This window comes from Myxocyprinus asiaticus, chromosome 2, assembly GCF_019703515.2.
Source record: "Myxocyprinus asiaticus isolate MX2 ecotype Aquarium Trade chromosome 2, UBuf_Myxa_2, whole genome shotgun sequence".
In the NCBI taxonomy this organism is placed as follows: domain Eukaryota; kingdom Metazoa; phylum Chordata; class Actinopteri; order Cypriniformes; family Catostomidae; genus Myxocyprinus; species Myxocyprinus asiaticus.
In genome coordinates, this window is record NC_059345.1 from 57250753 (window position 1) to 57539110 (window position 288358).

The 288358-nt window shown below is 39.3% G+C and overlaps 1 protein-coding gene across 8 annotated transcripts; it reads left to right on the top strand.

Annotated features, from left to right (window-relative positions):
* Window positions 1–442: 442 nt before the first annotated feature.
* On the top strand, window positions 443–128820 carry LOC127412391 (nuclear factor 1 B-type). Of its 8 annotated transcripts, none has more exons than XM_051648735.1 (12): window positions 443–608; window positions 5918–6449; window positions 73280–73333; window positions 75363–75431; window positions 84046–84166; window positions 84258–84370; window positions 91755–91886; window positions 92343–92527; window positions 96337–96475; window positions 96592–96674; window positions 108222–108301; window positions 122439–128820. In XM_051648735.1, exons 1-12 carry the CDS (start codon window positions 591–593, stop codon window positions 122566–122568), a joined length of 1656 nt encoding a protein of 551 aa, XP_051504695.1. In that variant the 5' UTR covers window positions 443–590; the 3' UTR covers window positions 122569–128820. The 8 variants fall into 8 exon arrangements, with proteins under 8 accessions (XP_051504695.1, XP_051504685.1, XP_051504668.1 ...); XM_051648725.1 differs by having other exon boundaries at window positions 444–608; window positions 91752–91886; XM_051648708.1 differs by lacking the exon at window positions 443–608 and adding an exon at window positions 2266–2682 and having other exon boundaries at window positions 91752–91886.
* The last annotated feature ends 159538 nt before the right edge of the window (window positions 128821–288358 follow it).

The following is a 288358-nucleotide window of genomic DNA, read 5'->3' on the forward strand; positions in this document are numbered from 1 at the left end:
TCGGTCTCGCTTTGATGGAACTTGGTCAGTGTTAATATGCAAATAGTGACACCGCCTGCCGAGCGGAAGTGAGGGGCATTGGGCATGAAACGCAGAGCTCCGCTCCGCCGGTGCGCCAGCCAATCAGAAACGAGGATGTAATTCCAAACGCGCAGCTCCGTTTGGCTGCTGGAAACAGCAACAGCGACGACAGCCAGAGAAAGTGAAGGCGCAGACCTACCCACTTCCAAAAACTCCACCTATTCTGGACCGCGTTCAACGCCACCAACAAAAAGCTATCCAAAAGACTGACTTGCAGAGGAAGGAAGATAAAAATAATATCTGAGGTGCTCGCTGACTTGATTTTGCCGCCTGTCTGCCAAGAATTCTCTTCCGGTGTTCATTTGTTGTAAGCATTACAACGTGAAAGAGAGAGAGAGAGAGAGAGAGAGAGAGAGAGAGAGAGAGAGAGAGAGAGAGAGAGAGAGAGAGAGAGAGAGAGAGAGAGAGAGAGAGAGAGAGAAATAAAAAAGCACACATTTTTTGAACTTGAGACATGTGAACGTACCGGCTTCAGTTTCAACCGGCCTCCAGGAACCCCCTTCAGTTTCATGCAATACAGTGCAATGGTACGTTTTGCTGGAAAACACTTACTATCATGTGTGAATAGCTTTCTCGAGTTACTGTGTTGCGCGCATGTAACTTCAACGCTGTCTTTAGCGCAGTAGTTCCATGTTTTAACTAGACGAGACGCTTTAAAACTTCGGACTCGAGGAAAATGATAGTAGATGTTGGATTGTTTATGTCATGTATTGGCAGCTGTCTTATATGGGTCATATCATTGTGTCAGAAGTCTGTGGCAGAGTTTGTGCCTACGGAGATCCGCTCTTGGCATGCATCCTGTGTTTGCTAAAACTTTCCCCCTATTGAATAGCTGCGCACTTCTGGCACGGTGCAGTAGCGTGAATTCTGTACATGGACAAGTCGTGTTGATATTTACTCCTGTCACCATTAAAATGCTTGTCTGGGGTTTGTTTTACGTAATTACACTTGCATCGACGCATAACTTTTCCACTGCATAAATTATACTTTAAATCAAAGAAATAATGCATTATGCGCAAATCACATTTGTAAAGTCTCTTTGTTTTTGCACGACGTTTAACGCCGTTAAAGGCTTTGCAGTGTCACCTAATGTTCACGTCCACAAACCGAAGGTAGTTGGACTTTGTTGTGCAACGCTAAAGGTAGCGTATCCATGCGGTCCATTCTTGTAACATTCTGTCAACATTCTTTCTTAAACGCTTGCGGACTTCAGAGTTGGACGGAGATGGACAAGATGTAACGCGATGGGAATCATTGTCTGTCCAGCAAACAAACCAGCCCTGTGTTCATCTCTGACTTAACGTGACACAACCGTGCACTTTAGTTGATTTCTGAAGTTCCGTAGACTACTGGTATTTAAATAACCTCAGAAATAACACTTAAGCATTCACGAATTCCTTTAGTTTGTAAAATAGTACAAATCTGCAGGAGCACACTTGCATTCGCATCAATAATAAGCAGTGCTTTTGTGTTTCAGAGTTTCCAAGTGTGTGACGTAATACCAAAGGCTTTATGTTTTATGAGTAATGCAATATGTCTAAGCCTGAACGTATTTGTTCCTAATAGCTGACAGTGTAAGTAAACTTAAAGACAACCAATGTCTAGACAAAGTGTATGCTAATAGATGAAAATGCCTATTATGACTTATGGTGAAAATAAGAAATGGCTTTCTTTAGGCCTATATTGAACGATCGTTTTTGTCTGTGGTGAAATGATCTGATCATAAAAGCAGAATATTTTGAAGACGATGCACGTCTGTTTAAAAAAAGTCAGTTGGAAATGAAATAATATTTGAACTCCTGAAATACTATGCAAATGAAAAATGTGGATAAGCATTGTGCATTGGTTTAAGTGCTAACAGACAGGCTATTAATGTCCTAAATCATCTTAAATTGTTAGTGAAAAAGCCAGCAAAAAGTCGTTTAGCCTATTTATAAAGGTGCAGTAGCTGCTCGCAGGCAGCGCTTCATTTTATTGACAGTTTTACATGCCTGCCGTAAAATAACGACACTTGGATGAAAAGGGGGAAATTGCTTAAACCTTTGTCAATGTCATGGTTTGAGGTGCTGTCGAGGCGGGCAGGAGATATGGGATATGCGCTTGCTGGAAGAGGAGGAGTATGACTGTGTAATTAAAGGGGGGAAAAAATCTTCAGGCTGATTTGTTAGGCTCCAGCAGACTAGAGGGTGTTACCGACTCATATTATATCAAGTTTGAAAAGCAAACATAGGATCAGAAATTAGGCGCCTTCAAGTTTTCATATTGCACGTGTGATATTTTTTCAAGATTCCTCTCAAATTCCGGTAGCTTTTCATTTGCTGTGGATGCGTCTAGGTCCACTCCGCTTATAATATTCGGTGCTCTTAAATAGTCGCTGGGATCGGTTAAATGCGAAGTGTGGAAGCTCCAGTTTTTCTCCACTGCCGGATTAGCCCGTGTGTGTTTTTGAGGATATCAGGTCTTGCACGGTGCGGTACAGGCTCTGAAGAATGAATCGATAGTATCAATCATCTGCGATATCCTTCAGGACTTCGATAACAACGCGATCTGTTTTCTCCGGCGAACAAGGTCATGATGTATTCGCCGATTTGTCTAACACAGGTACCCAATTATTATACTATATCTTGAGTCTCTGAATTGCTTGTATTAGTTAGCCTATGTTTACATTATTGAGTGTGTGCACATTTACTGCATTTTTTAAAGTGTAATATAGTGCTCGCGCAACTTCTTCGGCGCAGGATCCTTGTTCAAAAGAATTGATTCATTGCTAATTAACTCCGACCTTGAGGCTCGATGATCATTTAAAAGCGCTTTCTTTAAAGTTTGCCTTACTGTTAACATCAGGATTGATTGTTAGGAGCCTCACTGCGCAGAGTGTCTCTCCCGGCATCACACACACTGAATACAGATCACATGTGTGTTAAAGACGTTCATTTGAATATTTCTTGAACAACTTCGCTTCAGCAGACCAAAGTTTACTCAAAAGCGTGTACACTTTGTACGTCATTTGTAAATTAGCCAATTCATTTTTTCCGGTGAAATTAAAATCTCAAGAGCTTGATTAAACAAAGCCAAGTTTTATGAGCCGAACGACCGAGATAGATCTTAATTCTGTGAATATGTCTCATTGTTCATCTATACGCTGTTTCAAACGTGAGGCAAAACGATGCGTTTGAGCCTTTTCGTTTTCCTCAGTTTTGAGGAAACTTGGCTTAGTTTGAGCTAAGAGCTCCCCTCACACAGTGAGTTAAGATGAAAACAATGATATGGAGGTTGATTCAGCGGTTGGACAGAGTCCGCCGAGTTTTGGCTGACACAATTTTACTGTTTAAATTTTACTTGGCATCAGAGAGTGATTGACTGAGATATGGTGAATACAGAGAGAGCGCGAGTCTTTGCGGCCTCGTGCGTTGTGCTGCACGTGCGATGTTTACATTTAAAAAAAAATAAAAATCCATGTGATAATGTGTTTAATGACATGCCTAAACATGATAATGCGAAATACATTTGCTTAACTATTATTATGACAATTATCAGTGGAATGTTGTTGTTTTATATTACTTGTTTTAGGATGTGTTTGATTTAGATAATATATTTTTGGGGAACAAATGAGTTATCTAAAAAAAAACATATTATGACAAGATTTGTAATGATTTTGAAATTTGATTGAACTTTCTCGTGTTAAAAAAAAAGAACTTAAATTTTCGTTTCCTTTGGGAATAAGTTTATAGCAGATTTATATACTGTCCAATACTGTACAGTGCTCGTTTTATTAAGTGTGCATACTTTTTGGGGAGAGGCATTGTGTGTGGTTGTGGACATTTAAAGGTTGCATTAAGGTGTAACATGAAAGAGAGAATTACGAGAACTTTATTAGACTTTTAGATATTCCTGTTCGCAAGTTGTAATGTTAAAAATTGACTGTGAAATATCTGTCATCCGATGCTTTAAGAAAACCAACACTTTGAATGTATTTAAGGGGTATTTGGATTATATTCCCAGACTACATCACATACTGCCAGAACTCGCTTTGCCGAGCTGCATTTTTCTTGTGCAACACACACACCATTGCACATTATCCTGTGAAGGATTGCACATACATTCCTAAGTTGCTAAGTTTTGTTGCCAAGATGAATGGTATGAATATGGTGGTTGAGTGTGGGCTGTCTGTGGGACTGTCACTGAGATTCAGACAGTGGTGTGCTGGTTGTGGTTTTCCAAAGAGCTGCCGCCTGCCTGCACACAAAACAATATGTGGTTTAACTCTTCTCCGATCCATTTACATCAGTCCTTGTTCATATGTCAGTTCATATGAGTGGTGGAAAAATTATAGGCGTCTGAAGAGTGTGTGAAGGGTAGTCTATTGCACACTCTTTAGTGTCTTTGTAACTCTTTCTAAAACATCTCTGCCATTGAAAAGAATGCACATTTTTAAAGTCTTGTTTTATTTGTTTGAAATGGAAAATTATAAAGGGAAGCTTCAGAAAGTGTTAGCGTTTACCTTTCACTGATTACTGTGAACAAATTGTCCTGCTGTTCTGTTTTGTGTTTTAAAACATGATTGATATTGCTTGACAATCTTGAATAATTTTCTCTTGCCGTTGAGTTTATGTGTGGATAAACATTGACCAAATGTTACTCAGTGGTCTGTAAAATTGGCAACTGCGTTTGCTCAGTGTGTAGTTTAATGCTGCATAACAAGTTGGGGCATATGAAGAGAAAAAAAGGCTTACGTTTAATAACACAAGTGTGAATAAACTGTGCAGCTTGTTTGAGGAGCCAGACTGCTTTAGTTTTGGTTCGGCATTTTAATGCCACTCTTACCAAATGGCTCTGGAGCCCAAAGAATGTGCCTTTTGCGCCAAGATGCCATTTTCATTGTCCATCTTGGTTTAATTTTGGAAGGGCTTGAAATAATTGCGGTACATTAATGCTAACAAATTAAGTGATTTCCAAGGACCGAAAACGCCCCCTCATAGTAAAGAGTAATAGCCTCTTGTTGAAGGTGTAAAATAGATTTTTTTCCCCCTCCACTTTTCACATTTCTTCACTGTTTCTTCCTTAGTTAAAAGCCTTGCACCGTACTTTTGGCCTTGGGAAGGTTTGTACTCTCGTTTTAGACAAAAGACATGTATCCATTTGTCTTGATGTCTTTGCAAGTGTGCTTGGATGATTGCACTCTCAGCTGTCCTTGTCTAAGGCATTTGGTGACTCTCTATTGGGTTTTCCATTATACCGAAAGGTTCTGCGGGGCTCTGTGGTAGGGGCTGTTTCAGGAATGCAGGACACTTTGATAAGAGATCTGAAAGTGTGGGGGGTGCATGCACTCCTGTGCCAACACATGGACTGGTGCTTTGAGCGTGGCTGGAGACGGAGAGCGAGCGAGTGAGCGAGAGAAGGGGGCAGAGAGAGAAGGGGAGTGAGAGATTGGTGATTCTGTAACTGTCTGCTCGAAGCTGGCACAGTGCAGGCAGATGCGGTAAACACTGGCATCCTTTTTCTGCGTGCCTCCAACACCTGCATTCAGGCCAGTGCTGAAAATGGTACATTAACTTTTTGCCATGACATTTTAAAATCGAATTTTGCAAAACTTTAGTGCATAAAAGTTCTCTGAAGGAGGAAATCAGATACGGGATATTGGTAGAATTGTCACTTGTATCACTTTTATCAACTTTTTGCATCTTATAATTGGTCATTGTTCACAGTGTTTTCGAAACATTTTTTCTGTTTTGTTTTTGGCTGCACGGGCTGTTGGCTAATTCATACAGGATCCCATGCCAAAAGGTCACTTCTGCTCCTGCTCACTTTTTTCTTTTTCTCCTCTCTCTCTTCTCAGGATGAGTTTCATCCCTTCATCGAGGCTCTGCTCCCTCATGTCCGTGCCATAGCCTACACCTGGTTCAACCTGCAGGCGAGGAAACGCAAATACTTCAAGAAGCACGAAAAGCGGATGTCCAAGGATGAGGAACGGGCCGTGAAAGACGAGCTGCTCAGCGAGAAGCCTGAAATCAAGCAGAAGTGGGCATCCCGTCTCCTGGCCAAGCTGCGTAAGGACATCCGGCAGGAGTACCGGGAAGACTTTGTGCTCAGCGTAACGGGCAAGAAGCACCCGTGCTGCGTTCTCTCCAACCCCGACCAGAAGGGCAAGATCCGCAGAATCGACTGCCTGAGGCAGGCTGATAAAGTGTGGCGGCTGGACCTGGTGATGGTCATCCTGTTCAAAGGTATCCCGCTGGAGAGCACAGACGGTGAGCGACTGGTCAAGTCCCCGCACTGCACCAACCCGGCACTTTGCGTCCAGCCCCACCACATCACTGTCTCGGTGAAAGAGCTGGACTTGTTTCTGGCATACTATGTCCAGGACCAAGGTAAGCACAAGAATGATGGGAACATGGGGCGAGGTTTGGAGATAAAATTTCTCGACTTGACTCATGCCATTTGCTAATTATTACAGGTTTTTTTTTTTTTATAGAGACAAAATACAATAAATGTAATTTCAAAATTGTAAACTGTATACTTGACTAAGGAATTAGAATTTTTCTCACACACATTTATATGATAATCGCAAAAATATATAGAATATATAGTATTAAATAGTATATGGTAGTATATAGTAATAAAGGAATATTCCGGGTTTAATACAAGTTAAGCTCAACTGACAGCATTTGTGGCATAATATTAATTACCACAAAAATAAACTTTGACTTGCCCCACTTTTTCTTTAAAAAAAGCAAAAATCTGAGGCACTTACAATGAAAGTGAATGGGGCCAATCCTTAAAGGTTAAAATACTCAATATTTCAAAATTATAGTCATAAGACATAAACAATATGCATGTTAACATGATTTTAGTGTGATAAAATAGCTTATTTAACTTTTCTGTGTAAAGTTATAGGCAATTTTACAACTTCGTTGCCATGATGACGTAACGCCGTACACCCTAAAATGACGGTAAAAACAACAATTTAAACAACTTTACAGCTCATATAATATATGAGTTTTAACAGAAAAATTAATATAAGTGCTTTTATAAAAATTCTAAGCTTGACATTTCTGCCTTTAAACCCTCAAAACATTGGCCCAATTCACTTCCATTGTAAGTGCCTCACTGTAACTTCGACTTTGTTTTAAAGAAAAGGATGGACGATTCATAATTATTTTTTGTCAACATCATGCCACAAATGCTGTCAACTGAGCTTGTACTGAACCCAGAATATTCCTTTAATAGTATTAAACTTAATTGTATTTGACCAAATTTTACATTTGCAGTTAAAGATCTCGTTAACGTCTCTAACAGATGTGTTTGCATATGAAAGGAGAATGAGTGAATAAAGTTTCTCTGGAAATTCTGTACCTTTGTTAGAATGAACTAGAGACACAATTCCCACGCAGCAGTTTGCCTTTTTTATGACAAAAAAGAATTTAACACAGTACTAAATTTACATCAGAACTGAAGAACAGAACTGCTTAATGTGAAATGCACATAATGAGAAGTTGGCACAAATGGAACAATTACCCAAAAACAACATTCTGATTTTTATTTTAAAAAATGATTTCTCCCCTTTTTTAAATTAATTTTGTCTGATCATTTTCATAGTTCTTCAACTCTCTTGTTTTGTGCTTGGTTTTTGCACCAGAGCACAGCAAAAATAGGTCTGTTCATTTACATTATTCATTTAGCAGAGGCTTTTATTCAAATGGACTTACAAATGAGGAATTCTACAAAGTAAGCTATTCCTTGTATTTATTTCCACTTTAAGGTTTTCAGTTTGAAAAATATTGGACATCCGCCACATTTTCCAAAGGGCACCAATTCAGATCATGTAGAAAGTCTCTACTCAACATAGTGTATTTTAACATCGTAAATGTGTTCATGTTTTTGGCCCATCAGTCGTATGTGAATGTTTTCTCAATGAGTCGGGTTATTGTCAGGCATGGCACCTCCATTTTGTGTAGCTGAAGTGCCAGGGTAAGCAGAAGGCAGAGCGGAGGGACAATAATGGTTGCCACTGGCACCATGGTTGGCATCAGAATGTCTTTTGTGTCTTTGTAAGATGGCATACATTCGCCTTTTGGCAATTACACTAAAGAGAAGCCACTCTTGTCTTGTTCAGGAAATAACATTAGTGGTTAACCTTGTAATTGGTTTCAGAAATGTTTACAGTGATTTTGCATATTTGTGAATATTTTTATCCATCTGCTGGTATAATGATCTTTTAGCAATTGACTGATGTTATGAATATGTTGTTATTTGAAAAATCACTTGATATAATTTACATTGCCACCTCTGATCAAGTAAAAAAAGGGCAAATATTGAAGAGACCATTGAAGGAAATGAGCATCAGCGCATGAATGTTGGGTTCTCCGTTCGGCGCTTACCATGGGAAGTGTGGCGTGTTTTGCCTCTAGTATCCAGTGCCCATCTCTAGACAATGGCCTCACATTATGCCAGTGCACCCAGGGCGGCCATTTTGTTAGCATTGTGCCAGGAGAGTGGTAGGGAGAGTGCCAGTGACTGAGGATGGCGGTTGGTATCAAACCCTCTTTGTCCGCTTGCTGCATGCCTTTGATTTGTTAGTTGGCATCCGCAATGCAGCGGGCTCAGAGGAAAGTTTTCTGACAGCGACGGACATGATTCACTTTTATAAAATCCATCAAAATAAAACACAGAATTTAAAGCAAAAGGAAATCTTTACCCACATTATGAAGGAAACTGTGGTTGTGGTCTGTGGTTGTGAATTGAAAGAGTAAATGGTGTTCAATGCTTAGCTGATTTTTGACATCCACATGCCAGTTAAGGGAAGTTCTTTTTTAGGTGACAGCCAACCACTACTGCTTTTTCCGTTTGTAATGTCCAAGTTTTTACTTTTAACACAACTAGTGTTGTGTGTTCATTTAGCAATTTATCTTGTGATCTGATCTGGTTTAGATTTGTAGGTGTTTTAGCGCTAACCACAACACCTGGCATCCGTAGAGGCATCAGACACTTTCCCTCAGGTTTATAGGTGAAGGCTTAACAGACCAGCCAGCATTTGCAATAGCACCTTGGTAAATATCCTGCTAAATGCCCATTGAAAAATTGGTGGAGAGGACAGGAATGAGGGGCGGCAGGCTTGCGGGTGGGCATCGTGCCATGCCCTGCCTCTGTGCTTCACCAAGCCTGGCCTTACCATTGTGCCTGTGCCTGTGTTTGAGCTGTTCAGCTCCATTCTCTCGTAAAATTATTATAACATTATCAGGATCATGGTTGTTTTCTTTTAGAACAGTTAAACAGAATTCAGAGCGCCTCTTTTAAAGCAACACATTTTCAGTGAATTTGAAAAAGGCACTTTGAATCTATTTGCATGTTTTGTTCAGTTGGCTCACTTCCATTTTTACTGTAGTTTTATATATATTTGTATGATTTTTTGTTTTTAAATAAAAGGCTAATATGGCCAAATATTTTTTTTTTACAATTTGCTTTGAAACTCTTCAGATAAAGTTTCTTGGTCTATTGCAACTATTGCAACTCTTCATTGGTACTGCTAGTCAAGTCTGTACATGTAAAATGATGCTCAGAACTCATAAATCAGAAATCTCACTTGCCTGGCCACATTTTAGGCAAGGGAAGTACGCGCATAATTGAAAAGTTGTGAAATTAAAGGAATATTCCGGGTTCAATACAAGTTAAACTCAATCTACAGCATTTGTGGCATAATGTTGATTTCCACAGAAAATTATGTCGACTCATCTGTCCTTTTCTTTTAAAAAAGCAAAAATCGTAGTTGCAGTATGGCACTTACAATGGAAGTAAATGAAGCCAATTTTTGGAGGGTTTAAAGGCAGAAATTTGAAGCTTATAATTTTATAAAAGCACTTACATTCATTCTTCTGTTAAAACGTGTGTATTATTTGAGCTGTAAAGTTGTTTAAATCGTCATTTTAGGGTTTGTTCATCTTCAAGTTGTAAAATTAGATATAAATTTACACAGAAAGGTTAGTAAGTGATTTTATCACTCTAAAATCATGTTAATACGTTGTGTCTATACTTTTGAAACAGTGAGTATTTTAATGCTTACCGATTGGCCCCATTCACTTCCATTGTAAATACCTAACTGTAACCCAGATTTGTGCTTTTTTTTTTTTTTTTTTTTTTAAGAAAAGGAGGGGCAAGTCAAAATAAATTTTTGAGGTAATCAATATTATGCCACAAATGCTGTCGATTGAGCTTGTATTGAACCCGGAATGTTCCTTTAAATGCAACTTTTTTTTGCATTTGCTGTGTTTTATACAATATGCAGAAATGCATTGGTTGGCTTTATTTGCTAGAATAATGATTAAGTAGAAATAGATTTGAAAGGAGACCAGAAGGTTTATATCATACAAGCATTTTTCATTTCTGTTTTTAACCATCTCATTTATTTTCCATCCCATTCTGGGATATGTTTGTAAGCTCCAGCTCAGTGTTTAGATTTTCTTTTAAACATGTGACATTATTTTTTAAATAAACACGAAACCTCTAAAATACCAGCGTTAATTAAATGCTGGTTCAAGCCTCTCATAAATATTTACATTTGTTTGGCAGTTGGTTTGTTTCAAATATCTTGTGATGTTTTTAGTTTTTTTAAAAAGGAAATTTTAAATTTATTTTTTTATAAGTTATTAAGTAATTAACTTATAAATGAATCAATATGTCTATTTTGGTTTCTAAATCTGTTTTTCTTTTCAGCAAATATCAACTCTTGAACACACACACAAAAATAAATAAATTAAAATACATGTGTTTTGGACACACAGTCAGTGTTACTCCACAACCCGTAGGTGTTACACAATCGCAAGAGCTTAACATAGCAGTAATAGTGTGAAGGTGCCTTGATTTCCTGCCCCAAACTCTCCAATGTTTATTTTGGTCCCCTGTGAAGTAGACAGTGTTTTATTGGCCTCTCCTCTGGTGTTGGGTGGATTATTTCTCATTTGTTCTAGCATGTTAAAGAGGTCTATTTTACGACTGCAAGACTTAGCTTTTGGCCCCCGTGTCACGACCTCGGTTAAAGATGCGGAAGGTGTCATGTGAAGTTTAATTGAGCACAACAGATCTTTGAAAACAAGTGGCGACCTGCGGCACGTGGGGGCAGGCTAGGGGGTCATTTCGGGGGGGCACCTGGACCCCCAGCTTGCTTGTGACCTATGGATGTCTGGGTCAGCGAAGCGGTTGCCAGCTCCTTGAGAAGAGCTGGTCATTCATCAAACTCCCTCTCTCGACTTGCCAAAACTCCCAACACACAAACACACACTGTGTTCCCTATTGGGCCTCTATGAGACTATTTGTGTGTGTGTGTACTCTGTAGTGGAGCTGTTTGCTCTTAGTTTTCCAGCTGGCTGAGTATTCGGCAGGGTTAGGACTAGCTAGCGTGACCTAGAGGTCGTCACCCCTGTCAGGGACTAAGTTCAACTTGTGGTTTCTCCACTTTTACTTTTTTTCTTGCTGTCTGTCTCCTTCTGTCTATTTCTTTCAGTCCTTGATTTCCAGATATAGGCAAAATAAGCCTGGAATTTTTCTTTAACAAATCCTGCGTTAATTCTTACTGACTAAAGGGCCCTTACACACTAGAGAAAGCTCTGACGGAGCGATTTTGATGAATTGGAATGCATTTAAAGCATTTTGAGGGTGTGGAGAGGACACGATCAGTTTGAAATCATTGGAATTAGCCTACAGCAGATTGGATTGCCGAAAGTACAACTGGACCAACCTTTCTGAAATTCGAATTGGTCATTGGATTCCTACTTTAAACTGCGTCCAAATTCGCGTACTGTCAGCCTATGTACTGCATTTGATGAAGAATGAACGTCTCAGCCATTAATAAAACAAGTTTTTTAGGTATGCAGGTGAGTAGTATGAATACATTCCTGGACAAACTTCATACAGGAACGTGGGCATTGTCCCATGACCCGAATACGTGATGTAATGACAACAACCAAGAAAATAATCTATTCTAGTTTTGTTAAACAAGTACAATTTATCAACAAGGAACAACTTTCTTGGTATCATATTATAGTTGAAAAGAGCCACCCGATTTGCGATTCTTCATAGTTTTTTTTTCTTCTTTTTTTTTTTTCAGAATATCGTCAGATGTAGTTTGTCATCTGGGTATTTTTTCGCTTACTGTTTTATGAATCCATACTTCTCAACTGACATACAGTACTGCTTTTAGCATACTATTTAGTAGAGAAGTATTCATTTTTGGATGCAGGTTTAGAGTGCGTTGGAGTAAAATGTAAAACTTAGCTCGTATCATAGAGCGTCACTTTCGCAAACCCTCACGTTTTTCCACTACGTCTTTGTTATGCACTGTCAACGGTTTACAGTGTTCTCTGATACAGCATAAACTCTTGTTCTCTAGTATTGTCAATGCCGAAATAATGAGAATTAAAGGGACAGCTGGCAGGGACGCAACACAAACGCAAACCCATTGACAGTTTAGGGCCCTAACCGAAACTTCTAGGAAAACCGTTATGGAACCACAAGTGTTTGGAACGCAACAGGGCCACAGCATTTGTTTTTGTTTAGTCGTTTATTTATTTATTTGCTAATTGTTTCCAGTGGGCCCTTGTGGTGGAGGCAGTCATGAGTTTGTCCTTCAGAGAGAGACAAAAAGTGTTCAGCAAATCCACTTGATGGCCCGCAGCTACTGACTCGCTCCCAAAAACCAGTACAGATGGTCTCTTTTTCCACTCCTTTTTCTCTCCCTCTCTCTGTTTCGCCTCTGAAGCAAGCATTTGTTGGTGCTTTGCTTTCAAAAAAGAACTACAACGCACGACTTGGTTTCAGTTATGGAAATGAAAGGCAATAGCTTCTGTTTGATGTTTTAGTACACTGGTGTACCGCCACATTAAACATAAAGAGGGTTAGAGAAGGAGGGAGGGGGCCTGTGTAGGAGCAGCGAAAGGATTTGCCACTATGACTTCAATCCAGACGATAATCTTCATGGCCTGTGGGTGTTGTGAGTGCTTTTCTGCTGAGTTTCCACTGATAAAGAGCCAGATTGACTAAAACATACATTTCTTTGCATCTCTGTTTATTTTTGCTCAAGAACACTTCTTTTCTTTATAAGGAAAATCAGTACTAAAGGAGGGATTAAAAACTCTTTTCTTTAGCTACGACTGCATTTCAAAGTATGTAAGCTGTAATTTTAAGGTGCCATAAAGAGTAGACTGAATGTTGGGAAGCTTCTACAAGCTGTTGAATGCTAGAGCAGAGATAAAAACAGACATATGCTGGCCTTATTTAACCTCAACCATCCCTTTGTTTTTTTTTTGTGGAGGAACTTCATTGAACCAAACAGTAAGAGGCCAACTGATCACATTCCACTGAACGAGTTTCTAATGTAAGCATCACAAGAATGCAACTGGAAAACATTCAGATCAGTTCCCGTACTGCAGACAAATGTACCGTACAAATACACATAAGGGGATGAGGTTGCTTTGCATTTGTGCTGAGCATGCAGTGAGGTCTCTGAAGCAGAGGCTGCAGTACTGATTAGTATTCTGCATGGCCCGCGGTGACTAGCTCAAGCAAAAGCCATAACCTATCGAACACATTCCCTTAGTCTAATCCATTTAGAGCTCCCTCCAGCTCTCGGCCTCCCTTATTGATTTCCACCCTCCCTCTGAATCTCTCTTTCTCGTGTCCTCAGTCTTTCCCTCGCAGCCCCACTGTTGGTTAAATTCAGTGGTGTAGTGTTACTCCACATGTTGCCGCAAAGGAAATCCCCCCCCTCCCCCCCGCACCCTTCTCATTTGTTCTCTCTCACTCTTTAATTTCTATCATTCTGTTCTATGCTATATGTCACTTTGTTTCTTTTGTCTTGTTGCTTGACTTTCAGTTTTGTATGTCCATGTTTATATTTTCTTTCTTTCTTTCTTTCTTTCTTTCTTTCTTTCTTTCTGTATTTCTTCCTTTCTTTTTCACCACACAATTCCCTCAAGGTGCAACATTCTACAGTTTATAAACAGGTCTCTTGAGTTTATATCTGTGAAGATAAGTTTATGTGTGCGTGTGTTATCTCCGTTAACTCTTTGTTGACTGAATACCCTCAGGCTTAAGCACACTATAACCTCCCTCGCCTTCTTTCGCACACTGTAATGTGTACATAAATATTTGTGGTAACGAGGAGTGTGGAAGGGTCTGTGCAACAGTGTGGGTGCTGCTTCACCCCTGTGTGTGTGAGTGGGTGTCTGAGTGTGTGGTCGAGGGAAAGGATATTCCCTTTGGAATGTTTTATCAGAAGTTTTCGAAACCGCCTATCATGAATGTTGACTTAAATGCCAGAATCTACTATCATAAAAAATTGGAAAGTATGTCTGCAAATGAACTTCTCTTCAGGGGTCACAGACTTTCCTGCTTTGCCTCATGGCTTTTTTTGTTTTGTTTTTTCAAACACTTATCTTGTGTTACTTAAAGCCGCTTCCACAGAACCTCACGTCATCCATGCAGACGGGCTTTGTGAGAACCCAGATTGCACTGTTGCTCCCTGGGGCCCTCTTGACAAGAAGACCAGCACCAAACTCTCCTTCTCTTCTATGCGTTCTTCAAATGAAGATGGATTGCCCCATCCTCCCATAGTGTATCTCACTGTATGGGGTGTCTGGACTAGCACCTCCCAATAATGGCCTCCTTTCCTCTTTTCCATCAACCAAACATGCTTATCACACAGCTGCGCCAATGGAGATCATCCAGAGAGAAACAGACAGGGAGAGAGACAGACAAAAGAGGAAGACAGAGGGGGTTTAGGGTCAAGGTAGCAGAGAATCCCGTATTGAAGCTACAAGACCTGGGGAGCTGAAAAGGCAAGAGACAGACATGAAGAGAGAAAGAGAGAGAGAGTCTGGATTCCTCCGTTGTGGGACCCCCAGTGTCTTTCACATCTCTACGCTGATGGGCGTCCTTCATTAGAGGGACGGCCTGATGAATAGCTGCCTGAGAAGGCCAGAGACAATCGGGGAGGTTGCCATGGGAGACAGTAACTTCTCCCCCCTCCGCCCATGGTTAAAGTCTTTTCATGGCAGACAGGATTCAGAGTGATGGCCGTCACTTCTTTTGTGTTGTCTGGTACACTACCCCCCGACGCTGAGACGGACGACCCAGAGGTAACAGTGTGGAAGGGGAGGAAAGCCACGATGGGGTCATATCTGTCCAATAGACAGCCCCAAAGCTGTTAAACACATTATGAATTACTTTTTGTGGGGTTAAAAGTTGCCAAAGCGTACTGGTTCACATGCTTTTTTTGAGTTATCTGCCTCAACTGCGTTAACTTTCCTCCAAAGTATGTTAAGGACATTTTGAATTACAGTCTTGATGGCAGATTTCATTTAGCAACCAAATAGTGCTAAGTCAATGATAGGTGTGATAATACATTTGGCGTGTCAATGAAAGGTCAAGTGCCTTCTTCTGCCCAAAAGGGGTATGTAATGAAAAACAATCGCACCTTTCTCTAGAAGACAGTTAATGCAGTTTGTATAATTAGTGGTGCTTGCCAAGGCACTTATAACTATAATTTATTATCATTGCTCATACCTGGGGTTGACACCTCAAATCATGTGGATTGTTTAGGAAAGGTGTTCTATTACTTATCTAAGTGATTGGATAAATAAACAATAAAATGGCTGAAAAAAACTCTATAGACTTCTGTTCAAGAAAGGATCAAACCTTTTCTAGGGACCTCAATAAAGTGGAACAGTCTGGTTCCGAAATTTAAAATGCCATTTATTTTCTCCTTTATTTTCACCTCGGAGCTGGTTGGTTTGGTTCATAGCTTAGCAACTGCTTAGCAATGCCCTAGCAACCACCCATCAGCCAATCATTGTAGCTGCAAGCCTTGCACAGTCAAGCACCTCTCACATTTTCTTCAGAAAATGTTAATTATCTAGTTTTAATGGGGAAGTAAATGAGTAGACTTCAGTCCAGCACAGTTTATAGCAAACAAACAGCACATAGACTTATAATGTTGTATTTAAAACACAATTATCTATTTTTTAAGCCATTTTGTTAAAGGTTCTGAAATTGGTTCTTGTACACACAAACACTCTAGTTCTCTGGAGCTGGGTGCCCTGTGGAGCCTGTGGACATCCTGTGAGGTAGAACAACATGAAAAGAACCCTCTCCAATCATGGGAACGACAGATGTCAAAACACTCTTGTCCAGTCTCTTTCCCCCAGTGATAATAGCATCCTGTTTTCACACAGCTTCATTGTATGAAGGCAGATTTCAGTAAAAAAGAAAAAGTAGGAGAGAGCAAGAAGAAGGGATTTAATTGGTTCAGTTGCAGTTGATAGACCTGATGTTAAAAAGAATGAAGTGACCTAAACAGCAGTTGGAAATTGAGTTGTTGGCCCTTTGGTTTCCTTCCTCACGGTTACCAGAAAATCTTTCTGAGCCATGTTTGAGCAGTTATCTAATGAGGCACTCATTTCACCAATAATCCTCTCACAAAGCAAATATTCAGCACACTTTATCTTAATCCACAGAGACGAGCAGAAATATTTAAAACTGAAATGTCTAATTTCTGCACCACTAGCATCACCAAAAAGAATCGTAAAAATAATCCAATTTTCAAACAGATTCCATAAGACTCCCCCCTTCTTTCATTGGTTGTACCTACAGATAGTCCCACCCCAAACTCATACCATTGGTCAAGACAGGTGTCGGCCTGGATGGGCTGCTCCAACAAACATAGGAATGTTTTTATAGCACCACAGTGGTAAACTTTTGGGTGAACTCAATCTACTCTATCTTAATTTAGTTGACTCTGCACATTAAGCTGGGATATGAGAAGAAAAAATTACACCGATAAGCTTTAAGCTGTCTTGTTGGGTTACAGATTGTAAGTTGGTAACAGCTTTGATTACTTGCTCTGAAATGCAAAAACAGTTGCATATATAAATACTCTAGCAGTGTATCCACCTGTCACCATTTTCTGACCTGTTGCTTAGTTTCTTCAGAAGCCTGTTCCAGTAATTTGCTCTGTCCTGTGACAGTTCAGTGCTGACGGTTCTGGGAAGTTGGTGTGTTAAATGCAGGGTGGTGCGGAACCAGCAGTTGGGCAGTGGTGATTAAACGCGCTCCGCCGGTAACAGGGTCGCTAATGAATACAGGGCTTTAACGGCTACGTATGTGCCTCATTACAAGAGGCTACACTGAAAGGATATACGCATTGGCTCCGGATTACTGGAATTTTTCTTAAATTGGTCTGCATTTTGCTTGGCCCAGGAACCTCACTGCTGTTTTTTCCTTTCTCTCCTTCTCCCCCAGTGTGCCTCTCTGACTTTTGTAGAACATGCACCCACCCACACACATACTCACACACATACACTTACAGAAACACACACGCTCGCCCACACTTTAGTCCCTGAAGCTTGCATTTAGACAAAATCAGTCATACAGCCTTGATAACCGCAGCTCCACCATGGCATTTACAGTACTGCCAGTATATTTTTTAGTGCAAGCACTTCAGAATTGGGGACCGAGTTCAGCCGTTGAAGTTCGTAATTAAGGCCGTTGCATGTGCATAGGCCCCGAACCCACAATTACATTATACTTCATTCCTAAAAAAATAACGTAATGATACGGTCCATTTGAGTTTGCTATGCCAGGGAAAGCGCAGTTACTGCATTAATGCTGGGTCAAACATTTACACATTTTACTTTAACTTATTTTGATGTTTGGATGGATATCATAGGCCATAAAGAAAAAGGCACACAGGAAGAGGATACGTATAGCTGAAAGCAGGCTTTTCTTTTTCATTGCTGGGTTGGAAACAAGTCCTGGCTTCACCGTTCCTGTACTTCCTTGACACCCGTTTGTCCAAATTTACACTTGAAACTTAAAACATCCCAATCCATAACTGTCGGCTGCAATTTCCTCCGACTCATTCATGTGCCCACAGTGGGATGCTTTACAATGCATGTCATGTTTTGTAGTGTCTTTTTCCGAGCTCCAGAACAATGCCACCTTTGCTTAGACATGGACTCTGAACTTTTGAATCTGAGTTAAGAAGGATTAGAGGAAAGTTGACCATTGTTCTCCAGAGAGGATGTGTTGTATTTAGCCTTTCCCTTACATTGACAGATGCAGGATTGCTAAACTTTCATTTCAAAATAGCGTGTGTGTTCTTGCGGGTAATTTAGGGAGACTGTGCGTGCATGTGACAAAAAAGAGGATTATTGAAAATAAGTCAAGTCAAACTTTATTTATAGAGCACATTTACAAAAAATAGAAGTTGAACCAAAGTGCTGTACAATTAAGAAAACTAGTATTACATTGGGAATAAAAGAGAACACAGGGAAATAATTATAACAACAATAATAAGACATTAAAGAAATATACAGCGAGGAGAGAAAAAAAAATCTAAATAGTATCAAAGGCTAAAGAATAAAAATAAGCCTTTTGGCTGGTTTTAAAAACTATTAATGATGGAGAAGCCCTGATGTAAAAAGGGAGACTATTCTAGAGCTAAGGTGCAGCTACAGAAAAGGCCCGGTCGCCCTTGGACTTGCAACGTGAACGGGGGACAGTTAAAAGAAGTTGGTTGTCTGATCTAAGTGACCTGGGAGCAGAGTAAGGCTGGAGAAGATCACAGACATAATTGGGTGCCAGTCTGTGCTGTACTTTGTATGCATAGAGCAGAATCTTAAAATCAACTCTAAATTTTATAGGAAGCAATGCAATTAGGCAAGTACAGGAGAAATGTGTTCCCTTTTCTATGTTCTTGTTAAAAATCTGGTTGCTGCATTAAAATAAATGTGTTAAATAAATATAAAGAATCATTTATATCTATATATGGAGCTTAGTCAGGGTATATGCCATATTTAATTTGACATGAATGAAAACAAGGTTGTGAGGGATAGAAGTACAGTCTTTTCAATGTGTTGTGCACCTTTGGTGTCGACCGTTCAGCCAACAAAACATTGAATATACATCTTTACATCCTTGAGACAGTTAAACTTACGGCTTTGTTTGCATTTGTGTCAAACTAAATATTGCATCTACCTTGACAATGGTCTGTTGCATTTATAACAGTACTTTGCTAAGTTTCAAACTATTGTAAATGTTGCTGCTTATCTTTAGAAAGGAGACAGATGCAGAATGATTGTGTATGAAAGACAAAGAAAAGAACGAGAGGGTCTAGACAGAGAGAGTCATTCTATTCTGTAGAAAGGCAGTGCGGCAGAATGACCATTCCTTTTAGATTGGTATCAGGTCTCTAGATGGAACAGAGCCAGGCAGATTAGCCTTTATTGGTAATGCTAAAGCATGGCCACATTTTAATGCACTTAGTGGTAATTGATGTGTCCAGAAAATGCTGACAGTGGCCTGAGCTCAGGTCAATGCTATTTTATTAGCACACAAGCATTCTGCAGCCAGAAATATTGCCTTAAAAAAAAGTTAAAACTACAACTGTATCTGAAAGCTCAGTCAGTATGTTATAATCACACTAAAGTGGATTTTAATAAGAAGAATTATTATTTTAGTCCAACTGAAATCAAACTTGTGAAATGCATGTAAACGAACTGATTGAGACCTACAATAAGGAAAATCGACCGGGCCAAGAAGAAAATGAACAATATCCAACAAGGACAGAAGTGTATTTAGTTATTGAAACATCTTCATGGTTTAATGCTAACGTATTGTGCAGTGTGAAAGAAAGAAGCAAGCACTCTTGTGGTTTGAACCACAACCAACCATGTGTGTCTTGTTAAGGACAGTTATGACAAATGGCAGCAGCTGTACAAACTAATCTCTCTGTAGCTTTCACACATGGCATTCAATTAACAATGGGCCACTGTCAGACTCTAATCCACAGCTAGCCAACCTGCCCTTACTCCTGCTGGCCTAGCAAAGCTCAGCATGTGTGTGTGTCTGTGCGAGTGTGGAGAAATGTCTTAAGTGCCTGACGTGTTTTTATTGAGTTGATGTTAGCTTGGCCGATCCAGGTCAATCAAACGCGGGTTTGTGTAGGTCATTCGAGTACACTTACGTATGATATAGCATAAGCATGTGCACACTGTTTATGAATAGAGATAGTTAAGGTATTTAGGTCACTATAATGCAGCACAAAGACGCTTGTGCGTGCACGCACACTTACACAGCTGCCAGGCTCGGCTTGTGTGTACGTGTTGCGGGAAGTGGCTTGTCAGGGACTACATTCCCACTGGGTTTGTAATGATGAAGTGTATGCTGGAGTGGTCACTGTCGGTTGGACTCCACTCAGATGAATACACACCCCTTGATGAGACTAATGTCCCACCATTCCACTGAGTTAGAGGGTTGACAAATTCATATGTTTGTCTGTTTGCTATTCAGTTCTCACCAGCAACACTAAAATTTTACCATGTGCTTGTTGCCAAAAAACAAAACTGGTATAAATAATTTGATTTTTGGTTTATCTTCTATTGATACAGAGACACAAGCTCTGCTCCAAAACCTAGTGTGCTGCCTTTCTAGTCAGCATTTTAAGGGATCAAAAGAGTTCAAAGGCTGTTCCAAAAGGTAGGCATCAAATTTATACTGCCTTCTAAGTTACCTTCATTCAAGATGACGAATGAGTCGACTATGAAATGTACTTTATTGTAACATGTAAGGATTGGCAAGGAGGAGGCATGAACCAGCTGAGCAGTCAACGAAACTTTTAATGACATAACTGAACTTAAACATAACTTAGTGCCTTACAGCAAAACAAACAGAAGACGCACACAGACACACAGCTCATGCGTCTCCCTCTCTCTCTCTCTCTCGAACTGGCATCCCCGGCTCCTCTTTATCCCTCTCCCACTGATTGGGCAGATTCAGCGCCAGAAGTCCATCATTACGGCCCAGTCATGCCCTTCTCCTCGTCACGCTCCTCCGCCACCCAATTCATGCCTGGGAAACCTCTAGCATGATGTACTTCCCTCCCCTCCCTTCCTGGAGAGGAGGTGTTGCCTTTTCCGGCCGTCCTTCTGCCGGCAGGTCTTCCCCGCCTCTCTGGAGCCCTGGGAGAGATGAGGGAAGGTAGAAGGGAGAAGGGAGAGGGGAGAGGGAAAGAGCGAGTGGGATAGACAGAGAGAGAGGAGAGAAAAACTCGCTTGCCGGTCCCCGGACACGCTGTCGCCTGGTCCTCAGCCACTCCTCCACCCTCTGGTGGACGACTGCTGCTCCTCCCCTGGCAGACGGCAGTGGTTCCTCCGACTCCTGGCAGCCGGTAGCGACTCTTCCGTCCCCTGGCGGACAGCCGCTGCTCCTCCCTTGGCGGACGGCAGCGGTGAGGACTCCACGACAGCACATCCCTCCTCCTTACCGGGTTTTGGCACCAATGTAACACAGTTGAAGGTTCGGGCATGGAAGGAGGTGTCGGGAAGCAATGACACAGTTCAGGTAAGGCTTTATTTTCTGCCTTCAGCACATTTTTTACACTCTTCTTGGTGATTTTCTGAGCTCACTCAGGTAGCTTTATCAGTAACAAAAAACTCTCAATAAACATAAACTTCTTAATGACATAAACTTCTTAAATGTTAAACACTCAGAAAACACAGCAACACTGCACTGACATGTCGCTCTCTCTCTCTGTCTTGAACTGGCATCCCTTGCTCCTCTTTATCCCTCTCCCGCTGATTGGGCTGATTCAGCGCCGGGCGTACATCATTACGGCCCGGCCACGCCCTCCTCCTCTTCACGTTTATATTTAATTCAATACTAAAAAATTTGTAATTAAAAACAGTCACTTCAGTTAGGGCATTGCTTAAGAAGGCAGCTCACTAGATTTTGGAACAGTGCTACAGTCTAGTCTAGCCTTTCCTGACAGGTGCAACCATTTGGAAACTTTAAGTTGAGGGTCAAATTTTTGGGACAGCCATTCATGGAAAGTAAGGTCAGAAGTATATTGTGGCAGTCAATATGGAATAAAATGGAAAATGACATCTATAAAGAAAATGTTGCACTGTGCAAGACTTAAAATGGAATAGCACCAGAGAACATGAATGAATCAACTGAATAAGAGAAAGGCTTGACTTTTTTCCTGTTCGTCATCCAAGAATAATTACGCTCAGTCCTTCTGGCTGTGGACAAAGCCACAGAGTTATTGAAGAAAGATTTGGAAGAGTGTGGAGGAGTTGTAACCAAGCCTTGCAAGAGTAGTAACCATGACCAACCCCATGCCATCAAACACACACACACACACACACACACACACACACACACACACACACACACACACACACACACTCAGTGAGCGATTCATTCATTAAGGAGTTTTATTCTAGCTTTAATGTCAATCAATGCTGTTCTGTGGATAAATTAATCTTTATCCTTTCAGTCTTTTGTTAAAAGATTAGTATGAACACTAACCTTATTTACTGTAGGTCATGTGTTCATATATGGTGCTATGCCTTTTGTAAGACAACTTTCCGGTAAGACATTACTTAACATCATCCGCTGCTGTTTGCACAGTTACCTTAACTGTAGTGACCTAAATTTTTACCTCAGAAGACCCTACCCACCAGCAACCAACATCCCCACCCACACCAGCACACACACCCTTTTACTTCCCGTGAGAGATAGCTTGCAGGCATGGTATGTTTTTTTTGCATGTAAAAATTCCTTTTTGCACAAAAGAGGACAATGACAAGTTTATTCCTTCTGCACTTTAATGGTAGTATCCCTGAACAAAACTTTTGAAATACCTAACACTAAGTATTAAGCTTTTGGCACTTTCATTTGGCACTGTTTGTGCTATATGCATGATACATTATACTGTGTGGCTTGTTTTGGAGAGGAGTGCTATGACTTTTCTAAGCAACCTGATTTATGATTTTCATCCGGCAGGTGATACAACGGGTGAAAAAAAAAATCCATAGACTTGCATTGACCACGTTTACATGCATTTAAGAAAACGGTTTATTCCAGGGTTTTTGCAGAAAGCGGCATTCTGAAATGTCATATAAATGAGAACGCAGATTTCCTTACGCCACTTAAGGGATTAAGAAAAAGCGTTTAACACAGCTAGGTTTCTCCTCAGTAAAGCTTAATATGACCATGTGAACACATAAGCAGCATTCCGATGGGTGTTTGAAGAGTGTGCGTGGAACAGAGCAACACAGTGGAAAGAATTCAACATTTCTGGGACTACAGTGGGAAAAGCACATACACTATAAACTAAACCCATTTATACACAACAGAGTAAAATATCGACTGACCCTCGCATTTGTGTATATGTATACGTACATTGGGGGAATCCCAAAGTTTTATGTAAGGGGACTGCAGGTCGCGACGCAAAGTTAAGGAAACAAAAACAGCAATAACTCTGGAATATCTGGAAATAAAGCAAAGTAACAGAGAATAAAATAGCAAAGTTTTCTTCGGATGCCATGATTGTTACAGGAGTAAAGAATACGCTACTTTTACAGGTGCATCTCAATAAATTAGAATGTCGTGGAAAAGTTCATTTATTTCAGTAATTCAACTCAAATTGTGAAACTCGTGTATTAAATAAATTCAATGCACACAGCCTGAAGTAGTTTAAGTCTTTGGTTCTTTTAATTGTGATGATTTTGGCTCACATTTAACAAAAACCCACCAATTCACTATCTCAAAAAATTAGAATACATCATAAGACCAATAAAAAAAACATTTTTAGTGAATTGTTGGCCTTCTGGAAAGTATGTTCATTTACTGTATATGTACTCAATACTTGGTAGGGGCTCCTTTTGCTTTAATTACTGCCTCAATTCGGCGTGGCATGGAGGTGATCAGTTTGTGGCACTGCTGAGGTGGTATGGAAGCCCAGGTTTCTTTGACAGTGGCCTTCAGCTCATCTGCATTTTTTGGTCTCTTGTTTCTCATTTTCCTTTTGACAATACCCCATAGATTCTCTATGGGGTTCAGGTCTGGTGAGTTTGCTGGCCAGTCAAGCACACCAACACCATGGTCATTTAACCAACTTTTGGTGCTTTTGGCAGTGTGGGCAGGTGCCAAATCCTGCTGGAAAATGAAATCAGCATCTTTAAAAAGCTGGTCAGCAGAAGGAAGCATGAAGTGCTCCAAAATTTCTTGGTAAACGGGTGCAGTGACTTTGGTTTTCAAAAAACACAATGGATCAACACCAGCAGATGACATTGCACCCCAAATCATCACAGACTGTGGAAACTTAACACTGGACTTCAAGCAACTTGGGCTATGAGCTTCTCCACCCTTCCTCCAGACTCTAGGACCTTGGTTTCCAAATGAAATACAAAACTTGCTCTCATCTGAAAAGAGGACTTTGGACCACTGGGAAACAGTCCAGTTCTTCTTCTCCTTAGCCCAGGTAAGACGCCTCTGACGTTGTCTGTGGTTCAGGAGTGGCTTAACAAGAGGAATACAACAACTGTAGCCAAATTCCTTGACATGTCTGTGTGTGGTGGCTCTTGAGGCCTTGACCCCAGCCTCAGTCCATTCCTTGTGAAGTTCACCCAAATTCTTGAATCGATTTTGCTGGACAATCATAAGGCTGCGGTTTTCTTGGTTGGTTGTGCATCTTTTTCTTCAACACTTTTTCCTTCCACTCAACTTTCTGTTAACATGCTTGGATACAGCACTCTGTGAACAGCCAGCTTCTTTGGCAATGAATGTTTGTGGCTTACCCTCCTTGTGAAGGGTGTCAATGATTGTCTTCTGGACAACTGTCAGATCAGCAGTCTTCCCCATGATTGTGTAGCCTAGTGAACCAAACTGAGAGACCATTTTGAAGGCTCAGGAAACCTTTGCAGGTGTTTTGAGTTGATTAGCTGATTGGCATGTCACCATATTCAAATTTTTTGAGATAGTGAATTGGTGGGTTTTTGTTAAATGTGAGCCAAAATCATCACAATTAAAAGAACCAAAGACTTAAACTACTTCAGTCTGTATGCACTGAATTTATTTAATACATGAGTTTCACAATTTGAGTTGAATTACTGAAATAAATGAACTTTTCCACGACATTCTAATTTATTGAGATGCACCTGTATACAGTGCATGTAAACAGGAATGCTGCTTTCTCGCAATAACCCACTTTCTCGCAATAAGCCGTTTTCAGGTGTCCATGTAATTGCCGTCATTGAAGAAGGCATATTGAGGGACTAGAAGATGAACATGAACGCTTTTGACTTGGGTCAGTAAGAAATAGCATACCGCACACTATAGCAACCGCATACCAATGCCCTGACAACCACCAACAACACCCTAGCATTGTGATGGCTACTTTTTCATAGTTAAACAAAACTTTTCGTCAGAAAACATCAAAATCTAGTTCTTCATGTATTTTGAAAAGGGTTCCAGATGAACGAGAGTTGGAGAAGTTGAAGGATCCCTGAAGCTTTGAATATCGTTTACACAAAGGCACGTGTTGTAATTGTATTCACCTTTTCAATAAAACAATACTTCTGGAAGTGTGTTGGCATCATAAGCATGCCAATGTCTTCATGGTTGGAACAAGTCCTCAGCTTTGAGAGGAAAGCTCTCATTCTTTATATTTCCCTCATGCTATCTTATGGGATTTGTACAGTCAACTCTGCGGTTTGCTGGAAGCTGGTAAGACTGGTGATCTTAAAGAAGGATCTGATCTTAGATGAGTTGATGTGTGATTGCTTTGTGAAGACACACACACACACTCTGCCCAGGGAGGGATCCGCTGCACCTGCGGATTCACAAAGTACAAAGGGCCACCGCCAATCATTCTGCTACTGTGCTCGTCTGGCATCTCCCAAGGAGATCGGATCACCCTGAGAGAGAGTGTGTGTGAAAGGCTGTGTCAGCACCATTTTTATCATTTCTATATAATAAATCACATAGATTTTACAGCTAACATGGCATTGCTTGGATATGACATCAAACATCTCTAAGAGCTCTTGCGTGCTGACAGAGTGTGTGTCTGTGTATGTGTGTGTGTCTGTGTTATATCAAGTATATATATATATATATATATATATATATATATATATATATATATATATACATACACTTGAGTTCAGGGCAGGACACAGATTGGCATGTAGTGTGTGACATGCTCTCAGTCACGCACACCAATTATTACGACATCCTCAGTATAAAACACAATATGTATAGTTACACTTAATATAGCTAGTCTGATAGAATAATGTCTGAAGTGTTTCCCAGAGGAGAATTGTATTGCTCAATACAGTCTTTTATAGCTCAGGAGACTTAAAGAGGTTCTCAGTTTTTTAAGTATGAACTTTGTCTTGGATAGTTCTCCTAAAATGTCATATAAAGAAATACAAAATAGAACCAATGAGACTACAGTTGGCATACACTAAGAGTGTAGAGTTATAAAATTAATGTGGATGGGATAGCTCAGATTATTTGGTCTAAGGATAATTTGATGAGAACTGTTTGAGTTCATATTGAAATCTTTGACTTTGCATTTGGCCTTTGGGATCTTCACAAATCTGGGAACAGTTTGCTTAGATCTCTTTTGAAACTCACACTGAGACACATGTGAGATTACTAAGGACTTTTTCTCAGGAGAAAGATATGTGAAGCAGACAACTTGAGGGAAAGTCACCATTTACTCAATTTAATCCAAGAAAGGCCTAGTGTTTGTGAATGCACCCCCGCGGGACCTCTGCTCTGCATCTATACATCTTCATCGCTGGCCTTTGTCAGGGTGTGGCGGCCCTGCCGACTGAAAAGACTCTGGTGTCACCTGCCAGACTACAGGAATGTTAATGCCGTGGCCTTGATAATTGGATTTTACTCACACCGTCTGGAAGAAACACACACACAGACACACATTGCGGATGGACGTTCGGGTCTGTTATTGTTCAGCAACCCTCTCAATAGAGAGCTCAACAGAAGCTCGCCATGTTTGCATGGGGCCTCACATCTCCTTGAAGAGTGTTTACAGTCTGTGTGTGTGGGTGTGGGTACATCTTGAGTGTATGTGAAACAGCTCGAGTGCCAGGCACATGTCTGTCTGTCCGCCGGTACTTATAGGTGTGCAAAGCGACAAAAGAGATTGAGGAGAGAGTGAAAAAGGGAGCAAATAGCTTTCTAAGCCAACTGTGATCCAACTGTGTATCCAAATGACACAAAATAGTGATGCAAACACAGAGAAACAGAAATACAGAAAGTCCACAAACACATTATAGCTAAAAACAGTCACCACTCCTCTTCTGAGTGTTTAATACTGTTGTACATGCAGAGTTTGGTAGTTTACGGAAGTGACCACTGCTCTCTACAACTTCACATAAGGAATGTCATATGTGTTAACACATATAATATAGTATGAATTTTAACGTTTATGGACTGGCCCCATTCACTTCCATTGTAAGATGTCTTTAGGAGTGCTGAAGTTGCATTTTGCAGTGTATTTGAGTGAGTGAAAGGTTTACACACTAGATGCAGATTATTAGGACTGTTCTAGGAGTATTTATAGAGTGTGGGGTGGAACAGTGATATGACTGTATGTGTTGGAGCCTAGGCTTATTTAGCATGTATGGGACATGTACACCCTGCTCAGGGCCTCCACCACTCTTTTGATGGTCTTAGCTGTGGTGACCCAAATTCTTTTCATTTACCTCAGAAGACCCAACTAACCAACCTTAACCCCCCCCCACACACACACACACACACCCCTTTCCTCCCCTGGGAGATACAGTAGCTTAAAGATAGTATATGGAATGTTTATTTTGGTGTGTAAGTTCCTTCTTGTAAATGAGAGAACAGTGGTTAGTTTCTTACTTTCCTTCCTTTACCAGTAATATTCCTTAACAAACCATATATAAAACCTGCTCACTAGCTGACATTTTTCATTCACTTGTTCCACACACCCCCCCCACACATAAACTTATTATTATTATTTTTTTACACAAATTCCAAGTCTAAAGGATGTGTTGTGTTTGGCATGCACTCTTTGTTTGCCTGTAATCTGTGTCAGAGCAAAGTGCTTGGAACAATTACCTCAGCAAGTTTACTCACAGCTGTAGTTTTGGCTTGCTGGTTGAGGTGAACACACTATCTGCCAGTGTCTGCCTTCAGCTCATCTCCAGTAGAATCATACAGTGGCTGGAGCCTCAGCTATATTCCACTGACTGTGAGGTGAGCTCTGCCACTGACACTGCCTGACTCGCTTGAAAATGGCAGGAAAACACAAAGGATTTTTCTCAACCTATATAGCAAAAACAGGAACTTAGCTAAAACTTGTAGTACTTAGAACTTAAAGAAAAAGTTTTGTTGATACTTCTAGGTCTGACTGTGTGGCCAGTGGGAGGAATCAATAGTATATAATAATCAGGGTTGCCAACTTTGGTTACCTGGTTGGAGTGAGATTTAATGACATGGCTCTGGGGCACCGCGGTACTTTAATGCGGTCTTAGAGTAGTGTATGCATTTGATACTAGTACTATCTTTAATTTCTTACATCACAACAAGACCAATTAAACCCTACAAAGCAAATAATGATTATGGTGTTTTGTTTTGTTTTTGCTCACTTATGCCTAGGCCTGTCACGAATATAAAACAATCGTCTGATAGCGGTTATTTGATCTAACCACGGTTATTTGAGATTATTGATTATTGTGCACTTCAAATTCCAATCATGTTTTACTGTCCAAATAAGGGAATGAACGGCACATTTGAGTGTCTCATTTAATTGAACTTCGACTGTCTCTCTCACCGCACTGAGTGCAGCTCCTGAAGATTAACCGCTTCTGAACCGGACTTGAAGCTGTGATGCAAGCGCTGTCTGCGGAGGTTCGCACTGAACTTCCACGAAAATATAAACGATGATTTTAGTGAATGCAAAGCGCTCTGGTTTCGCTTTAATTTAATGATTTTGTAATGGCAAATATTATTTGTCACTGCAGGTTCATACACGCAGTGTTAATGACATGCAGTGACAATATAATATAATATAATATAATATAATATAATATACAACAGTTAGTTCCTGGCGTGAAGTGAGTCAGCGTCAGTCAGTGTTTACATACAACAGCACTCCATGATCGCTCGTATTACTACTACACTACAAAAGCTAGGAAATAGAAAGCTGACTAACACACTACAGCATCTCTGCTTGGAAGTGGCAACAGGTGATCGCACACGCTCCATCTCTCTCTCTCTCTCTCTCTCTCGGAGAGAGAGGCTTGGATGCATCATTATTTTGAACTAGAAACATGCACAAATGCCTTTATGACTTTACTTGTTCATTAAACTGTTTATATAAGCAATATCACACAATAATCGCAATCATGCTATATGGCCCTAAATCAGCACTGCTGTGATTACCTATGGCACTCGGCCTGCGGCTGAATCACAGCAGTGCTGATGTAGGGCCATATCGCACTCTTGCTCTTGTGATATTGCTTAAATATAATATAATATAATATATTAGCTATTCAGGTTGGCTGGGATCCGACAACAATGGTGTAAATGCAAAAGAAAACATCCATCCATCCATTCTCTATAGCCACTTATCCCATGCAGGGGTCGTGGGAAGTACTGAGCCTATCCCAGCTGTCTTGGGCTGAAAGCAGGGAAAACTATGGACAGATGGCCATCCATCACAGCAAAAAGAGAACAGATATTTTGAAATATTTAGATTTTGTTTTTCTTTTTTACATTTTATCCCCTTTTCCCCCAATTTGGAATGCCCAATTCCCACTACTCGTGGTGGTGTGGTTACTCACCTCAATCTGGTTGGCGGAGGACAAGTCTCAGTTGCCTCCGCTTCTGAGACAGTCAGTCCGCGCATTTTATCACGTGGCTAGCTGTGCATGACACCGCGGAGACTCACAGCATGTGGAGGCTCATGCTACTCTCTGCGATCCAGGCGCAACTTACCACGTGCCCCATTGAGAGCGAGAACCCCTGATCGTGACCACGAGGAGGTTACCCCATGTGACTGTACCCTCCTTAGCAACCGGGCCAATTTGGTTACTTAGGAGACCTGGCTGGAGTCACTCAGCACGCCCTGGATTCGAACTCGTGACTCCAGGAGTGGTAGTCAGCGCCAATACTCGCTGAGCTACCCAGGCCCCCCGAAATATTTTGAAAATTTAAATATTATTTTTAATGCCATTCATAAGTTTCTAAAGCCTTAAAGGAAATCTTGTAAAAGTTAAATATATAAATAATGAAGTCTTAAGGTTTATGAAGCACACACACACCTATGACAGAAGTATAACAATTTGTATGATCGTCATAATCGTGAAATCCCTAAAACAGACAATTAATCATCATAATCGTAATTATTTGTGACAGCCCTACTTACGCCATTTAACATGGCATTCACAATTTTCACAAGCTTAACTTGTGTTGAACCCTGAAAATTCCTTTAATAATTAATTTAATTTAATACTTTTTAAATAAATAAAATTGTTAGGATTCATTAACCTTTATACACTTGTTTTTTATTATACTTTTTTATGTAATTAGGCTTTTGCAATTCACATCCTTACAAAAACCCTCTGCAGTTCCATCACAAGCACAGGGGAATCCCTGGTATAAAGTAATGTGTTTTTCAAAGTATTAAATCAATACACTGATGCCAAGTAAAAAAATAAAAAATAATATATATATATATATATATATATATATATATATATATATATATATATATATATATATATATATATATATATATATATATATATATATATATATTATTGTATTGTTATTTTGCATTATACATATTTTTTGCTTAATCAATAGTAAGTTGGATAGCTTTTATTATTCTCATTTGACAGTGGAAGTTTCAGTGTTCTCAGTGACCCAGTTTTACAGTAATATTATAGCATGAGATTCCTGGCATTCTCTGCACTAGTTTGTGCCAAAGTAAGGAATGGTTGTTGTAAACTTTAACAAACTATGATAAGTTATTTTTGTGAATCTTATGAGTCACTTTCTATTGCTGTGGGTCTTAGCAGGTTAGACTGATGGTGGTTGGGTGCCTGATGTTATTGGAACAAACTACTGTGGCTGACCAGTAGCTGATTAGACAATTTTCACTCACACTCTCAACATGCCCCCTGCCAGCCCTGATCACAGACCCTGACTGCCAGGATAGCCCTCGGTTAAGGGTGGTTTGGTTCGATCCTAAGCGCCAAATACACACACATACTCTACCGTGCATTAGCACAGGGTCTCTTCCTTGTGTCTTCTCAGAAACACCTCTGGTTTTGGACTTTGGTATTCAATTACAGTTTGCTTACACGGTTTATAATAATAAAAAAAAAAAAAACAGTATAGCATGTAAACTAGTTGGGGCAACATCAAAGATGGCACATATCAAAAAGTTTAAAGGTCAATACAGTGTGAGAAGAGCCGATAAGTCTTTGTATGCCATTGTTTTTGTCATACATAGATTTAAGTACTAGTGAAAGTGCTCTCTTACTTTTCATCTGAGGTTTAGCCAAACAATAGAGGACATAAGATGGTGAGGAAACAAACAAAAAAGGTACCGCTTTTCCCCCTTATGTAGCTATTTGTATAATTTACACCCTCAATAATGACAATAATTTTGTAATTGCTGTCTTGAGCATAATAACAATAACCATTTTTGTCCTGCCTGACTTTGAATGGCAAAATAATGACCTCTGAAAAATAAAATAATCAAACCGTTTCAGTTGTTAAACAAGTATGTTTTTTGCATTTTGTGGTTTGGATATGCAGTACGTGTCTGTGCGCTGCAATGTTTATAGCAAGACGCTGTGGAACGCGAGGCTCAATCTGCCAAGCTTGTAAAACGCCTGTGTAAACAAAAGGCCCATCACTCCACTCCTCTGAGGAAAAGATCATGTCAACTCTCCCACTCTCACTCACTCTCTTCCACACCAGCTCACTGTGTGGGGGTCTGTCTCATCTATCCCTTTCCTGCATATGAGAAAATTCCCCTTTTCCCCTTCCCTTTTCCAAAGAAGAAGAATGAAGAGACACACTGAATGACACTGAGGTTAGTGGACACCTGAGAAGCGTCCAGAAAGAGCGCTTTTGTGTGCTCGGCGCACTCACGACCTCAGGGAGGTGTGTGTGCAGTGTTCGAATTGTGTCAGGGCTCTTGGGGGATAATATAGTAACTCAAGTGTATAAACAATCATAAATTGCAATCAATCTTAAAGAAAATCAATTTTAGATCACTGATGAAAACTTTGATAAATGAAAAACCATTTAAAAAATAATTTTATGTCAGGGCCATCATTTGACTTGTTTTTTTTTTTTTTCTCCCCATGGCTTGCTAAATAGCTAAATGTTGGGTCAAGTCAAGATTCTCAGCACAACCTATCCTCAACCATAACGAACACACACGTACTCACACTTTTGGCCGTTTCACTTCACTAGATTATCAGTCCAGGGGAACTCCAAACCCTTAGACTATTCTCCAGGCCTCCATGTCAACAGTGACAAACAACACACACAGGGCAGATAAGATCATAGCGCAATTGCTTTTGAGATAAGTCCCCTTAGTTCTCTCGATAGCCATCTACTGGGACTTTAAACATGTGCAGGGGCTGCATTTGTGGGCAGAGATGCTTGCAGATATTTCCAACTCAGATTGATGCTTTTGCTAAGCTTGTTGAAAGCATTTTGCAGTAATAAAGACCATGCATGCAGTAGCTCCAAAAATTATTTGGATACTAAAAATGACTGAATGTCATTGCTTTTTTTTTTTATAATCCAGAATTTTACTTTTTGCTGCAAGCAGTTTATTTTAATCACCAATTTAGCATGGAAGTAAGGAAGTTCAAGTATAAGGAGAGAATTGAAAGGAGTATTTAAACCTCTACTGATCAGGGATATCAGTTATGAGTTTCACGTACTTGTACGTACAAGTACTTGTGTCCCCCCTATGTGACTCCACGTACTGCTGCTCTGGCCATCTGCATTCCCGCCAGAGATGACATCATCTCCTCTCACCGGCCGTTTGCTCGTCCCACTCTTCCGGTGGTAGAGCACAAAGCATGCACTGAGGGAGTAAACGGAGTGCACATGTATCACATGCTGAGGAGGTTGGAAGTGTGCTAATCGTCCCTGTGCTCTCCCATCAGCCACCCGACCCCCCCCCCCCCCCGGGCCATGCAAGTTGTGTCTGGGCTGTGTGTAACAGTATTTCTTGAAAGGAACACAAAATGGAGAGCTTTGTGAGGAGAGATTAGTTTAGGAGGGGCATTGATAAGAAGAGAGCCAGACAAAGGCAACCTGAAAACTCTACAAGCAGTCGAGCACAATCTGAACACAGGTGAAAAGGCACGTGATGCAGACAATGTACAGATCTGTTTTTAGAAGGGTGTTGGTTTGGATGGAGAAGTAGCTTCAGGTTATGCTGTAAGCCTACTGATTCTAATCCTTTTAGTTTCGGTCCAGATGGCTCTGATAGGATCAAGCCATTCTTACATTTGGTCTTTTTGAGGAATCGGAATAGAAAAAGTTTGTGAAGATTACTTTTACATTAGAAATGGATGCACCAATATAGACATCTTGGGTGATATGGCTCTTTTTTGTTAGGACTGATAACCGATATGAGGGCAATATTATATTTTATAGCCAATTACCAGCATTGTACTCATACCTGTTTACATTTCAACATCAAAACCAGTGAATAATAAGTCTCATGTAATCATGGGTTTCTTACGTTGTCAGATTTTTGAATAAGCTTGTTTTTGTTTCTTATGAGCATCTTGCTCCTTTTCATGCTCCATGTCGGCTGGGAGAGACGGCTGTTAAACTCGCTGCTGCTGTTTCTACATCGCAAATCCACCGTTTTGCGCGGTGATGTTGGAGTAAATAAAACGACATGTTTGATGTACTGTAGCGCCGGGACATGACACCATTGTTTGGCAAATTCAACAAGCTGTAATGCTACAATCTACTTGGCTTTTGTCATTGATCTTCTCACCTCTGAACTGTAGATCTGTTGCTCTGTTGTCCTGTGAGCATTCAGCGCCACCTCTCAGGGAGAAGACTGTTACACTTCTTGCAATGTTGCGCTGTTTGGTTTTAATTACACTATAGCCTAATGTGTTTGTTTATATATCATACGATACATACAGTGTGTTATCTAATACTCGATTCTGATTGGCTGGAATGCATGCATTTCAAACCGTTGAATGCACAGGTAGTTCCGGTCAATTTTAATCACTGTTCGATATTAATGCGCTGTTTGTAACCATAGCAACATAACATTACAGAGTAATATAATGGAATTCAGCTTGTTTTGCACGGAGGGTGAGAGACTGAAATCAGGACCTATTAAATGCATCTTTTTCTATCCAGCAAGGTGATTTAACTGTAATGTGTTGTTTAATGTTATGTTGCTTTGCTGAAGTGCAGCCTATAGGCACTAGAGGCCCCCTCGCCCTCACACATCTCTGACTCAAACGCTGAAGGAGAAGCGCTTTTTTTTTCTCAGTCAAGCGCTACCGTGCAAGGACAAATTGCAATTTCATTAATTCAGTCAATTGTGCAGCCTTGATGGATACCATACCGATGTCTCAGAGGTCCAAATCTGCAGGTTCCAGAGTGTTTTGAATGGTTTTCCCCTTATCATACGTTAAGTGCTACTTTTACTGTCACTGCCACATTTGTAACGCCGGTTTTTCCACATTAATGTGAAAATGACAATGAATAAAAATTAAATAATACATTTTATCTGGAGTGCCAACCCCTCTACATTCTGTGGATATTATTATTTCTGGATTGTGAAGTGTGTGGTCGACTTGGTCAAACTTTTTCTCTTTTTCTTTTACTTTTTCTCTGTCTTATTTAGAACAGGCAGAGCTGTAGATCTAACGGCCCTTAGATACAATTTACTGACATTTTTTATTCTTCCAGTCAAAATTTGCTCTGCAAAAAATATATTATAGCTGTAACCAATCAATTCTGGCAAGTGACCATGGTATAAGTGTGATAATCCACGGCTAGGTGTGCATTAAATGATTTTAAATACACAACATGGAGGCGAAGAACTATCCAATGCAAAGCGAATGAGGATATTATATGTTGTGGTTGATAACCGATAGGAGGGCCGATATTTTATGTTATGGTCATTAACCGATAGGAGGGCAGATGTTTTGCCAGATAACTGACATTAAGGCTGATATTATATATTATGGGGGATATTATATGCTATGACTGATATCCGATAGGAGGGCCGATATTTTATGTTATGGCCGTTAACCGACAAGAGGGTAGATGTTTTGGCAGATAACCGACATTAAGGCTTATATTATGTATGTGGGATATTATATGTTGTGGATGATAACTTATAAGAGGATCGATATTATGTTATGGCCAATAATTGATATGAGGTTGATATTATATTTTATGGCCAATAACTAATATGAGGGCTGAAATTAATCTATAATGTATATTCATAATACTCTAATGTTTTGATCAATAATTTTACATGGTAAATGTAAAATTGAGCATCAAAACTTTATAATTTACTGTAAAAAAAAAAAAAAAGATGGATATCGGTTAAGTACTTTTGAAACCTGGTATAGAAAGAGTATATTGTGTGAATGAAAAAAAAAATAAAAAAAAAATAAGACGATATTATCCCAGTTTTTGTTTAACCTTACCTACAGTATGCTGGTCATCAAAACAATGACACACTAATATTGGTCAGTACCGATATGAGCGCCGATATTTTGTACATCCCTAACAATAAACAATAAACTAGCAGTAGTGAAATTTCTTGTGAATGGTCTTTTATGTTTGAGCCAGTTAAACGAACAATAAATGTCAGGGTGGGTTGCTATTACTTTTTTACTAGATTATCATTCCCAGTACATGATGTTAAACATGTGCCACCGTAATGTGTGACCTTTCAGCAGGGAATCCATATCTCATGTTCTGGTGGCTGAGGCTGTTCCACTCAAATCAGGCACTAATATAAACCAGCACTATTGTTGTAACTTTACAGAAATAAATCCCACAACCTCCTCCTCTCAGCCGAGCGTGGAACCCAAGCACTACCACACACCATATGCGTCAGCCAACCGCAAAAACACACAGGTCATTATGGCTCTCCAGACTTCAAATTGAAAGCAGAAATGAGGACAGGGAAAAAGATTGCAATATTTTGGAATGATACAGAATCTGATATTGTGCACAAGATAATATGTGTTAATGCAAAGAAAAGGCATGCTGGTATCTGGTCTGGTCTGTCGTGATGGTAAATTGATCAACAGCACAGGAAAACCCCTCATTTTACCACAACCATTCAGCCATGGTAATTTTAGTGCCTTTTGGGTTTTTTTTACACTTGGTCACTTCATTTGCTTTTACTGATCGGATAGCTATCCAATCATGAAAAGATCAAGTATAAATGTCCTCAGACACATTGAACACTCAAGTTTTTTGAGCTCTACGATCCACAAAGAAAATGTGACACATAACAACCTTTTCACTGAAGCAATTTTAGCCATCTCCTGTTTTTAGATTTGATAAGCCACATCAAGTGAAGCAAAAGTTCTCTGCCTGGCATTAGCATCATCACAGAATTGAACTCTGTTATATTTGCGTAAAGCACGAGAATAGTAGATCAGATTTACAGGACTGAACACAAGATGTTTCACAAAACATGTCTTAAGATGGTTATTTATTCCACCCCAATTCCAAAAAAGTTGGGACAGTATGAAAAATGTTAATAAAAACAATTATGAGTTATTTGTAAATTATATTCACCCTTTGCTATATTGAAAGCACTACAACTAAACATTATATGATGTTTTAACCTGTGAATGTCATTGTTTTTTTTCAATTTTTTATTTTTTAAATGTACAGTAATTTCAAATTAGATGATTGCAACACGCTTTAAAAACGTTTTGTAGAAAAGTAGAATGTTTTCCACTGTGAAACATCACCATTTGTTCTAATAACACTTATTAAGCATTTGGGCACTGAAGACACAAGTTTGATAAGTTTAGAAAGTGGAATTTTCCCCCATTCATCCATTATGTAGATCTTTAGCTGCACAGTTGTACGGGGTCTTCGTTGCTGTATGGTGTGCTTCATAATGCATCACACATTCTCAATTGGAGACAGGTCAGGACTGCAGGCAGGCCAGTCTAGCACCCACACTCTCTGCCCACACAGCATTGCACTTGTAATCCAGGCAGTATGTGGTTTGAAGTTGTCCTGCTGGAAAATGCAGGGACGTCCCTGGTAAAGATGGTGCTGGATGGCAGTATACGTTGCTCCAAAATGTGTACATATCTGTCTACATTCATGGTGTTCTCACAGATGTGCAAGTTACCCATGCCATGGGCACTGACACACCCCTGGCCCATACAGACACTGGCTTTTGGACCTGACGCTAATAACAGTTTGGATGGTAATTTTCTTCTTTGGCCCGGATAACACGACGGCTGTGTTTTTTAAAAAACTTTTTGAAATGTGGACTCTTCGGACCAAAAAACACAGTTCCACTGTTCTACTTTCCATCTAAGATGATACCGAGACCAGAGAAATCGGCAACGCTTCTGGACAGTGTTGATGTAGGGCTTCTGCTTTGCATAGTAAAGTCTTAACTTGCATCTGTGGATGCAGCGGCGAGTGGTGTTGACTAACAAAGGTTTACTCAAGTCATCCCATGTCTTTTTTAAGACAGTGACGTCTGAGGGGTCAGAGATCACGTGCATTCAGAAGTGGTTTTTGTCTTGCCCTTTACACACCGAGATTTGACCAGATTCCTTGAATCTTTTAACTATATTGTGCACTGTAGAGGGTGAAATGCCCCAAATCCTTCCAGTTTGTCTTTGGGGAACATTGTTCTCAAAGTGCTGGATTATTTGCTGAAGCATCTCTTGGCAAATTGACAAGTCTTGAATGATCCTTGCTCTTGAAGGACTAGGCTGTTTTTGGAGGCTCCTTAAACAGTATACAGTGCTATGACACAATTGTCTCACCTGTTTAACATCTCCTGTTTCACATCGCCTTGTTATTTCAACTCGTCAAATTGTTATTAGACTTAAATTGCCCTGTCTCAACTTTTTTGGAGCATGTTGCAACCAACTGATTTGAAATTACAGTACATTAAAAAAAAAATGAATTCACAAGGTAAAACATCATATAATGTGTAGTTGTAGTGCTTTCAAAATAGCAAAGGGTGAATATAATCTAAAATCACTCCTTTTTGTTTTATTAGCATTTTTCATACTGTCCCAACTTTTTTGGAATTGGGGTTGTATCTTCAGCTTTACTGTGTCAATAGGAAATATACATTTTAGACTCCCAAACAGTCCTTTTGCAAATAGAATAGAATAGGATTGAAGAACAGGGAGCCCTGCAACAGATGGCATGTCCCCCACAGAGCCCCACACTGAACATCGAGTCTTGGATTACATGAAGAGACGGATCCTCACTATGAAACATTTTTCACAAGTTCCTAAAACTTTGCACATTACTGTATATCCGTTTTGCGGAGACACGTTTAGGTGGCCAAGTGTAGATGGAATGTGCTTACACAATTGGATAGAAATCCGATCAATCAAGATGCATTGTGAAGTGTGTAAATATGGCCTTTTGAGTTTCTATGGGAGGATGTTCGTTCACAAGCTTTCTTGTTAGCTGAAAAACAGGGAACACACCTATATTTGACTACTATTGGAGGCTATTGGAAAACGTGTGTTTGTTCTAAGAAGCTGTTAAATCCTACCAACTCCGCTGGGATGTGTGTCCAGAGGCATTGTGCTCATGTTCCTTTAAAGCACTGAAAGCTAAGCTAATGTATACCTCCACTAACCAAACATGGCTCTCCTGCCATCTCACTCAACATTTTTTTCACTGAAAACTTTTTCACTTGCATGTACTTGTAATCAGGAAATGAGCTTGCATACCAGGCTCTAGGGTTGAGAGTCACCTGCTCTGTAAGCTGCACTGTATACATGACTGTCAAGCTTCAGAAACTCTCAGCATTTAACTCTTTCTCTCCCCTCTTTTATCAGTACCCTGCGGGACAACGGACTAAAGACTAATTCAACCAAAAACATTCCCTTGCTCTGTGTTTACACTGCGGTGTTTACAGGGTTATGTGGTTGTATTTTAAAGGAGGAGTGCAGGAATAACTTTAATGGAATTTTTGTTTGGAGGCTGTTTTGTTCTGGAGGGGATGATATTTTATTGCAATATTAATGATGTAAAATTATTGCAGTATTGATATGTTTTATCTCACGATACTGTATTGATATTCTAACTCCATTCCAATGTTTCTCAATTCACTAAATGTAAAGAATAACAATATTATCGTATGACAACTCAGATATCGATGTAATATTGTATCGCCAAGTCCATGCTTATTCCCCTATTTTCATCTAGGTTCACTCCTATTTTATCATTCCTGAATGGTCTATTATCATCTGTGACCGATAAGACCCAGCAAGACAGAGAATAGCATGTACTGAACATATTAGTTCAAGTTATTACATTACATGGAGTTCAGTGTGTGTGATGTGATTCTTGGCCGTGTTCACTCTAGCTGATTGAGAACATGGTGACTTATATTTAGCCTCATTTGAGTCACTGTGGCTCTCTTAAGTTAGTCAGCATGCACAGCAATTTTTTGTGAGTAGTCGGGTTGCAACGGTATGAGATTTTCACTGTATGATAACCGTCTCAGAAAATATCACGGTTTCATGGTATCACGGTATACGGTATTACACAATTAGTGTTATCAGTTACAATGACCCTTAAAGGAGTGAGAACAGAAGTTTTGTTTTTGGTTGAACAAACGCTTTATTATAATTGAAACTTGAAACCATTTTTATTTTTAAATTGATATGTAAAAAAAGTCTCCCTAAGAAAGCTAACAGAATTATAATAATAAACCGAATTATAAACATGATAAAAAATAGCATGTAACTATAACATGTTATATAACTAAAGCATGTTAGTTTACATGTTAGCATAGCATGTTAAATTAACAACTAAATGATAAATAACATCAGCTGTGTGAGCTTTAAAGTAATGTCCTATAATTATTAACAATTAACATATACTGTAGGTGCGCAACATTGCAGCCAGACTGCTCCTGTCTGTACCTTAACTCAGTGGCTAACAGTGGTTCTCAACTGGTTTTGCTTCAGGACCCAGATTTTACATTGGGAATCAAGTGTTGACCTGCCATAGTAAAAACGTAACCTGTATTTAATGTATCCTGGGTTGCATTTCCTTTTATGTTGCATAGTTTTGTTCATGGTTTTCAAGTACAAGGACATGCATCAAGTGACATTATTTTTGTTGTTGACGTCAACAACAAAAGCGACAGAAGGTTTTCTCTCCCCGCTTTTAAAAATTGAAGAGCATATTTACTTATATGAGCCCATTATTATCCCATTTGTTTCCTAATTTCAAACATAATTCAAACAGAACATACATATTACACAGGAGAAAAGGCTCTTCATTACCATGGTTAGGTCAGTGTAGCTAGTCTTAAATAATAATAATAATAATAATAATAATAATAATAACAAATTATAGTATTTATGAAAAAATAAATACTAGCTGAAACACATCTTGAAACTTTAACTACACCTGCCACTGTTGATATAAAATGAGGTCTAATAGATTCTACCTTTAGATTATTTCATATGAAACTATAACATTTTGTCAAAATATAACAGTTACTTTTACTCATGTAAAATCGTGAAATAATTTTGTAAAGGTGATAAAGTATAATGAAAACAAATTAGCGCATAGCACAGTGCTGCTCTTTTCCTCCTCGGTGCTGTTTGGCGTGTTGGGTCTGCCTACTGTTTGAGAGGTTCATTTTGACTTCCTCCGTAACACTTTAAACTAGAAAAGTCTCGCTAGAATTGAAATTGGTCACATCAGTTTTGAGGTCTGCACTCCGCAATATCGAGGGAAGCCCGGTTGTTGCACGCGTGCGCCAGAGAGCAGATCATTAGCGCGAGCAGGTTCCGTTACACTTGTGCGAAAGTAGAAGCCTATAGTTGATTGCGAGATTATCATTAAATCTGCCTCGGCAGTCCAAAATAGGCTATCACTTGGGCGGCTGCCGAAATATCTTCAATGGGAGAACCATGGCATTGTTCTATCCCTGCCGAATAGACCTGTGACCCACCAGTTGAGGAACACTGCTTTAACTCACACACTCACTTATGTCAGACCACCTCACCTCCCTTCTCTCTGATATTTTCTCTGCTGCATGCGTGTGTGTGGCGCAAGTTGACGAGTCTGACAGGCAGACGAGGATAAAAGGAGATGCGCATGCGCAGGTGAGATTCTCAGTCCGGTTGCATACCGTGGTATACCGTGAAACTGTTATACCACTGCAACCCTAGTAAGTAGGTGTGTTTATGCTGGCAAAAAATTATCTGTTGGAGGTTTTGGCCAGTGCATGACATAATCTGTGTTTTCTTGGTGAAACCACAGCAATACATCTAATGAAAAGTATTATGGCCCCTACTGGAGTATGGACCTTAGTCGGGGTAGACACCAAATTTAATTTGATGTAAATGAAAGGACCTATAAGTCCTAGATCATGACTAGTTGTTTGTCCACCGGGGATTCTTTGGAATTGCTTGTTTTCAAAGTTTTGTTGACTGAATAATCGACATCAAGGCACGCTGTAGTACAGCACATCAGGAAACATGAGCAGAACAAATTTCTGTGTAAATTGCTCATTGAACGGACCAGAGCATGTGAGCGAGAGCGGAGCGGTGATAATTTCATCTTAGAGGAGAGCGCCTTTTTGCAGATTCCACTCCGCTCGCTCAGGCCACTAAGCACCGCTCACTCCACCCAGAATGCACTTTGTGATATGCTGGTTTGGGAATCTGTGAAATAAGCCATAGGCCTGAGGCTATGGAGTTCAAACATTGTTTTAGTGAAGTTACAAACCTTATACATAAATGCAAAGTAAAAATCAAAGCTAAGTACGAGGAAGGAGAAGAAATCGAAATGGAGTGGAGAGGCTGTGAGAGTTAGCAAAGATTCCCTTTGGAATCTTAAGTGTCACATTGCCAGAAAGCACGAGGATGTTTTACGTGAACATGGTAGTGCAATAAAAGTTGAGCTAGTAGGCTATACTACCATTCAATAATTAATAGATAAGTAGATAGTAAGGTATCTTGTTATTTTGCAATCAGTGCAGCTGACAGCTAAATGCAAGCTCGGTTCTGTGGGGGTGCGAGTGTTGGAGCACCCTCAATTGAATATGTAAGCTTAATAATACTGTACATTGGCAAAGCACATTTCCTTGAATCCCGGCGAACACACACAAAAAATCCCTCCATCAAATCTAATAAACATGTATGATCTTGCAGATCAGTGTGTCCTAATTTGCAGGCACAGCATTCTGCTTTCATGCCCCCATTGTTCAGTTGAGCATTTGATTGGTAAAGATTTCCGCTCTCGCAAAGAGAATTTCATAGCAGAATTATCTCACTTAATCGACTGCCTGTTGCTTTTGATTTCTGCTCCGGGACAAAGTGCACAAACGTAATTGCTGGTCAGTTTCCCAAAGCCAAATCCACACCTTAACGATTAGTGAAACGTAAAAAAAATAAGTAAATACACTGACACTAGATTAGTGCTTTGCTTGCTGCATGCATTGAAAAAAGCTATAAATGATTATAGCCTACATTAGAAAAAAACCTTTTCTTAAATGAAGGCAGTGTAATTTGTGAATTAAATATTTTCCATTTGTTTTGGGATCATTAAACATGATTTAATCTAACATATATATTGGACAAACTCATTTTATGCTGAACGAATATTTTTTATTTGTTAAATAAATCCATGGTTAAACCCTGCTGTACATATAAAGAGCACATGCACAACATATGATCTTCTGATTCATATAAAGTCCAGATTCACTTTATGCTGCTTTAAAAATATCAAGGAAAAACAAAAGGGGCACATGGTATTTACTAATATAATAATTATTATATAATTAAACACAGTCCTTTAGATTGCATACAATTCCTACATATAAATTTGTAGGGAATAGACTTTTAATCAAGCAACAATACTGAAAAAGAGAAAAACATTCACTGCTCTTTTCTGGATAACTTAATACGCCCTTTAAAACTGAACACAAAATTATGATTAGAAATTGCTCATTTTAATTTACAGACCAAAAGTCTGATAGCATAAAATCAGAAGCCTATTAATGTATCAATTCTACAGTATAATCATTCTGTGAAGACAACTGAAAAAACAGTTATGAATTTCACTTTTACCTGTAATATTTTCCTGGTACCAGTCCATGTTTTCATTATTGCCATAAACAACTCGAAAAAACTGTAAAGTTGAAAAGATTGTGTTTTCTTAGTTCGTTCGTGTCACTCAGATTCAGTTTATTCTGAAAAGCGTGAATTTGCGCATATGCGAGTTTCCGTGCCACTGCACATATATTTTATCACATGTAGAGGCATGTTTGATGACTTATTTGAAGTAAATAAACGTAATTTAGAACTGAAAAAAATGTTAAGGCATTATTTGAAGATGTTTAATGGCATATGTGCTAACAGAGAAATATTTGACTGATTACAAATGATAAGGAAGTTCTGGTAGTCCCGATTATCTAACAGCCGTTGTAAACCATTACAAAATAAACAGCGAGGTTTTATATACTAAAACACAACAATACAATCACATAATTTTGGATGTGTACGTTACTAAGCATTTCGTAACTGAATAAATGTCGGCCTATAGCCTATATTTCACCCAGAGGGGCACCTCAGTCCATGTGGGCATAGCCTACTACAGAAAAATGTAATGTTGGAGCGGGATTTGAGCAAACTTTTTTTTTACCAGTGAGCATGAGTGGTACTTGAACGGAGCGTTCACTTGGGCCGTGAACGGTTGATCGGAGCACACACACATGAAGTGGATTATTGAGCGGAGTGTCACATCGCTTCGCTCACCTGCTCTGAAATGGACTACACTAAAAAAATAGCTCTTTGGCTGAACTTGATTCAATACTAGACAATGGTTTCTTGTGTTTGAAATGAGTTTTCTTGACTTAAAATTGCTATGTAATCTTAACACAAACACTTTGTGTAGAAAGAACCTAGTTGAATTGGGTAAAATCAACAAAATTAGATGTGTCAATGCAACTCAAATAAATCTCTTTTATTTCTTTATGTACTAACTATTAAAAGTGAATCTTAGCATGCTAAATACATGCTGGTTGGAAGCACCACAGAGTGTAGTTTAGAACCTGTGCTATGGTTAGCACAGCATTTGCTCAACGAAGTAAACAATCAATTTTTTGTGGGACATTTACCTGTCCTCATAGTAAGCTCAAGCTCCACTCTTCATCATAATGGTAACCCCCAAAACTCCAACATAACAAAACATTAAACACTAACAGGTATCCCCTTTTATATTCATCTTGCACAAAAACACAAAACATAAAATAACTCTTAACATGTTGGCTGCATCTGAAAGCTTAGGCAGCTGATTTGCTGCCTTGCAATAGTTAATGGCTTTATCGACAGCGTTTTGAATAAATGGAACTTTCGGACGCAGCCTTACTCTCCCTATCGAGTCCCATACAAAGCATGCTGGGAAATAGTAGTCATCTGCCCAGTTTCATCAATTCTACATTAACACCACAAAAAGTATTCAGGTAGTCCCAACTCAAATGGATTAAGTAAGCTTCCATTTTACAAATTTAAATATATAGAACTCAATGAAATCAATGTCTGACAAAATGTTCTAGAATTGTGGTGCTTTGGTTCATTTTAATTAAAGTTATACTATGTAACTTTTGATCCTCTAGCGGTTAAAAAATACAACTGCATGTGTCTTGCGGAAGAACATTGTTTTGGTAATGATGCAAGTTGTGCTTCGGCTCTGCTCTTCTGCGTGGATGAATGTGGTTCGAGGCACTGGTGTACACTGGATACAGGACATCTTATCAGAGCGAATGGACAAATAAATAACGCAAGAAAGGAAAAGACTGATGTCCAAAACATGTCATCTTAGCAGATAAGTGCCATGCTGTTGTTTTGACTTATTGGAAAAGTTGTTTTGAAATAAATGACGTTACAAAATTAGGCAACATTCATTAACATTAGACAACGATTGCTAGTCTGAGGTCAAACATTGTAAAATTTTTAGAACTGCAGAATATTCTGGCCAAATAGACCACGGTAGTAACTAATTTATAGATTGTCATTGTTACCAACCAGTGGTCAACATCATTTCAAGACTCACATGTCCTTGGCAAGCCTAGGACTAAAGGATTTATTTCTATAAATTATTGCCGTTATAAAGAAAAATATATGCTAGTGTGCTAGCAAGTGAAAAGTTCTGCACCGATTACAGTATAATTATTGTATTTCACTACACACACACAGACGTGATTACACAACTATACATAAACCATATCAATAAAATATCTTACCTGTTGAGTAAGAAAAAAGCCATCTCTGGGTCGCTTTTAAATCCTTTCAGATCTCTGAGTTGTCGCCACCTCTGAAAAGCCAAACCGATGTTGATTCGTGTTTTATTACGGACTCTGTCGCTTTCCCTTTTTGCTTGTAGACTATGCTCTGTTTGGGGTTTCTTTGTTTTTACAACCGGTGATTCCCCGGAGGTTTGCCGTTTTGAATGATCCATGGTCAATTTTTCTCGTTCGTTGTGACAACAAACTTTCAGCATCACGCTACTCCCACACACGCGCTACAGAAGCCGGAGCTTATTTTCTCTGTGTACGGATAAGACATGACACGCATGGGTGAATGACGCGTGTATGCAATTTACTGCGAAATCCATCACGACAGCTCTAAAATATGAATCATTATTATAGATTTATCAAAGTGTATTTGGGTAAAGACATGGTTTGGAAGATGGATTTTTGTTGCACTCTCTCATTAATTACATTGTTATTTTTTAACAAAAGAAGTTACATAGTGTAGCTTTAAGTAAATTGAAAAAGCAGAAAACATCCCTCTTTTCCATCCCTCTGAGCCTTGTTTTCAGTCACGTCAAATTAAATGTCATCTCATTACTCACTATTACCTTTTTTCCCCTTTTTCTCCCAATTTGGAATGCCCAATTCCCAATGCGCTCTAAGTCCTCGTGGTCGCATAGTGATTTGCCTCAGTCTGAGTTGGCGGAGGACGAATCCCAGTTGCCTCTGCGTCTGAGACAGTCAACCCGCGCATCTTATCGCGTGGCTTGTTGAGCGCGTCGCCACGGAGACATAGCGCGTGTGGAGGCTTCACGCCATCCACCACGGCAACCATGCTCAATTCACCATGCGCCCTACCGAGAACAAACCAAATTATAGCGACCACAAGGAGGTTACCCCATGTGACTCTACCCTCCCTAGCAACTGGGCCAATTTGGTTGCTTAGGAGACCTGGCTGGAGTCACTCAGCACACCCTGGGATTTGAACTAGCGAACTAGCGAACTCCAGGGGTGGTAGCCAGCGTATTTTACCACTGAGCTACCCAGGCCCCCCACTATTACCTTTTTACATCACTGCCTTGTTGATGCTTTTTAAAGGTACACATACACTTGTGCTGCGATAGGCTTTGCATGGGGAGCTGTTCTGGGCACTGCGCTTGAATGAGTAGACATATCTCACGTACAGACGTCTGTCATCTGCCAGGTATAACAGAGAGCTCTTTCATTCCGCCGATCTCCTGAAAGAGGCTCCCAGAGTTTTCAGGGACAGCATTGTTTGTGCTCTGCGATGCTTAATCAGTTTGGATTGGCTACCATATTAAAACTCTGGTTGTTGTGGAGAGAACATAGAATGAGTGCCCACTTGTTTGTTAGCAAGCGAGGGCAGCAGGGGGTGTCGATGGGTTTGTGGTTTGTCTTTGAGGGCAGTGAGGTTGAAGGTCATTGTTAGAACTTTGTCAAGATTAAAAGGAATATTTAATATTTTTTAGAGCATCTTCTGTAAATGTGGGCCTGTTTTTCTAAAATGTATTGTTTAGCCACGATATTCATCAAGTTCTTTTAAAGAAAACTCATTAAAAAATAAAATAGTCATAATTTATTCACCCTCATGTCATTCCAAACCTCTGTGACTTTATTTTTTGCATCTGCCAAATACAAAAGGTGTTTTAATGAGTATCTTGGCCTGTCTTTTCAATACAACGACAGTGGAAAGTGCCTCATGTTAAAGCTTAAAAAACCCAAAAGTTTCATAAATGTAGTCCATGTGTTGTGCGTAATATTCCAAGTCTTCTGAAAGCATATGAACAACTTGAAATTTAAAGGGATAGTTCACCCAAAAATTTAAATTCAGTCAATATTTACTCACCCCGTGTGGTTATATACCCATATCACTTTCTTTCTTTTTCTTAACACAAAGGAAAAAAAATTAAAAATTGTGCTCAGTGATATTATACAATGGCATTTATGGCGACCGTCTTTTCAAGCTTCAAAAAGTATGCAAAAGTATAATTCAGAAGTCTAATAAATTATTGTATGTGACTCATGCCTTGTTCTGAATTTTAATATATTATTTAGTGAAAATCTTCCCTGACCAATGCTCTCCTGTGCGCATTCATGAGAGTGCACAAGAGCAAGAGAATACACAACCCCTGCTTTCGAGGTGGGACGTTCAAGCAAAAACTCGTTTTTTTTTTTTTATCTAAAAAAGGTCCACCACAGCGATAGTAACAACAGAACAAAGCACAACTGCACACAAAACCATAGAATATAACTTACAAAACATGTCTGAAGTTGAAGAGGAGATGCATTTCTATGCCTAGCCTTTATTTGTGTGAACCTGTGTGAAATTGTGCCTTCATGAATCGCATACAATAATTATACTTTTGAATTATACTTTTATTATTTATGAATTATAATTACTTTATAAAGTTTGAAGAGGTCTACCTTCAGAAGACGTGGAATATGATGCACACATTGCATGGACAACTTTTATGATACTTTTAGGTTTGTGTTCCTCATAAGAAAGAATGTTTTTGGGGGAACTTTTTCTTTAAGCCTCAACTTTTCATTGACTACAGCATGCTGTAGTGACCCCCTGTTTTGGCGGCATCCCTTTTCCAATGGAGGCCTCTAAGACCTGATTACACAAATGTTTATATGTTCTACAGAGTGCTGGCAGAGAGATAAAGTGAAGCTGATGCTTATCCTCTCTCCACACAGTAGAAACCACTAAGACTGAATGTAAACCAAGTCTAGCACCAAGACTTTCATGTGCTCCATTAGATTTGGCCCTATTAAGACTTGATGGACTGTTTTTGAGTATTAGCTTATTTTAAGCCATGGCCCAATTCTTCTTATGTTGTTTAACAAAGACAAGATAATATGATGTATACCAGATCTTCTAATGCTGGTTCTGGTGCTGGTTGGACTAGAATAGCTGTAATTAGTTATCTAAGATTATTGTGCATTCATAATGATACTTGAAACCATGAACAGATATGCAGTGATTGTTTTAGCGATGAGATCGAGCATTGTGATGACATCATATAATATGAAGCAGGTTTGAGCTTAAGGACCTGTGTGTATGACAACAACTCCATGTTGTGTTTTGAAGAACGGAACAATCCAGGATCATGTTAAATTGCCTGCAATTAAATCCCTAAAAACCCTAAACTCAATAATTCATGTAAGAATAATGGTGAAATGCTCAATTGGTTTTATCATACCGTGTGCTTGTAAGCACTGTTACTTTTAACAACAGTTAAAGGGATAGAAGTTAACCAAAAAAAAATTACTAATTTACTAACCGTCATGTATGACTTTCTTCCTTCTGTGGAATAGAAAAGGATATGTTAGGCAGAATGACAGCCTCAATCACAATTTACTTTCATTGTATGTAAAAAAAGTGTATTGTGGTGAAGGCTGCTTAGGACCTGTTAAGTACTTTGGGGGATGTGACTTATCTGCTAAAACCATTATTCTGCTATTTGCACATACTAACAAAAAAACAGATCCTTGAAAGAGTTCTATGGAGAACTGATTATCTCTATTTCCAATCCTGCAGCCCTGTTAAATGAAACTATGTTGGTCTTTTAAAGCACTCTACACTCATTCCCATGACCCAGGCCAGTTTTATGAAGTGCTGATTCAAGTACACAGCAGCTCTGGGACTTTACCTTGTGTACATTAAGGGTTAATGCTCCAGACTTCATCCACTGAGCTTTAGCTGCAGCTGCCAAGGTTAAATAAGGTAATAGCAAATTGTTTACTTGTTGAAATGTTCCATCAAGTTTGGTTGGTTTGTCAATAAGCTTGCCCACTTCAAATAGTTGGGAGGGTAGTGTAACTTCTGCCTGTGGCATATTATCAGTCAGCCTGGCAAATGGAGTGATTACAACTTCCAATAAAAAAGAATAGTTACTGCCTTTGTTTCAACCAATTCAAGCACTCAAGACCTTTTAATTTGTCAAAGAGCAGCCAGTGATGGCAGCTAATAAAACCAAAGCTAATCGAATAAGTTAGAAATCACCCCTCTTCTCCGTCTATTGAAATCTAACATTTGGAATCAATGACCTGGACTGGCCCGTCACCATGGGCTGGCATTAGGGTGCAGTGTGCCTAGTGTGCCCCCCAAAAGCAAGAAATTATCTATTAGTAAATTAGTCTTTGGAAGCTTTTTCCTCTCTTAGCTTTGACATGCTAGAAATTGCACATTACGTGTTCACATCGCAGCAACAGGATCATACGTAATTAAAAGGAACACTCATGTCTCCAAGGGTAACTTAAAATAACACATTGTTATTTAACATAAAACTGCATATTTAACACTAAACGGAACTTGAAACAGAATTATAACCCCAAATTACTCGTAAATGACAATTAAGAGCATCCACAAATAGTCCTTGCACAAACCTACCTCATTAATTATTCGAATACAACAGCCAATGGGTAGTCCCAAAGCATAATCAACAACAGCAGGCCTTACATTTTTTTGTATTTCCTGTCGTAAACTTACATAACACTTTTTTCCTGTGCATGCTGCAGTCTCAAAATCAAATTTTGCCGTTGCTTTGTAACGATTCTGAGTAGCAGCAGCATGGATATAAGAAAGTGGTTTAAAGAGTCATCATCAGCTTCAACCAGCATCAACAGAGTGCGATTTGGAGACATAAGTGAGGCAGTAGGTGAAGGGAATGGGCCTAACGAGACATAAGGCATCGTCATCGACAGAGCAGCAGGTGGGCATGCTATTGTGAGTACTAACAACAGTGGTGTTCTAATTGGTGTTGTTTTTCTTGGTGTTTTATGGTTATTGTTTTATTAATGTGTTGTTGGAATTGAGGAGATTTATAGGTGGCAATTCAGTTTTACGAAGTGTATATGCTTAAATAAATGCAAATGAGCTGTGGTGTAATTTATCAATTTATCGCAACTGTTGTAGGCTGGAGTATCTTGTTTGTATGGTGTTTTGGTGCTCTGAGATGTTTTATTATAAAACTTTGTCTATTTTGATTAAAACCACTGACTGGGTTGTACTGTGTTGTGGTATAGACATTGTTTTGGTCTGTCTCTGTTTCTCAGGTCATAAAAAAATTGTGCTCCCCTATGAAAACGAAACCCCAAACACACACTCTATGGGCATTTTCCAAACGGTATTTTTGCACCCTTAAAGGGCACTTTGGAAAGGGGATGCCACTCGAAGGTCATTCCAAAAGAAAGGTATTTTTTCACAATGGGCCCTTTCACAAGATTTTAGTGAAGGGGATATTCAAACTGTAATGCCATGCTTCCTTCAAAGTGCCCACATCAAGAGCTCTGTCCTTCGTAGTAAGTAGGGTAAAGGGATGATCACTTGTGATAAGAATTTACCCTATATGTTTTGGCGACAGACCTGGTCCTGGAGTGACATCTTCTAATCCACCATTGGTGAATCTTCTTTCCTCATTGAGGCTGAGGGTTCCTTTACTGTATTAGAATACAACTGTCTTTTGTCATCATGCTTATGACAGTTTATCTTCTATTAAGCAGTCTCTGATAAGACTCTCACATGAAACTGTACAGCCTCTTTCAGATCTTGCCTGAAGACCATGTGAGCTGAACCAGGGACCTAGAGTTCCTCACTTCCTCATCCTTGTGCACCAATAATTTACAGTGTGGTGAAATGGCAGTAGACATGACTGAGTGATGACGAATGGCCCCTCATGTCCTATCCCAGTCTTCTGGAGTCTGTAGGTCTGGAAAGACCAGGATTCCTTAAGCTGATCTCATCGAGCCCATTTCCTATAGTGAGGTCTTAGCTCTGGAAGATACCTGCGGCAGATGTGTTCCATGGTCTGGTTTGATGAACATGGGGGTTAATCTGTAGTAAAAACAGAAAAGAGCTTCTTTACGAGGTGCTAATGGTCTGTTAATGCAAAGGAACCAATTCATTTACCTGCTTGTTTATTTACTGCCTATCGTTGTAGGCTTCTATTCAGGCCAGGGGAGGAATGTTGACAGGCTAACCACCCCCTAATGAGAGCAGGCTGACAGGAGTTCCCCAACAGTTCATATACATTTCTGCTTACCAATATATGCAAGTCAGTAACACATTGTTACTGTGGCACATTGTTTTACTTAAATAATATCAAGAATTAAAGCTGAAGTGTGCAATTTTTTCCATCTAAGGGGGGACAGATTTTCCTTGTGCCCCCGTAGAAACATTGAAACATCTGACATTGTTGCTGTGTCGGGTCATTCAAACATAGGAATGTTTTGGTAGCGCCACAGTGTTACAGTTTTTGGTGAAATCAAGCTACAAATGGCTTACTTAGAGCTGACTGCATATTAAGCAGATTCGAGAATAATAACATCAACACACATCAGCCATGTGTGCTCGCTGCTGTTTTAAGCAATGAGTAATCCTTGATAAACGTTCACATAGTCAGTGAAGCACACCTTGTTTGTGTAGATCTATCTGAACCTAGTCTTTAAATCTGCTATCTTGGCCGTATAGTTTCCATTTTCTTATTTCAGAGACTTTTGTATGTAGATGTGCAGGTTTTGTTACAGCACACCGTAACTCAATGCCGCCGCAATAGGCCATGGCGTTACTTAATTAGTTGCCTGGTTGTCTCAAGGACTCTAATAGCTATGGGCAGATACCTTTACAGGCCACTGCTGTGTTTATGGTTTCCTCTTGTGAAACTCGCATAAAGAGCGGCGCATGAAACAAGATATGATTTAGAGACCTGGTCACAATGCAAGCGGCTGTGGCTGTCGTTTCCTACCTTTGTGTGGACGAGGGCCCAGGGGTGCGGCAGCGGATGCGTAACCCCCGCCGTTTGCCGCTTTTAAGGGGAAGGAAGCTCTGTGTCAAAGGCAGCAGCTCTGTTATCTGGGACAGAGACAATCACTGCCATAGTAACAGTGTCACTGACACATTAAAGGGATAGTTCACCAAAAAAAAAATGTCATAATCTCGCCCTCTTGTTGTTGCCCTTGCCCCAAACCTGAATTACCTTTTTTCTTCCATGGAACACAAAAGGAAATGTTAGAGAGAATGACAGCCTCAGTCACCATTCACTTTCATTGTATGGAAAAAAATTGTGGTAATGCAGATACGCACATAAACGATAAAATACACTGCAAAATTCTGTAAAAATTGTGAGGTATTAATTTAAACAGAGTCATTTATGTCTAATGTGAATGTAAACTGTGGGACCAAAAAAAAAAAAAAAAAAAAAAGAAAAGAAAAGAGATTTGTATTAAAATGTAGGTCTTGAAGTCTAAATGCAGCTTAATAAACCTGCCGCTGTCTAGTATGTCATTAATATTAATCAAACAACAAAAACAAAGAAGACGAGAAAACCACTCATTGCTCTTGGCTGGGTAACTTAAGTAGCTTTAAAAAGTATTAGCCTAATGTGTTATAATCATACAGTGAAGACCAGGAATTTAAGTATTTTTATATTACTTGAATACTTAATACTGTTTTTAAAAAACTTTAAGCACAGGCTTCTTAATTTGTATCTTTGTTCTTCTGTTTTTATTTGTTCTATTGCTTGTAATTAGTTTCTTCTGTTCTTTCTTTATTACTGACTCTTTACTTGTCTTAAATAAATACTTGATAACTTCAAACAATGTTCACTTATATCAAAATTGGTATTGGGAATCGGCAAATTGCTTTTAGGCCTATATGTAAAAATAAAAAAAAAATCCAAATTATCAGAATTGAATCAAATCGAATCAAACTGATTGAATCTCAATCAAATCGAGAGCTTGTGAATTAAATCAGGAAATCTGTATCGATGCCAAACCCAAGATATGGGTTTGTAACAACTTGAGGGTGATTGAATGATTAACTATCCCTTTAAGAGGTGTCTGATACAACAAACTAGGCGAATTCATTCAATGTAAAGCATATTGTGAGTTTTAATTTGACTGTATTAACATATTCAAAAGTTTTCTCTTCTTTTGAGCAAGTCGCAAACTTCATGCTTGAGAAATCCGTGGCAGAACTTTCTTGGAGTTTGATTCTGCACTGTTTGTTTCTGCACAGGCCCCAGTTCAACGAGTGCATATGGCATATTTCAGTGCAACAAGACCGCCCCTGCCAGAGGCCCCCACCCCCACCCCCACCCCACATACACTGAAAGTTACTGAAGTTTTTTTCTCAGTCCTAAAAAGTGCTCCCTGTAGACATGCTATATGGCCTCTCTTAGACCGTCTCCATGAAGGAAATGCATTATGTGTAAAAGGAATTCCATATGGGGACATACGATCTGTATAATTCCTTCAAATGTAAAAAACCCCCACCTTGCATGCCCGCTCTTTGTGTGCACAGCATGAATAGCTTAAATGAAGGCCCTTCCCCAAGCGTTTCCCTTCTGACGTGGCTTTAGCTTTGCTGAGGATCTGTTTTACTGTACATTTAGTGTGACACTATAGCCTCCTGGGTTTGCCGTGGTGAATGTTTACAAATGGAGGCCTGGGCTGTTCCAGGTGAAGTATGCCAAACTCGAGTGGCTTGGATTGGGGCCCCAGGCCACGGAAGGGAAATGTTGCTGCACCTCTGCCAACCTCCTGGGACTGCGGCCGAAGCCCTGCTGCCAGACGCCAGCCACTGGTGTCAGCAGCAAGTCTGACCTTACTACTTTGGAACATTTGGACAAAAGTGCCTCTCTCAGATAAAAAAATAGTCCCACACTCTAGTATTGAAAGTTGGGAGTGTGTGTTCATGTGAGCAGTTGCCAAGAGTGTGGATTACTGTATCGGATCCAGTGGTGACTCTTTGATATCCTCTCCAGTTCCCATGATGCAATGGCATGTCCAGCTCCAGTACAGATTAGGGATGTGCATGAATACTCGAGTATTCGTTTTGCAAAAAGTATTTGAAAAGTAAAAATACCATACGAATTTTGCAAAATTTTGCTTTGCTGGCCATATATACAGTGAGATGCATGTTAAATCCTGAACACACAAACTAAAACTCTTATAACAGAATGCACTGGGTGGAGCTGTTGAATGTGGACACAAGTTGATCACATTTGATGTGCAAACCGTTCTGTCAGTACATTTAGATGGACACCAAAAAGCGTTAATTGCGTCAATCTAAGTTATTAGCTGTTTCTTTTTCTTCGCTTTGCATGAGCTTAAATGCTTTCATTCTGTACTTTTTTGTTTTCATGCATTGTTTGTTTAAATGATAAAAAAAAAAAAAAGAAAAACACAAGACATAATATAAGCTTGTTTTGGATATAATTAGAAACTTGTTTGATCAAACTTGTGGTGATCAAACTTTATGACTAAAACAATTATTTTACAATGTCTCTTTCTCATGAATTACCTTCATTTAAATAATAGAATTTTCAAATATTCATTTTTTATGAGCTTAAATATTCGAATCCCAAATTATTGATGAATGCCCATCCCTAGTACAGATAACATTTTACAATCTCCTCAGGAAAGCTTCGCCAAGCACAAGGGGAGTATCACTTAAGCGTCACCCCTTTAATGTTATAAGCGAAAATATTTATTATGGAGGAAAACACATTTCTGGACTGTTGATGCTTACATTGGTTACAGTCTAGTTATATTTGCAAAAGCAATCCTAATTGGATTGACACAAATGGGCAGTGTTTTTCCCACACACTGTACAATTGGAGAGCAACGCGAGTTATAGAACTTAGCCGAGTGTCTAAAACATGTGGATTCATTCCCAGTTTTCTCCTAGATTTATTAGTGCACCCCCAGAGCATGCAAAATTTTTAGGTGAACATTTAGCAAAAAGCATCCAATGGCGAGTGAAGGAATTTTTTTTTTATTGTCATTTATACCGTGTTATTTTTTCTACTTGTGAGAGAAACATGTGTTGGTTGCTACTACTGTATAAAACAGTATGGTTCTGATAGGGAAACCGTTGCATTATAATTAGGGCAGGGAAATGTATCGCATTAATTTCTGCGAAAAATAGTTCACTGTTGAAACTGCGATTAATAAATAATAAAAAAAAAATTAGCGACTCAAAGCACTAATTATAATTAAATTGACACATTCAGCACTGGCCATGCCGATAAATATTCATGCAAGTTTCACTGTGAAACTAAATGAAAAGCCATGTTGATCAAACGTCTACACATTTATGGCAGCACCATACAGGGCAGAGAAAAAAGGGCAGTAAAAATGTAGCTGGGGTGTTTCCTTAGATGATGGAAAATTGCTGTGGGCAGTAATAATTAATGCACACAATGGTAGCAAACCTGGGCTGTAAAAAGTGCTTAAAAGTGTTCTGACCCTAAGCATTCTTCTCTAGGTGAAGCGACGGGTGTGCCTTTGAGCCCTGATCTCCCAACATGAAGCAGCGACTCAATGGAAACAATGTGTGTGTTGTCTAGAACAGTGGCAATGTGTTCGTGCGCTGGAGGTCTTCAGGGTCTTGCTAGATGGGTGGGGGCTCGGTGATGAAAAACTAGATCAGATCACACCATGCACAGTGAGAGAACAGGACTGTTTTCCTATATGCTTACTTTTCTTTCCCTGTTGAAAAGACCATCATTGCTGGTCATCAGCAATGTGTTTTGGATGCTGGTTCCCGGCATGGTATGCTGGTGTGCTGGTGATCCCACTAGGCATGTAATCTAGCTAAACCAGGGAGAAAAGCATGGCTATGGAATTCCACCAGCTAGACCAGCACAAAATTATTACTAATAAGCATAAACCAGCCTGACCTAAATTATGCTGGCCTAAGCTGGCCTTTTCAACACTGTTCCCTTTCTTTCTTTATTTTCCTTAAGCCCTACCTCTGAGAATCTTGTCCCTCAAAACTAGGGCCCTATGAAAGCTGTTCTATATTTTTCTAAATTCCATTTATTTTCCCCTCAAATTCAGTGATTTCCTTTTTTTTCCTGAATTCCATGTTGTTGTTTTTTTTGTCATTAACAATTTGTATTGATTCCATACACAAATTTAAATAAACAGCACATCAATACACAGAATCAACTTTTATCAATTATATGCACCCCCCCCCCAGCGTCTATGTGTCATCTCTTCAAAAGCCGCCACCCTGCCCAAGTTGGTGCACCACTCATGAAATGAGGGTGCACCAGCCGACTTCCATCCCCTAAGAATTACCTGCCTGCCGATCATCATGCTGGTAAGGTTTTTTTATATGACTGTTCATTATGTTAATACCCGCCCCATCACCCAAAATACAAAGTCTGGGGCAAAATAAAATCTGAGTGCTCAAGTCCTCACAGATCAAATTCTGAACCCTCGACCAAAACTCTTGAATCTTAGTACAGAACCAAAAAACATGGGCTTATGTACCCATCCTCCAACTGGCATCACCAGCAAGTAGGTGTGTAAAGCCAAGATATACAATCTAGAGGGAGTCCAATAAAAGCGATGCAGAATCTTAAGTTGAATGAGACACACCCTTGCATCCCTAGACACAGACATTTTTTTAAAATCCTACCCCATTCTCAATCTTCCAGTACTAAATTCAAGTCTCTCTCCCATAACTTCTTATGAGATGTTAAAACCCTGTCCCCTAGACTCTGGATTAGCCAGGAATAGTACGCTGAAGCTTCATGACCATTTCTAAAAGCAGCAAGCAACATCTCAAGAGTGTCTGCCACTTTAGGGGGCTGCGTACTACACCCAAAGGTGGTACATAGTAGATGGTGCAGTAAGTACCTGAAAAACTGGAATCCCAAACCGCTGTATGATATTTTCAAAGGATCAACACTCCATTTTCATACAGGTCACCCAGCGTAGTAACACCCTTCTCAATCCATTCTGTCTAGCAGAAAGGGGAATTGTTAATGCACAATTTAGGGTTCAACCAAATACTTGCGGCTAATACGAATACTACACTTCCGAATTGAACACGCAGGAAACTTTTGTCCACACTAAATGCATGTGGACATGCGAGTGGATGTGCCTTTACTTCTCTGGGTAGCTTGGTAGAAAGACTTTGCAATGGCAAGATAGGGGCAAGGTCTTCCTGTTCAATAAAGAGCCAGGGAGGGGCTCTCTCAGGTGGGGAGACCTAACCCACCTTTGTCAGTTGGCCTATGTAACTTACTGGAATGCAACCAAGGGCGTTTACCATTCCAAATAAAGGATTTAGCTATACTATCAAATTGTTTAAAATAAAAGAGGGGAACTTCAATGGGGAGAGACTGTAGTAGGTAGTTGAATTTTGGAATACAATTCATTTTTATAACATTAACCTTCCCAGTCATAGATAAATGTAGTGAAGCCCACCTGTCCACATCACTCGAAAACCTTTTTATTAAAGGGTCAAAATTAACTCTAAATAAATCACTCAAATTTGCTGGAAATAAAATGCCCAAATACTTAATGCCCTGCTTGGGCCACTGGAAGGTGCCCAGTTGAAAAGCCGTTACTGGGGAAATACGCTGTCAGAGCCAATGCTTCGGATTTAGACCAGTTCACTCTATATCCTGAGAACTTAGAAAATGTATTTCTGGATTCCGTCATTCTGTCCACGTTTTACGCATCATGGAAATCAAAGCACCCTACTCAAAATGCAAATAAGAATGTCCCACTGTCCCAATGTTTTTGCCTTCCTAAGCAGTGCTAAAGAATTGTCCGTTCACTTCCCACTTACGACACCCTTGAGCTATTGATCAGCATTGCAAATAAACTGAAAATGCCATACTGGACAATGGAATGGCAAGGTGGCAGGTTTGGCTGTTAAGAGAGTCCAAATTCCCCTACCAATAAGTCAAGTAGACAGTCACATAGAACAGAGGAAGTGGCAGAAAACAAAACAACAGGAGAAGAAAAAATGCCGGACGGGAAATTCCTGAGCTGGCTCTTGGAAAAGCTGACTGTTGGGACTGTGAGCTCCGTCCGCCACTTCATTCTTACGAAGGAGAGGCTACATCGGTCGGACAAAAGAGCTTTTATGAGATTAACATGTGAACTTGGCTTTTGAGGTCAAGTGAACAAAAACCGTGAACTAACATCTCAGGCCTCCCAACACTGCCTTTCGTGCCCTCCCACCTTTCTCTTTTCTTTCCCAGCTACCTGTCCCACTCTGTCCCTTAGAGCATGTTTGCTGCAAGGTTTGTTAAGAAATGCCACATTTGTAGGTGCAGGCAAATTAATAGCCCTCCTCTGAATTAGGCTGCATGACAGCTGGGCATTGTTCTTCGTATCATTTTAGTGCTTTGGCAACTTGCCCCAAAAATCTGAACCACACACAAAGACCTTTTGCATTCCAACCCCTAAAGCGAAGGAGGTTGGCCGTTGCCACACTGCGCAGGAATGCCTGCTGTAACTCTTATTCTAGACAACGTGTGGTTATAAAAAAAAGTGTGACACTGTTTGCACTTCTTGAAAGTCTTGCAACTTCTTCATAAGTTTCACTTTATCCTTATATTATATGTTTGCTTAGAAGAGAAAACATGATTTGCAACATTTTTGTGGAGCCATGGAAAAGAAATAGACAGCCTAATATTTATGCATTTCAATGCATTTTTCAACTTGTGATCTCTCAAATTGGATCAAATGACCTATGCAACATTCTTCCAATGACACATATGGGAAAGCGGCAGTTCACCAGAAGTAGGTGCAAGTCATATACTTAGGAGGGATTCACATGTTACAGAAGGATGAAGACCATGCTGTTTGCATAATACTATAGGTTTGTTATTAGAAGCATTCCAGCACCCCAGTCCTTAATGCCATGCTTTGTGTAAAATTGTTTATGGTTTTAGAACAACAGAATCTGAAATTCATTTAGCCGTTCCACCTCTAACCATTGCCCATATAAACTCAGCACCGGAGCCAAACCACATGTTACTGTCAAAGCCCAAGGCCACCCCAGAAAGCCAAAAGAACACATGGAGGATTTGCCTGCCTGAGTGTCTGCCAGGGATGAGGAATCCTGCCATGTGGATTATGGGATTGCGTCTCTTCATTCTGGAGGGCTAGCCTGGGGTTCATTGAGGCTGTTGTTGCGGCAAAGTACTCACTCAAGACCGGTCGATTGGCCGATCGCCTGCTTGCTGACCTTGCGGCGGTCATTTGCGCTCTCCAGAGTGAAGAGAGAGCCTCCTTTTATTATCCTGGTATTAATCATCAACCACTGGCTTTTTGACGCTCTTCACAGGAAAGACTTTGTCAGGGGAACACCATCCTGCCTCTTTATAGCCGTTCCACGCACATGTTGTTTCCCGAATGGAAACATTGTATACTTAGTGATCATTAAGCAATTTGAATATTAATGTGACTAATGTCTCAAGTATTAAAAGATGCTTAATGACAAAACTATCCTAGAAAAACTATGACAAACTGCAGTTTCAAGAATCAGAATCAAAGCACATGCTTATCATGTTCAACTAAAAAGAGAGAAGCCTAATTTTTTTGTGCATTAGGAAGTGGTGTATTTCTGAAATTTTACTATGATGAACGCTTTGGTCTATAGTTCAATGAAGAATTTATCGGAACAAAATAATAACATTATTAACTGGTTACCAGCATATAAAAATAATTTTCATTCATTAACAACTGAAAGGGACTTCTTTCCTGTTTTCGGTTTTCGTTCCTAGAACCGTTTTAAGTCCCTACCTGGTAGTGGTACAGCAGCTGTGGGCAGAATCACTCATGGCTAGAGTCTAACCTCAGTAACCCTGTTGGCTTCTTATGCTTACGTAGCTTAGCTTGGCAATGAGCTAAGCAAGATAAAGTCTTTAAGAGTCTTAACTGGTTATATTATTGTGCCTTAGGTCAACAGTGTCTCAAGACTTGATTCTGGACTTTGTGATGTTTAGACATGTTTTCATTAGAAAGTGTACCAGTTGGTATCTTGATGCTTCAGTCATAGAGGGTTCAGATACATGTCAACTTTTAATGATGCAGAGGTAACCACAGTTGACATACATTTGATAGAGGGCCGGAGGGTGTATATGATGAAGGTGGTCCAGGGGAAGGACTGTCAAGCTACTTAGATGTAAGTGCAAATCAATATCTGCTGCAAGGAGCTCTGCTCTCTGTGATCTTCTACTGATGGATTCAGGCATCACTCTCTAAAGACTATTCCAGTATATAAAAATGAAGCATACAAGGCCAAATGACATAAATGAGTTTTGGCGTTGAGCCTATTTTTTTTTTTTTCACGACTCTGGGTGCAGTACAACACTAAAATAATCAGGTGATCATTGAAAAAACACAAAAGCAAATCAAATTTATTGAAACCGAACCTATAGTACACTACAATTTATATGTCTGCATGCAAGTAAACTCAAGAAAATAACTAAATAAAGGAAAGAATTAATAAACTGCTGGACCTTTTGCCATTCTGTGTATGAACAGTATAGATAAAATTAACCAATCACAACCTAGTGTGCTGATAAAGATGAAGTGCACATGACTGCCCCCGTTGTCCATGAAGCAGCAATAACCTCAGCTTATGACCTTATTAAAGAACAAATGTGGCGTTGGATCCCATAGATAACTTTATTTTCTGCGCAGAGGCGCTGCTGTTTCTTGCGGAAGAGATGCCGCCAATGTGAACGTCCAACGCAACCGCCCTGCTCACGCCACGCTCACGGAGGATGTGTGAACCCTGTGTTATTCTCGTCACATGCTTCCTGAATTGTATCCCATAGCTTATGGACATCTTTGCTTGACACCAGAAGCTTGTTGCCCATTAATCAATGGACTATCAGACTAGACTAGGGACACAGGGACTCATAATTCAAGTGTTTTATGAAGGATAGACAGGGCAGAGAATGTCAAGAGCAGTTTACATGTAATATAGTGCTGTTGCACCGAGAGACACCTGCAGCATCTATTTTAGCCTAGGCTAAGATTTGTGCACTGAAATTAGTGGTGTCGAGACATCTGTTGGCTATGTTGGGAGTCAGTTTTTATGTTTGTAATGAGACAAAAGTGTGTGCCAGTGGAGCAGTCTAAATGAGTGCGTGCTTTGTTCCTTTGCCTGTTTCAGGCCGAGATCTTGCCTTAGATGTGGCATTATATGATCCAATAATTCCCTCAACATCCTAATTAGGTTGTGGGTGGGTGCGAGTGTGTCTGTGTGTGTATGGGTGCAAATCAGTGGCTGTCTGTTGCCTCTGGCCCAGCTGGAGTTAGGCCATACTTGGGTACTACCACTCTAAAGTGCTTGCACATTGCCCCGCCTTTTCATGATTGAGCTGACACCCCATTGGCCCTCATCACAAACAGAAGTTTGGCTGTCAGCTGAGGTTGGCAAAGTGATGACTTGCAGCTGAAGGAAACTGAGTTGCATAAGGGATGCTGGTCTGTGTGCTTTTCTGCATCCCAATTCGCATACCATTCATCCTAAATAGAATGCGAGATATTAATTAGTGTGTCCCAATTCGACTTTCAACTAAGTGAAGAAAAGTGGTGAGGATTGCTAGGCAGCACAGTATGCAACAAAGAGGTCTGTGGTATCAAGACACAGTTTTATGATGTTGTAGTATGTCCTAATACTGGTATACTCTATTGCTGTGCATCATATAAATGCATAGTGTAAGTATTTAAATTTGGATGCAGCACCATTCTTCTCTCAGGAACATAATAATTATTGGCTTAAGCCCAAGCCACAAATGTGTCCTCAACTGGTTCCCAGTTTATTATGAAAGAACCCACTTTTTAATGTTGTTTTGCCAAACCACAGAAACACCTGAGGTGGCATGCTGGTGTAAATCCTGAATAACCTGCTTTGGTTTCTGTTTGCTACAATATGCAAATATGTCACCTTCACCTCCACTGCTAGCATAAATCGAACCTTCCATCTAGATGCTGTAGAGTAATTGAGGACTCTTATTGCTCATATTGCTCTTCTAAAGCTGAATTTGCATCTCTTGTTATATTTTATTCATTTGGATATAGCTTAAAGGAGAGTAACTCTACATGGTTTGCAACAAAGATACACTTATTATGACATGCCCTGACAGTGGAAGCATAAAAAAGTGGTAAAACAGGATTTCTTCTCACACTGCAAGTGTGTAAATGTGCATACTATGATGTGCTTACAATGCTAATTTGTATTCTTCATCTCGAGCTTGTGGGAACGGTGCTCTAGTGAGCATGAAACAAACAGAATAAGCATTAAAACTAACAATATAGCTTTAAGTGGTTCATTTTTGTTCCAACAACAAACACTGAGGGTTAAGATCTGTACAATACACTAGATGTTAATTCATGCCAAGGCTTGTGCTGTGCAAAATGACACTCTCCCAGAAACAAAGGTATGTTCTGCACTCTTCCAACTAGGAAGAGATCATGATCTTATGCTGCCTACAGGTTATCTCAAGAAGTTCCCTCTTACGAACTCCAGAAGTCGTAATTACAATGTGATGTTGTTCAGAGTTATTTTTAGTCATAAAAATGGACACATTGGACACCTTAATTTGTTTTAACCTGCTGACAAAGATGGGAAGCTTTCTAGTGCCAGTGTAACAAAATGGAGAGCAAAGTTTTGCCGCTCAAGTCACTCACTCAAACCATCTAATGAATAGTATTTTCTGGCAAAATAAACACTATTTTTCATAAATGTCAGCATTCACAATTATTTCTTAATTTGGACTAATAACTTATTGTTTAATTGACACCACAACCTGGAAATTTAAGGCTTAAGGAATTTTTCTAGGTTCAATACAAGTTAAGCTCAATTGTCAGCATTTGTGGCATTATGTTGATTACCACATAAAATTATTTAGACAAAAATCAAGGTTACAATGAAGCATTTACAATGGAAGTTCATAAACATCAAAAACCACACTGTTTCAAAAGTAAAGCCAAAAGACATAAAGAGTATACGTCTTCAGAGGTTTACTGCCGTTACGTCGTCATGAAAACAAAGTTGTAATTTTGGATATGTATTTACACAGATGAGGTTAGTATGCAATTGTACACAATTTAATGTTTCCCCTTGTGGCTATACGTTTGAAAAAGTGTGTATTTTAACATTTATGGACTGACCCATTCACTTCCATTGGGAGTCCCTTACTGTAACCACGAGTCGGGACGAGTCAGAATAATTTTTTTGTGGCAATCAATCAACATTATGTCACAAATGCAGTCGATTGAGCTTAAATTGTATTGAACTCAGAACATTCCTTTAAAGAAAATGCCATTGGTAATTCCAAAATTGTGGTGGCGTTTTATGTGCGTTCCTCTCGTACTGTAAACGCTGTATGATCATTCTATTTCATCTTGATATATAGCTTAGTTTGAAGCTTTGCATGGACCTTCATTAGTGCCTACACACTTTCTCACACACACACACACACACACACACACCACTGCTACCGTTCATAAACATACTCCTCATAGCCACTGGCGTCCCGTCGTGTCATTCGCAACTACAACCCCACAGTCATTCTTTCTCTCTCTCTCTCTCTTTATTTCTTCTCCTTCAATTCTCAGTGCATTCCCCTCCCCATCTTTCCTCCTCTTAACTACTTGTGAAGAGTTAATGGACTGTTTTGGCTGAGCTCCAACCACTGAGTGTCACCTCATTAGTGTTTCTCCTGACAGAAGCTACGTAAAGCCGAATGTCATTGGTTCCCTTCCGCCCCCCTCCTCGTCCGTGGAACCCTCCATGAATGGGGAAATGTGCGTGCATAATTGAATCTATAGTTTCACTCTCGCCATCCCTCCCTCTCTCTTTCTTTTCACTCCTCCCCTTCCTCACGTCTGACAGCTACAAAAAGGTTTGGACATTTGCCACAGCTATGGATGGATCAAGGCGAAGGTGGCATCCCACGACTCCGCACACAGCCACACACTCATGCAAATGGACCGTTCACTCAGCCAATCAAACAACAATACAAGCAGAAGTGATACGCTGTCAGGGGGGATTTCAGAGAGGTTTGGTCGACACTTGTCAACTTATTGATGTGTGTTATGACGACTGAGATCCAAGGCCCCTTTAAAAAGAAATTGTGACAAAAGCGTTTCTATATAACCAGACTTTCTAAGGACAGACACCGCAGTTTTGAGTGAGTTTGATTTGATGGGCGCTCTATAGGCATCCTTTGTTAAACACACACACACACAACGGTGCTGTCACAGTGCTCAAGTCACTTTTAATGTGACGGATGAGCCACCCTGGGTTCAGTGCTGTGCTGACATGGGAACATGTGTACATCAGAGATCTCTGCATGATGCAGTGTGTGTCTCGACCATTGTGAACGCTTTACGCCTGTATGTCTTTATTAACGCAGTGCATAGCTGTGTGTTATTGTGAAGACGTGTGCCTGAAGTTGAATTCACACATGTGTGTGTGTGTGTGTGTGTGTGTGTATGGTGGCTTGAGTGACTTGTTTTCCCAGACACTTCTTTTCTCTCCACCTTTTTTGAATCCACAGAGGGCAGCCTGCAACACACACACACACACACACACACACACACACATAATTTCCCTTTTGTTTCATTCTTGTTCTCTCTCTCTCTCTCTCTTTCTCTCTCTCTCTTTCTCCAATCCACTGCTATTTAACATCCCTGTCCTGTCTCAACCATTGTTCTCTTACTCATTTCAACCCTCTCTCTCTTTTTCCCACCCCCTTTCTCTGTCTTTTTGCTCATTCTTTCATTCATCCCTGGAGACTGTGACTTAAGCCTCCCCTCTTCACGTCTGCAATCAAGTGCTTGAGCTCAGGCGGGAAATGGAGGCCAGTGTTTTATGTGAATGTGTTGCTGGGGAGAAACTTTTCTTTTTTTGGTGGGGGGTGGTGGGTTGGGGTGTCTGTCAATGAAAGTACTCACTCAAGCTTTGGTCCCATTTTCAGAACCTGTCTGTGTAAGTGTTATGGATAGATAGATTGCGTCTCAGAGAGGGTCAGTATTGAGTGTGTGCATAGTCTGATCTGTGACATGCAGACACTGCTTTTGAAAGGATACTTGATATGAGAAAAGTGGAATTGTAATCTAATCAGAGCCCTTAATAAAAACAGTCTTGTCCCAATTACAGAGCCCAAGATTCTGCAATACAGAAAATCCTCTTAAAGACACACACCAGATCAACCATCACGCAATCATGTTCAGGCACTCAGGCATGTGCATGTGTGTACACTTTTTCTTCTCACATAAGATTTACCACCAGGGTTGGGGAGTAACGGAATACATGTAACTGGATTACGTATTTAAAATAGAAAATATAAGTAACTGTACTCCACTACAGTTAAAATTTAAATCATTGGTAATTAGAATACAGTTACATTCAAAAAGTATTTTGATTACTGAACAGATTACTTTGCATTTTATTGTCATTTGTTTCATTTAATATTGAGTACTTTCAGATGGAAAACATTTATACATATAAATGATGCGATCCAAAGTGCATTTGAACAGCGGTGAAACACTTTCTTATGATGTGTTACATTCATACGAGCAGACAGAGAAGTCAGTTTGAAGTAAGTTTGGAGCAGAAGAAATAGAAATAAACCTTGTGTAAATTATCAGCTTTACACTAAGCAAAAATGCTATTTCTAGCCATTTTACATGCACGTTACCAGGCACGATCATATTTTTTTGAAGAAAATTCACGTTGGATCATAATTTCTTTTTTCTAGTAAGACTTTGATATTAGGGCAAAAATCATATTCTTGATAATAATTTTTGTATTGTTTTCCAGTAAAAATATCTAAAAATCCTTAATACAAGATCAGTTTAATTTATCTTGTTTTAGAAACAACACTGCATAAGATATTTAGCTTTTTCAGAGAATGTATTTTTAACATGTGTATTTTGTCTTACTGTACAGGCAGAGTTTTTATAGTCAGAACAAGTGAAAAATATCTACCAGTGCTGAAGAAGTAATCCAGAGTATTTAGAATACGTTACTGACCTTGAGTAATCTAACGGAATACTTTACAAATTACATTTTACAGCATGTTTTCTGTAATCTGTAGTGGAATACATTTCAAAAGTAACCCTCCCAACCCTGTTTACCAGTATATATGATTATACTGTAATACGCTAAGGAATAATTTTAAGGAATTTTCCAGGTTAAACATGATGTAAGATCTTTAACAACATCTGTAGCATACTATTAATTACCACAGAAATTATTTGAATCCATCCCCTTAGTTTGTAAAAATAATTAAAAATACTCAAAACATTTACAGAAATGCATTTACAGTGCAATAAAAGTTGTTTAATCCTGAATATTCCTTTAACAATACCATAGGGCCTACTTTTAATACAAGTACATAAAAAAATAAAAATAAATGGACATTAAATATTGATTTGGTTTTAAATGATTGTATTATGTGAAGAAATCGGCTGTGGAGTGATATGAGAGACATGAAACTAGCACAGCTTTGTAGGACATTGGTTGCTTGGGAATAGGAGTGGGTGATACAAGCAGAAATGTATATTGCAATATTTTTGATTTTTCTGGTTTATAACGATATATATCACAAACAGTATTGGGTAAATTACTCGACGAGTAATCCACTACAAATGACTAATTACTTTTCTAAAATGTAAATAGATTACTTTACTGATTAATTCATCTAAAAAGTAATCACATTACTCATTATTTTACTTTTAAGTTACTTTCTAAATCATTTTGCCTAGAAAAGTATTTGTTTTTCCGCTCAAATTCAAAATGTCTATATTTCCGCGTCATTCATTGTCGCACACCATTTAGCTGTCACAGAAATGCTAACAGATGTAAATATGAATTCATATTTTAAATGTATTATACATATTGCTTTAGCGCAAGTAGTGTACTAAAAAGTAATTAATTTCTTGAAAGTAACTGTAATTTGTTTACAAGTATTTAAAATATGTCTTACATTACTAAAAGGTAATTAAAGGACATATACATCTTTATAGAGAAGGGATTCAAAACGCCTGAAAAAATAATGAAAGTTTGTTTTTTACTTAAAATTATGTCCTAAGTAATGGAAGACCTTTCACACATTTGAACATTTGAACAGTCATGCACAATGCAATGAAAGAACTTTATCAGTAAAGAAGTAATTATTCAAAATATTATTTTATCTCTTTTACCTCTGCATCGTTTTCCAATCCAAGCAAAAAATTTGACGACTTTATTTGAACTTGGATTCTGAAGCTCTGCGTGGGCTTTATATGTGGCTGTGAGCGAGGGAAGATGCTCTCAACTAAGTGAACGTGAGGAAAGGCACATTAACATGCAAAAATAGCGCAAAAGTAATAAATGACAGATAAAAATTGACCATGACAGATATTTTACAACTTAGATCCATCATTATTTGTAGTGCAACCTCTTACTGAAACGAGCATTCTGTACCATGCGGTGGCGTTTTGCATGACTGGGATATAGAAGATACTCAAAAATTGGTACCGGTTAACACATTTCTACACATTCTCTCTATCTCTCTCTGTCTCTAGAGCTGGCAGGCTGCTGTCCTCACTATATCTGTGTTTTGGTTACAGCTAACTTTGATAAACAGCTGTGTGTTTTATCAGCAATTGCCACAGGGGGGAAGGGAAAGAAAAGAACTTGAGAAAAGAAAATGAAGAGATGTGGAAAGTGAAATGGGCAGAGAAAAAAGGAAAGGAGATATACATAAAAAAGGTTGATGTAAAGATATAAATACTGCGAAAGGGAAAGGAAGAGAAAAAGCTGATAGATGTGGAAGTATAAATAGAGATGGAAAAGGAAAGATAGAGTGTGGATTGCGTGATAGAGGGAAAGATAAACAAAGATTTGCCTCTGTGCATTTTTGGGTGTGTGTGCTGGTGTCATAATCACACTATGAGGTCACGAGCTCATTAGAGAGCCGGCCAATGAGCAGCACACACACACACACTCAGTCGCTGGGTGTCACTCAGCCACAGACAATATGTACATGATTGTACTGTTCAAAACATTTCGGCCATGGCAGCCCGTAATTAGGAGATATTTCTGCCCATATCTCTCTCTCTCTCTCTCTCTCTCTCTCTCTCTTTCCCTCTTTCTCTCTACGTCCTGTGCTCTCTCTCTCCCTCCCTCTGCTTTCTTTGGGTGCTTGGTTCAGGATAGAGTGAAAAAAGAAGAGAGAGAGAGAACTTGGCTCGGGCCTGGTTTATTTGGCAAGCAGAACAGTACATGTGTGCAGCTTTCTAAAATGGCTGCCAGACGCCTCCTCCTGAAATGTCGACGGTATGCATGCGGCGGGTCGTTTTTGTGTGTGCGTTTGCATGTGTGGGGTGGGCCGGGGGTGTGATACTGTGAAATAAAGTTACTGAAGTATGTGATAGCTCTCAACCAAGCACAAAACAAAGAGAAGAGTCTGGTTGGGTTTCATGGGGACGGAGCCAAGAGAAGGTGTGTGCAAGCTTGCATATTGGGGTTCATAGATCCAAAATGTGGGTTTTGGTAGGTATTCTTCCTCCAAAACAACACTGCATTACCTTGCAGGTGGAAGAAGTGCAGATGGCGTAATTGTGACAGTCATATTGATAGGATCTAGCAGATAGGGTGGCACAAGGATACATTACCACTCATATTTATGAAGCTCAAGTGTGCTCATCCAGAAATGAGCTCATCTTACTCTTATTCATTTGGATATGATCCTAGATCAAGTGTCTTCATATTAGACTTTTTAGTTGTTAACATAAGCAAGGATAACCCTAAGTATTAAACTTTGGTGTGTAACTCGTCCTGAACTGTTTGTACTACAGACATGAAAGATACCTAAAATTGTTCAGCCTGTTGAGAAAAAGTATGCTTTTACTGATTGGTCTTACGATATTCACCCGGCGGACCATAAAACAGACAAAAAAGTCCCATTGGCTTGAAGGATTAAATGATGGACCCAAGACATCATACAGACTTGGCGGTGGGCCAGTTAGTAACCATCTAGCAACCACCCAGAACAGCCTAACAATTAGAGGTCAACCAATATTGGATGTTGCCGATACGATAACTAAGGTGATGGAAGAATGCCGCCCACAGGGGTAGAAAAATACTATCAGTGAACTATCGAATATCAAACTATTTTGCAGAAAGCCGATAGTTCCAAACGCAACTATCTGTACCGATAAATCGGCAAAACCGATAAATTGGTTGACCTGTACTAGCAATGCCTGAGCTACCACCCAGAAAACCCTAGGACTCATTGAGCAAACACAACTCAAATTTCTTCAAACAATTTTATAAAAATCTAGTTACACCTTATTCTCTTCTGTGTTCACTCTCTTTATCAGTTACTGTACACTGAAATTAGATGTTCATTTTACACACCTCGGCCTGCCCTCTCTCTTCCTCTTTCCCTCCTTGGACAATTTGTTTGTTTAAACAAGTGGCAGGACTGTTGGGTGCCAAGGGTTGTTGTTCTTGGAGAAGCTCAGAGTGTTTCTGGGAGCTCTCTCTCTCTCTCTCTCACACACACACACACACACACTCTCTCTCTCTCAATACAGCCCTGGCCAAACTGTTTAAATTTGTGGCTTATAAATGTTTATTTTCAAAGCGAACAATTGGTCACTTATCCAGATGCTTTACCATATGTAAAACACACAACCATACACACACACACACACACACACACACACACACACACACACACACACACACACACACACACACACACGCACACACACACACACACAGTTACATGTATATGTATATGTTGTCTGTCATATTTAACTTTAAAGTGTTGAGTGTATGTTCGTAATAATAGAAGAATTGGCACTTGTAACTATGGTTCTGCAAAACTTAAACAACATTTAGCAGTTTTTCAATTTATATTACAAAAATATTGAATATCCTGCTGAAATGAGGCATAGCTAGTATGTATCCATCTATTCTGTAGTATGTGACTGGTGATTTTGATGTTGCACATACAGTCATGTTGAGTGTATCTTGATTAGTGGTGTTTTATGTAGTCTGTGCCAGCTGTTCCATTGTTGTGCCCTGTGTTTAATCACTCAACATCTTTGCTAGATTGTAGCTATTGATCCAAACTATTCCTACTATTCTAACCTTATTTTGATTTCTTTTTTTTCCTCTCCTGGGGCAGCGGGCATGGTAGGAGATGTGTTTAACCAGACCAGGATGACTTAGAACTTGCATGTGAATTGGTGGGGGGAGGGTGGTTGGCATAGGAACGGGCACTGTCACAATGCCAACCTGCCCGCATCCAATCAAAGGCTCAGCTGTTGGCTTAGGGTCCAATAGGCTTTCCTGATTCAAACACCACTTAAGATGTTGTTTATTGTGGTGGGAAGAAAATTATCATAGCTTAATGCAAAAATAACTTTAAGATTCCTCACAAATGCACCGGACACACCACAAGTGGAAATTTTCTAAGTGTAGTCTCTTTCTTCCCCTCTCACTCTCTCTAACCTTTTTTCATCTTAATGTATGCCGTTCCCTCCCTATATTTGTCATTGTCGAGCTGGAGCCAAGAATATTCAGTTTTTGCTGCTCTGTTTAATGGTCTTTTTTTAAATTTATCTCTATCTTTTACTCTCCCCCTCTAACTTTTACTTCTGAGATGGAGCTCATGGAGGAACAAGAGTGATGTCCCAGCTCATTTTCTCTCCTTCATTTTGTTCTTACTATTAGTGAGAGACCGATAAATGGGCTGATGATCCAACAGTCTACTTCACTGATTAATAGAAGGAGTGTTAACTTTCCCTTGTTAGTTGTAAAATGTACCGATAGCCTTGCCAATGGTTAATAAACTATTTTTGTTTTCAAGATTTTGGAGTGAACTTTGAGTAAATATTAGGTAAAATAGGTGTTCATTTCAGCAATTTAAAAAAAAGAAAGAAAAAGAAATCAAGTCTTATTTTGCTATGTACAGTGGTCTTCTGTACAGAACCAAGGCGCAGTAACTATGCAAGCAGGGAAACTGAGAAAAATGGCTTCAAAATTTTTTGATTGTTCAGCCAAATATGGATTATAAAATGGTCTGTGTTTTTTCAGAATCTGAGCATAGTTTAGCCAAACCTGTCTGCCACTGGACAGATCATAGTCTAAGAGATGCGATTCCACTCTTAACTCAATTTTAAACTAAATTTGTAGTTTCTGCATTTTTTCTTATGCAGGACAATATATATCGGTATTACATCAACCGTCAGCCACCATGCTCTTTTGATACTGGTATCAACATTGGCCATTGAAAAATCCACTACTTTCCATATTGTAGAGACCATATCCTCACCCTCCTTCACACAGGTGACTCTTAAAGCATGTGTTGCCATTCACTCAAAAAATAGCTCTTTGGATAAACTTGATTCAATTGTGGACAGTGGTTCTATGTGTTTGAAATTACTTCTCTTAACTTAAAATTGCTATATAATCTCAACACTTTGTGTAGAAACAACCTAGTTGAATTGGGTAAACCAAAAAAAATTTGATGTTTCAATGTATCTAAAATAAATCCCTTCTATTTTTTTATGTACTTACTAGTGAAAGTGAATGTTAGCATGGTAAATACATGCTGGTTGGAAGCGTTACAGAGTGTAGTTTAGTGCCTGTGCTACAGTATGGCTAGCACAGCAATTTCTTAACAAAGTGAGCAATAAGCTTCCTGTGTGACATCTACCTGTCCTCATTGTAAGCTCAAGCTACACTCTTCACCATAATGGTAACCCTCAAAACTCCAACATAACAGAAACTCTTCGTAATCTCAACATAACAAAACATTAAACACTAACAAGTATCCCCCCTTTATGTACATCTTGCACAAAAACACATATCTATTCCCATGCAAAACATGCTGGGAAATGGAAATCTCCTGCCCAGTTTAATCAATGCTAGAGTACATTAACACCACAAAAAGTATTCATGTAGTCACAACTCAAATGGATTAAGTAAACTTCCATTTAAAATATTTAAATGGATAGAATGTATGGTATGGTATGTTCTAGAATCGTGTTGCTTTAGTTCATTTTAATTAAGTAAATGAACAAGCAGCAAAAATCATTTTTTTGAGTGTTGGTATGTTTACTTGTGAGTTGGGCAGTTGAGATTGATGAAGTGGCTCCCAAGATCACACCACAATTTGGTGATTTTGCTTATGAACATAGCTCAGTTGTGATCTTGGAAATAGCAGATCATTAAAAGAGTTTATGAAAGAATGAGATGAATGAGTGACATTGTGTATCATTAGCACTGTATAATGTCGGGATCGTCCTCCCAAAGGTACTGTAACATCATTAATCAGCTTGAACATTAAAGCACACATCAACGATAGGCAGAACTCTTCTAATTTTTTTTCCATCTTTTCCTCCCCCACTCTTATACTATGCTGTATGACTTCGAGGTGGGCCAAGTGTGTCTCCTTGTGGTTGGTCAAAAACTCCATTTTACTTTTGTGGGACACGTTTCAGCCTTGCCTATGCCTGTTCTTACATCTTCCTGCTCTCCCTCCCTTCTCCTACTCTCGTTCCCCCTCACTGAAAGAAAAAATCATGTTTCTACACACATCTGGCCTGTCCCGTCAGGACCGAGTAACTGTAGTTTCCTTTTCTGGAAAGAACGATGGGGCAACAATGACAATAACTGCTGTCTTTTACAGGGAGGCGCACCATTTTTTTCACTCTTCGAAACACAACTTAAATAGTTTTCCTGCGCTTAAATATATGTTTTTAGTGTTTTAAATTTCTCACAATTCTGCATCAATGGAGAAAGACATGTTTTTATATAGTGTCTGTGTTTCAATACTGAATTTGTCTAATTTCCTTATGTCCAAGAAAACAACAAAAATCTGTAAGCCTTTAGAGCTAAACAAACATGGGAAAGCACTGGCATAGGATGATAAATTACAGTGAGGTGCACTACTGTCATATGTAGAGCTGCTGATCACACTGGGGTTTTGTGTTCTAATCTGCTGCCTTTATTTGTGTTTACAGACTCGCAGCAGTCAGGAAGTCCCAGCAACAATGAGCCTGGCAAGAACCCTCCAGGTATGTTAATGTGCACTTACACAAATGTGCTGATGGACATCAATGCATTTGCACATACAATCTCACCCACATCTATAATTAGAGCTTTTACATAATTGTAGCCACGATGCTGGTGTACCGAAAATAACATCACTCTACGAAACAATTAAAGCCCGATACAGATAAAACAACGACATCCAAGTCAAATTCCAAGTCAATTTTTAAATTGTGATTTCAAGGCTTGGAAAAGGTGTGGAAATGAAAAAACAAAATCTTACAAATGTCATGCAAATTTTCTACAGTCAGTATGAATTGTGCTAGATATGCTCTGCTCTAAACTATTCAATTGGCTAGAAATTCCTCTTTGTGATTACAATCTCTGTAAGAGGATTTTTAGAAATCCTTATCCATTAATCACTGGTAAATGCATGCAAATTTATTTTGCCGATACCAATAACTAAGGTGGTGGAAAAGACAGATAAACGATTAATCGGCCAATAGTTTTTAAAATCAATTCATAGAATGTTGCAACATTTATTTAGTCAGCACAGACATAGAGGCCAGAGTACAAAATGAATACAATTCCAGATGTAGTTTATTTTTCAACCAATAATATTCAGAAAAAAAGAAGATTGGGTACATAAAAATGGGACTTTAAACACTAAACAAGCCTGAAATACACACTGGGGACTCTTACTTTGAAATGACGAAGACTTGGCTCTGTTACGATGCTCTATTTTTAATGTTTACCAAATTAAGCTTTTTATATCCTATATATTATTATTATTCACAATATATCATAGATATGTAAAAACGTCAAAGTAAATTTTTTTCTTTGCATGCCCTCGCTTAAATTTGAAAAAAACGTAATTATCAAATGAAAAAAAAAATTGATTGGCAACTGTCAGAATAGATTTTTGCCGATAACCGATAGTTCCAAAAGACAGCTATCAGCACAGATTAATTGGTAAAACCGATATATCGGTCTACCTCTAATAATGACTACTGTTCAGTCTGTACCACACAAACCAGACCAGGTCACAAGACTCAACAAGTATATTTTAATTTGATCATTTAGAAACTGCCTCACAGCTGTACATTCTTTTATATTGCACGCTGACAAAAAAAAAAAAAAAAAAAATCTTGTACCCTCTACAAGTGTGCTTTTTTAAAGAAATATACTGAAACAGGCTTATTTGGGCAGAATGTTGATTTTGACCATAATTATACTCCATGTTTTGCAAAAATTTGAGTCAAGTGGAAAGCCAATCATGTCATGTCTGCGATTTTACAAGAAAAACAAAAATGGCCATTTATATGAAACAAGCAATGTCATGACATCACCAGCCCTGTCAAATCTTAGTATGCGCTTTCACCAAGAGTGACTTTGCTTATGGCATATGTATAACAATGTATATTAGTCATGTTTGTTCCCCTGGACTCACCTGTGTTTTCTTTTCCTCTTTAATTTATTCTCTTTTTTTCCTACACAATTGCTGCTACATAATGTGTGAAGAATGAAAATAATGGAGAGTGCAATTAGTTCTTTACCTTGAGCAGGTTGTGCGTTTTTTCCCTGCCTAGTAAAATAAAGCTCTCAAGCCACGATTCAGTCCCATCTAGCGCTGCTACCATGGAAATCCTGGCAAATCGCTGCACTTCCTGTTGGGCTTTGCAGTGCATTGTGGGACAGATTTGAATGTCCTGGCATGCTCTGTGAGGTTGACCCTGTAGAGATGGACTTTTTTTGGCTTGGTTCTTTTTTGTATTAAGCTAAGCATGGTTGGCTTTCATTGTCAGAAAAAAAAAAAGTCTCTGAATTGAATCCATTTAGTTATATTACATCAGTTTCATCAGATACCTGAAAGTTAACACTGGATGATGAGGAAAAGATGAGAAAAGATGATTTTCTTACTGTTTATTGATATGAAAACAAAACAAATAGATTTTCATGCAGATGTCCACCTACCAAATATGCAGCATTTGCAATGTTCTCACATGTATTTAAGTAAGAATATGTCACTGATGAATATGCTTTTGTCTCCCACAGTTTACTTAGAAGACAGCTTTGTTAAATCAGGGGTCTTCAGTGTTTCAGAGCTGGTGAGAGTTTCCAGAAGTAAGTCTCTACACTATACCCATTCACACACTTTTTTCTGTTATGGTGGGGATTTTCCAATTCCTCTATATTGAGCTAATGATATTTTCTTTCCCCTGTCCATAAACCTAACCTTTCTGCAGGTTTTTTATTAAAACATTATGTAGTGTGTTTATTAAGCTGTTTTGGCTGGTCCCCACAAAATAGGAAAAATCTGATCTAAATGTCGACATACCTAAGACTTTAGATAAAACTAATTAAAATTACATTATAATTTAAATTTGTATGATTTGTAGAAAAATATAAATACATATTTTGTCCTCCATTATTATTATTATTATTATTATTATTATTATTATTATATCTAATTTAAGACATTCCCGGAAGTCCCCAAAGGGAGATTTCATCAGATTAGCTACACTTTGGGGACAAAATTGTCCCCAGAAGTGAGATAAAGTAAACACACACACAGCAACCAGCTTTATTCCAAGGCATTCCTGATTTAGCAAGGGAGGGACTTGCCCAGAACATGTGTGGAAAATCCGGTCTGGTGGGTCTTATGTGTATGTGTGTGTATGCGGTATTAATGCGAAAGCATGCAGTAGTTTATGTGTAGACATGCCTGCCTTCATCAAAGACGATGACAGATGTTCCAAAATGAATCTCTCTCTGATGGCTGAGGACAATGATGCCCTCAGGCAAGATCTGTACAAATTGCCGATGGGGTTGTCATGGCCTGACACACACACACACACACACACACACACACACACAAAAACATGCTCGTATTCACCCTAAGGGTGTATGATGCACTCAGTGACATTGTAACTGATCCATGTCACACCTACATGTAACAGAACGCTCATGATCTGCCCCACGTACACACACATACAGTGCACACACTGCCATTATTGTGTCCTCTTTGGATCGGCTTATCTTTGGAAAGGTGTTGATCTCTTAGAGTTGTTCAACCACATAAAAAAACAGTATAGCCACACAACTTAAGTAAAGAAAACTCCATAAAGCACACAAAACAACACATTCTAAACTTTCTGAGGATTTACTACACACTTCAGGTCTTAAATGTAAAATGGAATGGTCATTCTTTACTGCTCTGATGTAGTTCAAATGAGGTTACAAAGAGAACAGTGCATTGTTGCGAGTGTACATATAAATGTACTGGAACAAACATCATACCTACAACTGTAGGTAGGTCTTGGGATCATTGCCAGCAGAGACTGACAGTGTGTTCACATGTGATTTCTTCAGCTCAGACCCCTTAGGGCGTGAAACTTGAAATTTTAAGTCCCCTATGAAATTGTGTTCCCTCATAATAGTTTGTTCCTTCACAATAAGTTTTGTGTTCCATCACAATAGTTTGTTCCCTCGCAATAAGTTTTGCATTCCCTTACAATAGTTTGTGTTCCCTCGCAATAAGATTTGCGTTCCATCACAATAGTTTGTGTTCCTTCGCAATAAGTTTTGCGCTCCATCACAATAGTTTGCGTTCCCTCCCAACAAGTTTTGCGTTCCCTCGCAATAGTTTGCGTTTCCTTGCAATAAGTTTTGCATTCCCTCGCAATAGTTTGCATTCCCTCGCAATAGTTTGCGTTCCCTTGTAATAGTTTGCGTTCCCTTTCAATACGTTTTGAGTTCCATCACAATAGTTTGTTCCTTCACAATAAGTTTTGCATTCCATCACAATAGTTTGTTCCCTCGCAATAAGTTTTGCATTCCTTACAATAGTTTGTGTTCCCTCGCAATAGTTTGTGTTCCCTCGCAATAGTTTGTGTTCCCTCACAATAAGTTTTGCATTCCCTCGCAATAGTTTCCATTGCCTCGCAATAAATTCCCTATCTGTCACTCACTCGACGTTGTGTCAATGTAGTGACACTAGGGGTCACTCTTGGGAGCCCGAGACACCTCTGGTCTTTGATAAAAGGCCAATGAAAATTGGCGAGTGGTATTTGCATGACACTCCCCCGGACATACGGGTATAAAAGGAGCTGGTATCCAACCACTCATTCAGATTTTCTCTTCGGAGCCGAACGGTCATGCTCACTGAGCTGAATTCCCATGACTGTTCATTCACCTCTGCTGGATCTGACGGCGCATTTCAGTGGCTTCTCCCTCCTCTGCACTGGTGCACTGCAGAGAATGCCCCTGGGCGCTTCCGCAGAAATAAGAGTATATTTCTCTAAAAGAGTATATTTCTCTAAAAGAGCGGCACACACGTCTTTTTAAAGATGCGTCTTTTTAAAGATGCCTTTCCTTTGTGTGTTATTCCTTGTTGCGCTCGTTATCTCTCGCCTTCCGATGGTCACAATCACTGTCTTTCGTGTCTGGGCACCGCTCATGCGGAGACAGTGTTCGTGGATGGGTCATGTACTCATTGCGAGAACATGTCCATGGCAACGATGCGGTCATGGCTTATCTTCGTAAGAAAGCAAGCCACCCCAGAGGCTCCCTGCCTCGGTCCTTCTACCCACGGGTATGAGGCCAGCTCGGCTATCACTGGGGACGATTTGGGGACCCCAATGGGACCGTCTCCACCGGGTATCCCCCCCACAGACCTCCCATTCCCCAGCACGCTTGTCTGCCCCGATCGGGCTTCCGGATGAGTCCGCCGGCTCGTCTCACGGCGAGTTCGACCTCTTATTCGGAGCCTGCGAAAGTGATGAGCTCTCGAACGCAGCATCGGAGAGCGGGCTCATCCAGTCGGACGCGGAAGCCTCAGCTGGGCTCCTCCCTTCAGGTGCGGTCGCCCAGTCACAGGCTGACGCGGAGATGACGACATGCTTTCCCGGGCAGCCGCGAGCGTCGGGATAGAGTGGAACGCTCCGCTCTCCCCTGAACCCTCACGGCTCGATGATTGGTTCCTGGGCTCGCGGCGCTGCTCAAAGCCACGCCCCGTCCCGTTCCTTTCTTCCCGGAAGTGCATGAAGAGCCGACAAGGTCGTGGGAGGCACTTTTTACTGCCCGGTCCCGATCTTTCAGCTTCCCCGCCCTCACTACTCTTGATGGTGGGGTGGCCAAGGGCTATTCGGCAATCCCCCTGGTGGATAAAGGTGCTCGTGGTGCACCTATGCCCACAGAGTGCCGCCACCTGGCGCGGGCGCCCAAAGCTCCCATCCAAGGCCTGTAGGTTTACGTCGTCTCTGACGGCCAAGGGACTGCACGAGGGTAGTTCTGCCCCAGGATTGATGCAGGAGCTGTGCTCGCGATGTCCACCTTGGTGGTCCAGGAGCGCCACCTTTGGCTCAACTTGGTCGAGATGGGACAAGGCACGGTTCCTTGCTGCCCCCATTTCCCAAGTTGGCCAGTCCAGCGACACCGAGGACTTTGCCCAGCAGTTCTCAGTGGTGAAGCAGCAGAAGAAGGTTATCTGGTACATCCTGCCCCAGCACGGCTCAAGATCCTGCACCCCGTCTGCTCGTCGCCAAGGTCGTCCCCCTGCGGTGACTGCACCGGCTCTGCCATGTCCCGGCCCCGGCATGGAGCCCATCGCGGCCGCCAAGAACCCGCGAAAGGCTTTGAAGCGCCCCTGAGACGGGCGACCCAGGGACGATGAAACCCGCTGCTCTGGAGCTGGTAAGCAGACCACTCCATCCCCCTTTTGTTACCTTTGCATTTAATTGCGCTGCATCCCCAAGTGGCTGCAGTACCCAAGAGTTCAGCAAGAGTGGTTTCCTTGTTCCCTGGGTCACGTATCTGGGGTACACGGCCGTCATCATGACCACCGTCCACCACTCTATTTGGCAGGTTTGGCAGGTTTGGCGCTCCAGCGGCGGTCTCCCTGACCCTGAGCACCCAGCTGTGGCACAAATCCGCCCCCGATGTGACAGTCTCCACGGATCACGAGGACAGGCCTCTTCCTCCCCCGTCCCAGGCTGTTCCGGGGGAGGTCACAAGGAGCCAGGTAAGTACTTCGATGTCCCTGAACTCAACACGGCCACGACATGGTGTGGCACCTCGAGCTCTGCCCCGCCGCGAGGCCCCACCTGCCGGTACGTCCGATGATGTTGTCGCTTCCCGCGGAACTTGGATGCGTGGCTTGCGCTTTCCAGTCCATCGCGATGGCTGGTCCGGACCATCCAACTCGGCTACGCGATTCAGTTCGCCAGGCGTCCGCCCAGGTTCAGTGGTATCCACTTCATCTTGGTGAAGGACGAAAACGCTGCTACCTTGCGCGCGGAGATCGCCACCCTCCTACGGAAGGGTGCGATAGAACCTGTCCCTCCGGCCGAGATGAAGAAGGGGTTTTACAGCCCCTACTTCAACGTACCGAAAAAAGGCGGTGGGTTGCGGCCAGTCTTGGACCTGCGAGTACTGAGCCGGTCTTTACACAGACTCCCGTTCAAGATGCTGACGCAAAAACGCATTCTGGCAAGCGTCCAGCATCAAGATTGGTTCGCGGCGGTAGACCTGAAGGATGCGTACTTTCACGTTTTGATTCTACCTTGACACAGACCCTTCCTGCAGTTTGCATTCGAGGGTCAGGCGTATCAGTACAAGGTCCTCCCTTTCAGTCTGTCCTTGTCCCCTCGCGTCTTCACGAAGGTCGCAGAGGCAGCTCTTGCCCTGTAAATGGCACGCAGCCGCTGGCTTATGGACGGGCCCGCAGCTGCATTGGCACATCAACTGCCTCGAGTTGTTGGCAATTCTGCTCGCCCTGCGGAGGTTCCGGCCGTTGATCCAGGGCAAGCACGTGTTAGTTCGGACAGGCAACACGGCAACAGTAGCATATGTCAACCGCCAAGGCGGTCTGCGCTCTCATTGTATGTCACAACTCGCCCGCCGTCTCCTCCTCTGGAGTCAGCAGCACTCCAAGTCCCTGCGAGCCACTCACATCCCGGGCGACCTCAACACTGCAGCGGACACGCTGTCATTGCAGGTTACCCTCAGGGGAGTGGAGAATCCACCCTCAGGTGGTCCAGCTGATTTGGAGTCGATTCGGACAGGCACAGGTAGACCTGTTCGCCTCCCAAGAATCCTCCCACTGCCCGCTCTGGTACTCCCTGACCGAGGCACCTCTCGGCATAGACACGCTGGCACACAGCTGGCCCCCTGACCTATGCAAATATGCGTTTCCCCCAGTGAGCCTACTTGCACAGACTCTGTGCAAGGTCAGGGAGGACGAGGAGCAGGTCATCCTGGTAGCAACCTACTGGCCACCCAGACGTGGTTCTCGGACCTCACGCTCCTCGCGACAGCCCCCCCCCCCGGCGAATTCCCCTGAGGAAGGATCTTCTTTTCAGGGACGGGGCACCATCTGGCACCCGCGACTAGACCTCTGGAATCTCCATGTCTGGCCCCTGGACGGGAGACGGAAGACCTAAGCGGTCTACCACCCGCGGTGGTAGACACGATCACTAGGGCCCCTTCTACGAGGTGCCTGTATGCCTTTAAGTGGCGTCTGTTCACTAAGTGGTATTCTTCCTGACGGGAAGACCCCCAGAGATGCGCAGTCGGACCGGTGCTTTCCTTCCTGCAGGAGAGGTTGGAAGGGAGGCTGTCCCCTTCCACCTTGAAGGTGTACGTTGCTGCTATAGCAGCACACCACGACACAGTGGACGGTAAGTCCTTAGGGAAGCACGACCTGATCATCAGGTTCCTAATAGGCACCAGGAGGCTGAATCCCTCCAGACCGCGCCTCGTTCCCTCATGGTACCTCTCTGTAGTTCTTCAGGGTCTACAGAGAGCCCCCTTTGAGCCTTTGCAGTCAGCTGAGCTTAAGGCACTCTCCTTGAAGACTGCCCTCCTGACTGTGCTCACTTCAAGAGCGAAACGTGCCTGGAGTTTGGTCCGGGCTACTCTCACATGATCTTGAGACCCCGACCAGGCTATGTGCGCAAGGTTCCCACGACCCCTTTTAGGGACCAGGTGGTGAACCTGCGAGTGCTGCCCCAGGAGGAGGCAGGCCCAGCCCTGTCGTTGCTGTGTCCGGTGCACGCTTTACGCATCTATTTGGATCGCACGCAGAGCTTTAGGATCTCTGAGCAGCTCTTTGTCTGCTTTGGTGCACAGTGGAAAGGAAGCGCTGTCTCCAAGCAGAGGATCGCCCACTAGCTCATTGACGCCATAGCTATGGTATATCATGCCCAGGACGTGCCGCCCCCGGTAGGGCTACGAGTCCATTCTACCAGGGGTGTAGCTGCCTCCTGGGCCCTGGCCAGGGGTGCCTCTCTAACAGACATTTGCAGAGCAGCGGACTGGGCAACACCCAACACCTTTGCAAGGTTCTACAACCTCCGGGTGGAACCGGTTTCATCCCAGGTAGTGGCACGCAATACAAGCGGATAAGCCCAGGATAGCCAGGGTGTATCACTTGCACATAGTTCCTTTCACCTCCTCTGAGCTGAAGATATGCACCATTAATTCCCAGTAGTGTTCACAAACTATGTTCCCTGGTTGACTTCCTCCGAGCCCTGTGGCAGTCAAGTTTTCGGAGAGACTCACTGCAAGCCCATTACACGTGCTAATTAAGAGCCCTGTTCTGGGGTAGGCGCTCCGCATGTGGCGGTTCCCTGTAAGGTAACCCCATGCGATGTATATCTTCCGCTAATTCGTTTCCCTGTTGGCAAACTGCATCTTCCTTGGGCAGAGCCCCCTTTGCCACAGTCTCCATGTTTGTAGTAACTCCTCCCCCCTTGGGTAGGATCTACCATGAGACTTCTCCACATGGTCGACAAGATCATTTTCCACTTAAATATCCCCCCCGCTCTTTGGCCGAGGTGTGGCGGACCAGTCGGATAATCCCCCTTGTTTTTTAGTGAGTGGAAAAAAAGAAGTTGAAAAGAGGCCACGACTTGGTTAGCCTGTCTCTATCTTTTGGGTAGTCAACTTGTCCCCAAAGGGCCGTTCGACTCTCATAAATATGTTGGGGGAGGTTACGTGTCGGCCTGGTGCACTGGCTATGAGGCACACAGTTGTCTGCCCGTCACACACCGCCAGTTCACGTAACACAGTTCAGCCAGTTGTGGCATTTTGTATAGGGACCCCTAGTGTCACTACATCGACACAACGTTGAGTGAGTGACAGATAGGGAACGTCCTGGTTACTTGCGTAACCTCCATTCCCTGATGGAGACTTTGTGTCCCTCCTGCCACAATGCTGAACTACCCGCTGAAATGGCCGGATCTTGTCTCGGCTCCTCAGCATAAAACCTGAATGAGTGGTTGCATACCAGCTCCTTTTATACCCGTATGTCCAGGGGAGTGGCATGCAAATACCACTCGCCAATTTTCATTGGCCTTTTTTCAAAGACCAGAGGTGTCTCGGGCTCCCAAGAGTGACCCCTAGTGTCACTACATCAACACAACGTCTCGTTCCCTCCATCAGGGAACGGAGGTTACGCAAGTAACCATGACGTTTTTCATTCCCTCCCAATAGTTTACATTCCCTCATAAGTTTTGAGTTCCCTCACAATAAGTTTTGCATTACCTCACAATAGTTTGCATTCCCTCACAATAAGTTTTGCGTTCCCTCACAATTGTTTGTGTTCCCTCAAAATAAGGTTTGCGTGCCCTCGCAATAAATGTACCATGGTTTTACTATATTTAGTAACCATATTTTAACCATGATATTTGTATAGATACCATAGTGATAATACAGGAAAATGTCGTTATTCATTATTTTGTGGTTATAATGGTTTTACCATACAAATACCATAGTTTAATTATGGTTTATGATAGTAATATTGTAGACTGTAGTAACCATAGTTTTTGGCAGAAATAATTTTTCTATAGTAGCCTAATATTGTAGTAACCATTACTGTTGTAGATTAATGTTTTGTTTTTGTTTTGTTTTTTTGGCAGAAACCATGGTTTTACTATAATAATATTGTAGTAACTATGAAAAGTTATGTAACCATGTTTCTTTTTTTTTTTTTTTTTTTTTTTCCAGAAACCATGGTTTTAATACAGTATACTGTATCTGTATAGTAACCACAGTTTTACTATAGATTAACTATGGTAATTCTTGTGGTTACTATGGTTTGACTTCAAAAACCATGGTATTTGTAGTAAAACCATAATAACCACAAAATTATGTTTTTTATTACCATAGTTTTCATTTTCCTGTATTATCACTATGGTTTTACCACGAATATCAAGGTTAAAATATGGTTACTATAGTAAAACCAAAACTTATTGTGAGGGCCAGAAAAACTATTTTAGAAAAAAAAATTCCCACCCTGTCTTCTAAGGGGCTCCGTAGTATATAACATAGTCTGGGTCATATTTCCTTTTACCTTGTTTATTTATTTTATTTTTTTATATCATATTTGATGATGTTGGGTTCTGCCTAATTTGGCTAGTGACAGATGAATTTGAACCAAAGTTCAGTAGAGTAGTGTTTAATCAGACCCGCAGTCTTTGATGTCAGTGACAAATGAAATGGGAAGTGTTTTCTCTCTTTATTTTGCCATCCTAACTATACACAATTATGTTAAATTATATTTTATTATTTGCATTTAGCATTGTTTTTTCCCTGCCGTCTACAATCCTAGAAGAACAGACCTATAATACATTTTTGAGTCGCGACCTACCCGCTGAGAGCCACCGATCTACTGTAAATTACACCTCATTCCTACCTTTCACAAACTCTTCTAATTTACCTCTTTCTGTCTCTTCAGCTCCCATCACACAGGGTGCAGGAGTGAACTTCACCATGGCCGACATGCCGAGTCAACCGTATTATCAAGACCTGAACTCTGGAGTGAGTTTACACCGGTCCCTCTCGTCCCCACCTGGCAGGTTAGTACGGATGTTCAGACAACACACATACAAGTACAGACAGACACAGACAGACACACATTATTAAGGTATGTTCATCTGTCCACTGCAGTAAGCGGCCTAAGACGATCCAAGAGGACAGTATGGAGACCAGTCCCACCGGGCCAGACTTCTACTCGTCCCCCAGTTCACCGGCCAGCAGACCCTGGCATGAGAGAGAACAAGGTGAGAGAAAGACCTGAACGTCCTATTTCAACAGGAAATTAGTAAGTGCTCCATTTGTACAATATTAGAGCTGTTTTACACAATTTATCCTTTTTTAACCTTCCCTGTGTGTCAAGATGTTTTCTGTGATTTGTTTATTTAATTTTATTTTTTTGCCCCCTTTCTCACTCTCTCAGTAAAGTGTGATGTTGATAAACTGGTCTTCACTGTTGAAGTACTGAGTGAACTCCAGTCTTCATGCAAAACTGATCAAAAACACATCAGTCAGCATCAGCCTGTGGCATTCTCATAACCTCTGCCATCCTTCTGAATGCTTATGAAACATTTGAACAACAATAAAGTTTTTGTGTGCCGCAGTTAAATAGATTTCACACAGAGAGAAAGAGCCAGTTGTCTTAATGTTTTGTTTTGATTGAAACCTTTGATAAGACTGCATTTATTGGAAAAAAAAAATGTCACACTTTGACAGGGTGGAACTGTCCAGTCTTGTTTTGTGTGGGCATGTGTGCGCCAGTCTTGGGTCCGGTTTCATATCTGTTTAATTGCTACATTTCCAAGACCGGTTTTGCAGCTCATATTTTATCCTTTAAAGCAATATATGAAAATACTCCCAGTTTAAAACTTAAAGCTGTGTTATTTCTGCACAACTAGTGGCACTAAAGGGAATTGCAAAAGTAATGACACTGTACTTCTCTTTAAATGCTCGATTTCAGTCCGATTTAAATTGTACCAAATAGGGATTTTTGCAAAGTCGGACTCACAGAACTAGATAATGCGATTGCAGCTCTGCTTCTTCCAGCATATATAAACGTTAATCAGACCACAATAGGTCTCGGCATTGTGGACTTGCTCTGAAAGACAGAGATGACGCAACATATATTTAACCCGACATATCTGACTTCCCTCCTTGAAATATTTGATGACGCATTGTAAAATGTACACTCAGCGACCACTTTATTAGGCATACCTGTACACCTACTTATTCATGCGATTATCTAATCAGCCAATTGTGTGGCAGCAGTGCAATTCTAGAAAATCATGCAGATACGTGTTACGAGCTTCAGTTAATGTTCACATCAACCATCAGTATGGGGGAAAAAAATGTGATCTGAGTGATTTCGACCATGGCATGATTTTTGGTGCCAGAGTATTTCTGTAATTTCTGCAACAATCATGCCACAGTCTAAATCACTGAGATCCCTTTTTTTTCCCCATTCTGATGGTTGGTGTGAACAGTAACTGAAGCTCCTGACCCGTATCTGCATGATTTTATGCATTGTACTGCTGCCACAGGAGAAAATATTTTTAATTATATTACTTTTTTTATTGTTCTTATTGAAAGAACTAAAAGCATAGCAGCTTTAATACAGGTATAATAATCAATCCCTTAGATGTAGATCAGACTAGACACGTGTGCTGTCTGCATGGGTAGGTAATTGATAAGCCGTGTTTCCCCCTTATAATGGGGGATTTGTCTGGCGTGTGGCAATCATTGAACTTGACCTGACTTCTAATGTGGGTTTGGCAAAGGTCAGGGCAGGGTTGTGACCTTTGTGTTTAGGCACCAGATGGAATGGGGGGAGGGGGTAATGAAAGGAGAGATCTCAACAGTCAGCAGAATTAGTTACACTTGTTATTCACTAGTTCACATGTCCTTCTCCCATTTCTTTAGTAGTAAGTTTCAGATCTTAGCTCAAAACAGTTTGTGCAGTGTGTGTAGCATTAGATTGTGTATGTTATATAATTAAGTATGTACACAAGAGGGACGGTATGTATATGAACATTTGTGTGATATGGAGAAAGAGAGGCAGGTAGGTGTGTCAGCGTCTGTTTGAACTTGTTCCTTGACAACCAACAGGTGGCCAGTATAAGAGAAAAAGAGAGAGAGAGAAATTGAGCAATAAAGAACTGCCCTCAGCTATTTCAATGAAACCTCTTTATTGTATTTAATCAGCCTTTTCCAGAATTTCATAATCTTTTTTTTTTTTTTCTGAAACCAGGACACACTTAGTACATATAAATATGATTTTCTATCCTATAAATAATAATTTAATTGTTTGTTACTTTTTTAACAATATTCACACTTCTTATAGGAATAGTTCACACAAAAATGAAAAATCTCTCATTATTTACTCACCCTCATACCATCCCAGATGTGTAAGTCTTTTTAACAGAACACGTAGAAAGATTTTTAACATACTTCAGCTCTGTAGGTGCATACAATGCAAGTGAATAGTGATCAAAACTTTGAAGCTCCAAAAAGCACATAAAGGTAGCATAAAAGTAATACATAAGACTCCAGTTGTTTAATCCATGTTTTCAGAAGTGATCATATTGATTTTGGATGAGAAAAGATCAAAATGTAACTCCTTTTTCACTATTAATCTTGACATCAGCAGTCTCCTTGGTGATCATGATTTCAAGTTTGATTACACTTTCTAGCGTTCTGTGCATGTGTCAAGCACTAGGAAGTGTAATCTATCTTTAAATCATGATCATGCCTAGAGACTGCAATGGCAAGATGTACAGTGAAAAAGGAGTTATATTTTGGTCTGTTCTCACCAAAAATTAATTGGAACACTTCAGAAGACATGGGTTAAACCACTGGAGTCTTATGGATTACTTTTATACTGCCTTTATGTGCTTTTTGGAGCTTCAAAGATTTGGTCATCATTCACTTGCATTGTATGGACCTACAGAGCTGAAATATTCTTTTAAAGTCTTTGTTTGTGTTCTGCAGAAGAAAGAAAGTGATACACATCTGGGATGGCATGACGGGACATTTCAATTTTGGAAGAACTATCCCTTTAATAAGTCATGGGTTCCTTAATATTGAGTCTACCGAAAAATGGTGAAATCTCTAACTAATCTCTATTTGGAAAGATTATACTCTGTCATAATTAACTTTGTTTGTCAACAATAATATTGTAGTTGTTATATACATTATTATTAATGATAAAATATTCATAATGCATATTCTGGTTTGTGTCAAAGTAGCAATAATTAAATATTTGTTCTGCATATCAGTTATTGGACACTTTAAATGTATAAATTTGAATAAAATATTATTTTAAATAATAACCACTCTTCCCTCGCTTTTTTCGGAAGCTTCTGTTTTGCTGGTGAGTCACTATGAGATATTGTGACTGAAAAATGGGATGAAGGGAGGAGTGAAGAGGGGGACGGGATAGAAGTGAGAGGGATAGAGCTCATGAGAAGCTGATTTGTTTTGTAAAACTCATATCAGAAGGAGTGAAGCATGAATATTAAAGCCATATGAGGCCTTGACAGAAGGAAACTGCCTCCGCTAAACCAGTCCTCATGTGCACAGAGAAACACACATGAATAAACACACTCAAACAGAAATATACCTTTCTGATATATAAAAAAAAAAAAAAAAAAACTCTGAAAAGACCATATCTCCGAGTGGCCACCACCCTGAAATAATCTCTCACTTTTTAACTCTGGGAATTGTTTGATAGCTAACAGTTGTTTTGGCCTGAAAAAAATGTATATACATTTTCCCGATCCGTGTGCTCTGTACAAACATATTATGGTTTGTTTAGGTTTAATGGGAGAGTATATGGGTAGTTAACATGAAATACTTTTGAAAAGTGTGACATGCTGAACTCCATCTAAAGCTATGTTAAACAGCATTTGCTTATTTCTTTTATAATTATGCATGCAGTGTTTATTACCTCATATTAATTGAGAGATTACATGGAATATTTGGAATTTTTTTTTTTTTTTTAATTATTTGTCACACAACAGTAACATTTAACTAATGAAGGTGTTAAACAAAATGGTGATTAAAAATGGTGACAACTTAAAGATATGGCCGGTCACACCACCTACAACAAACACTTTCCCTTTTCTTTCATATAGACTTTAACCTAAAATCTTGATTTTGAAAAAAGCAAGTCAGCTACCCACATATAGTTCTCTTTCTGCCTCTTTCTCTTGATATCCTTCCCACCTTCCTTTCTTCTTCCTTCATTCCCTCCTCTCCTCAAACAGACACACACACACACACACACACACACACACACACACACACACACATGTATAGATACTCCTGAGGGAGCCCAATCCGGCCTCCTTCCTAATGGCTTTTTTTTTTTTTTTTTTTTAGAAAATTTTTCCATGTTCTGTTGCAACAGGTGTGGTGACAAAATATTATTCAAAAGCCATAAGCTAAATTCTGACATGCTTGGAGAAAAAAGTGCAGTCAAAATTTGGTTGAGGAAAACAAAATTTCATGTTATATAATCATACGTACAAAGCCTGCATTGTGTCGACAGAGTGAGGTCGCTCTGTTAAACCCCTTGTTCTGCGTTCATAAGAGCATAAGGTTTATCTGTCGATTATGTACAGGAAAAGATTACATGACCTATATACAGTTATGTAATACTAGTTATTTTCCTTGAAAACTTTGTTCGTTTTTGACATTTATGCTTGTAGACATAAAAATTACACAAGGTGTGTTTAGTTTAACCACATTTTCCTTGTTTTCTGTGGTCATCATTTGCTGCGTAAAGGGAAAATTTAGGGATCATTTACTTTCTTTTAATGAATCGTTTTTTCCAAATGAAGACATCTTTGAATGTCCCCAGAGGTAGAAAAAAGTATTAGATTTAATCACTTTTAGGAACAATTTTGTCACCAAAGTGTAGTTAAGTACGTCCACACACACATACAAGCACAAACACTCACACACACAGAACCCCCCTACATTCCAAGACCTTTGTACTCTGAGTCATGATCATTTACCTTTTCCTGCAATCACAACACAAAGAACGAGAAAGAGAGAGAGAGAAAGAAAGAAAGAAAGAAAGAAAGATGGAGCATTTATGAAGTTAAATATACATAGATGTATGTACACCAAACACACAATAATCACAATGCAGTCTACACTTAATGAGAAGTGCTTGCTGATATGTAATTAGCTTGCGGTTCTATATTTTCCCCTCCTTGACTTTTCCTCATTTCATTATTCCAATTTCATTGCATCTGCCTCCCTTTTCAGTTTTCACATCTCATCTAGGATTGTCAGGGAGGAGCGCCAGAGACACACAGGCCAAGTGCCGTGTCTCCTCCATGTCTGCTGGTGAAACAGATGAACATGTTCTTTTTTTTTTTCTCTTGTTGGAAGTTGATGTGAAGTTAATGTTTTCCTTATACAATCAACCTACTGTAGATAGATAATACACTGCATTTCAGACAGCGAGCGAGAAGGAGAGAAAGCAAAACAAGACATGCAAAAATGCTTGTCCGTATGTTGTTGGCTCTACTTTCTTGGATATTACAGGGCTCAATGATAAGGATGGGCAGTGTGAAAGAGTTTCTGGTCAGTCACGTTGTCACTATGTCTTATGTTCTTTGACCATGTGCACGTGCGTTGCCTACTTACACTGGTGGTCAAAAGTTTGGAAAAATATACAGATTTTGCTGTTTCGGAAGGAAATTGGAATGCCAAAGTGGCATTCAACTGATCACAAAGTATAGTCAAGACATTTTTTTCAGCTGAGGACATCACCACACATGTCCTCAGCTGACAGCTTCATTGAATTCTACCCGCTCAACACCAGCTTCATGTATAACAGTAAAGAGAAGACTCAGGGGTGTAGGTCTTATGGGAAGAATTGCAAAGAAAAAGCCACTTTTGAAATAGAATATCAAAAAGAAAAGGTTAGAGTGGGCAAAGAAACACAGACATTGGACAACAGATAATTGGAAAAGAGTGTTATGGATCTTAACCCCATTGAGCTTTTGTAGGATCAGCTAGACTGTAAGGTGCGTGAGAAGTGCCCGACAAGACAAGACACATCTATGGCAAGATGACACATCTACAGGAAGCGTGGGGTAAAATGTCACCTGAGTATCTGGACAAACTGACAGCTAGAATGCCAAGGATCTGCAAAACTCTCATTGCTGCACGTGGAGGATTTTTTGATGAGAACTCTTTGAAGTAGTTTAAGAAGATCTGAATTTTTTTTTCAAATTGTAGTAGTTTAAAAAAACAAAAAAACCAATGTAATTTATTTCCATAAGAGCAAAATCTGTACATTATTCCAAACTTTTGGCCGCCAGTGTATATATTAGGTTTTCTATGATGTATTGAACATTGTTTGTGCAAATTCTACTCATTTAAATGTGTCACTATGGTAAAGTTAACTAGCTGGCTAACAGGTAATTGAAATAATGATAATGACTTATATCCTTGGACGAGGCTAATTAAAAGCTAATAAATTATTTATTATATAAATTATATACAATTATATTAATTAATTAATTATTGTTATATAAATTATATGTTGTAATTTGTTTTTATTGTTTTTTTATTGTTTGCAATAAGGCTGGGCGATATGTAAGAAATATATCCACTATATTTTTATTTTAAAAAATATTGCGATATCCGATTACATTTGTCCTATTGCCCAATCCTAGTTTGCAAAGAAGACTTACAACAGCATACAACAACTCATTTAAAAGGAAGATTTCGGGTTCAATACAAGTTAAGCTCAATTGTCAGCATTTTTGGCATAATGTAATGTTTACCACAAAAAAAAAAAAAAAAAAAAATTTGACCTTTTCTTTAAAAAAAAAAAAAACACCAAACATCGAGGTTACAGTGAGGCAATAGAAGTGAATGGAGAGGGGTTTAAGAGGCAGAAATCTGAAGCTTATCATTTTATAAAAGCACTTTCATTAATTCTTCTGTTAAAACTTGTGTATTATTTGAGCTGTAAAGTTGTTTAAAATGTCATTTTTACAGTTGTTTTAATTGACATTCAGTGTCATGGCAACAAGGTTTCAAAATTGGCTATAACTTTACACAGAAAAGGTTAGTAAGTGATGTTATCACAGTAAAATCATATTAACATGCATATTGTTTACATCTTGTAGCTATACTTTTGAAAGAGTAAGTATTTTAATGTTTACGAATTGGCCCCTTTCACTTCCATTGTAAGTGCCTCACTGTAACCCAGATTTTTTCTTTTTTTTTAAAGAAAAGGAGGGACAACTCAAAATACATTTTTGTGGTATTAATATTATGCCACAAATGCTGATGATTTAGCTAAATTGTATTGAACCCGGAATATTCCTTTAATGTTTAATGAGAATAGAAATACATTTAATTCTGACATGTATAAAAAAATATGTTGCTAATTTCTCATTTTTCATTATTTTTGTGTGGTGGGGCCAGTAAAAATATTGATAGAGCAAGTACAAATCTGAACTACTGGCCCAAATATACAAATGTACTGCTATGGCAATTACTTATACTGTCAATTCTTTGTGCAAGAACTTAGTTCTAAATCTGTTAGCTAAGCTTATTTCTGACCTCCCCTGTCTTTTTTTTTTTTTTTTTTTTTTTCAGCAGACATGTCCTCTCCCACCATGAAGAAACCAGAGAAGCCATTATTCAGCCCCACATCTCCACAGGACTCTTCACCTCGGCTCAGCACCTTCTCCCAGCACCACCACCCAGGACTGACCACTGTTGGCCATAGCGGTATGACTTGAAAACACTATTCAGTCTCTTCCAGTTCTAAGCAACCATTCAACATTCTGAATGCTTATAAATGGAAGGTTTTGTGGAAAAAGTGTGACATATTCAGGGTTTTCATGGTCATGGAAAATGTAGAAATGTCAGGGAACATTAATAATGTGATTTCCAGGCTGGAAAAGTCATGGGAATTAATATCATCTTAAGTCATAAAAAAAATAAAATAAAAAAAAATCACAGAAATGTTTATGGTGAGTAAAATATTTTAGCAGCTTGAAATTGATTTTTGTGAATAGTATAGTAATGGAAATGCATTGGTCTAAAGGTGTAAACCTTGCATATTTCAAAACAAACACCTACAAAGTGATAACAACCCATGAGAACCATTTGACTGAATTGCATTGGGTTTAGAATATTTTCAAATTAAAATCTATTAGTAATGTGCTCTCTGTTTGTGTGCAGTAATCTCCACCAGGAGTCCACCTCCACACTCTCCGCTGCAGTTCTCGGCCCCTGCCATCCTTCCCCCGGCACCCTCGCCCTACATCTCTCATGGCGCCATCCGTTACCCTCCACACCTCAACCCACCCGACACCCTCAAGAACTACATGCAGCCTTACGACCCGTCCAGCCCGCAGAGCAGCCAGGTGAGTGTGGCTTACTAACCCTAACCCTAACTAACCCTAACCCCAACACAATCATACATAATTACTACAGTGTTTAATTCTACTGGAACAAAGCCTTTAATTCGAGCAACTGTGTATGCATTGTCCATGATATTTCATAGATTCCAGTTGTTAAAACAGGCTGTTAGTGTAATGTCTCAAAAGTAATTAAATAGTCCCTTTCCTGAGACACGCACATTCAGTGAGGTTCAAAAGTCTGAGTCCACTTGTGAAAATGCTTCTATTTTGCATTTTTCTCTTTTGATACAGTTTTTTTTATTATTAGAAATGTTATTGTCAGCATAACAATAACATATTGGCTTTAATGACAGTATGCACTCGAGCCGTCAGGAACTCCACAAGTTTGTTCAATGCCTGATATTCTGAAATCTGGCCATTTAAAAAAAATTAAAATAGAGTTAACATGGTCAGTATCACAAAATCACAGTGTTTCTTTGTTTTGCATTTTTCTAAATCTTAAAACTTTAAGTTTATTTCCAAATTTAAATTAGATTTTGATTCCCAGATTTTCAGACATTTTATTCCCAGTGTACATGCACACACAAATATGGCACAAGCTGTTCCTCTTATATAACATGCTTGAAATAACATGGATCGTGTGTGTAGTGTGTAGCAGCTGCAAATTGTCCAATCAAAATCATCATGTTGTCACATATGTTAACCATACAATGAGCTAAAGCTGCTCTACCCCGTAAAACTAATGAGAGACACATACTATAAACACAAAAGGTGATTTAGCGCAGCTTTGTGTGTCTCCTATTCGTTTGCTTTCTATCTCTACCTCTCACTGTCTGTCTATCTTTATGTCTCCGGTTGTTCCCACTGCATCAAGCTCAAGTTTGATTAACAGGCCACATTGTTTTGGCATGGTAATTGACCCAGTTTAGCTAACGAACACAAAATCATTAGTGGTTTGCACTGTCGGCACCTTGCTTAAATCAGCTCAGTGCGGAGCACGGGGCCAAGCAACGGCCTCTCCATCGCTGCACCGGCTCTGTTTACTAGCTGCGGCGTAAATGAAGCGAAGGGGAACGAAAAGAGAGAGGAGGAAAATGCAACAACAAAAGGAAGTCAATAAACACTTCAACCAGGCCAGCCACTACGCATAAACACAAACACATATGTGCTCAATGTTGATCCAACTCTATGAAAACTACTGTTTCTGCATACGTTTTACTGGAGTAAGAGAAATTATGGGGAATCATTTTTGTATTTATTGTGCTATTATATTATTTAATGCTATTATATAGGCAATCATGTCTTTATTAAAGAATAAATTAAGCTTATAAAACATGATTTAATGTTAATTTAAGAACTTAAAACATGGTCAGTAGTTTGACTATGCTGTGGTCATGGAGGCTGACTCCTCCTCAGCAGATGATGGATGGGGCTTTCGGTGAGGCTGTGTTTAAGAGAACTCTAGAACTCTGCCAAGCAACCCAGTCTGTCCCACTCATCTTAATTAGTACAACAAAATCACTTAAAAAAGGGCAAGACTCTCCAAAAATTTTTGTAAGGGGTAATTTCAACTTTCATTTTGGGTGATATTGTGGGAATATTCCAGGTTGAATACAAGTTAAGCTCAATCAACAGCATTTGTGGCATAATGTTGATTACCACAAAAAAATTATTTCGACTTGTCCCTCCTTTTCTTTAAAAAAAAGCAAAAATCACAGTTACAATGGAAGTTAATGGGGGCCAATTTTTGGACGGTTGAAAGGCAGAAATGTAAAGCTTATAAATGTAAAAAAGCACTTACATTAATTCTTCTGTTAAAACTAATCTATTATTTGAGCTGTAAAGTTGTTTAAATAATTGTTTTTAGGGTTTTAGGGTTGTAGGGTTTGTTGACATTAAAGCGTCATGGCAATGAAGTTGTAAAATTGGCTATAGCTTTACACAGAAATGGTTAGTTAGTGATATTATCACACTGAAATCTTGTTAACACACATATTGTTTGTCTTGTGGCTATACTTTTAGTTAGTATTTTAATGTTTACGGATTGGCCCCATTCACTTCCATTATAAGCACCTCACTGGAACCCAGATTTGTGCTGGGTTATTTTTGTTTTGTTTTTTTAATGAAGGTATGTCAAAATTAATGTTTGTGGTAATCAGTATTATGCCACAAATGCTGTCGATTAAGCTTAACTTGTTTTAAACCTGGAATATTCCTTTAATGCTTACATTTCCACTTTTCTTGAAGTGTGATACCTAATTTTTGTGGCTTAAATTATGAGAACCTGTGAAAATTTTTATTTAGTGGTTAATATACCAAATAGCTTAATAATAAAGATAAGAGAGTTTCAAGACAGTTGACAAAATTGTAATTTGCCCTAACCGGTCCAAAGCAATCTTATATTTGTTGTACAGTATTTTTATGCCTAGAAATGTTTTCTTTTATGTAAGTTTTGGAAATTCCGCTGATTTAAAATTGTCACTAAAGTAACATTATCTAATTGGCTAACATAATGGAGGTTTCGTCGAAATTGCGAAATTGACTAGTGATAGTCTTTAAAGCCTCAATAAGAAAAGGTGGAAAATTATAAACCAGTAATGTTTTTTTTTTTTAGCAAAAGTTTTCCAGCAAAAATGTATTTATGAATATAGCTGTTATACAATTTCTTGCAGTTACTACAAATTCAAACTAAATTTTGTTAATTTTTCTTTTTACCTTTTTTGTACAGAAAACTTTTGAGAAAAATACATATTTTTTCTTGCACATATAAAAATATATAACGTTGGCAGGGCAAGTAAAAATCTACTATCTTCTTTCATCTTGATTAACTCCAGGAAGTAGCCTAAATTATAGATGATGTTCATTTGTACTACTAAGGTAACCAAATTTTCTCTTAAGAGCAAAATTCAGAAACTCGATTCAAAATTCAATCTTGAGAGGGCAAAAATGATTCTGTTTTTTAGCAAATGCATTGTGCAGCTAAGAACTAGTACAGACGAAGAATGCAGCAACATGCATTATTGATGTGATTTGACACATTGGGAAACATGGCGTTGATTGTCTGAGGGATATCTTCCCTCTCAGTGTTATGGAAGCAAGGGTCGCGATACAACCCTTACAGCGAGATTTATTCCCCTGCCGCTCACACGGTAAACAATGGGCTTATAGACTGGACGAGGCATAGTGTGCTGGAACTGTTACACGGGAGAAGCCACAGGGAACGATAAAGGTCGTAAATATTTGCCGTTGCTGGGGTCCGGAGCTTGGTGGGGGAAGATCACTCTGCAAATAACATGGGGCCTATAATCGGGTGGATGGGAGCCAGGATGTTTTTATGCTTGCTTTAACGGAGATTATATTACACCCTAATTAAACATTCTATTCACATTGGGGAACCCCATGGACACCATTCTCTTTCATAAAGGCCTGTTTGAGTTTTGAACTTAGGGCCAGCTATGTGAATTCTGTAGAGTCTGTCTCCTGCAGTCAGGAGTGGAAGGAGGTAGATGCTGGCTCTTGCTCTTGCTCTTTCTCTCTCTCTCTGTCTGTCAACCCCCTCGTTTTCTGGTTTTTGAAGCTGTCAGCTGTCTAGCTTTAATGCTAAAAGAAGATGGGTGAACATCAAAAGATTGTGTAAATCTACCCCCCCAGTTTTCTTTCCTGTGTAATGTATTTCCTCTTGAAACATGAAGTTGGACTGGGACATATCGAAGTGCTTGTCCTTTTTTTTAATTTATTTATTTTATAGCCAATAACTCTATGAGGCCTGGTATGATGACAGATCCTTTTCTTTTTTTTAATCCATGCCACAGCCAAACAGCAGTGGTCAGGTACTGGGGAAAGTTCCTGGTCACTTCACACCAGTGCTGGCCCCCTCGCCCCACCATGGCACGGTGAGACCAGTGTCTCTCTCCATGGCTGACACCAAGCCAATCACCACATCTTCAGAAGGTGAGTTGCACTCACCGGTGTTACCTGCGTCTACACCAGCTATATTCATATATTTTAATACATTGCATACACAATACTCTGCACAATATACTGACTGAATGTGTACGGTACTGTAGGTTATTCAGCTCCAGGCACCCCTACTGCCAACCGTTTTGTGGGACTGAGCCCCAGAGACCCAGCCTTCCTTCACCAGCAACAGGTGAGACATGCCCTTTACCTGTCTCTTTCTTCCTCTCTTCCCCTTTTCCCTTCCCCTGTTCTTTCTTAAATCCCCATCCAGCTGTTCTGTATTCCCAACAGGTGTCAGAGCTGACAGACAGGCACATCAAATAATACGGTCATGAATTCTAGATACTTTTGAGGCTCCATTGATGAGCATCAAAGCTAATTTTGACTTGAAAAACCTGGAGCAAACTCCTGCTGTCTGAAAGTTGTTTTTGTTTTGTGTCGTCATTTGTTAATCAAATGCACTTACAGAGCACAAACAACATATAGACTCAGACGCTGCGTTGAAGATTGGATTTATTACTAAGCATTTAATGGCACAGGCATTCCTAGCAAAATAGCTCACTGTTACTGAAAACCTCTTTCCACTTGCTCTGTAACCAAGGTCACGTTTTTTTAGAGGTTCATGGTTTTTGCAAGTGTGGGTTTGTCACTATTATGAAGAAGCCATTGGTTTCCATAAATCCACAAACACAGAATCCAAATTCTCAGAAATGAGCTTAGACTTAACTCTTTGTAAGACATTTTCTTTTAAGTACCCTCAATAAATACAGTGACTCCAAGATGTATTTGGATACTTAAGACAGACTTAAAGTAATATTCCAGGTTTTATACAAGTTAAGCTCAATCGACAGCATTTGTGGCATAATATTGTTTACTACAAAAAACATTTTTGTACTTGCCCCTCCTTTTCCTTAAAAAAAGCAAAAATCTGGGTTCCAGTGAGACAATTACAATGGAAATGAATGAGGCCAATTTGTGAATGTTAAAATATACACTGTTTCAAAAGTATAGCCACAAGTCATAAAAAAAATATTCGTGTTAACATGATTTTAGTGTGATAAAATTGCTTACTAACCTTTTCTGTGTAAATTTCAACGAACCCTAAAATGACTGTAAAAGCGACGATTTAAACAACTTTACAGCTCAAATAATACATGAGTTTTAACAGAAGAATAAATGTAAGTGCATTTATAAAATTATAAGCTTCACATTTCTGCATTTAAACCCTCCAAAATTTGGCCCCATTCACTTCCATTGTAAGTGCCTCACTGTAACTTCAATTTGAGCTTTTTTTTTTTTAAAGAAAAGGACAGAAGAGTCAAAATATTTTTTTTGTGGTAATCAGCATTATGCCACAAATACTGTCAACTGAGCTTAACTTTTATTGAACCTGGAATATTCCTTTAAAAATGTTTGAATTCTATTGCTTTAGTTAAGAGAATATTAAACCAAAAAGCATCTGCAAGCATGTGATGCTAGTGTTTCTCAATACTAACTTCTATTTTCTGAGTCATGTTTGCAGTTACTTTTAACCAAGTGATCTCAAGGTGATTTTTTTTTTAAATAGATGTGTGAAGTCAGTTCCCCTCAAGTAACCACAGGTGTAGTTTAACACATTAACTATTGACATGTGCCACTAATGTTTACAACCCAAAAGTGTCCAAATACATTTTGTTTTTTTAAATAAATGCCACCTGGAATTTAGGGCAATGACATTCTAAAATTTTTAAGCGTGACTTAAGTGTTAAAATACTTTTTGGGACACTGTAGAAATGACAGACTTAACTAGACATACTGAAGACATACTTAGTACATAATGCTTATCTGATTTCATTCTGTTTTACGACAGAGTGACATTTTCTAGGAGTATTTTCCTCTTAGAATGGAACTGATGGATTCATTTACAGCAGGGGATGTTTCTTGGACTTGAATCTTTATTGCAGTCGCCTCCCTTGAGGCCCATTCCAACATAAATTTTATCTTGTCTTACAGTGTTAAATAGCTAGCATTGTCTTCAAATGGACAAAATGATGTACAGCAAAATGCAGTTGTTAACGTGAATGATGTGGTTTATGTAGAGGCAGGCTTATAAGGTATTTAGCAAAATTTTCTTATTTTGGCAAAAAACTCAGTATTGTAAAAAGAGAAATAGTTGTGTGTGTGTGTGTGTGTGTGTGTTTGGTGACGGCCCTCTGCAGCATGAAAGGACTGGTCTGAGGCCAGTATTTTCCACCCTCCTCTAATTGAATTCATCTGCACGTGGCAACATCATAATTAGTGTTTTTTTCATGCCCTGCTCCTGAGTTGCAGTAATGGCAAGCTTCACTTTTATTGCTCTCTGGTTTGGCATAGTTAGATGGGGCCAAAGAAAATGTACAGCTCACCACCAGGGACAATGCTTCAGGCTGCCTTATTTAAAAAACATGGGACTACTTTCTTCATTAAGAATTATTTTATGAAGATACCTAAGGGGATGCTAGATGAATGAATTGATGATCAGATTTAATGAAGGAAGTGATATATTGATAAAAGAGAGAGATCAATGGATGCATAGAGTGATTCAGTGCGTGAGCTTGATGAATGAGTCCACGGATAGACGGATGGATGTTCATTATAAGCAGGCATCACATGCAGGCACCGCAGCTGCTGTAGTCTCTAATACCAACCCATTCGCTTAATGCCTTTTGTCTTAGCTGTAGTTGGGAGAAGGATCAGATGAAGACAGGATGATATATCAACCATCCATCATGTTTATATGAGCCAGAGCTTTTGTTTGTCCTCTAAAGTAAGATTTGTAAAGCAGTGCCTGACCCACGTTAACCTGTGGCCATTGAGCCAGCGCTTTCGTTTTACGTTAATATGATCGGTGAAAAAAGAGTTTGTGCAATACTCAAAGCAATTGTCTAAGAAGACAAATCATACAGTAGTATTAGGTCAACGGACAATGTTATTTTTATTCAACCAAAATGCTAACTCAGAACGAGCTACTGTAAGAGTACACTGTAAACCCTAATAAGTTAGCAGAAGTTACATTAATTTTCAAGCTAATAAATTCACAAGTTTAAGTTAATAGGACTTTCAGATTTTAGTTTTGTACTACACATGCATGTTAATTGCTCAACTTGAAATATCGAGAAAGCTAACTTATACATTTTGATGGCACTTATCTTTAAATTTAACTTTTTGACTGAACTTAAAATTAACAAGTAATCTCAATCTAAATACTTCAAGTAGAGAAAACCTAGCTAGTACTAGCTAGAATAAGCTAGTACAGTGAATGCATGCTGATTGGTGATACTATGCTTTGATTAGCATAGCCATAGCTCAATGATAGATCATTCATAACTTGTACCAGTCCTCAACCTAAGCTCATGCTCCACTATTCACCAAAATGGTAACCCTCAAATCTCCAAAATAACAGAAACTCTTCTTAATAACACAAAAAATATACATAATCACTTCGCCTGTTTGTCCCATAGCAAATGTTTTAATCTCATTTAATTTACAAGAACCATCTATAGACTTGTGGCCCCTATGTGAGATGTTGAAACGTTACTGCTTGTGATTTGTGGCTCGAGTCCTTCATATAATATGCTTGTTGTCTGTTGTTGCTGTATGTTCAAGCGCTGTATGATATGATGCTCAGACTCTGAAGTGGCAGCTTCGGGATGGCGGCCATTAAAGTAATAGACAGTTTCCTGTGTGATAAGCCATAAAGACAGTTCATCCAGAGTGCAGACATTGTGGAATACAGCTGAGGCCATGGCCTTTACAGTATGTTTATTGTTAAACAGAAAAAGAATTCCCAGTATGCTTCAGTGGTCAACTGATATAGGTTTTTTTTTTTTCTTTTTGTGCTCAGGGTGCATGGTGGCCAATGGTAAATATAAAGCCCATATATAAAACATAGTTTAATGATGACAAATAAAGTTTTCTTATATTAAATGAATGCTTATTTTAGACAATATTTACTCAAAATTAAGTAAAAAAAAAAAAGAAAATGAAAACAGAAAACTTTATTCAGTGAGACATAGTGGTTGATGATATGGGTTTTTAAATGGCTAATGCCAACACTGCTATCCAGAGAGCAGAGTGGCCAATGTAATAGCGATATATACAGTGTTGGGTATTAATGGACTACATGTAATCTGGACTGTGTATTCATAATACACAAATCAAGTACTTGTAATTAGATTACATAACATTTTTAGTGTAATCAGATTTGTTAATTTTTATGGACTACATGATTACATATGGATTGCATTATCTATCAATCTTGACTTTAAAGAAGTGTTCAAGGATTGACAAATAGCAAATTGCTGTTTGATTTCATATTTACTAATGTTAAATTGATTTTCACTAAAACATGCAACAAGTAATCCAAAAGCAACCCAATAGTAATCAGATAAGATTACCTGAAAAGTGTCATTTAAAAGATTACATTACTGATTACATTTTTAGTTGTGTAATTTGTAATCAGTACCAGATTACATATCAGAAGTAAATAAGTAATCCACCCTACAGTGTGAATCTATCTATATATATAAATGCAATTTAACGATAGAAAATGAGATGAATTATTAAAAGAACTTATTTTACACAGTATTTAGTCAAACTTACCTAAAAGTTTTGGAAACAGAAAACTGTGCAATATTAGCCTACAGTAATTGTCGTTAGATTATGAAATTGATGCAAGAGAGGGATAATACTTCTGTTAATCTGTTAAAAGGGTTATTGGGCAATCCCAATAATCTTAAAATAACTTGATATATGCCGATTAATTTAGATTAAGTCTATTTGTTTAGGTTATAGAAAGAAATTAATGCACAATGTATGAAAGTAGCAGATAAATTTGATGATTTTATGCAATACATTTTATCTTGTAAAAAATGCCCAAAGATGAATTGAAAATCTTAATGAGTGCAGTCGATGAAATATCACATGCTTAATCTAATGATTTTATGGTATAATATTTATAGTGCTAGATAAACATCAGCCAGACAGAAAACCAGTCAGACCAATGATAGACAGATGTCCTCATAGTATACAATTCAAAATGGCTCTGTTGTTAAATCAAGTTCATTCACAACTTATTCCTAATCAAAACACACAGGGGAGAATGACAGATGAGCATTCATGCACACCACTAACCGAACAGCACCTGGTCTAGCCTGATACCCCAGTGTAATGTGTTTGTGAAAACACCAGTGAGAGGAAGATTTCATTAGCTGCTTTCCCCAAGAACTCTTCCCTTCCTCTTTCAGTTTCTATTCTCTCTCCCCTCTCTCTCTCCTTGAACCATGATCTGTGTTTCACAATCTTATTTGGTTTTATCTAATGCTAACATGCTAAAGCAGCCCCCTCCCACAGCTGTGAAGGTGCAAGAGTTGCTGTAGTGTACCTCTATGATCTGGCTGTGCTAGTGACAGATGGCACACATGTGCAGCCTGGGCCAGGAATGAGCAGCTAACCGTTGACCTCAAGTTTGCGGCTGGGGTCATGCTGTTATTTATTTGATACAGAGATAACATGTGGCATTAAGCTCTTCTCAATATGACACATGAGCAGTGCAGCCATATAGCATATGTTTTTAAATAATCTCTGAAATAGTCACACACTTCAGCTTTAACTAAATCTGTAGACACCCCTCTTGTTGCCCTTCTGAAAACTGGTAACCTTATCAACTTAGGAGACATGCAGTACACACATTGAGGATCTTATCAGCACATATTGTACGAGTGTGTGTTTTTTCAATGTGTGAGGTCGACCAAAACAGGATGAAGGAATGTGCACTACCAAAACAGTGTGATAGCTGACCTCCACTTTGCCCCATTGCCATTGTTTTCTGGCTTCAGGTCACTCAAGAACACATACACATTTGCACACACACACACATACTGTCACACTCACTGGTGGAGTTTGTTAATGCAGGGTTGGTAATACTGACGGAGGTGGATATCTGCACACAGCAGTGTGAAAATATCTCAAATACTTCACTATTACTCACTCTTTAGAGCACGTTCAGCTGAACTCAACTTCACATAGTTTATTTTTCACTGGAAATATTCTTCTAATAGTCACAGTAGTCTCTAGAGACCTGATGTAAGAATATAACATGCAGTACTGTTTAAAGCAGTTAAAGTCGTTTAAATACAGCGAAGCTTGCCTTTTAAAAAGTATTTAGCTACACTTCAAAATATTATCAAAATGTAGTTAACTACATTCAAGCTATTTAAGGGTGCAATTTCTTTATAAACACACCGATGAGCCAAAACATAATGACCACCTGCCTAATACGCTGTTGGTCCTCCGTGTGCCACCAAAACAGCACCAACCCACCGAGGCATGGAATCTATAAGACCCCTGAAGTTGTCCTGTGGTATCTGGCATCAAGACATTAGCAGCAGATCCTTCATGTCCTGTAAGTTGCGAGGTGGAGCCACCATGGATCGGACTTGTTGGTCCAGCACATCTCACAGATGCTCAGTCAGATTGAGATCTGGGGAATTTGGAGGACAGGGCAACACCTTGAACTCTTCATCATGTTCCTCAAACCATTCCCGAACAATGTGTGCAGTGTGGCAGGGTGAATTATCCTTCTGAAAGAGGCCACTGCCAGCAGGGAATACCATTGCTATGAAGTGGTGTACCTGGTCTGCAACAATGTTTTGGTAGGTGGCACATGTCAAATTGACGTCCACATGAATGGTCGGGCCCAGGTTTTCCCAGCAGGACATTGCCAGAGTATTACACTCCCTCTACCGTCTTGAAGTCTTCCCACAATGCATCCTGGTGCCATCACTTCCCAGGTAAACAGCACACACGTACATGGCCGTCCATGTAATGTAAAAGAAAATGGGACTCATCGGATCAGGCAAACTTCTTCCACTGCTTTATGGTCCAGTTCCAACACCCACGTGCCCATTGTAGGCACTTTCGACGGTGGAAAGGGGTCATCGACGGGCACTCTGACCGGTCTGTAGCTACACAGCCCCATACGCAGCAGGGTGTGATGCACTGTGTGTTGTGACACATTCCTCCCGTATCCATCATCAAAATATTCACAGTAGACCTTCTGTTGGTTCGGACCAGACAGGATAGCCTCCGTTGCCCGCACACATCGATGAGCCTTGGGCACCCAACACCCTGTTGCCGGTTTGTCCCTCCTCGGACCCCTGTCGGTAGGTACTCGCCACTGGTGAATGTGCGCACCCCACAAGCCTTGCCGTTTCAGAGATGCTCTGAACCAGTTGTCTGGCCATAACAATTTGGCCCTTGTCAAAGTCGCTCAGGTCTTTACTTCTGCCCATTTCTCCTGCATTTAACACGTTGACTACAAGAACTGATTGTTCGCTTACCATCTAATCTACCAAGACCTTGACATGTGGCCTTGTTAGCAGATGATCAATGTTATTCACTTCACCTGTGAGTGGTCATAATGTTTTGGCTCATCAGTGTATATAACTATCTGATGATTAAATTACAATGTAATCACAGCTGCTTTGTTCTAGCACCAAAACAATAAGGGGTTTTAAATGAATGTATCACTATTATGGTGAATACAATATGACATTAAAAACAGTAATGTAGCCTTTTGTAATGCTACACTGCTACTTGTTGGAAAAAGCATTTTTTTTTACTGGAAAAACTACAATTATTATAAAAACCGTTAGACTACAACTGATGTAACAACGTTAAAGAGGATGTGCTGTCCTAATTTGGAAGCGCTCTTTATTAACTGTAAGCCTTTCTACTCGCCGCAGGGGTTTTCCTCGTTTATTCTGGTGAGTGTGTACATCGCGCCAAATGCGTGTTTGAACACAGCACTGCAACAGCTGGCTGATCAGATCACAGACATGGAACAACAATACCCGGACTCAGTTATTATTATTCTTGGGGATTTTAACATAGCAAATCTCACATGTGAACTGCCCAAATACAAACAGCACATCACATGCCCCACCAGAGACAGGAACATACTGGATCATTGTTACACAACAATAAAGGATGCATATCGCTCTGTCCCTAGAGCAGCTTTGGGACTCTCTGATCACTGTCTGGTTCATCTTCTTCCATCCTAGAGGCAGAAATTAAAATCAGCCAAGCCAGTAGTAAGGACTGTAAAGAGATGGACCAATGAAGCAGAGCGGGAACTACAAGCCTGCTTCGATTGCATGGATTGGAGTGTTTTGAGGCTGCAGCCATAGACCTGGACGAGCTCACAGATACTGTTACATCATATATCAGTTTCTGTGAGGATATGTGCATTCCTGCTAGGACTTATTTAAAGTTCAACGACGGCAAACCGTGGTTTACAGCAGAGCTCAGGCAGCTTCGTCAAGCCAAAGAGGATGCTCACAGGGGTGGGGATAAAGTCTTGTACAATCAGGCCAGGAACACACTGAACAGGTAAATCAGAGTGGCTAAAAGGAGATACTCTGAGAAGCTGAAAAACAAGTTTTCAGCTAACGACCCTGCATCAGTGTGGAGTGGCGTGAAACAACTCACAAATTACAGGACTCCTACCCCCAACCCTGTAGGGAACCAACAACTGGCTGACAACCTGAATGTGTTCTACTGCAGATTTGAAAGGCCCAATCTCACACCCCACACCCACTCTGACCTTCACTTCACACAAACACCAACACCACCTGCAACCCCCCCTCCTGCTACTCAACCTGCACTTAAGATCTGTGAAGATGATGTGAGCCGCGTCTTTCGGAAAAAAAAAGACGAGGAAGGCTTCAGGCCCAGATGGCGTCTCACCAGCGTGTCTTCGATCCTGTGCTAACCAGCTGGCCCCCATCTTCAAACAGATCTTCAATAGATCACTGGAGCAGTGTGAAGTCCCATGCTGCTTCAAATGCTCAATCATTATTCCTGTCCCAAAGAAACCAAAAATCACAGGACTTAATGACTATAGACCTGTCCCCTGACGTCTGTGGTCATGAAATCATTTGAGAGACTGGTGTTGGCCCACCTGAAGAACATCACTGGACACTTTCTAGATCCCCTTCAATTTGTTTATCGAGCAAACAGGTCTGTGGATGATGCAGTCAACATAGGATTGCATCATATCCAGCAACATCTGGACAGACCAGGGACATATGCAAGGATACTTTTTGTGGACTTCAGTTCAGCTTTCAACACCATCATCCCAGCTATACTCCAGAATAAATTACACCAACTCTCTGTTCACATGTCTATCTGTCAGTGGATTACCAGCTTTCTGACAGACAGGCAGCAGCTTGTGAGACAGGAGAAACTCACTTCTAGCACCTGTACAATCAGCACTGGTGCCCCCAGGGATGTGTGCTCTCCGCACTTCTCTTCTCCCTCTACACCAATGACTGCATTGCCAAGGACCCCACCATTCTTAACAGCACTGTGGCAGCAGTGGAGTCATTCAGGTTCCTGGGCACTACCATCTCACAGGACCTTAATTGGGAGACCCACATTGACTCCATTGTGAAAAAGGCCCAGCAGAGGTTGTACTTCCTTCGCCAGTTAAGGAAGTTCAACCTGCCACAGGTGCTGCCGATACAGTTTTTCTCAGCAGTCATTTAGTCTGTCCTCTGCACTTCAATAACTGTCTGGTTTGGTTCAGCTACGAAATCAGACATCAGAAGACTACAAAGGACAGTTCGGACTGCTGAGAGGATTATTGGTTGCCCCCCCCCCCCCCTTCAAGAACTATACACTTTCAGAGTGAGGAAAAAGGCTGGAAAATCACTCTGGACCCCACTCACCCTGCCCACTACCTTTTTGAACTGTTGCCTTCTGGCCAGCGCTTCAGAGTTCTGAGCACCAGAACCGTCAGGCACAGGAACAGTTTTTTTCCCTCAGGCTATCCATCTCATGAACAGTTTAATTGCCCCATTGAGCAATAACTATGTGCAATACACAGTTTAGTCTTTTTTATATTTATCCAACACATCCAACCTCTTCTGCCATTTCATTCCTCTGAAAACAAATTTGCACTGTACATAACAGATTTGTATTTGCATTGTACATAACAGATTTTATTAGATTTGCACTACCCATGTGTATGTATGTATGTATGTATGTGTGTGTCTGTACGCATGTGTATAATTAGTTTTCTTTTTTATTATTATCTATGTCTTGCTGCTATTTTTGTATTGTTTTTGTATTGTTGTACACTGGAAGCTCCTGTCACCAAGACAAATTCCTTGTATGTGTAAGCATACTTGGCAATAAAGCTGATTCTGATTCTGATTCTGAAAGACAGAAAAAGTTAACTTAAAAGTTAAGCTTGTCATTTGGCTGCTATTAGTTAGTCACATCCTAACACTTGCTTATTTCTTTATTTATCCAGATAGCCAAAATTGAATGTTTTCAACATTACATAATCTTTAATGAACCTGGCTTGGAAAAATTTCTGATTGACTAGCTAAGAGTGTTTTCCTTTTATGCTTCTTTTCTTTTCTTCAGTTCTACACTTAACATGTAGGTAAAATGTTTTCCCTGCTTTTTCTGCTGGATCAATAGTATATATAATCTGATATACAGTCACAGCACCCATGTCAGGGCCAACAAGTTAGTCATGAAATTCCTGTAAGTTCCCGTTCAATGTTAGCACTTGTGTTTGTTTGCTTAATTTATATGGCTTTCACTCTGGGAAATTGGTATTTCAGCCACCCGAATCCCACCCGAGCACTAAAGCATCTTTGAAGTAAATATAGAAAATCAATTATTCACCTTGCTAGATTTATTGCGATGGAAATGGATTTGATTCGGGAGAGTACAGGTGCTTTCCAGAAATGGCTAAAACTATTGACAGAGAATAAGTGGCATTGAATATTCAGAGAGCGAATGTACCTGGTGAAAGCTTGTAAACAACTTGTGAGTCTGACCACATTTTTTCCACCATGCATTAGCAAAATGGAAAGTTCGACTCTGCATCAGGATTTGATTGCTTGTGGTACTGTAAACACGTTTTGTGTGTGTAGGGATATTATATTTGTTTGTGGATTACAGTACACATTTGTGCTTCTCACACTTTCATGCAGACAATTTGTTGCATACGTGTGTGACTGTGTAAATGTGACCATTTTTATTGTTTTTCCCACATTCACATTTACATTTCCAAAAACTGTGACCATGGACCAAATAATAGCAATTCGGCTCCATTGGCAATAATTAGTCTCACATAGAATGTTTAATGTTCTGCTTCAATGAAAACTGGCTGCTTTGATAGAATATCTAACAGCACTGAAGTGACCATACCAGACTGCATGCACCATTTGGAATGCATGTGCTTCCTCCTAGATGAATGACCTCCATGTAACCCAGACCCCATTATTGTATACTAACCTCTTCTTTTGCTTTCAGGACAGTTAATAATTAGACCATTAATGGTATTGCATGCCATTTATGACAACTGCCTTTTTTAAAAAAAATTTTTTTTTTACATTTTTATGGCAACTTTCTTCAATTTAAATGGAATTTAATTGTAATTTAAATTATGCCTTTTTCTAGGCCCAGAAACTGAACATAAGATTTAATCTGTAATCCAGAATTATTAATCCTTATCGTTAGTGGTGAGTTTATTTTATCTTGTATTTATGTAGTAATGAGTAATGATTAACATGAGATAAATGTAAGAATATGTGTGTTGAGTTGAGCTTAGGCTGCTTCAGGTCTTGTTGTATGCTAAATGTGTGTTAGTGCCATTGTGCTAGCCCAGTTGTCTGACTGAGAGGTGTTTGATTGACAGCTGAGGATTTGTGACTGGCCCGTGAATCAAAACATCAGGTCATATGGCTCAGAGGAGACTTTGGGGATTTCTTGGCCAAGGTAAACGTTTCCTTTATTTTTAACCCACCTCTCCATCAAGTATTACTGTGTACAACCTATATCTGCAATAGTCCAACACCCCCTCCAACCCAGTCCACGTCAAGCCCTATTTTACACTTATTGCAAAAAATACAGACATAATCAAAAGTGTATTTGTTTCATCACTCAATAATGGCTATATTTTTCATAAAAGTTAAAGATGTGCACACAACATGATAGAAGATTTGTGCTTCTTTTCATTTTGAATTCTAACTATATTTCCAAATCTTGGTCCACCTCCTTTGCCCTTCATTAAACTTTTGTTTCCAAAAATGTAGTAAGTGTAACATCACAAACCTTTTCAGGCTGTTGAATGACTTACCGTGCACATCTGGACGAGCAATCAAATTCATAGGAACTTCGCAGTGCCCATTATAATGACAGAATTCAGTAAAATAGTTCAGTAAAAATTTTAGTATTATGCTTAGTACAGCACACTTCCATATGAATGAAATGAACTTGTTCCAAGGTTTTGTCTGTAAGTATATATTGACAAGTAATGCCTTGGGCTGCCTCCCTTGACATTCTTGATCAGTTAGACCTCTGTAATGACTAAAAATAGCCCTATTTGACGATTTATTTATAAAGAAAATCAGACCATTTAATGGTTAACATCCTTATCTTCCTGAAAGAATGGCAGTTAGGAAGATGATTGGGAAAAAGCAGAACTCTTGCATTAGTGCAGCAGCATCTGTCTGAGGCTCACTGACGTTAGAGAGCTGCATATTTGCAAAGGTCACCACTAAGCTTGGGTTTTCATAGCTGAGGCAGTCAAGACTGTTTATTCTATTTAAATCACTCTCATCCTCCCCTCTGCATTAAAGCATTGCACTGTTTTATCAAAATATTCCCATAAATATTAGGCAGTGACAGACTGGAATTAAAATAGAAAGTAAGGTATGCATTTACATGAATGTTCTTGACAGGTGCTTTTTGCTTTTGTGATTAAATGTGTTATGCATCCAATGAGCAAAGCTAACATTTCTACTTTTCATAATTCTGAAGGGTTGAATGTCTTTACACTACAGTGCCTCCCTCAGCCACCAATACAATACAAAACAATGTGGTGCAACATTAAATGAATAGTTTAACCAAAAAAATGAAAATTCTGTCATAATTTACTGATCCTCACGTCATTATCAATGGGACTTTTTTCTGTGGAACACAAAAGAAAAAATGTTGAAGAATGAACTAGTTGATCTTTCCATGCAATAACAATGAATGGGGACTGGAGCATTCAAACTTTAAAAAGGATGCAAAAGCACATTACTATAAAAACAGTCAACAATATGACTGGGGTGCTTTATTCTAAGTCTTTTGAAGCCATATAATATCTTTGGGTGAGAAGCAGAGAGAAATTTAGCTGTCAACTTGAGAACGGCTGTGACTGGATCATTAAAGGGATAGTTCACCCAAAAATGAAAATTATTTCATCATTTACTCACCCTCATGCCATCCCAGATGTGTTTGGCTTTCTTTCTTTTGCTGAAGTCAGTGAGTTGAACTTGATCAGACTCTAAAGAATGATTTTTTCACAATTCGGACATCACTACTTTTCACATGAACTTTCAAGAACATATCAAGGAGAGCTAGAACGAATGTCAAGATTTTCAGTGAATAGCGACTTAAATTTCGGTCTGTTCCTCACACAAAGCTATTGCATGGCTTCAGAAGACCTGAAATATAGTGCACAAGTCATATGGACTATTTTTATATTGCTTTTGCACCCTTTTTAAAGTTTAAAATCTCTAGTCCCCATTCATTGTACTTGCATGGAAAGGAGCGACCAGTACAGTCTTGAAAATCTCTCCTTTTGTGTTCAATGGGAAAATGAAAGCTATATGAGTTTGGAATTACATGAGGGTAAGTAAACGATAGAAGTTTTAGATGAGCTATTCCTTCAAGTGTGTTTGGACAAATCTCAGCATGTGAATCATGCTTAGTGTGAGCTTTGTCCTTGAGCCATATCCTTCCTTTTCCTATAAAATGGCATCTCTACTCTCCTACACACTAAAAGTCTCTTGCTTACTCTCCACCTCTCTGCAGCGGGAGTGAGAAAGGCCTTGCTCAGCACTCCACCTCTCTGCAGTGTCTCTTTGGAGAGGCAGAGTAGCACTGAACACTCTCACTTCCTTCTGCAAGCATCAGGGTTACAGGCCCCTGCTTTCATTTCACCCCCTTCTCTGGCCTCCTAATAGACCACACGGAGTACAGGGAAAAAGTGTACCCCAGCAAGGACTTACACTGTACCATTTATCTTGCATTACATGTAGAGATTTTACAATCAACACTGAATAGAAAAACAGGCCTGCATTCATTGAAAAGTCAAACACAGGGGTTGTTAATTGCAAAAGACTCACTTATAGTTAACTAATTACTATGATTCTGCAAAAAAAAAAAATTGCAGACTGACTGAGAGAGAAGTGTTTTAGTGCGAACGTGATTAGAAACAAGGCAGTTGCAGCAGGACTAATGCAGGACTTCAGGTCATTGGCTTATGGAAATGTGGTTTGTTGCTTGCATGCACTAGCAAAGCTGCCTCGATGCAGTGTGATGCATGCCAGTCCACAGCTCAACCCAAATTTTATTGCAGCCAGACTTGCTTGTTGCCATCCTGCAGGAAATAGGTCAGCAATCCACTAAGATGGCGTTAGATAATCTAATTTAGCGTCTGATCCCAAAACGAAGCAATCCCACGAAGAGTTCCTCTTCCTTTTATCTGACATAACACCCATCATCCATGTGAAGGGGGCCCGTTACATCTCTAGTTGTCTGGTAACTAGGGGAAACCAGACACCAGACTGAACCTTGAACTTGGGAAAGAGGGGTAGCACCCCTCCCCATGACAATCAATCAGACACTGTTATATTGGCGCTTTGCAAAGGCACAGTTTAGAGCAACAGTACATGGGAATGTTAAAGGGCTAGAGCAGTACTAGACTGTCTTTGTTAGCCCATTAATACTCCTTTAGCGGCCCAGTATTAGAGTTCAGAGGAAGAGGCAGACAGCTAGAAAAAGACATGAGAAACTAACATTGAAAGCATTCCTTGCTTTGTGAATGATACTTCAAATTGTGCGGCTTGTTGAGAAGAGGTGTGCTATTCCTTTTTATGGGTATCAGACTTATGATTTTTGGGTTCTTTTGAATTGCGTCAGTAAGAAACCGCCTAACAAAATCCTAAAAACCACTTACCGTACATTTCCACTGGCATGTTTTGAGCGAAGGTAAGCGAGCATTTTCAATTCATTCCTATGGAAGTCAAGCGCCATGCTCTTGAGGTGGATTGTGGGATTGACAGCGGTGCAGATAAAGTGTTGAGGGCTGCAAATGAGGAATGAAAAACGCTGGGCAGCAGCCAATCATTGTGACAGTGACATCTCTCATAAGCACATATGAAGATAATGCTGCAGTTTTTGCTGGATACGGTGCTTTAATCACAAGCAGACTTCAAATGATGATTGCATGTAGTGTTGTCAAAAGTATCGGTACTTTGGTATCAAGTCGGTACTAAAATAAAAAAGATGTAACGAGGCCAGTATTTCTGCAGTACCGGTAGTACCAAGCACTGACTCTGTCCGTTACCAGCGCGCAGTATGACTGACACGTGACAGCTTTTAAATGCTCACAGGCTTAATTTGAACGCATGCTCTGTTACTCCTTTTACACTGAAATGGACAATGACATGTCCTAGTGTGATTTATTAAACCGCTGAAGGCTGCAATCTTAGCATGGATGAGCTGCGTACTTTAAATAAATGTATAAATCCAACCGCTCATACTCTGGAAACTCCACAGACATTGAGAATAATTCATGTTGTTTGAGATGAAAAAGCAGAGCACTAATCCACTGTGAACCACGCAGCACATGTAAATAGTGTTGTCAAAAGTACCGGTACTTCCGTACCAATTCGATACTAAAATAAAAAAGTAACGGTAGTACCAAGCACCGACTCTATCCGGTACCAGCGCGCAGTATGACTAACACATGACTGCTTTGACTCATAGGCTCAAAAAATCAAATCAAATCACTTTATTGTCACTCAACCATATACACAAGTGCAACACTGGGTGAAAGTCTTGGGTGCAGTTCCGAGCAGCATAGCAGTCATGACAGTGATGAGACATATACCAATTTACAATAAATCAGATTTACACAACACAATTTACATTTCTAATATACACATAATTACACACAACACAATATACAAATAATAATATACAACGTACAGTATACAATACACACAATATAGAATACACATACACACAATATAGAATACACAGTGTACAATAAAAAAATAGTATATATAAAGTGTACAGTATGTTGTATTGAGCTGTATTGACATTCAGGCTGTCGGTTGATAGTCGGTTGCCAGTGTGTTGTTAAGAGAGAATATAATTTATGACAGTCCAGTGTGAGATAATAAGATTAATAAAGTGCAGTGCTGATGTATATTGATCGTGAGAGATCAAGAGTTCAAAAGTCTGATTGCTTGGGGGAAGAAGCTGTCATGAAGTCGGCTGGTGCGGGTCCTGATGCTGCGATACCGCCTGCCTGATGGTAGCAGTGAGAGCAGCTCATGGCTCGGGTGGCTGGAGTCTCTGATGATCCTCTGAGCTTTTTTCACACACTGCCTGGTATTTATGTCCTGGAGGGAGGGAAGCTCACCTCCGATGATGTGTCTGGCAGTTCGCACTATCCTTTGCAGGGCTTTGCGGTTGAAGGCAGTGCTGTTACCGTACCAGGCAGTGATGCAGCCAGTCAGGATGCTCTCTACAGTGCAGGTGTAGAACCGTGTGAGGATGTGGTTGTTCATTCCAAACTTCCTCAGCTGTCTCAGGAAGAAGAGGCACTGGTGAGCCTTCTTCACAATGACCTCAGTGTAGACGGACCATGTGAGTTCCGAGGAACTTGAAGCTGCTGGCTCTCTTGAAGTCCACCACAAGCTCCTTGGTCTTACTGATGTTGAGGGAGAGGTTGTGCTCCTGATACCAGCGTGTCAGAGTGTGCACCTCTTCTCTGTAGGCTGTTTCATCATTGTCAGTGATCAGACTTACCACCATCGTATCATCAGCAAACGTAATGATGGCATTGGAGCTGTGTGTTGTCACACAGTCATGTGTGTACAGGGAATACAGGAGTGGGCTGAGAACACATCCCTGTGGGGCTCCAGTGTTGAGGGTCAGTGATGAGGAAATGTCGCTGCCCATTCTAACCACCTGGCGTCTGCTGGACAGGAAGTCCAGGATCCAGTTGCACAGCGAGCTGTTTAAGCCCAGAGCCCGGAGTTTCACATCAAGCTTGGAGGGCACTATGGTGTTGAATGCTGAGCTGTAGTCTACAAACAGCATTCTCACATATGTGTTCCTTTTTTCCAGGTGGGAGAGAGCAGTGTGTAGTGTAGGTGCAATGGCATCATCAGTGCAGCGGTTGTTGCGATATGCAAACTGCAGTGAGTCCAGTGAGGCAGGCAGCACAGAGCATATGTAATCTCTGATTAGTCTCTCAAATCATTTGCTGATGATGGGGGTCAGAGCAACAGGACGCCAGTCATTTAAGCAAGTGATTTTGGATTGCTTTGGTACAGGCACAATGGTGGACGTATTAAAGCATGTGAGGACCACAGACAAGGAGAGGGAAAGGTTGAAAATGTCCATAAAAACACCAGCCAGTTGGTTCGCGCATGCTCTGATTACACAGCCCAGAAAGCTGTCTGGACCTGCGGCTTTACGGATATTCACCCATTGGAAGGATCAGGTTACATCCGCTACAGAGACGGAGAGTGAACTAACCTCTGTAGCTTCGGCTGCGAGAGCTCTCTCCATGATGGCGGTGTTATTTCCCTCGAAACGAGCATAAAAAATATTAAGCTCATCCGGGAGAGAGGCAGCGGTGTTCATGGCAGAGTTTTTATTCCCTTTGAAGTCTGTGATGATATTAATTCCCTGCCACATGCTTCTAGAGTCTGTGATGTTGAACTGTCCTTTAATCTTGTCCCTAAACCTTCAATCTTGTCCCTAAAGGCTTATTTTGAGCGCGTGCTCTGCTACTCCTTACACTGAAATGGACAATGAATCAAATTAAAATCGTGACATGTCCTAGTATGATTTAGTAAACTGCTAAAGGCTGCAATCTTCGTAAGGAAGAGCTGCGTACTTTGAATGAATGTATAAATCCGACCGCTCAAACATATTGAGATTCATTCACGACATGTTGTATCAGATGACAGAGCAGAGCATTAATCTACTGTGAACCACACAGCACATGTACACTATATATTTATATAATTAAATCACAGCATTTGCGCTTTAATCTCAACTCAACTTTATTTATATAGCATTTCAAAAAACAGAGTTGACCAAAGTGATTAACAGTGATACAATTTAAAGCATAACATTTAAAAATGACCACATAAACAAATATCTAAAACACAAAATACAAACACTCCAAAATTGTGTCCTACATTTCATTTGTCAGACTCAAAGGCCAGTGTAAAGAGATGAGATTCCAGACGTGACTTAATTGTTGCAGACTGTTTATCCAGAAAGTGATGCTTCAGCAAAAAATGCACGTCATAATAAAAGCATGTTTCAAAATATAAGATAGAGCCCTGAAATTGAAGAAATTGTGACAGAAATATATTACAAATGTATAGTAAAATGTAACATTCACTGTAATGATGATGATAATAATAATAATAATAATAATAATAATAATAAAGCAATATATCACAAGCAAGACTGCTGTTGAATAAAAGTTTGGCAAAAACATTCAATGATGACATGTTGAAAAGTTCTATTTTCACTTGTTAAAAGATTTAAGAATGAATTGATTAGACACCATTTTGATGATGAAATTAAATTAAACTAAAACACAGAGTTCTGGAAAATAATAATAACAAAAAGGAAAACATGATTTGGTAAAGAATAAAAGAACCTTCACAGTAGTAAAGTTTAAAACATAACATTTCAAAATTACCACATACAAACACCAGTAATCTAAAATACAAACACTCCAAAACTGTGTCCTACATTTCATTTGTCAGACTCAAAATGACAGTGTAAAGAGATGAGATTTCAGATGTGACTTAAAAGTCTCTGTGTAGCAAACTGTTTATCTGGAAAAGTGAAGCTTCCGGCAAAAAACACATGTCATAATAAAAGCATGATTCAAAATAAAAGCTAGATATTTGAAATTGAAGAAATTAAATTAAAAAAAGAATATATAAAATATATTACAACTGTATAATAAAATGTAATATTCTCTGTAATAATAATAATAATAATAATAACAATAATTAATCAATTTATCACAAGAAAGGCTGCTGTTGAATAAAAGTTTGGCAAAAAAAAAAAAAAAAAAGAAATGCAATGACGTTACAATTTTTCATGTATTAAGAGTTTTAAGAATTAATTGAATAGACACCTTTTTGATGATTAAATTAAACTTTAGTCACCTTTAATCAATATTAATAATTATTAAAATAATTATAAAAAATAATTAAACTTATGTTTTCAATAGCACATGATCATATTAGCATATTTTTGCTGTGGTATCGAAATTGGTATCGAGAATCGTGAAATTTCACTGGTATCGGTACCGACTACTGAAATTTTGGTACCGTGACAACACTAATTGCATGTATTTATTGTGGCAGTACTGTAGCTGGGTAAGCAAAAGTGAGACTCCAAATAGACTTAAATGAATACTGCATGCATTCATTGAGAAAATACTGTGGCTGGATAAAAAAAAGTACAATTAACTAACACAGTCTTTATACTTTGCACTTTCAGAAATAAAGTTTGCATCATTCTGACTGTAATCGCACATATTTGTGATAATTATATTGACTGTGAACTGAAAACAATCATGGCAGAGTTTAAAATGGCATACTACATACTACTCTAACCATTTCTGACATAGACTGATATGGCTGAAGCAGTTAATGTAGTATGGAAAGTGTGCCATTGCGAACACAGCCATTTTCGCTGTAACGTCTCAAAGTGGAAGCTTTCTGGCGTGGTGAGCAGTGTTGAACAGATTTTTTTCTGCGTCAGTGGAATACCTTAGCAACTACCTAGCAACCACCCAGAACATCCTTGCTGCACCATAGAAACCACTTAGTACACCTTATCAATGGTTTAGAAAATCTTACCGTGTTTATTTATTAGTTAATCCTGGAAGATTGGCGTAGATAACTGCTTTCCTTTTTTGCTTTTTTAAATAGCGATGTTACTAATTGTGACATTCGTGAACAGTTGGAAAGTCTGTTTTTCCATGTTGCTGTTAATTAAGCTTTAAGCAAAGGCCTTACTTGTTGGTTGATGACATAATACTTAGTATACATATCAGAATAAAAGTTCTTTTCTCAGACAAAATGTTTCACTCTCCATATTTATTATGCTGCTAGATTTTTCAGTTTTCAGTGGTGTTGTAGACTGATTTCCCCTTTTAATGGTTTCCTAAAAAGAAATCGCTTTATAATATGCACCTAAAAAGAGAAACAAGGTTGCAGCTTAGACTACAAAGACATGACTGGTCTCAAGTCATCAGTTCAAATTCCAAGTAATTGCAACAATGTTAAAGCCGAATTTTAAACTACTTTAATATTTATCAAGCCATAAATCCTCAAAATAGTGACTTGAGTCTGATTTGAGTCCAAGTCTCCTGTCCACATCTTTGAAACACTTAATCTCTCATTTCCTGTTGGATGATTTCTAGCAGGCTTGAAAGGGAAAGAGGGAGAGGAAAGGGGTGGCAGGAGGAGCGGTATTAAAGGAAAGTGTAAGTGAGGACTGAGAAGGGAGGAGAGACCCAACTCAGTTTGTTCTTCATGTGAGATATTTAACCCTTTATGGTGAGTTCAGTGCAGTGATTCCGGTTCTTCATAACGTTCTCTCTCTCTCAGATTTAGAGTCACAAAAATGTATTGGCATGATTGTCAGCATTTACAATATTGCCAATGTGTATACAGTACTTATAGTACCTAAATTGACAAAACAGAACATAAATCAAGTAAATAAAGAAATATGAGAAATAATGGGTAAAATGAAAGGGGGAAATAAAATACAATATATATATATATATATATATATATATATATATATATATATATATATATATATATATACAGTGGTGTGAAAAAGTGTTTGCCCCCTTCCTGATTTCTTTTTTTTTTTTTTTGCATGTTTGTCACACTTAAATGTTTCAGATCATCAAACAAGTTTAAATATTAGTCAAAGATAACACAAGTAAACACAAAATGCAGTTTTTAAATGAAGGTTGTTATTATTAAGGGAAAACAAAATCCAAACCTACATGGCCCTGTGTGAAAAAGTGATTGCCCCCTAAACCTAATAACTGGTTGGGCCACCCTTAGCAGCAACAACTGCAATCAAGCGTTTGCGATAACTTGCTATGAGTCTTTACTGTGGAGGAATTTTGGCCCACTCATCTTTGCAGAATTGTTGTAATTCAGCCACATTGGAGGGTTTTCGAGCATGAACTGCCTTTGTAAGGTCATGCCACAGCATCTCAATAGGATTCAGGTCAGGACTTTGACTAGGCCACTCCAAAGTCTTCATTTTGTTTTTATTTAGCAATTCAGAGGTGGACTTGCTGGTGTGTTTTGGATCATTGTCCTGCTGCAGAACCTAAGTTCGCTTCAGCTTGAGGTCACGAACAGATGGCCGGACATTCTCCTTCAGGATTTTTTGGTAGACAGCAGAATTCATGGTTCCATTTATCACAGCAAGTCTTCCAGGTCCTGAAGCAGCAAAACAGCCCCAGACCATCACACTACCACCACCATATTTTACTGTTGGTATGATGTTCTTTTTCTGAAATGCAGTGTTACATTTACGCCAGATGTAATGGGACACACACCTTCCAAAAAGTTCAACTTTTGTCTCGTCAGTCCACAGAGTATTTTCCCAAAAGTCTTGGGGATCATCAAGATGTTTTCTGGCAAAAATGAGACGAGTCTTAATGTTCTTTTTGCTCAGCAGTGGTTTTCGTCTTGGAACTCTGCCATGCAGGCCATTTTTGCCCAGTCTCTTTCTTATGGTGGAGTCATGAACACTGACCTTAACTGAGGCAAGTGAGGCCTGCAGTTCTTTGGATGTTGTTGTGGGGTCTTTTGTGACCTCTTGGATGAGTCGTCGCTGCATTCTTGGGGTAATTTTGGTCGGCCGGCCACTCCTGGGAAGGTTCACCACTGTTCCATGTTTTTGCCATTTGTGGATAATGGCTCTCAATGTGGTTCTCTGGAGTCCCAAAGCTTTAGAAATGGCTTTATAACCTTTTCCAGACTGATAGATCTCAATTACTTTCTTTCTCATTTGTTCCTGAATTTCTTTGGATCTCGGCATGATGTCTAGCTTTTGAAGATCTTTTGGTCTACTTCACTTTGTCAGGCAGGTTCTATTTAAGTGATTTCTTGATTGAGAACAGGTGTGGCAGTAATCAGGCCTGGGTGTGGCTAGAGAAATTGAACTCAGGTGTGATAAACCACAGTTAAGTTATGTTTTAACAGGTGGGGCAAACACTTTTTCACACAGGAAAAAGTGTTTGCCCCCTTCCTGATTTCTTTTTTTTTTTTTTTGCATGTTTGTCACACTTAAATGTTTCAGATCATCAAACAAGTTTAAATATTAGTCAAAGATAACACAAGTAAACACAAAATGCAGTTTTTAAATGAAGGTTGTTATTATTAAGGGAAAACAAAATCCAAACCTACATGGCCCTGTGTGAAAAAGTGTTTGCCCCACCTGTTAAAACATAACTTAACTGTGGTTTATCACACCTGAGTTCAATTTCTCTAGCCACACCCAGGCCTGATTACTGCCACACCTGTTCTCAATCAAGAAATCACTTAAATAGAACCTGCCTGACAAAGTGAAGTAGACCAAAAGATCTTCAAAAGCTAGACATCATGCCGAGATCCAAAGAAATTCAGGAACAAATGAGAAAGAAAGTAATTGAGATCTATCAGTCTGGAAAAGGTTATAAAGCCATTTCTAAAGCTTTGGGACTCCAGAGAACCACATTGAGAGCCATTATCCACAAATGGCAAAAACATGGAACAGTGGTGAACCTTCCCAGGAGTGGCCGGCCGACCAAAATTACCCCAAGAATGCAGCGACGACTCATCCAAGAGGTCACAAAAGACCCCACAACAACATCCAAAGAACTGCAGGCCTCACTTGCCTCAGTTAAGGTCAGTGTTCATGACTCCACCATAAGAAAGAGACTGGGCAAAAATGGCCTGCATGGCAGAGTTCCAAGACGAAAACCACTGCTGAGCAAAAAGAACATTAAGACTCGTCTCATTTTTGCCAGAAAACATCTTGATGATCCCCAAGACTTTTGGGAAAATACTCTGTGGACTGACGAGACAAAAGTTGAACTTTTTGGAAGGTGTGTGTCCCATTACATCTGGCGTAAATGTAACACTGCATTTCAGAAAAAGAACATCATACCAACAGTAAAATATGGCGGTGGTAGTGTGATGGTCTGGGGCTGTTTTGCTGCTTCAGGACCTGGAAGACTTGCTGTGATAAATGGAACCATGAATTCTGCTGTCTACCAAAAAATCCTGAAGGAGAATGTCCGGCCATCTGTTCGTGACCTCAAGCTGAAGCGAACTTAGGTTCTGCAGCAGGACAATGATCCAAAACACACCAGCAAGTCCACCTCTGAATGGCTGAAGAAAAACAAAATGAAGACTTTGGAGTGGCCTAGTCAAAGTCCTGACCTGAATCCTATTGAGATGCTGTGGCATGACCTTACAAAGGCAGTTCATGCTCGAAAACCCTCCAATGTGGCTGAATTACAACAATTCTGCAAAGATGAGTGGGCCAAAATTCCTCCACAGTAAAGACTCATAGCAAGTTATCGCAAACGCTTGATTGCAGTTGTTGCTGCTAAGGGTGGCCCAACCAGTTATTAGGTTTAGGGGGCAATCACTTTTTCACACAGGGCCATGTAGGTTTGGATTTTGTTTTCCCTTAATAATAACAACCTTCATTTAAAAACTGCATTTTGTGTTTACTTGTGTTATCTTTGACTAATATTCAAACTTGTTTGATGATCTGAAACATTTAAGTGTGACAAACATGCAAAAAAAAAAAAAAAAGAAATCAGGAAGGGGGCAAACACTTTTTCACACCACTGTATATATCTTCCTATGTTTTTCTGATTTCTTTTCATACCATAACCTTGTTTTGGTCTCATTCTTGGCAAAGTCTGACTCCACGTGCAACACTAGAATCATAATCTGCTGCTCTGTTGTTTTAACCAAGTTCCAGCTGTTAGTTGGGAGATACTTGTACAAATCATTTTTTAGACTTAATCATTAGCTGCATTCAGGGTACCAGGCAGCAGTGTCACCCCAGGCTGCCTCATGAAGAATAAAGTCACTGTTCCACATCCGCTGGGTCCCTGTCCTTCACCAGCCTTCGGCTTTAGCCCTCATCTCCCCCTTGTAAAAACAAACAAACTCCAATAGAAAACCCTGCTAAAGACTTGCACCTGCATCCCAAGCAGTGATCCCAGGGAAAAGTCTTTCCACACAACAGTCTAATTTCCTTCAATCAGCCCACCATCCTCCACCCCTTTCCCAAGCCCTGTACCCTTTCTTTTTTGGGGGGTGAAAAAAGAAACGAGAAGGAGGGGAAAACAAAGAGGTGGTTGTGTGCTCTGGGTACTGTTGACAGAACAGGAGTACGGTCTGTAATCTGCAAGCAGAAAGATTGTGTTCGGCGATTGGGTGAGACAGGTATTTCAGACTAAGACTGGGGAGGGGGGCATACCAGGGCTCTGGTTTCTGGCCTGCCTAATTATTCGACACATGTACGCACCATTCAGCCCCCCTATTGTACCCCCAGGGAACAACATGCTGTTTGTGCACCCTGGCTCTGTTGCATCCAAGATTCACATCACAGCTCGCAATGAACAGTCTTGTGTTGTTGTGCTGTACACATGTGCTGAATGCAGATAGGAAAGTTGTGTAGATGGTCCTTCTGACTTCACACTATTGATCAGAGTGGGTGTCATGTGCAGGGGGCTGAGATGGGTGCACACTCTTGGGGCAACTTCACTCATGCATTTGCACTAAGGGTGCTTTGTTTCTCTGGGATATCCTGTTCCCTGACATGATGCTGAAATCATTATTGTGTGTGTGTAAATCAAAGGAGTAGCTATTCAAAAGAGGGTGGGAAAAAGTCTAGACCTGATATGCCTCTTTGATTTACTGATTTATAGAATTTGGTGATATTAATTTCAAAGAACAATTAAACTTACAAGTTGCCAACAATATTAGCAGAACCAAATTTCAAGAGTAAACCAGAGTTGTAGTAAAAATATACTAATACTACATGTTGTCTATATATATATATACACTGTGTGTGTGTGTGTGTGTGTGTGTGTGTGTGTGTATATATATATAAATATATATATACATATATATATATATATATACACATAAATATATAGTATATAGTAGTGCATATTGCATGTAATGCAATATCCTAAACTGTCTAAACGTAAGGAATTCACAACAGAGTAACTTCTAAAATGTAGCTTCAGGATATTCATTATATGTTATTTTTTTCAGGGGCTCAGGATTTTAAGAGTTTTCTCAAGTTGTTTAATCATACATATTAAACATATTAACCTTTAATATGTTTGATATATTTTTAAATAATTGTAGAGTTGATAAATTTTTCAAAATGTTGAAATATTTGGTTAAAGTTTGGTCTGTTACAGTTTGATACATGTTTTTGTCATTTTGCATATTATCATCAACTTTGTTATTTTTGTAGACTAATATTATGAAATACTGACAAAATTTAAAGGACATTTGCATCAAAAGACGAAAATCAATATAAATAAAAAACTGTGAAAATTAACACTGGAACCTATATAGTAAATATATGTATATCAGAGTAGTATGTATATTAAACACTGAAAATTGGGCAAAAATATTTATTTGATGTAACCCTTTGAATGTAATATAAACTGTACGTAATTGTTTTTCACAATGTCACTATGTTCATCGGAATAACTCAAACAATCCCTCTTTCCTCTGTGTGTCTGCAGTCCTGGTACCTGGGCGAGCTTAATTCCATTCCAAGTGTCGAACGGGACTCCGATTCTGCCAACAAATGTCCAGAATTACAGCATAAACATCATTGGTGAGCCCCTCCTCCAGGCAGAATCAAGCAATTAAAGGGGGCCTAAAACTTGGAGCCAGGAGCAGCAGGTCCTCAGACAAACCAGCAAGCAGCACTTATACAATCGACCTGGACCTTTGTCCCACCCTCTAATGGACATTGGCTTAGAGCAGCAGAGCGAGTCGGGTCAAAGCGTTCAGTCAGTCAGTCAGTCAGTCAGTCAGTCATTGTGTATGGAGGCCCCTAAACTGAGATACTGTGATATTTACCATACAAAACTTTAGATGCCTTACTGTATATGCATGACATGCTAGTCTCTCGTAGTGTTTCTCTTGTTCTTATGTCACGATTACTAGTCTTGGTTTACGAAATGATGTAGAGAGGGGTGGCCACACAAGCGCTGGCTGGCTGGACGGTTTGAAAAGCGGGCTGCAATTCTAACGAACTTTCATCAACCAGAGGCTCATCCTATTCATTACATAACCATAGGAACAAATTTTCAATTAACTTAATGTTTCTATTGTCATATTTCACTCTAAATTTAATTTGCCCATGGTGCAAAATCTTTTGAAATCTGCAATCTTGTCAATCCTGTACTTATTTCCTTTTAAGGTAAAGGTTGGAAAGAGTTAAGAACTCTGAAAAAAAAAAATCTTCAATGAAAAAAAAAAAACTAACTGTATTACTAGGTAAGAAATACAACCCCTTTTTAATATTTTTGATAATTCCTTTAAAAAAAGGAAAAAAAAGACAATATCTCATAAGAGGCAAGTGCAATTTAAATGATTTTACTGAAGGGAAGCTATCATAGTCTGTCTGCCCTAAGACTCTAAAGGAAGGGGGAGTAAATGTTTTCTATGTGAACTTAAACGTAAAACATAAAAAAAACAAAAAAAAAAACAATTGCATCCTTGATTCGGCATACTAGGGAAAGCTGAGGGTGGAAAAGTGGGATTGACAATGAACGTTTACGTGAGCAGAACTGAACACGAACAAGACAGCACTTATTTTGAGCCGTACCCAAACATGCGGGTAGTTTTTTAAAATTATTTATTAAAATGAAAACTTAAAATAGGTGAAAAGACTCAAACACACAATGTGTATAAAATGGCTTATTTTGACATATTACTCACCAATCTGGTATGCATGTTTAGTTGGCTGTTAGCTTCTGAAGCTACTGTTTACACTTTGATATCATGAGAAACGAGATGAATGCAGGCTGATGAAGTAATTTAAGACAAAACGTCTATGAGTGTTGTGTGAAAAATCTGTACTCATTTCAACACTAATCTGCAGGTTGAGATCTCAAGGTGCTTATTTCACGCCCACTTTGGTAGTTCCCAACAGCCGCAGTCCCAGAAATCTACGATTGCTCCCGGCATTCTCAATGCCATTGCCTCTCCAATCAGACATATTTATAGAATTAATCTTTCCAATAATCTTAATTTGCACGAAAATATATAGTCCACGTTACGTGCCTTGCCTTAGACTATAGAAAACATCACTACACTTGTTTTTGCTGCATTTATTACCGTTGTAGGAAAGAAAGTAACATTTTTATGATAAGAACTATTTTGTACTCTGGATGAAATTGTGACATTGTTGATTTTTAGCTTCATTTACTACTTTATCTCACATTTACAGTGCATATCAAGGCTGTGTATAGTTGCCGTTCTAAAGTTTATAATCAACCAGCATTATTTTTTTCAGTATTTCGGTGGTTTTCATTTTTGATTCTGTTTTAATCATGTGTTTTTTTGTTTGTTTTTTTTTTTTTCATCTTCCAGTCATTATTGGGGAGGGAGGGGTCCAGATTTATAAGAATTATGCAATACCAAGTTTTGCCTATGTAGGTAGTGCTTTTAGCTATGTGGATTATTAGAAGCTAGTACAGAAATACAGATAGTGTAAACATTTATTTTGTTGATGTTGTTGTTGATATTGTTCTTATTTTTCCTTTTTTTTTTTTTTTTTCTCGTAATTGACCAAAGTGGGAACTGCTTTCTATGCAGTGTGTGACAAGGTCTTTTTTTCCCCCTTGAGACTACCGAAAGGTGGAGAGGTGCATGTAAGAGTTGTTTTGTTTCGTATTCTCTATAAGGGGAGGAATTTTTTCTACACTTTGACGCATGTCAGCAAAGAATGCACCATTTGGTCTAATATGGCTGCAAAGTCACTGATTTGTCTACTGTGACTAAAAAACTCATATTAAATATTAAATTTCCCACCTGGGGTGCTAGTGTGACTCTCGGAAGAAGACGACTTTCATAGGGGAGACAGCTTGACTTGAGAGCGACAATCACCAATGAAGTAATTTAATATTATTGCATTGTCATTTCAGATATATTCTTATCCCGTGAGTAACTACCCCATTCTTGCTGCAGAGTAAATAATGTAGCTATATGCAGTTCCCAAGTAGATGCCTTAAACAAACAAGTGACTTGTTATAAAATGCGCTACAATCACCATCACGCAAGTTCATGCGTGTTAAATGTCACAATCAAAAAAACAAAAAAAAATCAGTTTTTGTTAATGTTCCCTTTGAAGTGCTTCAATTTACCGCCTTATTGAGATCGTAGTTCACAGATGAATAAAACTCCCCATGGGGAGAATTAAAGCATTGATGGAGATATTTTATAGTTATTTCAAATTGTATATATTATTTTGGAGTTGTTTCGCAAGCTACACACTTTGGTAAAAGGGAATAATTTAATGCCCTTGAGTCTCGAGGATCAAGGAATTCTTCGTTGGAAAATAATAGTTTTGCACCTACAGCTTATAGGCAATCATCCACCCATAGTGTCCTTCCAATTGAACACAGAACAATAAAAACTCAGGCGTTATGCCTCACAGGGCATTACCAGCAATTAATAATCACCTTTTTATAAAAGCACTTCAAAACACTTAATCTCCCCTTTACATTATTATAGTTTCATAGTGTAAGTCTTAAATCACTAGTCAGTCTGTTTTCTGAGACCTCAAGTCAAGCTGAATCTCTCCTCCCTCATTCAAGATGATTTAAAAAATAAATAAATATTAAACTAGACAAAAAACTTAAAACAAAAAGCCACCCTGTTCAATGTGCACTGTTTTGCCTTTTAGTTATTTTTGATTTGTGTAAAAATAAGTGCTTTGCAGCCTTCTGGCCATTGGCAATGCCACTGAAGTGCATTTCCTCCTGGTGTGAAGGGAGTGTCAGGGTAATAGAGTCATTCTCGTATTCTTAAAGGAATATTCCGGGTTCAATACAAGTATTTGTGGCATAATGTCGATTACCACAAAAATTAATTTTGAAAAATGTAAAACTTTTCTTAAAAAAAGAAAAAAGAAAAAAGAAAAAGCATTAAGCATTGTCGATTGAGCTTAACTTGCATCGAACCCGGAATATTCCTTTAAGGTGTGTTGGAAACCGTGAAGAAGACCGTAGGTAGGGGCCATCTCCATGGCCGTTGTAATAGCAATAGTTTTTGGTAGTTGTCGTTATGGGTTAAAATCTGCTCTGGCAGCATCGTGAAATGTGTGTGTAGATGACTATGTCAGAGCGTATGTTAAAGGATGACTCAGACACTACAAGAGAAGAGTAGATGAGGGTCTTTCTATTGAAATGCCTGCCTTGTTAAAAAAAAGTGTGTACACTGTAAATTTCTTTCTTCCCCGTTTGTAAAAAGAAAAAACTTTTGACATGTAATCATAAATTTAAGTGATCCATATTTTTCAGCGAAACAAAAAAACAAACAAAAAATGTGCCGAGTTTAGATTTGTGTTACAACTCTCCAACTGTCCATTAAATGAGAAAGAGGTTGAATATGTAATTCTGTATTTTTGTTTTCCTGTACTTATAAAGTGGAATGAATTCCTATTAGGGACTGTAAATGTTTAAAACAAAATGATGAAGGTCTTTTGTTGTATTTCGTGTTGATTAACTTGGATCCTTGAGACATTTCATAAATGTTTGAAGTGTTGTTTTGTTAGTGTGGCCATAGTGTGTGTGTGTGATGTGACTGTGATATTGAAAATGGGAAAAGAAATAATGTTGAAATTTGTGTTAAGTAGGGTCATTTATTAATTCTTTTTCAAAGTTGTGGAACTTCTAGTCACTTTAGATTAAAGGCACCTGATTTGAGTCTCCCAACAACAAGTACCAGGGTAATGTCGCTAAAGACATCACATATTGTTCTACTGTCTTGTGCAGAATTAAGCATGCATTATTTTCCCCATCAATAGAGGCTGAACCACCATACAATATACAGAACTCATCTGCTGAAAGGGGGATCTTTTTCGGCAAGATACTACGCCAATACTGGCATGTTGGCACCTCCATTCTACAGTGTTTACATATGTCCCCTCTGGGCAGGGATTGCCATGTTTGGATGAATGCTGGTCGTGTTCGATGTATAGTTTTTTTCAGGGCAGGCTCGGTACGGAGAGAACTGTAACTCCTAGAAGACTTTGTGTGGACACGCAGATGTCTTTTTCATGTTGCCATCGCAGAGTAAAACAGCTGAGCATTTGCACTTTCGGCAGTTCCCACTAGCCCTTTCATTGACAAATTTTTTGTTGTTTGGATTATGTCAAGCTAGTCATGATGCTCGAGTGTTCATAGATATGGCTAGGACATGGCACAGGTATCAAACACAGGGCACATCGATGCGGTTCAGGTTGCAGACAGTACACACAAAAGTTACCAAGGTTTTTCCCTTGTTCAAGAATGAAGAACGCTAAAGTAAATAATCGATGTCCTTTGATAATGATTTGGGTTGAATTTAAATGGAAAATATGCGAGTTTCGCTCCGTGGTGCGGCAGAAATTTGAGCAGCCTCCGGAGGAGTCGTAGCTGGGCGCCGCCGACAGGTGGCGAGTGGTGGCAGCGGTGTGCGTACCTTCATTGAAAACAGTTGTTTCGAATTTTAGAACACGCCATGTCGTCCGCCAGACGTGTCCGGTGTGCGATCCCCTTAAGTGTTGTCATGGTAGCTCAGAGCACTTCCCCTCACCACAGCATACAATGTTATGAGGCTAATACGATTTCTACCTTACTTTGGGGTACAAGTAGCAATGTTTTTTTTTTGTTTGTTTTTTTTTCAAAGGGCTCATTGGTAGTTTCCGGAATTAGTTATTTAAGAAATTACATATTAAAAGCAGTAAGATGGCCTGGTAATGTTGTGAAAGCCATTGTAATGGCCCTAAAGAAGCCTACATGTACTGTAAATAATTTATGCAAGGAGCACCAGTGAAACTCATGCAATGTCTATTTTCAGTTCTTCTGTTTGTTAGTGCAGGGAAAGGCAGGAGGACATTTTGGTCCACATCCACTCTCATATTTCCATTTCTAGGGCATTTATAACAGCATGAGTAATCATTGACAGGAACATAAAAAAAAAATTAAAAAAAAACTGCATATTATGTGACGTAAAAAAAAAAAAAATGAACGAAAGAAAAAGAACAATTTCATGCAGTGCCTGTTTCAGCTCAAAGTCTCAGTGGACTTTCCCCACAATAAATGTTTAATCAAAACAGAATCTGTGGGGTGCCTCACCCAGTGTCATCGTCCCCCCGCCCCCCGTCCTGGTTCTATGTTTGTTTTGTGTTTTGTTCAATTTTTGATATTTTAGTCAAATGGGATACCCCCAGTCTCTATTTCAAGGAGACAAAGTAATAGTTGGGCAGTGTGTTTTTCTAGACTACACTTAGTACTACAATAGATGACAAAAAATGTCAAATAAAACAAACAAAAAAATTATTGCCAGCTCCACAGCAGAGTTGATTTTTCTTTTTGAAGGGGGGCGGGTGGGGGGTGGTCTTGTGGCACTTTTATGCCCGATGTAAACTCAGTGGTATTGTGGTAGGTTGGTTTATAACATGACAACAACAACACTTACACCAACAAATGTTATAAAGTTGTAACAATTTTTAGTCGTATGCAAATATTAATGTATGTTCTGAATGTACATTATAGAAACACTTTATCAAGTTTTTTTTTTTTTTTTTAAGAAACACAGGTGTCCTTCAAGAAGCTGTATAGTGAAGGCCTTGTTTTATTTTCTTCTATTGATTTCAAGCTTTTTGGTTTTCACAGCTATAAACAGTAGGCACTGCCTTAAAGCTGGTTGCATTTGGTGCAGGGGCTAAAATTGCCACAAGATTAAAAATGAGTGTAAATAACGCTTGACTTTTTTGTGATTGTTACTGTTATATCCAGCCTATACTGCAAGCAGCTGTTTTTACTGCAGTCAATTACTGGAAGTAGATATATTTCCTATGCAAAACTGTTTAAACAATAAAATGAGCTATGCTACAAAGCAACCATTGCCTAGACTCATTGCTTTTTCATTGCCAATCTTTGGTGTATTTTTCTTACTAAAGTAATCTATCAAAGACCCTGCTATGAAACTAGAGTATTGTTTGAATGTAGGTGAATAAAGTTTCCCATACTGCTTCAAGAGCGAAATATAATCATGCTGAAAATGTAATAGGACAATCATTCATTGTGTTTTTTTTTTTTTTAATACAATCCACCCCTAGCAAAAACCAACTTTATGTAGTTGAAACATCAATTATGACTGGACCAGGCCTCAGGCAAATCTTGATATGTTGAGGTAAGACTATATATGCAAAACAAAATTCTAGGTATTCATATGGTATGCGTTAGATATCTTATAGAACTGTGATTTATTCTGCCCAAATTTTAACTACATTTGCCTGAATCTAAACAAAGTATGTATGGAGAAGTTCTACTGATGTCACTTCATGAGGAAACAGCTAACGTATTCAACATACACACACACAACGCCACCACTGTGTCCACAAGATAAGCCGTAAACACTGCTGAATGCACTTATTGTCATAGCACAGAATCTCTTTAATTTTGTACTTCACTTAGGGCTGAGAATAAGAGTTAATTTGGGCCTTTGTGGATGGCACGTTGGACGAACATGAAAACCACAGTCCTGCTGTCTGTTTATCAATTGGGTCGAAACCAGCACCTGGCCAAAGGCACAACATGAGTTTGTTTGGCTGCGAAACAAAACAATGTGGTGCTGTGCTGATATAAAATTACCCCAATGCATAATGGTTATCATTACACCATTTATCAAAATTGGCCAGTTAAGTAAACATCTGGCTTCAATAGTGCGGCTGAAGTCTGAAGGGCTTGGCTCTTGGAGTGTCCCAAATATTTTCCAAGGCTTTCTTTTTTCTGTCAAGACCTGCTGTTGGTGATTTGATGATGCTGAAAAGACACAAATCAGGCCGATAATGTCTGGTGGGGCAGAAGTACAGCGGGATTCTGAGTGATTGCCTTTGTTTTTGGGGAAAAGGGGGCAAGCTAGGCTGGGCGAAGTGAGCCACATCATGAAATACAACTGGCACTGCACAGGACTGCCGGGCCTGGTTAAGATCAGATGAGAGGGTTAACATGACAAAGTTTGAAGTATACGGTGTTCTTACACAAACTTGTTATGAAATCATTGCAGGTGTGCTTAAGATTCTATTGTGCAAAACTTTGGGTTGCAAGCTTGAGATTTTGGGCCTGTTCCAAATGTTTGTGAGCTTCCTGCGGAGACAGCAATTTAAGGCATCATAAGGTAGGTACCTTAACCTCGTGATCCCTTGTCCACATGCATGGACATTGTATTTTGGCTTCCCTATACGCAACACATAATTTTAATTAATTTAAACTGACTGAATACTGTTCACAACACTCTAGACTGTCATTTAAGGCTTAAACTCCTGCCACTCTGAGTAAGGTGACACAACAACATTACGTCAATTTCCGTGAAGCACTTCTACTGGTGCAGAGCCAACAAAAGTGCCTCTGGTAAGAAACCTCTTTAAGTTTTTTCACTGAAACCTCTTTGGGTGTAAAGAGTAGCATCTCTAATTTCGTTTGATATGCTGCTTTAAAAATACATACATTTTTCGTGCATCAGCACGTTGATAAACATGATGTCCACATATGTGGATTGTGGGACATTATTCTGTCAAAAGTGTGGAAGTAATTTTGAATAAATTGCAACATTAACACATCTGTGGGCCATTTCGCTTCATTTTAATGTAAATTTTTTATATTTTATTTTGTTATCACTCTACAATATGGTTCTATTCATTAACATTATTAAATGCATTACTATGTTTACTGTGCTTTATCAAACTGAGAAGCAATGGGTTCATCCAAAAGCTGAAAATTGTTGCTTTAAGAGGCTTTAAATGGAGCTAGGATGAAAATAACATCTATTTCGAACTGTTCTGAGACTACTGCAGACAGACAGCCCACTGGAGGTTAAGTCATTTACTAAATAGGGAGCAAGGGGACATCCTATAGCTCTATATGCAGCCAAGAGCGTTCAATCCAAACTTCCTATCAAAAGTTCAGTTTCAGCCTACAGATGATGTTTGGACCACTCAACTTGTTTGGCAGACATGGTGCAATGGTAATCAGAACATACATTCAGAATTTATAATGTATGATTTTATTTTAACATGGTTGGCAGTGATTTGATGATGCTGGCCATTACTTTGAATCAGAATTATTTATGCAAATATTTGATGTAATGTCTGTAATGTCTCAAAAATATGAATAACCAACACTCCTGGAAACAAAAACAATTTGATGAAAAAAATCGGACTTTCTATCGTTTGGTATCCACATATGTAGACATACATTAAGAAAACTATTTGTTCTAGAATTTGAAGTTGTTTCAGTTTCACTGTGCTATTTTAATAATATTACTTTGTTATAACTGACAGTCAACTAATGACTCCCCCTTTGCCGTTTGTTTTAAGCAAATTAACTTATAATTTGTTAGATACCAAATCATTATCTGAGAAATTACAGAAGTAAATGACAGAATTTTCATTTTTTGGTGAACTATTCCTTTAAGATACTCGGCTGATTTGCCCACGAAGAGGGTTTTGTGTGGCCCGGATAGATGGGAGCGTGGGATTTTATCATGTCTGTGCATCAGCGGGATGTGTGTGTACAGAAACAGGTGTTCAGCATTACAGTGTTTGTGTGTGTATGGGAGGGTGGGGTGTTGGTAAGAGGGAACTTTGATACACAAAGAGAAAACACAACGTCCTTGTCTTGAGAAGTGGCATGCAGCGAGTTGTAGTGGTGGGGTGGGTTTGCGGGAGGGGCGGGCGAGTGAATGGTCCCCTGTGAAACTCTCAGGATTAGCTCCCTCACTTTCCCACAGTCACACACACCCACCCCTCCCAGTCTTCCATTTGCATATGCCACAGACAAGGGAGGCAACAAACAAACTTCATATTGAGCCGTGACTGGCTATTCAATAGATCTCACCCACAGACACTTGCACACTCCCACAGCATCATTCACACATAACCTTGGATTTCGCTTTGTTGAGAAGGGGATTTCTATATGGTGTATGTCTGCTAGAGGTGTAGCGCAGCAAGTGAGCAGTGATGTGGAGATGAAAGACAGCAGATGCTGACATGGAAAGATCTGTGCATCCCCACGATGATCACAGTCATTATGTGTTGCTGGAATGTGGACTGGCTCTCTGGATTGTGAGGCTTTTGCAGTGGCTGCCAAGAAAGGGGAACATTCACAATTATAATCAAATCAAATTATCTCTTACCACTTTTAAACATGCCTTACAAGTCCAAACTGTTTAGTAACCTCTAAACAGTTAGGCTTACCTTAAGTTAGCTTTACTGTAACATTACATTGGAGCATAACTGCGGCAGTAGCTGCCAAGTTTCTATCAAGGCCTTGATTTATGATTCCAAAGACATCCCACAGCCTCGGTTGAGAACATTTAGCTGTAACTGGAGCAAGGAGATGGCGAGGGTATTTCTCTTAATCCCAACAGCTAGGTTCTCTTACACAGATGTCATGAACTGCTGTAAATATACAATGGACCATAAACTTATCCAGAGCTCTGTGAGGTTTGATTACAGCCCCTGTGAAGACATCATGCAAGAAAAATAAATAAATTAACAATAATTCCCACTCAACAATAGCTGAATATAACCAGCCTAACCATTAGTGCAGTAAAAATGCAAGTAAATCAAGTAAATTGAGGTAAATTAATGTATTTTTAGGTTTTTACCAGACAATTAAGCTAAACTCGCTCTGTGCTTACCGAAATCCGAACCACTGCCCCCAGTGGCTATAGCAGGAAGTGTATTTGAACATACTGTATGGACACATGTGAGATCCAGTGAAATGTCCACAGAGGGATGCCACAAAAAAGTTGTAAAGCAAGTTGTTTTTAGTTGTAAATTATGTAATACAGTCAACAAGAATGTAAATTTTATTAACTCCAAACCTAAACCCCAACCCTAAACCTTACCATCAGTGGAGTAAAAATGTAACTTTCGAATCATGCTCGTAATTGATTATGTGAAGCGATTACAGTACTTCCTGCACTATTAGAAGAAAAGGTTCCATATAGAACCCAAAAGGGCTCTATCACTCGCTTCATATTTGGAACCCCTAAAAGGTTCTAAATAGAAACCTTTTTAAGGGTTCCAACAAAAGAACCCTTCGGTTCTTTGAGCCAAGTTAAAAGGTTCTATAACATGAAATTTCCAACATGAAATTGTAACATTTGGTTTTTGTTTAGTTTTTTTAATTAGTTTTGTTTTATTACCAGAATAAAATGTTATAGATATGTGAATTAAAAAGTTTCTATGCAAAAAGTGTGCAAAAAGGATTATTTTTTCCCCGTAAATCTTTGTAAATAGAACCTTTTTCGCATAAAGTGTTCTTTGGAGTGGAGTAATGAACCCTGGGGTTCTATATAGAACCCCCCAAAAAACTTATTTTCTAAGAGTGTGGTTTCAACGTGGGACAAGAACCCGTGTCTCTGAGACTGCTGACGCAACATGCTGACGGTCACGCCATAGGGAAGAATAAACATGTTTGAATTGATACAAATATGTCCGATGGGAGATTTGTCATTTGTCAGTAATTCAGCAGAATGGGGTCGATGTCAGGGCACTGGATCATTCGGTAGAAACATTTAAACTTCTCATGTGATCATGTTGCTACATTAGCAGCTAAAAAAGCATGTCAAGAAGCTACAATGAAAAGAATGAAAAAAATTGTTGTTACTGACATATTTTGTTCCCATCTAAAAATAACAGTAGACACAAATTACATTAAATTAGTTAACCAGCTCTCTCTCTCCTCCTCTCTAAAATGCAGTGACATTTCTTTCGGGTGGAACAGATGTATTGCAGAAAAGTCACTCATGTGCTGACTCTTGGTTAGCTCAATGCTAAAAAAATATGGAACCATTGTGTATGCTTATGCTGTGATACTTTTTGTGTGAGTATTTGAGTATATGTGAAACCCCAATAAAATACCCACAGTTTTAAAAGTGAGCATAATCTCAATATTTAAGGGATCATGTACAGCCTCTACAGAATGTGTATCAACCTGAAGGGATTTATTTAGTGATTATGATCAGCTGACTGTACATTATTCCACTTAATACATGGCTTATCAAATCACCCTCAGCATAGCGATTATGTATTTTCTTTGTGTTTTTAGAAAGCCACTGACTGTAAAACAATCTTGAGTTTTAAGCATATTTTGATCTGGGTGATTTTTCTGTGACTTCAGTGACAATTTATGGGAAATTTTTTAAGCACATTTTACTTTGAGGTGACTATTGTGTGGTTTTTAGCATGCTGTAACATTCAATATGCAGTTTTTCCCCTCTAAAACTGTTGATGTGATGCATACAGTTATAACTGTCACCTACTGTGGTGTAGTTTATTTTTGTATTTTTTTTATTTAAAAATAGGTATTGCTTAAAAGATGCATTCAGTAATTTTTTCCTCATTAAAAAAGTTTAACTCCTAAAGACATGAATTGTAATTTTGCAATGTATGTAGGAAATCATAACCACTCACATTAAAATGAAGACTCCAGTGATATCAGTAACCTTATAAAAGCTGTTTTATTCTACATGGAGAGGGTCCGCACATGGGGGCTGCCATGTTAGAATCACATGACCAGCTGAATACTACTTGCTTAATCTCATTAACCATCCTGTAATTTGACACTTTCACTCATTGATTAAAGTAATCATGGCTGACTGTGAATATTACATTTCTACAATGGCATCTGAAACTGAAAACTGCAACCAAGCCACTAGGTCTCAGTGTAAGTCCAAGATGGTAAGTCCTTTAATTGCTGTAAACAAACGTTAAAATTTTGCTACGCTGGGTCTCTGAGGAAAGTATGGATTTCATTTTATGTTAAAAGAAAGAGGCTGCGGAGTGGTTCAGGAAATTGTAAGAAATTGGTTGCCTGGGACAATGTTCAATTATACAGTTTAGCTGTCATTATTCAATATATTTGACTGCAGAATGCGGTGATTGACCAGTCACTATCAATCACTATTCCATATGCATAATTAGTACTTGTTCTGTTTACATTTTGCATAGAATACTTTCACTGTCCCATCTACTTCTTATTTTTGTGAATGCCTTATTGGTCACAAAGAAACATGACAGATTTAGGGTAAAGATGGCAAAACAAAGAGCAGCCATAATTTACATTCCAAGTGGACCTTGACTGTGCTCATTGTGATGACGAGAAATGTGAATGAAGGCAGGATGTGCAGGGGAATGGCTGTGGATTAGGTTACCTGTGTGTAGTCAAGGTGATGACTTAAATAAGAAGCTGACAGAGACTTATGTTCTTTATTTTTCAGCGCAGAATTATTAGGACTCTTTGTAGAAAAAGGAATATTGAATTTCAAAGCAAATCAAGGATCCAATAGTGAATACATTACAGAGACAGAAGCAAACATATTAGGCTGCATTCTTCCTCTTTTCATCCAGCAAATTCACTCTTATTTTGACAGAAAGTATTGCCAACAGAGACTACACAAATCTGAAACATGTGCAGATTGTCTATTTTAAAGGGATAGTTCATCCAAAAATTAAAACTCATCTTTATGAATCATCTTGTTGCTCCAAACACAGATGACTTTCTTTTTCCCATGGAACACAAGAGGCAGACTGTTAGCTGGCAGATATATATATATCTGTATGTTTGTTTTTTTGGTGAACTGTCCCTTTAAGTAATAACTTTACTTATCCATGGCCTACAACTAAAAGTAGTAGACAAGTACATGAAGAAACACCGGTTGTACCTGTTTGTCACAAAGCTCTTTTCACTTAATCTCTCAGATTTATGGTCACAGCCCAGTAAAACTCCCCCTTTTCCCTCACACAATATCTTTATCTTCCTCAGACAGAACTAATCCAGCTCAGAGACGGGGCATTGGGTCTGAAATGAATTGATTGAGTCATTATAACGGAATTACATCACAATAGCCATATAGAACAAACTGAGCCTTGTTATTGCTACAGTACATCTTAAGCCACTCAATGGTCTAAATAAGACTAATTCAACATTGTCAATACTGCCTTTAGACCTCCAAGACAAATGTATGTGAGAGCCAAAACCAGACAAGCAACTGCTTGTGTCTGCAACAGCAGACATACGTGGCTGATCTTTCAATGTTGTTTGTGTATGGGATGAGTAGGAAAAGGGGTTTTTGACTAGGGGTTTTGGCTGTTAGATTTGTTGTAGATTCTCATCCACTAACAAATGTAAAACAGGCAGCACTGTGACTCACACTCTTTTTTCCCCCACATCTGAGAGATCTTCTTGAAGGCAGTTCACATGCTGAAAAGAGAAAGAAATTCCTCCCCCACTCCTTCCAACAGACATTCATTTTATCATTCAAAATACAACATTCTGATGCTGCTTTATTAAATGCCGGGATATTCGGGGCTAAGTTAAAGCAGATGTCACCACAAAGTCTGTTATTACAGTGCTGAAGAGCAGCGTTTCTCTGGAAGCTTTTTGTCTTGGCTTTGTGTGGCTCACTGCATCTTTAGTGAAAAAATATGGAGCAAACACAAGACACGCAGTGGATGATTACATTTTATCATTATGCTGACTTGACAACCACTTCGGCTTAGCCGTGTTGGATGCCATATTTTCAGCCCACAGTGTGTCTTGCTGATACGTTACAGTGATTCTACCAGGGGAAGGGATGTTCTTAGGCACAATACAAAGTAATAAAACATCCCTTAACCATGGTAACATTACTGTAACCCACGGCCTCAAGACTTCTTGCTGTATTAAAGGAATAGTTCACCCAAAAATGAAAATTTGCTGATAATTTACTCACCCTCAGGCCATCCAAGATGTATCTGAGTTTCTTTCTTCATCAAAACAGAATTTAAGACTTTTAGGATTTCATTTCAAGCCTCCTCTAAACAATGCAAGTGAATGTACTCCATTTTTTGACGGTCCAAAATGCATATTTAGGGTGCATCAAAATAATCCACAACAACTCCAGTCGACAAATAAAGTTCTTCTGAACGCAAACGATTGATTATTTTGAGAAACAAAACAATACTTATATACTTTTTAACTACAAATGTTCGCTTCCATACATCTCTGTGATGCACGCTGATGAGAGGAATGACGTAAGCTCGTTGGTAGGTCATGCGTCATGTGGAGGAGTCAGGAAGCGCATCATTGTTTACATAGTTTTTTTATTATATTTATTTGGACATTTTTATTTATTTATTTTATATTGTTTTGAAATTGTTTTGGACTGTTTTGGTTTGTGAACGGCACAAGTATCTCTTGTAAACAATGACGTGCTTCCTGATTCCTCCACGTGACGCATGACCTTACCAACGAGTTTACATCATCCCTCTCATGAGCGCACATCACAGAATTGTATGGAAGTGAACATTTGTAGTTAAAAAGTATATAAGTATTGTTTTGTTTCTAAAAATAATCAATTGTTTGCATTCAGAAAAACTTTATTTGTCGACTGGAGTCATGTGGATTATTTAGATGCACCCTAAATATGCATTTTGGACCGTCAAAAAATGGAGTACATTCACTTGCATTGTTTAAAGGAGGAGGCCTGAAATGAAATCCTAAAAGTCTTAAATTCTGTTTTGATGAAGAAAGAAACTCAGATTCATCTTGGATGGCCTGAGGGTGAGTAAATTATCAGCACATTTTCATTTTTGGGTGAACTATTTCTTTAATAAAATAATCGCACAGGATGTTGGCATGTTGTTTATACAATAAAATGCAGACTCACTGAGAAGCAGCATATCCCATCAAACATTTTTGCATCGGCTCAAATATGTTTGTCTTCCCTTGTGGTGCGACCGGAAGTGTGTTGTGTCAGCAGGGTAGGAGGCCTGGGTTTGGATCCTGTGTTGAAACCAGGAAGCAACTGCGTATGCATGATCAGTGACAATACATGTTCATTTTCCCCCTAACATTTCATTTTTACTGCACTAATGGTTAGGTTTAGGTACTTTATTACATCCTGTGCAGCTGAAAACAACTCGCTTCTGGCTCTCCTCCATCGACATTACACCCGGAAAATGGAGCTCACACATGCCCATACACCCAACAACACCTACCACTCTGGCCACTGTGGGCACTATTTCGAATTTCCATAAACGTAGAAAGATTTTAGCTAAAGAAAAGTCAACCTATTATTTCGGTTTATAAAATAGTGGCCACAGCAATGTCAAAACACATGCTTAATAAATAGTTACACCTATTAATAACCAGAATAAATCATTCTTCTGCCAAGCAGTATAGTTCATTAACCTACCTTTATGCTGTTTATGATTACCAAATAGCAAAGTAGCAACTTATACTGTAAATAAAGCAATAGAGCAGTCTGGTTCCAGAAGTAAAATTGATTATTAACTTAAAATACGCCATCAAAGACAGACCTATCATGAACTCTGAGGTTGTTCATCGATAGCATATGCCTTTGTTGAAGCCATCAGTCTGCGTTATTTCAACTAAATTGTGTTTAATAATGGAATTCCTGGTGAACAATTACATTACTCATGATCCAGCAGAGAAAAATCCACCAATCAGAGAAACGTGGCCAACAAAGCCAACTAAACGTGCCTAGGAGGGACCGCCTACTCCCATGACCAGGATTTGAAATGAACTTTTTGGCTCACAGCCCAGTGGCTAGTAGTTTCCAAGATTACTAGCAACTCAACATTTTCACATTTTCAACATTTTCATTTTCAGCCAAAATCCCCCGCTTCGCAAAACGTGACAAAGGTAACTGGAGACTGTAACTGCATGCATTTTTTTGGACCTATTTGAATAAGAATTCTAAGTTTAGCAGTACAAAAGCCTAATGATTTAAGTGACCTTTAGAATTTTTATGTCATGGACAGTTTAAACACAAGGAAAATGTGTCAATAATTTGTTCATAACTCATGGAAGTTTTATCCAATACATTCTAAACTGTACTTGTGTATATTAAAATTTAACATTGTTTTACCATTGATTAACAGTGGCATTTATAATAAAGCCATTACCACATACACCATGGATGGCTACACATTACTGCGGTTAGGTTATGTTGATAGTCTTTTCTAAAAAAATAAAATATAATATTATAATTATTTTTATTTTTTTAAATAGCCTAAACACATTTAGAAACTTTTTATTCAAACTTTTACAGTTGTAATAAAAATACAGTCTAATAGATACACTCTAATACAAGGGTCTTCAACAGGGGGTCTGCAGTGGTATTGTTTGAACAATAATTTACTTGCTGGTGTAAATAAATAGTTAACGCTGAGATTATCAAGCTGACATAGGCGGTCCTTAATGTTCCACACTCACACACACACAAGACGGTGACTCTCAAATCAACATAATTCAAGGTGCACTCAGTCATTGTTTTCCTCATTACAGATTTTTACTCAATGAAACTAACAGTAATTTTGAAATACTGTATATATATAAAATCGACCACTCACATGAGATGAAGACTCCATTTTAGTAACCTTATAAAAGTTGTTTTATTCTGCATGAACAGGGTCTGTCTGTTTTTCTGTCTGTCTATCTTTTTCTTTCTTTTTGGAGGAGGTTTGGCACAGGGATTAACAAAGAAAATTAAAAATGTCAAAAATGTTGCAGACCCAAGCTGGTTGGCTGGTTTTAGCTGGTCAGTTAGCTGGTCAGAGGGGGTTTGAACACATTTTAGCTGGTCAGGCTGTTCTTAGCTAGTCTCCCAGCCTGATCAGCTAAAACCACCCTGACCAGCCTCAGCCTGACCAGCTAAGATCAGCATGACCAGCTAAGACCAGTCTGACCAGCTAAAAAAAAAAAGTGTTCAAAACCCATATAAATCCAGCCTGACCAGCTATGACCAGGCTTGGTGACCAGCTAAAACCAGCCAACCAGTTTATGCTGGTTTTAGCTGGTCTTTTCAGCAGGGCAGCATTTAATGATTATTTCAATGGCTTTGCAATTTAAACATCATGAAGTATGTACATACAATAATACGGTAGCCTACCATGCACATTTTTATAGGCATAAAACGCAACACTCAGTTTTATACAATATGTAATGGGGGTCCTGGCTCCAACTCTCTACCCACCAAGGGGTCCTTGGCCTGAAAATGGTTGAAGATCCATGCTCTAATAGATTAAAAATGAATCTACTGTATACACGTTACCAGTTAGTGCTACTAAAGTAAATTTTCGCTCTGCGCTGTTCCAGAGCTCCGACGATCTTATCTCTGGAGCATGCTGATGGTATGTGTCCACTGTTTTCAATTCATTTTCAATTGTTTTCGTTCAGCTCCCATTGGAATGAATTGAAAATGCTCGCTTCGCCTTCCTTGCCACGCACCAGTGGACACCCAGCATGATGTGTGATGCTGCGGTTTGCGCGAAAGCATGTTTCACTCACCGTGCACAGATGCGTGTGTAAGGTATGAGAGGCATTAATACCATTAACTGCTTCAGCAGCAGCTCAGAGTCACCTGAAGTGGTTTATATCATGTTATATTATGTTTGGAATATTAATATAATGTTTATTCATAAAAAATAAAATAAAAATTCAAAATGATTAAAAATACTGCATCCTTTATTGGTATTCAAATAATACAGGCTTTATTTTTTTTTTTACCAGACTTTCTTCTTGTACACACAGCAGGCACTGTATCAAGCAGCACATAAACCTTTCAAATAAAAATGTTTCTGATTATTTTGTGTAAAATTGAGGCACTTCAGCCTGTCAGCGAGGGATTGTGCTGTAGCGCATGCTCTTAAATGCCTCCGCTTAAATCTCCCCTTGGAAATAGGGCACCTTTTGAATTGTGAAGGGCACCTTTAGATTTGTGAACGAAAGGGCCCCGTTCTAGTCCCATATAAACTTACAAAATGTATATCAGGTTAAGTTTCTTGCTGGTATGGTGTAGAGTACACTGCTAAGAACCATGGTTTGGTAACTTGATGTTAAATACAGTATGTATTTAAATAATCTTTGTCATTAATGTTCCTTTTATTAGGCTACTATGAAAATTGTTAATACTTTATTATTACTCTAACTAATGAACCAATTCATAATACGCAATAAACTTAAGCATTGTATAGCTAATATGAGTGTAGTAATGTTTACGACATGTTATCTTGTATTAACATATAGAGCCTACATAAAAAATGATGGTTATTTGTTTTATTTGTGTACTATTATGTGATTTTCTGTGTATAGTGAAACTGTTTTCCAACTTAGAAATATAAATTGAAATGATTTGATAATCACAAGAAAAGGGCACCTCCGACAGCAGTAAAAGCCAAAAAAAAAAAAAAAGAGGATGCACTAACATGCAGTATTTTCACAAAGTTTAACTGCATAAGTTACATTTAAATGTATATACTGTATAATATATATACACTATATTGCCAAAAGTATTCGCTCACCCATCCAAATAATTGAATTCAGGTGTTCCAATCACTTCCATGGCCACAGGTGTATAAAATGAAGCACCTAGGCATGCAGACTGCTTCTACAAACATTTGTGAAAGAATGGGCCGCTCTCAGGAGCTCAGTGAATTCCAGCGTGGTACTGTGATAGGATGCCACCTGTGCAACAAGTCCAGTCGTGAAATTTCCTTGCTACTAAATATTCCACAGTCAACTGTCAGTGGCATTATAACAAAGTGGAAGCGATTGGGAATGACAGCAACTCAGCCACGAAGTGGTAGGCCACGTAAATTGACAGAGCGGGGTCAGCGGATGCTGAGGCGCATAGTGCGCAGAGGTCGCCAACTTTCTGCAGAGTCAATCGCTACAGACCTCCAAAGTTCATGTGGCCTTCAGATTAGCTCAAGAACAGTGTGTAGAGAGCTTCATGGAATGGGTTTCCATGGCCAAGCAGCTGCATCCAAGCCATACATCACCAAGTGCAATGCAAAGCGTCGGATGTAGTGGTGTAAAGCACGCCGCCATTGGACTCTAGAGCAGTGGAGACACATTCTCTGGAGTGACGAATCACGCTTCTCCATCTGGCAATCTGATGGACGAGTCTGGCTTTGGCGGTTGCCAGGAGAACGGTACTTGTCTGACTGCATTGTGCCAACTGTGAAGTTTGGTGGAGGGGGGATTATGGTGTGGGGTTGTTTTTCAGGAGCTGGGCTTGGCCCCTTAGTTCCAGTGAAAGGAACTCTGAATGCCTCAGCATACCAAGAGATTTTGGACAATTCCATGCTCCCAACTTTGTGGGAACAGTTTGGGGATGGCCCCTTCCTGTTCCAACATGACTGCGCACCAGTGCACAAAGCAAGGTCCATAAAGACATGGATGAGTGAGTTTGGTGTGGAAGAACTTGACTGGCCTGCACAGAGTCCTGACCTCAACCCGATAGAGCACCTTTGGGATGAATTAGAGCGAAGACTGCGAGCCAGGCCTTCTCGTCCAACATCAGTGTCTGACCTCACAAATGCGCTTCTGGAAGAATCGTCAAAAATTCCCATAAACACACTCCTAAACCTTGTGGAAAGCCTTCCCAGAAGAGTTGAAGCTGTTATAGCTGCAAAGGGTGGGCCGACGTCATATTAAACCCTATGGATTAAGAATGGGATGTCACTTAAATTCATATGCGTCTAAAGGCAGATGAGCGAATACTTTTGGCAATATAGTGTATATATATATATATATATACACACACACACACACACACACACATATACACACACACATACGTTTAACAGGGAAATAAATTTACAACACAAATTATGGTTACTCTAGGGAAGCTTGTGCATCAGCATTAGGTGCTGGAAATGGAAGATAGTGCCCGGATGCAGGAGGAAAACGAAACCCTGCGCAGGCAGCTTCAAGCTGCCCAGCTAAAAGTAGAGTCAGATCAGGTAAGTGCAGCTGAAACGCACAGCACAACATCTAACATAGAAGAGGGCCCCCTTTTTAGCGATACATGTAGAAATGTGCCCCTGAGAATCCCAGGGACACACGCTAGGAGCCGAGCTGCCCCTAGTGGTACAGTCTCTGACTTTGTCCTCCAAGACACCTTTCAAGCTCCTCCAGCGGCCCGCTGGTTGGATGCAGGTGCCCCCAAGTTGCTTCCCAAAACAGTCACTCCTAACATGCCACACCCTCCTTTTCTGACCTTCTTGGGCGATCTGTACCATAAGGGCAACGCCTGACACATGGGTCATTCAGCTCCCACGCACTACTCGACACTGGTTCCAAAATAGTCTAATGGGTTCCAACACCTTCGCAGAAATGGCTAGAGCAAAGCTCTCCCTTGGCAAACCGTTATAGACAGAGACCTGCAACGTAAGCATCACAAGCTACACGCAAGATAGGTTGTCTATCACAAAACAGGCCTGGATTGACACCTTTCAAGGGATGACGCTAGTACACCCTGTTTACATATGTCCCATTAATATGGAACCACTGAATATATATAGACTAAAGTCTGTATTTAATGTTGGTTTTCAGAGAGGTAATGCACACATTCACCTCAAAACACCACCAACGCTCGCCTACCATGATGAGGACCCCTCGCTCTACCTTATCCCTAACCTAAACATGTGTACCAAGACAAAGTACATTCATTGGGTTTGTCAAAATGCAACCCCTTTGTTAGAGAGGTGACTAACTACCTCCCTGAACAAGTGTCATGGTAGCATGTCCATCAAAGATGAAGGAACAGAGACAAAGGTAGAGCGAGCAGGCAATCGCAGGCTCGTTAACACACCAGCCACCGAAGTCCCAGTGACATACAACCGCCATGATACAGCCACTAAACTAAGGCTACTAAACCAAACGGTGTTCTTAATGGTTCCCCAAGGAGCCACCGTGCACATTGACGATATTGTCCTCCATCATCTCAACATTGACAAACATGATGCAGAAATTGAGATCATGGACACATTTAGAGGTCACAGCCTCACCGTTGATGACACCCTTCAACAGCAGCTTCAGGCTGAAGGGACGAAATTAGTGAAGTTCAGTCTCAAACCGACTGGCTTGACTACTATATTTCCTAGTCACATAAGCAGATCGTCATCTACCAAGAACACCCTATCAGTATGTTTGCCCTCTGGCTCCTCCTTAGTGGTTGGATCATCGCAATTATTGCATACGCCATGTACAGGTACATTCAACACCTACAGGCCAGACTGGACTCACTTCTCATACAGCTGCATTTTACACACCAGTCTGAGCCCATCCCACAGGTTAACCCCATAATTTCCAAGGATAAGCCTTTTAACCTTTAACCATCCTTTCCTCTAACATTTTGTTCCTAGTAACCAATGTCAGGTTCTACTTTGATTTTGTGTTATGGCCAAAGAACAACAAAGGATTGTGTTATGGTTAATGCTGTGCCTTCCAATAACTTGAAATGTTTAAATGTGATGAATGTAGTTTTAGATTTAGCTAGAAGTTCTATGCCCAGATGTGCCTCAATCTCTGTCCAGACGATAAAGCCTCTGTGAACTATAATGAACTGTATGGGCTGTGCAACCATTTTTCTTTCCTATCAGTAATACATGGATGGCGTAACCCACAGGTTACTGTGAACCGACAAGAACTGTTTGGCCCTTCAGTTGCTCTAAAGATGCTGGACAACAACCAACTCTTCAGACCAAAGGGGGGAATGTTGGGCCTCATGTATTCAGATAGAAGACAAAGGCAGGCCTTACACAGTCGTAAAACCTAACTCAGCCCCCACACACCAAGTCGTAAATCTTACTGATAAAAATCACGCCAAAATCAAACAAAGGGAGTCCAAAACAGACTACAAATCCCATGAAGCCTTGCTCACTAAAGGATCAAACTCTCAACTCCTATTGGATGAGGCACACAACAGAACGCACCTCAAACCATGACATCATCAGGAGTAGAAATACCTCTGAAATGCTTCCAGGATTTGCTTCCAGCAACTTTGTTTGCAGTGTGTAGACACAGCTCATCGCTGCTCTCAGGTGCAACCTCGTGGCACAAGGAAGTAACGTCCGACTTGAAACTGTGGCCATACAATCTCCATCTCGCTGGATGAGTTGAGATTACTCTGTGTTCAACCGCACACTAACAGATCCGAAGGAGACCGCCGAGCAATCCGCATCTTCATCCGTTTGCCTGCAGAAGTGAAGAGATTAAAGATTTCTCTTCCATCTTCAATCAAGTCGACATTTCTGAGTTCTCCGCCAGCTCGCTGAGAATCAACAGCCATGCCCACCAACAGAGCGAGGAAACGGCCTCCCATCATCACCCGAGCCTCAAGGAACTGGGTCGGAATTAAAGGACGGATGAACACACATTCTACCTGTGTCCTCATGCGATTCAAGTAAGAGGTTTACATCTGGGCAGAGATAGAATATTATAGTGTGTTATTCTTGTGTTTCAAGGTTTTTGTTTGTACAGTTTACGGACCGCCATGTCCGCTCATTATTAATACTCAGGGTATTAATTATCACAAATTTGTTTTGCTGTATTGTGGTCCAACCAAATTGGACTGTTGTGCATTTTCACCATCGCGGGTGAAACCGGCAAACTGAGTTATCCATTAAAGAGTCAAAGAACGCGGGACTTTTACGGCCCGTCCACCGCGTCTCTGAGTGATAAAATAACAGATGCTTTCTCTCCCACGATCGCGAAATCGGCTTTAGGGCCGTCACTTTATTCTCTCTCTCTCTCTCGTACTAACCCCACACACACACACACACACACACGCACGCAACCCCTCACAAACATTCTGGCACACATTTTTGGCACGTAGATAGCTTAATGCTAAAGCCCAGCTTTGTCCCTAAACTATCGTACAAGTGGATACACGCGGTAACTGGTAGACGCCATTGACTGGTTTATCTCCGTCCCCATTCGCGGTCATATTCCCTGGCCGGAAGTCTCGCATGACATACTCTCCACGAGAGTCACGTCCGCCATTTTGTGCGCGTCCCTCCTTACACACACACACTGTCACACACACACCTTATGTGTTATAGGATTATTTTAGTTTCCATATCTAATCATATCACTGTTTAGTTTGTAGTTGGAAGTTGGAAGTTTATTGACTGCATTGTATTAATTATTAATTGATATTACTGCATAAATAAACTTTGTTTATATTACAAAGAGAAGTGTTTTGGTTTGTTTTGCATACACCTGTGTCATGCTAACGGGATGTCAGTGCTCGGATTCAAGCCTTCATTCATTGTTTTTTTCCCGAAAATCGATATTCTTCGGATGTCGATTTTCCTAAGAAAACAATCTAATATTGAGACTGTTTTACTATCTGGTTATTAGTCCCTGATTCCAGGGTGGTGCCCCATCAATGTTAATCCTTATTAATATTCTGTTGATTTTTGATAATTGATAATTATCTTTGATGATTGTTGAATTTGAATGATCAATAAGCTAGTGTTAATTTTAATTAATGTTTCATCAATGTTAACAATTAACGATCATCTTTGATAACTGTTGATTTAAAGGATTAAAAAAGCTAACATTGATTCTCATCAGTGTTCTATTGATTTTAATAATTAATAATTATCTTTGATAATTATTGCTAATAACCAAACTTGCTCCTAAACGTAGCACACTACATTTACTGGAGCCCCATATGAGGTTTTAATGAGTTAGATTAAATTAATTAATTTAAATATTAATTAATAACTACAGAAATAATTATTAATTATTTCTGATTGTAACACTGATCTAAACAACCAGTAAAGCTCTACAGGTGCATGTTCATTAAATGTTTATGGTTCTTTGAACAAGCATGGAAAACATTGTTTAAACCCTTTACAATAAAGATCAGTAAAGTTATTTGGATTTTTACAAAATTATCTTAAAATAGTGTCCTGAAAAAGGGATGTTTCTTTTTTTTGCTGAGTTTATATACACACACACACACACACACACCACTCATCACGTTTGTAGACTGAAAAAGTTCCGTGTCAAAAGCCTACTCGTTGTTCTGGCAGCCATATGTGTCATCACTTATTTCAGGTGGGCATACGCAAAATCCTACGACAGATATGTGGGCATACGGCGTATGCCTGCGTATACCATAGAATACACTACTTTAATTTTAATTTAATTTAAATTTATGTTCCTGTAAAACTTAAACAAGTAAAATATTGAATAAATATCTGAATTGCACCAATCTACACCTCTTTCAGCATACATCAATGAAAAAGAAACAATACACAAACAAATTGTTTTCTACTTTGACATTATTAAATTTGACTAGGTGCTCCAGCAGAGATTGCTGGCTGCATAAGTGCTAAATGCACTTGCGATTGCCTGGTTGAACTTTGCTCAGATTCACAAGCCTGAATAGGCTGCACTGAATGAGCAGCCCATGTGTGAGGATGACAGAGCAATTCATTAGAATGAGGAGCACATCTTTGGTTTACCTCCATTTGTTAATTAGGCCACTTTGGATGTGTGTGAATTGAAGCCACCACTTGTTTAAGTGAAAGGTGAAGTGTGTGTAATGTATGTGTTGATGGCCGTGTATGTATTTGTGTCCTGTGTATGATCTTTGGCATGTAAACTAATTTAAGAGCCCGTGTGTTTATGTGTGAGTGTGCTGTGGAGTATTTAAATTACTCTATACGTATGTGTCGACAGGTGTGTGTGTGTGTGTGTGTTTGTATTTGTGATGTGAATTCGTGTTTTCTCCTTGGCTGCTGCCTACAGCTCTTTCCCACCTGCGCTGCATTAAGTACCTCAGGCAGCATAATGAGCTGCAGGTGCGCGTGCTGGTCAGAGCTGAGTGCCACGCAGGTCACCTGCTGTTTGACAGTTGGCGTCAGCAAGAGCGGCCAGCGTGCGCAATAACAGCGCCTGGCAACAGCTCAGCACTTGGCTCACGTTAACTCCCATTCCCTCACACAGGAAACATCCAAAATTGCCACCGCAAAAAATACTCAAGTTCTCTGCAACTATGCTTTCTGCGTCATTTTTTTCTCGGTTTTTATTTTATCCATTGTGGCGCACCCTCGTTATTGTTGTGCTTTAATTGGCATTTTGCTGCAGAAACTAACTAAAGAGACACGCTGAAAATGGAGCATGCTTTTAGACAATGCAGGAGGAGTAAATGTGACACTTGGCAAAGAGGTAATTGACTTTTACATCCACCTAATTGCGTGATGAATAACTTGAATTATAGGCACTGTCACCCACATATTGCGTTTACCTCGGTTTGCTTCGATGAGGAATTTGCTCCATAATTATGGCTTATGTTGGGCAGCCAACTTCTGCTCAACTACATATAGGCCACATACGGCAGTGGGGGTTTAACATATGGAACATTATCATTGCTTAGTGTGGAAGTAGAGCCAAACATAGAATGACTTGGGCTTGACATTCCCTTATTTTATGTCACTGGATTCAAAACTGTGAATTCCTTCATACAATCAACACAAACCTGTACTGTACCAAGGTATGGCTGACCTGTTTTTGAGAACTACTAATAACTGTTTGTAATGGTGGCAGCCCTAAAAGTTAAATTATAAAAAATGAAATATATACGAGCACCAGACAGGTTTGGGCATGTCAAAATACATTTTGACCCAGGAAGCCACCAGTCACAGCAATAATAGACTTTTTTTTTATTTATTTTTTTAGAAAAAATAATATAAAGTATATTGTCCATAAACCAGAAAACACAAGTGTCTGTGAATCAAACTCTTTAGAACATTTATTTTAAATAATACTGAAAAATGTCAAACAATTCAATAAAAATAAAACAAACGGTGCTCTAAATTAAACAATTACCACATCAGACATTAAACATCAAACAAAGATAACAAGAACAGGGTGGTGTGTGTGTGTGTGCGTGTGTAAAGGAGAGTTTAGACACCCTGGGGTCCCTAAATGAATGTGTGCTGGGTCTGGAGTATGTTGCATGTACAGTGCATCCGGAAAGTATTCACAGCGCTTCACTTTTTCCACATTTTGTTATGTTACAGCCTTATTCCAAAATGGATTAAATTCATTATTTTCCTCAAAATTCTACAAACAACACCATATAATGACAACATGAAAGAAGTTTGTTTGAAATCTTTGCAAATTTATTAAAAAAAAAAAAAAAAAAATCACATGTACATAAGTATTCACAGCCTTTGCCATGACACTCAAAATTGAGCTCAGGTGCATCCTGTTTCCACTGATCATCCTTGAGATGTTTCTACAATTTGATTGGAGTCCACCTGTGGTAAATTCAGTTGATTGGACATGATTTGGAAAGGCACACACCTGTCTATATAAGGTCCCACAGTTAACAGTGCATGTCAGAGCACAAACCAAGCCATGAAGTCCAAGGAATTGTCTGTAGACCTCCGAGACAGGATTGTATCGAGGCACAGATCTGGGGAAGGGTACAGAAAAATTTCTGCAGCATTGAAGGTCCCAGTGAGCACAGTGACCTCCATCATCCGTAAATGGAAGAAGTTTGGAACTACCAGGACTCTTCCTAGAGCTGGCCGCCTGGCCAAACTGAGCGATCGGGGGAGAAGGGCCTTAGTCAGGGAGGTGACCAAGAACCCGATGGTCACTCTGACAGAGCTCCAGCATTTCTCTGTTAAGAGAGGAGAAACTTCCAGAAGAACAACCATCTCTGCAGCACTCCACCAATCAGGCCTGTATGGTAGAGTGGCCAGACGGAAGCCACTCCTCAGTAAAAGGCACATGACAGCCCACCTGGAGTTTGCCAAAAGGCACCTGAAGGACTCTCAGACCATGAGAAACAAAGATTGAACTCTTTGGCCTGAATGGCAAGCGTCATGTCTGGAGGAAACCAGGCACCGCTCATCACCTGGCCAATACCATCCCTACAGTGAAGCATGGTGGTGGCAGCATCATGCTGTGGGGATGTTTTTCAGCGGCAGGAACTGGGAGACTAGTCAGGATCGAGGGAAAGATGAATGCAGCAATGTACAGAGACATGCTTGATGAAAACCTGCTCCAGAGCACTCTGGAGCTCAGACTGGGGCGAAGGTTCATCTTCCAACAGGACAACGACCCTAAGCACACAGCCAAGATAACAAAGGAGTGGCTCCGGGACAACTCTGTGAATGTCCTTGAGTGGCCCAGCCAGAGCCCAGACTTGAACCCGATTGAACATCTCTGGAGAGATCTGAAAATGGCTGTGCAACGATGCTCCCCATCCAACCTGATGGAGCTTGAGAGGTCCTGCAAAGAAGAATGGGAGAAACTGCCCAAAAATAGGTGTGCCAAGCTTGTAGCATCATACTCAAAAAGACTTGAGGCTATAATTGGTGCAAAGGTGCTTCAACAAAGTATTGAGCAAAGGCTGTGAATACTTATGTACATGTGATTTTTTTTTATATATTTTTTTTTTATAAATTTGCAAAGATTTCAAACAAACTTCTTTCACGTTGTCATTATGGGGTATTGTTTGTAGGATTTTGAGGAAAATAATGAATTTAATCCATTTTGGAATAAGGCTGTAACATAACAAAATGTGGAAAAAGTGAAGCGCTATGAATACTTTCCGGATGCACTGTACCTTGATGTGAGGCACTAGCTGCAGGAGCGCAAAGGGAGAGTCAAAGTTAAGGGAATCCTGGGCAGGTCAGAAGATCAATGATCACTGACTCTTGGCTCCATTTAAACTCAGTTGTAGATAGGGGTGTAAATCGGGCGTTTCATCACGATACGATCTTGAATTGATTCTCTTGGACTGCTATCTGATATTTGCAGATACTTCAAAGTCTGCCACGATACAATTCGATTCAGGGGCCTGTGATCGATATTATGTGCCTATTTTACACAATCAATTACATTTTTTTTTTTTTGCCCTCAAATGCAACCAAAATATAATTTTATTATTTTTATTCAGCTCTCTGTATACACATTGGTACATCCACAACAAAATAAGGTACTTCAGATGCTGGAAACAATTATACAGATAAATAATATTAAAAAAAAATAATAAAGTCACACACAAGTGATCATCACTCGTTTGATGACAGCAAATTTTTCTGTTCAACCCAAATCAAAGTACTTACATACCCGTGACTTGTTTCCAACTATCCGTGCCATCCTTGGTTTTCTTGGCTACAACTTCCACAGTTGTAAAGAAAAATTCTGTTACGATTAACTGGGATAAATGTTAGTAAGGGTGTTGATGTGTAGATGTGTAAAGTCTTATAACTGATGCTGGAGCCGAGCAGGTGTTTCTCTTTCCATCGTTAGTGCTGTTCAGAATGTTGGCGTTGTCATGATGTTTCTTGAACATCTACATTTACAGTTAACTTCTCCATGGTACTTTTAAATAGTAAATTCTCATGTAAAATTCAAAGCCCGAATTAATCGCGTATGTGAGCTGCTCTGCGTTTGTCACAATAGCTCACATTTTAAGGAGTGCCCGGTTGATGTGCTCGCACGGATCCTGTCAATGGAGCTCGCATTTCGCGGGAATCCCAGTATACGCGTGTGCATGCCGCACAGATAGCAGTGCACAATTTGGCTTCAAAGACCCCGCGCACATCCGTGTCCCACATGAAAAGCATATTTAGCACTCATAAATTCAAATGAATGTAATAAGGTTGCGTCATCGCCTGACGGAAATACGTACGGATGTGGCTGACATGAGTATTAAAATAAAAGGTACATCTTAAAAAATGTCTATCAATATTCACGCATTGTATCGATAGCATTGGATCGTTGGTCATTGGATCGATGCATCAATCCAGATCAATGGATCATTACATCCCTAGTTGTAGAGCATTTTGGTGGGTCGGCAGGCTCTGTACTCACGCCCCTCCACATTAAAACTCGAGTTGTCTGTATGGTATCTCTGTCCATAATCCTGGCTACACTTTGAAGTGGGAAGTGCTGATTATAAGTCCCTTCTTTGTTTTGTTCTCTCTTTCCTCCGATGGCATACCTAGTACTCACAGTACATGTTGGCAAACTTTCTCCTCTTTGCACCACTCTGTTTTTATGTCCCACATGTAAAACCTGGTGCACTTTAACGGGCGGCCATTTTATACTCTAACTCATACTCATTATGGCTTGGGGGGCGGATCCTTAAAATGGCAGGGCACATTTTCACTCTGCCACAGTTTTGTGATGTCTTAAGTTAATTTCCAAGAAAATAAAAAGAAAATCATTCTTTAAAGGATTAATTCACACAAAAATGATGTATTAACCCTATATGACATTTTCTTTTTCTTAACACAAAAGGAAAAATTGTGAATACAATAGGCCTATAGGTAGTCTGTAGTTTAGTGAGCATTTATCAGAAGAAAAACAAATCCCTACATCCAAATTTGCAGTCTGTCAGAGTATGTACTGCATTTGATAAAGAACTTACTTCTCGGCCGTTATTAAAATATGTGCTAAATAGTATGAATAGCTTACATTCCTAGACATACTTCATCCTGGAACATGGACATTGTCCCATTCTACTGAGCTCCATACAACATAATAACTACTTATATACTGTAAGCAGAGGGAGGACAAGAGAATCAAGGCTTTGAGTCTTTTTCTCTTGAAATGCAATATTGAACACTTTGGAATATAAAAACACATAACCCATGTCATTTTCAGGGTGTGGACCAGTGTGGAGAATGAAAGTCCAGACAAAGTATTTGAATCGATTCACTCACAATGGAAGCGCACGTGTAAAAGCAGTTTTCCAGTTCTGTGCCTTCCACCACATAAACTCATAAATCTCTCTCTCTGAAGATAACCTTACACATGATTGCTGCTCTGGTGTCCCTGATCATAGGCGCCTCTGGCTCTAATAGTACAATCCAGTGCCAGATGTCAGGCCCATTCATTTGCAGGCAAATCTCTGATCAGTGTCTATCTGTCGACTGACACTGTCATGGTACAACATGAAATAGAGAAATAATTGCTGGTCTTGCCACATATTTAGCAAATTAAGACATTCCGAATACTCAGAGTTGGGCAGAGTAGCCAAAAACTGTACTTAAGTAAAAGTACAATTACTTTAAGACAATAATTACTCAAGTAAAAGTACTAACATAAATAATTACTTGAGTAAGAGTAAGAAAGTATCCAATTAAAAGAGTACTCAAGTAGTGAGTAACTCGTTACTTTCACAAATGACATAATAGACGTTAACTCCCCTATATTCTATTACATAATACACATTTAACATTTATAACAGAATTATTACTATTATTATTGGAAATTCTGTCATCATTCACCATCATGTTGTTCCAAACCCATATGACTTTCTTTCTTCCATGCAACACAATAAGGAGATATTAGATAGAATGTTTGCCTTAGTCACTATTTACTTTCAGTGAATGTTTTTTTTCCCTGTTTTTGAAAGTGAATGGTGACCGAGACTGTCAGTCCCTAACATTCTGTCTAACATAGTTTGTGTTCCACATAATACAAAGGGTCACACTGGTTTGGAACAACACGAGGGTAGGGAAATGATGACAGAATATTAAATTAGGGCTGAGCTATCACTTTAAAAGGATAGTTCACCCAAAAATGAAAATTCTCTCATCATTTACTCACCCTCATGCCATCCCAGTTGTGTATGACTTCCTTTCTTCTGCAGAACACAAATTAAGATTTTTAGAAGAATATTTGAGCTCTGTAGGCCAAAATGTTGATGCTCCGAAAAGCACATAAGTAATAAACATAAGATAAGTAATCCATAAGACTCCAGTAGTTAAATCCATATCTTCAGAAGTGATATGATAGGTGTGGGTGAGAAACAGATCAATATTTGTCATTTTTTGTTAGACATTCTTCTCACTACCCAGCAGGGGGCGATATGCAGAGAAGAATGTGAATAATCAAAAACACAAGAAGAACAATGTGAAGACGATCTGTTCCTCTGTTTCTCATCCACACCTATAACATCACTTCTGAAGATACTGATTTAACCACTGGAGTCTTATGGTTTAAATTTATGCTGACTTATGTGATTTTGTTTAGCTTTAAAATGTTGCCACTCATTCACTTGCATTGTATGGACCTACAGAGCTGAGAAATTCTTCTACAAATCTTCATTTGAGTTCAGCAGATTTATTACGGTGAAAACGTGAGAATGTCCGACAAGGATTATATATAATATAATAAAAAAGCAAGATCATGCTTTATTAATGCCTACTTTCTCTATTTCATAGCTTTTAAAGTTCTGCGTGGATTCTGATATCAGTGTAGTTACAGTTTTCGGTGTCGAAAGAATTTAGATCACTAGTTCTGTACAGCAGTACCGCCACTCTCAAAACGCAGAGTACACAGCCTGCATAGGGCAACAACCCCGGTCGTGGAACACTCGCTATGTCTGAAACTGCCCGTTATCCACTATATAGTGCACTATTTTGAGTGTCTGCCATTTTGTAGGAGTGTCTGAATTCTGAGTGAGCCACTCGTTCCCTACTTTTGTTCACTCATTCTTACCCTCAATGCATTCTAATTTCGAGTGTACATTTGATGTACACTCGACAACGGTTAATTGCCCACAATCCACCACGGGGAAGACGGATGAGCTGGGAGTTTACTGCTTCCTTCACTCCTGCAATGTTTTATTTCATGCTGAATGTATTAAATTACTTTGACAAATCATTACTTGATTAAAATAACATAACATATAGAGAGGTAAAACATACCGATACATTTTAAAATGTACTCTTTATTTGATCAAATGTGTTTACTCTTTATATTAACACACAGTATATATTAAAAATGACAAACAGAATGAAGATTTATTGTATTAATATATTATTTAATAAGAATAACGAGGTGGGCCCAAGTATTTTAAAACACAGCCCCAGAGCTCTGACACTCGCTGTATATGTCAGCGTCCAAATTCACTCACTCATTTCGTTCACTCACTGCTGAGATATAGTGCACTCACTGCCATTCACTATATAGGAAATAGTGAAAGAGTGAACGAGTTAATGTCTTCGGACACAGCCACTCTCTTCGCCATACGATTGCCTCGCGCTCGCACATCTCTCACGTGTGTGCCTTGCACCCCTCGCTGTGCACACACAGAAATGCTGTCTGTTCGTGCTCCAGTTGTCAATCACGTGAACGGCAGAGCAAAAGGCATTTACACTTAACTTGGATGTTTACATGGAATTACACAGTTAATCTGCCCGAAGTAGCTGCAATAGTTTCCAGTAAATGCGTAAATACTGCTCATGTACACTTAAAAACTGATTTCATAAGATCCCAGTTACATTATCACCCTGAAAATGACCATCACATTACACAGAAAAGCCTGTGTTAGCATTAGAGCCAAAAAACATACCTCGGCATGCTGTCTTAAATTGAAGCTGAGATTTTAATCTTGAAATATCAGCTTGTCTTGGTGTTAAATGAAGGACAAAGTGTTTCACTTTGAAGAGTTTTATGCTGCAGCATTGATGACTTGAGTCTGTGTCAGCATGCACAGCTGTGTGAACTTCCGCTCTCGTAAAAGTCCCATTCAGTAATCTCTCAATAAATTACACATTAATTAAAATGAAACCCAGTAATGTAATGACAGGAACGCCACCCATTGTAAAGTAAAAGTAACCCGTCTGCTGGCAGGTCATCCCCGCCTTCCTAGATCTAGGAGGGGACAGGGGTAGGGAAACAACCATAAAAAAAAACAAAAAAACATGGTACTTATACACCGTAACGGTGATTATACCCAACTAAAACAATACTAATATTTAAATTAGGCCAATGAGGAGCGGCAGCGGGAGAGAGAGAGGAGAGAGAGAAAAATAAATAAATAATTTACTCGCCGGTTCTCTGATACGCCGTAGCCTCGTCCTTGGCCACTCCTCCACCCTCTAGTGGACGACAGCCGCACCTCCCCGGGTGGATCGGAGGCAGTCCCCCGGCCTCTGGCAGACGGAACACCCTGCTGCATTTTCGGTGGATGGAAGGAGTCTCCCCTGCCCCTGGCAGCGGTTCTCCCGCTCCAGGCAGTCGGCCAGGAACCTCTCCCCACTCGCGGTCAGCGGTCTCAGACCCCGCCACGTTTCAGCGGCTGGTAGGGGTCTCCTCCGCCCCTGGCAATGGCTCTGACCGCTCCAGGCGGTCAGTTAGGAGACCCTCCTCCACTTGCGGTCGGCAGTTATTACTCCGCCCTCAGGCAGCCGGGCTCCTCCGTCCACCGGCGGATGGCCGGGGCTGCTCCGTTGGGGTGGATGGTAGTGGCGAGGACTCTACTACAGCACATCCCTCCTCCTTCCCAGATTTCGCACCAGTGTATCACAGTTCAATGGAAAGGAGGAGGTGGGAACTGGCTTAACAACATAAATAATATTGAATGATTATCTAAAACAAAAAGACACAACCAAACACATACAAGTCAGCTGCCTGTAATTCTCTCTCTGTCGAACTGCCGTCTCCGGTCGACTTTATCCCTCTCAGGCTGATTAGGGGCTGGGTGTGCAGAATCACGCCCCGCCCTCTGCCCTGCCACAATTTCATTAGAAATTTACTTGAGTGAGAGTAAAAAGTACTTTTAAACCTTCTCAAAAAGTTACTCAAGTAAATGTAACGGAGTAAATGTAGCGCGTTACTACCCACATTTGCTAATACTTCAGTCCTGTCCAATTGTTACAACACCCTCAGGTGGTCAGACTCATATAGCGGGGGGAGGTGTAACTTATGTTGGTTGGGTATGAGACAGTCAAAGTAGTGGTGGAATTTCTGATTTCCAACCAGAAAGTGTGTGTGAGTGTGTAAAAGGGTCCAACTAAAATTCAGGAGTCTTTCAAAAACACAATGGAATACCCTTCAAGATAGGGCTTGAGAAGAGCGAAGAGTGCCAATCTCAAATTTTACTTTGCAAGAAATCAAACAGCTATCCTCCAAACACCAGCCCACTGAATTCACAACAGAATGTAATAGAAAGACTTCCCAAAATAACAAAGGCAGGAGCCTTCTATACCTCTTTTTTCTTAAATACAAATTACCCAGTCCCCAAGAAAACAAAAAACATCTCCCACTTTGTCTAAATCTCTAGAAATGTGTACTTGGAAGTACTCAGCTATTTGGAGGTCATCTTTACAACACTTCTCTACATTTTCAAGAGATGGAGAATCCAAAAATGACTTTAACTCAAACTGAGCCATCTCACAACAACAACTACAAAAACTCCACACCACATACAAAAACCATTACAGTGTATGGCAGAAAAAGGATCCCAGACAAGCCCCCACTTATGTTACAACCCCCTCATGTGGTCAGGCTCATATAGGGGGAGGAGGAGGTGTAACTTATGCTGGTTGGGTATGAGACAGTCAAAGGAGTGGTGGAAGTTCTGATTTCCAACCCGAAAATGTGTGAGTGTGTAAAAGGGTCCAACTAAAATTCAAAAACAAAATGGAAGACTCTTCAAGACAGGGCTTGAGAAGAGCTAAGAGTGCCAGAGATCAAACAGATCTCCTCCAAGCACCAGCCCACTGAATTCACAACAGAAAATAAAAGAAGCCTTCTATACCTCTTTTTTCCTCAATACAAATTACCCAGTCCCCAAGAAAACAAAAAACATCCCTCCACTTTGTAAATCTCTCTTGTAAATCTCTCTCTTTTTTCCTCTTTTAGTTCTTTTTCTCTTTTTACACATACTCACTTATTTCACCATCACTTTATAATTATAAGATTTCAGTCAAGCTAATACAAATACCTACTGCACTGGCATCCACCTCCAGTTTAAAATGTTTGAAAAATCTGGAGCAGAGAGAACAGGAGAACTGCAAAGTAAAGCCTTTGCATTATCGAATGCAGCCTGACATACCCCAACCCATAAAAACTTTTGAGATGGTTGAAGGAGAGAGGTAAGTGGTGAAACTACAGAGGAAACCTTTCTACAGAAGCATCTGTAGTATGCTGCCATTCCCAAGAACCTACGGAGTTACCGCCTTGTAGTAGGAAAGAGAAAGTTGAGTATGGCTGATACTTTTTTCTCAATAGGGAAAACCTGACCCTGACCTACCTCTTTTCTTAAATAAGTGATCATTGCTTTGCCAAATTCACAATTGGCCAAGTTCAAAGTCAGAGAGGCATTGGCCAAGCAATCAAAAATCTCTCTTAACGTTTGAACATGTTCAGACCATTGAAAAGAGTAAACCACGAGATCATCCAGATAAGCTGTACAGTTGGGAATGTCAGTGAAAATCTTGTTCACCAACCTCTGAAAGGTTGCGGGAGCATTACGCATACCAAACGGCATAACTGTGTACTGAAGAAAGGCATCGGCTGTAGCAAAAGCAGAGATTACAGAAGCACGAGGTGTTAATGGAACCTGCCAGTATCCTTTTAGTAGATCTAACTTACATACTTCGAAGTGCCCACATTGTCGATGCAATCATTGATGCGAGGCAATGGAAAAGAATCTGGCACAGTCACAGTATTCACTCATCTGTAATCAGTACAGAATCTAAATGTTCCATCTGGTTTGGGCACTAAAACACAGGGAGAACACCATGGACTAATACTAGAAACTGTAAAACCATTCTCCAATAAATAACTCACCTCTTGTTTCATTATTTACCTTTTTGATGCGTTGATTTTGTATGGATGTTGCTTGATTGGTTTGGCATCCTTCACCTCAATATCATGTTCCACCACATTTGTGCAGTTGGGAACATCTCCAAATATAGATGGAAAACTATGCATTAAATGCAAGATATCAGAACACTGCTCTTCAGACAAATGAGTCGGAGTATCTTTAAGAAATAAGAGAATATCTGAATTCCTCAGACGAGCCACTCGCTGAGAAGTGTGCTGCAACAGCAAACCATCTTCCTCAATGCAAGCAGAATTTCGGACCACAGACACTGTTCCAACAACAGAGGCAGTGAAACCACCAGTGTTTTGTTCTTGCTCTCGGACATGATATGCTTTAAGCATATTAACATGACAGATATAAGACTGCCGCTTTCGGTCAAGGGTATGAACAAGCTAATCTGTGTCACTTAGCTTCTTTTGGATCTCATAAGGACCAACAAACCTCTCAGACAACGTAGATCCAGGAATGGGCAACAGAACCAAAACTTTGTCCCCCGAGTTGAAACTTCGTGGCACAGTTTTTTTGTCATATCACCATTTCATGCAATCTTGGGAGGACGACAAGGACTCTTTTGCCAAGGAGCAAGCAAGTGAAAGTCATGCATGAAGTTTAGATATATAATCAGACACAGTAATCTGTGAACTCAACTTATCTGAAAGGAGCGGTTCTTTCAGTACTTTAAGAGGACCACGGACAGTATGACCAAAGACAAGTTCAGAAGGGCTAAAACCCTTAAAGACTCTTGAACTGTCTCACAAATTGCAAAAAGGGCAAATGGTACACCTTCTTCCCAGTCTTGATCAGACTCAAGGCAAAACTTTCTAAGCATGGACTTTAACATCTGGTGAAAATGCTCCAGTGCACCTTGACTCTCAGGGTGGTATGCACTGGACACCTTGTGAGTGATACCTAGCATTTTCAAAACATGTTCAAAAAGTTGAGACATGAAATTGGTCCCTTGATCAGTTTGAACAACTTGTTGAAAACCAAAAGTTGTGAAGAACTTAAGCATGGCCTTTATGATCACAGTAGCTGTGATTTTATGGAGAGGGATGGCTTCATGAAATCGGGTTACTGTGCACATCATGGTAAGTAGAAACTGCTTTCCCGACTTGGTTTTTGGCAACATGCCAACGCAGTCAATTAGCACACGGTCAAATGGTTCTGCCATGACTGGTATTGGACAGAGTGGAGCCTTTACCACCACTTGATTGGGTTTCCCTGAGCGTTGACACACATCACATGTTTTACAGTACTGAACCACATCTGTCTTTTGGCCTGGCCAAAAAAAGTCATTCAGAACACGACTATATGTCTTGGTTATCTCTAGGTGTCCCAACCATGGGTGATCATGGGCCAAACTCAAGACATACTGACGGTATGTGGAGAGAACAACAATCTGATACACAGTGCTCCAATCCATATTCTCCTCACCATGGGGAGTCAATTTATGCATTAAGACTTCACCATCCACAAAGTAACAAACAGGCTGAGTCGTTGCCTCCTCTAGATTGAGTGCAGAGGAAAGACAGCTGTTAAGGGTAGTGTCTGCGCGTTGTGCTTCAATATGTTTTTCTTTAGACACAGGTAGAGTCAAGGTCTCAGACATGGTTTTGTGGAACATCCCGTCCACAGTAGCCTCTGACCTCAGTAGATGTAACTTTCCACACACATCTTTTTCACTGTCTGACACAAGGAAGGTGTATGACAAGTCCAACACATCTTTCAATTTACAGCTTTGAGCTCGAGTCACATCACAGGAAGGAAACACTGAAGGAAAATCTTGTGACAAGCCATCAGGACAAACAAACTAAAGAAGAATCCAAAACTTCAGGTAAAGACAGTACTTTTCCACCTGCTAAATCATTGCCTAGGATAAACATTACCCCTTTCACAGGCAGCGCTGAACGTAGGAGCAACTCAGACTCTAGATGAATACAGTGCAATGGAACCTTTGTAACACCCATTCTTATTCCCTGTACCAGTACATGGGAAGTACATGAGGAGTGGTAAGACAAGAGCAAAACAGAATCTAAAATGAAAGACTGAGACGCACCTGTATCTCGCAAGATTAGAACAGGTATCTGATCTATCTGGTTTCCAGTCAATGAAACTAACCCTTTCAGGAGAAATGGAGCATAACATGGGTCAACAGATGGGACTTTATCAGGTAGAACAGCCATGGTAATATTTTGTACCAAACCAACACTTTTGGTGTTTTTAGTGTCTTGGGACAATGATTTGTTATTCAAAGCTAAGCAGTCAGCAATAACATGTCCAACTTTATGGCAGTACAAAACACTCTTGTTCTTCTTTTCTAGGTGAACTGGATTTTGAATGGGAAAATTGCAGCATAGAAACCTTGTCCACCTGAACGTGATGAAATAGACCTAGAAAAACATTAGTGTACGTCAACACAAACTCATCGGCTAAGACTGCTGCTTCTGACACAGAAACTACTTTTTGCTCATTCAGACAGATCACAATATGCTCAGGTAGATTCTTCTTAAAATCCTCCAAAAGGATTAGTTCACGCAAAGAGTCAAAGTCCTCAACCTGGCATGATGTACACCATTTGTCAAAAAGATTGGCTTTCTCTCAAGCAAACTCAACAAACGTGGCACCAGTAGTTTTCTTATGTCCTCTAAACTTCTGCCGATATGCTTCCGGTACCAGCTCATCTGCCCTCAAAATTGCCATCTTTACAGCATCATAATTTAAATTGTCTTCAACAGTAAGAGCAGAACAGATCTCTTGAGACTTACCGGTCAAACAAACTTGTAAAAATAATGACCACATTTCTTTAGGCCACCCTAATGAAGTAGCAAGCCTCTCAAATGCAGTAAAATAACTGTTCACTTCTGTCTCCAAAAATAGAGGAACCAGCTAAATATTTAATAGTTTTAATATTTAATATATAATAGTTTAAGAAACTTAAACTTTTGGAGCAAGAGGTTGTGGAGGAGTCTTAACTCTAGGAGGATCTGGTTTTATGGTTGGAGAGGGAGCAACCTCCATTGCATTCAACTCTAACTGCTGAAGCTTGTCCTCTTTTTTCAGCCTCAATTTCCAGCTTTCTTACTGTCAGTTGAAACACGTGATCTGCCTTCCTAGCTTGAACTCTTTCATCTGCCTCCAGTTGTAAGCGTGTTAAATGAACCCGTTGACTTGCATCACACAAAGAACTCACAGAAAGGGGCGAAGTTGGGTCAAAAGTTGGTAAAGCTGTTTTAATTTTAGTTTAAGATCTTTTTCAGTGACCAAGTCACCTTCTTAGGTTTTTATTTCCCCTTCATCACCAGATGGATCTGTACCCCCAACTTCCCTCTCCGAATCAGGTGCACCGATTTCAGAGCAAACCAAAAATCCAGACTCAATCAAAATCTCTACAACCTTTGAATATTTTCCTTTTTCAGTAAGGACCTAGAAATGTGTACTTGGAAGTACTCAGCTATTTGGAGGTCATCTTTACAACACTTCTCAACATTTTCAAGAGATGGAGAGTCCAGAAATGACTTTAACTCAAACTGAGCCATCTCACAACAACAACTACAAACACTCCACACCACATACAAAAACCATTACAGTATATGGCAGAAAAAGGATCCCGGACAAGCCCCCACTTATGTTACAACCCCCTCAGGTGGTCAGGCTCATATAGGGGGAGGAGGAGGTGTAACTTATGCTGGTTGGGTATGAGACAGTCAAAGGAGTGGTGGAAGTTCTGATTTCCAACACAAAAGTGTGTGAGTGTGTAAAAGGGTCCAACTAAAATTCAAAAAACAAAATGGAAGACTCTTCAAGACAGGGCTTGAGAAGAGCTAAGAGTGCCAGAGATCAAACAGCTCTCCTCCAAGCACCAGCCCACTGAATTCACAACAGAAAATAAAAGAAACAAAACTTCCCAAAATAACAAATGCAGAAGCCTTCTCTACCGCTTTTTTCCTAAATACAAATTACTCAGTCCCCAAGAAAACAAAAAAACATCCCTCCACTTTGTAAATCTCTCTTTTTTCCTCTTTTAGTTCTTTTTCTCTTTTTACACACACTCACTTATTTTCACCATCACTTTATAATCATAATATTTCTGTCAAACTAATACAAAATATTTTCTCCAACCCTCAAACTCTCCTTCTTTTTCCTTCCATGGAAAACCTCAAACTGAGGGTTTATATAGGCCTCCTAGTAAACGCCAACACCTGTGAGTAGTAATTAACCCAACCCACTCAATTCAGCCCAATAGTGGGTTTTACACATTCTATCCATACCAGAAGAGGAAGCAGTTTAAAAAAAAAAAAAAACAACAAAAAAAAAAAAAAAAAAAAACAATTACACACTGCCAACCCAAGCAGGGATGTAACACCAATCATCTGTCAACTTGTGCTGAAATGTCAGTAATGGTTTCCATATCATGCATACTGAAGCCCAGGTGTCCGTATGGCCATGTGTGAAGCAGAATGTGGAAGAGGACCCTTTCTAATGAGTAAACAAAAGGACCTGTCATGTATATAATAGGCCAATTTTGCAGCAGTTTGCAAAGTTCTATAATACATCTGTGGTCAGACCAGAGAGAATGTGTGCACCTAGGCATGTGTTCATCTAGATGTGCCACTGCTGGTGTTGAGAAGAATTGATTAATATGGTGATCAACACTTATTTAGATACCTCATTTGGCTTTGGAACTATGACATATTCATGAAAGCATAATTAACGTTTAATGATATCTCATGAATGCGCTGTAACCACACATAACTATTAATGTCATGTGTGTGACATGTTGTAATGGTTAAAACACATTATCTACAGATATGTGATGTGTGCCGTAGTCTGTATACTCCCTTGATGTGAAAATGCATGTGACAGTAAGTACTAAACAGTAGATGTTGATCAGTGACAACCTCTTTAATGTAGGGAAGTACAGGTATAGTTGTTACCATTTTTACTTCAGTGAATATTTCTAGGGTAGATATTGTTTTGAAAGTCAATTTCTGTTTAGGCACATACCTTAAAGGCCTAGCTAAAAAAATAAAATAAAAACTACATTGTACATTCCAGTGTTGGGGAGTAGCTAAATACATATAGTGACGCTACTAACTTAACTACATTTTTCAGTAGCTTGATAGTAGCTCAGCTGCTTTAAAACAGAGTAGCTTTTCCAGTAGCAAACTACATTTTCAAGCAAGTAACTGTGTAGTGTGACCAAATGCTACATCATGTTGGTCAGATTATAACTAATAGCCTTCCTTTTTGTGTAGAAGCCAAACTTTTACTGGCAAAACGTCCGACGATCTGGCAGCATATTTCTGTCTGCTGATCAGAATCAGGTAGCGTCTTCTTCTTCTTTTGTAATGGCAGATCACAAACAAAAAGAGTGAATTACCGCCATCTACTGAGAGCTTATTACAGCTCACTTGGATAAGAAGAGATTGTCTGATGGTTATGTAAAGTGAACAACCACAGTTTGTTTACCTTTACAAGATGTACAGGGGCAGGTAAATCTTAAAATTATAAAAGAATGCCATTTTATTCTTCTGTGTAACAAAGAATGTTGCAGACACTTTGTTCTTAATAGATCACACAACAGCATATTTACCTTTACTATTTTAAATAAAATAATTCAAAAAGTTATACATTTTGTTTCTGTTCTAAATATGTTTATTTCACTTCTCATCATCAGTGCGTTACTGGGAGCAGCGAGTGAATTATTATTATAATATTTATAAATATACAGTATATATTATTATAATAATTACTATCATGCAGAACTATTTGATTTCTCCATATCTTAGCATTTTATTATCTATTGTTTTCATGTAAAATAAATAAAATGATTGGTAAAATAAATCCTTTATGGCATGTATTATTATGCAACAATCTAGGATGACCATACATCCAGGAGAGTTTGTCATAAAAATGTGATCTTTAGGGAAGTAGGCTACACATGAAAAGTGTGAAGTATAGTATAAAAATTATTTTTTAATGGTGTCTGATCTTTTTTTTGTTTTTATTTTATACTGTTGTATTTTATTTTATGGCCATTATTAACTGTATTAATGTTACTATACATTAAATGTATTAAATACATTTAATCTATTTAATAAAACACATTAAATGTATTTAATACCTTCATTAATAAATGTCATTAGTGTAAATTTTGTTATTAATATTATTGGTTTGATAGTAACATTTAAAAAAAAAAATATTGCCTCATTAAGTAACTTAAATGTAGCTAGCTACTTTTTGATAATAACTTGTAGTGTAGCTAACTTCTTTTTCAAAGGAGTAGCTTGACTGTAGCTTAACTACTTAAAATTATGAGTAGCTTGTAGCTTGTCAAACTACAGTTTCAAAGTAGCTTCCCCAACACTGGTACATTCCCACAATTATTACCCAGAAAAGATAACAAAAAAACAAAAAAACAGTTAATTGAACACACGTCGACCTTTTGTGAAAACATGAACTAATAGCAGGATTGTCTTAAAATATTCCAATTGATTTAAAGGAATAGTTCACCCAAACATTACAATTCTATTATCATTTACTCACCTTCATGCCATCGCAAACTCATATGACTTTTTTTTTCTTTCATGGAACACAAATTAAGATATTTAGAATGATATATGATGTGTTTTTGTCCATACAATTGTAAGTCAATGGGGTCCAAACTAAAAAAAGCTATATATATATATATATATATATATATATAAAAATTAATTAAAAAAAACAGCACAGAAGTAATCCATATGACTCGAGTGGTTGCCGTGTCTTCTGAAGTGATACGTTCGCTTTGGGTGAGAAACAGAAAAAAACTTTAAGTTCTTATTCAGTATAAATCTGACATTCAGTCCAACTGGAACACAGTGCAGGCTTCAAGACGGTAATTCTTTGATGCTGTATGCAGTTGCCAGGTCCTCAGTACCATATCATTATACGTTAATAAGACATTGCATTGCATTTTATTTTCAACCACTCTATCCACTCTATCATTTTAACTCACGTCTGCATTTTCAAAATAGCCCAACGTTCTCGCATAATTGCGCCAAGGAGACTGCATACGTCAAGATTTATAGTGAATAAGAACTTACAGTAATTTTGGTCTGTTTGTCACCCAAAGTGATCGTACCGCTTCAGAAAACATGGATTAAACCACTGGAGTCATATGGATTACATTTATGCTTCCTTTATGTCATTTTTGGAGCTTGAAAGTTTTAGACCCCATTGACTTACATTGTATGAACAAAAACACATCATGCATCCTTAAAATTATTGTTCTTTTTGTTCCACAGAAGAAATAAAGTCATACGAGTTTGAGATGGCATGAGGGTGTTGATGAGAGACTTCTCATTTTGGGGTGAACTGTCCCTTTAAATTATTCTAATATACAAAACCACTGCTAGAGAAAACATGTGTTTGTGTATTTGTGTAAGTGGACTTTTGACTCTGAATCTTATAGTTACTAAGATATAGCTCTTGTGACAACTAGCTTCTTAAACATTGTAATTATAGTTTTAAAGAATATTAATACACTTTCAGCATACAAATCTATGGAGAAACTGTTCACACATTTGGACACAAAGCTGATTTATTTGCTGTAAATAACCAGTTCAGCTCGCATTCACAAAATGTTTTCAGTTTTATTTTTGTATATGCTTTATAGCCTCAGTTTTACAAGTGTTTTTAATATTAGCCTATTTTATACTCCTTTCCATTTTCCATAATTTGAGTTTAACCAAACTGAACCTCACTTGAACAAAACCATAAGCATATAAAGATGTTCAATATTGAAGAACAAAAACAAACTTGTACCAAATGAACAAGGGGGAAAAGAATGACCATTGCCAAACAAAATGGTTTTCAGTCTCCTGTAAGAAATGACATTTGTTCCATGCTTGTTTTGTCTGTGTTTTAATTGAAAGCAGGACCGGGAGCAGAGAGTGAAACACATGGCACAAAGACAGTGTGAGTGTGGCAGCCAGTGGTCGGGCCTAGCTGGCTGGCCTGTAGTGTTGGCTGTTCATTCCCATCACGTCAGGACTCTGTTGCTTGTTGTCATCCATCACCATGTCCATGTTACGGAAAAGATATGGATGTGGGTAGCTGACACATAACATGTACATGGACTTTTTTTCATCTTGAAATTTATATGCATTAATAAGGTCCTGTAACTGATAATTATTCCTGTTTTTCACCAATTCTAAACACCTGTTTGCCTCACTATTTCATTTTAAGGACAATTTCATTGTTTAAAAAAGATGCAGTCAAAGTGAATGGTGACTGAGGTTAACATTATGTCTAGCATCTCTTTTTGTGATCCATGAATGAAAGTCATACCCAAAAAATATAAAAGCTGTAAAAGACTGTGTAAAAATAACCCAGTTGAACTAAACACATATTGTTTTCATACACACTTGCAGAGACAAAAACTAGTCCGGTACTACTTATGTCTTCTCTTTGATTCCACTCTCAAATAAAACAAAATGGCCCAAGCTGGAATAATAACATGATGGATGTATCAAATTTTAATGTTCAATTCTTCCATTTTATGTATGTGACACTCTATGTTACTGGATACCCTTTATTATAGTAAAGTTTGTAAGAGGCCACACACTTGCATATCATGCAGCTCTGCATACATCAAGCTGCCTACTAAAGGTATATCCGAGAATGGCAGTCTTATGTTTTATTCCCCACTTTCCTTTAGGGAATCTCATGAATCCCATGTAGCTAAGACTCGGCCAGTCTCCTCCCCTATAGTTTAGGTGATTTCATAATGACCCACATCAATCCTGCATAGGCGTGGGGAGAAAGAGAAATTGAGAGAGGTAATGAAAAAGAGGGAATGGAGCACGCCTGCAAATGCAGCCACATGTTGGACCTTGAAGGCTCCCACATTATGGCTGTTAGGTTGTAGGGTTCACAGGATGGCGTCACATTCCCACAGTGGGAGGGAGGGAGAGAGAGAGAGAGAGAGAGAGAGAGAGAGAGAGAGAGAGAGAGAGAGATATGCCTGCAGAGGTTTGTCCAGGCCAGTGCCAGTGCATGTGGTATTAATACTAAACCACAAGGGGTAGAGGCGTTAGGAAGAATGCACACCCTTTCTTAGAAAACCACAAACAGAAAACCACTGATTACTTACTCTCGAAAAGAAACCTCAGGGCGAGATGGATAGATATGTATTGCTGTGTGTGTGTTACTGTGTATTTCCTCTTAAAGATAACATAAAATCGCTGGGCCTTGGTAGCTCAGTGAGTATTGACGCTGAATACCACCCCTGGAGTCACAAGTTCGAATCCAGAGTGTGCTGAGTGACTCCAACCAGGTCTCCTAAGCAACCAAATTGGCCTGTTACTAGGGAGGGTAGAGTCACATGGTGTAACTTCCTCGTGGTCGTGATTAGTGGTTCTCGCTCTCAGTGGGGCGTGTGGTAAGTTGTGTGTGGATCGCGGAGAGTAGCATGAGCCTCCACATGCTGAGTCTCCGCGGTGTCATGCACAGCGAGCCACGTGATAAGATACGTGGTTTGACGGTCTCAGAAGCGGAGGCAACTGAGACTTGTCCTCCACCACCTGGATTGAGGTGAGTAACCGTGCCACCATGAGGACCTACTAAGTTGTGGGAATTGGGCATTCCAAATTGGGGAGAAAAAAAGAAATAAAAAAAAGAAACATAAAATCAAAACACCTATAGTAAAATGACCCTTTTTACTTTCTTGATGCACATTATTGGTGTTACTGTGATCGATTAATTCTTGCACGTTATTTCAATATTTAAAGTTTGGAACCAAGCTGGACCGTTTAATTATTTCTGTGGACCCCCTCCATTGGTTATTTTGCTGTGGTAGGCTGTACTGCTCTTTTTGAAATAATTGAAATAATTTGGCAGAGTGATACTGAACCGTTAAGCGGTCAAGACCTAGAACTACTTCATAGCCATGTATTTATTGAAAAATAACTGCACACCTTAGAACGTCTGTCAACCAATCAGAATCAAGCATTCAACAGCCCCACTGTATAAAATGTAATAACCTGCTCCACCTTGTTAGGGCAGCAAAATAAATAGGCTTATACCCTTTTTTAAAAGGGAGGAGAAAATACTTCCTTTTCAGTGTTTGCGTCAAAGGCTGTGTTTCTAATTAAACCTACAGTATTTTGGTGCAAATTTATCAGTAACTTAATATGGACAGGTTGCATGACATGCATTTAGCTTCAAAAACCATAATATTAATACATTTCCATACTTGGCCCAGGATGTTTTTTTTGACTGTGTACTATAAACAATTTGTCCTGTGTAGAGTCACAATTTGATGTCCAATGTAAAATCCGCAACCTGGTCTCACAGAATCATATTACACGTACATTTTGCAAAATGATTTTTAAGTGGTTCGTTGTACGTATCGTGGCAATTTCATGGTGAAATGAACACTAGAGGCACTACAACAATGACTTTTATTCCGTTTCACACAAATCACAAGTAAAACAGCAGATTATCAGTTCATAAACACTATTTCAGCCTGTTCCTCACACAGTGCCATCTTATAACATCAAAACACTTCTATAGTACGTGACTTAAACTTTTGCATTATATAAACAATTACTTTTACAAGCATGTTCGGCGCAATCAAATTGCATGATAGGATAGAGTAGGATAGCCGTAGTTCTAGGATAGAGTATTACACAAGTCCTAAAGAGCATGCGAATCATCACGTGAGACAAAAGTGTCATTGAAACACCACAGAATGATGTGGTTGTTTCAGCAATTGCTTTGTTACATTTGCTTTTATGACACTATTTGTTAGGTTTCTGTAAGGTTTAGGGAAGGGAAGTAGGTTTTGTTAACTTGAAACTCTAAAATCTGTTTGAGAGAAAATGTCATTTCACCTCGGAACTACTGCGAAACGTGTCAGGAACCACGTAACATTTGACAGAAATGTGAATGAAGAGTGAATTAAATCTACTAAATACTGTATCTTTCCTACAGAATTTCTCATATGGTTTAGTAATATGCAACCTAGCAGTCCTAAAGCAAGTCTTATCACCAGTTACATACACTTAAGACAACTCCCATCATTCTCTTTGCTGCAAAGTATGGATGGGCGATACTTATTTTCCTTTCGATACCAATCATTTCAAGTCCAATATCGTCGATACCAATACAGATACTTCTATTAAACAGATTTCTTAGGATAAATTGGGTAATATAAAATACTATTTTTAGTCAGAAGTCACTTTTTTTTACATTTGTGAGCCTAAAATTATTAGACTTTTGTTTTGTTTAGCCTTACAAAAATGTACCATGGTTTCACTACAGTAACTATAGTTTAACCATGGTATTTAGTTAAACCATAGTTACCACCCAATTAACCATGGTTACTACTACAATATTACTTTAGTAAAACAATGGTTAAATATTTTTTTTTTATTACTTAACAATTACCCACAAACTCATAATAAATGTCACCTTTAGATTTGTTATTATAGTGTAAACTTACTCCAGAAGCTGTTTCTCTGATTTTCTATCATTACCTCTACAAAGCACTGATCCCTCGTTTAAACAAGCCATGTCTGCTTATGTCTTTCAGCACGCATGTTAAGATGAGTGGAAGAAATAGTTCCCATCCAATACAATCTAACATTGCTAGCAGGCTGAAGACAGGAACAGACAATGACGATGTAGTGTGAAGAACCCAAGTGCAGTATATTTACAATGTGAAATCCAAAACCGTAAATCCAAAGTGAAAACAAAACGGACAGACTTGACATTGCCGTTGACTTGAAAGAACAAAGACACAACGTTACACCAACAATACTAAACAAAGGACAATGGCAAACATGTGGTCTTAAATACATGGACATGGGAAAACACATGACAATGACAACCAATAACAAGACTAAACTAATAACAAGATAACTAGATACTAAAACATGAACCAATGACACGACAAGACTGATAACAAGATAATCAAACAATGAACCAATGAAAACAAGACACATGAACAGGGGAAACACATGACGGGATCACATGAGGGAACAGGAAATCACATGACATGAACCAGGAACTAACTTCCAAAATAAAAGTCATGAACACAAAACATGAACAAAAACACATTTAAACGTGACATACAAGCAGGGTTGGGAGGGTTACTTTTGAAATGTATTCCACTACAGATTACAGAATACATGCTGTAAAATGTCATTTGTAACGTATTCCGTTAGATTACTCAAGGTCAGTAAATACTATCTAAATACTTTGGATTACTTCTTCAGCACTGGTAGATTTTTTTTCACTTGTTTTGACTATAAAAACTCTGCCAGTACAGTAAGACAAAATACACCTTTAAAATACATTCTCTGAAAAAACTAAATATCTTATGCAGTGTTGTTTCAAAAACAAGATAAATCAAACTGATCTTGTTTTAAGGAGTTTTAGGTATTATTACAGGAAAACAATACGAAAATTATTATCAAAAACAAGATTTTTGCCCTAATATCAAAGGTCTTACTAGAAAAAAAGAAACGTTTTTTTGTACTTTCTTGATAAAAAAAATATGATTGTGCCTGGTAACATCGTGCATGTAAAATGGCTAGAAATAGCATTTTAGCTTAGCGTAAAGCTGACAATTTACACAAGGTTTATTTCTATTTCTTCTGCTCCAAACTTACTTCAAACTTACTTCTTTGTCTGCTTGTATGAATGTAACACATCATAAGAAAGTGTTTCACCGCTGTTCAAATGCACTTTGAATCGCATCATTTATATGTATAAATGTTTTCCATCTGAAAGGACTAAATATTAAATGAAACAAATGACAATAAAATGCAAAGTAATCTCTTTGGTAATCAAAATACTTTTTGAATGTAAATGTATTCTAATTACCAATGATTTAAATTGTAACTGTAGTGGAGTACAGTTACTTATATTTTGTATTTTAAAAATGTATTCCCATTACATGTATTTCATTACTCCCCAACCCTGCATACAAGTATTTGCTAATATAGCCTAATCCTTTTTATTTCACTTTGAAGCTTATGATTATTTTTCATGGCCAAATAATAATATCCCTATTTTTTAATTTTTTATGTTAGAATTGAAATTTTTGTGTGAGAATTGATATTTTTGATACAACGTCAGTATCAGAAGTATCGATATTTTAGAATCGATCTGCCCATACATCCATTCTTATCTTTCACCTTAAACCAACTCTGACTCTTTCTCTCCCCTTCTCTTTGGCTGGTAATTGGTTCCAGAAATTTGGAACAGTCTCCAGGGCTGCTCTGCATCATTCAGTTTGGAAGGTCAGTGGTCCCTCCCTTCAGAAAACTGACTCCATCATTTAAATACTCTTTACCCCCAAGAAATTTATCGGAGAGGACAGGGACAAGTTGAGATGTGTTTTAGGACTCTTGGGTGCAGGAGGAGACAACATCAGCTTCAGACTGATGTTTGAGGATGTGTCTCATTCACTTAGCTATATTAGATTTCTCATGAAATTTTGGAGAACATCCAGACTTTCCCTCAGCCTTCCAAATATATGCACTTAACAAACATCATGCATTATGTCTCCTAACAGTGATAATGTTGCCATGTTGCATATTACACTCAAGTTTTATATAACATGCCATTACAGAACATTATGAGTCTATGTTCCTTTCTTTCTGTGGACAGCTGAGTGTGCAATCTCCAAAACAAAAGATAAAACAGCACTCTGAGGCAGTTGTTGAGTGTAACCTTGGCTTTCATGAGTTCACGGTAGAAGCGGAGCCAGACCAGAGGGATCTTGGCTCACTCCTGGGCTGTTGGATGGAGCGTTTAGAATGCGTTAGGAGCTTCCACACTCTCACCCACTCCCATATGGTGTGTGAATCTGGCCTAGGTGCATGTTTGAGGACTAAAAAAAACAGCCCATATGTGTGTCCGTTTCTTTTCATTTGATCCCAAACCTAACACAAGCCCATCTTCTGTGTTTTTCCCTGCATTTCAATAAAGAATTTGCACATCATGCTCTCTACAATGGCCCCAAAATATATTTAGAAAATAAAAGTGTATGAATGCAAATAATTTAGAAAATTTCAAACAAAGTGGCATTCATTTTAAAGAAAGATAGCACAAGCCCACTTTTCAATCAATACACTTCACAAAAAGAAGTGTGTTAGTTTAAAAAATATTTTTTTTTAATGTATACTTTTAAAAATGAACATAAAAAGTAATCACTCTGGTTGTCAAATGATAGTGGAACATGTCCATGGTTAATGTGATAAACTGATGATGAACTAACTTTATACATCCACTAAATTGGAAGGTAATTCGGAGAAAAAATCTAGCATCATTTGTTTGCAGATGCCACGTCGCTTGATGTTTTGTTATCAAGGCTATAGAATGAAATGTACACATTTTAAATTGTGACTTAAGTGTGCAAATACCTTTTGGAACCATTGTATAATTACAAAATACACAAAGTCACTACTATATACACACACAACACATAATTGGCAGCTACCTGTATTTTGTCTGTTAAATTTCCTGGAGGCACAAAAACTATATATACAGTGCATTCAGAGAGTAATAAGACCCCTTAATTTTTTCACATTTTGTTATGTTGCAGCCTTATGCTATAATGCTTTAAATACTTTTCCCCCCACATCAATCTACACTTCATACCCCATAATAACAAAGCAAAACCCAGATTTTTGATAAATGTGCAAATTCAGACCCTTTGCTATGATACTTGAAATTTATCTCGGGTGCATTCCATTTCTCTGGATCATCTTTGAGATGTTTCTACACTTTGACTGGAGTCCACCTGTGGCAAATTCAATTGATTGGACATTATTTGGAAAGGCACACACCTGTCTAAATAAGGTCTCACAGCTGAAAATGCATATCAGAGCAAAAACCAAGCCATGAGGTCAAAGGAACTGTCAGCAGAGCTCAGAGACAGGATTGTGTTGAGGCATAGATCTGGGGAAGGCTACAAAAAACATCTGGCAGCATTGAAGGTTCCCAAGAGCACAGTTGCCTCCATAATTCTTAAATGGAAGAAGTTTGGAACAACCAGGACTCTTCCTTGAGCTGGCCGCCCGGCCAAACTGAGCAACAGTGGGAGAAGGGCCTTGGTAAGAGAGGTGACTAAGAACCCGATGGTCACTCTGGTTGAGGTCAGAGTTGATATGTGGCGTTGGGAGAAACTTGCAGAAGGACAACCAGTACTGCAACACTCCACCGATCTGGGCTATATGGCAGAGATGCCAGACGGAAGCCTCTCCTCAGTGCAAAACACATGAAAGCCTGCTTGGAATTTGCAATTAAGCACCTAAAGGACTCTCATACTGTGAGAAACAAGATTCTCTGGTCTGATGAATGAAGACTGAAATGTTTGGCCTCAATTCCAAGCGTCATGTCTGGAGGATACCAGGCACTGCTCGTCATCTGCGCAATACCATCCTAACAGTGAAGCATGGTGGTGGTAGCATCTTGCTGTGGGGGTGTTTTTCAGCAGCAGGGACTGGGGGACTGGTCAGGGGTTACAATGTAAACCTGGTCCAGATTGCTCAGGACCTCAGACTGGGCAGATGGTTCACCTTCCAACAGGACAATGACCCTAAGCACACAGCCAAGACAACCCAAGAGTGGCTTAGGGACAACTCTGTGAATGTCCTTGAATGGCCCAGCCAGAGCCCGGACTTCGAACACAATCAAACATCTCTGAAGAGACCTGAAAATGGCTGTCCACTGATGGTCCCCATCCAACCTGACAAAGCTTGAGAGAATCTGCAGAGAAGAATGGCATAAAATCCCCAAATCCAGGTGTACAAAGCTCGTTGCATCATACCCAAAAAGACTTGAGGCTCTAATCACTGCCAAAGGTGCTTCAAATAAGTACTGAGTTCGGGGTCTGAATACTTATGTCAATGTGATATTTCAGTTTTTTCTTTTTAATAAATTTGCAAAGTTATCTTTGTCATTATGGGGTATGGAGTGTAGATTGATGTGAAAAATATAAATAATTTAAAGCATTTTAGCATAAGGCTGCAACATAACAAAATGTGAAAAAACATTAAGGGGTCTGAATACTTTCTGAATGCACTGTATGCAACGCATATGGGCGCCACACAAAGAGGGAGTGCCAAGCCGAGAACACTGACATTGCAACTCTGTAAATTAAACGGTTAGTTGCGCCCCTGAAATTGCCTTATACACTTTTGAGTCTTTTCTTGCCAAATCTTCCTTTCCCCTTTTTGATGTTTTATGAGCATACAAACTTGGTTGGAAATACAGACACCACAGAGTGCCAAACACAAATCTTATCAATCTTCCTTATAGAAAAATAAAGTATCACAGTTCATACAGAATGAGAAGCGGAAAATGATGGACATAGTGAGTGAGATTGTGAAAGGATGTTATAGGGTCTCTGTGCGGCAAGCTATTACATTAGATCCACATGTTACACAAGGGAATCATACTGTAGTCAAACTTGTGTGATCTGTGGTGTACATTAAAGTCCTTGTTTTAGGTAAAACATGGAGAATCCTTGAAAAAGAAAAAGCACTGTTTTTTGGATAAAAAGTAAAGGGTGCAATAAGTAACTTCTTTTTTTTTTTTTACCCCTAAAGAAATGAATAGTAGACAGATATGTTTAAAATGATGTACACTCACATGAGAAATATAACTATGATCATTACTGCAGTTCAGCATTTACAAATAAAACAGACCATGTAGGCAAAATCAGCAATATAGTCACGAAACTGTACAGTTTTGCCTTCCTTACTATAAAATTGATCCACAAATATATTTGATATGCCCTCTGACTGGGGCCAGACCACAATCAATTATACCATCCTCATATGACCACATCTCCAATCACATTGTGGAAAATTCCTCAGGGGCTCTTTAAAAACCACACTGCAGAGGACAAAAGGCACTGCTCAATCTGTCACCGCACACTTACTGAAAGAGGTCTGTGGTTGTGGAGGCTCATAAATCTACTAATAGAGAGCCAAAATTTAAGTGGAACTTCTAATGGGCCACCGTCCATTTTGTCCTGCTCATTGTATTTACCTAATCTGCAGCCTGGAGGAAAAGCTTGTTGTTAGACATGGGTGGAATACAGAGCTCTATGTTGTGCTATCATGCAGAGCCTGGGAAGATTACATTTTGATCCTGTCAGCCCAAGGGCCATACCATCATGGTTATGGTCACAGAAAAGTAAGAATGAGAAAGTAAAGCAGCAGAAGGAAAGAATTGACATGTTCTTTTGCCTCTTCCATGCTTATTGGTGTAGCTTTGCAAATTTTCCTCTTTCTAACATTAATCTGTTTTGTGAGACAATTCAGACCCATCAGCATACAGTAGATATACAGCAAAAACTTTTGATTATAAATATAAACACAGACATAGGCTTGTTTTTTACACTGAACACAAGCTTTTATAGTAGCATTGCATCTGGAAAGATCGCCACCTATATGTCAGTGGTGGTACTCTTCTTTTACAGTAGTTGTAAAGTAAGAGTAAACCCTTCATTTTTTAGTAAAAAAGCTGATTATTGGCATACTTACACATTGTATCTGTTTGAATCAAATACAAAATCATGGTTTATATAATTTTTTTTTTTTTTTATTTCAGAACATACAGTAAATGTCCAAACAATCAGCAAAAAAAGAAAATAAAAATAAATAAAATCCCCATAGACTTCTATTGAAAAGGTCCTCACACATATCTAGGGATCAGGATATCATAGGGACTTGAGTATGGTCTTTTTTTTTTTTTACTTAGATCAGTAAGTACCATCAAGCAATCATTTAGTGATGCACTAGAAACACCCTACCAATGCCCTAGTAACCACCCCAAACACCCTGACATTGTATAAAGTACCAAACATGTTATTTTGTTTTTACTTTTTAATTTATTCATTGTTGTGAAGAATTCAAAGGCATTTGGACCAAATACAAAATGAAGATTAGTTTTCACTACATGTTTTTAACACTTTTAAAAGATTTTCACACTTTAACGTGTCAAATATAACTGGAACATACAGAAACAGAAAAATGTATGAGCACTTTTCCTGTATGCCACAACCAAATAATGCAGACATGATGTTAATGTAGGATTAGGATGAGATTTTATTGGGTTAGCAGGGAACTAATTAAAACGCATAAAAAATGCAGAGATTTTTAGAGGAGACTCAGGAATAACGAACATTAAAGATCAGCTTCACAAACCCAGACTATGCTTGAAGTTCATTTGTTTAAAACTAATTTTACTTCCATAATTCTGAGTAAAACAGGATATTCAATGAAAAAAATGTAGGGTGGGACTTAATTTTATCCATAAGGAATTGATTGGACTGTGAAAAATGGAATGGAGTCAGGTTGTTGAAGGGTAGGTGTTGAAAAGTAAGAGGGATTCGTGACATCAGCCAAATCGGAAAGTTGTTTCAGAGGCAGAGCAAGTTAATACATTTTTCTAAAAGATTATGAAGACAAATTTGTATGTTTTATTTGGAATAACATACACCGACCAATCATGCACAAGACCAGGAATGTGTATTAAGAAAGTAAATAGGGTCAATTTGGTTTCATGTTTGCTTTAAGCTATGAGCAATAATGACAAAAACAAAACTTCTAGCCATATTTTGGAGGTTGTGTCTGTGTCTATTTGTGGTGGAGACAAAGCTTTTCCTGGAAATGTCGGTCATCTTTCATTAAAGGGAACCCCCGGGCTCAGCGCTCAACATACTCGGCAACACACTTACACACCAGCATCTCTCAACTGGATCTGGCCTTGGTCCGGGCTCAGTCAGGAATGGCCCCCTTTAAGCCAAAAACTACGAGAGTGTTGTGCCAAAATAAATGGTTTGAGCCAAGGAGAGCTAATCCATTAAAGAGCGATTCCACGCTGCTGCATCACACACAGGCAGATCTGAGCTCTAAACATGGCTGTATTTGAAATAAAGCACAATATAAAGCCATGTCTGCTTAGTCCTGATTAACAGCAGGATAACTTTTAATATGTTTTCAGTTTGGTGTGACCAGCCATGCTTGTACTTTCCTCAGCAAATGTCCCCTTTTTACATAAGTTTGGCTCTTGTTTTCTGTCCACAAACCTTATTCAATCAGCAGATCAACTGAACCTCACACCTTTTTTGATATAAAACAAAGTTCCTCTTATAGCAAGGGAGATCTGGTTTCTTTGACATCACAACGGGGTAATTTTAAACATCAGCATTAACGTTTTAAGAATCTCTTGATGTTAATCTATATTGGCATGGCTAACGTCAAAGGTAGGTTATATGAAACATCACAAAATTTTGAAAATATTTTCGTAACCAACTTTGTGCAAGGCTAAATCTAATGTTACATGGATTCAGGACTCTGGTTACCTTGTTCTGCTCCAGTTTCTCATGTGGTTCAAACTGATCATTTATTTCTAACAACAAACAAGGAAATAATGTGCAGGTGGTTTATAAAAGAATCCAACCAACTCATAAAATATCACAGACCTAATAAGGAGTAAGCATTAAAGTCTTGCTTATAAAACTAATAGTTCCGACTATAAATTCTGAAAAACGAGCCGCATTCCATGCTGTTGTAAAATGCTGGTGAATGCACAACTGTGACCACACATTCAATATTAATGCTAAGTTATGATATAACTTGGCAGAAGAATTGTTTATTTAGATTTTTAATTTTGATAAAGGTGACTTTTCATTTAACATTGGAGTATTTTATGATATCTGTGTTGCCACTGTTTTATACAAGCAATAAGCCACTCAAGGCTGTGCGTTATGGTGATTTTACCATTTTATACCTAAGAAAACTCCTTGTGGTAAAATCACTGTAATCCATGGCCTCTTATGGTTTATTGCTTTATTTGAATCAATTCATGCAAGCCCTGAACTCTGGGAGCCTAAACAGTTCAAGACTTTGAGTTTTTGAGGGATAAAGGACTTACTTCACATTGTGGGCTTAATGATGTGTATGTGGATCTCATGATTAGAGAGGCCAGGGAAGGTGTTTGAAACCATTCAGATATTTTAAGTTTATGGGTGCATTATTATCCTGCAGCACTGAAACATCATGAAAGGTTACATGGCCATTGCTGAACCATTTTGAGCTGGGGCAAAAAGTCATCTGTAAAGCACTGTTTACTTTTCCGTTGGTGCCACCTTATTCTTCTTTGTGCGTTTTTTTCCACTATACAAGTTCAGATAGAAGGCACTAGTACAGAAAATGAGCGAATTCCAATCAAAAGGGAACACCCATATTCTCTACTTAGTACTAAGGGCATAGCCCTTGAGTTGGTACTCTAAAGGGAGCATGACATGTCTCATGTGTGTCCATTTGGAACACCCTACTTGAAGGCATACTGACACTTTATGGGAATCAGTGGTCCACCTGCCTGTACGCAGAGTATGCATATTGCATACTCTGACATTACCAGCATTTCAATAATGAATTCTCTGTAACGTCATTTCTAAATGAAATGGTTATGTGTGTATTTCTTGGGTTAAAATACACTGAGAAAAATAGCACACACTAAATAAGCAAAATGATTTTACACACTAAATAAAATACATAGGAAAAAATACAAATGAATAAAAGGCGGTCAGACGTTTAAAATTCCTGCTCAACCAATGGTGAAAGTTTTTTCAACCAATGGCAGTAATTATTTTCGATAGAATGTGATTGGTGGAGCGCTCAACGTATTTGTTTGGTTGTTAATCTGGAGTTGACTAGGAGAATGTAATAACGTTTCGTGACAGGCTCTTTTTTAACGATGTAAAAAAAAAAAAAAAAAAAGCAAGCAGCATTCAATTTCTGCTCACATAAATCCCAAAATAAAAGTAGTACAGCAGCAGCTGAAGCAAATAAGTCTGGGACTACAGTTTTATCCGAGTTACCAAAAATCAAGGAGAAAAACACACCGAAACAAAGTGATCAAGCAACGCACACAGACCAACAAGGATCCAATGCATACACACCAAACAAGGATGAAAACAAACAGGTATCAAGATATGTAGGGAGGGTAATGTCAATGTCAGCGTTACACCAGCCCGAGCAGAGCATGATGTGCACTCTCTCTGTATCACCGATGTTGGCCTTGTTAGTGCTGTTCTAAAGTGTGTGCCAGACTAAGTAAAACAGCATGTGTTGAGAAACAAATTTAAACCAAGTCAAGACTGGGTCGCACATAAACAGGACATCTTTGGATGTATGAGAAGTGTTCCCGACGAATTTGTCAATGAGGCACTCTACCCCACATTGAGTTACAGTGTATTTTGTAAGACTGTAAAACTGTTGTTAGATTATGTATGACAATTTTGCTTTGACTAAGATCTTGTACATACATAAACTATGGTGCAAATGAACTGTCAATTAAACAGCTTAAATTGCAAGTTTATCTTAAAAAAAAAAAAAAAAAGACCAAATTTAAATATTTTAACGAAAGTTACATTAAAACGTATGAATTAAGAAAGTGTAGTGCTCCCTACCTTAATTTTGATGAATTATGTAGGGAGGAGCACCAGGTTCAATTATTAAATGCCTATAAAGATGTTGGATTTAGGCCTCCTCTCTGATAATGCTATATGAAATACTCTTATTAATTATTTGGAAATACTTTAGCTAATTTACACAAATAAATGTATATTTCAGAATCAAAGAATAACTCCCTTTTTTATATAGCAAAAATATAAAGAATTTAATTTAGGTGACAACAGTGTTGAATATACCACATATTAAATCCAAAATAAATAAAATGAAAGTGAACAGTAGCTTTCACTTAAGCTATAGCTTAATATTTCCCAAAATAAATAAAATTAAATTGTGTCAGTTTTAAAGCACTGAATCTTTTTACAATTTCAACAGAATAGTTATTGAAACCATCAACTGTATTAATGTATATTAAAATGTATATGTATATTAATAACGTCTTGGTTACTGTTGTAACCGCCGTTACCCTGAAGGAGGGAACGAGATGTTGTGTCAATGTAGTGACACTAGGGGTCGCTCTTGGGAGCCCCAAACATCTTGATCTTTGAGAAAAAGCCAATGAGAATTGATGAGTGGAATTTGCATGCCACTCCCCTGGACATACAGGTATAAAAAGAGCTGGCTCGCAACCACTCATTCAGGTTTTGTGCTGAGCAGCTGAGACAGGGTCCTGGACATTTCAGCGGGTAGTACAGCGTTGTGGCAAAAGGGACACAACGTCTCATTCCCTCCATCAGGGAACGGAGGTTACAACAGTAACCAAGACGTTCCTTATCTGTCACTCACTCGACGTTGTGTCGATGTAGTAACACTAGGGGTCCTTATACAAAATGCCACAACTAGCTGAACTGTGTTATGTGGACTGCCGATGCAGGTGCAAGTAAGCTGCTGTGTGTGTAATAGCAGGTGCACCGGTCTGCACATAGTCTCCCCCAATGCCCCAAAAGATGTCGGGTAGTTCGCCACATCCCTGTGGCGGGGGGGGGTTGGGGGGGTTAGAGATGTAACTAGTATGGGAGCAGGCTGCACCAGCTGCGGCCTTTTCTCTCAATGTTTTTTCTCTCCACAGAGTATCTAGATTCGGCTGGGGCCATCTAACACTATTATTCACACCGGGGAAGGCGTTCTTTTCCTTCCTATTCTTTCAGGGGGAAAAGACACCACGGAGACCACATCCTGCCCGAAGGGGAGGTTAACATGTGGCAAATATGTCATGTGGGTTCACGAGCCGCACACAGAAGAGGCGCAGTGGTAGGTCCTGCCCGAAGGGGAGGAGCTCTACAAACACAGTGACCGGAAGCAGAGAGGACTCTGCCCAAGGGAGATGCGGGTCGACCAATAGGGAGATCGTACTGTGGAAAATATATCATCCGAGTAGATGCGCAAAGCACACACCGGACACAGCAACGATAAGGCCTCCTCCCGGGGCAGTGCTTGCAGGCTCACCACCTGATCCCTAAAAGGGGTCGTGGGAACCTTGGGCACATAGCCCGGTCGGGGTCTCAGGACCACGTGAGAGTCCTCCGGACCGAACTCCAGGCAGGTGTCGCTGACTGAGGACGCCTGCAGTTCCCCAACCCTCTTGATGGAGGTGAGTGCGGTCAGGAAGGCCGTCTTCAAGGAGTGGGCTTTCAGCTCGACTGACTCTAGAGGCTCAAACGGGGCTCTCCGAAGGCCCAGAAAGACCACAGAGAGATCCCATGAGGGGAAGAGGTGCGGCCTAGGAGGAATCAGCCTCCTGGCGCCACTCAGGAACCTGATGATCAGGTTGTGCTTTCCTAGGGACTTACCCTCCACTGCGTCGTGATGTGTCGCTATGGCGGCCACATACACCTTCAAGGTGGAGGGGGACAGCCGCCCCTCCAGCCTCTCCTGCAGGAAGGAAAGCACTGACCCAACTGCACGTCTCTGGGGGTCTTGGCCTCGGGAAGAACACCAGTTCGCGAACAAACACCACTTCAGGGCATATAGCTGCCTCGTAGAGGGAGTCTTGGCCTGAGTGATCGTGTCCACCACTGCCAGTGGTAGACCACTTAGGTCTTCCACGTCCCATCCAAGGGCCAGACATGGAGGTTCCAGAGGTCTGGGCACGGGTGCCAGACGGTGCCCCATCCCTGAGAAAGAAGGTCCTTCCTCAGGGGAATTCACCAGGGAGGGGCTGTCACGAGGAGCGTGAGGTCAGAGAACCAGGTCTGGGTGGGCCAATACGGCACACGAGAATGATCTTTTCCTCATCCTCCCTGACCTTGCACAAGGTCTGTGCAAGTAGGCTCACTGGGGCCAACGCATACTTGCTCAGCCCCCGGGACCAGCTGTGTGTCAACACGTCTGTCCGGAGGGGAGCCCCCATCACGGAATACCAGAGCGGGCAGTGGGAGGATTCCTGGGAAGCAAACAGGTCTACCTGTGCCTTGCTGAAGAGTCGACCACTCTCCCCTGAGTGTCAACTGCCACGACAGCACGTCCGCTGTGGCGTTGAGGTTGCCCGGGATGTGAGTGGCCCGCAGCAACCTCAGTCGACTCCAGAGGAGGAGACGGTGGGTGAGTTGTGACATGCGGCGTGAGCATAAGCCACATTGGCAGTTTATATACGCTACTGTCGCTGTGTTGTCCATCCGGACTAACACGTGCTTGCCCTGGATCAATGGCAAAAGCCTCCGCAGGGTGAGCAGTACTGCCAGCAACTCGAGGCAGTTGATATGCCAACACAGTCGCGGTCCTGTCCAGGAACCGGCGGCTGCATGCCCGTTGCACAAGGCACCCCAGCCTAGCTTGGAGGTATCTGTCGTGACCATGATGCACCTGGACACTTGCTGTAGGGAAACCCCTGGCCGCAGAAATGCAAGGTCTGTCCAAGGGCTGAACAAGTGGCGGCAGATCGGCGTGATGGCCACGCGATGTGTACCGCGGAGCCGTGCCCATCTCGGGACTCGAGTCTGAAGCCAGTGCTGAAGTGGTCTCATATGCATCAACCGCCGCTGAGGATGCCATATGCCCCAGGAGCCTCTGAAATTGTTTCAGTGGTACCGCTGTTCTCCGCTTGAATGACTTCAGGCAGCTCAGCAACGACTGCGCTCGCTCGTTCATGAGGCATGCTGTCATCGAGACTGAATCTAACTCCATGCAGAGAAAAGAGATGCTCTGAACTGGGGAGAGCTTGCTCTTTTCCCAGTTGACCCGAAGACCCAAACGGCTGAGGTGCCTAACACCAGGTACTGTGCGCACACAACAGGTCTCGAGAGTGAGCTAGAATCAGCCAGTCATCGAGGTAGTTGAGGATGCGAACGCCCACTTCCCTTAGTGAGGCAAGGGCTGCCTCCGTGACTTTCGTGAAGACGTGAGGTGACAGGGACAAACCGAAGGGGAGGAGCAGGAGATGCCACGTCGAGGAGCCTCACTTCGTCCCGAGGTCGTGGCCGCGCCGAGGGGAACCTCAAAGCACTTACCTTGCTCCGTGCACCCGGCATAGGGCAGGTCGGCAACAGAGGAGGAGGGCCTCTTTGGCGCTTAGGAGCCTTCTTCTGGGCATTAGCGCTGGACCATGAGGCAGGGGGCGTCAGCTTCCTGCGGGGGGCTCTACGCCGGGGCCGAGGACTTGGCTCGGGCTGAGGAGATGAGCACATTCAGAAAACGAACCTTGTCTGCATCCCTCATCTCAACCAGATTCAGCCATAGGTGGCGCTCCTGAAACACCAAGGTGGACATCGCCTGCCCAAGTGCTCGCGCCGTGACCTTCGTCACTCGGAGGGCGAGGTCAGTCACCAAGTGCAGCTCCTGCATCACATCGGGATCAGGACTACCCTCGTGCAGCTCTTTCAGAGCCTAATGTACTTGCAGGAGGGCCATGGCATGCAGGATGGAGGCGGCCTGTCCAGCAGCACTGTAGGCTTTGGCCGCCAGAGATGACGTAGTCCTACAGGCCCTGGAGACAATTCCACCAGGTGGCGGCATTTTGTGGGCACAGGTGCACCGCAACCGCCTTGTCCACCTGAGGAATCCCCGAATATCAATTGGCCACCCCGCCATTGAGGGTAGTGAGAGCGGATGAACTGGAAAGTCGGGTTCGGACAGAAAAAGGTGTCCCCCACGACCTCGTCAGTTCATCATGCACCTCCGCATCAAGCCGCGAGGGCTCAGGGATGGGTGGAGGGTTCCACTCCAGCCCGACACTTGCAACAGCCCGGGCAAGCGTGGCGGTCAGCTCCGCGTTGGCCTCAGACTGGGCAGGCACACCCGAAGGTGTCAGCCCAGTAGAGTCCTCGGTGTCCGACATCACCAACACGCTCTCCGATGCTGCTATCAAAACCTCATCAACCTCGTGAGCTCCAAAAGAGACATTAGTCTGGCAATGAGGTGAGCTGCCTGTCTCATCCCAGAACTGGACCGGTGCAAACGAGTGTGCTGGGGAATGGGCGGTCCGCGGGGGATTACCCGGTGCAGCCGTATCCATTGGAGCCCCCAAATTGCCTCCAGCATCAACCGTCCCGTCCTTGTACCCGCAGGTATAAGGCCTGGCAAGGGGGGCGGCTGGAGTGGCTTTCCCCCGGGAGAAGGAAAGCCGCGACCGCAACGTAGCCATGGTCATTTTCTCGCAATGAGAACATGAACCAACCATGAACGCTGCCTCAATGTAATTACGGCCCAGGCACGCGATTGTGGCCATCGGAGGTGGAGAGATATCGACTGCACCCAGAAATTACACAAAGAAGGAAAGGCATCTTTAAAAAGATGCTGTCCGTCAATGCGTGCTCTTTTAGAGGAAAATATACTCTTTGTTGAGAATATATACTCTTTTAAGGCTGTCGAAGCACCCAGGGGTATACTCTGCACTGATCGTGCAGAGGGAGAGAAAGCCACTGAAATACGCTGCATATCCAACAGCATTCGCTTCTTAAGAGGTGAATGGACTGGCAGTGAAATTCAGCTTGTGAGAATCAACCACTCGGCTCCGAAGAAAAAATCTGAACGAGTGGTTGCGAGCCAGCTCATTTTATACTCGTATGTCCAGGGGAGTGGCATGCAAATTCCACTCGCCAATTCTCATTGACCTTTTCTCAAAGATCAGAGGTGTTTGGGGCTCCCAAAGGCAACCCCTAGTGTCACTACATCGACACAATGTCGAGTGAGTGACTGATAGGGAACCCAAAGTACTTCAAACCTAAAAAATAAACACAAAATATAAGCTTAACTATTGACTGTAGTGGGCCCACTCACACACACAGCTAAACACATACATACAACCCACCCCATAGCAGGCCTGTGACATAGCCTGGGTTCGTGGCGGCCTTAGAAACTGAAACTGGCCTCTTCACTCTCCTGAGAACATTTACATTTATGCATTTGACAAACGCTTTTATCCAAAGCGACTTACAGTGCACTTATTACAGGGACAATCCCCCTTGAGCAACCTGGAGTTTAGTGCTTTGCTCAAGGACACAATGGTGATGGCTGCGGGGAGAATTAAATAAAATAAACAAAGTACCTGAACTCCTTTTTGGAATACAGGTAAAATCCCTGGGTACTGTGTAAGCTTTCTGCAGCTCACAGGTCCGATGCTCTACCTCGGCAGACGATTAAATGTACCATCCACATAGCCAGAGGAACCCCAAACCTCACAGTGATTTGGGGCGCTATCTGGTACTCCATTGGTCAATCACCAAGATGAAAAACCAGAGCGATCTCAGCCTTTTGTCCATTTTCAGTTTTTTTTTTTTTTAGGATAACTTAAAACACAGTCCGTTTTATTGCACTGCTAGTGAATGACACAGCCGTGATATCAACGAACATACGTGAAAACTCAGTTACAAAATAAAATACAAAATAGCTCAGTGCTACTGTGTTTTACACATGTTCTTGTGCACAATTCCAAAAAACTATTATTTACCAGAATATCTCTGCACATCGCTTTGATCGGCTGCACTCCTTGCTCTTTTCTCTACTCTCCCCTGCTAATCACTCACATTACACAATCCACGGATGATGGAGGATCTCAAACACTCAGCAGCCAATAAAATAAAAGTTGGTTAAAACCACATTTTTCACGTGTATAACAACCAAACACTATGTATGATAACGTTCTTAAAGGCATACATACTTTCATACGTACATAGCTTTTCTCTGAACAGATACATGGAACTTAAGACTCCATTAACACTTAAGCTCTGATTTAGAGAGCTATAACAAAACCACAATATTCTTAAATGGAATTACATAACCCATTTAATCATAGAATTATATTCTAATGGGTTACATTCTCCCCCTTCTAAACATCTCATGCCCTCATGAGATTACCCCTTTACACCTGAATTATGATTCTGGGTTCTGCAAAAGAACTTACACGAGCACAATGAGAGAACTCTGGGTAATAAGGTGACAACACCCTATGTTGCAGGGTTTATTTCTCGACCCAAAACAATGCTCAATATGTATGATCATTCCTCTATGGACTAGAGTTAAAGGTTGGTTAGTGGGCATAGCTCAATTTGACTACTGGTTTATTTCTCTCTTTGGGTGGGAATTAACAAGCTCTGCCACTTACCTTACAGCATTACTTGAACTAGTATCCTCCTCCTAAATCCAGATCCTCATTTACTGCTGGAACCTGATTGGAGATTTCTCCATGTTCTTCATTAGTGAACATTGGATCAGTCATACTTTTGTTTGTTCCTCTGTTGACTTTTCAGAGCATTTTCAGTGTCTAATTGATATGCTCTCTGCAACTCTTACTTCATCCTTTCCACATATTGTCGATGTTTACCAGCTCCCTCTCCATCAGGTGAAGTCCCGAAACACATATTCACTGGCAAACGAGCCTCTCTTCTGAATTAAAGGTAATACGGTGAGTACCCAGTTGCCTCATGCTTTGTACAGTTGTAAGCATGTACTAATTGAGTAATGTGTTGACTCCATCTACTCTACGCAGGATTTAGCATACCAAGCATGGAGAGAAATGTCCAATTGAAACTTTAGGGCTGTGGATCCCCTTGTAGATGGTAAGGAGATCGGGATTTTCGGATTCCCAGCATCCTCAACAGCTCTTTTATGAAACTACTCTCAAAATCCTGTCCTTGATCTGAGTGAATGCGTGAGGGTAATCCATAATGAACAAATAATTTATCACGCAGTATCTTGGCCACAGTCACCGCTTTCTGGTCCTTAGCTGCAAATGTTTGTACATAGCATGTGAAATGATCAGTTACTACAAGGGCATTACTGATCCTTTCTGAGTCTGTTTCGATGGACAAAGTCATTTTGAAAAGTGATTTTTCTTTGAAAAACATGCTTGGTTTTGTGCCTTCCTATTTTTGTCCTCTGCTTCATACTTCACACTCTTAGCCTTCTGCAGAGAGCGAACTTCTGAATTACTTGATCAGCATTTTGTGGAGCTTGAACCTTCGTTGCTACATGACCGTCCTCTCCGCATTGGTAGCATAAGTATCATCTCAAGGTCTTACTGGCTTGTTTCTCAACGGCGTCTGAGTTAATGGTGGCTATGATTGCTTTTGCTGCTGTGCTTGGGCATGAGGTGACGTGATTATGACTAAGACTGATCACATTCAACTGCTGTTGCAAGTGTTGTACTTGTCTTCTTAATTCTTGAACTTCAGAATCATCAGTTGTCTCAGTACTCTTCTTGATTAGCCTCACTTTTGGTTCAAGCATCATAGATGAAGCAGTCATATTTGTTTCTTCAATTCTTGAATTTATGCCTTAAGCTCATGGATGACAGATGTGCTAACTTTTCCCTCATCATGAAATGTTATGGACTTTGCCTTTGCAGTAATATTGTGTCTGTCTGCTTCATTTTCTTCAGCTTCATGTATCTTCTTAAGCAGACTCAAGAAAGTAGGTGGCTGATCTTTTCGTTCTCTTAGCTTCAGTTGAAGCAACATCATGTCAGAGTTCACTGTGCCTCGAATCAGTTGTTCCACTCTTACTTTATCTATTAGTATACTGCCCTATAAAGGCAAAAGACCTTAACTCACTAGAGTGTTGAACTGAGAAAAATGACTTTAAAGTTTTTAAGTTGTCCAGCCAAATGTATTATAGGTAGGACGCTGGAAATCTGGCAATTAGATGTTTTAGTAATGAAATTTATCTACATAAAAAATCTTGAGCTCAAACTTGACTTTTGACCCCTATTTAGAAGTTACTGTACTCTGCCTTTGTATTGTCTGCAAAAAGTGAGAAGTCACGCCAAGGCAAAAGGCAGTAACTTCCACATTTTCAATATTTGGTTGCTGATCACCATTTACAAAATCATTATAGTAACACCTGTATAAAATCTAGTGATCATGGCATTTATTTTGGATGATTTACAATTACTTATAGCCATGTACTTATTGCTATCTTGTGCTTTGGTTGTATTCTGATGGCATTTTTAATACATTAGACATGACACATACCTCCATAGCGTTAAAGAATATCTTCAATTGGTATGCAGCAAAACTAAAAGGTTGACTGCAGATAGGTGACAATTATATGAATAAATACAAGATAAGAATATTTCTAATGAGTAAAAATAATAATTTAATTAATAATGGAATGCAAAGATATAATAAATCATGTACAAATTTAAAATGCATGGGATTGGAATAAGAGATAATAAATCATGTATCAATAAAGTGAACTTGGAATCCTATTCATTTCTTGTTGTTTCATGGTGTTCTTACTCATCATCCTCCATAACATTGCTCACAGCCAGTGAACATCAGAAAGCCCTCCTATTTGGGGGCATAAAAGGACATAGATTTTTGATGATGTCCTTCTTCTTTGCCTCTTCAATCCCCCGGTCATGTGGTCTCAGGAGAGAGGGTACGTTCAGCTCGAACTTAGCCTGGAGGAAGTCCAACTCAGTAAAGTGAGCATCTGCATGGGTTTGTTTGAAGAACAGGCTCCTGGAGCCACGTCGCAGCTGAATCACTGACATCTTGCCCAACTTTGGTGCCTTCTTGGTCTTAACACTGGAGTGGCCATCCTTCCAATTCAGCACATTAGCATTCTTCATTTCGATCACTTCCACCTTCCTGGAATTTGAGCTTGACACAACACTCACAAAATCCTCAAAGTCATACACCACTCCTCCAGGACGATTTCTCATCTCCTGCTCGACACCATGGTGAAAACTGTCAGCACTCATGAAAGTGTATCCCTTCTCAAAGTATTTTAGAGTGATATCCTCCATAGAGGTGGTATTACCTTTAACAAGGCAGACCAGGGAGGATAGCAGGCACCAATTCTTGTTTTGGCCAGAACAGTTGTCCCCAGAAGATGCTGTGGCATATGTCCCTTTCTTTCTCTAGTGCAGTCATATAGGCCAAGGTGACCTCTGCTGCACTTTGCCCTGCCGTGCCCTCATTCCAGACCACAGAGATGGTGTTTTTTTATTTTTCATCTCGCCTACAGAGGTAAAGGTCTCATGGAATGCCATGATACGCTTTGTGAAGATTGATGTATTCAGACCAGGCATACGAGGCAACATGATTACTTTTTGAAGGTCCACACTCCTCACTGATGTGTCCTCTGGCCAGTCATTCTCCGCATCAGCCTGGTATGTCATCCTGCTCTGCACGGCAGACTCCTTATGCCCATGCCACCTCTGGCACTGCAAGCAGTCCATGACATGGCCATCCCCATCATAGTCATTTTTCATATGCTGATCCTGCAGTAGGCACTCCTCACATTCCTCCTCTCCAAGCTTTGCAAAGCTGATGTTCTTATGCTTCACAGCTTTGCGGTAGCTTTCATAGGAGCAGCTGTTGCCTTTTTCCAAATAATCAGCATACATGAGCTTGATGTTAATGTCACTAGGGAGGTAGCGATGATGTGGGGCATGCTCCCTTCGATAGTGCTGACTGATGGGTGGAAGGATTCAGTATGGTCATATACAGGCTGCATGTCCAGTTTGTTGGCCGGTGTATGTCTTCCTCTTTGGTCTCTTGGGATCACCTCATTTCCTATCTCCTTCCCTATCACAGAGAGGACCAGGCTGTCATTCGCTGGGTGGTACCCCAAAGTGGCCACAAAGAAAGTTTTACAGACCTGCTGTGGGACCTGATATTCATTCTTTAGCCTGTAAACAAGGGACCTGCCATGCCTTTCCATCCACACACAATTTTGCTGTTGGTAGCTGGCTGACACTGTGGAACATGAATGCATATCTGTCTGTGTATTCCATGTCCCAGTACCTGTTCCAGATCTCCTTACGCCTCTCCTCACTAAATTTGTCTGTGCATTTTCTTCTGCATTTCTGGCCACATGGATCTCTCATTGGTGGGGCTTTGGAATGGAGTGAGGGTGGGCTCTGGTAGTAGAGCTTTGGCTGGAGCGAGGGTGGGCTCTGGTGCTGGTAGTAGAGCTGTGGCTGGAGCGAGGGTGGGCTCTGGTGCTGGTAGTAGAGCTGTGGCTGGAGTGAGGTTGGGCTCTGGTGCTGGCAGTGGTGCTGTGACTGGAGCGAGGGTGGGCTCTGGTGCTGGCAGTGGTGCTGTGACTGGAGCGAGGGTGGGCTCTGGTGCTGGCAGAGGTGCTGTGACTGGAGCGAGCGTGGGCTCTGGTGCTGGCAGTGGTCCTGTGGCTGGAGTGAGGGGAAACTCCATAAGAGCAACAAGGGTGGAGTCAGGTGTGCTGCAGAACAGCTCATCGGAATCAAACGCCGGGAAACTAATATCCAGACAACTATCAAGAACTGTCCATGTTTTTGATTTGGGTGCTGGATCACAAGTAACTGAAATGAACAGAACAAATTGGAGACATGCATGGGAAAATAAATGGAACATGAACATGAAATATTTGAACAATATTTGATTAATTAATGTCAATGTTATCAAATTGGGGAAATGCCTACCACTGTCCAGAACTATCTTTTTTTTTTTTTTGTGGTGCTTCTGGACCGCAAGGAATATCGCCACAATGAACTGAAAGGAATAGTGCAAATAATAATGATGATGATGATGATGATGATGATAATAATAAGGTACGGAAGGAAATAGGAATAGGAAATAATATTTTATATATATCCAATACACGTAGGAAATAATATTGTAAGGTCCATCAAACATTTGTTATTACCAATAGGCTATTTGATTAATCAATGTCTATTTTAACAAATTGGGCACAGCCACAGGCCTACAAGGTAGTGCCACAGCTGGTTAATCAAGGGTTAAGTTTAGCTACCATGCTCCAATTCACAGCTCTCTGACTGGTGGATTGGATTGGCCAATCTCAAAGGCTATAATATAGAGTAATGTGACTATATTAATTGTTTTCTGAATCTGACCGTAACTGACATCCAGACAAAAAGTTATACATGTGGTTGGATACCGTTTTGAAACCAATTTATTTATTGCAGTGTTCACTAACGTAAAAGGATACAAGACATAAGTTAGCCTAAGTGCTTTTTACATCGAATTGAATGAAAGTAGCCTAGCCTAAAAGATCTACTCGTGGACTGATGTGAATGCCAGCAAGTAGGAATAATGCTCAGAAATCAGAATGCTTGTGGATTGTTGTGGATTAAACATCTGCGATGACGTTCATTGCCATGGATTTTATCGGGTTACTAGAAAAGGTAGGATAGATTTAATTGCGAACTGTTACTACTGATTTTATGTGTGATCATGCTACATGTTACACTGTCATGGCATTTGAGTCCACACTCGTGCAACTAGTGGGCAGCCCCAGACTGTCACTGACACTGATGTTGACAGCTGTCACTGACAGGCTGACACTGACTGAATAATCTGCATTATGGAAAAAAAAACGTTGAGAATATTTACGATTACTTAATTGCTGGCAAGTTATCTAGTCTTTGCTTGTTTACAGTGCTTTGTTATATGGAGCAGTTTGGTAGCCTATTCATTGGATAGCCGAGTAGCCTATTTATGCTATAGGCTGCTAGCTATCTAAATGAATTAGATTGCGATCTATCTATCTAATTTGTTTGTCTAATGCATCTTTTGTGTTACACAATTTCTTACCTTGAGCTTGATGTCGCCGTTTCAAAGCCATCTCAACTATAATTTTCCCTCGAGAGGCCATCCTTAAACGCTATAGTAAAAACACTCAACAATATTTGTTTACTACATTTTTATTCAGGTATCGTGTGTGTCATATTGCTTCAATGACAGATGTATGACAGTACACAGGCTACACCATAATTTAAACATGGCAAACTTTAATGTAAAAACAAAGGCAGAGTACAGTAACTCCATGCCGGCACAGTATTTTCATTTTGACGCACAGCTAAACAAAGGCAGAGTACCCTAACTCAATCTGAGCATTCCAAAACAAAGTCAAAGAGTGGTAATTGGAGTTACGGAGTTCTGCCTTGTTTTCTCCTGGATTTTTGGAAGTTACTGTTAAGACAACCCATTATTTTCTTGAAAAAAACAACGAAACTGACTCAAGATACTTTTGGTCATTTTTGACCAAAAACGAAGTTACGGCCTTTTGCCTTTGCACGGCAGTATTGGGGACCATCCACCTCGTTCCACCACTTTGGTGAGAGCCTTCTCAGAAACTCAGATAAAGACTCCCTTTTGCTCTGGCGCATAAGTCAAAATGTGAAGTACAAATCCTCCCCACACTCCGAGGATCCAAACGTACCCTCGAATGCTTCCAGGTACTGCATAGCACTTGCATCTGGATTTGAGAACCGAACGGCTCTTATGATTTTCAGTGCAGGTCCTTTAAGGCTTTCTACAATTCTGCATTATTTCTCTTTTTCGGAGCATTCGCATTCAGTTATCATTAGTTTGGACTGTTCGACCCAATTTTCCATATTTTCCTCTCCCATGGGTGTTGGAACTGTGGCTGAAAAAGTACATAGGCGTCGGTAAGCGTTGCTGTCATTGGGGTGTTTTACGGTCTTCTCCAAAATCTCACCCACTACACATATGATTGATTCAGGAGAACTGTCATTTGAACTGTGGGGTGTAAATAAAGCTTGTACCTCACATAATGACTTTCATTCTTCCATCAGGAATTTTGAAAGTTTTTCAGTAAACCCTCTAGAAACTGTGTCAGGAGCTGTACCCCCTTCCTGGACCACGATAACCATCCACGGCTCTTCCTTTTCCCCAGGTGACATTTCAGTAGGTATGTGCGTAGGGTCAATGTCTTGTCTGCACTCACACAACACCAGAACAGTATGTAAAGTAGGACCTACTCTAGTGTCTCTTACATGCACTCTTCCTAGGGCTTTTACTGATTGCATAACTTCTTCATTATCTGCATTATCAACAATAAAGCATGTGTCACATCAAAGCCAGCATTTTTGCACCAGTTGACTAGTTCAGCTTGGAGACAAGGGTTTTTTCTCAGAGCCATCTTCACTGTTTGTTTATCCACACTGCAGTCACTTATTATTTTGATAATAGGATGCACTTATGCTTTTTTTTTTTTCTTTTTTTTCTTTAGGAACTCATCTATGTTGTACCAGAGAGGAGAGATACCGAATGAGCCTCCATTTTATGTAGCACCCCCTACCTTTATTTGATGAATTATGTAGGGAGGAGCACCAGGTTCAATTATTATATGCCTATAAAGATGTTGGATTTAGGCTCCCTCTCTGATAACGCTATATGAAATACTCTTATTTATTATTTGGAAATACTTGAGCTAATTTACACAAATAAATGTATATTTCAGAATCAAAGAATAACTCCCTTTTTTAAATAGAAAAAAATATAAAGAATTTAATTTAGGTGACAACAGAGTTGAATATACCACATATTAAATCCAAAATAAATAAAATGAAAGTGAACAGCAGTTTTCACTTAAGCTATAGCTTAATATTTCCCAAAAGAAATAAAATACACTTTGTGTATCAGTTTTAAAGCATTGAATCTTTTTACAATTTCAATGGAATAGTTATTGAATAGTTAATGACACCATCAATTGTATTAATGTATATTAATATGTATATGTATATTAATCACCCAAAGTACGTAAAACCTAAAAAATAAACACAAAATATAAGCTTAACTATTGACTGTAGTTGGCCCACACACACACAACCCACCCCGTAGCAGGCCTGTGACGTAGCTTGGGTTTGTGGTGACCTTAGAAACCAAAACTGGCCTCTTCACTCTCCCGAGTATGAAATAAAATAAACAAAGTACCTGAAGTTCTTTTTGGAATACAGTTGAAATCCCTTGGAACCATGTAAGCTTTCTGCAGCTCATGCGTTTGATGCTCTCCCTCGGCAAACGGTTAAATACTGTGGTCAGGCCAGCCTCCACATGGTCAAGCTAACCCCCACACTGTTTTGCAGTACGCGCATACACTATGCATTACTGTAAGAACTGATTGCAAAATAAAAGCGACCTGCCGGTGAACATTATTTCACGTTCAGTGAGTCAGTCTGTCAATAATGAATGATTCAAAAAATAAATAAATGAATAAAAATACATAAATAACTACATAAAACAAAATTAATAAATATTAAAAAATAAACTATTTTCGTAAAAAAAAAAAAAAAAAATAAGCCTGCAAACTTTATAATAAATTAATAATAAAGAATACATTTCCAAAGACCATCTAACTTTTAAGCACCAAAATGACAAACTGTCATTGAGAAACTCCCTGTTTCCAAAGAACAATTTCACTTCAGAGTGATAGTACACCACCTCAGAATGTCACTCACACAATGTCAGGGCAGTCTGATGTTGAATTTCAAAATTAAAGCCCTCTAAAATGTCATATACATGCTGTGTTCTGTCAACATTCAGATAGATATTAAAAGGAAACTCCCAGTTTCCAAAGAACAATTTAACTTCAGAGTGATAGTACACCACCTCAGAGTGTCACTCACACAATGTCAGTCTGTTGTTGAATTTCAAAATTAAAGCTCTCTAAAATGTCATATGTTTGCTGTGTTTTCTATGAATTCAGATAGATATTTAAAGGAAACTCCCTGTTCCAAAGAACAATTTCACTTCAGAGTGATAGTACACCACCTGTGACCAATCCCTATCGGAGATGGGCACAGCGGAGACAGCCTAAGCCACCTTTTCCCATTTACCCGCCTCATACTTTCCAACGTGATATTATTATCAAGCTGGCTAATGAGAACTTTTTCCTTGTAGTAGTTTCCTCAACAAGAACATCCAGCTCTTGTCTACTGAAGTTTTTGTTTCTTTTCTTTTCTTCCATGTCAAATTAAAAGTTATCAAATGGTTAGCAGCAAGTAAATTCTCCTATGACGGTTAATGTCATTAAACTAACACATCTCACACATTTTACATTAAAAATAATTATCACGAGGTGCTTGCTACTTAAAAAAAAAAAAAAAAAAAATGTATCGTTACAATTTACCAATGTTTAAGTATTGAATTTGTTGTAGGCTATTAGACAAGGCAACTCCATTAGCAGGCTGATCAGACAATGTCAAAGCATGTCTTTTTATTCTTAAGAAAAAAATTCAAGAATTGCACTTAGGAACGTTCTTATGAACTCATTATAATTTATCCTAAGAACTTTCTTAATTTTTTTCTTAAGAACATTTTCGTGAATCCAGCCCCAGATACTGAAAGCATCAGGTTTGTAAAGGACGTGTTTGTCTGTAGTATGGAGAAATACTAACCAAATGTGCGTGGTGCACAGTGTCACAAGACAAGCTGCTTTGAGGTGTTTAGAGGTGGACGAACAGGCTTGGATTAAACTAGGATAAAGGCTGCATATCATATTAGTTCTAATGACATTGAACTCTGAGATAAAAGCATTTGTAGTAGCTTAAGATGGTGTTGTGAAAGCAGAATTTGGAGATGAAATACAGTAGAAAATGTAAACTGTGATGCTGAGTATTTAGATATAGTGACAGTAAACCAATTTTATTCATTGTTAATATTCATTAAAATGTATATGAAGACCGGTAATCTAGTTACATAGTTGGCAAGATTTGTTCAAAAATACTGTCAGGTATAAATTTGTGAGAGTACCCTGATATTTCCACCTTGTCATTTTATAGATCCAGTGTGACACATGCGAGAGGTGGTTCCATGAACAGTGCCTGGACATGGATGGCAATGACCTGGAACAGGCCAGGGCAGACAGCTGGAATTGCAGCTTGTGTCCTTATATATACACTTTTTATTTTTTTAATATTTTTATACCATATTGTCATTGATATTTTCAATGTTTCCATTTTCAGTCAGTTTCAATAGTTAATTTATATTTATTATTTTATTTATCTTGTTTTTATTGTGTTGACAAGGAGTTACCTTTAAATATCTATCTGAATGTAGATGGAAAACAACTCATTCATGACATTTTAGAGGGCTTTGATTTTGAAATTCAACATCAGATAGTCCTGACATTGTGTGAGTGACACTCTGAGATGGTGTACTATCACTCTGAAGTTAAATTGTTCTTTGGAAACTGGGAGTTTCCTTAAAATATCTATCTGAATACAGAAGGAACACAATGTATATATGAATTTATAGAAAACACATCTTGTATATGACATTTTAGAGGGCTTTAATTTTTATATTCAACATTAGACTGCCCCGATATTGTGTGAGTGGCACTCTGATGTGGTGTACTATCATTCTAGAGTGAAAATGTTCTTTTGAAACAAGGAGTTTCCTTTAAATGTCTATCTGAATGTAGATGGAACATAGCTTATACATGACATTTTAGAGGGCTTTGATAATGAAATTTAACATCAGACTGCCCTGACATTGTGTGAGTGACACTCTGAGGTGGTGTACTATCACACTGAAGTGAAACTGTTCTTTGAAAAAGGTATTTTCCTTTTAATATCTATCTGAATGTTGACAGAACACAGCATGTATATGACGTTTTAGAGGGCTTTAATTTTGAAATTCAAAATCAGACTGCCCTGACATTGTGTGAGTGGCACTCTGAGGTGGTGTAGTATTATTCTGAAGTTAAATTGTTCTTTGGAAACAGGGAGTTTCCTTTAAATATCTATCTGAATTTATAGAAAACACGGTATGTACATGACATTTTGAAGGGCTTTAATTTTGAAGTCAAAACAGGGAGTTTCCTTTAAATATATATCTGAATGTAGATGGAACATAGCTTACACATGACATTTTAGAGGGCTTTGATTTTGAAACCAAACATCAGACAGTCCTGACATTGTGTGAGTGACATTCTGAGGTGGTGTACTATCACTGAGAAGTGAAATTCTTCTTTGGAAACAGGGAGTTTTCTTTAAATATCTATCTGAATGTAGACGGAACACAGCTTATATATGACATATTGAAAGGGCTTTGATTTTGAAATTCAACATCAGACTGCCCTTACATTGTGTGAGTGACACTCTGAGGTGGTGTACTATCACTCTGAAGTGAAAATGTTCTTTTTAAACAAGGAGTTACCTTTAAATATCTATCTGAATATAGATGGAACACAGCCTATATATATATATATATATATATATATATATATATATATATATATATATATATATGACAATTTAGAGGGCTTTAATTTTGAAATTCAACATCAGACTGCCCTGACATTGTGTGAGTGACACTGTGAGGTGGTGTACTATCACACTATAGTGAAATTGTTCTTTGGAAACAGGGAGTTTCATTTAAATATCTATCTGAATTTATTGAAAACACATCTTGCATATGACCATTAAGAGGGCTTTAATTTTGAAATTCAACATCAGACTACCCTACCATTGTGTGAGTGACACTATGATGTGTTGTGCTATCACACTATAGTGAAAGTGTTCTTTGGAAATAGGAAGTTTCCTTTTAATATCTATCTGAATATAGAAGAAACACAGTGTATATATTACATTTTAGAGGGCTTTAATTTTGAAATTCAACATCAGATTGCCCTGACATTGTCTGAGTGGCACTCTGAGGTGGTGTACTATCACTCTGTAATGAAATTGTTCTTTGGAAACTGGGAGTTTCCTTTAAATATCTATCTAAAATTATAGGAAATACAGCATATATATGCCCTCTAAAATGTCATATATATGCTGTATTTGAATATAGAAGGAACACAGTGTATATATGACATTTTAGAGGGCTTTAATTTTGAAATTCAACATCAGACTTCCCTGCCATTGTGTGAGTGACAATCTGAGGTGGTGTACTATCACTCTGTAATGAAATTGTTCTTTGGAAACTGGGAGTTTCCTTTAAATATCTATCTGAATTTATAGAAAACACAGCATGTATATGACATTTTGGAGTGCTTTCATTTTGAAATTCAAAATCAGACTGCCCTGACATTGCGTGAGTGACACTCTGAGGTGGTGTACTATCACTCTGAAGTGAAATTGGTCTTTGGCAACAGGGATTTCCCTTTTCATAACTACCTGAGTGTTTAAGAAACATAGCGTATATGACATTTTAGAGGGCTTTAATTTTGAAAGTCAACATCAGACAGTCCTGATATTGTGTGAGTGGCACTCTGAAGTGGTGTACTAACATTCTGAAATAAAATTGTTCTTTAGAAACAGGGAGTTTCCTTTAAATATCTTTAATATATCTTTCTGAATTTATAGAAATTACAGCATACACATGACATTTTAGAGGGCTTTAATTTTGAAATTCAACATCAGACTACCCTGATATTATGTGAGTGGCACTCTGAGGTGGTGTACTATCACTCTGAAGTGAAATTGGTCTTTGGAAACTGGGAGTTTCCTTTAAATATCTATCTGAATACAGAAGGAACACAATGTATATATGACATTTTAGAGGGCTTTGATTTTGAAATTCAACATCAGACTGCCCTGACATTGTGTGAGTGGCACTCTGAGGTGGTGTACTATCACTCTGAAGTGAAATTGGTCTTTGGAAACTGGGAGTTTCCTTTAAATATCTATCTGAATTTATAGAAAACACATTTGACATTTTAGAGGGCTTTAATTTTGAAATTCAACATCAGACTGCCCTGACATTGTGTGAGTGACACTCTGGGGTGGTGTACTATCACTCTGATGTGAAATTGTACTTTGGAAATAGGGAGTTTCCTTTAAATATCTATCTGAATGTTGACAGAACACAGCATGTATATGACATTTTAGAGGGCTTTAATTTTGAAATTCAACATCAGACTGCCCTAACATTGTGTGAGTGACACTCTGAGGTGGTGTACTAACACTCTGAAATGAAACAGTTTTTTGGAAACAGGGAATTTCCTTTAAATATCTATCTGAATTTATATGCTTAAAAGACAGATAGTCTTTGGAAATGTATTCTTTATTATTAATTTATTATTAAGTTTGCAGGCATTATTTTATTAAAATAGTTTTTTTTTTATATTTATTCACTTTGTTTTATGTAGTTATTTATGTATTTTTATTAATAAATGTATTTTTTTTATTCATTCCTTATTGACAGACTGACTGAATATCAAATGATGTTCAATGGAAGGTCGCTATTATTTTGAAATTAGTTCTTACACGCTCTTACCGTAATGCATAGGGTATACGCGTACCGCATACAGAGTGGGGGCTAGCTTGACCATCTTTTTCCAAGTGGAGGCTGGCCTGACCACAGTATCTACCACGTAGCCAGAGGAACCCCAAACCTCACGGTGATTTGAGGTGCTATCTGGTACTCCACCAGTCAATCACCACGATGGAAAACCAGAGCGATCTCAGTCTTTTTTCAGTTATTTTTTTAAGATAACTTAAAACACAGTCCGTTTTAAAAGAATAGTTCACCCAAAAATGAAAATTTGCTGATAATTTACTTACACTCAGGCCATCCAAGATGTATCTGAGTTTCTTTCTTCATCAAAACAGAATTTAAGACTTTTAGGATTTCATTTCAAGCCTCCTCTTCTAAACAATGCAAGTGAATGTCATCCATTTTTTGACGGTCTAAAATGCATATTAGGGTGCTTCAAAATAATCCACATGACTCCAGTCGACAAATAAAGTTCTTACTCGTTGGTAAGGTCACGCATCACGTGGAGGAGGAGTCAGGAAGCGCATCATTGTTTACGTTGCTTTTTATTATTATTATTATTATTTGGAAATTATTTTTTATATATTTTATATTGTTTTGAAATTGTTTTGGTTTGTGAACGGCACAAGTTTCTCTTGTAAACAGTGACGTGCTTCCTGACTCCTCCTCCACGTGACGCATGGCCTTACCAACGAGCTTACATCATCCCTCTCATGAGCGCACATCACAGAGATGTACGGAAGTGAATATTTGTAGTTAAAAAGTATATAAGTATTGTTTTGTTTCTCAAAATAATCAATCGTTTGCATTCAGAAGAACTTTATTTGTCGACTGGAGTCATGTGGATTATTTTGATGCACCCTAAATATGCATTTTGGACCGTCAAAAAATGGAGTACATTCACTTGCATTGTTTAAAGGAGGAGGCCTGAAATGAAATCCTAAAAGTCTTAAATTCTGTTTTGATGAAGAAAGAAACTCAGATACATCTTGGATGGCCTGAGGGTGAGTAAATTATCAGCAGATTTTCGTTTTTGGGTGAATTATTCCTTTAATGCTCTGCACTGCTAGTGAATGACACAGCTGTGATATCAGCGAATATAAGTGAAAACTAATTTATACAAAATAAAATTCAAAATAGCTCAGTGCTATTGTGTTTTACACACGTTCTTGTGCACAATTCAAAGTTTTAATACGATGATTAAATAAACTCTTTTTTACCGGAATATCTCAGCACTCCTCGCTCTTTACTCTTCTCTCACCCCTCTAACTCGCATTACACAATCCACGGATGAGGGAGGGTCTCAAACACTCAGCAGCCAATAAAATAAAAGAAAACCTAACTTGTTGGTTAAAACCACATTTTTCACATGTTTATAACAACCAAACGCTGCGTATGATTACGTTCTTAAAGGCATACATACTTTCATACATAGCTTTTCTCTGAACAGATACATGGAACTTAAGACTCCATTAACACTTAAGCTCTGATTTAGAGACCTATAACGAAATCACAATACTCTTAAATGGAATTACATAACCCATTTAATCATAGAATTATATTCTAATGGGTTACAAATGCATAATGTAAACAATAACTGCTGGGGTCTGACTAAGACTGGGATTATTTTTTTTTTTCTGCGTACCACGGATTAGGATCCTGCAGGCACCCCTGATAGGAATGATACCATAATAGCAGCAAAATACACAGATGTTAAGATATTTGTAACAAATGAAACTTGCAAATATAGCCTCTTTGCATAAAATTAAATTTGAAATGTTCAATTTTATACTCTTCAAGTGGCGCTTGGTAAAGACAAACATGAAAATATAAATATGCAAGGGATATTCCAGTTGGGTTTTAAAAAATGTGCTGTAAGGGATGTAAGCCGTTCTAGAAATTGCACGATACTTGGCCGTTGAATTAGACACGCCCCCTCTTTCCAAAGACACACACACACACACACACACACACACACACACTGGCAGCCAAATACACACACACATATCGATGAGCCAAAACATTGACCGCTCACAGGTGAAGCAAATAATGTTGATCATCTCCTAGGTCACAGTTCAAGGTCTGGGTAGAATTTATGGTAAGCAAACAATCAGTTCTCGTAATCACTGTGTTGAATGCAGGATTTTTTCAGCAGCGGTGCTGTTGTGCGCGTCCACGAGCTCACAACGCTGGACCCATATTAAGGTGTGTTAGTCGAAGACTAGATTAAAACAGGGGTGTCAAACTCAATTTCAGCCTGGGCCACATCACGGTTTATTTGTGCCCTCAAAGGGCCCGTTGAAAATGTGGAACCAGCACCTGCTTTGGTAGCACCCATGCAAATAATATTACATGTTATGTGCATTGAAATGCACATTTGACAGTACAGCATTGATTTTGAGGTTGGGATGCAGATGAAAATTATGATATTAACAACAGTAACATCTGTGGGAAAACTGAACACCTCATTTTTATATGGCTAAATTGAAATATTCTGACAGTGTGACTAAGTTGGGTCTTCTTTACAGATTCCATTCATCAGGCTCCTACTAATTAAACTACAGCCATGTCTTGGAATTTCTAAGGGCAAACAAAACAACTTACACTTTCCTTCAATCAGAGAGCATTACAAGAGAACAGATTTTACACAGATGGAAAACTGATAGCCTGGTCCATAATTATGAAAATGCACCATAGTTCTTCCATAGTATCCATAGTTATTAAAATGATATTTGTCAATTGTAATAGTTCATGGTAACCATGTAAAACCATGCTTGGCTCCTCACTACCATAGTTAGTAACTATGGTTTCTGATGCATGTGGCTAGAGTCCTTTTCTATATTTTTGCTTATTGATATTATGCTTCACATTTATGTACTCAGTTTTATATTAATTCATATCGTCACTATAATGTTATCATTATATTCATGCTTGATGTATCCAATGTTCCTGTGAGACCAAATGTATTCATTTGGTCCTCTGATATATGAGTTTGTTACCCTTTTGACCTGTTGGTTACCCTTTTGACCTCATGAGTCTTCAGAGCTGGAAAGAGAGAGCATAGTTTATTACTGTTATTGTTCTAAGAAATGTGCAGACATAGCACAGACATAGACCTAGTACACAACAGGATATGTTGCGAGACACCTGTCCTCGCATCTCACTGAGATAGGTAAATTTACGAGTTGTTTGCATAAATAAATGTATGAGTGGGGCTGTAGTCTATCTTTCCGCTCAAACCACAATTTTCTCACTTCTATAGGTCATAACAGCCTGACCTGACACTTAGGGTTATTACATCATTGTGCAGAACTTTCTGTACCTAAAAATGAAGTGCCTGCTGGCACAGTCTCAAGAGGGTATAAAGACCTTAACGAATATTTGGGTAAAACTGACCACTCCTGCTCTCTAGCTCTCCGCATCTGATCTCCAACTTTGAGGCCTCATCTCAACTCATCGCTGTACTTCCATTTACTTAGTTCATTAGATAAAGACAAGACTTTGTGTTGTTAGGTTTATTCCAGGACTTAGTCCTTGGGTATATCCTAAGGATATATCTACTTAACATTTATAATCAAACATTTATTTTCTGTATTATCACATTTATTCTCAGTATTCATTATTTAATTTTTAATAATTTATACATTTTTACAAATTAAAGTTGTTATTCCTTCTACAATCATCTGATTTATTGAAGCCATGTCCATCTGCTGGATCACGCTGCATCAGTTTTTATATAAAGAACTATGACATTTTTGTAATGAAAAATCAGCAGTCTAAATACAACACAACTAGCATAGTTAGTACAGTACAGTTAGTGTTACTGCAGTAAATCCATGGTACATTTTTGTAAGCGTTGTGATCTGTGAATTGAAGTAATTTATGGTTAAATTATTCTAATTTATGGTTTCTCCTGTTTTCTTTGTCAGTGCTGTTTAGAATGTGGGGGCTGTTTGTTTTAAACTAGTTTCATCACCGAGACATAAGAGTTTTGCAACAGACAATTCTGTACCTCATTCAAACGGGTTTTGCGATCCCCGCAGCGCATCTCACTGGTTCACAGGCGCATTTAAAATAGTCTGTGCGGTTGAGACCTGTCCGCAAATTACCGCACCTGCTCTGCCTTCGTGCTGCTATGATTAAGTCGTATTGATAATTGACCCGTGTAGCGCTCCAAAACATACAGATGAAGGGGAAGGCTCATTTACAGTATATTCACGAGGAAAGTGCTAACTGATTGTTCTGTGAAACATTGCGATCCCCTGCCATCCTACGTTTCAGAAATGAGCTCACGGGCCACTTGAAATGAAGCAAGTTTGACACGTGTTATGCGGTGACGTCACTGTGAGTAAGTGCTGTGTGTGTGTGTGTGTGTGTGTGTGTGTGTGTGTGTGTGTGGTGGGGTCTCTTTTACAGTGTACAAAGTGCACAGCTGACTGGGACTGGCAAGCATTATATTGCATCAAGAATATAAAAAAAACTTGTGAAATTTCAACAATGGCGCTCATAATTCAGCAGTGAAGCAGCGCCGCTGCAAAATGCATATGGGGAAACACTGAAGAGAGCATCTCAATTTCACTTTTAATAAAATAAATATGCAATCTCATGTCAGCAAACCCAAATAGTTACACTACTGAACAGGTACTAGGACATCACAACAGTTGTCAAAAACATCGGTAGCAAAGTAGTGTTCTCACGCAACAAACGGACAACACTCAGACTGATGCTCTCAGCTTTACTTTGCCCATATATGAGCTGTCCTGTTAACGTGCAGAATGACTGACAGGCAGAGTGCTTCAAAGTCTTTCTGACTGGCTAAACAAAGGATCTGACCACAGCCTGCGGTTATTTTTTTCATACCTGTTTAGAGGCTAGCGCACAGCCACAGAGACAGGTGTGACATTTCATGGCAAATATTTCAGTGATATCCGACAATTAATAGGGACATTTTCTGTGTGTCATTTAATTTAAAAATAACTTACAGCACATTTAATGCACAGTTAACATCTGAAATGAATTACCTCAGTTTTCAAAATAAATCACACAGACGCACCTTAACTACTTCCTTGACTTAACCGTCGCATGTGTCCTTAGCAAACAACCTTGTGGCCTTAGTGAAGGGATTCAGTTGCTAACTTTCATTCAGAGCGACCCTTGGCATCCCCTTCCTAAGTGCCCTTTAATTGCACAGAATTCCCATTTGGAATTCTCCCAATAATATTAGTTCTTTTGACATTTATGTGGAGTTTTTGGGTGAGATTGAACCAGCTTCGTCTCTCTCCAATCTCATCATAGGCAATCTCGTAGTTCGCTGTCAATAGAACTGGAGAGTTACTTCGCAACCGCGAGTAGTCCAAACGATCCCAATGAGTCAATCAACCATTTGCAAATGTGCACCGCGAAACGTCCGTGTCGGTCATTGCAGAATGATTAACTGACCCCTGCCCCATCCAGCCCTCCTCGGTGGGACTGTCATACTACAGGGAAACAAGCCCAGGACTTACATTAATACAGAGACATTGCTGTCACTTTGTGGTGTGTGCTTTTGACTTGAACGCGTAATTGAATTATTCCTCTCTGTGCTTGTTCTGACCACAATAAAGGAATAGTTCAACCAAAATTTTTTTATTCTGTCATCATTTACTCTCTCTCTCTCTCATGTTGTTTCAAACTTATATGTCTTTCTTTTCTTTAGTGAAACACAAAAGGAGATGATAAGCAGAATGACTGCCATTCACTTTCATTGTATGGAAAAAAAATATGCAATGAAAGTGAATGGTGACTGAGACTGCGCAACATCTCCTTTTGTGTTCTATACAGATTTGGAACATGAAGGTTTGTTAGGGGCGATTCAGACCAAAAGCATTTTTGCACACACACACACAAAAAAATAAAATGCTGCACAACAAATTTAACAACGAAGGTGCCGTCTAAAAAACGTGCCGCTCCTGCACAAGACATTGAAAAAAAGCAACAGTGAGATGCGGCACAATGGTCCAAGATGTCCTTCTAATCTAGCACATTTACATAGGAAAACAGTTAGCGAGAACAGATGAAAAAAGGCATTGGGTGTGAATAACCTTGATATATTACAAAATTTCCATATGGGTGCACAAACCATCCCTTTAATACTATTTCGGCTGTAATAATAGCATTCTGAGATGATATTCTTCTCACCACAATTGTACAGAGTGGTTATCTGAGTTACCAGACTTTGTCAGTTTGAACCAGTCTGGCCATTCTCTGTTGACCTCTTTCATCAACAAGGCGTTTCCTTCCACAGAACTGCCCCTCACTGGATGTTTTTTGTTTCTGGCACCATTCTGAGTAAATTCTAGAGACTGTTGTGCGTGAAAATACCAGGAGATCAGCAGTTACAGAAATACTCAAACCAGCACATCTGGCACCATGACATGGTCCAAATCATTGAGATCACATTTTTTTCCCATTCTGATGGTTGATGTGAACATTAACTTAAGCTCCTGACCCGTATCTGCATGATTTTATGCACTGCACTGCTAACATACGATTGGCTGATTAGATAATCGCATGGATGATTGTTGGTGTTAACTTTTCTGTAAATGTATATGGTGTTATGGTAGGAAAAAAAAAAATACTGCATACCAACATAAAAATGTCATCCCAGCTGGTGGAGAGAGTACAATTTAGGCTGCTTTACTGCCGCATGGTTTCAATAGGTGCTATCACACATACAGACTTTTTTTTAAATAATAATAATAAAAAATAAAAAAGGTTCTGTTTAGAATTTCGACCCCTAGTCAAATTAACAACCACTTTTTTTTATTTTTTTTACATTGCTGTAAAAGTTCTGCATTCATACTATGTGTGAACAAATCTGTAAAATTAACAGTTTGAGCACATATTGAGGTTAGGATATTCTGATGCAAGAAGTCTGCTTTCAAGAGTTTGAGGCAAACTAAAGTCTTTCTATCAAGTCAGTCCACTGGCGGCCATCTTTGGAATGCTCTCGGGCAGCTATTTTTCTATGTAAACAAACGGCATGCAAGAGCTCCATTCTACTTGAATGATCTCAGAATACAGTATTTCAAATCATCATTAAAATCTGACAACAATGGAATCATAAAATGTGCTTCTTTACCACAGTTGATTGACAGGCGATGTTTTTATCTTAAAGGTGACTGGCTCTTTTTACCTGTAAGGTGAGACTTCCAATCTACATCTGTTGACCATTTGGGCATTCCAGTCTCTCTCATTCATTTTAATAGAAGTGCCCCATCTCTGCTAAATCTCTGGCCAAACACAAAGTTGCAAAAAAACGTGATTATTTACGTTGTGGAAAGAAAAGTCGACAAATTGGTCAGACGCTTATATGAGCAAATCATTTCTGGCAAATATCATCACAGTCTTAACAGCATTTTTGTGCATTTACTGGAAACAGTTTTACTGCAATTTGATGGGTTTCATGTGTGAAAGTGGCCAATGACTTTGTTTGTAGGAGTAGAAGAACACTAACACAGCTGTGATCTACAAACCAAAAGAGGTTTGATGAGAAAAATACAATAATTGTAAGAATATGTCAGAGTCCTATAATCAGACCTATTTAAATGATGTGTTATGATTTGCAAGCGGACATCTAAATCCAAATTTTACAAATAAAAACTCTAAATTAAATTTAGTATAAGGCCAAAATACCTCTGATCAGCAGCTAAAGAAAGGATTTGGTTGGAGTTACTGCCAAAAGGACATTCCAATAGTGAGTTATTTAAACCATTTGTAAATAAAATTTCACCAGCAAATGTTTTCATTTGTTTTACCTTGTTTATATTCACAACAGATGAAGGTCTGTTCACATTAATGCAGAAATTGGGGTCAAAAAGGGGTAGAATTTATTATTTTTTTCTCTTGCTGTTGCACAGTTCACTGGTTTAGAAGGGTTTCGAGAACATGTGCTCTGCAAGTTAGGATCAGGATTTGATGAGGCCTTCCTTTTCATACTGGCAAAGCTGGCAATATAAAGAGTTGTAGGACTGTGTTAGCATATGCGGTTAGGCACAATTAAATGCCACAGACACACACAGGACCCGTATGGACCAAAACCATGAAATATGCAGAAGGCATTGTCGGAGCAAAAGGGTAGTTGCCAAAGAGCATTCAGAAACACAGTTACAGTTATTTTGATAATCGATTAATCTAATGATTGTTAGAATGATTATTTGACTATTCGGCGATTATTGCAACGATTAATCATTAGCTCTTAACCGATTATTCAGCTTGTGCCTGAATTAAAAGGTTGTATAAAATGTGCTTACTAACAATAAAGGGAACAAAATCATCTTTTAAAAATACCTCTTAATGACATTCACTGAATTAAAGGGGAAAAAAAGGGGGCCTGGGTAGCTCATCAAGTAAAGACGCTGACTACCACACCTGGAGTCGCAAGTTCAAATCAAGGGCATGCTGAGTGACTCCTAAGTCAGGCTTCCTAAGCAACCAGTTGTCCCGGTTGCTAGGGTGGGTAGAGTCATGTTGGGTTAATCTCCTCGTGGTCGCTATAATGTGGTTCTCGCTCTCAGTGGGGCACGTGGTGAGTTGTGCATGGATGCCACAGAGAATAGCGTGGGCCTCCACACGCGATACGTCTCCGCAGTACCACGCTCAACAAGCCACGTGATAAGATGCGCGGATTTACGGTCTCAGATGCAGAGGCAACTGAGATTCATCCTCTGCCACCTGGATTGATTCGAGTCACTACGTCACCACAAGGACTTAGAGCACATTGGAAATTGGGCATTGCAAATTGTTCCAAATATCATATAACACAAAAGGAGGTGTTAGGCAGAATGTTAGTTCCATTCACCATGCACTGTCACTATTTTTTCCCCATACATTGTCCCTAACATCACCGTTTGAGTTCCACGGCAGAAAGAAAATCCTAAACGTTTGCAAGTGATGACAGAATTACTATCACTTTAAGAGTCAATACTTACCAAGTTTCATTGAAATGGCCATTTAATGTTGACAAAATGCATTGAAAATATTAACAGATGAAATCGAGAGAACCTTGCTTATTTATATGAATATTAAAGATAGAAAAGGATGTATTTTCATACGTGTATTATTAATATTATAGTATTTATATTACTATATTATTATTATTTATGCATATTTTTACAGACTAATTAAAATGGACTGATTCACAGGGCAGAGAAAATACCTGTACAGTTCAGATGGAGCTCCAGATAGATGAGATGACAGTTTTAACAGGCGTTTTAATTGTTTCTCTTCTCCCTGCAGTAGTTCTCTTCACCCAGAGTAGTTCTGGTATCAGTTTACACATAGCATGTTTGCTGTGTCTGCCTTTCTTGTCAAAGGTTCTTTAATATGATATGAGGGAGCAAAATAAAAACGCAGCGATATGAAAGTCGGAAAAACTAGATCGCTCCAACATTACGTGCTTGCAATGTTGACAGGTTTCCTTGGTTTATTATAAACAGGAGCGATAGTTTTATGGCATTGCTCGCTTAAGCCCCGTTCACACCGCGGGTGGCATGTCGCTAGACTTTGCGATCTGTGTCACTGGTGGGCGTTCCTACTGCTGCTGCTGCTCTAACATTATTGGTGGACTGCACAACTGGACATAGTAGCTGTTTACAGATGATATTGCCGATAAAATTAAGATATCATACTAATTTGACAAGGAATCAGTTATTTTGCCTCTAAAAATGCACATTCTGCAGGGAGAGCGTTTTATATACTGTAACCTGCAGCAGTGCTTAATGCATTATATCATTAAACAAGATGAACGTTATAGCAACATATGAATCAAACTCACTCAGAATGCAGACACAGTATGTGGTTACAGACAAATGATATAGAACAGTGAAATCGCTCACAGAAACTTTTAACTTCTCCGTCTTGCCTGCACTCGAGTCGACTCTAGTATCTCACACTCACCCTGCCTGGAGACAGGTGACGTAAGCTCCTCTGTCTACACTCTTATTGGTAGTCGCTCGCGAATGTCGCTCGTCATTTGCACAAAGTTGAAATTTTCTCAACTTGTCTTGTCACTCCCCACGGCGATCTCTGTCGCCAATGGTCGTGACTGCTCGTGTCGCTGGAAGTTGCTGTGCTCTCATTGAAAGTGAATGGGATCGTGTCACTTCGTCGCGTGATGTCGTTTGTGGTGTGAACGGGGCTTTACAGAGACGCAGTACAACACCATTCGCACGTCGAATCTTAAGATCAGTAAATATGCTACAAACTTACTTGTGACTTTCTCTGCGCGTGCTTGCACGAAACTCAGCAAGTGTGAGGCGCACGAGAGAGGATACGGAAGAGCTGATTTACTAACACAGATTCTGGAATTACTGTTTGATACAAACACAAGATTATTAATTTGTTCATCTTTGTGTGGATTTGTTTACTTTGCCAATTCGCAACTACATGTTAAAGTGAATAAAAGTGTGCGGTAATTCCCCACATTCTGAACATGAAACATGTGGAAATGATTCAATTTGTGTGCAAAACCTGCATTCCCGCGCTGATTTTCAGACCTAGCGGGTATCCTGCTTCTCCGTTGCAGCCAGGACACACTCACGTTGGACTGCAATACAGTGACATCACATGAACACGGTAGCCTTCCACGAAGAAGCTTAATGCATGTTATGTAGTCTAGGAGACAAAATCACCTTGCTTTAATGGAGATAGTCCAGATAGTCCATTTCCAGAGCTACGCACGCAGACCTGAATGCATGGTGCTCAAAACACAGTGACAGTGACAATCAACAGCTAATTTTCTTTTATCATGAATGGGTAATTTTGAGTAGAGAATGTACATTAGACTTCACAAAATAAGAAGTTACCACAAATTCAATAATAACAACAGTGTAAATCAACTTGCAAACAACGAAACCATAAGCTATAACATTCCATTTTTACATGTTTGAATTGAGTACAAATGTAGAATTTTTTTTTTTTTTTTTTTGTGAGTTGTGAGTTTTTTTTATTACTGGTCAGTGGTTATAAACATCAGGGTCAGATGTCAATCAATGTCCCACATTTGATCGTAATGTTATAAAAAAAAAAAAATGATTGCATAGCAACATTTTTATCTAATAATAATAATAATAATAATAATAATAATAATTCAGGCTAAAAAATATTGCTTGGAAATGCCAAAGATAATTAGAGGTATTAGATTAACAATGAATGGCCGAGAGGAAAGTCCTTTATGAGTTTGGTGAGGAGGATTTATGAATTCCATTGAGAAAGATCTATAAAATTAATCTCCTCTAAAAAATAAATGAGCAAGACATTTGCTCTTTGAAACATAAATGTAAAGAGCTGAGGATTTCTTATCTTTTGGATTAGATGATTATTAATCCTGTTATAAATGTAAAATTACATTCTAGCAAATACATTTCAAGCCAGTATTCTTGTGCTCAATAGTGCTGTTGCATGGTGCTCGTTAACAAGTTGAAAATTTTGTGAAGGCCATTCAGACTGGCATTAAGAGAATCAGCTATTGTTTAGTTCATCTACATGTGAACAGACAGAATGTTATTTTTTCATTTTCAGGTCTCCTGATTTAGATACCGCAGCACAGTAAAAACAGATCATGCACATATGAAAGCCAGGATCAGCCCACAGATCCACTGTGTTACTCAGGCTGTACGCAACTAGCTTATAAAGGCTGATTTTAATACCCCCTCCTAACATACTCACAAACGCCCATGCCATATGAGGTGAGGTAGTGTACGAGGGTGGAACTCCCATCTGCTGAAGGCCTGTTGTGGCAGAAGGTGCTGCTAATGAGGCCTGATCTGCTGCTGCACCTGCCACTTTTTTAAACACACAGGCTTGCATACACTCGCTCCCTCGCCCTCCCCTCCAGGAGTAATCATTGTTTATCCTAATGGGAGAGCCCAGGATTCCGACCTGGGGAATTCATTACTGGATGAAGAAGGTTTCCAGTAATGGTGAACTCTGACCTACCTAAACCACCACCACTCCTTAACCATCCTCCTGAGAGTGCACGAGAGAGAGAGAGAGAGAGAGACCCTAAGTCAGAGCCATGGGAAATGTTAGGACATCTTTTTTTAGTACCAAGCTTTTTTCAAATGTCTTTTCCCTTCGTACTTCATAGGTTGTGGATAACAAAAGTTATACAATTTCAATTATACAGCAGTTAATCCAGTCCTACTAATTTGATTGGACATGTGTCGTTCCTAGAGTGCTAATATTTATATTTAGCAGGGCAAAAATAGACAAAATAACTGTAAGATGTATGATATTCAATATTAACTTCTTGTTTGTTGATCTAAAAGCAATATACAAGCTAGAGTTGCTGATGTAATAAATATCAGTATGACTGTGATTACTTGTGGCCGAATCAGAACACTTGTTTGGGTGACATTGATTAGTAATGACCACTTTCATATTTTGAATTTTTGTGGCCAATAATGCTGCTATGTAGAGCACTGAAAGACTTTTATTATATTGGGTTTATGTGTTTTAAGTGTTTATGTTGTTAGAGTGGACAAATAAGCATGTTTATTTGTATCAATGTAAACAGCGTAATATTCTTTCATTAATCAGACCACCCTCAAACAACGAAACAAAAACCTTTAAATGTTAACAAAACTGGCATTAATAAGCATTCCTAGTCTGATCAGTGTGTGCATGCTGAGGATTCTGAACCAGTGACAATCATTCACAGGCTTTAACCAAGCCATTTCATTGAGGACCAAGAGTGCACATTGTTCCTGCAACATGTCCCTCATTCTTACAATATAATTGTTCATGTGTAGCTGACATCAAATATGTCTGGAAAGTTGACATGTTCTGGGGCTACATGCTGTACTGTACTAAATGTAGTGTACTATGCATTTTTTTTTATTATTATTTTAATTATTAAGCATGCAGCTTTTACCACCTCATATTAAAATGACCTCAAATCACTGTAAGTGATTTTGTTTCATGGAATAGTATGCAGAAAATGTTCAAACTCCCTGAAACATATGATTGAAACAGGTGTCAAAAGATATCTCACCTGTCTCTGTGACAGCACTACACTGTGTAAACAGCAAACAAAAATGTGTCCGCAGGCTGCAGTCACTGATGCTTTCTGCCAGTCAATCAATTTGCGCGTTCTAGTATTGTAGTTGAAGCGAATTATTAAGGCTTAAAGGAAAAGTTCACCCAAAAATTAAAATTCTCTCATCATTTACTCAACCACATGCCATCAATTAATAATAATAATAATAATTTTCTTTATTTATCACATTATACATTTGCACATATACAGTGAAATTCTTCTTTTTCACATATCCCAGCTAGGCTGGGGTCAGAGTGCAGGGTCAGCCATGATACGGCGCCCCTGGAGCAGATAGGGTCAAGGGCCTTGCTCAAGGGCCCAACAGTGGCATCTTGAACCCCCGACCTTCTGATCAGTAACCCAGAGCCTTAACCGCTGAACTACCACTGCCCAAATGTTGATGGGTGCCAAAATGTTGATGCTCCAAAAAGTACATAAAAGCAGCATAAAAGTAATCCATACGACTCTAGTAGTTAAATCCATATCTTCAGAAGTGATATGAGAAAGTGGGTGAGAAACAGATCAATATTTGTCAATTTTTGCTAGAAATTCTTCTATTTCCCCCCAGTAGGGGGCATATGCATGAATAATGTGAATCACCAAAAACACAAGAAGAAGAATGTGAAAGTTAAAGTGGAGATTGACTGAGCAGGGAGGAGAATGAAAATAAAAATGGACTTAAATATTTATCTGTTTCTCACCCACACCTATTATATTACTTCTGAAGACATAGATTTAACCACTGAAGTCATATGGATTACTTTTATGCTGACTCAGAGTATGTGATTTTTGGAGCTTGAAAATTTTGGCACCCATTCACTTGCATTGTAAGGAACAAAAGAGCTGAGATATTCTTCTAAAACTCTTCATTTATGTTCTGCTGAAGAAAGAAAGTCATACACATACGAGATGGCATAAGTGTGAGTAAATGATGAAATAATTTAAATTTTTGGGTGAACCATTACTTTAATGCCATTTTATGCCATTTTTCTCATAACAGTTGTCAGTTGAGGGTGCTATTTTGTTGCTGTTGTTTTTGACGATCGTTTCTGATCAATAACAGTCTCAATAAAACTCATTTGGTATTTTTGGAGAGCTGGGTTTTGGAAAGAGGGGGTGTGGCTAATCCAATGCCTCAGTTTGTTGAAATTGTAGAATGGCTAAAATCGGCTAAAGTCGGGACCCACTAGGGGGCCTCAGCACACTTCCAGGGTGGCCTCAAGATCTCTTAAAATGATTTAAAATATGATAGATTATTATAAATTTTATGCTAAAAATGTAATAACTCCCTTCAGCAGCTTGCTTTTGATGAAGAATAGACAGTTCTAGACATTTCTGGAATCACGTTTTAAGGAATCAAATATCTTATAAAAGATATATCTTATAATATAAATATCTAACAGTCTTTGTGCTCAGCGATGTCATAAAATGGCAGTTTATGGTGATTGCCTCTTCAAGCTTCAAAAGAGAAAAGTCTAATAAATTATTCCATGAGACTCATGATTATTATGAAAGCATATAATAAGGTCCGGTGAGAAACAAACCAAAATCTAATATATTATTTAGTGAAAATGTTCACTGACCATTGATCTCCTGAGCACGTTCATGATAGGACACGAGAGCAACAGTTCACGCTGCCCCCTTGCGACATTGTCCTCCACAGCAATAGTGACAACAGAACACAACACAGCTGCACACAAAACAGAGAACAGAACTTACTAAACATGTCTGAAGAGTAGTCGATGAATTGATACATTTCAATGCCCAGCCTTATTTTTTTGAAAGTTTTTAGACCGGTGCCACTTCACAGTGGACTGAGTTACCCGCACAATGCCGAAAATAGAAAACAAACGATCGATAGAATGTACTGTCACTCGTTACTGCTGGTTAGGACAAAAACTTTAATTACATGACTGTGGCTGCCTGTAGCCTTCTCTATGTTTCTGTTTGATTTGCGAGTACTCAGTTAAAAAAATAAGGCTGGGCATAGAAATGCATCAATTCTTCGACTACGAACTCTTCAGACATGTTTAGTAACTTCTGTTCTCTGTTTTGTGTGCAGCTGTGTTGTGTTCTGTTGTCACTATCGCTGTGGAGGACCTGTTTTTAGATAAACAAAACAAATTTTTTCTTGAATGTCCCAATGTTGCGAGGGGGCTGCATGAACTATTGCTCTCGTGCCCTATCATGATCGCGCACAGGAGAGCAACGGTCAGTGAACATTTTCACTAAATAATACATTAGATTTCGGTTTGTTTCTCACCAAACCTTATCATATGCTTTTGTAACAATCATGAGTCTCATGATATAATTTATTAGACTTCTGAATGATACTTTTGTGCCCTTTTGAAGCTTGAAGAGGTGGTCACTATAAACTGTCATTGTATGATATTTCTAAGCACAATTTTTTTCACAATTTCTCCCTTTGTGTTAAGAAAAAGAAAGTCATATAGGGTTATAACAACACAGGGGTGAGTAAACAATGACTGAATTTAAATTTTTGGGTGAACTAATCCAAGGCAAATTAGTAATTATAAATGATAAAAACAACTTAAAAAAAAAATGGTGAACAGTTGCAGGACTGAGATACACTTTCACTTATACTGTACATTCATATACATTTTAACCTAAAATCTTAAAAAAATTTATGCACAATCCACATCGATATTTACCACAAATATGCCCATAAATTTGCTTATGTGAGCAGAACTAGTGCTACTCTAAAGTGTAAGAGCAAAATCTCCTTGCAAGAGACCTCATGGTTTAATGATATGGGAGACAGATCATTTTATTGTAACCGAGCTGTATATGACTACAAATTAGACTGAAATGTATAGATTGCAAAAAAAAAAAAAAAAAAAAAAAAAAAAAATAAGGTGGGACTAACATAACATTTAATCCTTGAACACAAAAAATAATGTGATTACTGGGCACTTTCCTCAGAACAAAAATGTATTTATGAAATAAATCCGCTGAACTCTTGAAATTATAATCATGGAATTTGGAAACCTTTACTGGTTTAGAAAATTACCATATTGTCAGAAAATATAAGAGATGTTCTGACTGAATATTAGCTCAAATCAAATGCCTTAAACAACGGGACATACATAAGTTATGGTGAAACTGTTGTGATGGTTTTAGAATAGGGCTGCAAAAGACTGGATGTCTCAGATAAGCTTATTAGCCATCAGTATTTAAATTTCTCCCACTCTCTTCCCTACTGACTGGACACAAAAACAATGTGGGTGAGTTGCATGCATAAAAGTCCCAAGTTTACTTTGCATAAAGAGATAGGGACTGCCCTCTGCTGGAAAGAAAAATGTACAGTATAGTACCGGAACTCTCAGATCTCTGCAGTGGGCGTTTAGAGAGGCTTATCTATATAAATACAGTTCAGAGCGCTCTCTCTGAGAGACTCTGGGAGGTTCAGGGATATTTTTGTATGTATACTCTAATCTGTACTGTGCCACAAACACAACTGGGAAATCTCAATCTATTACACAACTGTAAGCGGATTTACTCGTCTAAGAAATGTGCCTTGCTACAGAAGTATTCAGAGTGAATGCTGAATAGTGCATGTAAAATGTAGCCTATAACTTTGCATCTTGCTGGAAATGATCTTTATGATATCATGTTCAGGATTTTTATTTAAGTGCATTGAAATGTATGATGTCTAAACTGAGTTAATTCTTCAAGCCCTGCAACCATACAAACAGCCAGTCAGTGATATTCAGGCAGTGAGCTCAGATTTTGGCACACTGTGGTCTGGCTCCTGGGCACTGTGTGTAGGCTGTGTGACTGAGCACTTCTCAAGGACAGAGAGGACAGACACACTAGAACTGACATAAAACTGGCCATTCAGGTCTATTCGTCTCCTTTACGATCAACACCACGTTACAGAAGGAGAAATGTTGCTGGTTTGTGTTAGGGACGGTTACCCATTAATTAATTGTATGAATTCAAGCTCTTTCTGGACCATTACACTTAAACACCTTCATTGTGGACTGAAGCCTCCTAGATGTGCCTTTGTATGATTAAGCCTGTGATCCTGAGTCGTAGCTATTGGCAGCACTAAAACACCAACCCATGGCATCTTCAAACCCTTGTGCAGCACAACCCCTTGCCAATGAGCTCTTCAATTACAACCCCAGCTCCTGCACATTCATAATCAGCTGCTGCTTGGTGAAGAGGAAAGGGAGAGAGAGAGGAGGAGGGGGACCAGCTAACGAGCTCTTTGTGGAGTCTGATCTCTTCACAATAAAACAAGAGAGAAACATATGACTTCTCAGGGCCCGAGTCCTCCATCCAGCGCTAACGTGCCTCCAGGCAAGCGCTCGAAGAACAATCAGGCCTGATTTCCAATTCTACGCGCATTAAGATGAGAGTGCGTTCGCACAGAGGGGAGGACTTGGGGGGAGGTATCTGTGTGTGGGACGGCGGCTGCATTTGGTACTCTTGAAGGCCTGGGAATTTTGACTCTCACAAGGTTGAGTGATTAGTCTTGGACCTCAAAGCCTGGGAGCACACGGGTGCAACGCTGAACTCATAATGATACCCAATATTCCCATTAGCTGTCATCTTCGCTGAGCCTGGAGAATAAATTGAATACACTTAGTGGTTTAATGCCATAATGGTTTGTGAGAAGGCTTTTTTTGTAAGTGGCTTGAGTATCGAAAATGTCATGACCAGCACATTGCAAAAACAGAGGTTATTTTTTTGGTGTAAAAAAAAAATAAAATAAAAAAAATAAAAATAATTCATTACAATGATTTGAATACATCAGGGACCTTTTTCAGACAAAGGGACCCTCAGTTACACATTGTATAAAACTCAATTTTGCATTTCAAGTCTGACCTATAACACCATGAATATAGAACCATATTGAAGAACCATACTTTATGATGCTTACATTGCAAAACTAATTGTACTTAATAAATTTTAATGTGGGATGGACAGTGAAACTTTAGTTTCCCAAATGTATATTTAGTTAAAGTTAACTTAATATTTAATTATTATTATTATTATTATTATTATTATTTATTTTTTTGTAACATATTTTTTTTATTTATTTATTTATTTAAAAAATAGCTTGGGAACAAACAGACCCTCTGCAGTACTGCCGCAGGCCACCTAGGGGTCATGGACCCCCTGTTTAAGACCCCTGGATAAATCATATTGCAATAGCTTAAATGAATAGTTCACCCAAAAATGAAAATTCTCTCATCATTTATTCACTTTCATGCCATCACAGATGTGTATTACTTTCTTTCTTCTGAACTCAAATGAAGATTTTTAGAAGAATATTTCAGCTCTGAAGGTCCTTTCAATGCAAGTGAATGATGGCCAGACTGTTGAAGCTCCAAAAATCACATAAAGGCAACAAACGTAATCCATACATCCAGTGGTTTACTTTTATGCTGCCTTTATGTGATTTTTGGAGCTTGAAAATTCTGGTCACCATTCACATGCATTGTATGGACCAACAGAAATGAGATATTCTTCTAAAAATCTTTGTTTTCTGCAGAAGAAAGAATACATACACATCTGAGATGGCATGAGGGTGAGTAAATGATGAGAGAATTTTCATTTTTGGGTGAACTATCCCTTTAAAGGCATTGTGGTGAACCCATACACAATAGATAAACAAATACTCTATATACATTGATTGATATGGATTGGCACCCAGCCCAATAGGGGCCACTATTGTGTCTAGCCCAGCTTAATGTTGAAATGTAGGCAAGTGGTAATGGTTGACACCAGCCCATTTCTGACATCTTATCACTGTAACCAAAGTCCAAAACCACTGCCTGGCAACCTTGAAAGTCACACACAGATGCAGATGCAGTGCGGAGTGGACGCCCAGTCCCAGTTCAGTGGCGGATTACATTGAAAAAGGTGCTGGCACCTTTTGGAGACCTCAGAGAATGAGGAGGTATTTATGAGTTAAAAACTAAAGACTTGCCTGTCACTCAATATGGGTCAACCCTGTCAGATACAACAATAATGTGTACGGTCATCTCAAAGTTTTATTATACATTTTGACAAATCTAGCTTTCACTTTGATTAAGAACGAATTTAGAATACAAGTTGAAATTGATTGTCAGTTCCATCGTGAGTTATCACCACGAGACAGAAAATCTGACAGGAACGACAGCTGACGTGTTGAAAATGTAGATCAAATAGCCAATATTTTGCATATCATGCGCGTATTAGATACCGTTGTAGTCTTTAGTTTTTCTGTTGTTGCTAGCTACAAATAGGGTCTACATAAAACAAGGGAAATTATCTAGCAATCCCAAATGATGGAGCTGACATCATGGTTGTGACAGAAAATTTAAAAGGTAGTTGACCTGCTGCTCAACATACTAAAACTTTATCTAAAACTATTAAATTATTTATTATAAATTATTATAATTACTTTATAATACAGTTTTATGAACTCATATTAATTGAGAAACATTTGTAATTATTTGAACTTTTAAAATTTGTCAGCCTGCATGACAATTAAAATAGTTAAGGCAAAAAATAATTAAATAATAATGAAAAAAGCCTATAATACCGCTTAAAGGACCTAAGATATAAACATTCCCTTATACATTCAAATTGTCAAATTTTACCCAAAATCTTGATGATGATAATAATAATAATAATATAATAATAATAATAATAATAATAATAGGCATGGAAACATTACGCATCAACTACCCATAATTATAATTACTGTACCTAAAATTATAAGAAGAATATTCTACAAATCACCATATAGTGCTATTTATCTGTACCTTAAATTCAAATAAAAACTATAAAACACTATATCTCTGGCTAAACAGCAAGGCATTACAGATCTGCATATAGCTTATAACTAGGGGTATCATAAAATATAGATTATTGTTTGGCACGTTATTTTATCGACATATTTTTGAGGATGTACGCCCGGCGCTGAGTTGCCCAATCAGCGGGAGAGGGATAAAGGAGGAGCTGGGGACGACACAGAGAGAGAGAGACAGAGCTGTGTGTGTTGATGTATGTTGTTATGTTTCAGTTCAGCGTTTTATATTGGAATTAAACTCTTGTTAATTGTTAATCCGGTTCCCGTTTCCTCCTTTCCCAATGAACGAGAGGCTTGTCTGTTACACTGGTGCCGAAACCCGGGACTGGAGGAAGACACGGTGTCAGAAAGCCCTCGCCGCTGATGGAGGATCGCGACGCCGAAGAGAGTTTAGTTCGATGGTACTGGAACGGTCTGGCAGGAGACGGAGGGGCCACTGCCGTCTGCCAGGAAGCAGAGGAGCTGTTGCTTTCATTCAGGAGGCGGAGGAGCTGTTGCCTCCGTCTGGGGATGGAGGACTCACTGCCGGCCGCCGGGAGGCGTAAGAACCGCTGCCATCCGCCAGGGGACAGAGAAGCCACTGCTGTCCACCAGGAGGCCTGGCATCGCGGAGGATCACTGGACAGCTGGCTGAGGACCGAATGGCGGTGTGGTCGGGAATTTATGAGTTTTTTTTTCTCCTTTTGTTTTCTCTCTCTCTTTCTCTCCCCTCGCTCTCTCTCTGTCTCTCCCGCTCGCTTTGTGTCTCTCCCCTCCCCCTCTCCTCCCCAGGTTCCCAGGAGGCGGGGAAGACCAGCCATGGCGGAACGACCAAAAGGGCCACGCCTCTGAGGTTTCCCCTGCCTGAATCAGGCAGTGGGGATATGTGACGAGGAAGAGGGTGTGGCCGGGCCGTGAGGATGCACACCCAGCACTGAGTTGCCCAATCAGCAGGAGAGGGATTGAGGAGGAGCCGGGGATGCCAGAGAAAGAGAGAGACACACACACACGGAGCTCTGTTTGTGTGTGTCGATGTGTTTTTTTATGTTTCAGTTCAGCATTTTATGTTGGAATTAAAGTCTTGTTAATTGTTAATCTGGTTCCTGCTTCCTCCTTTCCCAGTGAACGAGAGGCTTGTCTGTTACAAAGCCCAATTTGCATGCTTTACAATTAACTCAATTGGCCTCTGTTTAACAGTCTGTCGTAATAGCGTTGGGAGACCACAAGAGGGTGATATGGCATGCATCCCACACACACACACAGGATGAGCTGAAGCATGGTAGGAGATGGCAGTCCTGAGTTTTTGTACTTCTTCAAGAATGAAGAAAGTGACGTCGATTTTACAAACGCAAACTGAACGATTAGAAATGGTGACGTTTAGTATGCAATTTCTCTGTATGTGGCATAGAACAGGTCTTTCATTCAAGCTGTCAAACCATAAAATGACATACTTGTAACTGAAAATACATTGTGTAGGCTCTATGAAAGATACATGTTCACAATATATGGTAATGGTTAGAGTAAATAATCTTTGTCCTTTGATAATGATTTGGGTCGAATTTAATGGAAAACTCTGCAAGTTGCGCTCCGTGGCACTTCAGAATTTTGACACTGATCTTTGGTGGTGTGTGCATAGCTTTTAAGACACCACCCTCCCATCTTCTCAATATGATTGCAGTATGGGGTCCTTTTGAGCTCAAGGGGAAGATATCATCCTCGTCGCGACTGAAGAGGGATAAGGGCAACTGGGAGCATTTAAGGGAGCGAGGATCTTCTCTTTAGGTGTGAGGGCACACTTGCATGGCTGGCGTAGTTAGGGGACAGATTGGTGTGAGGGTGTGTGTGATCAGGACGGGGGGAGGGAATGACAATATGTTGAGTGGGAATGAGAGTGAGAAGGCCAGATGGCTTCGACATGGAATCACACACTGAGCGGTGAAAGTGTGGAGAACGAGCGCCAGGGTCAGGCTTGATGTTTGGTGTTCCCCTGAGCGATCTCCTTCGAGTAGCCTCGCTCGCGTGCCCTTTTTTCTTCCCTGTTCTCTCCAAAACATGGCAATCACTTCAAACGCATCAACACTGCTTTGCTCTTGCCTCTTCCCTAATTCCTAACATATGTTATCAGATATGTGGAAAATGCTGGCGCAAAAACACACAAGCGTGAAACATACAAGAGCACGTGTCTACTGCGCTATGCAAGCTATTGAGAATTTCAGAATTCAAGGCCAGATCTTGGGGATCCAGAGAGAGAGGCAATTTTTTTTTTCACTTCACAATGGACATGTGTGATCATAGTAGTTTAGCAGAAAGTGATGGCCTCCAGAAAAAAAAAAAAAAAGGAAAATAGAAACGTGCACCTGTCTTTGCAATGTGTTAGGCTGTAACTCACACCAGATTTATAGCCAATTATATTAGAGAGAGACTCGGGCCATCTGGAAGGAGAGATTAGGGTTTTGAAAAATAACGAATTTGGAGTAAAAATATGCTTTGAAAGTGCTGATTAAAAGCAGGGCAAGTGATAACCATTATTTTGTCATATCCATAGAACAAATTGCTAATTGACTCAAAAAAAAAAAAAAGAATATGGGGTGGGAAGGAGATATGGAATTCTACACCTGTGTTTGGATAAGAGAATATTATCAGCGATCTCATCTATTGCATTAGGTTGTAAATAATAAGGGTACGTTTTTTTCAAATATACAGCATATTCAAGAAAAATTATTTCACAGTCTCAGTGCAATTAAAGTGTTAGTTCACCCAAAATTGAAAATTGTCATTATTTTTTCACCCTTACGTTGTTCCAAATCTGTATGACTTTCTTCCATGGCACACAAAAGACAGAATGTTAGGGACTGACAGCCTCAATACAATGTAAGTGAATGGTGACTGAGGCTGTCAGTCCCTAACATTCTGCCTAACATCTCATTTAGTGTTCCGTGGAAGAAAGAAAGTATCATAAATGGTTGGAATATGAAAGGGAGTAAACAATAACAGAATTTTTACTTTTAGGTGAACTATCTCTTTAATAGTAATTTTCAGTACTTTAAAAGAAAAAAAGGCAATGTGGGAGGAAAGTAGAAAGAGCTGAGTCAATGCATACATCACTGACCAAAAAGAAGATCATTACAAGGTTATACTGTACAGCAGGTTCTACTGTACTTGACCACAAGAGGGTGAGCAATCTATCGCCCTCTTGTGGCCAAGTCTTAACTTAACCAAACCATAGTATTAAACATGATTTAAGTGTGCTGTCCAGATGTGAGAAGCATCAGTATTTAAACATATAGTATCCCTGCAGTAAAACTGCATATCACAGCATTTCATCTAAATTCAGTAATATATTCTTTTCACAGTTAATTCACTGGGGATATTTATAATAGCAGCCTGTCTTTTTCCTTTAAAGTTGCCATTCAGTCCTTGTAAGGTTCTTTTAAGTAGGTTGCTCATATAACATATCCAGTCTGCTTTCTGTTACAGCCAAATGCAAATGCAAATGCAAAAAAAAAAAAAAAAAAAAAAAGAAAGAAAAGAAAAGAAATACAAGACTTTGGTATGGTTTTACTCTCAAGATTAGTGTTATTTTTTACTTATATTACACTCTTTAGAATTAGACTTGCTGTGCCCTTAGGCTAAAAACTCTGGAAATAATCAATGGCAAGAAAATAACCACATTTCTTATAACAATGAATATATTCAAACTTCTAGATGTAGCTAAAAATATATGTGTCTGCACTGAAACTTCCATTTTGTCAGACAAACTCTATTTTAAAAGTTGATTGAACTATCTAATGTTGAAAAAGTTTAGATTTTCTCCATTAAGTCTAATTTATTTATTAACTTATTTTAAGTTTTCTTAACTTTTATTTGTTTTACAGTGTGTGAAGGTATCAGCATTACTGTGTTCACAGAGCTTGTATTGATTTATGTGTGTGTGCATCCCAATATGAATGCTAGATGACAGAATCCCCACATACACGACACACCTTTAAAAAAATTAATTTCCATGAATTTTCCATGAAATTTCATTATTTTTTCAGTCACTTATTATAAGGATATTTTAAAACCATTTTAACCTCATGCGACCCCGCACACACAAGTGTGTGGATGTTGTATTTTGGCTTTGCTATAAGCAACGCATAATTAAATTAAATTTAAACCGACTGATCTCAGTTCAGGAGAATCTGGGCTGTCAGTAAAGGGTTAAAATTTCATGAGTCATGTGAAAAAACAACATAGTGCCAATCACAGCGGAGTTTGTCTTTGGGAGAAACGCCAACAAAACTACATATGGTTAAAAAAAAATGAATTAAATTTTTACATTGAAACCTGTTTGAGTTTAAAAGATTAGAGCCTCCAGTTTCATCCGATATGCCATTTTAAAAAATGAGCGATTTAGAGCAAAACACCATGCTGCTAAACACAATGTACACTATAGTGGACAATGGCACAAGGTTTTCATAAGAAATCCTATATTTACTGTCCATTATCACATTGAGAAAAATTGTTTGCTTTCAGAGACTTTAAATGGAGTTAGGATGAAAATAAGGTGCATTTCAAACTGTTCTGAGACAGAACACTGGAGGTTAAGTCATTCACCAAATAGGAAGCAAGGGAGCATCCTATTGCTTTCTTTTGAAGCCAAGTGCATTCAATCCAAGCTTCCTATCAAAAGTTTAGTTTCAGGTTGCAGGCAGACATTGAACAATAGTAATCAGTATTTAGTTTCAGAATTTATAATGTATATGTATTTTATTTTAACATGGTCGGCATTGATTGGATGATGCTGGCCATTACTTGAATTAGAATTAATTATGCTAATTTCTAATTTGTTTGACGTTTGTTTGACAATGCAAAGAGAGGACATTGAGATTTTGTTGCCAAAGTAGAAAAAAACATTGTAACATAAAATTAATATCAAGTCAGATAATTTTTATTTGTATAGTTAGACTGTTTTTCTAAGGATTATTAGGGCCCAAGCACTGAAAGTACAGAGACCTTATTGTTCTTCTAAAGATTATTATTATTATTATTATTAGGGCCTAAGCACTGACAGTGCAGTGGTCCTATTGTTCTTCTAAGGATTTTTCTTTATTCTTCTTTTCAAGGTTTTTGGTACTTCTGGGGAACTTAACATGCGTGAAAACTCTTGAAAGTTCGCACACACAGAGTCGTCGGCAATTAGGGTTTGGCAAAGTTGGAAGGGGGGTGGGGGGACTCTGTAGTGCCACCTAGAAAATGGGCATGTTCGGGGGGCAGTCGCAACATATCCAAATGCATAGATGCCGTTTGTATCATCTCCAAAGTAACAGTGTAGCATCTCCTCCACGTTGTGTGTTCACTATCAAAATCCTTCTAAACTTTCACGGGACCGCAGACAGCACCCATACATCACAGCTAGCATTTAATCTTCACACTGCATGCTGCAAATGAGACTGCGTTTATACAAAGAATCCCTAACATTCAATCAAAATCCCCATTTGTTGTGTAATAAAATATGATTAGAATTTGAAGTGCTATTAATATAGTAGGCTATGAATCTGAAAATGGCAAAATATGCTGAACACTTGTATGCTGAAAGCAAATGATCATAAATGTTTTTACTGATATAAAAATATAAAATATATAGATATATGCAATATACAGAATATGACAATAAGACAAAAATGACAATTTCATATATGCAACATGTTTTTTTAAACACTTGTGGAATTTAAATAAGTACATAAATGCTTAAATATATGAACTCTAATTGTATTTGTTCGTATATGGCCATATACCAGATTTAAATATCAGACAATGTAATATTGGTAACAGGCCAAATTATTGAATCCTCATTTGTGTTTTTAGTTTACAGATTTATTGTAAGTCTATTTTAACCTTAGATTAATTTTCTTTCATTCTCTGAGGCAGAAAATTTTATTACAAAAATTAATAAGGGTCCTCCAATACCCACAGGTTTCACCTAAATGTATGGTATTTTTGTGTGCATTTTTATTTATTTTTTGGTTGCTAACTGCATATTCGGTTATTATGCACTAAAATATTTACATGTAATTGCATTTACAATGTAATTAACACAATTACAGAGGTATATAATGATGATTTGTAAGTTTTCACTGCAAAACAACCCCAAAAAATGCATCAAACTGCATCGCAAAATTTGAGAAAAGCTGCAGCAAATTCAGTCATTCTGTAATCCCAGCTAGCCAAATTATGTGACCATTTCCTAACTGCACCGTAATTTGATGATCAAACTTTCATCGTGGCAGTGATCATTACTCATTACGTTGTGACAACCGGAAAAGTGAAATTCCTGGATTCATTGCCACATTGTAACTTTGGAACAGTGCCAGTCCATCATGACGATGTTGTGGCAATGTCGTGGATCAATAGCCGTTTGTTGGTAACCAGTTGGTAATTTTTGCTTTTAATAATTATTCTATGGGCAGCAGAGCATGTGGCCGAAGCTGAGCGGTGTGACACTCCGCTCAATAACCCGCTCCATGCGTGTGCGCTCCGCTCAACCGCTCACGGCCGAAGCGGACGCTCTGCTCAAGTACCGCTCACGCTCACTGGTAAAAAAGGGGTCGCTCAAATCCCACTCCGACATTACATTTCTCTATAGTATACTAGTTCCAAGCACGTACACAGGGGGTAGCTACAGTGGCCCGAGCAACTGCCCCTTTGCCCACATGGACTAAGGTGCCCCTCTGGGTTAAATATAGACTATAGGCCGACATTTAATAAATTATCAATGATTAGTAATGTACACATTTGAAATTATGTGATTGTATTGTTGAGTTTTTGTATATAAAATCTTGCTGTTTATTTTGGACTGGTTTACAACTGCTTGGGTCTACCAGACCTTCCTTATCATTTATAATCAGTCAAATATTTCTCTGTTAGCACATGTGTCATTGAACATCTTCAAATAGTGTCTTAAATAAATTTCATTTCTAAATTACCTTTAAACAAGTCATCAAACTTGCCTCTACAGGTGATAAAACATGTGCGGTGGCACAGAAACTCGCATACGCACAAATTCTCGCTTTTCAGTTTAAACTGACCCAGAAAACCACAATCTTTTCAACTTCAAAGTTTGTTTGAGTCCTTTATGGCAATAATGAAAACATGGACTGGTACCAGGAAATATATTGCAGTTAAAAGTAAAATTCATAATTGTTTTTCAGTTGTCTCCATAGAATTGATACATCAGGCCCGGTTCCAGATCAAAATCACTCAGGGTGCTTCTGAAAATAGTGGGGGTGCTCTGTATAAAGTGGAGATGTATCATAATTACACATTTTTAAAATATATTAAATCATGTTTAAATGCTACTAAAACAAGGTAAATAACAGTTTTTATGTAGAAAACATTTATTGCTTAATTTTTTTCACATGATCTGTCACTGAAAATGACAGCAAAATGCTGCGTGTGCAGATTAGGACATACTGATTTGCACAATCATACACGTTTATAAGTTTCAATGCAGCAATTGTTTGTTCACAAACTGTAGGGATTTTTGTGTGTTTGATGGGATTCAAGGAAATCTGCTTGCCAATTTACAGTATTAGAGAGGTGTGCAATTATTTTGGTACAGGGGCCACATCAGCCGTTAAGTAGAACATAGAAGAGAGAAGATAAAAATGTTATATAGTTGTATCTTTTAATCCCAGAAGTACTAGTGCACTCATGCACTCACTGAATGATGCACAATTTTCTGAAGTGTATTCTGATGGGACCATTCTGTGATTGCTTTACGTTTTGCTGCTACTTTTCTATCATGTGTTAGTAAAACTGAATTAAGACTGAGTATATTTATTAATTGTTTATTTTACCATACTTCAATGCAGTGGTAATTTAGTACTCAATTTAACACTCTACATCAGGAGTCTGGTTTAATAGTAAAATAAAATATTCGGAAATTATAGATTCTAAAGGCTTATTTTAATGTTGGCTGCAAAGTGGATAAAGTTGTAACTGCCAGAGTAACATTCACATACAGGTGTGAGGGACTTCAGCATTTTACAAATAACACAAAGAACAAAAGTATTCCTCTCACTTAGTTTTGCTCGCGTGTCCCCTCCGTGTGCGAATGATGGGAAGATCTATTGGGATTTTACTAAAGTCCATCACTGAAAAGGTTTGCTTGCAGACTGGGCTTTAAACAGCATGTGCAGCCTCACGAATGGACACGGAGTGACTGCATCACACTTTTCTTTGAGCAGAATATTGCATTAATGAGCACTTTAAGGTTTTTTCCGAAGAGGAGAGAGAGAGAGAACACGCACTCACATGCATGGTTGCTAGACTGCATAAATGAAGTACGACATAAGGCGAAATATTTCCTATTTGTGCAAGTATAAATCTTTGATTGGCTGTTGCATCTATTATCTGATTTGATTTTGTCCTATATATATATATATATATATATATTAGATGAAATCATGTTTAATGATCCTAAAACAAATAAAAATTATTTAATTCACAAATTACACTGCCTTTGTTTAAGAAAAGTTTTTTTTTTCTAATGTACAATGATTTATAGCTTTTTTCTCTGCGCATGAATGCAGCAAGCGATGTCAGATGATGTTATCTGCAACCACTAATCTAGAGTCATTTTTTTTACATTTCACTTATCGTTAAGCTATGGATTTGGCTTTGGGAAACTGACCAGCAGTTATGTGCATTTATCCCGATGCAGAAATTGAAAGCAACAGGCGGTCAATTAAGTAAGATCATTCCGCTATGAAATTCTCTATGCAAGAGTGGAAATCTTTACCAATCAAATGCTCAATTGTACAATGGAGGCATGAAAGCAGAATGCTGCACCTGCAAATTAGGGCACACTGATCTGCAAGATCATACATGTTTATTGGTTTTGATGCAGGGATTCTTTTGTGTGTGTTTGCTGGGATTCAAGGAAAAATGCTTTGCCAATATAAAGTATTATTAAGCTTACATATTCAATTGAGGGTGCACTAACGTTCACATACTCAATATTTTGAGTATGCTTTTTATGTTGTTGTGGACAGAACACAAGAACTGTTATGGTCTGGTACTGGTTTAACAAGGATCCAGAAGCACAGTCTAATACTATGTTCATGGTCCGTTTGCCTCAACCACCAAGTAGTCAGACCCAAGTTTTATTCATGTTATATATATGAAATTTGTACCAGAATAATACTGCAGATGTTAATATAAACATTACCCTATTACCATACACATATGTTAGGCAATATAAGTTGGAATAAACTTAAAGCTTACACTTTAGTATTTATGGATATGATTATGGCGTTTGGCAGACACTGTATTCAGTTACACAATTTTATATGTTATAGAAACACGGTTATGTTTGTGAAAATGTACAATGAATTGCTTCATGTGTACTGAAATCTACTGGCATAACTTATGCATATGGTAGTATATTTAGATGTTATTTTCTTGTACACATGATCAATCAATGTTCCATTTTCAGTGGTAGGTTCTTTGACACACCTAGGTTTGCCATGAATGTAGTAGCGATTTAACCACCACGCAAACGACGCAGTTGCATGGGGCCCAGGACGTCAGAAAGCTCTGCAAAAAAACACTTGAGAGGTAGCATGTCACATGTTGTTCTGGGTACACACGCGAATATGCTGGTGTCAGCGTTCTCAGAGCGGTTCACGTTAGAGGTCCACCTGGTTCAGGTCAGTTTTTTTAAGTAGGAGTTCGGTTTGTAATTAATTAAAAAATATCCAGGCCTTCCGAACTTGTTTCGCCCACTTGCTCTCTCACAGATACACGCGAACGAATGGGTTAGGGGCCGTTCACACCAAACATGTTTTGTGTGCATCTGCTCTGTTTTTCAATGGTTTTCCTATGTAATCACGTGCTGGGCATACGTCCTTGAATGCTGCACCACGTCTCGCTGTTTCTTCAGTGTCTCACACAGGACCGGCACATTTTTAGACACTGTGTCAAGTTAAAAACGCATGTCGAGACACCTGTGATCTGTTCCATTCGTTGCGCTGCGTCTAGATTGTTTTTAGCACAGGTGTCACAAAAATGCAACGTTCTGAACAAGTTCAGGTTGCAAAGAGGTGACTGTTACAATGTTTAACATTATTCCGAATTTTTCAGCACTTGATAAACGACAATGTTTTTTCTTCTGCTCTAGTGTGTTGAGGGGCCGCCGTGCCTTGTATGTTTACTATTACTGTTACAAATGTTGCCTACTATGCCTACATAAAATACAGCCTTTTGCAACATGGTGAACAATACACTGCAGCATCACAATATGAGCTCCAGGTGTAAGTAAATAAGACTAAATACTATTAAATTAAATACTAATAAAATACTACTATTGTATACAACAAATCCTTAAAGTAATAATATAATACTGTATCATATTATAATGACAAACTGGACAATAAAAAAAAATTGGGTTAAAATAATATTAAAGAACAACTTAGTTGCAAAATGTTACTGTTTTACAGTAGTAGGTTTTGCACATGCTTTTCATTTAAAAAAAAAAAAAGTGTTTTGTAAAAACATATGTAGGTAAACATTGCTTTTTTTTATCACTGTATTGTGGAAAAACTGGAAGACATGCACTAATCATTTTAACTAGATTTTTATTTCATTAAACATTTTATATTTACTTGGCTACAATGGCTGATAGGATTGTAGAAAATTTTCAAAATGGGGCCCCAGGTTGGTCGGTTGCATGGGGCCTCAGAAATCATAAACCCGCCTCTGCATGAATGTAGACATTGTGTGTGTTTTCAATTCATCATGGTTCCAATCACCAATATTATCTGACATATTGTTTAATGTATTGCAGAGTTTGGTAATATATTTTTGAAACAAAGATAAGGGATATTGTGGTGGCCTGTAAATAACAACTATGATTATATCAACTTTGTTGAGTTGACATATTATGCACTCTGTTAACATTGGGAATGTCCAAAATATTGTAATCAATAATAGTTGTACAGTATATGCCAGCACCAGGTTTTTGGTGTCGAATTGAGTTTAACAGAGGGTTGTCTGTACAGTAAGCAAAACAACATGGAAAGTATGAATTACCACTGTGAATGTGGCAGCCTTCAGTGTAAGTGGATTCACTTAATATGTTTGCAGGCAGCCATGTCTCTGTTACAGCTATAATTATGGGATTGGATTGTTAAATCTAGCAAATGGCAGTGTAAACCCTGAACATTCATTAGGAAAATTGAAAAAGAGTTGTTGGTGTTATGCGGTGAAATATTATAAAGTTCGAACTGTGGCATTGTGTTGATACATTCTTGGATGTTGTTTTTGCAATAAATTGCTTTATCAGCAAAATCTTGAGTGATCAACCCACTTAAAGTCTTGACTCGACTTAAAGCAACATATGCCTGTCCAGCTGCAAAAATATTTTTTAGTGATATGACAGCTTCATTGACAGTTATTCCTTGCACTCTGTGTACAGTGCAAGCCCATGCCAACTTTAATGGGAACTGCTTATGCAACCCACCCTTGCTGTTAACTCGCTCTTCCTCTAAAGTAATTGGAGTGGAATTCATGATGTTTCTTGGTGGTGGTATATGCTTTCTAGTGGTATTCCCAACTTTATCATCATCAAACTGAACAAATACTACATTCACAATTGTGTTGTTTGTATTAAGGGCCATGTCTGTTACAGTACCACAGACACCATTTACAAGCCCATCAGGGACGTCAATATTCTTAATTAACATGACTCACGCACCTTTACCTAAAAGCAACTTTTCCGGTAAATAGGAATTAAATACTTTGGAAAAGTGCCATTTTTAAGTTGCATTTGTCCAATTTGTTGATTTTTCTCAAAATCCTGAGCCTCTACACAAATCTGGGCAATATGCAATTATCTGTTTGATGTCATGCTCGTCCACTTGTGTATTTGTTGGGAAAATGTGTAAAGTGGAAGAGGTTTGCCCAGTTTCCCTACTTTTGAGCATATTTAAGTCATTAAGTGATAGTGGGAAACTCTTGCTACGTGTACGCAATCTATTCAATATTTCCACAAAAGCTGAGTGTTTTTGTCTAACAATGATAGTTAATTCTGACAGTGCAAATGTGCCATTCCACAAATCCAGTGGAGCATTTTGCAAATACAATGGTTTTCCTCTCACAGGTGGCAATTGGAAAAAATTTACCACATACCTTTGGACTAACTTTACCAAATGGAGAGTAGTCACCTGTCTGCATTATTTGTCTAAGCCTACCATGGACATAGGCTAGTAGGCTGTGGTTCACCATAGAAATGTCATCTATAATCAGTATATGCAAGTCACTAAATACCACACACATTTTATTTACTTTTTCTTCTCCTAAAGATGTGTGAGGCAATTTTACATCTGTCCCGAAATGTACTATGGATGGTCTCGGCACCCAAGTTGAAAGCAGCAATTCCAGTAGGTGCTGTCAATAGAACAGAAACTTTGTCTGGTGCAGTTACAATTTGGGACAATAATCTGGTCACTTCATAATGAATAGCTCTGATTAAATGTGACTTTCCTGTTCCTGCACCTCCAGTAACAAATACATGGAAAGGCTCTGGCTTTATAACTCTAACTTTCTCTAAGCACCACTGTCTTACTTGATAGAAAATATATTTTAGTTTGAAGTAGATTGAGAGCATCTGATCTACACAAGACATTCAAACTAGATTCAAATCAATTGATTCTTTCATTTTGAATGGATAGGTCAGGAATTATATCAACATGCTCATCAAGTTCTCTATTAATTTATTAATATTAGCCTTACAAGGGCACAAAGTACGTGTTGTTTCTCGATCTTCTTTTATATTATGCATTTTATGCACAGATTTCATTCATAGACAGCCATTTCCCCCCAGAATGACGTTCAAAAGAATACCTCCTAGCATACCCTCATGTCACCCTCATGTCATCCCCAAACAGTTGACATAATTTAATTTTAACATGTACAAATTCATTTGACAACTTGCTTTGTGCATTTTTCCTGCTTTAACTAATCTCTGAAATTTTTCAAACAAGTTTTATTATGCAAATGCATTTGATAATTTTCATTATAGTCACTGAGAATATATTTCCTTTAGTGTTTTGATGAAACCTGTTCTTATTCAGCATGGAGAACCACAAGGTGACCAAACTGATCCCTCCATTTTTACAGAAAGTAATATGCAACTTTGGCTATATTTTAAAGAATTTGGGGTATAATAAAGCATTCTGGCATGTTCTTCCCCCATGGTGTGTGTTTATTAAAACTTAATGTTGTACATTAACAAACATTATGTTGTATGATGCCATGTTTTTTTGTTGTTCTTACTGAAAAAATACTATTAAAACTACAAATTTCTTTGAATTACAATCTGTTTAAGTTGTAATTCCTTAAAAAATTCCATTTGAAAATGTTCACTCCTATTAACTCCTGTATCCTATTTGATACAAAGACAAAAATGAAGGAATTTATCTGTGCTGTACATGATTCGAACAGATTTTAATATTTTGTTTACAAGATATGGATTTTGTTTGTTACTTAAGTAACAAAATTGTAATATACATTTGAATAAATTTGCATAAATTAAATGTTCAATAAATTGTTTTACATGAAAAAGGATACATTTCTTTAACATTTAATGGACTGCACCTACTAAATAGTGAGTACTAAAGTGATTTTACTCTACAGCTGTAAACACACTTTAACTGTTAAATTTACACATCTACAGTGATTAGTTCTACAGTACTTTATATTTACTGCAATTTTAATATAATGTCTGAGCTGAAATTTAAAGTAAACAGCAAAAACAGTTAAAATTGATGACAGTCATCTACTGTAATTATTTTTGCTGTAGAGTAAACAGTGTATTTCAATATATGTTATGCAATTAAATATCATAATTTATTTTACAGTAACAATATACTGTAAATCATTATACAGTATGAGGTAAATTACCATTGTAAGTTTTACTGAAAGTGCGAAGACCCTATTGTTCTTCTAAGGATTATTATTATATTTTTTTATTCTTCTTTTCAAGGTTTTCGGTACTTTTGGGGTACATAACATGCATGAAAACTGCGTTTGCACACACAGAGTCGCTGGCCATTAGGGCTTGGCAAAGTTGAGGGGGGGGTCATGCAGGAGGGGGCACTGCAGCACCACCTAGAACATGGTTCTGTTCGGGGGGGGCTCTGTAGCACATCCCTTTTGAGCTACAGTCACCAAACTTTGAACACATGTAGATCTCATCAGGACGAACAACTTTCGTGCAGACAGTCATAAGCTCTGCCTAAAAGGAAGTTGGCCATTTTGGATTGTTTGTAAAATGCATGCTCTAAAATTTTATATACTCCTCAGAGGGATTTCATGTTACAGGTATCAAATGTGGGCGACATCATGCCAAGACATTGACGATGCTAAATTGCAAAGGGATTTTTGATATATCGAAAGGTGTTTCAAAAAAATGGAATAAGGAAATGTCTCATATATTCTGCATGCATGGCATGATTTTACATAAAAATTGAGCCGAATGTTTGTCCTTGCAGGCTGATCACATTGATGTGGCTATTGTGGGTCACGGCCATAGTGCCACCAACTGGCGGAAGGAAGTGTGTCACTTTTAACAGACTTTGAAATATCCCTATTACGTTATCCTGAATTGCTTAAAAAAAAAAAAAAAAAGAAAATTAGAATAATGTCAAGACTTGGGATTCTTGATATCTTAAATACTGTTGCCATGGCAATGCATTAAATCTCATCATTCCTTTTTGTGTATATTCAAATGTTTTGAGGTATTTTGCATGTTTGAATTTTAAAGTTTATTGTTAATAAACAAATTTGTTAATTTTTATATAAATAAAATATAATAAAAATATCAAGTGAAATGTATAAATACTAGAAAACCCATGTCTAACCCAGTGTGTTGTTATTGCCACTCTGAGTGGCAATTACAAGAAATGTCCAATAGAGGGCATCCAAGCTCCATTGTTGAATGATTCCCAAAATAACACTGAGAAGGTTTTTCATATTGTCACTAGAAGGGATCCCTCTTTCGTACGTTATGTATATGAAGTATGTGTAACTACGTTCTTCAGTTAATTATATTTCTCATTTCATGTGTTAAACTTCTCCAGTTTCATCTGATCTGTATATGTTTTGATTGATGGTGTTCATGAGCTGTGCCATCTTGGTCACCGGTGCTCTCGCGCAAATTCCCGCTGTTGTGTGGAAACATTTAAACCACGTGTGACAACTAACCCCATGTTTGAGCTCTATTCCAGTCGAATCCCATAGAAAAATGCAAACAAATGTGTCCCCACTCAATATATACATCAACTGAGGTGCAGATGCAATTTTTGTTAATTAAAACATATCGTTTTATATGGATGGATTAGAACCTTTAACCTCTTATGCAATGAAAGAATTAATTACCACTAGACCACTCAGTCGGACTCTTTTTATCAGCACTGATTTATGTACTTCTCCACTGACATACAATATCTCATGACCAACAATATTACACATAGAGATGAAGTTCTCAAATGTATTATGTTATTATGGGAATCCCATCTCTTTCCTTTATGTTTGACAGCGGCAAAACAAATGCTTAAAGTCTGAAGCAGTCGCAACATTTCCAAATATACAGCAGCTGTTTGTATAACCTACATATTAATGGTGTATCCTTCTAAACACCACAGACAGAACACATACATCACAGCTTGCGTTTAATCTTCACCCTGCGTGCTGAGAATGAGACACAAAACCCCGCATTTATACAAAGAATCCCTACCACTCACTTAAAATCCCCATTAGTTTTGTAATGAAATGTGATTATAATTTGAAGTGTTATTAATACAGTAGGAGAGAGCGGGGCACAAACTAACACTTTTTGGTTTTCTTACGTCTTTGTAAATGTACTTGGGGTTCCATGTATTTTTCTTTGTTCACATTAATTTCACACGTGTCTATTACACATATGTGGTCTTGTTTCGTGAATACACCATGTATATTTTTCGCAATCTACCTTGAAAAAAAGAAAGTGAAACAGGAGAGGGACACATTGTAACAAGACCATATAACAGCTTAACCCCCCCCGTTTTCATGTCAATAAAAGCCGTTTATTAACTTTACAATAATTTTGACACTTGACAATAAATACACAAAGCCACAGCACTGACCGAAATAATGCATGGATTGATGACAAAACACACACACACGCATTAAGGAGAATTATGTAAATTACATATCTGACTGCATGGAAATGCATATAGTTTTTGGAATTGCCACAACTGGGATTTAAACCTGGCTGGTCACTTCTGCTAGCTATCTGAAAATTAAAAGACTATGTAAGATGCTAGCTAAAAGATTGGATATTAAAATGATACCAAGTTTGCCTCATTTTAAATAAACAGTAAAAACAGAGATGAAAATTTACTTTCATGTGAATTTTTACTTTTGCTACCTTAAAATGAACTTTTGGCGATATCTTCCAAAGTTTTTAATTTTCCCGCAATTTTTTTATCTACACAGTGTTGAATGGCAATAAGTAAACAAATAAGTTTTGTCTCACCAGCATGTGTGGAAACGTTTAAACCATGTGTGTGACAACTAACCCTGCATTAGTTTGAGCCCCATGCTCCCCTAGGCTACGAATCTGAAAATGGCAATATATGCTGAACACTTGTATGCTGAAATAAGTGCTCATACATAATTTACTGATGCAAAAATGTCAATTACATACAGTAGATGTATGCAATATACAGAATATGACAATATGATAAAAATGACAATTTTCATATATGTATCATGTTTTTTTAAACACTTGTGGAATTTAAATGTGTACATAAATGCTCAAATATATGAACTCTAATTGTATTTGTTCATATATGGCCAGCAGCGATTTCTCAGGGCCAGCTATGCCTTCTCTGCTGCATAACATGCCTAATAATTATTACTAATTCATTCTCATTGACCTTTTTCCCTATGTATTTTCAATCGCTTTCCACTCATAATTCATCTATAAACGAATAGCAAAAAATGAAAACATTTGATCCAATCAGAATTTATTCCTTGATGCTTACAAGCAAAGTGTGACAACTGTTTCATAAATTACATGCCCGAGTCCATGCTCCTTAGCCAAAGCAGCGCGTGAGTTTGAGCTCCACCCCGTCAAGCCTTCAGAATTCCACAGAATCCCTTAACAGTGCAAGTGAATAGGCATCTAAAGTCAGATTGTCAGATTATCAGCCAATCAGATTTATTTATTTGTTCTTGTGGGTGTGTCAGTGGGTTGGATGGGTGTTCATAAGCTGTGCCATCTTGGTCACCAATGCTCTCTCGCAAATTCCCACTGCTGGAGCAGAGAGTTTGTGTTCCTCACTGTCTGATCTTTGGAGTTCGCTGTTTTTTTTTTTTTTTCTTCAAATATAGAATGGTCAATAAATGTGTCTGTGTTTCCACTACTCTCGTCTCTCCGCATCATTTATTGCATTTTATTTTTAAAGTGTAACACCCATCCACTGACATACAGTGGCAGATGTTGGGCCTCATGTATTCAGATAGAAGACAAAGGCAGGCCTAACACAGTCATAAAACCTAACTCAGCCTTCCACATACCAAGTCGTAAATCTTACTGATAAAAACCGTGCCAAAATCAAACAAAGGGAGTCCAAAACAGACTACAAATCCAATGAAGCCTTGCTCACTAAAGGATCGAACTCTCAACTCTTATTGGATGAGGCACACAACAGAACGGACCTCAACCATGACATCATCAGGAGTAGAAATACCTCTGAAATGCTTCCGGGATTTGCTTCCAGCAACTTTGCTCGCCATGTGTAGACGCAGCTCATCGCTGCTCTCAGGTGCAGCCTTGTGGCACAAGGAAGTAACGTCCGACTTGAAACTGTGGCCATACAATCTCCATATCGCTGGACGAGTTGAGATTACTCTGTGTTCCATCGAACACTCTAACGGATCCGAAGGAGACCGCCGAGCAATCCGCATCTTCATCCGTTTGCCTGCGGAAGTGAAGAGATAAAAGATTTCTCTTCCATCTTCAATCAAGTCGACGTCACTGATTTCTCTGCCAGCCCGCCGAGAATCAGCAGCCGTACCGCCCGCCGACAGAGCGAGGAGACGGCCTCCCGTCATCACTCGAGCATCGAGGAACCGAGTCGGAGTTAAAGGACAGATGAACACACATTCTGCATCCTCATGCGATTCAAGTAAGAGGTTTATGTCTGGGCAGAGATAGAATATTATAGTGTGTTATTCTTGTGTACCAAGGTTTTTGCTTGTACAGTTTACGGACCGCCATGTCCGCTCATTATTAATACTCAGGGTATTAATTATCACAAATTTGATTTGCTGTATTGTGGTCCAACCCCATTGGACTGTTGTGCATTTTCGCCATTGTGGGAGAGACCAGCAAACTGAGTTTATCCATTACAGAAACAAAGAACGCGAGACTGTTTACGAGCCGTCCACCGCGTCTCTGAGTGATAAACTAACAGCTGCTTTCTCTCCCACGATCGCGAAATCGGTTTTGGGGCTGTCACTTAATTCTCTCTCTCTCGTACTAACCACACACACACACACATTCTGGCACACATTTTTGGCTAGTAGATAGCTTCGTGATAAAGCTCAGCTTTGTCCCTAAGCTACCATTGACGGGTTTCTCTCCACCCACATTCGCGGTCATATTCCCTGGCCGGAAGTCTTGCGTGACATACTCTCCACGAGAGTCACGTCTGCCATTTTGTGCGTGTCCCTCCTTACACACACACACACACACACACACACACACACACACACACACACTCTCTCACACACTAATCTATCTAATATTGAGACTGTTATACTATCTGGTTATTAGTCCCTGATTTCAGGGTGGTGCCCCGTCAATGTTAATCCTTATTAATATTCTATTGATTTTTGATAATTGATAATTATCTTTGATGATTGTTGAATTGGAATGATCAATAAGCTAGTGTTAATTTTAATTAATGTTTCATCGATGTTAACAATTAACAATTATCTTTGATAATTGTTGATTTAAAGGATTAGAAAAGCTAACATTGATTCTCATCAATGTTCTATTGATTTTAATAATTAATAATTATCTTTGATAATTATTAATTATTGCTGATAAACAAACCCGCTCCTAAACGTAGCGCACTACATTTACTGGAGCCCCATATGAGGTTTTAATGAGTTAGATTAAATTAATTAATTTAAATATTAATTAATAACTAAAGAAATAATTATTAATTATTTCTGATAGTAACACTGATCTAAACAACCAGTAAAGCCCTACACAGACGTATTCATTTCTTTGTATTTAACAAGACAGCTTTTGGGAGCCGTGAAATTATTCCAAGTTTTTTCGCAAGTGAACAGCCACAGTAGGCTATTCAGCTCTGAATACGTTTATGTTTTAATTATGCTAGAAGCTGGTGCGACTTGTGTTGACGGTGTTTGTGTAATTGCATAGTCCTATATATTAGCTAATATTCCAAATATTTCTTTGAAATTTCAGCACAATTTTTGAAATCATGTTACGTGCTGTTCACATGCTTGAATGCATTTGTTTTTGCACTAAAATTACACGCAGCGCCACAAAAGAGCAAAACGTGTCTCAACTCGAGATGTTTAACAGTTTAAGTTCTTTTTAACTTCACATGGTGTCTAAAAACACAAACAAGCCGTCAAAGACGTCTATCTAGCGAACGTTTACATTGAAATCATTTAAAAAACAGCGCAGATGGACACATAAACGTGCTCAATGTGAACAGCCCCTCATTGTAAGACTAGAACTCTGTAGAAAAGTTTGATCACATTTGCTTATTCTTTATTATTTGTCACTGCACATCTTCACCCTGCGTGCTGAGAATGACACAAACCCCGCATTTATACAAAGAATCCCTAACATTCACTTAAAATCCCCATTAGCTGTGTAATAAAATGTGATTAGAATTCGAAGTGCTATTAATACAGTAGGCTACGAATCTGAAAATGGCAATATATGCTGAACAAAATGACAATTATCATATATGTAACATTTTTTAAACACTTGTGGAATTTTAATGTGTACATAAATACTCAAATATATGAACTCTAATTGTATTTGTTTGTATATGGCCAGTGGCAATTTCTCAGGGCCAGCAAAGCCTTCTCTGCTGCATAACATGCCTAATAAATAAATATTTTTTCATCCTTTCATTCTTAATCACCTTTTTCCTTATGTATTTTCAATCGCTTTCCACTCCTAATTAATCTACAAACAAATAGCAAAAAACTAAAAAATGTATCCAATGTAAGTCGATGCTTACAAGCAAAGTGTGACAACTGTTTCACAAATTGCATGCCTGAAGCCATGCTCGTTAGCCGAAGCAGCGTGTGAGTTTGAGCTCCACCCTGTCATGCCTTTAGAATCCCTGAACAGTGCACGTGAATAGGCATCTAAATTCAGACTGTCAGATTCATTAGCCAATCAGATTGATTTATTTGTTCTTGTGGGTGTGGTCAGTGTGAACATGCAGTATTCTAAACTAATTTATGTCCTCATTTGCCCAACATTAATTTAGAGGCTATTTAAACAGTTGTGCATATGAATAACAAATGCAGACTCAAACTGAATGTACTTCATTTATTTTGACAGTGCACAGAGAAAAAAAGGCAACAACAGAAATGCAATGAAATTACAAGCCTAAATGACTTCTGTGCTCATATTAAAATCTACTTAGACTACCTTAACACCTAATGCCATGAATTACATTTGTTAATTTAATTTAAAGCCAATTTATGGATAAATAAAAATGGTAAATAATTTAATTACAATACAATCTTTAGATCTACATTTTTTATCAATAAATAATTATATTAAATTATAGCAAAAATGTTAAATTAATCAGTTAGCAAAAAATTAAAATTACAATTAAAAATGTATATAGATAGATAGATAGATTCTCTGAATGGTGATTCATGAGACGGTCACCACATTTAGACAACATTATGCCAAGACATCAAAGATGCTAAATTACGAACAGATTTTTAAATATCGAACGGTGTTGCCATGGTGATTCACTAAATTAATGGCAAAAATAAGCAAACAGGAAGTGTCTCATATCTTCTGCATGCATTGTGTGATTTAGATTAAAATTGAGTTGTATGTTTTTTCTTGGGGACTAACCACATGGACGTGGCTATTGTGGGTCACGGTCATAGCGCCACCACCTGGCAGCAGGAAGTGTGGCACTTACAAGAGACTTTGAAAAAGTTCTCTTACATTTACCCCAATTGCTTAAATTGTTTAAACACTGCTGATGGAAAATTTTGTGAAGTTGTAATCAAACTGGAATAGTGGCATATATCTATTACTCACTGTATGATTAGGGTCCAAGTTTACATTAATGTTGAGTTGTTGCTGTGTCCATCATACATTGTTTTCCAAAAGCCACCGAGTGGAAAAGGACCCATGGTGCTTGGGCCGTCATCGCTGCTTGCAGCTATATTTTTTATTATTATTAGGGACCAAGCACTGAACCCACTGCGAGACCCTTTTGTTCTTCTAAAGATTATTACATTTATTTTTATTATTATTATTCTTTTCAAAGTTTTCGGTACTTTTGGGTTACATAAAATGCGTGAAAACTCTTGAAAGTTTGCACACACATCAGAGTCATTGGCCATTAGGGCTTGGCAAAGTTGCAGGGGGGGTCATGCAGCAAAAAATGCAATAAGGAAATGTCTCATATCTTCTGCATGCATGGTGTGATTTTACATAAAAATGTAGCCAAATGCTTGTCCTTGTGGGCTGATTACATTGATGTGGTTATTGTGGGTCATGGCACCAACTGGCAGAAGGAAGTGTCACTTTTAACAGACTTTGAAATATCCCTATTATGTTAACCTGAATTGCTTCAAAAAATGTTAGAATAATGTCAAGATAGTGCAGATTTAAAATTCTGAAGGGATTCTTGATATCTTAAATAGTGTTGCCATGGCAACATATTAAATGTCATTATTCCTTTTTATGTATATTCACATGTTTTTGAGGAACTTGGCATGCTTGAATTTTCATGATATTTCGCACACATATCAGAGTTGCAGCCATTAGGCCTTAGAAAAAGTTAACACATGGGCGTGGCTGGGGAGCTCTGTAGCGCCACTGTTTGACAAGTGGTGGGGTCAGTTTCTTCTACGGTCACCAAACTTACTACATATATTGTTCTCATCAAGCCAGACAACTTTCAAAATTACAGTCATTAGCTCTGCCCAACAGGAGGTCGGCCATTTTGGACTGAATGTGCATTTTTTGAAAATTGTAGGCCCTGAACTTTTGAATACTCCTCCTAGAGGATTCATGTGACCGTCACCAAATTTAGGAAACCTTATGCCAAGACATTTGAAGATGCTAAATTGCAAACAGATTTTTGATATATCGAACAGTGTTGCCATGGTGATGCAATAAATTAATGGCAAAAATGTGAAACAGGAATTTCCTTATCTTCTGTGTGCATTGTATGATTTTGATGAAAATTCAGCTGTATGTTTGGTAATGGGGCTGATCACATTTATGCAGATATTATGGGTCACGGTCATAGCACCACCAACTGGCAGCAGGACTTTGAACTAGCCCTCTTGTGTTTACATTAATTGCTTCAAAATAATTTCGAATAATGCCAAGACACTGCTGGTGTAAAACTGTAAATGGACATTTGATATCTTATATAGTGTTGCCATGGCAACACAATTGTTATTATTCCTTTCTTCCTATATTTGGGTGTAAACTTAAATGGTTGTAACTCATGAATGTTAGGGAGTACAGACCTAAGTCTGGTCTCTTTTTAAAGAAGACACATGGCAGTTTATTGTGCAAGTGAAAACAGTTTTTAAAGTGAAATAAAAAAGTTATAGAAGTTTAAGTTTATTGTAATGAAAATGTACTGCACAAACTTTTTATTTTCTTTATATAAAATATACTAAAAATATCACCTGAAATGTAAAAATATAAGAAAATCAAAGCCACATGTCTAACCCAGATCTGATCCAAATTTTAGGTCGATATATAAAGAAAATTTCCTTTTGGTGGCATTTTTTATTCAGATGCAGTACCAGAAATGTCAAATAGAGGACAGCCAAGCTCCATTGGTGAATGATTCCCAAAAGACCACATCTGCACCATTATCTGAGTAAACATGATTTTAATGCATCCATTTATACAGTTTATAAAGATGTATAGAGCAGAAAATACTAGGCTCATTTCTGTGTGTGTTCCTATTAGTTCGCCCTCCAGCTTGTTGGCAATTTCTCATATTATGTGATGGTCAAATATGTACTCCTGCAGTAGTTTTTCTATTGCGAAATAATCGCCTTGATCTCCTATACTCTTCAATTGGTTATATAAACTAAGCTATCTTATTTTTTTAAACCCTTTTAACTTCCCAACCTTAAGGTTTACTTGGCACTTAAGGGGCTTTATGCAACACTTAACGTGTTTAAGGGTGTTCTTAAGTACAAAATAAATACTTAAAAATCCTGTGAAATCAAAATTAAAGTTTTGCTGCTTTTCATCTATATCTATCACCTTTAAGGTCATCTACTTGCTAGTGTACTTCTTAACATTGACAAAATGTATTTTCATAAGGTACAAGGATTTATAATCTGCAGTCTCTCTCTTCCACCAATACGGATCACACATTTTTATGACTCATTCTACACTTTGGACTTTCATCAAACTTTCTGTCCAATCAAATGCTTTTTGAATGAAAACGCACCCTACCCTTACAATGGTGCTGATCAAGCCTTCGCACGGCACTTTGAAGGGAGCAAAATCCATGAAAGAGGGTCGTTCCGAACAGATTTTCTGATAAGAATCACTTTTTTTTTTTTTGTGCAGCCGGAGGTTTCCTGGGATGCACAGTTCTAGTAAGTGTTCTCTAATTATTATGCTTGATGTATTGTGATTCATAACATGGATATATTATATTTTAATCCTTTGTTTTTCATTCATCTGTATTGCACAGCAGCTCCCGCCTCGTCGTAAACAAAGACTGCGATTTACTGTGTGCGTTTATGGGCAGGTTATGTAGTAATGTTGACAGTTAGGTAATCGTTCGGTTTTCAAATATTTGGAAAAGCTGGCCAATATTGAGATTACCTCTCAGGTTTCCCCTGTAAGAGTACTCTAGCTTGATCAACATGTAGGAAAGGGGTGTGTGTCAGTGTGTGGCTACAAACCAAAACCTATTGGCAAGTTTTAAAAATAGGGCAAGTAGTTTGACATGTCCCACCCCCACTTCCTGTTTCAGTTGGAAATATGTTAAAATAGTAACTCCAACCTCATTTGTTAAGGCACTTCAAGGCGACTTTAAAGGAAACCGAAAGGGATTATGACGTTTTATTTATAAACCCCTTAACACTTAATGGTTATTTTCTGCAACTCCTTTAATTTTAAGGGAAACGTTATGGCGTTCTTAAGTGAAAATTACACTTAAGGTGCTTTATGCAACCGGGCCCAAGTATTTTAATAGTTCATATGTGACGTTGTTTCTGCGACAGCCCCAGAGCTCCAACGCTCGGTGTATATGTCAGCGTCCGAATTCACTCACTCTTTTCATTCACTCACTGCTGAGATATAGTGCACTCACTGCCATTCACTATATAGGAAACAGTGAATGAGTGAACAATTTTGGACACAGTGATTGCATAAAAATTAATTAGTATCAATATTTTATTGAAATTAGACATTTTTGGTTACATGATAACAAAAATAGAGGATCAGTTTGGTTTTTTTTCCCCATTAACCCCCTATTTTCGATGTTTTGGATAAAATGGTTGAGTCCATTTTCATCAGTGGACCAATGTTAGGCTCGTTTGAGATGCCAAATGCCTCTACTTGAAAGTAGACAAAAAGGCTTTTTTTATATACGTGGTCATGACAGCAAGTCGGACAGATTTCTAACCAGCATGAACCTGTCGGTGATCACCGGTGATCGGTTCTGCGCAGAACTTGCTCATCTCAAACGAGCCTAATGAAATGCATGCTGTTTTTTCTTCAGTCATTGGATTGGATCATAAGCAGAGAACAGGGGCAGACTGGGACTAAAAAGTGGCCCTGGACTTTATGGCCCAGAGCGGTCCACCAAACCTGGCCCACAACACACCGGCTGATTGATTTAATATTCCGGTTCAATTTAAAAAATTTGTGTTGAAAAAAAATTAAAAAATTCTATTGACTGGTAGTCATGACAACAGGCCCCATAGTGCAAAAATTGTCATAACTTTAAAACATATAAAACTACTGTAAAAGTGATGAGTGGATTTTTTTTTTAGAGAAAGCACCAAAATTAAGTATTTTATAGATCAGACAAATAACATGTTAGACATTTTTTTCCAACATACAGATGTTAGGTTAAAATGTACATGAAAGTACAAGGGAAAGTGTGTATTTAAGGTGCTATGACAAGTCAGCATTTCTTCAAAGTGTTTTAATGATCTTAATCACCATTCAACTTTTTTCTAGAAATGCAAATAAACTATTGTCTTAGTTAATATGAGGTTGTGGAAACAAGTATAATAATAATAATACATTTATATATACTGTAGCTATAAAACATCATAATTTAAGTGTCACACAGCAGGACACTGATGACAATGCAATTTCATGTCAATTACTCACATAACTGTGTAAATGTTTATTTTTAAAAAATCTATGAAAACAAAGTTAGACAGAATATGTACGTATATAAAATATCAATATATAAATATATGTATGAACATATATGTAAAACAAAATAAACATACCTCTTAAAGTGTAGAACTTTGCAGATATTTTGCAGATTAATTGTTCATATTTTCACTCTATGTGAGTTTGTTGCGTGTTTTAATTCCTTCCCCAGATTATTCTTGAGAAAAAGTGAAAAACACAATGCTTTGACAAGTGCTGTTTCTGCTATCCTTTAAACAAAGTAAGCCTCAAAGACTTAAATAGTCAGAAAGTAATATTTTTCATGATTTATTTTCTGCATTTATATCAGGCATGAGCAATATTCAGCAAGCTGCACTTCAGCTCCCTGCAGTATGAATAAATTATGCAAATGACTATACACTGATCATTGCTTTACAGTTTGCAGATTTTATATATGCTGCTGTTATTGTTTTTGTTGTAACTTGCAGTTATTTGTCATTTTGTGATTATTCATAGCTCATCTTATATTTAATATGTTGTCTTTGGTTGTCACCATTATTGTGATTTGTATGTCAAATAATGAGGTCCACGTAAGATTTATAAGTTAATGTGTTCATATGGAAATGCACTACGATGTGTAAGTAATTTTAAAATAAAAGTCATATCAGATTTCAAAATAATAGCTATTGTATTGACTTCACTTTACAGAGTTTATTGAATATTCAGTCTGTAATGGGGTCCATTCAGGCATGTTGGAGCCCAGGGCGGCCACCTATATCGCTTATAGGTTGGGCAGGTACTAGCGCAGCAACGGGCCAGCCCAAATTACCCAGCTGCCCACCAGGAAAACACCCGATGCATCCCGACAGCCAGTCCGCCCCTGGCAGAGAACATGAAACATAAATAGCCTACTGTCGCTTACATGTTGCATGTTTTAAAAATGCACTCTTAACATTTTAAAATATGCTTTTTTACTGTAATGTTCTAATTGCAAAATAGACTGCAGAATATGAAAGTTGAGTTTTTAAGCTTTAATTTGATACCAAGTATGTGAACATTGATGAAGTTTTTAATATAAAACAAAGCATCTGTTTTTTAGCCACACTCAAACATCCCACTTGTTGGCCAGTGACAGTTAACAGGTTTAAAATGGGCGTGTAAGACGGGCTCTGTAGCACCCTCCATTTTCACCTACAGTCACCAAAATTGGTACATATATAGTTCTCATCAAGCCGGACAATTTTCATAATTATAGTCATTAGGTCCGCCCAACAGGAAGTCATCCATTTTTGATTTTTTTTAATATTGCAGTCATTGAACTTTTAAATACTCCTCCTAGGGTATTTGAGACTGTCACCACGTTTAGATAACATTATGCCAAGACATTGAAAATGTTAAATTGTGAACAGATTTTTTTATATATTGGATATAACGATGTTACCATGGTGAGGCATTACATTTATGGCGAAAATGGGAAACAGGAAGTGTCTAATATCTTCTGTATGCAATGTGTGATTTAGATCAAAATTGAGATGTATGTTTAGTCTTGGGGGCTAATCACATGGATGTGATTATTTTGGGACATGGTCCAGCAGGAAGTGTGGCTCTTACAACAGACATTAAAATAATCCTCTTGTATCTACCCAAATTGCTTCAAAATAATTTAGAATAATGTCAAATGCTAATTGCATGTGTCTTCCTTGCATTGTTTTCTGAAAGCCACCAGGTGGAAATGGACCCATGGTGCTTGAGCTCATCATCGCTTCTTCAGCTACATTTATTATTATTAATCTTCAAGGTTTTTGGTACTTTTGATGTGCTTAACATGCATGAAAACCTTTGAAATTTTGCACACACATCAGAGTTGTCAGTCATTAGGGGTGGGAGCAGGGGGGGGGCATATAAGGGAACTCTATAGCACCCCAAATTTCACCTACAGTCACCAACATTGGTACATATATAGTTCTAATCTAGCCGAACAACTTTCAAACTCACAGTTATTAGCTCTGCCCAACAGGAAGTCGGCCATTTTGGATTTTCTGAAAATCACAGGCTCTGAACTTTTAAATAATCCTCCTAGGGGATTCATGTGACTGGCACCAAATTTGTGCAACATCATGCCAAGACATTGTAGATGCTACATTTTTGATATTTTGAATGGTGTCGCCATGGTGAAGCAATAAGTTTATGGCAAAAAATGGGAAACGGGAAGTGCCTTAAATCTTCTGTGTGCATTGTGATTTTGATGAAAATTCTGCTGTATGTTTGGCAATGGGGGCTGATCACATTAATGTGACTATTATGAGTCATGGTCATAGCGCCACCAACTGGCAGCAGGAAATATGGCACTTTTAACAGACTTTGAAATAGCCCTCTTGTGTTTACATGTATTGCTTCAAAATTCTTCAGAATAATGTCAAGATACTTCTGATGTATAATATATTACAATTGTAAAGGAATATTTTATGTCTTAAATACTGTTGCCATGGCAACGCATTAATTGTTATTATTCCTTTCTTCCTATATTTGGGTGTTTTTAAGGCACTCTGCATGCTTAATTTCATGAAATATTGCAGACACATCAGAGTCATCGGCCATTAGGGCTGGGCAAAAGTTGCAGGGGGGACTCTATAGCACCCCCTTTAAAATGGGTATGTAAGACAGCCTCTGCAGCACCCCCATTTTCACCTAGAGTCACCAAACCTGGTACATATATCGTTGTCATCAAGCTGAACAACTTTCATAATTACAGTCATTAGCTCCGCCCAGCAGGAAGTCAGCCATTTTGGATTTTCTGAAATTCGCAGGCTCTGAACCTTTAAATGCTCCTCCTAGGGGATTCATGTGACAGTCATCACATTTAAGCAACATTATGCCAAGACATTGAAGATGCTAAATTGCGAACAGTTTTATATAAATCAAATGGTGTCGCCATGCGAAGCAATAAATTAATGGCAAAAATGGGAAAAAGGAAGGGTCTCATATCTTCTGCGTGTATTGTGTGATTTAGATCAAAATTTTAACGGTATGATATCATCTTGTTGTTACTTACGGTACCATATTAAAGTATGCTGCCATTAGCAAAATGTAATGTAATAGTTTTGAGGTGAAATCAAAGACCATTTGAAAATAATAATAAAAAAACCTCTATATGGCCAAGTGTGATCATTAAACAGTAGAAGGATGTCATTTAATGAAATAATATACAGTCACATGTGTTACACTCCACAGTATGAATAAGAGGTGTCTCTCTGCCCTGTCATCTCCTTCACATACACACAGGCACGCACATACACACAAATGGAACACACACTACTAATGCTTGATTTTCATGCAGTGTGTCCAATAGTATCCATCTGCAGAGCCACAGAGCAGTGTGTTGAGTGTATAAATGGCTGTGAACTTTCAAATGAACTCTTTCTCCATTGCAGCTTGGAGATTTCAGCTTACGAGTCACGGGAAGCTTGATATAACGAACCCTTCATAAACAGGAAGAACTTCAAAGATCTTTCAAAATAAAAGTCCCGCTGAAATGAGAGCTCTATTCAACTGACTGCGTGAAATTGAAGACATTAATTTTATAATATACTACTGAATATTAGAATATTACTACTGTATAAAAGTGTAATAATCAAGGCAGTCGCAATAATACACATAGTAACAATAATATAATATTAAATGGTTATGTTATTAGTATTATTATCTGTAAGCAATATCACATAAGCAAGTGTACTGTATATCAGCAGGTTGTGATTCAGGCATGACAGCCTTTTGCCTCAGGTAATCAGATTGCTTTCATTAATACTGTAAAGCTCTGTTGTGCATCTTTTTTTGTGCAAAAATTATATATATATTTACTGTGCATATATATTTACTGTATATACTGTATATAATACTGAAAAGTATTATATTTTCATTTGATTAAAGCTGTACAGTATGTATTTGACTAAACACAATTTGATCATAACATTTAATTAAAACATTTAACATGGAATCCAGACAAATTATAACAGAAAAGGCACAAGTGTATCTATAAGACTTTATGCATTTATTTTAGACAAGTAATTTTCTGTGTAATTTCACAAAAATCTGAGTTTTTTTTTATTTGTTGCCTAAGTATCGAGTTAGAATTGATACCGAGACACCAGGGCTGGTATCGTACCGAAGTCAAAATTTTGGTATCGGAGCAACACTAAAGACACCGCTGATGTAAAACTGTGAAGGGATTTTTGATATCTTGACAAGTGTTGTCATGGCAACGGATCAAATTACATGATGTTGTATTGTATTCGGGTGTATTTGACAAACTCAGCCATATGTTTAATAACACTTATGACATGAATGTGGCCATGATGGGTCACAGTCCTTGGGCCTCCAGCTGGCAACAATAGATGTTCAAGGGTATTCAAAAACTTGCCATAATTACACATTTATTTAATTCACCATACACATCAAAGTTGTTAACCACTATGTCTGAGCAGAAGGTAAGACATGGTGTCTTGTTTACTCAACCAAATTCATGTGTCCCTCATGCATTGATTTCCAAAAGCCACCGGGTGGAAATGGACACACAGTGCTTGGGCCCGTCATCGCTGCTTGTAGCTGTATTTTTTATTTGTTCTTTTTCCAATACACACTGTTCCAAAATAGCTTTACAAAAAAAAATCTGTTGTAATGTTAGTAAACTTAGTCCCGCTGTCCACATATGTGGACTTTAATTTTTAGGAAATCTATTTGCTCTATAATTTATTTATTTTTTTGCATGTTTATTAGGTGCTAGTAGTTACAAGTCAAAAAGGGAAACGGAAAGTCATGCTTGGGTCTCAAGACGTTACAGAGAATCAACTCACAAAGAGCAATTTCTAACTGATGAATACTTTAGAGCTGAGCATAAAATTGTTTTCACTAGAGATATTTCCATGAAATGTTAAGACTATTAATTTCCATCACTTTGTCAAGCCAGGAAATCAATATTTTCAGATTCCCTTGTATATTTCCAGGTTTTCCATGACTGTGGGAATCCTGCAGGTCATCATTCAGGTCATCAATCAATACATTATTGTGCATAATAATTCAGAATTTAAAGGGGTCATGAAATGCTCTTTTTTTAATAGTTATATTATCTTCCCTGAGGTCCACTGATAATGTTATTAAGGTTTTTTTCTGTAGCACCAAAACAGTCATAATTTAGTAATATATGATCATTTTCTACCCTGTCTCTGGCCCTCTGACTGAAATGATCCTTTTTGGTCTAAGCGATTCCTTAAAATTTTAATTTAAATGCCCACTTTTATGATTGGTTAGCATTGTGCAGCCCCTCGACATCAGCGATATTTTAAACTCAATTGGAAGAAAATGAACAACGCCACAATATTATAAATCTAAATTTCAGGGTTTACACATAATGCACATCCAACACATTGCATCCGAATATATTAAACTGTTCATCTCAAGCACAGCAGTTAACACTCAGCACCATAAACTTTTCAACAGTAATGACATATGAAATATTCATGAATAAAACTGTTTACTTACTGTTTTGCATCAGGTCCAATAGTATTTTTAACTGCCCCATCCTTCAATAGTTCCTTTGCAAAGCTTGAATCGTATTATGACTGATTCACAAGCAATCCACGTTGATATGAGCCAAAAACAAAAACATGCAAACCATGCTGAAATACAATGAAGACACATCCACATGATGCACACACATAGTCCAAAGCACGGTGTGAACTAGACATATACATACATACAGCATCAGATCACCGGAAACGTATCAAAATTGTCAAAGACGTCCATCTAGCGCATTTTTTCATACACCAACAATTAAAAATAGCGCAGATGGGCAAAAGAACGTGTCCATGACGTGTTCGTGTTCAAAACAACAAGTGGTACAGCAGCTGAATGAAAGATAATGGCATCTCCTCTTCAGAGTTGTAACTTGACACCGTGTCTTTTTAAAGCGGTCAAAGATGTGTCTAGAGCATGAATATATACAAAAATAATCATTGGTGTTCAGGAATAGTTAGGCCTCAGTAGGCCTTGGTTGTCCTCCTCTCTTAGTTTACAAACTAAAGCACCAGTGGGCTGAGCCAAGGGTTCGATGATTTTAAGTAGGTGTTGATGTTTTTCGCTGTAGAGGTGGTCATGAATTAATGTATCCCTAGTGTTGTAGGGAAGTCGCGGGAGCAGAGAATGAGGCGTTTTTGCAGCTTGGTTTCAATAAAATGCTTTTATTGCATTAAGTTTTGAGTTCCGAAATTTACAGTATGTTTTTATAGTAGAATGAAATCTTATATGCCAAAATATCAAGGAAAATTTGATTCATCATGACATGACCCCTTTAATGTTGTGCATTCATATTGTGCTCTTATATTATACATTTAAAACAGAAAAATACTGCCACAAGAACTTTCCTTGGGTAAATTGTAAATTAGTACCGATATCTATCCAAACTTGTCCTTCTAGCTCTGAAGCTTAAAGCATGATGATCAGTAATCTAATGTTTGTAAGTGAATCTGTGAAACACATCTTTTTTGCACTCACACATATTATATTAATGTGATCACAAGTCTCGCTCTGAGTGATTAAGGTTACCCATATGGATGAACAGTCACAGCCGCTCATCTCTCTGACTCATTTCTTAAGGCTATGTTTCCTTGGGAAATATAGCTGTGGTTTGTACTCTGGTCCAGCTCTCGATCCTGCAATTCTTATTCAGGCTAAGATGCCATCTTAGCTCAGATTAACTGTCCATCTGTCAAATTGGCAGCGGTGCCAGTCTTTGTCATCTTGCATATTCAGATTAGTATAGAAAACACAGGTGGCATCTCCTATTCGCCCCTTGAATGCTGGTCTCCATTGTAATGATGAAGTCTTGTGTTGTGACCGGTGGATTACTGTATAAGGTGGGGGAAGAGTTTGTTTGTGTGTGTATCCAGGCAGAGGTTTTTCCACCCACAGAAGCTCACCAGGGAAAAGTGGGATTTGAGACTGATATACTAGAATGTCAAAGAGTAGCATGTGGCTGCAGAACTAAAGTAGAAAACAGGGATTATTTGCATTATGTTTATTTTATAACATTGATTAGAGATGTTAGACAGATGATGATTTTGGTTTAGTAAGTGCTGATTGTTGAATGATACTGCACTGTTGCCTTTGTATTTCTGAACGGTTTCACCTATTATCACTCTCTCGTGAACTCTAAATGCGTCAAACTGCATCATACTTGGATCAAAAGTGCTACTGTAAATGCTGCTGTTTTCTAATCAGATTTCTGGGATCGTTACATGTCTTATCATGCTGTCTGAGATAAGGTTCGACATTGCAATAAGGTTTTTCAGGTAAAGCTACAGTGGCCTCAGAAAGTTATAATAATGCTTAAGTTGCATTACATTACATAACAAAATACTGTATCAAACCTAAGTTTTAAAGACAGCACAAGCACACTTTTTTAGGCAAAACATTCAACTAAAATTAGTGTTAGGTTTTAATCGATAAAATGTGAAAACAATAGATTTATACTGTATAATTATTGTTCAAAATTAAGTATTATAAATGTGCATTCAGCAACTTTTGTCTTTGTGTCAACTTAGACTTACACTGACACCTAGCGGCTTGGATGTAGCATAATTTAAAATCAGTAGTTTTCAGTTTCAGATGCCATTGTAGAAATTTAGTATTCACAGTCTGCTGGTGATTATAACCCCTCAGTCACGGTCTCGGTGAGTTGGCTGGTTTGTTCTGTTTGATTTGGTTGTCTCTCTCTCATATGTGTCAGATGCTGCCAGCATGCGTGATCAGCGTTTCCATAGGAAATGGAATGTCACCATTGTGCATGTTGCGCATGCTGCTGAATCATTTGTGCGCACTCTCACTTGTCAATAACCTCACGGAGCATTGCTGACGGCACCTGCCTCTCATTAACTGCCTCCTTATTTAAACCCTTCTTTGTTTCATGTTCTTTGGTAGATTGTTGTTGTATGTTCTAGTAACTCACCTCACGCTGTCTGCCTCAGTCTTGTCTTGTGTTTCTGTGTTGGTTGCCAGTTTCTGCCTGTGTGTCTGAATTGCGGTTACCATCCAGCCTGAATTTTCGCTTACCATTGTCCTCACTGACTCTGCACCTGAGGATTCCTCATGGATCTGCTCTTCACACTGCCAGGACACACACACACTCCTACGAACACTCTTTGTCTGAGGATTCCTCACTGATCTGCTCTTCACACTGCCACAACACACACACACCCACGAACACACTCATCATCTCCCCTCTGAAGTCGGTGCTGGGTTCCTCACTATTTGCCAGCCTTAATGTGTTTCTGAGTTTGATATTAATAAATTCTGTGAACTGTTCCTCCGTGTTTGGATCTCTTGTTTTGTGCCCCTTGATAGAACAGTCTAGCCAGGATGGATCCAGCGGAAGAGTCCAACCTTCGGTCCGCTCTCACTCAGCAGGGGGCATTACTGGGACACCAGCAGGATCAGATCTCTGCTTCCAACCGGGCCATGGAGATGATAACATCACAGCTCGCCGAGCTCACTTCGGTTGTACAGCAACTCGGACATCCCTGTTGCGCATCCTTCCACGTGTGTTCCGCTGAGCTTTGCATGGTGTTTGACCACTTGGCCCAGGGTTGTGAGGGAGTGGGGGTTTTGTCTGGATTGTCTCAGGGAAATCAGCCGGTCACGGACTATGCCATCGAATTCCGCACACTAGCCACGTCCTATGAGTGGAATGATCGCGCACAGTGGGACCGGATTCTGCATGGGTTGTCCAGTAGCATCTAGGATGAGATCTACACCTTGGACCTGCTTCACCGTTTCAATGACCCGGTGAACCTGGTCATCAGAGTAGACCAGCGCTTTGCTCTTCGTCGCAGCCGCCGCCATTCTCCACCTGCCTGGGCGGCAGACAGCCGCACCCAGTCCACTCCTCCTGTCGGGCCGTTGGAACCATGGTCCGAGGCAGAACCCATGCAGATCGGGAGGACTCAGTTATCTCTGGAGGAGAAGCAGCGACGCCTCACCCAAGGACTTTGCCTTTACTGTGCCCATCCTGGTCATGTTTCCACACCTGCCCAGTAAAAGCCACCACTCATAGGGAGGTAGGGGGTTACAGGCAAGCGCAACTCCTTTGAGCAAAACCCCTCGACTATGGACTCTTCTCCCAGCCCGACTGCAGTGGACTCCAGAGCCGAAGGGAAGGGAACACACTCTTCGCCTGAGGATTCCTCACAGATCTGCTCTTCACACTGCCATGACGCACACACGCCTACGAACACACTCATCATCTCCCCACTGCAGTCGGTGCCGGGTTCCTCACTGTTTGCCAGCCTAGCTGTGTTTCTGAGTTTGACCCTAATAAATTCTGTGAACTGTTCCTCTGCATTTGGATCTCTTGTTTTGTGCCCAATGACACCCTCTCCATGTAGAATAAAACAGCTTTTATAAGGTTACTGATATGACTGGAGTCTTCATTGTAATGTGAGTGGTCATGATTTCCTACATATATTGCAAAATTACAATTCATCTCTTTAGGAGTTAAGCTTTTTTAATGAGGAAAAATTATCTGATTATCAAATGCAGTGGACCATGTCCATAGTTAATGTGATGAACTGTGGTTACATTGCTAGAGAAATGATTTTACATTTCCTTAAGCTCAGTTGACAGCTTTGTGCCATAATGTTGATTACCACAAAAATATATTTCGATTTGTCCCTACTTTTCTTTAAAAAAAAAAAAAATCTTGGGTTCCAGTGAGGCATTTACAATGGAAGTGAATGGGTGCCAATCCGTAAACTTTAAAATACGTTAAACGTTTTAAAACTATAACCCAAAGATGTAAACATAATACATGTTAACATGATTTTAGTGTGATAAAATTGCTTACTAATCTTTTCTTTGTAAAGTTATATCCATTTTTACAACTTTGTTGCCATGACAACAAAATGCCATAAACCCTAAAATGACTGTAAAATCGATGATTTAAACAACTTTACATCTCAAATAATACACAAATTTTAACAGAAGAAAGTGCTTTAATAAAATCATAATCTTCACATTTCTACATTTAAATCCAACAAAAATTGGCTCCATGTCTAAATACTTTTGAGATTACTTTCATTGATCTGAGGGCATGGTATTGAATTATGTTTTTGACCACAGAATGCACTCAAACAACTGTTAAGTTTGTTTAAGGAATAATGAGTCAGTAAGTCCTCTGTTTTAGGTCCATAACGCAAAGTCTTATATAAATATAAGCACATCATGCATGATTATATGTGTGAAAACCAGTTAATAAAGATTTGGGAGTTTTGTTACAGACCAACAATGCAGCTGATTTACATCTGGGTTCACAACACCATTCTGAAACAGACAGTGATGGGCAGTAGCTTCGCTACAAATAGTGAAGCTATTATCTTAGCTACATTTCTGAGTAGCGAGGTGGTAGCTTCATTAGTTTTTAAATCAAGTAGCTTTTCTGTAGCGAAGCTATATTTTTGACTAGATAGTGGCGTAGCGCTGAGAAAAGCTGCACCGCTACATCATGCCTTGTTCCCGGTGTTTACTATCGACAGTTCTGAATCAAAACTAAAGATGTCCGATCACAAATGAATCACTCATCTGAGTCGGTTCTTTAAAATGAATAGGTGAAGCAGTCTGAATCAGTTTGCGATTCAATCTGAATGCCTCAGAAAGCTTGTGCGCTCGCTGCTGAATCATTTGTGCGTGCTCTCACTTGTCAATAAGCTCACGGAGCATTTTATAACAGAGAAAATAAAGATAACGGTAGTTGCAGTGGATCTACAATAAATGGAAACGAAACCTGCAAATGCGTCATATCGTTTGCCAGTGATGAAGAAGGTCTTTATAAAGTTCAACACATTTGCAGCTTGTAAACGAATTCTGGAGGTAAATAATTTTCCAACCAAAAGAGTATCAAAACAGGTATTAGCCTACACGAAAACACATTTTTAAAAAAAGTACCATGGCATTACCATGTTTTTGGACATGTAACATTACCTGGACACACAAAGTTAAAGAGCCCATATTATGCTAATTTACAGGTTCATAATTTTATTTTTGGGTCTACTAGAATAGGTTTACATGCTTTAATGTTCAAAAAACACATTATTTTTCTCATACTGTACATTTCTTTTCCCCCCTCTTCTTCCTCTGGCTCAAACGCTCTGATTTACCTCCTGTCTCTTTAAAGCCCCCATTTCCGTCTGCTCTGATTGGTCAGCTGGCCCAGTCTGTTGTGATTGGTCAACCATGTAGAGCATGTGTCAGAAATGTAACACCCCTTACCATAACCAAGTTTCAGCTCCTGAGGCTTCGTGAGCAGCTCTGGAAACACTATTGTAACTGTGGTAACAGTGGCATCGGTTTTTGCCATACCAGCTCTAGCCCGAGTCTGATAAAGAATGAAATAATGAAAGTTTGGAAGAACGAGCTGATCGACCTGAACCACCTTCACAAGCACGACTTGAGCAGGATGTTTCACAGTGGTAAGTTTTAATTTTTAATTCGCTTTCTTATAAGTACACTGTTGATTATTTTGAACCTAACAAAGATTCAAGTAAAAGACACATAGTGCATCTAAGTTAGTCATCTTTTGCTGGAATGGGTGTAGCCAAACTTTTATCGCCCGAGCTATGAAAGGAGAACAGAGGCTTACTCCCGGTTGGACATTACCGGGGGTATTAGAGAGTTAGTGAGCAAGTTAGCCGTGGACTACCGTGGATAGCGGCCGTAACATTACAGCTTGTAATTATAAGTAAACCTCTACACTTTACCACTGATAAAGACACTTGAGATTGACCATTTTGTTACACGGTTTTAGGTAAAAGCCGTCCCACACTGAATAGGAAACCCTTACCAAAACAATAACATTACAAAGCAAGTTAGCTGAGCACTACCATGGATTGCAGACGTAAAATGCACCTTTTACATGCACAAAGAGCTAAATTACACACTAAAGGAAAGGTAAAATCCCAAAAAGCATAATAGAGCCTCTTTAATACAATGGTAGGCTATATGAATATGGTAATCATATAGTGAAATACCATGGTATTGTTTTAATTACCTTGAAGCACCATGTAAATACAATAGTATATGAATATGGTAATCATATATCAATTTACCATGGTAGTAACATGGTATTCTTTGAAGTACTTTGAAGCACCATGCAAATACAGAATGGCACATAAATATAGTAATTGTATATCAAAGTACCATGGTATTACCATCTGATACCATCAGAAATCACATTGTTATTGCCCAGATGTGCGTGCACACACACACACACGCAGAGAAATTTGGCCTCTGATGATATATCCTGTAATTCTGTGTCTAGCTGCTGTATTTCTGTATTGTATAGATGAATATATAGATGAATAGTATACTGTATGTACGCAGAGTTTTTATACAGGAATGTGCAAATGAAATTATGTTTAAGTGGGTATGTGTTTGTAGAGGTAATCTAAATCTGAAAAATAAAATGTAAAAATAGTGATTTTTTATATTGAACACATGGGTTTGTATAAGTAGCATGTCTAAATATGAATTTACATTTTTTTACGTGCACATACCGGTACATATTGTAATACAGTATACTTGTATACTGTATTGCACTAAACTGTAATATACTGGACCAAGGCTTTGATAAACATCATGTGAATAAGTCTTTTAGATGCTTTGTCTATGATGGTATGCTCTGTGCATCTGCGGTTAAAAAGATATGAAATAGCTTAAACGTAGCAAGCTAATTTTGGCGTGTAGCTTGTAGTGTAACTTGCTACTTTATATGAAGTGTAGCATTTAGCTAAACAAATTTTTCTGTTGAGCAGTTTGTAGCTTAGCTTGCTCATGTTTTGTGTAGCTTGCCCAACACTGGAAACAGACCAGAAAACAAAAGCAAAATCTAAAAAACTATAATCATTGCCATAATCATTATCAGTACTTCTTCAATTATAACAGAAAGACTTTAAGCCTAATTATGAATAATGAGGAACGGGTGCGTTGTTAGGGGATAAAAATTCATTTGGACTGGCTTGTAGCGCAAGTCAATTATGTGAATGGAATCACTGGCAGCAGTTCAGCGCTAGATAAGGCAGTCTTGTGCTTTATGGTGTGGGCGCGTGTTTTGTGGGAGTAGGTTATAGACCGCTATATATCTCTTTTTTTTTTTTTTTTTTTTTTTTTTTTTTATGTAAAGGCAACACAAATTTTCATTCTGATAAACAAAGAACCCTGATTATCTCAATTTGAAATGGGAAAGATATTGATTGAGTTGGTGAGTGCTACTCTAGACCCCTCCCAAGTGAATCAGAGGAGCTTTAGCTTTCACTTTTCTTAAATAGTTCAAACAAGGTCCTGTACAGAGAATCCTGTGTGAGTATGACTTTATTTACAGGTGGGCTGGAAGCCAGGAGAACCATTCCAGACTCCAGCTCTCACCTTATCTAACCTCAGCTCAGGCAGGCAGTTTGCAGTCTCACATGCTAAAACAATCACCATCAATCCCCTATCTCCATCCCAAAAGGACCTCTCCCTACCCGAGTCCCAGAGGCCCATACAGAACGGAGCGATGGCTGCTGAGAAAATCTGGAGTGGAGTTATGAAGAATGTATGAGTTTTACCATTTACAGTTTGTATGCAATACTTTGAAAACCACAGTTTTAGTAAGTTAGACTAAAATAATTACTTAAAGGGATAGACCCCAAAAATGAAAATTATCTCATCATTTACTCACCCTCATGTCATCCCAGATGTGTATGACTTTCTTTCTTCTGCTGAACACAAACGATTTTTAGAAAAATATTCTAGCTCTGTAGGTCCATACAATGCAAGTGAATTATGGCCAGAACGTTGAAGGTCCAAAAATCACATAAAGGTGGCATAAAAGTAATTCAAAACTCCAGTGGTTAAATCCACATCTTCAGACGCAATATGATATAGGAGTGGGCAAGAAACAGATCAATATTTATGTCCTTTTTTACTATAAAATCTCCACTTTTACTTTCACATTCTTCTTTTGTTTTTGGCTATTCGCATTCTTTGTGCATATCGCCACCTGAGCAGGGAGGAAAATGTATATTAAAAAAGGACTTAAATATTGATCTGTATTGACATACAGAGGCCCTGAAGTATTTGGACACCTTAACAAGGCATGAATTTGTATTACACTGCATTAGTAAACAAAATATCAGTTTTAAATGATAAAGTTTTAAAGATAAAACAATAGATACTGTATATTGTCTAAAATTAAGTTTGTCCAAAAATATTTGGACTTTTTCTGGTTGTCACACATTACTGGAACATATCATAAGTTCTTGATGAACTACAGCTGTGTGAACTTGAGGGGAACTGACCTTGACACCAGTAGGTTAAAATTCATAACAAAAATCTGTTTTTATTGTAATTTTCCTCTGCAAAGCACAAAATACTGTTTTACAGGAAACTTTAGCGCTAAATTCAACATTTAAGAAACATTATTTACTACAACACAATGTTAAGGGCAAAAAGTTAAAAGTTAAGTTAGTTCTGAGAAAAGTCTTTCTGTATGATATTTTGTCATATAATGCAATGACATTCATAAATTTGTTAAAGGTGCAGTTTCAATTTTCATGTAATATTCGCCTTTTTTTGCCAATGTGTGAATGGCTTGTAATGCAACTTAAAAAATGAGCCCTTCCCGGACATCCTAGGTTGCCTATTAAAGCCTGTAGGCTGATTTTCATGCAAAGGGAGTGGGTCGGTTTTACCAGGAAAATCCAAAGGATATGACGTTTATGCGCACTCCCGAGAGCCTTGCCTCAGTGCTTCTATTAGCTATTCAACAGCAACAACAAATTGCAACACTGGATAATGTTATCTTAGAGATGGAATCCAGCAAACATCCGGCTCCCAGCACAACACCGACTCCTACACAAACTCAAAGTAAGCCAAACAAATAAATAAAAAAAATGTATCTACTGAATCCCATCTGGCTAAGCAGGAACGTGATCGCGGTCGAGCGAAAACTAGAGTGAACATCGGCAAGGCATTTGATTCCTGGAGGGACCTTCGTTTGGTTTTGGGGATCAAAACCGACCCTGAATAGGCATTCTTCTTATTGGACAGGTAAGCTTACATAACTGCAAAGCAAGTGAAATATAGTGCCATAAGGATTGATCTGTGTAATTTTAGCTAACTTGATCTTGCTTGCTAACACTGACGAATTGCAAGCTACCTTGCTTCATAACTTTCAAATAATTTCAACATTCTTCTCTTTATACTAAAAGTCAGGTATGCAGGATAAATTTATGCAAATATGCTGGTTTCTTGATCGTAGTACAACATATGACATACAAAACATACAATAGTGCAACATAACAGTGCAGTGCAACAGTAAACTGTCTGGTATAGTCGGTAGTATGTAGCTGTATGTGTGTATCAGTATGCTATGTTAGCTGATAAGTAGTTTTAGGTTATTTTCTATGTCTGTAGTAAAACAATCATAACTGTGTAATTTTAATTATGCTACCTCATCTGTCAGCATGATGCCGGTGAATCACCTTCAGTCTCTTTGTACGTTACGTCATTGTTTTGGCCAATGCTCACTCGCTCACATCCCTATGGAGTGTGTGCACGAGCGCGAGCACGAGCAACAGGTAGCTGGCTGCAGTTCACTTAACGGCCACAGGTGTCATTAATAACAAATGTTTCTGAATCTTACATACTGCACCTTTAAATGTTCAAAATACTTTGAGGGGTCACTGTGTGTGCCTTACTTAAAGGATGCTTTAGATTAGACAAAAATGTATTTTTAACCCAATGTATGCATGTGCTCTCAAATCCCATGTTTGAATGGCTGCATTAGCTTGATTATCTTGAGTTTGCACTAGTTTCCAGCACATCATCAATGAACTTATCAGAGCTTTCCAAAGGTCACAAAACTTTTAAAGGTTCTGTAACCTACATTCTGTGGTATCAACATCCCTTCCGTGGCAACTTTAAGTATGGCATGATATGTTTATGTCGAGTATTTGCTTTCTCTCTCTCCATTTCTTTCCCTATGGTGAGTTGAGGTTTTGGGGCTCTGCCCAGCAAAACATTACACTAATGAATAATGGCTGACAAGGGGAATGTAGCGAAATGGAGAGTAATGATGGACATAGCTCAAAGGAAATTGCCTTAAAAGCTCATTCCTAGCCAACAGTGGGCTCTCTTTACCACAGCGTCCAAAAATTGTTTAAAAGAAAATATGCATGTGCATTGTGTATTTACTGTACAGTTAATAAAGACTAAAGTTAAGCATCTTATGATATTGGCATGTACTATGTGAAATTGATTTCTTTACAGTTTTCAGAAATGTCAGGAATATGCATAAAAAAATATGTGAGAAGTCTCCCCTTGACATTTGTTGAAGCAATTCACATTCCCATGTTGTTGCTTAATGAGACACTTAAACATGATGAAGATAGTTTCATGAAAGTTCTGTTAACTAAATAATTAGTAGTGAAGCTTAACTGAATGAAAATCAGTTTATCAGTAACAAATTATTAATTAATGTGACTCCCTCATGTCTGATGGCAGGGAGAGACTAGATATTTAATATTTATCCCAAACCTTTGGTGGAGATGTCATTTTTTTCCACCCATATTTCCAGAATGTTTCTTTCTTTGTGACCGCAAATCCATAGGTGGTTATTTTTTTTTTTTTTATGTATGGCCAAATATTGTAATAAATGAGCCTTGCTGGCTGAAAATATAAGATGAGAGAGAGAGAGAGAGAGAGAGAGAGAGAGACTTGACTTTAAAAAACACTTTAATACCAAAAAGTTTTTCCATTCATAGAAAAATAATTAAGGCAATTAAATAGCATCGCATTACCTCAATGAGAAAAAAATAAAATAAAATTACTTACTAAAATAAAATATGCAAATTGCCACTGTGATCAACATCACAAATGCATTGATTTACACCCCATTTATATTTAAAAGTTTCAAGGCCATTAACCAGTTTATAATACGTATATTCAATTTTTATTTGTGATCTTATTAAACCCCTTAGGACTGAATCAACATCACAAGACTCATTACCGCACAGTTTTTCTTTGCGTAACAACCAAACAGCCATTTTAACTTGCCCAAATAAAAAGTTGAGTAAAACATGAGACTCCTTTTTTCTCTTTTTATATTTAGGTCCATATATGAAACAAATAGGTGAAAAGACTTCTCCCAGGGTCTGGCACCACCTGTCTATTGTTGGAAACAACAATTGTAATCTAGCACAATTTAATGCAAAAACAGTTTCTTGTACCCCACAGAAAGGGCATCCCTCCCTCACCTGTGGCTCAAGACGTGCTCTGTTTCTGTTTGTGGCTATTATACCATGCACTAACCTCCACTGAAGATCTCCAGATCTTTTTTTCAATGGGAGGTTTGTAAAAGGTCCTCCAGCTGCCCCTGGGGATGCACCTATTCCAAACACCTCTTGCCATTTGGACTCCTTTTCGTTTGCAAGAGCATGAAGATGCAGTATCTTTACACACAGTGTGTACAGTGATTTTTTTTCCTGTATTGCTGCAAACTCCCAGCTAAGGTGTCTTAAAAGATAATAGGCCTCACTCAATTTCATCCCAGCTTTCGGTCTCAGCTGAAAATCACAATTCTGGGAAGTCAGATATGTCCATCTCTCCATTATGAGTTTCTAAGGAATGTCTATAACTCAGTGGCAAAAACTCAACTGAGTCAAAAATTTATTTGCCACTCGAATTGATCTAATACCCAGTTTTGAAGCAAAAATCTCAGCTGATCTCCATTCACCCTCAGGTATTAAATGTCCAACCTTTGTGATTTTTGCAGCCCACAGACTTTTCCTGAGGGATGTGTCCTTGAAAATATCCAGATTCAGTGCAGAGTTAAAGAGCACCTATTATGGTTTTTAAACGTGCCTAAATTTGTTTTAAAGGTCTCATACAATAGATTTACATGCATCCAAGGTCAAAAAACACTTTAATTTGCTCAATTTAAATTGCAGCTTTACCTTTTTTTTTCCCAGTGTCAAAAACAACTCATTCAATGATCCGTTCTAAAGAGTTCATTCTAAACTCCTCCTTTCAGAGAGACTAATCTGCTCCGATTGGTCAGATGTCCCAGTCTGTTGTGATTGGTCTACTGCTTAGTGTAGTGTTTGAGGGCAGGTCAAAGCTGTTCGCGAGCAGCCAATGAAGACCAGAGGCAGGTTTTTGTTACCAAATTATGTAGATTAGTACAGGAAGCAAGTCTGAAATTACTAACGACTCATTTCAGGTGTTCAGAATCGGTTCTTTCTTTTGGGAGTCAATAACTCCATTTGTCGTACACTTTGATTTCTGAAACTTTGCAGACTTTTTTACATTCACAAACAGCTATATAACACACTACATGAAAGGTAATATTTGAAAAACCATAATAGGTGATCTTTAAAAAGCAGTGGTTCCTCCCTCTGCCAAAGACTTTGGGCATTATTTGGCTCCCGAACTTGAAAGTGTCCATGCTTTTAAGAGTGATCTATAAAATGATGTTAATCCTGCAAGATCTAACTTGTTTATATCCATCAGGAACAAGTGGCGATCTAGTCCCATGTTGCACTCTTCCCTCAATAAGGTGCACGCTATCCAAGCCCAGTTCACATCATTCCCATAGAGGAGTCTCTGAGCCATTTGAAGTCTGAAGGTTTTTACTCTGGATCTGATATCAACTAGGCTCTGTCCGCCTTCCTGTCTGGGCAGATACAGCACTAGTGCCTTTAGCCAATGCTGTCCTGACCAGAATAAATCCACCAGACATCTCTGAATTTGTCTCACAAGGTCTTCTGGAGGTTCAGGTATCATCATTCTGTGCCAAAGGGACGAGGCGACAAGATTATTACATATCAGCACCTTTCCCCTGTAGGACAGCTGGGGCAGCAACCATTTCCAGTGAGACAACCGAGCACACACTTTCTCCAGCAGGCCCTCCCAATTTTTCTTTCTGTTCTCATTTGTTCCCAAAAAAACCCCAGATATTTAAAACCTGCCCTCCCCCATTGTAAACCACCATGCAGTGATGGACTTTTAACAGCTTGGCCACACCACACAGCATCACATTTACACCAGTTAACTTTGGCTGATGATGCTTTCCCATGACACTCTAGAGCATCTTTTAGCACTTCAACATCACTATCTCCTCTGATTAAAACTGTAACATCATCCATATATGTGGATAGCTTGACAGATGGCTAAGGATCTAGACAATTTATTTGTAGAACTGCTAGTTCTCTTCTTAGTCTACATAGCAGTGGCTCAATGACTATGCTATAAAATTGGTCTGAAAGAGGGCAACCCTGTCTAATTCCCCTCTGGACTTTCACAGGAATACTTAAGCCACCAGCCATTTTTATCATACATGTGGCTTCAGTATACACAACTTTATCATTGAAACAAAATTAACACAGAAACCAAAAGCCTTTAAAGTGTCAATTCGAAAAAGGTCCTGTCACCCTGTCAAAAGCTTTCTCCTGATCTAAAGAAAGAAAACCCATCTCGATTTTGTTATCAAAAGCATAATCATACAAGTCTCTTACTAAATGCAGATTATCTGCAATAGATCTGACTTTTATGCAGTAAGATTGATCTTTATGTTTGATTACATGCAGTACATTGTTTAATCTATTTGCCAAACAGTTGGAAATTATTTTGTATTCAGAACACAAAATTGTCACAGGCCTCCAGTTCTTTAAGAGTGTTAAATCACCCTTCTTAGGGAGTAGTGTTAGAATTGCACGCTGAAAGCTCTTAGGAAGGATTCCTTCACTGATGCTATGTTGAAGAACCTCAAAGTAATCATGTCCAATATCAGGCCAGAATGTCTTATAGAATTCAGCATGCAGTCCATCTATTCCAGGTGTATGACCTATTGAAAGCTCCATAACAGCAGCAGTGACTTCTTCATAGGTAAGTTCAGTCTCTAGAAATAAAAACTGGAAGGTCATAAAGCAGTTAATTTCTACATTGCTTATCTGAAAAAATTCACAGCAATTTTAAGCATCTCCACTTGATCAGAAGTGTCTCAACCATTACAGTCTTTTAAACAGTACATCAGTTTTTCTTGTCCTTTTTAATGCTCCAAGTTGAAAAAAAAAAGTAGTAGGAGTGTCCATGTCTCTTGCTGTTAGAAACCGACTCATTACAAGAGCTCCTTTCACTCTTTTATTTAAAACTGAGCTCAGCTGGTTAGTCTTTTCAGTCCACAGATCTTTAAGGTTCAGAGTCATTTGCAGTCATATTTTGCTCAATAACATCATTTCTTTTTCAAGCCATTCCAATGTCTTTTTTTATACACAACGAAGAATGTGATATTGTTGGCAAAAATTCCTTATTTGTGCCTTCTCTATTTCCCACCATTGAATGCAATTTTCATAGCAATTCTTTTCACTCTTCCAAGACTCCCAATACAACTTGAAATTCTCACAAAAATATTTATCTTCTAATAATTTAACATTAAAATGCCAATAATGACGCCTATGCATTCTTTTTAGTAAGGTACACTCAATAGTGATAAATTTATGTTCAGACATTGATGTGGGAAAAATAGTTGAATTTACAACTCTATTCCTCATATTGCGTGATGTATAATGTCTGTCCAACCGTGCAGCAGAAACCTTCTCATTACTAATCTTCACTCATGTATACTGACGTGGAAACAGATTATGTTCCCTCCATACATCTGAGAGGTTCAAATTTGTAATCACACTGGCTAAGCACAAGGCAGACTATGCAAGAGGTTCTTCCCCATTCCTGTCCTGTGTAAAATCCAATGTACAATTAAAATCTCCCCCTAAAATAATTAAGTTTCCATCATTTTGCTGTCTTAAAATATATTCTAGTTCAGTGAACAAACATATTCTATCTGCACCTGTATTTGGAGCATAAATATTCACAAAGAGAAAAAAAGATTACTAATTTCTGCCCTAACAATCAGCAATCTCCCTGGTTCAACTTCATTTTTTGATAAGATTTTCACTTTAACTATAGGGGAAAAAAGTACTGCCACTCCAGCACTCAAATTGGACTCAGGACTAAGGACTTTCTCTCCTTCCCACCACAAGCCCCATTCAGCTTCACTGCTTTGATCACTATGAGTCTCTTGTAATAAAATCACACCAAGATCTTTCAAATTTATAACCTCTGAAAGTAACCTATTGCTTCTCCCATCCCTCATCCGATTAACATTAAGGGATCCCACCCGCAAGACTTCCATGAGAAAGAGGGAGAGAAAGAAGAAAAAAGTACAGAGAAAAAAAGAATTAACAGTCATCATGATTATTATGTTTTTCTTTTTCTTTCCCCCTCATTATCCTTTCTTTCCATGCACCCCCACCCCCCGGTCTGATAACAGTATGTGCTTTTTTAAACAAAACCTCTTCTGCTGTGAGAGCCCTTCATAGCTACTACTCTGTATGTGTGTAAAATCACTGACTTCTACACCTGCTTTTCCTTTTGTTACATCTAGAAAATGAGTTGATCCGTTCAACAGTATACATATCATTTTCAGCCACTCTTGCTATATCAGATACATCTGACCACTGCTCTTCATTTCTCATTCCATCATCAGTACATTGGGACATCCCATCTAAGTCATCAGCCATGTTTTATTATGAAACTCCTGCTTGTGTTTCTTTGAGCTCACACACACCTTCAACACCTCCCTGCGCCTCACTCTTATCAGTTACAGTCTCAACTTGTTCGGGAACAGAAACACAAACAGGTTGCTCAATATTCCCAGCATTTTATCATCACTCACCTCTTCTGAGGCTCCTTTCTCATGTGTCACAGTTCTCTGCCTTTCTGTATCCCGTTGATATTGGTTCGCATTGTTACCATCTCCACGCGATGTAGACGGATGCTCATCTTTATGCTGGCATGTAAAACATTTGTGCCCTAGGTCACCACATTCAAAACACCTCAAATTTTCGGTGCTTGCATACACCATGTAAGAGTTCTCTCCTTGATAAACACAGAAAGAAACTTCCAGAGTACGCTCCGGTGAAGTTAAAAATATAAAGACCTGGCGTCGTAAAGAAATGACGCCCTTTGTTTTTACAGCCTAAAGGAATCATTCTCAGTGGGCTTGCTGTTTTTCCAAATCTTTGCAGCTCTTTCGTGATAACATCATTACTGATAAAAGGTGGGACATTAGAAATTGTGATTTTTGTTGCTGGAGCAGATAGTGGGGAAACCAGAACAAACATTTCTTTAACCCATATTCTGCTCACAGTCAACTGATTGATCAGCGATTCAGATTAAAAAAAAAAAACAACCGCTTTGTTCATTCGTGAAGCTGAAACTATTTGTCAAAGCCTACTTGCTCTCCCACTGTCACTCCAGGCTCTGGTACACACCTGCACCCAATTTGGGATTAATAAATTAGGCTGTGTTGCCAATTAGTTTCAATGGAAAGTAGCTAAAGCCTGCTCGAAAAGTCGCTAATGTCGCTAGATGACACCATAATTAGCATATTCGTGACGTCATAACGTCTAATTTGCATTTGCATAGTGTCCGCCCTTTACATGAGTTTGCTTCTCTGTGCTTACCGTACATACTGTAATACGCTATTAATTCCCTATCTATCAATCACTCAGAAAGAAAGTTAGAAGCGACAGAAACTTTCTTATCTTTTCTCTCACACAGCGCTCAGCCATAACAAACCACTATGTGCATATTTACAAAAAACAAAACTATGAGCATATTTACAAAAATACTATGTGCATATTTACAAAAAAACTATGTGCATATTTACAAAAAAAAAAAAAACACTGTGCATGTTTAGAAAAAACTGTGCATGTTTACAAATTTTTTTGCATGTTTACAAAAATACTATGTGCATATTTACAAAAATACTATGTGCGTATTTACAAAAAACACTGTGTTTGTGGTTCTGATCTAATTCCAGATCGCTCCATGAGGGTGCTGAAACAGACTTCATCATCATCCACAGGATCCATAACTTCAGTGCTCTCCCCCTGTGGGGCGATATTGGGTGCAGAGGAAGAGCTAGAACCTGATGCAGGACATGTTTTAAACGAATAGGCAGCTGAAGTGCCAAAGAGCTGCAGCACCTTATCTGGCAGTTTGTGCTCATAGCATGCATCTCCAGACAGCCTCAAACCATATCTAATATAAAGAATAGAGCTGAGGGTCTGAAGGGACATACGATTCCTGAGTTTGTTTTTAATTATACCCATATGACTGAACAGCTTTTCTACCTCAGCATTTGAGTGTGGGAGAGAGAGGACAGAAACTGCAGCAGAAGCCAAGTCTTCATATGGGTTTATACCTGCTGTCTTCACCTCAGCCCAGAATGCCATGGTGTTTGTTGTTTCCTCCCTTTTCTGTAGCTGAATAGACCTCCACTGATTAATAATTTTATCTATCGTGTCTGGGCAATATCCTAAAAGGTTTGCAAGTTTTGTCATGTCTACCAGTCTCTTGCTGTGCTTTAGTGTCTCCCCAAAACTGAATAAAGACAAGTGCTGCAATATCTCCACATTATCTGGGAGCCTTGCTCTTAGTTCATTAGCTAAGGAGATGGTGTAGCTCACACATCACCTTCGGATGCAATCCTCCTCCTCAGGAGAGAGGTTCAGCTGTGCTGCCTTGGACTCAAATGTATAGCCAAGGTATGGCTTGGGAGAGATGTGTCCATCTACTGGCTCTTTGAGCACATCAATTTTTGACATTGGGTTAATAATCTTGCTGCAGACAGACTTTATAAGCCTCATTAAACAGTCAAGCAGCTTGAGTGGATCTGACTGTTCCCCCTCAAAAGCCTTAACAGCAGACTGCATCTCACTAATTATAGATTTTAGAAAAGTGAGGTAAAGGAGTTTCTGTGGGTCACTGTACATGGAATATAGAACATCTGCCATGTAGCAGTGTTCACTTGCCATGGTGAGGCTGAAATGCAATTTTAGCTCCTCCCACTAATCTAAGATTCTGGACATGGCAGGCTCTATGGAAAGCCAGCTTGTGGCACAGACCTTAGTTATCAGTAAAGGCATCTCCCCACAGTTTATTGTCTCATAGACAGCCTTGTATGCTTCTCTGCACTTTGGTGAAATAGAGAACCAATTATAGGTTTCTCTAACCAGGAATTCCACATTACGTGGAAGTGTGTTTTTGGAGGCAGAGCTTACAGCTAACTGTAGTGAGTGACACACACAGCGGATGAGGACCAGATGTTTTAAGTCACCCTCCTCCCTCAGAATTTTGTGCACACCATTGTACACTCCTGTCATTACAGGTGCATTATCTGTGCCAATGCCAAGCAGATTCTCCCTCTTGAGGCCACAATTCCCAAGAAAAGATAAAACTGCTCTGGATATTGTTCTAGCATCTCCTCCCTTCAGCTCAACAAGGCCTAGGTAAGTGGCCACCACATTTCCCTTGTCCTCACTAAAGTACTGAATTACGATCCCAAGGTACTTTGAGACACTTACATCGGTGCTTTCATCAAGAAGGAGGCTGTATTGGCTGTCACCAATGTCAGCCACCAGTCTTTTTAGAAAATATGGTGCCAGCACACCATTGATCATTTCAGTACACTTGGTACGGTGCATCCGAAAATGTTGGGCTGCACTGGAATCTGGAAAAGCAGCCTTACATGCCTGACCAATGTGGTCACATGAAAGAATGGAACAATGCTCTGCGATAGCCATTGCCATTGTTGCCTCTGCCTGTTTGAAAGAGTCAGTGTATTTTTAAGAAAATGGCAATGTAGATTGCTTAGATCGGTGTAACACTTCTCAATGGAAGGAGGAGGCAAGAAGCAAGGTTTCCTGGTTCAGGTAGGCGTTTTATTCTCTTCTGTGCAACAGATTCACTCTTTCAGGGTTTTCACTCAGTTCAATCATTCACTCTCAAAAATAAACAAACTTCTTCACAAAACACTCAATAGCTTCAACATGTAACGGAAACAGTTGGACCATGCTGTACACGTGTTTCTCTCTCTCTCCCCGACTGCTGGCGGTGTGGCTCTTTTAAGCCGCTCTCCCCATGCTCACTGAAATTAGAGACAGGTGTCAGACATAATTTAGCTCAGGTGTAAGCGCCCTTACCGCTTTCTCTCTCTCCGGAGAGATGCTTGACCACGCCCCCGCTGCTACATATCCCCACCGCCCGACTCAGGCTGGGGCAGCATCCGGCCTGCCTACCACTCCCCCCCATTCCTGGAGAGGAAGTCGGCGACAGCCATCTGCGCCCCCAGTCTGTGGACCACCTTGAACTTAAACGGCTGAAGAGCCAGATACCAACGGGTGATCCACGCATTGGTATCTTTCATGCGGTGGAGCCACTGGAGCGGGTCGTGATAGGAACAGAGGGTGAAGGCTCGCCCAAACAGGTAGTATCGGAGAGTGAGGACAGCCCACTTGATGGCGAGACACTTCTCCCCCTCCACCACCTGCGAGAGCATGGCCCCCAGCCCTCTGTCTGAAGCATCTGTTTGTAAAACAAAAGGGAGAGAGAAGTCAGGTGAATGTAAAAGCGTCCCCCCGCAAAGTGCATCTTTAACTTGCGTGAACGCCCGCTGACACTGCTCCGTCCACTGGACCGGGTCTGGAGCTCCCTTTTTAGTGAGATCAGTCAGCGGGTTGGTGACGTCCAAATAATTAGGCACGAACCTTCTATAATAGCCAGCCAGCCCCAGGAACTGTCTCACCCCCTTTTTGGTCTTGGGCCTCAAGTGGAACCCCAGATACCGTACCTCCACCCACCCAGTCGCGCACTTCTTTGGGTTTGCTGTGAGTCCCACTCGGCGCAGCGATCTCAGAACCACCCTCAGATGTTGCATGTGCCGCTGCCAATCATTGCTGTAAATGATGATGTCATCTAAATAGGCAGCGGTGTAAGCTGAATGCGGTCTGAGAATTCGGTCCATGAGCCACTGAAATGTAGCCGGGGCTCCAAACAAACCGAACGGCAGTGTCACAAACTGGTGTAAACCAAACGGTGTGGAGAAGGCGTTTTTTTCACGGGAAATTGGTGTCAAGGGGATCTGCCAATAACCCTTCGTCAAATCCAATGTCGAATAAAATCGAGCAGTGCCCAACCGATCGAGCAACTCATCAACGTGAGGCATTGGATACGCATCAAATTTAGACACCGCGTTGACTTTCCTATAATCCACACAGAACCGTACAGACCCATCGCTCTTAGGCACTAGAACAACTGGGCTGGACCAATCGCTGTGGGATTCTTCTATTACCCCCATATCGAGCATTGCATCCAATTCTTCCCAAACGATTTTCTTCTTGTTTTCGGGAAATCGGTAGGGGCGGCTACATACCACGACCCCTGGCTCGGTCTCGATGTGGTGGTGAATGAGGTTTGTACGCCCCGGTAGAGGGGAAAACACATCCGCAAACTCTTGTTGCAACCTAGCAATCTTTGCGAGTTGACTCAGTGAGAGGTGGTCTCCGCAAGTGACCGGGGTGAACTGTCTATGTTTTGAACTCACCTCCGGTCTGAGCTCCGCCTTCTCGGGAACTACCGTAGCCAACGTCACAGGGACCGCCTCCCTCCACAATTTCAGGAGATTGAGGTGGTATATTTGACGTGTGCCCCCTCTATCGGTTCGTTTAATCTCATAATCGAGATCTCCCACTCGTCGTGTGACCTCAAAGGGTCCTTGCCACTTGGCGAGTAATTTAGAGCTCGATGTGGGAAGCAATACAAGCACTTTATCTCCCAGTGCAAATTCCCTTAGCTGAGTTCCCCTGTCATACAGTCGGTGCTGTCATTCTTGAGCTTGGAGCAAATTCTCCTGTGTTAGCTGCCCCACAGTGTGGAGTTTTGCTCTGAGATCAAGAATGTTTTGAATTTCATTCTTACTAATTGAAGGTCCCTCCTCCCAGGCCTCTCGCAATACATCAAGCACACCGCGTGGGCATCGCCCATACAGCAGCTCAAATGGGGAGAAGCCAGTGGAGGCTTGCGGGACCTCTTGTACTGCAAATAACAGGGGGTCAAGCCATTTATCCCAATTTCTAGCATTGTCGTGCACGAACTTACGAATCATGTTTTTGAGGGTTTTATTAAATCGTTCCACCAGGCCATCCGTTTGAGGATGGTACACGCTGGTGCGAATTGACTTAATATTCAACAATTCGTACAGCTCACGTTGTGTCCGTGACATAAACCTTGTGCCCTGATAGGTGAGGATTTCTTTCGGAATCCCCACCCGGGAGATTATTTTGAAGAGTGCCTCCGCAACACTGCGTGCTGAGATGTTGCGAAGAGGCACTGCTTCCGGATACCGCGTTGCATAGTCCGGCAGGACCAATACAAAGAGATGTCCGCGTGCTGACCGTTCTAATGGCCCGATGAGGTCCATTCCAATTCTCTCAAAGGGGACCTCGATCAAGGGAAGAGGGCGCAATGGCGCTTTTGGTGTGGCCGGTGGGTTAACCAGCTGGCATTCGCGGTATGCCGCACACCACCTGCGGACATCGCCGCCAATGCCCGGCCAATAGAAGCGGGCTATTAGACGGTTCAGTTTTTCCTTTCTCCTAGGTGACCCACCATGGGATTATAATGAGCCGCCTGGAATGGCATTTCCCGACGGCTCCGTGGAATCAAAAGTTGGGTTGTATCCTCTTTAGTCTGAGCGTCCTGTGTCACTCTACACAACCGCTCATTTATAATCGCAAAATAGGGGTATGAAAGGGCGATGTCCGGCTGGAGTCGTTGACCATCGATGACTCTCACTTGGTCGAAGGCGTGTTTGAGGGTCTCGTCTCATGACTGCTCCAAAGGGTAATCCCCCTCAGGGAATTCCCTGAGAAGGGGAGGGGCTGCGGCCTCTCCCCCTCTCTCGTCATTATGACGCAGAGCTGTCGAGGAAGGCCCCGACTCCGCCTCCCCTGCCAGAGCATTGCACATTGTACATTTCCCTGATTTCATACAGGACCCATCCGCACAAATTCTCTTTAATAAAACTCTAAAGTCAGGCCAATCAGTCCCCAAAATCAGTGGATGGGTGAGGTGGGAACTAACCGCGGCCTCCACTCTATGCTTTTTCGCCGAGCGGCCAGCCCCAGATCTCGGCGGTGCATTCAAACAAGTGGAGGAACGCCTCGGGGTCGTCCGCCGTCCCCATCTTCTGTAACGCAGGTGGGGGCAACGGCGTGTGGATGTTCGGGGTCGCGGCTGGGGGCGCCTCCTGGCTGAGGAGGCTCCGGATCGCCTGCCGGTCCTCTGCTTGAGCGCGTAGGAGTTCCACAAACCGGCGATCCTGATCTTGCCGGAGCTCAAGCAGGGTTTGCTGGTGGTTCCGATGTAAGCCAGTGAGGGCTTGGAGGATCTCAGCCAAATGGGAGGACTCTACGGGGCGACTTCCGTCCATCTTCGAACTGATCCCGGGTTTCGGCACAAGTGTAACACTTCTCAATGGAAGGAGGAGGCAAGAAGCAAGGTTTCCTGGTTCAGGTAGGCGTTTTATTCTCTTCTGTACAACAGATTCACTCAGTTCAATCATTCACTCTCAAAAATAAACAAACTTCTTCACAAAACACTCAATAGCTTCAACATGTAACAGAAACAGTTTGACCATGCTACACACTTGTTTCTCTCTCTCCCCGACTGCTGGCGGTGTGGCTCTTTTAAGCCGCTCTCCCCGTGCTCACTGAAATTAGAGACAGGTGTCAGACATAATTTAGCTCAGGTGTAAGCACCCTTACTGCTTTCTCTCTCTCCGGAGAGATGCTTGACCATGCCCCCGCTGCCACAATCGGTTATATGGCTTGGAATTTTCAGTGTGCTTCTGAGTTGACACATGCTTTTTAATGTCAGACAACTTAGCACAGAAGTCTGTCTTGCAGTAAAAACAGTAACCCCTTGTGTCATTGCCCACATATGGCTTCAGCCACCCCTTGAACTCAGGGATCTAACTTTCATTCTTTTCTATACTTTTGGGAGTATATTTTAGAGTGTGACATGTTAGCTACTTTTTTTTAATGTGTGTAATGTCCAATGCTGTGTGTATTTGTATTAATATTTGTGATTGTATTGTGTGTGTATATAAATGTAGTAAAATGTAAAGTTTGTTATGTCTTTGAATAAAGTACAATGTACAGAGTTGTCTAAGTAAGTGTCTGAATTCAGAGAGTTCAGAAACAGGAATGAACAACTGTCTAAAAATCTCTTCTGATTAAGTGCATGAAAAGAATAAAAATAAACGGTCAAATTAAACTCTTTAAATTTAAAACAAAAGGGGAGCAAACAATACAGATTCGTGATTGGTCCTTGACAACGCTGTTTGCACATGCGCAGCTCATTCACGTCTATGTCAGCTGCCGTGCGGTCAACTGATTGTGCTACTCCGCCTTCTTGCCTGCACAGCTCTCTCTCTGTCAGTCTCACTGAACAGAGCAGACGCAGAGAGAAGTGTGCCTCCGAGTCCGGGCAGGAAAGCAAGACCACGCGCTCGCGGGGCAGTACTGGCAACTTTATTCTATGGAAGGTAGCTAAGGTTTGTCCAAAAAGTCGCTAAAGAGGTCTGAAAAGTCGCTAAATCTAACGACAAAGTCGCTAGTTGGCAACACTGAAATTAGGTTGCGTTTGCCTGGCAACAGACGCCATCCCGGCATCTAAAAACCCACGGGCACAAGATAGAGCCTTATTTCCTTATTTTAACTTAGGTCGAAAAACAAATAAACAACTTTGTCACAATCACTCTCAGCAACACACTCAGTCCTCACTCACACTCCCAACATGCAACACGCACAGAGAGAGAGAGAGTTGGAAGAACAGTTTAGAAAGAACTGCATCCTTACTCCATCCTTAAAATTCTTTTAATTTTAATTAAAAAAAACCAAAAAAAAAACATTGGTGTCAAATTATGTTAGATAAACAATAAATAATTCAAATAATATTGTTAGAAGTAAAACGTATGAATAATCGTAGATAATTTAAAGTAAAAAAAATATATTATTTTTAACAAGACAATACTTGAAATTTTATAGTAAAATATTGTTAAAAGTATATTTGTTTAAGCAAAAAGTATGTCATATTTTGATTTATGACATTCTCAGAAATCTGTGTGTTGCATCACATCTGATAATATTTTATTCAAATACACTAAAAAACAACTTTAATACACAGTCTATTTTCAAGAATTATGCATTTACAATGTATGACAAATTTCCATCGAGTTGAGTAATTGAGTAAATTAAGTAATCTTTAAATCATGTTCTGTGTTAAGCATTTATGTTAAGCATAAATGTTAAGTGTTTAAGTTTAATTAAATACTTTACATTATGCATCATTCATATGTACATTTTGTGAAATATTACTCAATTTGTACAATTTGTCATACTAGTAAAAAGTGAAATAGACTGAAATATATTTTTGATATATAACTGTAGTAACATTCCTTCATATTTTTGTTATCAGTTGTGTATGTTAGGGGGTTTTGTTACATTTAAACAGATTTTAAGGGCACAAGCAGGTTGATATATTCTAAATTATATTATTACCTTTTATATTACCATTATATCTGTTAATGGAATATATGAAGTTACAGTTTTTCTTATTATTATTTTACAGTAAATTTAACAGGATTTTTTTGTCAGTGTAGCCATAGTACTCTTCACATGCCTGTTTGCAGAGTTTTTCTCTGGCAGGGCTCATGAATTTTAAGCAATTATTACATTTTCTCTGCAACATATTTAATGTATTTTGCTTCACCTAAGAAATTTTCTCAGGCTCTGGAGTTTTACTCAACTTGGCTCCCACCTACTCTATGCCCCATTTCTTTCCTCTATTTCAGACAAATTCATCCTCTTCTTGTCAGGGCACACACAATACCTTCACTGTATTTCAGCAGACCTCCACCCCTCTACTGCAGATGGCAAATGGGACATAAGCATACACACGCCAAGATCACAGCAGCATGAGAGCACACATTCTCAGTCCATCTCACCAAACACATTAACATAGGTCACACAGTTATTATCCATAAGAGCAGCACGTTGCACGTCAATCTCCTCAAAATGTTTATATAGGTTATTGAGAAATTTGACTTTTGGGCCTATAAATCTGTACCTGTAAAGACTCAAAGAGTGTGTTTATGTACAGTATATGCATAACAGCATATATATGTTATTCAGGTAGCGATACTAGCAGCTGAAATTGTGTGGGGTTTATGTAATTGGATGTGGATGTCAGATGTCAGAAGCTCAGTGGCAGACCTGCTATGCTGTGCCAAGAGTAGTGATTTAATTCAAACTTGAGCAGTTTGCAACCCCCTGTCTAAAAACACACAGCAGTGTCTCCAGTGACACTCATACACACACACGTGTGTGGTTGTGTGAATAGGTTCTTCCTGTCTTAAATGCAATATGTGCATATGCAGTGCTGGGTAGTAACAGATTACATGTAATCTGGATTATATAATCAGATTACAAAAATATAGTACTTGTTAAATAAAATTTTAAAATACTCATAATCAGATTACAGTTACCTCTTTATGGATTACATTATTACTTGTTAAACAGGCAACGGCAGTAAATCATTCATAATTTATTAATCCCCCCTAATTCTTTTTTAAATATTTTACATTTTTCATTCTAAAGCAGCCTACCACTGATATACTGTAAATTCAGTGAGTCTTCTAGTGTTTTCAGAAGAGATGGGAAGGAGAGAGGGAGGGTTGTGGAACTGCACACACCGACCTGATACTATCCACTAGCCAAGTGACAATAATTACACTGAAGTTGGAGCGGTCCAGCTCAGTATTTGACCATTTTTCACTTTTAAGGAGACACAGTGGAAAAACTTTACTGTACACTGTAAACTCTGCTTTCCAAAATGTTATATCATATCCACTGCAAATGATTACATGTCAAATCTAAAGAAGCATTTGGAGATGTGCTTGCATGTTTTATCAACTTTACATTGCATATCTAACCAACTCCTGATAAACACATTTTAACTATTATTTGAATTGTCACTCTGTTTGTCATAAAACCACGAGTCACTATGTCTTTGGAAGGGTTTTGTCCATCAAACGCATTAAAATGCACAAATACATGACATTTCATATTTACAGTGTAAACAACATATAAACATATCTGGCTCAATTTGGTAGAGATGCGAGAGGCCAACAAGGCACGGTTCCTTGATGGACCCATCTCCCAGGTTGGCTTGTTTGGCGACACCGTCGTGGACTTTGCCCAGCAGTTCTCGACAGTGAAGAAGCAGACAGAGGCTATAAAGCACATCTTGCCCCGGCATGGCTCAAGATCCCACACCCCGTCTGCTCATCGCCAAGGGCGTCTCCCTGCAGCAACATCTCCGGCTCCGCCGCAGCCCGCACCTGTGCCCGGCCCCGGCGTGCAGCCCATCACAGGAAGCAGAAGCCCCCCATCTCACGGCCAGCCGCCAAGAACCCGAGGAAGGCTTCGAAGTGTCCCTGAGACAGGCGACTCAGGGGCAAGGAGACCCATCTATCTGGAGCTGGTGCACAGACCACTCCATTCCCCGGTGGAGGGCCGGGAGGAGAATCTTTTGTTTCTTTTTTCACCGCATGCCCCAGAGTCTGCGGTACCCAAAGGTTCAGCAAAAGAGCAGTTTCCTTGTTTCCTGGGTCACATGTCCGGTGTGCACGGCCGTCATCACGACCACTATCCACCGTTCCTTTTTGGCAGGGATGGTGCTCCAGCGGGGAGCACGTATACCCCCACACAGGATTAGTGCCGATGGACCTCGGGGATGAGACTCCTCCTCCCCCCTCCTCGGCCAATCTCATGGTGGGTGACAGGAGCCAGGTAAGTGCTACGATGTCACTTGACTCAGCACGGCCACGGGGCTCGAGTCCCAAGGCCCCACCCGCTGGTACGTCTGACACGATTATCTCCTTGGTCCCCCTCGCCCGGAGTTTGGACGCGTGGCTCACGCTTTCCAACCCGTTGCGATGGCTGACCTGGACCGTCCGACTCAGCTATGCGATTCAGTTCACCAGGCGCCCGCCCAGGTTCAGCGGCGTCCGCTTCACCTTGGTGAAGGGCGAGAACGCCGCTACCTTGCGTGCGGAGATCGTGACCCTCCTGAGCAAGGCCGCGATAGAGCCTGTCCCTCCAGCCGAGATGAGGAAAGGGTTCTACAGCCCTTACTTCATCGTACCTAAGAAAGGCGGTATATATATATATATATATATATATATATATATATATATATATATATATATATATACATACATACATGTACATACATACATACACACACATAATAATCATACTAACTATATTACAATACTCTCTCCACACCCCACCCGAGAGCCCTCCAAAAACTCCAAATACCTGCCCCATTTCCTGGTAAACAAATCCAAGCCACACTGTCTTCCCAATGACACCTCCTCATAAGCCGCCACCCTCCCCACCTCCGTGCACTACTCCGGATATGGGGGTGCACCAGCTGACCTCCAACCCCTCAAAATAACCTGCCTGGCGATCATCACACATGTCAGAACCCAATTCTCTATATGACTATCCCCCACATCAATGACTACCCCATCGGCCAGAACACAAAGTCTGGGGCAAAACGAAACCCGAGTGCCTACCACATCAGACACAAAATTCTGAACCTTCAACCAGAATTTCTGGATCTTAACACACCACCAAAAAACATGGGCCATGTCTCCATTCTCCGATTGGCATCGCCAGCAGGTGGGTGTGTCTTTAAGACCAAGCCTATACAATCTAGAGGGGGTCCAATAGAATCAATGTGAAATTTTGAATTGCATAAGACGCACCTTTGCATCTCTAGATGTAGACTTAACATTTTTTAAAATCCTAGCCCACACTCTCTCCTCCAATACCAAGTTGAAGTCTTTCTGCCATACTCTCTTAAAAGAGGTTAAAGCTCCATCTCCCAAACTCTGAATTAATAGGGAGTAATACACTGATGCCTCATGACCTTTTCCAAAAGCAGTAATCACCTCTCCTAGAGTATCTGCTGCTTTGGGGGGGGGGGTGGGTGCTACTCCCAAAGACAGTACAAAGCAAGTGGCGCAGTTGTAAATACCTATAAAACTGAAATCTGGGGATCCCAAAATGTTGGACCAGATTTTCAAACAATCTCAACACTCCACTCTCATATAGATCACCGAGTGTAGTAACCCCCCTCCCAATCCACTCCGACCAGCAGAAAGGGGACTTACCGATACACAATCTTGGGTTCTACCATATGCTCAAGGCAACATTTAAATAAATGTCCAATTTAAACATTCTGGACACTTTTGTCCATACCGAGTGTACATACGAAATAATGGGGTGTGACTTAACTTCTCCAGTTAGTTTAATAGAGAGGCTTTGCAATGGCGAAATAGGGACAAGCACTTTCTGTTCAATACCAAACCAGGGAGGGGCTCTCTCAGGTGGAAGAGACCAATAAGCCAAATGTCTGAGACTGAACGCATAGTAATAAAACAAAATCTTGGGTAGGCCTAGCCCACCTTTGTCAATCAGCCTATGTAACTTAATGAAATGCAATCTGGGACGCTTACCATTCCAAAGAAAGGACTTCGTTATGCTATCAAATTGCTTGAAATAAGACAGGGGGACATCTACAGGGAGAGATTGTAGCAGGTAGTTAAATTTTGGAATACAATTCATTTTAATAACATTAACCTTCTCAATCATTGATAAATGTAATGAAGCCCACCTGCCCACATTGCTCGAAAACCTTTTTATTAAAGGGACAAAATTAACTCTAACTAAATCAGACAAATTTGCTGGGAATAAAATCCCTACTTAATGCCATGTTTGGGCCACTGGAAGGTGCCCGGCTGGAAAGCCGTTACTGGACAGTACACTGTCAAAGCCAAAGCTTCGATTTAGACCAACTGACTTTGTACCATGAGAGCTTGGAAAAAGAGTTAATAATTCTGTGGAGGCAAGACATAGATTTAGCAGGGTCAGAGACAAATAATAAAATATCATCTGCATAAAGCAGAAGCTTATGCGCCACACCTCCCATCAGCACCCCTGGAAAATCCTCCTCCTTTCTTATCATGGCTGCTAATGGTTCCAGGGCAAGACAGAACAATAATGGGGAAAGAGGGCAACCCTGCCGGGTGCCCCTATCCAGAGTAAAATAATCTGAAATTAATCCATTTGTTTGTACTGCTGCTACAGGGTGTCTATAAAGTAACTTAATCCAACCAATAAATGTACTCCTGAATCCATACATTGCCAAAATCTTAAAAAGATAATCCCATTCTACCATATCAAACGCCTTTTCAGCGTCAAGTGAGATGGCAGCGACCAGAGACTGATCATTCGCTACTGGCCATATGATACTGATGAAACGCCTAATGTTATCAGAAGAGCTATGGCCCCGAATAAACCCCACCTGATCTATATGTATAAGAGATGTCATAACTTTACTTAATCGGTTAGCCAGAATTTTTGACAAAATTTGTACATCTAGCTTAATCAGGGAAACTGGATGGTAACACTTACACTCGCTTGGATCTTTGTCCTTTTAAGAATCAGACTGATCCGGGCTTGTGTCATGGTTGGCGGAAGCTTTCCATTCTTTAAAGATTCCGTATAAACTTCTAACAAAATTGGAGCCAGTTCTGTAGCATAAGATCTAAAAAATTCTGCGGCAAAACCATCTGGCCCCGGAGCCTTGCCTGTAGGCAAGGCCTTAATTACCTCGTCAAGCTCCTCCAAGTTTATCTCAGAATCAAGATAATTTTTTTGCTCAGTTGTCAATTTAGGGAGTTCTAATGGTTCCACAAATTTTCTAAAATCTTCATCAGTAGACGAAGATGTGGAACTATAGAGATCAAGATAGAACTCTTTGAAAGCATTATTAATATCAATGGCTGAGGTAAATATTTCACCACCAGCAGATTTTACTGAGGGAATGGTAGAAAAAGACTCTCTCTGCTTTATATATCTAGCCAAAAGCTGCTTTGTCCCCCTACTCAAAGTATGACTGTCTTGCCCTGAACAACCAAAACTCCACTTTCCGTGACAAAATAGTATTATATCTGTATTTCAAATGGGTAAATTCTCTGAGGCCATCGGATGACATTCGGCGCTTTAGCTCTGTCTCGGCACTTTTAATATTCTCTTCCAACTCCACAAGTTCACAAGCTTTGGATTTTTTGGTGAATGAGGCATACTGTATGATCCGACCCCTAAGAACCACCTTAAGTGCCTCCCAAGCCATGCCCACAGAGGTTACTGAGGACCAGTTGTTCTCCATATAAACATTGATTTCAGTCTTTAACATTTGTTGGAAATCAGTATTTTGCAAAAGGGATACATTAAAGCACCAGCTATATGATTTATTTTTCTCCGTATGTGGCAACATCTCTAAACTCACCAGGGCATGATCTGAGACTAAGATGTTTCCAATTGAGCAATCCACAACAGATGAAATGAGGGACTTAGATATAAAAAGAAAATCTATTCTAGAATAAATCTTATGGACTGATGAAAAAAATGTATAGTCCCTACCAGATGGGTTCAAAATCACCAGATATCTGCAAGACCAAGATTTTTACACATTCTGTGAAGTGTCAATGTTGCTCTAGTGGGCTTACACACTTTTGCTTCACTCTCCTCCCAATATTATATCATGAGGAGTGCCAGCGGCCTGCAACATCCCTTCAAGATCTATAAAAAAAAGCCCTGATCATCAGCGTTAGGTGCGTAAATATTAGCCAAAATTAGACTTTGCCCCTGAATTTTTTCTAAAACAACGACTCTTTCTAATTTACCTTTACTCTGTTTAAGACATTTGAATTGTAAATGTTTATTTATCGGTATAATGACTCCCCTACTCTTACTCGAGCCTGCACTAAAGAAAACATGTCCACCCCATATCTTCCCACATTTTTCAGCTTCCTGCGAGGAAAGATGTGTTTCTTGAAGAAACACTATGTCATATATCTTATGCTTAAGAAAAGAAATAACCTTCCTTCTTTTTATGGGGTGCCCCAACCCATTCACATTCCATGTGGAGAGAGATATCCTACTCATAATAACATTTGACATATTGATATAATAAAAAATAAAATAAAAAATTGTGTGTCAAAAACAAGATTATACAGACCACATTCCCCATTAGTGCAACAATCAAACCCTGAACTTCCCCCTGAACAAAACAAACAGAAAAAAGAAAAACGTGCGCATTAACCCTGCGCACGACAGCGCCAACCGGCGTCGATCCCTCTAAACTCAGAAGGTCCATGTACCCATGTGAGAGTCCCCGCAACAACTTTGCCATCTGATTGCTCAAGTCCGGTGCTTCTGCACAAATTTTGTGAGGCAAAATTACATAACAGAAAATACTTTGTAAAACAGACCCCAGCCAACAGGCAGAACAAACACAAAAAACATATAGATTCATTCACAGATCTGTCTTGAAGGTGTGTTCCTCCACAAAACAAACTCCAGCTGATATAAAGCCGTTCAGTTTCCTCGGACAGACAAACAATTATGTTCAGTGAGCGGGCCTTTATGAGTGTAGCAGATGACATAATCATTCTACTGTCCCTTAAAAATACTCCACAAAAACAAACTCCAGCCAACAGGAGGCATAAGCACAAAGAACGAACAGATTCATCCACAACACTGTCCCGAAGCAGTGTAATTCCACAAAACAAGCTCCAGCCATAGGTGGAACCACACCAAGACTTACTCAGTCCGTCAACTTTATAAAAGACGTCCTTTATGTGAGCATGTAGATATTTTGCGGTCATCCAAAGTGTCCATTCTCAATCTGGCCAGGAACTTCAGTGTAAAAGCGATCTTCCGTCAATGCAAAAGTTTCTTGGAGTCTCATTCTACAAAACAAACTCCAGCCGCTAGGCGGAGCCAATACAAAAAGAAACAAAAATGGCGCCCAGCTTCCTCAGACAATCGAGTCACTGAACAGCGAGTCAGTCCACTAATATAAGAAAGAAACATCAAATGGCTTACTCACTCCAATGTATTTGTGAAGGAGTGTGCCAGTTTTGGACATGTAAATAATTTGCTGCTGTCCTTGGTGTCTATTCTCAGTTTGGCCGGAAACATCAGTGCAAAAGTGATCTTCCGTTGATGTAAGAGTTTCTTGACTCGCAAAGTCAGGGAACAAGAAAATATTGTGATTCTTCCAAGAAAGTTTTCCTTTGCTCCTCGCCAGGCGCAACAGGAGATCTTTATCGGATGATCTCAGAAATTTGGCCAGGATTGATCAGGGCTCCCTTAGCAGATCTGCGAGCAGGGACTCTGTGAGCTCGCTCCATTTCCAGCTTATGACCTATTATGTCGAGCAGACTTGGTCCAGTAATTTCACCATATCTCTGCCTTCTTCATGCTCAGGAATTCCAACAATTTGTATGTTATTCCTTTGGTTCATATTTTTGAAATATTCAAGTTTTTCCAAAATGTATTCCAAGTCTGTTTTGGACGCTGGTGGTTTAGCGGATAATTCCCTTTCTGAAGACTCCAGATAATCGATTCATTTCTCAACATCTGTCACTCTTGTGACCAACTCAGAGAATTTTGTTTTCATCTCCATAATCGATCGACGTATTACAGCGAGATCCTCCAGGTCAACAATAACCTTCGTCAACATCACCGAGATGTTGGACAGTTGATGCTGGGTTTCATCTCCTGACGTGCCGTCCAAATCGAGTCCCCGGTTCACAGGCGCGTCAGAGGCCTCAGCTTGAACACATAAGTGTCTTTAAATGTCTCAAGAGTCTGAGGAGTTTGACATCTTTACCATGTTTACCCCAAAGAGCAAGTATGTAACTGGGTGTATCGAATATCACCGGATTATAACATGAAAATACTTAAAAAACTAGCAAAGTGTGCAGAGCTCGCAATCACACGTCTGCTTCTCGTATGGCGTCACGTGTCCTCCCGTGGTTGCATGATTTTTGCAGAGAACCATAAAAATTACAATCAGAGAGAGAAGGAAAAATGTCAATAACTTGCTGCCATGCATGAAAATCGTCCGTACAGTATATTGGCTCCTCATCCTCGTCTCCTCTTCCTCTCTGACACCTAAGGGCACTCTCGACCGCACCACGCATTGTGTAGTACCACACATGTTGTGTAGCATTGCTGTTACTGTTATCACATTTGGGAGTAAAGAGCAGATCTCCCTTTGATTGGTGAATGTCCCTAAAGTGCAGCTTCCACACATCTCCTTATTTTGCTCTCTGCAATAACACGGTGAACCTCGTTATGTTCAATTAATGCTTGTCATTAGCAGGACCATACACAGGGTCTCAGGGAGAGCATCACACTGCCTCCACCGATTTGTCATCTTCCCACAGTGCATCCTGGTGCCATCACTTCCCCAGGTAAGCGGCACATACGTACACGGCCATCCACATAATGTAAAATAAAACGGGACTCATCAGACCAGTCGACCTTCTTCCACTGCTCCAAGGTCCAGTTCCGACGCTTGCATACCCATTGCAGGCACTTTCGATTGTGGACAGGGGTCATCATGGGTACTCTTTTGATTTTCAGTGACTTGTGCCACAGTAGACCTTCTGCCGGTTCGGACCAGATGGGATAGCCTTTGTTGCCCTCGTGCACCGATGAGCCTTGGGTGCCCAACACCCTGTTGCCAGATTGTGGTTAGTTCCTCCTGGACCACTGTTGGTATGTACTCACCACTGCTGACTGGGAGCACCCCACAAGTCTTGCTGTTTCAGAGATGCTCTGAGCCAGTTGTCTGGCCATAAAAATTTGTCCCTTGTCAAAGTCACTCAGGTCTTTACTTCTGCCCATTTCTCCTGCATTCAACACATTGACTACGAGAACTAATTGTTCGCTTACCATCTAATCTACCCAGACCTTGACATGTGGCCTTGTTAGGAGATGATCAACATTATTCGCTTCACCTGTTTTGGCTAATCGGTGTAATTTACCATGTTTTATACACCTGTTTCTGCAGGCGTTTGTTAAACAAGCTTTAATATCTTGTAATGTGGAAACTTGAACACATTTATCGATATTACTTAAAGGTGCAGTATGTAAAAAATTTTCATGTAATATTCACCTTTTTTGCCAATGTGTGAATGGCTTGTAACGCAACTTAAAAAATGAGCCATTCCCGGACTTCCTAGGTTGCCTATTAAAGCCTGTAGACTGATTTTCATGTGAAGAGAGCGGGTTGTGACGTTTATGTGCGCTCCCGAGAGCCTTGCCTCAGTAATAGCTTCTCTTCTGCATCAACAGACAGTCTGCAACACTAGGTAACGTTATCTTAGAGATGGAATCCAGCAAAAGTCTGGCTCCCAGCACAACACCAACTCTTACACAAACTCAGAGTAAGCCAAAAAAAAAAAACTTTTATCTACTGAATCCAGCCTGGCTAAGCGAGAACATGATCATGGTTGAGCGAAAACTAGAGTGAACATCGGCAGGGCATTTGATTCCTGGAGGGACCTTCGTTCAGTTTTGGGGATCAAAACCGACCCTGAATTGGCATTCTTCTTATTGGACAGTTAAGCTTACATAACTGCAAAGCATGTGAAACATAGTGCCATAAGGATTGATCTGTGTAATTTTAGCTAAACTACAATAACACATGAAATGAATGCTAGACAATGTTCAAAATAATGCAGAAAGACCAATTCATTAGTGTAACGTAACCTGGTTATACATAAAATATATACATTCTATTATTATAAAACAATAGCGCATCGATATATCAAAATGACAGTTGTGATGGAATCACATCAATACTGAATTGTGTCAGCATATTTATAATGTACAGTCTATTTTATAAACAGCTACTGTCATCATCCACCAAATTTAGCTAACAGCTATTGATAAAGCTGGCTAGCTAGCTAACGCCGACATAGGCTATCGTATAAATGCAGTCAATGTATCATGCAAAGAAAAGTGATTACTTCAGAATAGTCAGACCTATATCCACACTTTGTTTTAGCCCTGTTCCAGCACTGGCGAGTCAAATATACAGTGTCAAAGTTTGTAGTAAAAAATCATAACTGTGTAAATATAAATATGCTACCATCTATCAGCATGATGCCGGTGAATCATGTTGTCTCTTTGAACGTTACGACATTGTTTTGGATGCTCGCTCGTGTCCCTATGGAGTGTGTGCACAAGCGCAAGCACGAGCAACAGGTAGCTGGCTGCAGTTCACTTAACGGCCAAAGGTGTCATTAATAACAAGTGTTTCTGAATCTTACATACTGCACCTTTAATAAAAGTGAATGTTTGTCACTTACTTTGTATATCTCCCTGGGTGCCGACATGTTTGTGTGATGTCACACACCTGCATCTCGGCGAAATCAGAGTTGAAAATTTCCGCACAAGCTTCTAAGTTGGAATTCCGACTTTAACTGGCGTTCCATTGCACTTTTCCTAGTAGGAAGTTGGAAAATAATTAAAGCACACCAGGGCACCTGTCTATAATTCTAGAATATCTCCAATGGAAACCGCTGCTGCTTGCAAAGCAGTATGATTTATTAATACAATGCATTGGCCTCTCTATATTTTAAATTTGCTGGTGATTTATTGGCTTTTAAATACCTGACGAACATCACATTATCAAAATGTTGTATTAAAATAAATTGTATACTGTTTTGCAAGTAGCAACTGTGTGCAGGTTTTTTTCTTTTTTATTTGCTTCAGTGTTTTTCCCATGCACCTGCTGATGATTTATCGGTGTGCTGTGTTTTTTTTTTTGTTTTTGTTTTTTTTGTAGAAACTCTCAAATAAGAAATGCCTGTTAAACTCAAACACACGTGAGTCTGTTATTGATGGCCTAGAGCTCTATCAATATAACAGGGGAAATCATTCGACTCCCTTCATATTTTTACACCATGTAAAATACATTTGCAATTCATGATTCTGAATTTGTTGTAACTATAAAGGTGGGTCCAGAGGGTGGGTCCAGAAGGGGGCATTATATTGCAAATAGTGCTGTTAGTCGATTAATCGCATAATTTTTTGTAAAAAAAAAAAAAAAAAAAAGATAAAAAAGATTTTAAAACATTTTAAAAGTGCTGAAATTTGACACTATATATACTTCTTTTCTTGTCAAAATTCATTTATTTCCATCTTAGGAAATAAAACAATATGAAGCAATATATTGCTTTGTAAACATTTTCTAAAAAAAAGACTTCCACAATATAAAGTCAATGCACTAAAATATCACCAATTCAAGTCACATTAAATGTTTCCCGAAGTCTAAGTGGGTGTTTGACTAATTGAAAGAACTAGTCCCCACATAGGTTGCATATTTATTGCAGTGGGTATTAATATTGTGTCATCCTCCACAATATTAATTTGCAGGTTGACTGTGGCCATCCGCTTTATTACAGCAGTCGTGAAGCTGGGTTCATGATTCACGTCAAAGCGGCAATGCCAGCATCATGTGCCACTTTGGACTCACCATGAAAAGGGCTTGAAAACTCGCTACCAGCCGCCAGGACGCAGAGGGGCATTCCATCCACCAGGGGTCGGAGGACTCGCTGCTGTCCGCCTGAGGAGGAGTGGCTGTCATCCGCCAGAGGGTGAAGGAGTGGTTGAGGACCAGGCAATGACGTGGTGTCTGGGAACCGGCGAGCAATTTTTTTTCTCTCTCTCCTCTCTCTCTCTCTCTCTCACTGTTGCTCTGCCTCGCTCTTTCCCTCTCCCCTTTTCCCTCCCCTTGTCTCCCTCCCAGGTCTCGAGGAAGGCGGGGAAAGCCTGCCGGCAGCTCCCGGAAAGGGGGGGGGGTGTACGTCATGCTGGGGGTTCCCTGGCCTGAGGCAAATGAGGGAGGGGTGTGACAAGGAGGAGGGTGGGTCCGGGCCATGAGTGCGCACGCCCGGCCACCAATTGGGCTAATCAGCCGAGGAGAGGGATAAAGACAAGCCGGATGTGGCAGTTCGGGAGAGAGAGAGAGCCACATGCAGCTGCTGTGTGTGTATTTATTTTTGTGTCTTTTTGTTTAAGTTTTCATTAAATATTACTTTGATTGTTCGTCTGGTTCCCGCCTCCTCCTTGCCCGTCCTCTATACTGTTACAGTGGGATTTAAGAGAGGTCGCAGTTGTGTTCAAGGCATTTCACCCACGAATGCTTAAAAAATTGGACAGAACACAAAATGGGGTTTGTGAAATATCTGTGCTTAACAGATACGGCTGTCCCGTCAGTGTACACCATTGGTACCTCACAAAGTTTGACATTAAGTGAAACTAGCTAGCAAGCTCATCAGAAATGGTTTTCTTTGCTAGCTGCATTATCTGTCAGCTATATAATTAGACATAGTTTTAGGCTACTTTTCTAAGCAATGCACCCTATTTAAAACCTTGCCCAAACGCAGTAATTAAACACTGGTTAATGTAATAAAGGTTGCAGCAGTAATAGCAAATAACAATTAGTTTTGAAAAATTTGTGTTACCATTGGAAGACATCGAGATGCTCTCGAGGGTGAACTTGCTCCTGAGCCTCCACGTCCAGGTCACT

Excerpts from the sequence above, each read along its gene's own strand:
- LOC127412391 (XM_051648708.1), top strand. The coding sequence starts at position 2,653 with ATGATGTATTCGCCGATTTGTCTAACACAG. Across the intron at positions 73,334-75,362 it reads GCCTGGCAAGAACCCTCCAG|TTTACTTAGAAGACAGCTTT; the intron begins GTATGTTAATGT and ends TGTCTCCCACAG. Across the intron at positions 84,371-91,751 it reads CTGGCATGAGAGAGAACAAG|CAGACATGTCCTCTCCCACC; the intron begins GTGAGAGAAAGA and ends TTTTTTTTTCAG.